The sequence below is a fragment of the Betta splendens genome, chromosome 5 (assembly GCF_900634795.4).
Source record: "Betta splendens chromosome 5, fBetSpl5.4, whole genome shotgun sequence".
NCBI classification, from domain to species: Eukaryota; Metazoa; Chordata; class Actinopteri; order Anabantiformes; family Osphronemidae; genus Betta; species Betta splendens.
Genome location: NC_040885.2, coordinates 16,290,837 through 16,501,317, shown reverse-complemented (window position 1 = coordinate 16,501,317; position 210,481 = coordinate 16,290,837). Strand labels below are relative to the sequence as shown.

General features: G+C 45.0%; 10 protein-coding genes, 4 long non-coding RNA genes and 2 pseudogenes across 18 annotated transcripts; 7 read left to right on the top strand and 9 right to left on the bottom strand.

Annotated features, from left to right (window-relative positions):
- Positions 1-8,525: 8,525 nt before the first annotated feature.
- LOC114855328 (GTP-binding protein REM 1-like) lies at positions 8,526-10,164 on the bottom strand (annotated as a pseudogene).
- A 3,271-nt stretch (positions 10,165-13,435) lies between these two features.
- Positions 13,436-18,086, bottom strand: LOC114855421 (purine nucleoside phosphorylase-like; annotated as a pseudogene).
- Positions 18,087-27,453: 9,367 nt separating this feature from the next.
- LOC114855323 (GTP-binding protein REM 1-like) lies at positions 27,454-33,799 on the bottom strand. Its single transcript, XM_055508980.1, is given in 12 exon segments — positions 27,454-28,022; positions 28,024-28,109; positions 28,188-28,209; positions 28,211-28,417; positions 28,566-28,648; positions 29,130-29,305; positions 29,307-29,528; positions 30,297-30,412; positions 32,174-32,306; positions 32,672-32,919; positions 33,064-33,215; positions 33,343-33,799. Coding segments are annotated over 7 exon segments (954 nt in total). The 5' UTR covers positions 29,495-29,528; positions 30,297-30,412; positions 32,174-32,306; positions 32,672-32,919; positions 33,064-33,215; positions 33,343-33,799; the 3' UTR covers positions 27,454-27,830.
- A 192-nt stretch (positions 33,800-33,991) lies between these two features.
- LOC114855331 (purine nucleoside phosphorylase-like) lies at positions 33,992-37,412 on the bottom strand. Its single transcript, XM_029150464.3, has 7 exons — positions 37,305-37,412; positions 36,843-37,006; positions 35,983-36,086; positions 34,916-35,091; positions 34,646-34,836; positions 34,483-34,562; positions 33,992-34,387 (listed from the first exon to the last, which is right to left on the bottom strand). The coding sequence occupies exons 1-7, from the start codon at positions 37,325-37,327 to the stop codon at positions 34,241-34,243; spliced, it is 885 nt and encodes a 294-aa protein (XP_029006297.1). The 5' UTR covers positions 37,328-37,412; the 3' UTR covers positions 33,992-34,240.
- Positions 37,413-41,215: 3,803 nt separating this feature from the next.
- LOC129604107 (uncharacterized) lies at positions 41,216-45,055 on the bottom strand. Its single transcript, XR_008694736.1, has 3 exons — positions 43,020-45,055; positions 42,447-42,534; positions 41,216-42,201 (listed from the first exon to the last, which is right to left on the bottom strand). It is a non-coding gene; the product is annotated as an uncharacterized LOC129604107 (long non-coding RNA).
- A 223-nt stretch (positions 45,056-45,278) lies between these two features.
- Positions 45,279-50,545, top strand: trib3 (tribbles pseudokinase 3). Its single transcript, XM_029150436.3, has 4 exons — positions 45,279-45,794; positions 47,805-48,083; positions 48,248-48,540; positions 48,701-50,545. Exons 2-4 carry the CDS (start codon positions 47,805-47,807, stop codon positions 49,182-49,184), a joined length of 1,056 nt encoding a protein of 351 aa, XP_029006269.1. The 5' UTR covers positions 45,279-45,794; the 3' UTR covers positions 49,185-50,545.
- atrip (ATR interacting protein) lies at positions 50,322-58,232 on the bottom strand. 2 transcript variants are annotated; one of them, XM_029150347.3, is made up of 18 exons: positions 57,911-58,232; positions 57,009-57,336; positions 55,946-56,025; positions 55,605-55,775; positions 55,415-55,527; positions 55,051-55,202; positions 54,830-54,919; positions 54,576-54,681; positions 54,237-54,395; positions 53,742-54,009; positions 53,537-53,587; positions 53,244-53,413; positions 52,708-52,844; positions 52,486-52,577; positions 51,886-51,972; positions 51,720-51,798; positions 51,412-51,633; positions 50,322-51,130 (listed from the first exon to the last, which is right to left on the bottom strand). In XM_029150347.3, exons 2-18 carry the CDS (start codon positions 57,325-57,327, stop codon positions 51,057-51,059), a joined length of 2,370 nt encoding a protein of 789 aa, XP_029006180.1. In that variant the 5' UTR covers positions 57,328-57,336; positions 57,911-58,232; the 3' UTR covers positions 50,322-51,056. The 2 variants fall into 2 exon arrangements, with proteins under 2 accessions (XP_029006180.1, XP_029006179.1); XM_029150346.3 differs by having other exon boundaries at positions 54,830-54,922; positions 57,911-58,231.
- Positions 58,233-60,848: 2,616 nt separating this feature from the next.
- On the top strand, positions 60,849-69,409 carry LOC114855896 (uncharacterized). The gene is made up of 6 exons (XM_029151423.3): positions 60,849-61,267; positions 63,030-63,253; positions 63,398-63,500; positions 63,616-63,711; positions 63,822-64,336; positions 64,551-69,409. Exons 1-6 carry the CDS (start codon positions 61,226-61,228, stop codon positions 65,914-65,916), a joined length of 2,346 nt encoding a protein of 781 aa, XP_029007256.1. The 5' UTR covers positions 60,849-61,225; the 3' UTR covers positions 65,917-69,409.
- Positions 69,410-71,448: 2,039 nt separating this feature from the next.
- LOC114855671 (transcription factor HES-5-like) lies at positions 71,449-72,886 on the top strand. Its single transcript, XM_029151021.3, has 2 exons — positions 71,449-71,571; positions 71,685-72,886. Exons 1-2 carry the CDS (start codon positions 71,449-71,451, stop codon positions 72,105-72,107), a joined length of 546 nt encoding a protein of 181 aa, XP_029006854.1. The 3' UTR covers positions 72,108-72,886.
- Positions 72,887-75,020: 2,134 nt separating this feature from the next.
- On the top strand, positions 75,021-76,618 carry LOC114856327 (transcription factor HES-5-like). The gene is made up of 2 exons (XM_029152198.3): positions 75,021-75,177; positions 75,291-76,618. Exons 1-2 carry the CDS (start codon positions 75,055-75,057, stop codon positions 75,711-75,713), a joined length of 546 nt encoding a protein of 181 aa, XP_029008031.1. The 5' UTR covers positions 75,021-75,054; the 3' UTR covers positions 75,714-76,618.
- A 5,165-nt stretch (positions 76,619-81,783) lies between these two features.
- LOC114856350 (transcription factor HES-5-like) lies at positions 81,784-83,272 on the top strand. Its single transcript, XM_029152230.3, has 2 exons — positions 81,784-81,982; positions 82,096-83,272. Exons 1-2 carry the CDS (start codon positions 81,860-81,862, stop codon positions 82,516-82,518), a joined length of 546 nt encoding a protein of 181 aa, XP_029008063.1. The 5' UTR covers positions 81,784-81,859; the 3' UTR covers positions 82,519-83,272.
- A 2,904-nt stretch (positions 83,273-86,176) lies between these two features.
- nudt3b (nudix (nucleoside diphosphate linked moiety X)-type motif 3b) lies at positions 86,177-93,837 on the bottom strand. Of its 2 annotated transcripts, XM_029150786.2 has the most exons (6): positions 93,541-93,837; positions 92,100-92,210; positions 90,058-90,102; positions 89,874-89,958; positions 89,443-89,580; positions 86,177-87,296 (listed from the first exon to the last, which is right to left on the bottom strand). In XM_029150786.2, exons 1-6 carry the CDS (start codon positions 93,637-93,639, stop codon positions 87,253-87,255), a joined length of 522 nt encoding a protein of 173 aa, XP_029006619.1. In that variant the 5' UTR covers positions 93,640-93,837; the 3' UTR covers positions 86,177-87,252. The 2 variants fall into 2 exon arrangements, with proteins under 2 accessions (XP_029006619.1, XP_029006618.1); XM_029150785.3 differs by having other exon boundaries at positions 86,177-89,580; positions 93,541-93,834.
- A 5,128-nt stretch (positions 93,838-98,965) lies between these two features.
- LOC114855543 (metabotropic glutamate receptor 4) lies at positions 98,966-206,394 on the top strand. 3 transcript variants are annotated; one of them, XM_029150780.3, is made up of 11 exons: positions 98,966-100,044; positions 122,880-123,881; positions 159,513-159,729; positions 179,956-180,091; positions 180,224-180,378; positions 180,654-180,794; positions 186,472-186,672; positions 192,788-192,924; positions 194,056-194,991; positions 202,944-203,190; positions 204,663-206,394. In XM_029150780.3, exons 2-11 carry the CDS (start codon positions 123,357-123,359, stop codon positions 204,710-204,712), a joined length of 2,745 nt encoding a protein of 914 aa, XP_029006613.1. In that variant the 5' UTR covers positions 98,966-100,044; positions 122,880-123,356; the 3' UTR covers positions 204,713-206,394. The 3 variants fall into 3 exon arrangements, with proteins under 3 accessions (XP_029006613.1, XP_055365279.1, XP_055365278.1); XM_055509304.1 differs by lacking the exon at positions 98,966-100,044 and adding an exon at positions 109,935-110,112; XM_055509303.1 differs by lacking the exon at positions 98,966-100,044 and adding an exon at positions 110,133-110,781.
- LOC129604186 (uncharacterized) lies at positions 149,673-151,779 on the top strand. Its single transcript, XR_008694864.1, has 2 exons — positions 149,673-150,175; positions 151,136-151,779. It is a non-coding gene; the product is annotated as an uncharacterized LOC129604186 (long non-coding RNA).
- On the bottom strand, positions 151,799-153,369 carry LOC129604187 (uncharacterized). The gene is made up of 2 exons (XR_008694865.1): positions 152,600-153,369; positions 151,799-152,168 (listed from the first exon to the last, which is right to left on the bottom strand). It is a non-coding gene; the product is annotated as an uncharacterized LOC129604187 (long non-coding RNA).
- LOC129604188 (uncharacterized) lies at positions 188,038-194,059 on the bottom strand. Its single transcript, XR_008694866.1, has 3 exons — positions 193,243-194,059; positions 192,336-192,470; positions 188,038-188,790 (listed from the first exon to the last, which is right to left on the bottom strand). It is a non-coding gene; the product is annotated as an uncharacterized LOC129604188 (long non-coding RNA).
- Positions 206,395-210,481: the final 4,087 nt, after the last annotated feature.

Here is a 210,481-nt window from a genome sequence, read left to right as displayed (position 1 = left end):
TAAACTCTCTGTGTGTTAAAAGGGTGCATTCATTAGAATAAAACAGGCCATGTACAACGTGTTACTGAGGATCTGCATCATCGTCCGCAGACTTCATGACAGCGCGGCCCCGTCTGCTTATTGCATACTCGCTTCTCTATGAATTTGTCCCGTTTGACTTTAGGCCTTTGTGTCACATGCTGAGGTCACTGATGCTCGGCTCTGTCTGGGCTTAACGCTCTGCTAAACGCTCCACGTTACTGCATTCCTCCACCTCAGACAAAATCTGGGAAATGTGACCGCTGCCGGATATTTGGCATTTCTGAGCGTATGCGCCCCATAGGCAGTCAGTCCGGCTCATCCTTTGCTCCAGCTGCTTCAGCTTTATCAGGACAAAGCAGCAGCTTGTGAGGCCTCGCTCCTGGCCGGCTGTTACAGGGGTCAGTTAATGCTAAAAATTAGAAAAACAATTAATAAACAGTTGAAGCAAATCTGGTTATAGCGTTTGTCCTAAAGCAACAGAAGGTAACTTCACATTCCACATTCCAGGATAAGCCCTGGTTTTGCGGCTGGTGAGTCGAATCCTGTCCATCAGGTGGATATTTGCAAAGATGCGCGTTGTGGGTGACTGACGGTCGCCTCAGGCTCAGAGAAGAGCTGCAGCGTCTCTGACGGCTGCCCAGCGCGCGTCTCAGCGCTAAATGGCGCCAAGCGACGTGCGTCTGTGAAACAAAGCGAGTGTGTAAAATCCTGGAAGCGTCAGAGAATGTTTGGGATTCTCTGGACGCTGACTCAGGCCGTCTGCTGTTGTCTCCATTAACTGATGGAGGAAGGATTTCATTTTGGCTGAATGCGACTGAAACAGGGTTTGAGTCTTCGGACCCGAGAGACAGAGGAAACACAAGCTTTTGTCTTTGCAGATTTATCGTACCCGTGATAACGATCAGTGACCTGCTGTGTTATTCTACCGCACACATACGCACACTGCCATCGTCTGCTTTTCCAGATAGCGCTGGTCGCATGAACCCTCCCTTCCTATGAAACGGCAGAGACATTTACCGTAAACCACAGGAAGCATGAAACTGAGACTGACATTTGGCTACGGCCTCACTTTAGGAGTATCATCCTCCTCCAAAGGGGCCGATGGAGCAGCAGTTGGAATGTTCAGTCTATTTACTGTAACAAACCAGAACTTCTGGCAGGAAAACTGAGCCTTCGTCTTTAGACGTGGTGAATCCGCTCACTGCTGAAACTCTGGGCAGCGTTGCCAGATTTGCACGTTTGGCATGAGAGTGTGTTTTTTGCTTAAGCCCTCAGCTGCAGTGATGATTTAAAAAGCATCATTTTCATGCTGTGGTAAATGTGCACCTCACCACTTCATCCCTGCAGCTTCTTACTGTACCAGATAATCTAAATGTAGTCGACTTGTGACCGTCAGCGTCACGGTCACAAGTTCGGATGCCAGCTGCACCAGTGCTGTGTTTCATTGACTTTTCTCTTCCAAGGCCTCTATTAATAAGTGTAAAGATTCATTCTGCTTGTGCATTCACGCAAACGAAGAAAATATATTTATCTCAATATGCAAAACAGCGGAGTGAGACAGTGAACATCAGCCTCTGAGCACAGGTCACACATCAGCCGTCATCTGTGGTAAATCAGAATAATTTTGCATCTGAAACGATGCTATTAACACAACAAAGAGAGACAATCCAGTTAGACGCTGAAGAGTCTGGCTCCCTCTGCTGCCGGGAAGCCTCCACATCTGGGGAAGGAAATAAATCAACGAAAGAAATGGATCAGTTGCTGTATCAGAGACCAGTTTAGTTTGAAACCACTCAGATATTTACTGTAGGACAAAGGTAAAAAACTTGAGCATGACAGAGTCTCCAGACCGACCTCTGACCCCTGATCTCATCAGTGTAAATGTTCATTTGTGACTTTTTTTAACAATAACAGGTGACCTTCATTCAACTCTGAACTTGAAAGAGGACAAACCATAATTTTAGTTAGACACAGAGGACGTAACCGACAGGAGCTGCAAAAAGCTGGTGTTTACTTTGTTTCTTTATCAGTTTTATTCTGAAGTATATTCAATGTTTACAGGGAAATTTAAAAAAAAAACATGCTGAAAATCATCAGATCAAAAACACAAAAAAGTCTTTGATTTCCCATGAGTTGGTTTTTATTTTCTTGCCTAAATGTTATAAAAGTTTAATGTGTGTGGACGAGACAGCAGCTGCTGTTGTTAATGCAACTGTTAAAGATGTGACATCATGGCAGTATGAGGTCAACACACACACACACACACACACACACACACACACACACACACACACACACACACACACACACACACACACAGAGGAACGCTCTGTAACTCTCCTGCAATCAGAGGCTGACTTCATCCTTCACCCAGCCTGTGTGTGTGTTGGTCAGCGTTGCGTGTTGATTGCACCTCGTTACGGCAGAAAGCAGCAGGATGGTGATGGAGGGAGCGAGTGTGTGTGTGCGTGTGTTTGTTTGTTTTGTTTGTTTCAGCCGGAGATGGGCGAGTGTGAGTGTGCAGGGTATTGCCTCAAGTTGCATTTGATGGTTGCGCAGGAGAGCAATGAAACCGTGGACACACACACACGTTAACATAATTTATATTTAATGTTTTTATGTGTTTACATTATTTGGATTTTATAAACTTACATAGTTTTATTTTGATGTGAAAACTTTTCCAGTAAGACACTTGTTCTACTTACATCACGTATTTGTTCTGCTAAACACACTTTGTCTTGTAGGTTTCTCCACGTAAATGAACATAAAGTCCAGATAGGCTGATATACAGGGCTGCTCTGCTGAGCGTGCGTGTGCTGGGTAACACGCTCCGGGTCTCTGTCAATCAAAAGCAGAAGCCGCTGAGCTCCTCCCCGGCCGCTGATCTGACACAGCCACTTGACATGTGCTCATCAGTTACAGTCTCGCCCTCTGCTGTTGTGATGTGTGTTTGGTTTTAGCTAATGAGGGAGAGATTCCAGGGTCACATGGGGGGACAAGGCAGACTCCTAATTAGCTGCTGATGCAACACACCTGGGGAGAAACTGAGGAAGACAAATCCTAGCGGGTGATTTAGTTTGAGTCTTTGTTTCATTTTTTTAAAAATAAAAACTATGCTTTGCTTTTTTTTTTCTTTATCGTGCAGCTTTTTTGATTTCTGGTCAGGATGATGTTGGTGCAGCGATCAACGCTACGAGGAGAGATTCTCAGCGCTCACTGCTGTTTTTTGGACAATGTTCAAGGTGTAAGGTGTCATAAGCAGTTACAGTTTGGAAACTCATGATGTTTACATTTGTATAAGACAATGAAGCTGTAAATGAAGAGCTGGCAGAGGAAAATCTGAAACCTCTCACGTTCAGTTCTTAGGAACCAGAATAAGAGGAGTGCTGCCTCAGGGTGAATACCTTCACATCCCCCGTTTACACTGCAGATCACTGAATCCCACTGATACAAACACCTACTGTGAGTGTAGGTCATCCTTCACCACCTCACAGATCCCACCACTGGTCCACTTCACCAACAGCACAGCCTGCGTCTCAATCAGGGCTGTGTTTTGGAACGCGCATGTTCACCTTCATGTTGTTATGAACAGAAGAACCCTCTGACTTGGGTTTGTCACGCTGACACCAGAAGCGGTGACAGTCTGCATTTCTTGCACTGTTTCATCTTGGCTTCACGTTCATCCACTCAAACACCGGTGGAGAGTGAAACCAGCCACTTCAGTGTCTTTGAAGAGGACACACCGCGTGGTGTTTGTTTTAAAAACCCTTTAGTTTCTCTTTTTGTAACTTAGATATTTGTTCTGTGCCCATCTGTGAATTGCTTGCAAATAAAGCATAGACTAAATGTAAAGCAGATGGGAAGAGGAGACGGATAAGGTAAACAAGGGTGACAGAATAAAAGGAGGTAGAAGATGAAAGGAATGAGAAAGTTATTAACAATGCTATGAATGAAAAGATGGGGAAGGAACGAGTTTATATTAAAAATTAGTTTTCATTTCTTCTAGTAACATTTTCTAGTTTTTTTAGTAACATTGTTTTTAGAGTCTGTGGAAGACGATCAATCAGATTTAATCATTGGACTTTGGATGCGTTTGATGGATTTTTTGACAAACATCACATAATATTACATCAATAACGCTGCTTCAACCTTCTCACATTTAATATGTGCAGACCAATGCTCAGCTTAATGCGCCAACAGGACTACAGCACAGCACTGGACTTCCTTCACAAATCTGCAGGACATCCTGAGAAAAGTGTTGCGTTCAAGTCGAAACCGCTAAAAACGCCTCGCAGCGTGTGATCTGGTGTTTTTTTGGTATGAACGGTATGTGTTTCGCTGCTAAAAATGTAGTGTCGCCATCCTGCAGCAGCTGCTCTTGGGTGGTGGTCCGCTCACTTCGTGATGATGTCGTGTGAGTCGGGTCCTACCTGAGGTGTTCATCCTTCTGCGGCCTTGAGCAGTCACGCTGTCAGCTCGACGTCTGGTGAAAAAATGAGGGCATTGTAGAAGATCGGCTGCGCGATAGACTAAATAAAACTGCCTTGGCGTGTCTCGCAGGCCTAGGAGCAAACTACAGTATGACGTCAGCCGCGGGCGCGGCGCCAGGGCGGCTCTTAGCCGGGTGGGGACGTCCCCTGGAGGGAGGGGCGGGGTGAGGGCAGGCTCTGTCCGCGCGCTCATTCCACGTAATGCTGAAAAACAAAGTCGGCGGAAGGAGAAGTCCTGCCCTCCTTGGGGTTCCAGTGTCCGTGGGACGCGAGGATAATTAGAACCGGCCCAAAAGCGCAGGGAAACGGTCATTTATTAGTAAACCGACGGCCGAGCGGCTTAAGAAGGTCACGCTTCTCCCCATAACGCCACGGGACACCTCGTGCGCTCGGGTCCTGTCGGATCCGATCGGGCCGAGCTCCAACTTGTAAGACGCGCGCAACACACGTGGCCGAATGATCGCGCGTGAAGGCGCGACAACTACGCATGTTTGGTGTTAGATTTTCGCATCGTGTTGCAAAACTGTGTTTTCACACAGAACTAAGTTAGTTTTAAAAGAAAAGTGCACGCGGGAACCTCATACCACAGCCTGCGCAACTACAATCACTTAGCAGTTTTTATTTTGGGAGGTTCCAGTTTTTTTCACTTTAGTATCTTGATCCAAAGGAATGTGAGCTATTTCCCCCACAGCTGAGCCGATACTACAAAAAAACAACTCCTCAAAAGGAGCACAATAAATAAGCATTTATCAGTTTTAGATCTAACAGTCACGTTTCCATTGGATTTGTTGAAAGCAACATGTGAACACAGCCTGTTTCGTTTTTAGGAGCATCAGTTTCCGGAGACCTTGCGTGTGTGTGAATAAAACGGGGGTTTCTTGTGAATGTAACGGGCTCAGACCTGTCAGACGAGCTCGGTTCGGGTTTCGGGGTGGGAGGAGTCATTTCACAACAAGCAGCAGCTCTCGGACCACTCCCGTCCGTTCGCCGAGCCCCCTCCTCGTGCTCCGCGCGGGTGCTGGCGGTTCCTTTGTTCTGCAGGTTCTTCACATACTTCATAGAAAGAATCTGAACCCCCCGGGTCTGTTGTTCTGAGCCTGGGGATCAGCCGCTATTTGCTCTTCTAAGATATTTCAGATGTTTCTGTGCCACTGACTGAGACTCTGCTCAGAAGCACATGAACAGACAGTCCCTTTAAAGGCCCCTCAGGAAGGAATGTGCAGTACAGTGAATGGGCCATCTGTCTGCGCCTATTCTGCCACACATGGTGTTTATTAGATTTATTATCCCATTCATTCTGTTACTTGTTTTCAGGAGTCATGGAGGTGGTGCAGTGGATAAAACTAACCTGGAGCCTTTGTTCCCATATATTTAAATCAGGAGTCCCAACAACTGTAGTTTGCATAAGAACAGAAAGACATTCACTTTAAATGTTCACATTTTATAGCGTGTAATAATTAAAACAATGTCAGAACTACGGTCCACAGATCTGAACGGTGCTAATCTGTCATTTGAATCCTCCTTGCGCTGATCTGGGTCCGCCCATCTGAACTGATACTGGACCGTAAAATAACGAAATCCGTAAAGTGACGTCAGATAAGTGTAAGAAAGCATAAACATCACACTGAACACAACCTGTCACATTCAGTATTTGCAAGAAGCAAACTTCATGAACGTGATGAAGAACATGAAGGAGAGAAAGCCCAGTGTGATGCAGAAAACAGTGACAGAGATGCAGATCTGCTGCTCCGCTGTAGAATTAATGGCCAAAAAACATCTGCAATACAAGTTTTGTTTATCTAAAATCTACTACAAGTCTTCTCTAGGCTAATGTTTATGTCTGTCATTAACTCAGAAATTAACTAGATTCTGTCTTGAATAAAAATTTAAAAAGAGCCTTTAAAGTAGTAGTGGAGGAACCTTCCACAGCGCCAGTGGAAGGTCAGAGGTCACGCTGAGAGCACGCAGCAGCGCAGGATCCAACCAGCAGATGGCGCCACCACCGCCTCTCGCACCGTCTCCGCTGGCAGAGCGTCTTCCGCTTACATTCCTCAAAGTCCTGGCAGTGTCGAGTGTTTTGAGTGTGTGATTAGAGGCAGTGTTACACCGCGCCCCAGACAGACACAAAGGACGCCGTGCGGCTTAAATAAACACAGCACGCTGTTTGATTTTTGCTGTCCTCTCCTGCGCGTCTGTAAATCAACCCACCTCACAGAGGCTGAAATGTTTGAAACGGCCTCTGGAGTGATGGTCAGCGATGGTATGTTCAGACAGATACAGATACTGCAGCGTTTATCGCGCGCAGGCTGAAGTGTGTTCTGGTGGTGGAGGAGAGAGCAGGCCATGTCACAAGGTTCCTAATCCTCTGAAAGGTCACTACATGTTTGCACGTGGACCTAAAACCCAGCCTCAAAGGGTGAAAGGCGGGTTCCAGCCTTGTAAATATCAGGTTGATGGAGTTGGCCTAAATGACACATTAGTCTTTCTTTTATGCAGCAAACCTTTTTAACTTTTTAGCTAGCTTTTTTCTAACAGTGAACACTGTGCTGACACTGAACAACACAAAGATGATCATCCCCAGGAGCTTTAGAGCAGCTTCTCCCACATGTGTTTGTAATTGAAACCCAGTTTTGTGCAAAATTGCAGAAAAGTCAACAACTGTAAATAAAACTACAAACTCAACATAGTAAATGTAAATGTAAGTAATGGTGTAAAACCCATGATTGTCTTTTATCGATATCTTAACAGCTTTTACACATTTTTCTAATGTTTTCTATTCATAACTATTCAGAAGGGCTTGAACTCACAGCTCTGGTCCTCCTCCACCGAGAGATTTTACACATCAATGTGTGTGTGTGTGTGTGTGTGTGTGTGTGTGTGTGTGTGTGGTGTGTGTGTGTGTGTGTGTGGGTTCATCCGGGTGGAGCAAAGTCATGCATTCTTCCATTACCCTCATCAAATCAATGTTCACTCCTCCTCCATCTACTGTCCCTGTACAGCTGCTGTGTGTGTGTGGTGTGTTTGTTGTGTCCAAAACCAACCCATCGATGGACAGAAAAGACATTTGATCAATACAAACTGGGACAATCAGTCTGTCTGATGCCGCTGGTCTAAAAAGTCGGGAACATGACAGCAGGTGAACTTATTTCTGTTTACGTTTTTCACAAACAGAATAGTTTTTAGAGTATTTGTTTTGTTAAATTGACATTTTCAAAGTTAATCATGTGTCAATGGTGCTTGTTATGTCTTAATCATAAACATAATTATTATTGTTTATAAAGGAATATGTAGAGGAATGACCTGAACGTTGGATGAAGGCGGGACTCGTGCAGCCTGAGGCTGATCTCAGGCACTGAGGTGCCTTTAACAGGCACTTACCCACAGATCATCCAAACACGCCCTGTTCTGTGTCAACCAGACACACAATGCCTCCATGCCACAACCCCGTTGTCATGACTACCCCGGGCAAAACAGCACAGGCTGCAGGTTGCTAGGAAACGTGACAGTTTTGTTTAAGGGATGCGGATGGTGAGAAATTAAACAAATTGATATTGGCTCAATATTTGAACACTAAAATAATAGATTTTATCAATATAAAACTTGAAAAAGCATCATTAATCAAAATAAATATGTATTCTGATTTTAAGGCAAAAAACCCTTTATTCTTTACAATGCTGAAATGAAACCAATAGAAAGCTCAGGAGAACAGCTCTCCGTGGACAAGGTGGAAATGACAGGACGTCTCACGCGCACACACGCACACACTTTAACACTCATCTCACTGGAAACGACCCTTACAGTCATTAGTCACTGACACCACGCGGTGAATCAGGACGGGGCTTTTCTCACCGATCGGCGGCCTCTGCCCCCGACGGTCTCCGCCGCCGGCTGCGTCCGCGTGACACGCCGCGCACGCGCTAATTGCGGAACCTGCGTCCACGGCGTCGCAACCAGCGGGACGTGCCGCGGGTGCGGGGGCCGCGTGCACCTGACACACCTGCTGGACGCGCGTGCTCAGAGGACGGCCAGGTCGTGGCAGCTCTTCGAGCGCACTTTCACCACCGCCATGCGCTGGTTGTTGCGCGCCACCAGGCGGTCCAGGAAGCGCCGCGCCTTCTGCGTGAGGCTCTCTTTGCGCTTGTACACGGAGTGCTGGCGCTGCACGGCCTCGCTGCCGTCCCGGCGGAGCCGGATCTGCCGGACCACTCCTCGAACAGCTCGGCCACGTTGTGCTGCAGAGACGCCGACGTCTCTATGAACTTACAGTCGAACACCACGGCGCACGCTCGGCCCTCTGGGAGACAAGACACGGTGGAAGAGCGAAGTGAGTGAGATGACGTCACGGGGGTCGCTGTGACGTCTGATGCCCACCTTCCACAGCAACTTCTCGGGACCGGACCAGGTCGCTTTTGTGGCCGACGAGGATGATGGAAGGTTTTCGTCCTGACGTGCGCGTCTCATGTGATGCGCAGCTCGGCGGCGGAGTCAAAGGTGGAGCGGTCGGTGACGGAGTAGACGATGACGTAGCGCTCCCCACCTTCAGACAGTCGTCTTGAGAGGAGCCATCCTCATCATCATCATCACATCATGCTGGACAGAGAGAAAGACATGATTCTGTATGAACATGTAACCACCGAAGTTGTCTTTCACACACACACACACACAACCACACACACACACACACACACACACACACCCACACACACACACCACACCACACACCCACACACACTCTGTACCACTTGGTGTTCTCCCAGGTCCAGGTGTCCATAAGGATGAGTGTGGTTTCTCTCCATCCACTGTCAGCGTCCGCTCATATGTGTCGTCTGTAACACGCAATGAAGAAATGTCAGAAGGAATGTGGTCACAAGCAAAAGTAGCAAAATGTTGAAGCTAGTAGGGAATTGGACTGAGGGCAGATCATATTATCCAACAGTTTGGTTGAAAGAGATAAATTCAAAGATGAAGAGACACAAAACCTGGCAACAACGTGACAGCAAAAGTAGTAACAGAGTAGAAAACAAAGTCACAACAAGTGAAACATGTAAAAGACCACTATCAGACTGTCACTGATCGATAGCGGCTGTCAATCACAGCCTCAGCCCAATCAACACGTGACATGAAGGGCCCATTGATCGTGTTGAGTCAGGTTGTGATGTCAGGACAAAGTCAGCGGCAGCAGCTGCTGATGAAAACGAACACGGTCTCTAAACGCTAAGCTTATCAGGGCGGCCGCTTGTCACCACATCACATTAGGATTCAGACAATCAACCACATCTAGTTTGTGCGTCTCACCTCCAGCTTGCTCATCTATCTGTGATCCCGGCAAAGATTCCTGCCAGGCTGCTCTTTCCACGCCGTGGTCTCCCAGCAGGACCACTCTGTAAACGCCCTCCGAGTCGCTCTGCGAGTCGTCGTCCGAGTCCGAGCTCCAGTGGGCCGGTAGCGGAGGGACTTGTCTCCGGGGTCGTAGGACGCCGACTGTCCCGGAGCAGGTGGCTGCGCTGGGGCCGCGGCCGTCCGGGTCGTCCGGGGTTCTGGCAGGCCGAGCGGCCCGAGTCAAGGACGGGTGGTGGCAGAAATGGGCGGGAGGCGTCGTGTGCTGCCGCGCCGCTGCAGGGGCTCCTCTCTCTCTCTGGGTGTTGAGGGTCATGTTGCTAACGGTGACAACATCAGGAGACAAGGGCCTGAGGGAGGACACGTTCGGATGTAGAAGACTCTCACCCTGAGCCTGGTTCTGTAACGGGAGTTTTCCTCTCCCCTCTGTCTGGTGCTGCTCAAACTCCAGCTGTCGTATCCTGTCTGATTATCTGCTGCTGTTAAGCAACTCATACTGTAACGTCAGCTCAGTTTGTCTATCAGTAGTAACCTAAATGGCACCTTAGTTGAGTTTCTAACCACCACTATTCACTCCCCAGTCCGATCCTGCTTCACTTAACAGACTGACAAAGGTTCTTATAATGTGTAAGAGAGCACAGACTCTCGAACATGACATAAATAATGTGAAGTGAATGAAGGTGACAAGTAGAATAATCGTATTTTTAGGGAAGTTGGAGCTTTTGGAGGATGTTGTGATCAAATAATCTCTCTACTACTATAATTTGTAACATCTACATCTTCAAAATGTCTCATATCAGTTATTGTATTTCATATTCTTCTGATCATAACAGGCTCATGGTCACATGTTACATAGAGCATATGAGTTAGCCAGCCTGTTAACAATGACAGCGCTCTTTAGTATTTAGGTGACATTACTGAAGTATTGTAGTCTGTACAGTACCCCACAAGCAACGTTGTTCACAGGCAGATAGTAACTACTGTATGTAGGTTTTTTTGTATATATTATTACATAAAAAATAAGTTTCACACATACAGTTAAGAATAATGACATCAGGAAACATCATGCAATGATGCAAAGACAAACAGCCACAGATGGACGGACTGGTGACTTACCGTGCTCCCCATGAAGCCCCTGTTTGTGTCCAGCCTCAGTAACAGCAGCACGGAAGTGAACCCTTTCTCTGAGTCTCTGTCAGTGTAACACTACCCCGGTGCCACAGTACCCGCCTGGAAAAAAAGTTCCACAACAGCGTTAAAAATTCAGCAGCGGAATCACAGAGTTATCTACCTCTCTGTGTGTGTTGGTGTGTCAGCGCGACGGCAGAGAAGAAACAGATATCTGAGGAGGGTGTGTGTGTGTGTGTCTGTGTGTGTGTGTGTGTGTGTGTGTGTGTGTGTGTTGCTTCATCAGTGCCGAGGGTGACTTAGTGTAGGAAATTGTGGTCACTTCCTGTTTGACCAAAAACATAAAGTCTGACGGTTCATTTCCACTCTGCTATAAACATGAATGTATTTCATTTTATTCTTGGTGGGTTAGCGGCAACTTTGTTATTATTGTGTTACACTCTGGTGTAAAGGAAAGACTCTGGGAGCGACTAAATTCACTCATTTGAAAGCTAATTGCTCTCAGATGTGTCTCTGCTGTACACTGCAGAGCATTGGACACTGACGGCTACACGCATTTCAGACACACTTTTCCTGATTATTAATTTAACAACCAAATAGAAAATGGCTCATCACTGTACCTGCCTGCTTCATGAGGCTAATTATAAAAAGGTACAGGCATATTTATTTATGAATATTTACAGTCACAAGCTAAGTTGACAGGAGGTCCTCTAAAAAAGTCACATTAGGATTAATTTATTGTAAGTTATAAAGGTGCTTGTTCTGGTGCTGTATTTTCACTTCAACTTTCAGTCATATCTGGATCACTCACATTCTATTATTCTTAATCTCGGTCATGGGTTTCATGCACATGGCTGACATGGAAAATTTGATTATGGAGAGAAACACATCGCTTCCTCTGTGTCAGTGTGGGTGCTCTCCCTCGAAACGTGTCTCATCACAGATGTTTAGAGTTTGTCCACCCCCTCAGTCTGAGGTTTAAATTTAATAGCAGGGTGAGGGTGGGGTGGGCTCCTCCTCGCCCGACCCAGTCACTGAAAGTGCAGATCCAGTTAAAGGCACAGCACCATCACCATGACCACAGTCTGAACCGAGGCCAAGCCTGCTCCCCTGCAAGAGGACCCATGACTTTCATTTCTTTGACTCTCTTTTTTACTTTCATTCAATTATTTCATTTGTCAACATTACACCAGCCTAGAATAATGGTCCATTCACTGGCCTCTGCCCCCCTCAAGATCAGTTAATGTCAAAGTTTCCATCTCTCCCACAAATAGTCTGTTTACAATTCAGACAGTGCAGAATCTACTGTACCATCATAATCTTTTTTTTTTTACTACAACTGGGTAAAGGGCTTTTAAATAAAAATTATGTTATTATTTTATGATTAGCATCACTCTAATATTATTACAGTGCTGCAAGTATCTGTATCTGTGTGTGTCTGTTACTCCACAACCACACGCACGCACGCACGCATGCACGCACGCACACATATTATGCTGAATTTGCAGCATAATGGTTTTTAAACCTTTTCTTGACGTGATGAATTTCTGTCACTGCCCGAATTTGCTCAATTAAAAACGTCTGTGTATTTAAACTATTTGCTGTATATGGTCATGAGCTCACTCTTTTAAACCCGATATTTTATGCGTGAACGTGCGTTTGTGATAAACGTTTAACTAACAACTAACATTTGAGCAGTACTTGTAAAGCTATCTCTACCGCCTCCCGTGGCCATTGAAGGAAATGCAACTATTCACTGCCGGTGAAACCAACAATGCATCTAAAAGTTTTGTTGCTTAGATGCTCAAATGAATGTAAACATTTTTACCTTTTAGAAATGCATTTATTTCTCTCTAACATTGTGACTCATCACTTTGTTCCTCTGCCTGGTGAGGGGCTGGGATGAGACGAGTGCTGAGAGGTGAAGTCATCAGTTTGATTCAGAGGTGAAAAATGACTGTAAAGCAATTATATTAATACCATTACTTTAACATTCTTAATATAAATGTGAGAAAATCCATATCATGAAAACAACATTAGTTTTTTACAAAACATTCATTTTACATTATTTTTTAAAGCTATGTGAAATAACCTAAAAGATAAATAAAAGAAGGTGCAGTGACCTTATTTTATTGATCCCCCAGTCATTTAAATAAGGTTTAATTGCTGTTTAAATTCTTAAAGTAACTGGACTAAAATAAACAGACAACAGACACAGGGTAGGATATCTATATTATACTCACTGGGTGTTATTGTTGCGTTCATATCTTAAGTTAAAGAAGGAAGTGCACGTTTTGTTTCATTGATCGCTACCTTTTCTTGTGAGAGGTTTCAGGTGTTGAAACCTCTAGTTTCTGATCCAAGAAGGAGCCACGTTCTAGTTCTATTTCCTCCTTGTGTTCTGCTTCAAGTCCTGCTGAATTTTCGGCATCAAATTCTACCCGAGAAAAAGACTCGTTTCAGGAGCTGTCCAGCAGCTGCTGCTGAGCGTGGTCCGGCTCAGTCTTGATGGTGAGAACGTGAGCGTTTTGTCCTTCTGAGATCCGCAGTTCTGTGAGGTTTCTGAGGAGGACCAGAACCCAGTGACGCACTTGTAAACAAAGCGACTGCACAGAGCAGGTGACCCAGTTTCCCACCTTCACTACATGTCAAACCTAAAGGATTACAGAAGATCTGGAGAGTGAAACGCTAAATTTGATTCTCACCTCGTCTGCTACTCTGAGGACGCAGCAGACTATGAGCAGAACTATAAGAACCAGCAGCAGAACAATCACAGATATGAAGAGGAGGTCAAATGTCTCCATCGCAACTATTCTTCAACCGCTGGGGGCACGAACAGGCTCTGCTTCTAATCCTACACAGGCATTTACAAAGAACCACAGATCAACAGCTAATAAAACACGCTACAGAAATATTTAATATTACACAAACTCCTCTGTAGGAGATTCAAATTTAAACACCTACAAAGCTCGACATACCGGCCTGTGCGGGTGAGTCCTGCAGTTTGGGAAAGCAGTTTGAACCCTTAACCGTCACACATTCTTGGAAAGTTTAAAGAAATCAGTCTGTGTTGCTGGGTGTTTGAACCAATCAGAAAACCTGTTAGATAAACAGCACCGGGCTCATGTTCTGTGGCCTTCACCGACACGGCCGGCACCAAGGAGCTTGTCCATCGGCTGTTTATGCTGCACGTACGGCCGCTTCACCACAGCGGCCCACAGAGCAAAGCTCCACTCCTCCAAGGTCGAGATAACATCGTGGTCGGACGGATCTGCACCGAGGATCTGATTCACAAAGTTCATTTTATTATTTGTGACCCCAGTCAGTGCTGATAATCTACAAACATTAGATATTGGAGGGGAACCGCAATCCAGTGCAGAGAAGCAGAACCCAGCATGTGACCATCACCAGCTGGGTTGTAGTGACGCATGATGCGCTAACTGATGCCAGCGTTTTCATGGATTCCTTAGTGGTGGACACAGAATCTGTCTCCTGAGACGAAGGTGACTGTGACCTTCTCTTCCTGTAGTGGCTTCATGACTGAAACACCTCAGCAACCGTCCAAAATGAATAAAATCCATATTTCAACAGCAACAATGTGCCAGAAAAGACAAACGAGTCCTTGTTTGTGTCTTTTTATAGTCAAGCACATTAAACACAGTGGTCATTGTTATATTAATCTGTAGGATTACAATCCAGTATCATTACTTACAAGCAGATTTTACCTGTTGGAGCGAATCCAGTGAATAAATAATGTCTTTATTACAGCGCGAGGATTAAAAAAAAATGACGTGGAAAAAGTTTGAACCTGGAGAGAATTCACGCCGCTGGCTCTCGCGGTATGTACATAGCTACGCACGCGCTAGACGGCGCCGTCGCTGTTGTTGTGTCTCCGCCTGCTCACCACTTCCCACAAGCTGCTGCAAAACCAGTGCAAGCCAGCGAGGCCACAACATCGGCGAACATAGCCCTCCCCAGCCCATAGAGCGCTGAAGGTCGACTGCCCACCGAACCGTCCACCTACGATAGCGGCCACTCCAGGACAGACCTGTGGTCCACGCTCTCGCCTCCTAGTAGCTCGTGGCCACCTGCAGGGGGACACGCGCCGTGAGCCGCGAGCCGTCATCGCGAGCGCGACCGTCACCGGCCGGACCTCGATGCGTCCAAATGACGTTACCTTGTTGGTAGATCAGAGAGAGGCCGGAACACCCTCAGGCCGCGTGAGTGGCCACAACCACCTCGGAGCGGTGGCTCATCCCTGTGAAACAGACAGCAGCTTCAGTGTGGGGGCCACCTGGCAACCGCGTCGCACAATAGCAACATCGGGTCTCCTCGCACCGACAGCGTCCACGCCCGGCGATGCAGCAGTCGGGCCTCGGCGATGGTCTCAAAGTTGGCCCCCCCACCATGGCGTAGACGCCCTCGCCGCGTGAGCCCGCCACCCCTGCTGCTTGGCGATCTCCATCGCTAGGCAGCGCAGGCCTCTGTCAAGCAGGGAGGTCCATGCGCGACTGAGGTGAACACAGAGGATGAGGGGGAGGTATGGAGGGTCTGGTGAGGGACAGTGTGCGGTCGGGAAGGGTTCAGGGAGGGAGTATCTGACTGTGATCTAATAGAAACAGAACAAGAACTATAAAACGATAGAAATATGGGAAGGTAGTGCCGTCCTCTATTCCGGACCTGCGGACAAGAACCCAGCGGTCAACGGGCGCGCGCGTGCCGAGCGGCGGTTGCCGTTGGCGACCCGGCGAGTTACTTGTCGTCGTTGGGCCCGTGAGCGGTTCGGGCCGACCAGTCCGGGGAAGTTAACGTGGTCCTTGATGATCATGATGTCGCCAGGTTGGAGGCCGTCAGCGAGGGATCCCGGCGCGTGGTTCGATCAGAGTGTCCACTCCCATCATCTTGAAGACCCGGATTGGAAACGTCGTCTAACAGAAACACACCATTAACTCGCCTTGAATCCTCAGTCGGTCACCTAAAGTCTGGACTATGCGCTAATCTCTTCTCGTGACTGGCAGAGCCTATCCAGGCTGGAAGCTTGAATAAACAATTTAATCACTGGAAAAAACAACAGTCTGTGGTTGGTGAGGTTTGAAACCAGCCTGTGCTTAGATCCAGTCCCTTCTACTCATCCCAACAAGTACTGTGTTGTGTGTGTGTGTGTGTGTGTGTGTGTGTGGTGGTGTGTGGTGTGTGTGTGTGTGTGTGAGAGAGAGAAAGAGGAGAGAGAGAGACAGACGAGAAGTTATATACAAGAACACAATAGCAGCATTGAAGCAGCTGGTAAAAGCCTGCATGTGACCAGAGCCATGTGGAATCCCAGCTCCCAAATGTGAACCGGTCTAATGCTGCTGATTGAAATCATACGTGGATCTGAGAGTGTTTTAGCGTTTCATGTTGAGAGTAAGACTAAGTTAGTGGGAATGAGTGGACAAGATATGTGTGTATGTGTGTGTGTGTGTGTGTATATATGTGTGTTTGTGGGTTTGTATTATGTTGTATATGTTGTGTGTGTGTGTGTGCGTGTGTGTATATATGCGAGTGTGTGGTTGTGTGTGTATATATGTGTGTGTGTGTGTGTATATGTGTGTGGGGTGTGTGCGTGTGTGTATATATGTGAGTGGTGTGTGTGTGTGTGTGTGTGTATATGTGTGTGTGTGTGTGGTGTGTGTGTGGTGTGTGTGTGTGCGTTTGTGTATATATGTGAGTGTGTGTGTGGTGTGTGTATATATGTGTGTGTGTGTGTGTGTGTGTGTGTGTGTGTGTGTCTACCTTGCAGAGCGAGTGTCCTTCATACATGTGGAAGCGTCCCTGCACACGCACGTCTTCCCTTCAGCTCCCCGAAAACCAGTCGGCCTGCGTGACCCTGCACTGCAACACACGCAGCCGGGATCAGACTCATATCAGCAACACCCAGCCGAACATTCTGAACAGTCTGACAGTAACGATTACTGCTTTGATCATTTCTGACTGACTTTTTTAATTCACAGTACTGAGTGTAATTTATATTCAACCCTCCCCTGAAAATTGGCGTTAGTTTGCTATTTGTTCCCTCCTAGATGTAAGTACTCCAAAACCATTGTAAGGAAAGGCTGGGATTAGATCAGGTGTTAGCGGATTGATTTACAGAGCAGAAATACTGAAAAATATTATGGATATGGACATGGTAGAAACTGAGACCAATTCAAGAAGCCTCACTGAGAGAGAGTGGTTATGGTTCCTGTCGACAAGCTCAGCAGCTTACTCAGGTTTTTATTAGTAACCTGAACTCTGATTGTGAAAAAGCAGTTTCAGAAAACTGATGGAGAAATCGTTTATAAGTGAAGAGTTGCAGCCGGGACATCACTCAGCTCTGATTCACTGTTGTGTGTTTGGAGGATGACGTTGCTATGTCGATGCTGTGACTCGGGTTGCTTCACCAGTGTGAACGCAGCGTTGGCTAACACACACACACACACACACACACACACACACACACACACACACACACCACCATACACACACACCGACACGCCATCACACACACACACCACCACACAATCACACACTACTAGATCTTTACTCTCAGACACTGATTTCCATTACATTACCATTCACACACTGACTCCATCACCACAAACTAAGCGTACCTGTGCTCTGAGGGAACCCGATGTCGGAATAACGAAGGAGTCCTGGCACTTGAGGGTGTCACAAGCATGCCCATCCAGAGCCACAGATGATGGCCACCTGAGGACGGTGCTGCGTCTGGGACATCAGCCAATCAGCTGTCTTCTGGTATTCATCATGGCTGAAGAGAAACAAGAGGGGTTTCTGGTGTAAAACCTATTGCGTTGTCCTTAAAGGCCAGAGCATCAGTAGCAGCGTCACTGCAGGCTGACTCATAAAGTTCACTTGGCTTCAAGAGGTCATTTAAAGTCAACCAGAAAAACATTTGCCTCAAAACTTGTTTTTTACTTTAAAGCCACCATGTAATCTTCCTGTTCGGTCCGCCTGTGTCTCACATGACGGAGACAGAACCTGCCTGTCGTCTGAAAGTTTGGCAGACAGGCAGATACAGTTAGTGGAGTGGAACAGGGCGTAGACTTACCGATCTGTTTCCTTGCTGTGCATGATGGACGGACGAGGGTGACGATGATGAAGATGACGAGCGAAGCAGAGGGACCTGAGTTCTTCTCAGCCGCCTGCGCTGACCCCGTGCGTATTTGTGTGAGAGTGCGCCGGCTGATGCTGACTCGCCTACATATCCACCACCGTCACATGCTCCTGATTGGCCAACAACTCGCCCATTCATCACAGCAGCCAATGACGTCGCAGCGTTGTAGAAAATCGGTGTGAGTTTGGAATACTTTCCAGATGTGTTTAAACGTTTCGCCTGCGTCTCATTATCTGCTTTAGCAGCGCGCCCCCCCTGACGGGAACCCTTTCCCTCTCATTCACAACATGAACAAAAGGGTTATGGTCCAGTTTGTACGTGTGCTGTCTGTGAGAGAAACATAGAGCGCTGAAGTCATTAATGCACACATGCCGGGCATATTTTTACATCAGCAGTGGCTGATGGTTCTCTCCAAACCGTTCCTGCTGAGACGACACCAAGCAGCCAGGCTCCAACATGGAGCCATTAGGACGCATCACTTTGACAGACCAATCCAAGGCTTTCAGATCAAATGTTACTGAGGCTTGAAAAGTATTTTATCAGACATCTCCGCTTTAATACTGCAGCACAGCTGAGATGCGTCTTAACAGGCAGCAGCCCGTTGGTCAGGCCCGTTTTGATTAAAACCCAACATCAAGTCTCATGACCGCTCACACTCATGTGCTCCCTGCTGCTCCGATCAGCTGCCGGTAACGAGGCTCATGTGCTTGTGATGGGCTCGGGCCGGGGCCGGGCCGCCATCCAGCACGCGCCAGGTATCACCGGGCGGAAGCGAGAGCCGACGCGACCCAGTGTGAGGATCCAGATGAGAGCGAAGACACTAGGAACCGAGCGCTGACTGCCTGAACGCGCTCCTCAGTCAGTTCTTTGGTCTACATTAAAACAGATTGTTGAGGATCCGTCTGTCTGCTGCGTTCATTAGCCCTTCATTAGCCACCATGTGTTTAACATGAGCCGTGTGGAAGCTGCTTTAGGACTTAATGGACAGAGCACAGCTGCTTGTTAGAGACACTGATCTACTGATGTTAAACTCTCTGTGTGTTAAAAGGGGCATTCATTAGAATAAAACAGGCCATTACAACGTGTTACTGAGGATCTGCATCATCGTCCGCAGACTTCATGACAGCGCGGCCCGTCTGCTTATTGCATACTCGCTTCTCTATGAATTTGTCCCGTTTGACTTTAGGCCTTTGTGTCACATGCTGGAGGGTCACTGATGCTCGGCTCTGTCTGGGCTACGCTCTGTACTCTGCTAACGCTCCACGTTACTGCATTCCTCCACCTCAGACAAAATCTGGGAAATGTGACCGCTGCGGATATTGGCATTCTGAGCGTATGCGCCCCTAGGCAGTCAGTCCGGCTCATCCTTTGCTCCAGCTGCTTCAGCTTTATCAGGACAAACAGCACGCTTGTGAGGCTCGCTCCTGGCCGGCTGTTACAGGGGTCAGTTAATGCTAAAAATTAGAAAACAATTAATAAAACCGTTGAAGAAATCTGGTTATAGCGTTTGTCCTAAAGCAACAGAAGGTAACTTCACATTCCACATTCCAGGATAAGCCCTGGTTTTGCGGCTGGTGAGTCGAATCCTGTCCATCAGGTGGATATTTGCAAAGATGCGCGTTGTGGGTGACTGACGGTCGCCTCAGGCTCAGAGAAGAGCTGCAGCGTCTCTGACGGCCTGCCCAGCGCGCGTCTCAGCGCTAAATGGCGCCAAAGCGTACTTCGTCTGTGAAACAAAGCGAGTGTGTAAAATCCTGAAGCGTCAGAGAATGTTTGGGATTCTCTGGACGCTGATCAGGCGTCTGCTGTTGTCTCCCATTAACTGATGGAGGAAGGATTTCATTTTGGCTGAATGCGACTGAAACGGGTTTTGAGTCTTCGGACCGAGGACATGTCTGAACATCTGCACACAAACCATTTTACAGATCACTTTCCGTCACTAAAAGTTTCTCTGCAAATTAAATGATCAAATTCTAAAAGTGTTAATGCCATTATTGGCATGTTGTGATTTTTTGTGATTTTTGATGATGATGTGTTCAGGGACAGTTGGAAATATACTTCTTATTGCCTGTGCCGTTACAGCTGGTGCACTGCCCTTCACCAATCCTCCCAGAGCTGCTACAGGAAGAGCACGGCTTCTACACACACACACACACACACACACACACACACACACACACCACACACACACACACACACACACACACACACACAACACACACACACACACACACACAAACACACACACACACACACACACACACACACACACACACACACACAGAGGAATCTGCTCGTTAAATTATTACATGACCAGCTTCAAACTTTTACGCCCTTTAGTTCGTCACGGTAAACTACAACTGTTAATTGAGTCATGAACTCACGGATCCATTTCCTTTGCATGTATCACACGCTCCTTCCCTGTGGGCATGGCAGGTGTGACAGTCCTACACACACAATCAGATGAAGAAAGAATAGTTCTTTTGTGTATTGTAATAACTGTCTGTTCATATCCAAGATGACTCTCTCTGCCTCCATAATTCCAGGTATCTTACGTTTCATTGCATTCATTGCACGCATGTTTCAACTCTCCCTTCCTCACATGTTGCGCCATTTGGCCCAGTATTGCTTGGTGAAACAAAAATTTGCATAAAAGGTTCGACACTTTATGTCGCCCCTGTGTGAACCTGTCTTTGTAATTGCCTCAGAGGCATGAGAATCATTTCCTCTGTTTACAACAAATCTCACTGTACTTCACCACGCAGTTTAAGCTCTGATGAACTGGCGTTCAAATAGGGTAATGGGCAAACGCTCAGCAGCTACTACCACAGGCATGTGGCAAACGCTCTCTGATCAGCAGCTGAGGTCCAGTCACCTTGACGGAGGAGGTGAAGGGGATCCGAAGTTTCTTCTCCGTGCGATCGGTGAAGAGGGTGGGGGGTCGAAGCCTTGACCTCCCAGGGCTGAGGGGAGGGCTGGGTGTTGGCATCAGGAGCCTCACCTGTCAATCACATAAGAGAGGCAGCCACAACTGTCAAATGCCAACATAATTACCTCAGCGAGGCCTGGGAGGAGTATTCACTTAATTAAATTAGTCCTGCCATTGTGAAAGGGCCCTGTAGTCTGTGTGTGTTGTACCTTCATGCGGTTTTGTAGGCCCAGTCGGTTGACCTGGACTCAGTAAAGGTCTCCAGCCGGTACTGCAAACACAGTAAATGATGAGCAGCGTTATTAGGAGGTGCACGTGTTGTTACAGGAACATAACGTCTTTAATTCTCAAACCACTTATCACTCTCATTAAGCGTCTCATTAAGCAGATCACCCGGTACGTGTTGTGCGGCTCCATGCTGGGTGATGACTCCCTGCTCAGCCGGGTGAACTGCTGTAGCAGCAGTGAGACGACGCAAAGTCCTTGAAGGCAGCACGGGCCGCATCCTCGGACAGGGGAGGGGATGCTGCCACGCAGAGACACGTTACGGATTTGACCAATATGAGGGAATCGCAGACTGAGCTCAGCACCTACCTCCAGTCAGTGGGCACAGAGCTGGCTTCGGGGGGCACTATGGGCGCCGTTGGCATGGGGGGGGGCAGATAACCTCCTGCGGGCAGCAACAACACACGTTAACTAGCTGCGGCAGCATGGATGCTGCTGCAGAGCGGGCCGCGTGCGGCGCCTACCTGCCACGTTGCCGTTAGTTAGTTGGGCATGTTGGTGGGCATGTTGGTGGGCATGTTGGTGGGCATGTTGGTGGGCATGTTGGGTGCATGGGCCCGCGACGGCGGCAGGGGGATACATAGCTTAAAAAAAACAGGAAACGAATAATAAAACAAGTTTTCAAGCTGCAGGGACACGAGAAGATCTTAAAAAACACAGTTGTAGCTAGCGGAGTAACTATGATTGGCAGTAAATATACTCAGAACAGCATTAACGTGGGTTTTAGTTACTAATGGTAGGTAATCTGTCTTTTCACACAGATCAGGCACGTTGGATGAGCACGCCGCCTACCTGCTTCCCGGAACAGGTCCTGCGTAGTTGACGGCAAGGTTCCAGCAGGCGGGGGATACTAGCTGGAAAGAACCAGGACAGGAAACGGGTCTTATGTCTAGTCTCTCGTTTGCCACAAAGACTGGATACAGGGGAATAAGTGTGTTTTGTCCAACTGCACCAAACGCCATCAGCCAAATACATTAGAGATGCATCAGGGAGATAATGTGCCTCAAGCTTCGTTCACAGGCTCCCGGGCGTCTCCACGTTCATCTCCAGCCTCTTTAATTAAGACGTGACATTTGATATTTGGCTGCCATTTTGTTGCCCTTACATAGTATTTGCATGTTACAGTAGAAAATGGGCAGCACAAAAAACAGTTTCCACGTGTCAATTCGTCTGAAATGTGGTCGCCCCCCCCGCAGCTGTTCCAGTAAGTCACTGTGGTCTAACACAATCCAGAGGAGCTGCAGAGGAAATCTGAAACCTCTCACGTTCAGTTCTTAGGAACCAGAATAAGAGGAGTGCTGCCTCAGGGTGAATACCTTCACATCCCCCGTTTACACTGCAGATTCACTGAATCCCACTGATACAAACCCTACTGTGAGTGTAGGTCATCCTTCACCACCTCACAGAATCCCACCACTGGTCACTTCAACCAACAGCCTGCGCGTCTTCAATCAGGGCTGTGTTTTAGGAACGCGCATGTTCACCTTCATGTTGTTATGAACAGAAGAACCCTCTGACTTGGGTTTGTCACAGCTGACACCAGAAGCGGGTGACAGTCTGCATTTCTTGCACTGTTTCATCTTGGCTTCACGTCATCCACTTCACACCGGTGAGAGAGTGAAACCAGCCACTTCAGTGTCTTTGAAGAGGACACACCGCGTGGGTGTTTTGTTTTAAAAAACCCTTTAGTTTCTCTTATTTGTAACTTAGATATTTGTTCTGTGGCCTCATCTGTGAATTGCTTGCAATAAAAGCATAGACTAAATGTAAAGCAGATGAGGAAGAGGAGACGAAGATGAAGGTTAAACAAGGGGGTGACATAATAAAAGGAGGTAGAAGATGAAAGGAATGAGAAAGTTATTAACAATGCTATAATGAAAAGATGGGAAGGAACGAGTTTTATTAAAAAAATTAGTTTCATTTCTTCTAGTAACATTTTCTAGTTTTTTTAGTAACATTGTTTTTAGAGTCTGTGGAAGACGATCAATCAGATTTAATCAATTGGACTTTGGATGCGTTTGATGGATTTTTGACAAACATCACATGAATATTACATTCAATAACGCTGCTTCAACCTTCTCACATTTAAATATGTGCAGACCAAATGCATCAGCATTATGCGCCAACAGGACTACAGCACAGCACTGGACTTCCTTCACAAATCTGCAGGACATCCTGAGAAAAAGTGTTGCGTTCAAGTCGAAACCGCTAAAAACGCCTCGCAGCGTGTGATCTGGTGGTGTTTTTTTGGTATGAACGGTATGTGTTTCGCTGCTAAAAATGTAGTGTCGCTCATCCTGCAGCAGCTGCTCTTGGGTGGTGGTCCGCTCACTTCGTGATGATGTCCGTGTGAGTCGGGTCCTACCTGAGGTGTTCATCCTGCTGCCGCCTTGAGCAGTCACGCTTGTCAGCTCGACGTCTGGTGAAAAAATGAGGGCAGTGTAGAAGATCGGCTGCGCGAATAGAACTAAAACTGCCTTGGCGTGTCTCGCAGGCCTAGGAGCAAACTACAGTATGACGTCAGCCGCGGGCGCGGCGCCAGGGCGGCTCTTAGCCGGGGTGGGGACGTCCCCTGGAGGGAGGGGGCGGGGTGAGGGGCAGGCTCTGTCCGCGCGCTCATTCCACTGTAATTGCTGGAAAAACAAAAGTCGGCGGAAGGAGAAGTCCTGCCCCTCCTTGGGTTCCAGTGTCCGGATGGGACGCGAGGATAATTAGAACCGGCCCAAAAGCGCAGGGAAACGGGTCATTTATTAGTAAACCGACGGCCGAGCGGCTTAAGAAGGTCACGCTTCTCCCCATAACGCGCACGGGACACCTCGTGCGCTCGGGTCCTGTCGGATCCGATCGGGCCGAGCTCAGACTTGTAGACGCGCGCACACACGTGGCCGAATGATCGCGCGTGAAGGCGCGACAACTACGCATGTTTGTGTAGTTAGATTTTCGCATCGTGTTGCAAAACTGTGTTTTCACACAGAACTAGAGTTAGTTTTAAAAGTGCACGCGGGAACCTCATACCACAGCCTGCGCAACTACAATCACTTAGCAGGTTTTATTTTGGGAGGTTCCAGTTTTTTTTCACTTTAGTATCTTGATCCAAAGGAATGTGAGCTATTTCCCCCACAGCTGAGCCGATACTACAAAAAACAACTCCTCAAAAGGAGCACAATAAATAAGCATTTATCAGGTTTTAGATCTAACAGTCACGTTTCCATTGGATTTGTTGAAAGCAACATGTGAAACAAGCCTGTTTCGTTTTTAGGAGCATCAGTTTCCGGAGACCTTGCGTGTGTGTGAATAAAACGGGGGGTTTCTTGTGAATGTAACGGGCTCAGACCTGTCAGACGAGCTCGGTTCGGGTTTCGGGTGGGAGGAGTCATTTCACAACAGGCAGCAGCTCTCGGACCACTCCCGTCCGTTCGCCGAGCCCCCTCCTCGTGCTCGCGGCGGTGCTGGCGGTTCCTTTGTTCTGCAGGTTCTTCACATACTTCATAGAAAGAATCTGAACCCCCCGGGTCTGTTGTTCTGAGCCTGGGGGATCAGCCGCTATTTGCTCTTCTAAGATATTTCAGATGTTTCTGTGCCACTGACTGAGACTCTGCTCAGAAGCACATGAACAGACAGTCCCTTTAAAGGCCCCTCAGGAAGGAATGTGCAGTACAGTGAATGGGGGCCATGCTGTCTGCGCCCTATTCTGCCACACATGGTGTTTATTAGGATTTATTATCCCATTCATTCTGTTACTTGTTTTCAGGAGTCATGGAGGTGGTGCAGTGGAATAAACGAACCTGGAGCCTTTGTTCCCATATATTTAAATCAGGAGTCCCAACAACTGTAGGTTTGCATAAGAAACAGAAAGACATTCACTTTAAATGTTCACATTTTATAGCGTGATAATAATTAAAACAATGTCAGAACTACGGTCCACAGATCTGAACGGTGCTAAATCTGTCATTTGAATCCACTCCTGCGCTGATCTGGGTCCGACCTAATCTGAAACTGATACTGGACCGTAAAATAACGAAATCCGTAGAAAGTGACGTCAGATAAGTGTAAGAAAGCAATAACATCACACTGAACACAACCTGTCACATTCAGTATTTGCAAGAAGCAAACTTCATGAACGTGATGAAGAACATGAAGGAGAGAAAAGCCCAGTGTGATGCAGAAAACAGTGACAGAGATGCAGATCTGCTGCTCCGCTGTAGAATTAATGGCCAAAAAACATCTGCATACAAGTTTTGTTTATTCTAAAATCTACTACAAGTCTTCTCTAGGCTAATGTTTATGTCTGTCATTAACTCAGAAATTAACTAGATTCTGTCTTGAAATAAAATTTAAAAAGAGCCATTTAAAGTAGTAGTGGAGGAACCTTCCACCAGCGCCAGTGGAAGGTCAGAGGTCACGCTGAGAGCACGCAGCAGCGCAGGATCCAACCAGCAGATGGCGCCACCGCCTCTCGCACCGTCTCCGCTGGCAGAGCGTCTTCCGCTTACATTCCTCAAAGTCCTGGCAGTGTCGGAGTGTTTGAGTGTGTGATTAAGAGGCAGTGTTACACCGCTGAACCCGAGACAGACACAAAGGACGCCGTGCGGCTTAAATAAACACAGCACGCTGTTTGATTTTTGCTGTCCTCTCCTGCGCGTCTGTAAATCAAACCCACCTCACAGAGGCTGAAATGTTTGAAACGGCCTCTGGAGTGATGGTCAGCGATGGTATGTTCAGACAGATACAGATACTGCAGCGTTTATCGCGCGCAGGCTGAAGTGTGTTCTGGTGGTGGAGGAGAGAGCAGGCCAGTCACAAGGTTCCTAATCCTCTGAAAGGTCACTACATGTTTGCACGTGGACCCTAAAACCCAGCCTCAAAGGGTGAAAGGCGGGTTCCAGCCTTGTAATAATAGCAGGTTGATGGAAGTTGGCCCTAAATGACACATTAGTCTTTCTTTTATGCAGCAAACCTTTTTAACTTTTTAGCTAGCTTTTTTCTAACAGTGAACAACTGTGCTGACACTGAAACAACAGAAGATGATCATCCCCAGGAGCTTTAGAAGCAGCTTCTCCCACATGTGTTTGTAATTGAAACCCAGTTTGTGCAAAATTGCAGAAAAGTCAACAACTGTAAATAAAACTACAAAACTCAACATAGTAAATGTAAATGTAAGTAATGGTGTAAAAACCCATGATTGTCTTTTATCAGATCTTAACAGCTTTTACACATTTTTCTAATGTTTCTATTCATAACTGATTCAGAAGGGACTTGAACTCACAGCTCTGGTCCTCCTCCACCGAGAGGATGTTTACACATCAATGTGTGTGTGTGTGTGTGTGTGTGTGTGTGTGTGTGTGTGTGTGTGTGTGTGTGTGTGTGTGTGGTTCAATCCGGGTTGAGCAAAGTCATGCATTCTTTCCATTACCCTCATCAAATCATGTTCAACACTCCTCCTCCATCTACTGTCCCTGTACAGCTGCTGTGTGTGTGTGTGTGTGTGTGTGTCACAAAACACCCAATCGATGGACAGAAAAGACATTTGATCAATACAAACTGGGACAATCAGTCTGTCTGATGCCGCTGAGTCTAAAAAGTCGGGAACATGACAGCAGGTGAACTTAATTTCTGTTTACGTTTTTCAAAAACAAAGAATAGTTTGTAGAGTAGTTGTTTTGTTAAATTGAACATTTTCAAAGTTAATCATGTGTCTAATGGTGCATTGTTATGTCTTAATCATAACAATAATTATTATTGTTTATAAAGGAATATGTAGAGGAAGTGACCTGACGTTGGATGAAGGCGGGACTCGTGCAGCCTGAGGCTGATCTCAGGGCACTGAGGTGCCTTTAACAGGCACTTACCCACAGATCATCCAAACACGCCTGTTCTGTGTCAACCAGACACACATGCCTCCATGCCACAACCCCGTTGTCATGACTACCGCCGGGCAAACAGCACAGGCTGCAGGTTGCTAGGAAACGTGACAGTTTGTTTAAGGGATGCGGATGGTGAGAAATTAAACAAATGATATTGGCTCAATATTTGAACACTAAAATAATAGATTTTATCAATATAAAAACTTGAAAAAGCATCATTAATCAAATAAAATGATTGTATTCTGATTTTAAGGCAAAAAACCCTTTATTCTTTACAATGCTGAAATGAAAACAATAGAAAGCTCAGGAGAACAGCTCCGTGGACAAGGTGGAAATGACAGGACGTCTCACGCGCACACACGCACACATTTAACACTCATCTCACTGGAAACGACCCCTTACAGTCATTAGTCAGCTGACACCACGCGGTGAATCAGGGACGGGGCTTTTTCTCACCGATCGGCGGCCTCTGCCCCCTGACGGTCTCCGCCGCCGGCTGCGTCCGCGTGACACGCCGCGCACGCGCTAATTGCAGGAACCTGCGTCCACGGCGTCGCAACCAGCGGGACGTGCCGCGGGTGCGAGGGCCGCGTGCACCTGACACACCTGCTGGACGCGCGTGCTCAGAGGACGGCCAGGTCGTGGCAGCTCTTCGAGCGCACTTTCACCGCCATGCGCTGGTTGTTGCGCGCCACCAGGCGGTCCAGGAAGCGCCGCGCCTTCTGCGTGAGGCTCTCTTTGCGCTTGTACACGGAGTGCTGGCGCTGCACGGCCTCGCTGCCGTCCCGGCGGAGCCGGATCTGCCGGACCACTCCCCTCGAACAGCTCGGCCACGTTGTGCTGCAGAGACGCCGACGTCTCTATGAACTTACAGTCGAACACCACGGCGCACGCTCGGCCCTCTGGGAGACAAGACACGGTGGAAGAGCGGAAGTGAGTGAGATGACGTCACGGGGGTCGCTGTGACGTCTGATGCCCACCTTCCACAGCAACTTCTCGGGACCCGGACCAGGTCGCTTTTGTTGCCGACGAGGATGATGGGAAGGTTTTCGGCCTGACGTGCGCGTCTCAGTGTGATGCGCAGCTCGGCGGCGGAGTCAAAGGTGGAGCGGTCGGTGACGGAGTAGACGATGACGTAAGCGCTCCCCACCTTCAGACAGTCGTCTTGAGAGGAGCCATCCTCATCATCATCATCATCATTATCATCATGCTGACAGAGAGAAAGACATGATTCTGTATGAACATGTAACCACCGAAGTTGTCTTTCACACACACACACACACACACACACACACACACACACACACACACACACACACACACACACACACACACACACACACACACACACTCTGTACCACTGTGGTGTTCTCCCAGGTGTCCATAAGGATGAGTGTGGTTTCCTCTCCATCCACTGTCAGCGTCCGCTCATATGTGTCGTCTGTAACACGCAATGAAGAAAATGTCAGAAGGAATGTGGTCACAAGCAAAAGTAGCAAACTGTTGAAGCTAGTAGGGAATTGGACTGAGGGCAGATCATGATTATCCAACAGTTTGGTTGAAAGAGATAAATTCAAAGATGAAAGAGACACAAAACCTGGCAAACAGACGTGACAGCAAAAGTAGTAACAGAGTAGAAAACAAAGTCACAAACAAGTGAAACATGTAAAAGACCACTATCAGACTGTCACTGATCGATAGCGGCTGTCAATCACAGCCTCAGGCCAATCAACACGTGACATGAAGGGCCCATTGATCGTGTTGAGTCAAGGTTGTGATGTCAGGACAAAGTCAGCGGCAGCAGCTGCTGATGAAAACGAACACGGTCTCTAAACGCTAAGCTTTATCAGGCGGGCCGCTTGTCACCCACATCACATTAGGATTCAGACAATCAAACCACATCTAGGGTTTGTGCGTCTCACCTCCAGCTTGCTCATCTTTATCTGTGATCCCGGCAAAGATTCCTGCCAGGCTGCTCTTTCCCACGCCGTGGTCTCCCAGCAGGACCACTCTGTAAACGCACTCCGAGTCGCTCTGCGAGTCGTCGTCCGAGTCCGAGCTCCAGTGGGGCCCGGTAGCGGAGGGACTTGTCTCCGGGGTCGTAGGACGCCGACTGTCCCAGGAGCAGGTGGCTGCGCTGGGGCCGCGGCCGCTCCGGGTCGTCCGGGGTTCTGGCAGGCCGAGCGGCCCGAGTCAAGGACGGGTGGTGGCAGAAATGGGCGGGAGGCGTCGGTGTGCTGCCGCGCCGCTGCAGGGGCTCCTTCTCTCTCTGGGTGTTGAGGGTCATGTTGCTACGGTGACAACATCAGGAGACAAGGGGCCTGAGGGAGGACACGTTCGGATGTAAGAATGACTCTCACCCTGAGCCTGGTTCTGTTAACGGGAGTTTTCCTCTCCCCTCTGTCTGGTGCTGCTCAAACTCCAGCTGTCGTATCCTGTCTGATTATCTGCTGCTGTTAAGCAACTCATACTGTAAACGTCAGCTCAGTTTGTCTATCAGTAGTAACCTAAATGGCACCTTAGTTGAGTTTCTAAACCACTAATTCACTCCCCAGTTCAGATCCTGCTTCACTTAACAGACTGACAAAGGTTTCTATAATGTGTAAGAGAGCACAGACTCTCGAACATGACATAAATAATGTGAAGTGAATGAAGGTGACAAGTAGAATAATCGTATTTTAGGGAAGTTGGAGCTTTTGGAGGATGTTTGATCAAATGAAATCTCTCTAACTACTAATATTTGGTAACATCTTCAAAATGTCTCATATCAGTTATTGTATTTCATATTTCTGATCATAACAGGTCATAGGTCACATGTTACATAGAGCATATGAGTTAGCCAGCTGTTAACAGATGACAGCGCTCTTTAGTATTTAGGTGACATTACTGAAGTATTTGTAGTCTGTACAGTAACCACACAAGCAACGTTGTTCACAAGGCAGATAAGTAACTACTGTATGTAGGTTTTTTGTATATATTATTACATAAAAAATAAGTTTCACACATACAGTTAAGAAATAATGACATCAGGAAACATCATGCAATGATGCAAAGACAAACAGCCACAGATGGACGGACTGGTGACTTACCGTGCTCCCCATGAAGCCCCTGTTTGTGTCCAGCCTCAGTAAACAGCAGCACTGAAGTGAACCCTTTCTCTGAGTCTCTGTCAGTGTAACACTACCCCGGTGCCACAGTAACCCGCCTGGAAAAAAAAGTTCCACAACAGCGTTAAAAATTCAGCAGCGGAATCACAGAGTTATCTACCTCCCTCTGTGTGTGTTGGTGTGTCAGCGCGACGGCAGAGAAGAAACAGATATCTGAGGAGGGTGTGTGTGTGTGTGTCTGTGTGTGTGTGTGTGTGTGTGTGTGTGTGTGTGTTGCTTCATCAGTGCCGAGGGTGACTTAGTGTAGGAAAAATTGTGGTCACTTCCTGTTTGACCAAAAACATAAAGTCTGACGGTTCAGTTCCACTCTGCTATAAACATGAATGTATTTCATTTTATTCTTGGTGGGTTAGCGGCAACTTTGTTATTATTGTGTTACACCTCTGGTGTAAAGGAAAGACTCTGGAGCGACTAAATTCACTCATTTGAAAGCTAATTGCTCTCAGATGTGTCTCTGCTGTACAGGCTGCAGAGCATTGGACACTGACGGCTACACAGCATTTCAGACACATGCTTTTCCTGATTATTAATTTAACAACCAAATAGAAAATGGCTCATCACTGTACCTGCCTGCTTCATGAGGCTAATTATAAAAAGGTACAGGCAATATTTATTTATGAATATTTACAGTCACAAGCTAAAGTTGACAGGAGGTCCTCTAACAAAAAGTCACATTAGGATTAATTTATTGTAAGTTATAAAGGTGCTTGTTGCTGGTGCTGTATTTTCACTTCAACTTTCAGTCATATCTGGATCACTCACATTCTATTATTCTTAATCTCGGTCAATGGGTTTCATGCACATGGCTGACATGGAAAATTTGGATTATGGAGAGAAACACATCGCTTCCTCTGTGTCAGTGTGGGTGCTCTCCCTCGGAAACGTGTCTCATCACAGATGTTTAGAGTTTGTCCACCCCCTCAGTCTGAAGGTTTAAAATTTAATAGCAGGGTGAGGTGGGGGTGGGCTCCTCCTCGCCCGACCCAGTCAGCTGAAAGTGCAGATCCAGTTAAAGGCACAGCAGCCAATCACCATGACCACAGTCTGAACCGAGGCCAAGCCTGCTCCCCCTGCAAGGAGGACCCATGACTTTCATTTCTTTGACTCTCTTTTTTACTTTCATTCAATTATTTCATTTGTCAACATTACACCAGCCTTAGAATAATGGTCCATTCACTGGCCTCTGCCCCCCTCAAGATCAGTTAATGTCAAAGTTTCCATCTCTCCCAGCAAATAGTCTGTTTACAATTCAGACAGTGCAGAATCTACTGTACCATCATAATCTTTTTTTTTTTACTACAACTGGGTAAAGGGCTTTTAAATATAAAATTATTGTTATTATTTATGATTAGCATCACTCTAATTATTATTACAGTGCTGCAAGTATCTGTATCTGTGTGTGTCTGTTACTCCACAGACACACGCACGCACGCACGCATGCACGCACGCACACATATTATGCTGAATTTGCAGCATAATGGTTTTTAAACCTTTTCTTGACGTGATGAATTTCTGTCACTGCCCGAATTTGCTCAATTAAAAACGTCTGTGTATTTATAACTTATTTGCTGTAATATGGTCATGAGCTCACTCTTTTAAACCGATATTTTATGCGTGAACGTGCGTTTGTGATAAAACGTTTAACTAACAACTAACATTTGAGCAGTACTTGTAAAAGCTGATCTCTACCGCCTCCTCGTGGCCATTGAAGGAAATGCAACTATTCACTGCCGGTGAAACCAACAATGCATCTAAAAGTTATGTTGCTTAGATGCTCAAATGAATGTAAACATTTTTACCTTTTAGAAATGACATTTATTTCTCTCTAACATTGTGACTCATCACTTTGTTCCTCTGCCTGGTGGAGGGGCTGGGATGAGGACGAGTGCTGAGAGGTGAAGTCATCAGTTTGATTCAGAGGTGAAGAAATGACTGTAAAAGCAATTATATTAATACCATTACTTTTAACATTCTTAATATAAATGTGAGAAATCCATATCATGAAAACAACATTAGTTTTTACAAACAATTCATTTTATCATTATTTATTTTTAAAGCTATGTGAAATAACCTAAAAGATAAATAAAAGAAGGTGCAGTGACCTTATTTTATTGATCCCCCAGTCATTTAAAATAAGGTTTAATTGCTGTTTAAATTCTTAAAGTAACTGGACTAAAATAAACAGACAACAGACACAGGGTAGGATTATCTATATTATACGTCACATGGGTGTTATTGTTGCGTTCATAATCTTAAGTTAAAGAAGGAAGTGCACGTTTTGTTTCATTGATCGCTACCTTTTCTGTGGTGAGAGGTTTCAGGTGTTGAAACCTCTAGTTCTGATCCAGAGAAGGAGCCACGTTCTAGTTCTATTTCCTCCTTGTGTTCTGCTTCAAGTCCTGCTGAATTTTCGGCATCAAATTCTACCCGGAAAAAGACTCGTTTCAGGAGCTGGTCCAGCAGCTGCTGAGCGTGGTCCGGCTCAGTCTTGATGGTGAGAACGTGAGCGTTTTGTCCTTCTGAGATCCGCAGTTCTGTGAGGTTTCTGAGGAACCAGAACCCAGTGACGCACTTGTAAACAAAGCGACTGCACAGAGCAGGTGACCCAGTTTCCCACCTTCACTACATGTCAAACCTAAAAGGATTTACAGAAGATCTGGAGAGTGAAACGCTAAATATTGATTCTCACCTGCGTCTGCTACATCTGAGGACGCAGCAGACTATGAGCAGAACTATAAGAACCAGCAGCAGAACAATCACAGATATGAAGAGGAGGTCAAATGTCTCCATCGCAACTATTCTTCAACCGCTGGGGGCACGAACAGGCTCTGCTTCTAATCCCTACACAGGCATTTACAAAGAACCACAGATACAACAGCTAATAAAAACGCTACAGAAATATTTAATATTACACAAACATCCTCTGTAGAGAGATCAAATTTAAAACACCTACAAAGGCTCGACATACCGGCCTGTGCGGGTGAGTCCTGCAGTTTGAAGGAAAGCAGTTTGAACCCTTAACCGTCACACATTCTTGGAAAGTTTAAAAGAAATCAGTCTGTGTTGCTGGGTGTTTGAACCAATCAGAAAACCTGTTAGATAAACAGCACCGGGCTCATGTTCTGTGGCCTTCACCGACACGGGCCGGCACCAAGGAGCTTGTCCATCGGCTGTTTATGCTGCACGTACGGCCGCTTCACCACAGCGGCACCAGAGCAAAGCTCCACTCCTCCAAGGTGCGAGATAACATCGTGGTCGGACGGATCTGCACCGAGGATCTGATTCACAAAGTTCAATTTTATTATTTGTGACCACAGTCAGTGCTGATAATCTACAAACATTAGATATTGGAGGGGAACCGCAATCCAGTGCAGAGAAGCAGAACCCAGCATGTGACCATCACCAGCTGGGTTGTAGTGACGCATGAATGCGCTAACTGATGCCAGCGTTTTTCATGGATTCCTTAGTGGTGGACACAGAATCTGTCTCCTGAGACGAAGGTGACTGTGACCTTCTCTTCCTGTAGTGGCTTCATGACTGAAACACCTCAGCAACCGTCCAAAATGAATAAAATCCTATATTTCAACAGCAACAATGTGCAAGAAAAGACAAACGAGTCCTTGTTTGTGTCTTTTTATAGTCAAGCACCATTAAACACAGTGGTCATTGTTATATTAATCTGTAGGATTACAATCCAGTATCATTACTTACAAGCAGATTTACCCTGTTGGAGCGAATCCACAGTGATATAAATAATGTCTTTATTACAGCGAGGATTAAAAAAAAATGACGTGGAAAAAGTTTGAACCTGGAGAGAATTCAACGCCGCTGGCGTTCTCGCGGTATGTACATAGCTACGCACGCGCTCAGACGGCGCCGTCGCTGTTGTTGTTGATCTCCAGCCTGCTCACCAGCTCCGCCACCAGCTGCTGCACCGCCAGCGAGCGCAGCCGCCCCACCTCCAGGACGCCCTCGTGGTCCACGCTCTCGCCGTCCTCGTAGCTCGTGGCCACCTGCAGGGGGACACGCGCCGTGAGCCGCGAGCCGTCAGCCGCGAGCCGCGAGCCGTCACCGGCCGGACGCAGATGCCGTCCACATGTGCGTTTACCTTGTTGGTGATCAGAGAGAGGCCGAACACCCTCAGGCCGCAGTGAGTGGCCACAACCACCTCCGGAGCGGTGCTCATCCCTGTGAACAGACAGCAGCTTCAGTGTGGGGCCAACCTGGCAACCACGCGTCGCAGCAATAGCAACATCGGGGTCTCCTCGCACCGACAGCGTCCACGCCCAGGCGATGCAGCAGTCGGGCCTCGGCGATGGTCTCAAAGTTGGGCCCCCCCACCATGGCGTAGACGCCCTCCCGCGTGAGCCCGGCCACCCCCTGCTGCTTGGCGATCTCCATCGCTAGGCAGCGCAGGCCTCTGTCATAGCAGCCGGACATGGCTGGGAAGCGCAGGCCGAACCTGCGGACAAGAACCCACGCGGTCAACGGGCGGCGCGCGTGCCCGAGCGGCGGTTGCCGTGGCGACCCGGCGGAGTTACTTGTCGTCGTTGGGCCCGCTGAGCGGGTTCAGGCCGACCAGTCCGGGGAAGTTAACGTGGTCCTTGATGATCATGATGTCGCCAGGTTGGAGGCCGTCAGCGAGGGATCCGGCGGCGTTGGTTACGATCAGAGTGTCCACTCCCATCATCTTGAAGACCCGGATTGGAAACGTCGTCTAACAGAAACACACACGATTAACTCGCCTTTGGAATCCTCAGTCGGTCACCTAAAGTCTGGACCTATGCGCTAATCTCCTTCTCTGTGACTGGCAGAGCCTAATCCAGGCTGGAAGCTTGAATAAACAATTTAAATCACTGGAAAAAACAACAGTCTGTTGGTTGGTGAGGTTTGAAACCAGCCTGTGCTTAGATCCAGTCCCTTCTCACTCATCCCAACAAGTACTGTGTGTGTGTGTGTGTGTGTGTGTGTGTGTGTGTGTGTGTGTGTGTGTGTGTGTGTGTGTGTGTGTGTGTGTGTGAGAGAGAGAGAGAGAGAGAGAGACAGACAGGAGAGTTATATACAAGAACACAATAGCAGCATTGAAGCAGCTGGTAAAAGCCTGCATGTGACCAGAGCCATGTGGAATCCCAGCTCCCAAATGTGAACCGGTCTAATGCTGCTGATTGAAATCATACGTGGATCTGAGAGTGTTTTGGCGTTTCAGGTTGAGAGTAAGACTAAAGTTAGTGGGAATGAGTGGACAGAGATATGTGTGTACGTGTGTGTGTGTGTGTATATATGTGTGTTTGTGGGTTTGTGTATATATGTGTGTATATATGTGTGTGTGTGTGTGTGTGTGTGTGTGTGTGTGTGTGTGTGTGTGCGTGTGTGTATATATGCGAGTGTGTGTGTGTGTGTGTATATATGTGTGTGTGTGTGTGTGTATATATGTGTGTGTGTGTGTGCGTGTGTGTATATATGTGAGTGTGTGTGTGTGTGTGTGTGTATATGTGTGTGTGTGTGTGTGTGTGTGTGTGTGTGTGTGTGTGTGTGTGTATATATGTGAGTGTGTGTGTGTGTGTGTGTGTGTGTGTGTGTGTGTGTGTGTGTGTGTGTGTGTGTCTACCTTGCAGAGCGAGTGTCCTTCATACATGTGGAAGCGTCCCTGCATGCACACGCACGTCTTCCCCTTCAGCTCCCCGAAAACCAGTCGGCCTGCGTGACCCTGCACTGCAACACACGCAGCCGGGATCAGCAACACCAGCCGAACATTCTGAACAAGTCTGACAGTAACAGATTACTGCTTTGATCATTTCTGACTGACTTTTTTAATTCACAGTACTGAGTGTACATTTATAGTCAACCCTCCCTGAAAATTGGCGTTTAGTTTTGCTATTTGTTCCCTCCTAGATGTAAGTACTCCAAAACCATTGTAAGGAAAGGCTGGGATTAGATCAGGTGTTAGCGGATTGATTTACAGAGCAGAAATACTGAAAAATATTATGGATATGGACATGGTAGAAACTGAGACCAATTCAAGAAGCCTCACTGAGAGAGAGGTGGTTTTGGTTCCTGTCGACAAGCTCAGCAGCTTACTCAGGTTTTTTATTAGTAACCTGAACTCTGATTGTGAAAAAGCAGTTTCAGAAACTGATGGAGAAATCGTTTATAGAGTTGAAGTCACGGGACATCACTCAGCTCTGATTCACTGTGTGTGTTTGAGGATGACGTTGCTATGTCGATGCTGTGACTCGGGTTGCTTCACCAGTGTGAACGCAGCGTTGGCTAACACACACACACACACACACACACACACACACACACACACACACACACACACACACACACACACACACACACACACACACACACACACACACACACACACACACACACACTACTAGATCTTTACTCTCAGACACTGATTGGTCCATTAGCATTACCATTCACACACTGAGGCTCCATCACCACAAACTAAAGGCGTACCTGTGCTCTGAGGGAAGCCCGGGATGTCGGAATAAGCGAAGGAGTCCTGGCACTTGAGGGTGTCACAGAGCATGCCCAGTCCAGAGCCACAGATGATGGCCACCTGAGGACGGTGCTGCGTCTGGGACATCAGCCAATCAGCTGTCTTCTGGTATTCATCATGGCTGAAGAGAGAACAAGAGGGGTTCTGGTGTAAAACCTATTGCGTTGTCGCTTAAAGGCCAGAGCATCAGTAGCAGCGTCACTGCAGGCTGACTCATAAAGTTCACTTGGCTTCAAGAGGTCATTTAAAGGTCAACCAGAAAACATTTGCCTCAAAACTTGTTTTTTACTTTAAAGCCACCATGTAATGCTTCCTGTTCGGTCGCCTGTGTCTCACATGACGGAGACAGAACCTGCCTGTCGTCTGAAGTTTGGCAGACAGGCAGATACAGTAGTGAGTGAGAACAGGCGTAGACTTACCTGATCTGTTCCTTGCTGTGCATGATGGACGGACGAGGGTGACGATGATGAAGATGACGAGCGAAGCAGAGGGACCTGAGTTCTTCTCAGCCGCCTGCGCTGACCCCCGTGCGTATTTGTGTGAGAGTGCCGCCGGCTGATGCTGATCGCCTACATATCCACCGGTCACATGCTCCTGATTGGCCAACAACTCGCCCATTCATCACAGCAGCCAATGACGTCGCAGCGTTGTAGAAATCGGTGTGAGTTTGGAATACTTTCCAGATGTGTTTAAACGTTTCGCCTGCGTCTCAGTATCTGCTTTAGCAGCGCGCCCCCCCCTGACGGGAACCCTTTCCCTCTCATTCACAACATGAACAAAGGGTTATGGTCCAGTTTGTACGTGTGCTGTCTGTGAGAGAAACAATAGAGCGCTGAAGTCATTAATGCACACATGCCGGGCATATTTTTAGCATCAGCAGTGGCTGATGGTTCGTCTCCAACCGTTCCTGCTGAGACGACACCAAGCAGCCAGGCTCCAACATGGAGCCATTAGGACGCATCACTTTGACAGAACCAATCCAAGGCTTTCAGATCAAATGTTACTGAGGCTTGAAAAGTATTTTATCAGACATCTCCGCTTTAATACTGCAGCACAGCTGAGATGCGTCTTAACAGGCAGCAGCCCGTTGGTCAGGCCCGTTTTGATTAAAACCCAACATCAAGTCTCATGACCGCTCACACTCATGTGCTCCCCTGCTGCTCCGATCAGCTGCCGGTAACGAGGCTCATGTGCTTGTGATGGGCTCGGGCCGGGGCCGGGCCGCCATCGCACGCGCCAGGTATCACCGGGCGGGAAGCGAGAGCCGACGCGACCCAGTGTGAGGATCCAGATGAGAGCGAAGACACGGAACCGAGCGCTGACTGCCTGAAACGCGCTCCTCAGTCAGTTCTTTGGTCTGGACATTAAACAGATTGTTGAGGATCCGTCTGTCTGCGCTTCATTAGCTCCTTCATTAGCCACCATGTGTTTAACATGAGCCGTGTGGAAGCTGCTTTAGGAGCTTAATGGACAGAGCACAGCTGCTTGTTAGAGACACTGATCTACTGATGTTAAACTCTCTGTGTGTTAAAAGGGTGCATTCATTAGAATAAAACAGGCCATGTACAACGTGTTACTGAGGATCTGCATCATCGTCCGCAGACTTCATGACAGCGCGGCCCCGTCTGCTTATTGCATACTCGCTTCTCTATGAATTTGTCCCGTTTGACTTTAGGCCTTTGTGTCACATGCTGAGGTCACTGATGCTCGGCTCTGTCTGGGCTTAACGCTCTGCTAAACGCTCCACGTTACTGCATTCCTCCACCTCAGACAAAATCTGGGAAATGTGACCGCTGCCGGATATTTGGCATTTCTGAGCGTATGCGCCCCATAGGCAGTCAGTCCGGCTCATCCTTTGCTCCAGCTGCTTCAGCTTTATCAGGACAAAGCAGCAGCTTGTGAGGCCTCGCTCCTGGCCGGCTGTTACAGGGGTCAGTTAATGCTAAAAATTAGAAAAACAATTAATAAACAGTTGAAGCAAATCTGGTTATAGCGTTTGTCCTAAAGCAACAGAAGGTAACTTCACATTCCACATTCCAGGATAAGCCCTGGTTTTGCGGCTGCTCCTGTTGGTGAGTCGAATCCTGTCCATCAGGTGGATATTTGCAAAGATGCGCGTTGTGGGTGACTGACGGTCGCCTCAGGCTCAGAGAAGAGCTGCAGCGTCTCTGACGGCTGCCCAGCGCGCGTCTCAGCGCTAAATGGCGCCAAGCGACGTGCGTCTGTGAAACAAAGCGAGTGTGTAAAATCCTGGAAGCGTCAGAGAATGTTTGGGATTCTCTGGACGCTGACTCAGGCCGTCTGCTGTTGTCTCCATTAACTGATGGAGGAAGGATTTCATTTTGGCTGAATGCGACTGAAACAGGGTTTGAGTCTTCGGACCCGAGAGACAGAGGAAACACAAGCTTTTGTCTTTGCAGATTTATCGTACCCGTGATAACGATCAGTGACCTGCTGTGTTATTCTACCGCACACATACGCACACTGCCATCGTCTGCTTTTCCAGATAGCGCTGTCGCATGAACCCTCCCTTTCCTATGAAACGGCAGAGACATTTACCGTAAACCACAGGAAGCATGAAACTGAGACTGACATTTGGCTACGGCCTCACTTTAGGAGTATCATCCTCCTCCAAAGGGGCCGATGGAGCAGCAGTTGGAATGTTCAGTCTATTTACTGTAACAAACCAGAACTTCTGGCAGGAAAACTGAGCCTTCGTCTTTAGACGTGGTGAATCCGCTCACTGCTGAAACTCTGGGCAGCGTTGCCAGATTTGCACGTTTGGCATGAGAGTGTGTTTTTTGCTTAAGCCCTCAGCTGCAGTGATGATTTAAAGCATCATTTTCATGCTGTGGTAAATGTGCACCTCACCACTTCATCCCTGCAGCTTCTTACTGTACCAGATAATCTAAATGTAGTCGACTTGTGACCGTCAGCTCACGGTCACAAGTTCGGATGCCAGCTGCACCAGTGCTGTGTTTCATTGACTTTTCTCTTCCAAGGCCTCTATTAATAAGTGTAAAGATTCATTCTGCTTGTGCATTCACGCAAACGAAGAAAATATATTTATCTCAATATGCAAAACAGCGGATGAGACAGTGAACATCAGCCTCTGAGCACAGGTCACACATCAGCCGTCATCTGTGGTAATCAGAATAATTTTGCATCTGAAACGATGCTATTAACACAACAAAGAGAGACAATCCAGTTAGACGCTGAAGAGTCTGGCTCCCTCTGCTGCCGGGAAGCCTCCACATCTGGGGAAGGAAATAAATCAACGAAAGAAATGGATCAGTTGCTGTATCAGAGACCAGTTTAGTTTGAAACCACTCAGATATTTACTGTAGGACAAAGGTAAAAAACTTGAGCATGACAGAGTCTCCAGACCGACCTCTGACCCCTGATCTCATCAGTGTAAATGTTCATTTGTGACTTTTTTTAACAATAACAGGTGACCTTCATTCAACTCTGAACTTGAAAGAGGACAAACCATAATTTTAGTTAGACACAGAGGACGTAACCGACAGGAGCTGCAAAAAGCTGGTGTTTACTTTGTTTCTTTATCAGTTTTATTCTGAAGTATATTCAATGTTTACAGGGAAATTTAAAAAAAAACATGCTGAAAATCATCAGATCAAAAACACAAAAAAGTCTTTGATTTCCCATGAGTTGGTTTTTATTTTCTTGCCTAAATGTTATAAAAGTTTAATGTGTGTGGACGAGACAGCAGCTGCTGTTGTTAATGCAACTGTTAAAGATGTGACATCATGGCAGTATGAGGTCAACACACACACACACACACACACACACACACACACACACACACACACACACACACACACACACACACACACACACACAGAGGAACGCTCTGTAACTCTCCTGCAATCAGAGGCTGACTTCATCCTTCACCCAGCCTGTGTGTGTGTTGGTCAGCGTTGCGTGTTGATTGCACCTCGTTACGGCAGAAAGCAGCAGGATGGTGATGGAGGGAGCGAGTGTGTGTGTGCGTGTGTTTGTTTGTTTTGTTTGTTTCAGCCGGAGATGGGCGAGTGTGAGTGTGCAGGGTATTGCCTCAAGTTGCATTTGATGGTTGCGCAGGAGAGCAATGAAACCGTGGACACACACACACGTTAACATAATTTATATTTAATGTTTTTATGTGTTTACATTATTTGGATTTTATAAACTTACATAGTTTTGTTTTGATGTGAAAACTTTTCCAGTAAGACACTTGTTCTACTTACATCACGTATTTGTTCTGCTAAACACACTTTGTCTTGTAGGTTTCTCCACGTAAATGAACATAAAGTCCAGATATAGGCTGATATACAGGGCTGCTCTGCTGAGCGTGCGTGTGCTGGGTAACACGCTCCGGGTCTCTGTCAATCAAAAGCAGAAGCCGCTGAGCTCCTCCCCGGCCGCTGATCTGACACAGCCACTTGACATGTGCTCATCAGTTACAGTCTCGCCCTCTGCTGTTGTGATGTGTGTTTGGTTTTAGCTAATGAGGGAGAGATTCCAGGGTCACATGGGGGGACAAGGCAGACTCCTAATTAGCTGCTGATGCAACACACCTGGGGAGAAACTGAGGAAGACAAATCCTAGCGGGTGATTTAGTTTGAGTCTTTGTTTCATTTTTTTAAAAATAAAAACTATGCTTTGCTTTTTTTTTTCTTTATCGTGCAGCTTTTTTGATTTCTGGTCAGGATGATGTTGGTGCAGCGATCAACGCTACGAGGAGAGATTCTCAGCGCTCACTGCTGTTTTTTGGACAATGTTCAAGGTGTAAGGTGTCATAAGCAGTTACAGTTTGGAAACTCATGATGTTTACATTTGTATAAGACAATGAAGCTGTAAATGAAAGGAAAACATTATAATGTGCAGACGACTCACGGCTTTAAATGGAAAGCAGGAAAACAGAACAAGCTCACAATAGGAGGACGCATTCAAAGTTCCCATATTGAGATGATGCATTTAGTTCACTAGAAACTGCGACTGTGTAGACGTCATGGGTCACGTAGAAAAGACGGAACGCTGTGCTCACCTCCAGGGGAGAACTTTCCTCCATAAATAATCTCCTCTGCTCCAAAGGCCCGATTGTTATTGACAAAGTTTACTGATGCTACCTCAGGCAGGAGCTTAACTGACTTTATTCACGTGCTCCCATAAAACAGTTAAATTGGTGGTGCTGAGAACTGTGAATTAAAAATAAAACCCAAATAAAACATTTTTATAATAACATTTAAATCTCACCAGGCTGCAGATTGTTTCACTGGAAGATGAAGACTGATGTCACACAAACTGAGCTGGAGTCTAGAAATAGTGATAATGATGGAAACAATAATGAAAAAAAACAAAGAAACATTTCAAATATAATGAGCAGGTCAAAGGTCACTGCTTCTTAACACACGCACACAATAGTGTCACAGTGGATGGAGTCGTCATGCCAACGGCAGACATTACTGCTGGTTTCATCACAGAGACAATCCCAGGCTGGTCTCTGTGAGTGTGTGTGTGTGTGTGTGTGTGTGTGTGTGTGTTTATAGGCACACACTCACGCAGTATTTAAGTGTCTTCTTATCTCAGTTTTGCATCATCCCTGGTGACCTCTCATTTTGTGCGTGCGGTCGGGGACCACAGAGGAGGCTGCAGCACAGGTTTCATGAGACGAGATAAGAGATGAGAGCAAAAAAAAAAAAAAAAAAAAAGAAAACTAATAACTGCGCCTCCGGCGAAGCTGCATAAAAGTGATACTTAAAAACCTGCAATGTCTAATCATTTCAACAAACAACAAAAAATAAACAATCAAACATTCTGAAACAACCTGAAGCAGCACAACATCACTCACTCTATATTAACATCCCTCTGAAAGCGATGGGCAGCATCACTGACAGCGAATTCATCTCAAATATGACCATTACCATTTAAATAATGGAGGAGATTGTTTCATTAGTTTTTAATTCATATCTAGTTTTATGAGATTTGGCCGTGCTGCTTGTTTACATTAATGTGTATGAATGTGTTGGGCTTAGCTTTTACTACTGATCATGTGAAACACTCATTTGCATTTAGCACAGACCACCCAGTGAACTGGATCTGAGGAAACACTCAAGGATGATTCATCGTCTCACCACCCCGGGGCTTAAACTGCCTCTTAAAGCTCTGACTGTTTCTGCAAATTTTCACTCAGCGCGCGCTCCCCGGGGCTCCGCGGTTCAGGATGCCCTGCAGCAAAACACACAGAGACAGATCACCGGCACGGAGCGCAGAGACCCGACAGCTGGGTGGGTTTAAAGCTGCAGCACGCAGCCAGAGCCACAGGCCGCGGAGCCTGGCTCAGGTGGAGATCCACCCCCCCCCCGCGTCCCAGCAGCACAGATGCGGTTCAGGTGCTGATCCCAGGAAGCGTGTGAACAAAAGTGTATGTTATTTATGTGCATGTGTGTGTGTGTGTGTTCTAGTGTCAGGCCGTAGTTGAGTCAGACACCTGGCCTCTGATTTCATCACGTCGGTTATAAAAGAGACTGTAAAGTTTAATGCATGCGCGCGCGCACACACACACACACACACACACACACACACAGTTCCTCCTCCTCTGTTTCTTCAATATTTCATCATGTGGTGTAGAAACACACTAACCATGTGGAGATAACCTGCCGTGTGTGTGTGTGTGTGTGTGTGTGTGCGTGAAACCAGGTCAGCCAGGCTCTACCTGCGTCCGCCACAGCTCAGCTGACTCAGAGGCAGGTCGCCTCACACCGGCGGAAATCCACATAACGAAGACACGACCTAGTTTCCTGTTGAGCAGCAGGTGTTTGCGGCTCGTGTGGGGATTTGTCAACGGGTTTTACTCACGCGTCTGTGCAAATACTGCTTGGTGTTTGTAATCGTCCCTCCTGTGGCTTTAAGGTGATGCCTACTCGCACGATGACTAGAAATGAAATCCTACCTGGTTAACTTCCGGTGACCCATGCATCCACTGGGCCTTTGCATCATACTTCGAGGTAGGGGCTCTTTTACATCATGCAAACGCCTGCAACCGGCCAGGATCTGGACGATAACGCATTACATTTACAGACAGAAATAAAAACTGACCAATATGTGAAATCAATTAGTGCAGATGTTGGTAAAATGGATTTGTGTGTGTCTGAAGGCAATCAGCAGATGGCTCATTGATGCACCGGCGTGTCCTTCTTAATGCTTGTTAAGCATTAAGATAATTCATTCATTTGCTGTTGCAGGCAGCACTGATTCGAAGGATTATGCATGAGATGCAACCCAGAAACAATCAATTCTGTGACTGAGGTCTAAAAAAACACTGTGGAAAAAGAAAAGACCTTCCTACTGTAGAATGTACTTAATTCTATATTTTTATGAAGCCAGTGTAAACAACAAGAGCATCATTTGTGATTACACCTGTTTTAGACACACGGTGACGTGTTTCTTCCATTTACATCGATTTGCTTGTTTCATTTACCTAAAAAACAGGTTTGTATTAGAGAATGTTGGATCGAACTCAAATGAAGAGATGAAGAAGAGCAGCAGGTGAACAACTACTAACCCCATGACCACAGACTGAACATAGATTAAGGTCAGAGGTCGAAGGTCACCGGGTGACTGCAGCTCCGCAGGTCAACAGCTCAATTAAATGAGGAAAAAACTGCTGAAGACCTACAGGCCACAAATGCACACGTCGAGAGTGAAACGGATGTGCACAAATCATAGAGGAAAAATGTTAAAACAGTAACTGTGTGATCATCTGTTTAAGCTCAGCTCACTGTGGAGGTGTCACGTCTCTGCAACAGGTTGTTCCCGGTCGTTATGTGACTCACATGCTGAGCTACGGTCAGTCCTGTCAACAGGCTGAATCAGAGGACGTGCTCCTGTGAACAGGACACGCTCAGTAGGTGGTGGCACATTCTGGAACCCTCACATCTTGGGAAGAATTCGCTGTCACATGGTGCCTCTTTGATTTTCCCACCGGTTGCTCTCGTGTAGCGGTTTAAAGGAGCAGCTACTGCCGATAAAAGCAGCACATAGACGCATCAACGTGTTTATGTCAGGTGAGCACTGAGCACAGGCTGTTTGCTGAAAGTATGAGGACCCACGTGTGCGCACAGCTGTGCTCATGCTTAAATTAAACCTAAACACAGTTATCGCCCCCCAATTAATCACGTAATTATATCGAACTATAGTTCTTTACGCGTACAGTACAGCACTCACATAAATCTACTCAGTTACTTTGTTTCTGACGTCGACGTCGACTCAGTCACGTCTCGGTTTTCTGACGACCGATAGGTTCAGTATTGCAACATCGAGTCCCCGCCCCGCTGGGTGACGACACCGCGGGAGGAAACAACGTAACCAAACATACCTCGAGTCAGTCCGACCGAAAGTCCCGGAGACGAACGGGGTCAGAGGAGACCCGAGTCCTGGAGGTCCAGTCTGGAGCCGAACCACAGCAGAACAAGGAAACTAATTTAATTCACCGCCATCAGAAACACGAAGGACGAGGGAGAGAGGACTCGGTTCGATTCGGCTTTGTTCGCCTCAGTTCCGGATATTTAAAAAAGTTTCTTTTTCGTTTTCCATCCACATTACGTTGTTTTGTGCCAGTTTCCCGAGTGTTTTTCATTTAAACCGAGGACGAAACTCAGCAACAGCTGAGCGACTGTCGACGCGTTGCGCAACCGAAGCAATAATAAAACGGAGACAAAGACGTCACCAGGTCGCCAGCGCCAGTCCTCCCAGTAACCGAGCTACTGGTTCCAGCCCAACAAAGGGAAAAGCACAGAGACACTACAGCTTCACGTCTCCAGCACCACCTCGCGAGCACCGACTCTGCTGGTTTTCTACTGGGTTTCTACTGGGATCCTGCAAAGCTGCTGGTCTGTGAGAACCTCAAGGTAAGAAAAGCAACATGTGCGCGGTACTTACATAACGACCCAAAGCTCCAGGAACAAAATAGACCAATGTTAATGTATAAACACACAGTATGTGGTTTTTAGGGTTCGGCCAGTGGCGGACGTATCAGATCATATAAATATTACAGTAGACTGGACTAGTTCCATAAAAAGTATACTCATGTACTCATTGTGCAAAATGACGAATTATTGCATTAGTCCCTGGTGTTGTAGCTGAGTCAGACAAGTGCTTCATTCACCATTAATACATAATATTTAACCAGTTATTGATTGATTTTATTGTGAAATTACGAGTCTATGTCTGCAGAACCACTGAAGCCGTCAGGTTAATAAAGGTGTGATGTGCAGTACTTGAGTAAATGGGTACGTTCCAATTAATAAAACATTAGAAACGTGGACTAATGTCTCAGAATGGTGCATTAATTGAAGCATGACATAAACGCGACTAAAGTCCTCGTGTTGCTGGTCCTCCTCAGTTTGAAGGAAATGGTCCTCATGTTTAGCGCTCATTGCAGGTCTGTTTTGATTTTGCACCATCTCTTGCTGGTGTAGAGTTCATCAGAGCAACAGTGGAAAAGCCAGTGGGGCTTAAAACGGTTAAACAGACTTTACTCTGAGCCACTCAGACATTATGAGCAGGTATAATACACCAGGACTGTGCACTATTGATTAACCCAATCAATAAATTCCTCATTATTTCAGCCTAAATAATAAAACAAGCAGAAAAACTAATTTGTATTGAACGTTGGCAAACACCAACACAGACATGCATGAGAATCAGGTCATGTTTACAAAACGGAAATACACTGAAGGGAAATAATGAACTGTTGACTGCAGTGAGTTATAGTGCTAAAACAATAACTATGCATCAGAAAATTAAAATGGTAGCAATGGAGTTAAAGAAGTTTAAGTTACATTGAGTAGTTGTAGTTTCCTACATCTGAATACTTTGTCATTTTATTTGTTAGGAGGTTAATTCTTAATGACACTCCTGTTAAATGCAGCCTATTGTGTTTCATGAAAGATGAAGGCGACGTCAAACGAAGGGTCATTGTTAACAACGCCTTGCTCAGCAGGAATTGTTAGGCGAGTAAAGATAGTAAATAAAAATCATGTAATATTTTCTACTGAGGAATTTCTAATTTTAACCATTGTAAGGAAAGGCTGGGATTAGATCAGGTGTTAGCGGATTGATTTACAGAGCAGAAATACTGAAGAATATTATGGATATGGACATGGTAGAAACTGAGACCAATTTAAGAAGCCTCACTGAGAGAGAGGTGGTTATGGTTCCTGTCGACAAGCTCAGCAGCTTACTCAGTTTTTTATTAGTAACCTGAACTCTGATTGTGAAAAAGCAGTTTCAGAAACTGATGGAGAAATTGTTTATAGAGTTGAAGTCACGGGACATCACTCAGCTCTGATTCACTGTGTGTGTTTGATGATGACGTTGCTATGGCGATGCTGTGACTCGGGTTGCTTCACCAGTGTGAAAGCAGCGTTGGCTAACACACACACACACACACACACACACACACACACACACACACGGTCTCACTGCGTGTGTGTGGTACGTGTTGACTGTATTTAAAGCCTGTTTAAACTATAAACTGTTGTTCACTGATGCAACGATCTGAAAGCTGAAGCGTCTGTCAGCTTACAGGAAGTTGCATCATGGAGCCTATAGAAGTGTTAACAGTGTAACATGTGAGTGGCCGAGACGCAGAACACTGTGAGATATTAATATAACTCTTATTTATATGTCTGAAAACATTACATAGACGCGTTTAGTAGAGGAGGGAGGGATGGAGGCCCCGCTGCAACATCACCAGCAGAGGGCGCCACCACCTCTCACCAACCTTCATTGAAGCCGTTTGTTATACTAGCATCGAGCCAAAATCATTACAGCACAGGAGACCCCAGCTGCAGAAATCAGGCTTCTGTGACCCCCGACCCGGTGACAACCATTAACCTCATGACGTCGCTTCACAGATGAGCCTGGCAGAAATTTCAGTCCGGTCCCAGCTCTGTCTGAAGAGGCTGTTGGACGAGCCCCAGGACAGTATGTCGAAATGTAAACGAGCCCGGCTGACTCCGCCTCCATCGGTAACGGGCCTGGCGCCGTGCCTCAGGCCACGAAGCCCGACCCTGACGTCCCGTCAGGACCAGTCCCCGACCAAAGTAGGAGCCTACTTCCTGTATGGGCGCCGCGAAGGGGAGGAGACGTACAGGGCAGTGCACGCACGTACGCAGCAGCAGCACACCTGCCAGGTAACACACTCAGATGCACGGTGCAGCTCGCTGAAGAAAATTAATACTTTGGGAAAAAGCTGACACTGTCAGAAATTACTAGAAAAATGATAAAAAGATAAAAAAACTACATATTTGCCCATAGCTATAGTTCTAATGGTGCCGTCTCTCTGCTGCGCTTACAGGTGTTCCCTCTGCGTGGTTACCAGGAGCGGCTGGCTGCCTACAATCGCATCGGTCGCCATGACAACATCTGCGGCCTGCTGGATGTGGTGATTGGCCAGGACAACGTGTACGTCTTCCTGCCCGGCCACCACGGCGACATGCACGCGTACGTGCGCAGCAGGAAGCGTCTGAACGAGGAGGAGGCGCGGCGGCTGTTTGCTCAGATGCTGGACGCTGTGACGCACTGTCACCAACACGGCGTCATCCTGAGAGACCTGAAGCTGCGCCGGTTCGTCTTCACCGACAAATACAGGTGAGTCAGTAAAAAAACACTCATACTGCAAATAATACTTTTAACCTAAAACAGTCAAATTGATACCACTGATAGTACTGATGAAAACAGTATTTTACCACTGGTCAAAGTACTGCTGCTGAGGGCTAACACTGTGATCTATGTGGTCGTACTCCTACAGGACTCATCTCGCTCTGCTTGGCCTTGACGACTGTGTCCTGTTACACGGTAACCATGGCGACGACTCTCTGACAGACAGACACGGCTGCCCGGCCTACGTGGGCCCGGAGCTGCTGACCAGCGGAAGCGGATCCTATTCGGGCCGCGCGGCGGACATCTGGAGCCTGGGCGTGTCTCTGTACACCATGCTGATTGGACGCTACCCGTTCCAGGACACGCAGCCCGCCGCGCTCTTCACCAAGATCCGCCGCGGCACCTTCAGCATGCCCGACTGGCTCTCGCCGCAGGCCAAGTGCCTGATCGGCTGCATGCTGAGGAAGTCGCCTGTTGAGAGACTAGAGGCGCCTGAGCTGCTGATGCACCCGTGGCTGACTAATCCATGCACGACGCCTTACAACGTGAACAAGACCCAGCACAGCTCCCACACAGGACAGAATAAACAAGAGGACGAGCAGGTGGTGCCGACGTGGACAGAAAAAAACTAAAACTTAAGAACTTATGTGCACCTTTACTTCCAAACGTGAGGACTTTACATATAAAAATTGACCTTTACCAAATAAACTACAAAACCTGGACCTGATTCTACCTGTAAAACCCCCTGGTGCATTTATACGTGACCTCTTTGGTTGAGTTACCAGACAGTTTGTCCCAAATACACCAACCGCAGGATGTTTTATCTAATAGATGTTATTTGCATAATTTCTTTAGAAACCTCCCCAAACCTGCACAACCAACCTGCAGCCTGATAACACTAATAATGCTCAGTTCAGTTAATTCATTATGAGATCACGCAATACTAACACCTGCACAAGCAGCGTTAAACTGTGGCCTGCTGTCACTCATCTGAATCTGAACGAGGGCAGAATTGGCTCATTAACAGTCCAATTTGGTTTAACTGAACCCACCAACATGTGAAGCACATCCTTAAACCATAGAAAACATCAAAACAACAAACTGCACACACTGATCCTGGATTACTTGACACTCCGGTGCCTTTATCCCGCTGTAGGTGTGTTTCAGCCTCTTAAGACGGAGCCCTGACCCGTGAAGTTGGCCGCACCTTGACTCCTGAACCTGATCCCTGTCTTCCACAACAACGGCTCTACCAGTACCTGAGACAAACCACAGCCTGTGGTGTGTTCAGGTGCTTCTCATCAACTCAAAATGGAGATTTTAGAATTATTGTGACATTAAAGCCAATTTTTGGCTAAAGTTGTAAACCTCTAAACTCAGTCAGTGTGGGAGGTGCGCTTTCATACCTGGTTATGGCCATTTTTGCTTTAAAGAGTTTATGAAGAGAATCTACACTCGAACACTTTGAGTGTAGGTTCACAGCCTCTGATGAATATTATTTCCTCAGTGTTTATCGGCACGTCTCCCTCAGGTCATAGAAGAAAGAAAAGCCAGTGTCGTTAAAGATCATGACTAGCAAACAATGACAAAGTGTTTAAGTTGAAGTGTTTTGATGACCCTGGTTTGACTTGACTCATTACTTTTTATGCATTTCAGCTTCAGTTACACATTTTCATTAATGAAGTGATTGTGGCACACACAACAACAGTTATCCTGACAAAACAATTGACTCATTCTGATTCTGATATACATTTATAGTTTCTTTCTTAGGGTGACAAATACTTTGCCTGTATTAACACTAACGACTGAATGAATCAAGTAAACAATCAAAGGGAAAATGATAATCTAACATTACTAGATTAATATTATTCCCAACACACTATGACTAAATTTCTCCAGACTCTGAGCAGCAGAACTGCAGCAGCCAACAGGATGCCTTACAACAAAAGTGTATAAATCAAACCTCAGTTGAATAAAGATGTTTTCTAAAATGTGCAGGCTCAAGTGGTTTTCTTTTTCATTTCTCATCTAAGGCATTTTTGATATGGTCCTTACATCATTTAAACCGATGAACCAAACATGCATGTACTGAACAGTTACAGCGTAACAATGACACGGACACCGTTTGTGTGATCAGTTTCCATTGTGTAACACTCTGCAAACATGCCCAGCAGCAGGTGTTGTTTGCAAATGAGTGGTTTTGTTACAATCTTAATGATGAGTTTCAAACAGTAAATGCCTCATGAATAATTTTATTCTATAACAAAATAAAAAAGCAGGTGAACTTGAGCACTTGGTGCAGCAGCCTTTCTCACCTTCATATTTTATAGTTCAGTCAGCAGAATAAATCCAGTGAATCTGAGCAGTTTCAACTGCTGCGTCAACCTTCACAACATGTACTTCATCACAGAATCAAGTCTTGTGTCTGGTCCGCATCTCTGACAAACAGTAAATGGTCCGATGAGTCCCCTCCATGGTCAATGATGGAGGCAGACAGCAGCCAATCAGGAGACAGTGTCAGTGTCCATGTCATCAGTGTCATCACCCTCTGAACGGCAAATTTCTTCCAACGCCAGCTCTGATAGACAGTAGACGGGAAGTGGAAAACATGTCCGTTTACTTCACAGTGTCATATTATGCCGACAACATTATAATAAAAATATGATAATATTTGTACATGATACACGGAGGGGGGGGGGGGGGGGGGGGGGGGGGGGGGGGGGGGGGCAAATGACAGCTGTTCACAAATCACTGCTGTTGGAAATGTGGTTTAATGATGAAAACAATAAAACAAACAAAAAAAGAGAAGATGCTTGCGGTTTCAATCATTTTCACTGAATTGTAATTTTCTGTACACACCTTCGCTCTCACTCAGGTCAGGGACCTTCCTGAGAGTGTCTCGTACAGCAGGGATCACCTGGTCGTACATGTGCAGCAGGGGCCTGCAGCTCTCCGAGAAGCTACCGTGATGCAGTAGCAGCCAGTGCATCAGAAGCAGACACTCCCTGAGCAGACATGCCGCAGGTCCGCACAACCACGGCAACGTTGGAACTGAGCTATGTGATGGGGTGGGGTCTGGGCCTAAACAGGAAAGAAATACGAGCTCTTAGCTGCGGCGAGAATCCTCAATAGCCACAACAGAAAAGGGCCTAGTGCTTCAGACCCACCTACTGAGTCGGTCAGCTCTTGAACACCTCGAAGATGCAACCACTGACGATGGAACACAATCACCACTATCTGAACCAACTGCGGGAGTGAGACACAGAGAAGTGCTTGATGTGCAAATTCATGCCTCCATTTAAATAGACAAAGTGGAGGGTCACAGTATATTACCTCAGTGTAGCACTGACAGCTGCTGTGTGAGTTGTTGGTCCATCTTTCTGCTGTCTGACTCATCAGTCTGCTCAACAAGCGAACCAGCTAAGACACAAAAACAACAAAAAAAAACAAAACAAATTTATATTCAAATATTAGCTGTAGCTCGTTTATGTTGCTGATTAATTAATTAATGAGTACAATTTTGAAACATGTTGATAAACACGCTAACCCCAATGATGATTCACTGAAAGTACAGTACAGCGTGTATATATAACATATAACAGGAGGGAGGTTGTGGGAAGTGCACAACTAGAGGGAGAGCAATCAATGTAAAGGAGAGCTCAGTGGGGCGTGCTGCTTCAGACACCAGTGAGAAAGTACATCATCAAACACAAAGTCCAATTTGAGTAACATGTTATGAGTCATTATCAGCCAGAAAAACATTCGTACACATGACTCAGTAACTCAATTCTGCAAAGTTAGGCAATCGTTTATTTTTCATTTCACTGACTAATAGCAGTCATTTCACAAAGTCAAGTATAAGGATTGGTCACATGCACATATTTGGTCATTTCATGCTCTTCTTACATGTTGCCACATCCACATGTGTGTTACCTGCAGATCCAGGAGAATCAAGTCGGTGTGTGTTGCCTGGATGTCTGGTCTGGTTCTGATGAAGTGGAACAACTTCAAGAGAACACAGGGGTCTGACGAAAACCACAAACACAGCTGATGTATGGCAGCAGTGACCTTTCTATGTTGAGCATAACTTTCAAAGAACTGAGCTGAATTTAAAGCTACAGAAATAACAGTGCTGCACACCAGACAAAGTCTCACCATGTTGAGTGCAAAGATACTGAGCCAGCGTCTGGTGATCACACATCACTGTGAGGATGGACACACACTCTGAAACTGTCCGGAACCTAATGTCAGCAGACAAACAAGCACAAACCACCTGCAACGCACACTGCAACCTAGGAGACAGAGACAAAGACAGAGAGATTAGTTTCACACAGTTATGTTCAAATGATTAAACGTCTAAAACGTGTCTGGTTCATAAATAACCAGGAGTTCATTTCCAGGAGAGAGTTCGCTGAGCTTTGGTGGAGCCACCTGTCAGAGTTTATTACTAATCCACTCTGGGTTCTACTCTCTGTTACATCAGCACAGTAAACACCCGCAGGTGGTGGGATATTACACAACCGCAGACAGTGGAAAGTATTGCACACACAGATGCTCCCTGCCCTGCTCAGCCATTCCTCTACCTCCAACAACCTTACATCTAGGAGTTACACTGGGAGTGCGAGTGTGTGTGTGTGTGTGTGTGTGTGTGTGTGTGTGAGATGAGAAAAAAAGCTTTGGGTGTACAGTACCTGTTGGCTTGTGTTTGCGGCGTCCTCTCTATTAGGACACATAGTGTTTTCATTGCATTGAGGACAATATCCTCCCTGTGTGAGCTGCAGCCTGATTCGCACAGCTTTAACAGTGACTGCAGCAAAGAATTCTGGGAGCACAAAGGGATATCAGCAGCAGAGTGCGTAGTCTACAGTCACAGAAATGGAGAAAGATTTTAGTGACATGGTTTTGTTAGAAAAACAACAACTATGCTGCACATTATTCACAATCTAACAATCTAGTGAATGTATGAACCTGTGTGTGCTTGTACCTTGTTTTTTGTTACTCTGCTCTGACTCTCGTCTAACACAGCTTCCACCACCTGGGGGAAGCAAAGACAACTTTATTGATATAGTACTTTGAAAACAGCAAACACTGGCCAAAGTGCCAAACAGTTCAAATAAAGTCTTCACTGTAATTTGTAACTTCGCCTGCGTTCCCTCATAGCTATCTTAAGGTTACTGTGGAGAGATCACCTCATCACTGTGGGACAACATCAGGTAGAGGAGCCTAAGAGCAGCCAAACCAGTGTCCTCCACTCTAAAGCCAGTCACACCAGTTTCCTCCGGTCTTTTTGATCCCGCAGTAGGAGCAGGGCAAGCTGCTGGGATGAAGCTGGCAGCGGTGGAGTCTGAACTGCTGTTGCTGTTAGCAGAGGTGGTACGGAGTGAGTCCAGAGCCTGACACAGTTGGAACAGGTGAAGGTTTAACAGAGGGAGAAGGAGGACGGCTCCAGGACATGACCTATACATACACACAAATGTATATGTTTCAATTAATTTCAGACAGAGAAAAACATTTGGAGCGCAAACAAATATCATTCGTTTACATCACTTGACCACAAGAGGGCTCTACTATCCATAGAACATTTAGCCTTGTTTGTTTTCTGGATTCTTCTATGCACAACTTTTACTATGTAGAAGTTTGTAAATCTTTAGTCGAGCATTTGAAGGAGCACAGGGAAAATCTACCTGTTCCCACTGTTCCCTGCAGCCGTTGTTTGGCTCAGACTCAGCATGTTCAGTCCTGTAACAGCCAGACTCTGGACAGGACTCTGAGCAGCTCGGCCATCTATGTCACTAAGACTAGTTGCAGCGTCAGAGTGGAGCAGGAAACCTGATGGCAAACCCCTGGACACAAAAGTAGCCGATACAAAATATAAAATTCAGTTTAAGTAACGTACAGATAACAGCAAACCAATTAATTTTCAAATATTGTTTTGCATTTCTACAATATTGGAGTCCTCAGTGGTGTACTGACATTGTACACTCTATCCAGACATTCAGAGTGTTGCAATGTAATGTGTTTACCTGGATGTGAGGTGTAGGTCAGTGGGACTCATAGCCAGTAGGTGAGAGAGGGAGAGTTTGCTGGGAGACAGAGGCTGCTGCAGCAACAACCCGAGGAGGACACCACCTGGAGGACAACAAAGATAAAGCAGGTGAGATCATAGGAAAATGTGCTACTACAAGACTGGTGAGGTAGGAACAAAATCATTGAATATAGTAGAGGTTTATTTTCATTTAACACTAAAGAGATGCTGCAGCCTGACAGGCTGACTGACCTTGGTGCGGCAGATGCAAAGGTCTGACAGACAGGAAGGGATCTGGACGAGACACTTCCTGTCTGTCACCAGATTTGGACGTCCCTTTATCTGCTGAAAAACACACAAGTCAGATGAAATTCTGATCTGTACAGTTCTCATAAATATACAGAACACATCTTCATCCTTTACAGTTTTCTGGATCAATATCGCCATAATTACTATGTGACCCTGTCACTCACTGTCTTTCCGTGTCTGAGTCTTCACGGGTGTCGTTCTAGACATCGTCTGAGCTCCAAACACCTCCTTGGTGATGAAGCCATTTCCTGTAGGAGAGGAAGAGCTGCTGCCGCTCCCATGATGAAGCTGTGCAAGATTGCTCAATATCTTAGGACTAAAACCAAGAAGAAACAAAAAGACATATTACAGCTTAGAGTAGCAATGACCAGATTCCGCTCATTAATTATTTCATTTTTAATTAAAAGCTACCTAAGTTAGTGTTACACATCACAAAAAAATTCAAAATATTAGAAATAACAGATTCAGACCAATAGTAAGTGAGTCTGTGCTGATGAACAACAGATTTGATCATGTTATACGACTGACCTGTTTCTTGGGAGTGGAGAGCCTATCTTATTTCTGTCTGAATTGATAAGTTTGGTCTTCATTTCATTTATCTCTGCTTCTTTAAACTGCAGCTCAGACTGCAAAGACTGGACCTACACAGAGGTAAAATGTCATTATACAACTGTTAGGTGAATTTCACTGTTTCACTGTGTGTTCTTTAGCTCCCCACCTTCTTGTTGAGCTCTTTCTCCATCTCACTCTGCTCTTTATGTCGCTGAGTTTCAAGCAAAATCTGGTTCTGTTTCTGAGCCTCCTTCTCTTGCTGAGCAGCTTTCAGAGAATCTCTTAGGACACGTATTTCCCCATTCTTCAACAAAATCTCTTCCTCTACCTCCCTCAGCTAATAACACAAATGTTAAATGTATGGTCAGATTAATTAGTAACAAGAAAACACTGAAATTACGTTAAATGCAGTGTGAAGTCAGAACTTTATTTTGATCCTCCAGTGTAATCTCAAGACGTGATTCCTTCTCTTTGTAGTTTATGAAATGAAAAGTAAGCAAGTCTCACCTTCCTCTTCAACTCTGCATGCTGGACCTCCAACAGTGAGGCGTCGTTTCCATCAAACCCAAATTGCTGTTGTCTGTTACCTGAACACACAACACATTGAACAAAACAAACACGTCAAACAGCAGGTTTAGACACTTATCTGGTACTCATTCGATGAAATCAAGAGGCCAAGTTTTACATGCACTAATATAACTCTGAACATATGGGGAATAATGGCTCACTGATTTTAACTATATTATGAGAAACAACATGCTCTTCTGTTTTTGTGTCTGAGAAGACAGCATTGAACCCAAGACACAACTGCATTTAATAATTACACGTACATATGACTGGGAGCTCAGCGTTCCAAAGAAATTTATATGGTGAAGTCAGGTTTCTTTCTTTTGCCACTGTTAATATGAAAACCAGGTGAAGCACACAAACATACAAAATGATATAACTTAATAGTGCCTTCGGCAATAACTATGTAATTTGACATTTGTGGCCAACTAATATTATTATTGGTATTGCTCAGTTTTAGGGTGCGTGTAAAAAATGTAAATATTATGTTATAAAATAATATCTAGTCTCCTTAAAAATAGTCTGTTTCTTTAAACAACATTTAAGAAGGGACACAAAGGATTCTCTGTACCCGACAAAAGTACTTTGTAGTAGTGTCTACTCGTTCTTTTCTTCATGTAACAAAGAAGAAATTTAACAGGATATAACGAGATGGTCTTCACACTTACAATTTTATGGACTCAACACCTAACTGAAAGTGTTTTCACACATTTGTTTAATTAAACACTTGGACATTTGATGTCAGTGGAGGAATTAATAATTAGTTATTTACAGTGGTCACGTCCTAATTTCACCGCTGCTTATGACAGTAATATAGCAAAAAGAACTATAAATAATAGTTACACAAACAGACAATCAACTACTGCATTATATTAAATTCTTACTATCAACAAGTTTGAAAATCTACATCAATCAGGATTGGTTCTGTGAATTTAATATGTAAGAAAATTAAGTTAAGAAAGTAGAATGTCTAGCACTGATGTGAACTCATAAGGATCTCTACCTGATATCCCAGCATGTCCTCTTGTGCTGCTTTTAAACTCAAATGTCTTCTCTCTGCTCTGATTGGTTGTGGATCTGCTCAGAAGTTTGCTATGTGCTACAGGGGGCACCCAGGCTGTTCCACAGCCTGGCTGAACCGATTTGGACCCAGGTCCTGTCCCTGCATTTGCTGAGGTGATGGCCTGTGAAGCAATGATGTCAATCTCATCCAAGTCATCTTGGGTAAAATCCTCATCATCTGCAAATGGGTCATCAAAAGGCACCCCAGTTGCTACTTCATGGTTTAGGCCTCTGAGGCGTTTAGTGGGTGGGAAGTTCATGCTGTAACACTGAAAGAGGAAAAGGACAAACAAATTTGAAGGCTGCCAGTTCTCAATTAACAGCTGTTGGTTATTGGTATTGGTCCCCCCTAATAGGTGAAACAAAACATGAATGTCCCCACAATAGTTTTCACCATATGGGCAGAAAAGGCAATTTGAATGAATGTGGTTTTACATGGCCTCAATAAGGGCAAGAAATAAACAAAAACACTTGCTTAGTTTGGGTCTTAAGATATTTGATAAATTTACTAGGTCCTCTGTGATTACGTTCACAAAACTCCCTCAAAGGTACATCTTATTGTCCCTATATAGAGTGCAGTGTTGCCATGAAATAAACCAATGAAATCCCTATAGCTACGCCAGTTCTGTATAGAATATAGGTCATGAAACCAATAGGTAATACCTATAGGTAATATGAGAATCCTCGGGCAAAGTAAATGTAAAGCTGCCTGATTTTTAAAAAAAAAAGTCTAATGTGGCTTTAAACAAAAGTGACTAAACAACAGCTCGCTTCTTGATAAACAAAGACTTCTCAACATTATACCTATGACAGGTCAACTGATCTAACGGAGTCCTTTGTTACCTTGCCTCCCAATGTTCCTGTCGACCCTGGTCGCTGTTAGCTGGAAAATAAATAACTAGCCTCAATTCCAAACGGGAAGTTAGCCCGCTAAGCTATCAGTTTCCTCCGTCAATATAGCCTGCACGCGACACGCTAAAACCAAATACATGTACAGTGTATTTTATGTCACACGCCTTTCGTGTTTACTTTAGACACACAAGTAAATTATTACACCGTAAGCCAGCAGTAAAACAGCACCAAGTTAAAGTTGACAGAATAAAAATGTGTCGTTCAGGCCGCTCCGGTGCTGCTGAAGATTCGACCAATCACAGGACTGCTCGGACTGTCTGACCAATCAGCACGCTTAGCAGAAGGGGCATGCGCAAAACAGATTTACGTACGGGTCCCAGTATGGAACATGTCGTACTAAACATGCGAAGAGGTGAAATAATTGCGCAGGGACACATCAACAGTACATATAGATAAATTGGTAGAAGAGAAGTCAAATATAAACGTAGTAATAACAGCATATTAGGTTAATACTGCATGAGGTTAGGTTCGTTACCTACAAAGCATTATATAGGGGTTGTGATATGTAAATCCCTGCATTGACACTGCCCTTGTATAGAAGCTTCTTGTGGCTTCTCAGCAACAGCTACTGTGCATTCCATTTTTAGACACAGACAGGTTTGTCTGCTGTCGCAGCTGAAGCTCTACAGTGTGTGTGTTCATGTGTGTGTAACTGACACATGCTCTCTCTCTCTCTCTCTCTCTCTCTCTCTCTCTCTCACTCTTTCCGCCTCCATACTTCTGTCCTAAGATGGCAAAGCTCAGCAACAGGCATTCAGATGCAGCCATCATCGTCCTTATTTTAAGCACACACACTGTCATAGGGAACATCTGCACTAGTGTATTATTACAGGTTTTACCAGTATTCAGCATTAGCAGGTAGCAGGTTTCCCCTGCAGAGATTCAGCTCCTCACATCTTAAAAAGACAAATGATCAAATTATCAAACCAATACACATGCATGTCTTTGGAAGGAAAACTGGTTACCATGACAACGAAACAGTCAAAGCAGGGTCACTGAGTGAATCAGACAAAATGAAGCCTACATACGTGTGTGTGTGTGTGTGTGTGTGTGTGTGTGTGTGTGTGTGTGTGTGTGTGTGTGTGTGTGTGTGTGTGTGTGTGTGTGTGTGTGTGTGTGTGTGTGTGTGTGTGTGTGTGTGTGTGTTGCAGAGCAGAGAATATACATGTGACACACATCCCAGCTTTCTGATTCTGTCCTTCGTGAAACATCGCTGACTGTCCTCTCCTGCAGCATCCTCCCAGGAGACACTATTGAGGGAGTGACACCACTGTCCAATCAGAATCAGAATCATGCTCATATAGAAGGGTCATTATACCCCAGGATTCCATCCAAAGTATTTGTAAAACAGTACTGTGGTGGTTGATGCTAGGAGCTCTAGGAAAATGTGGATGGGTTACGTGATAGTCAGGACACCAACAGTCCAGATACAGGCACACCTGGGTAGAAAACATCAAGGAATGGTTGAGAGATAAAATTGGTAATTTAAATGAATTTAGAAAAATAACTGGACATTTTAAAATCAACTTAGTACCCTAGTAGTGTGCTGCCAGCTTCCCTGACAACGGTTGTTATGGTTGCGACAACATACGCAATGGTCCCCAAAATAAGTTCTATTACATCACGATTAGGGGCACAACAGACTCAGCTCAACATCACATCTAAAATCGAATGAATAATAGTATCTAAATTTAAACAGGTATGTGGGGCCTTCAATAATGCATGTGGTCCACTCACGTGTAACTCTTGAAGTACAGAGAACGTCAATTTCACTCAAAGCCCAGAGTTCTGCATTTAAAATTCTTAAAATATTATCTGCTAAATGTGTTAAAAGCAAAATAATTGGCCCACACTTCCCACCATGACAGATGTTTGGCATTGTGGGCCACCTGAGTCCATCCATCCATCCATTTTCTTAACCGCTTACTCCCTAGTGCGGGGTCACGGGGGTGCTGGAGCCTATCCCAGCTGGCTACGGGCGAGAGGCAGGGTACACCCTGGACAGGTCGCCAGTCCATCGCAGGGCAACACATAGACAGACAACCATTCACTCACACACTCACACCTACGGGCAATGGAGAGAGGCCAATCAACCTAATGCACGTCTTTGGACTGTGGGAGAAAGCCAGAGAACCCGGAGAGAACCCACGCAAGCACGGGGAGAACGTGCAAACTCCACACAGAAAGGCACCATTCGCCTCCGGGAATCGAACCCAGAACCTTCTTGCTGTGAGGCAACAGTGCTACCCACCGCACCACCGTGCCGCCCCCACCTGAGTCCCCGAAGTACAAACAAATCAGCTTCCAAAGCATCCAGGACAATTTCACAAATGCAAAGAGAAATGCATAATAAAAAACACTTTCTGTGTAACATGAAAAGGGGCTTTGGATTTTTCTGCGCGGGACTCCAGAGAACGATTCAGCCACAATTTTAACAGTGGTGGCATTTAAATGCACCTTAATATGTCATAAAAGTGTCCTTAGGAATTTATACCATTCGGTTTTACTGTCATAATGCCACTTGTTATTTTGAGTTAATATAAAAGTTTTAACACTCGTTTCAGGTAGATTTACCCAAATTTGAGATATGATCAAGAAAAAAAGCCAAAAGACACACTGCAGGGACTACATTTCCCAACATGCCTTGAGCAGCATTTGCTGGAAGCTCCTGAACCACTACCCATAATATAGATAGTTAGTGGTGTGTTTCCTTAGTTACTGTATGAAGTGCTGCAGTACAGGCTGCCTCCTGCACATATCGAGGCTTCGCTGAGCAGCGTCAGTTAGAGAGGAAGATATCCAGAGGAGACCACGGCATCTGATTGGCTGAAGGTCCTTAAAAGGCCACCAATCAGACGCCAACAATACTATGTGACTGTGCGTGTTTCCCTCTCCGTCTCTAAATGCACCGTGTCAGCCTGCGCATATTTTCACGTTTGCGATTCTGCATACATGCATGAGCGCGTGTGTGCGTGTATGCAGGATGCTAAAATCAGGAGCTGTGAAGGAGGGGGAGGGGCAAAAATCAAGATGCTGAAGAAACAGATGAAAAAATAAAGAAGAGGAATATATAGAAGGGAAGAAGGAGGGAGGACAGATGCTGAGGGGAGAGTATTGGTGAAAGCCACAGTGAGGAGAGATCGAAGGAGAGAGTGAGGAGACGGAGGAGGGAGAGACGATCTGCCGGAGGAAGCACCAGCGCTTGCATTTTCACAGGAACCAAGGCAGCGGTCTGTTGCTGTGACGATGGGCTGCTGGCTCTCTGGACCATGGATGGGTGACCAAATGGTGAGCTACCAAAGGTTAAGTGTGTGTTTTCTGACGTCTGATTTCAAGGCGGCGGCGAGCTGTGTAAGGTGTGCTCTGGTTTGTATGCGTGTGTGAATGCAGAAATGCAAAATGGAACATTGTCACAGTTTCTGTAGCGTTCTGTATTTGCGTAAGTGATAAATGTAATGTGTGCTTTCAGTTTTTAAGCAATGCAATGTGTACATGTACATGGAAGGGATTTTGATTTTTCTTGAGAATAGTCATATTTGTGGTGTCCACACGCCGGGGGCTCACGGTTGTTATGCAGCCATCCTCTGTCTCCACACACACAGGTGCCATTTTGTGCTTTTCAGTCAATGCTGTGTGTGTGTGCGTGCGTGTGTGCGTGCGTGTGTGCGTGCGTGTGTGCCTGTGTGTGTTTGTGTGCTTGACTGAATGTAGCAAAGGGTGACTCATGGTTGTGATGTGCTGGAGTTAACAATACTGTTCATGCGTCTAATTCGATGGCTGCTGAGCTGCGTGTGTGTGTGAGTGTGTGTGTGTGGGTATGCACGCATGTGTGAAGAAGAATGAGGTTTATGTTGGCTCCTGGGTGTTAACCCCTTAGTGCAAACATGGACACCGTGTCCACATTCATTTCACTGAATCTGACAGAATTCAGTGGCTGTCATGTTGGAAGAAATGTACCACCCATGAGTGCTGTGTGACCCAGTTGCATAACCAGTTTCCAATTTTTTTTTGGCTGTAATGTGTTGATGCTATCACTACAAGACAAATGCAGACTCTCATACAGATACACAGCAAGAGCAAAACACATCCAGTTGTTCTTTGTGGCATGTGCTGTAGAGGAACGCTGAATCTGATTCTGGAAGATGGTAAAGGACATAGATGTACAGGTTTATGAGATTGGGTTCATTGTTGGGGCATGGAAACCAGGGACTTAATGCACATAGACCTCTAAGCCTCATGACATCATTAAGACAGCCCTCTCAGCCACCTTCGTCATAGCACCGTGTGAGAGAGCATCTTTTGGAAGAACAGTTTCTTCCAGTACTGTTCCAGAGACACCAAAGCACATGAAACCACACATTACTTAGATTAGATTTTTCTTTCAATTTGTTCATTTTACTCTGCAGACGAAACCATGCGCTGGGGAGTAACATTCATGGGCCTAGAATAAGTCATTAGATTCTCCAGAGTTCCTCTACTCAGAAAACATCGGCTTCATTCAAAGTATAGTTTTAGTCATTTATGTCATTTCTCAGAATGTGAAGGTGAAGAAAAAGCCTCAAACACAACTGCACTGAAGTAGAATGATTTTAAATGTCAGCATTCAGCTAACAGTATGCAAAGCAGGAGTCCAAATGACATGTAACCCTGTATGGTCTGCTTATCTGGTGAAATAACATTTAAACAGAGAGGGTCAGAGGTCAAACCGATGTAAGAATGAGCTGCATCTAAAATAAACTAATTACAGCCACCTGATTACTCGGCTCTGTAATCACTGTGTTCAGCAACACAATTGTGCAATGTGGCTTACTAAAAAATTACAATCAGCAAATTAAAAAAATACAAGTGAAAGCATAATTATTTTGAAAGATTCCCTTTTCGATAGATTAAGATGTGCCCCACTAGGCCATATGGCTGCTCACCTGCAAAGCAGACCATACAACTGATTTAATGTAATTAGTGCCAGGTTGGGGTTACAGTGATGTTTTCAACTGATTGATGTCTGCATGATGTGAGAATTAGCAGCTGATCTTCTATCTGTTTTTCTCAGGTGAATGGGCGGAGTCTAGCACACCTGAGCCAGCGGGATGCTCTGCAGATACTGGCGGCCAATCAGCGGCCAATCACCATGCAGATCAAGGGCCGGAGAGGTCGTAGCAATGAAGCAGAAAGGGGAAACTGGGAGCCCTTGCCCCTCAATCTACAACACCTAAACCTGCCCCTCCCAATGATGGGGGCGGGGCTAAATGCATCCAGCCCCGTATACCAGGACAGGTGTGCTGAAGTTAACTGGATTTAAGTCTGAGAATTTCATGATGAGTTTACAGTAGTATTTAATACCCTAACTGCACTTGTCTGTGGTTTTATTATTGCCTTTAGTTGAGCATATCTAAATTTTATGTTCTTGTCATCTGACAGACATTATTACGGACATTTATCTCTGCCACAAGACCACTGTGATGGAGGAAGGTACAGCTACTTGTCCAGCTCCCCGCGAGACACAGTGGACATCAGCCTCCAGGTGACGCTGTACTTTAGAATATTACCGTCTTCGAGTGTTTAACATTTGTTTGATTACAATAAATATGTTGAGTAAATGCAAAATGACATCCAGCGTCTTTGTGTCTTTCACTCAGGACCCGGAACTGACCAGCCGTCGACCAAAGGGACAGAACTGTCTGATGGGATGCTGCAAAAGCAGCTTAGAAGAACCCAGTGGCTGCCACAGTCAGGTATCCCAGGCCTTTCTGTGTCCAATAGTTGGGATTCATTATTGACAAGCTTTAATAAATGCTATCAAGAAAGTTTGAGTAGTGAGCAGGTACTGTACCTGTTGTTGCAGACAGATGATGAGGACTTCATGCTGGAGAAGCCTTTGGGCTTCCTGCCCCTCCACCATGAACTGGACAGCGGTCTGGGCTGGACTGATGGCTCCCTCCATCAGGGGGATCTCTCAGGACTGGAGACGGAAGAAGGAGGTCTGGAGGACTGTCATTCACACGGGGCCCTTGCCCCCGGGGGCTGTGGAGGATTTGGAGGAGGCTCCCCTTCCTCTGAGTCTTTTATCTCCTCGGAGCTCAGTGACTCTGGATTCTACAGCGTTAGCACTGGCGAGTTTAGGCACTTCCAGAGGCTGCTGGAGAAGCGGATGAGGTTGTACAATGCCAGACTGCAACATCAAGGAGAGCCCTGTGAAAGGCGGGAGCGCCGTGACAGCTGTCCCAAGAGCCACCGCGAGCTGCTGGAGGCCATCCCTGAAGCTCTGACTGTGCAACAGCAATGCCAAGGTCTCGGCGCACTTGAGATGGAGGAGGAGAGTGGGTCTGTCATGGACCTCCCACCTCGAGGACTTTTCAGGTAGCCACGGATGTAAAAGTGTTTTTTCTCGTCAGAATTAGTTTTTTGGTAAAAATACACCAACACAAAAAGATGATAATACATCATATAATTTAAAACGCATACATTTTATAAAATTAAACGTTATTATTTGAATTAAAAATATTTTTTTAAATGTTTTACTTCCTCCTCAAAAATTAAAATGAAGATTATTATTGACTGTTCATATTTGCAGGGTCTCATCAGTCCAGTTCCATAAAGCTGATCGTCCCTGTCTGAACCGGCACAGTTCCAGCAGTGGAGCCCTCTTCAATCCTTCCCATGCCCATGCTGCAGTTTCAAGACTGACCGCCCCCGTGCTCTCGACCTGCAGTACCCCCTCCAGCCACAGGAGGCCTCTAGTACCAATGCAGCAGCATCACCAGGGCTCCAGCTCGGTGGGGATGCTGAGGAGAAGTCGAACGCTGCACCATCGTCCGCATCCACAGGAGTACCGTCGCAGGGCCAGTCACCCGGCGTCCCCGTCTTATTGCGCAGCAACTTTGCACCACTGTGGAGGCGCAATACCACGTAACGTGCTGCCGCCGCGGCTACCGGAGGAAGGTGAGTTAGAAGCAGGCCTGGCACTCGCATCCCAGCAGCAGCCCTCCGCCGCGGGACACCTGAGGAACACAAACATGCACGAGAGATGCTACGACAGCAGTTCTAACAGCCAGGTTGCTCACCACGACTGGTGGCACTCGCAAGAAAGAACCTTGATGCCTGAGAAAATGATGTCAGACAGGGAACGAGAGATCGAGGCGGAACTGGAGCAAAAGCAGCAAATGCAAAAAGAAAAAGAGCTGGAGAGGGAACGCGAGCGCGAGGCACAGATTCAGGAGGAGGTGGAGCGAGAGCGGCAGCAGGAAATGAAGAGGAGCCGATTCAGAGAGCAGCACTCGCTCAACCACTCTCTTCAGGCTGGAGATGTGAATGACACGTGGCCGAAGCCAGCCAGCCGTCAGCTACAAGGCGGTGGAGGAGGGAGAGGTCTCTACAGCACCCTGGAAGGCCACACAGGCACTGGAGTCGCCGCTGGGTGTGAAGCGCCCATAGGATATATGAGTCAAAGGTTAAGTCCCAGTGCCAGTTCTGCTCTGCAGCCAAAAACCAACCCAAGCTCCAAAGTCAATGCCACTACACGGGTCTCCAGGAACCAGCTTCTGAGGGACCGGGCATCTCAGCTTGCAGACGAACGCAGTGGTATGAGCACGGATGACGAGACCAACACTGACATACTGATGGGTCGGTACTGGAGTCGGACGGAGAGGAAGGAACACTTCCTGTTGGCCCGTGAACAGAAGCAGCAGCAGCAGTTGCAGGCCAGAGGAGGGAATCTGCGAGATGGGAGCGCGCTGGACAACCGAGGAGTTGGACCCTTTGCGGAAGCGCGGTACAACACTGTCCTGGAGCTGAGTCAAAGGAAGCTGAACCGTCTGAGGAACAGGAAGCTGCTGGATGACTGGACCACAGTAGAGGAGCTGCTGACTCATGGGACCAGGCTGGACAACCAGGAGGACATGCTGTGTCCCAGCTCCCTGCTGACAGTCACCACTGTCTAACTGCATGGACACTACCGCAACTGTAACACTGTGTGTGACTGTGTGTTCGATATTAAGCCAACAGTTCAATATTTCAGTAAATCTGATCCCTCTGTCTTTTCCAGAGTCAGCTGAAGATGAAAATCACTTTTGCGTCCAGAATCAGGCTTGTGTTTAGTGTTTAGGCATGTTTATGAACCAACAGTCTGATCTTTAAACTGTAAGGATACTCTATGAATTCAACATGTACAGTAAATTTAGAGGAAAATGTGTTGGAAAATAATGATTTGTAGTCCAGTCTCTCATAAACAGCATCCAGGCTAAAATTAGGTTACTGGTGAAGATTATTCTGGTTATTCCCACCTAGCTAACATGGCATTCATTCATATCGTAGTTTAGCTAATCCTAACTAAATTTAAATTACCACAATTATATACAGTAGTCTAGTCAGTTCTACTGGTTTCAGTTATCGGTGCTTAAAGAACGCGAAGTAGAGGAAACCGATGCCATCTTCTTATTGTACCCTGGGAAAGGCATGATACGAGAGGCTTTACACAAATGTTGGACTGCTCCTTTAACGAATGTGTGCGCGAGAGTGGGAAGCTCACTGTCATTGCTGTACATCACCTCAACTGATAGCTTTACGTGTGGGTGTGTCATCATTGTACAGCATTGCAGATACAGTGCACGATGCTTGTAAAAAACTCAACAAGGTTAAAGCAGCGTCCATGTTTGCGCCATGCGTGTCATGCACCATCCTATGCTACGTTCATTTCACAGAATCTTAGAAGTAGAAAATTTGGCTTTGGACTAAAATCCTCAAATAGACCGATATGGGGAGCAATACTGTTCTGTGTGGCGACAGATCAAATAGGACCTTTACATCAGGGGCGCAGAAGACATCAACTGTAGCAACGCAGACAAAGACAACTGAAATTTGATAACAAATTATAACAATTTTTATAGAAACTCTGTTTACAGTTAAGATGTTGATTGGTGGGAGGTTTTGTAACAAAGGAAATATGAAATGTGATGTGGTTCACTTGCTCATGTAATACTGGTCGTACTGTGATAATCACAGATGGGGAACAATGTGCCACTTTCAAAAGATTTCAACCACAGCTTTAATCTGCAAAAAGGAAGTGCTGCGGGAAGTATCTGCAGGTAGACTTTATGCTGCATTCATGACATTTTGTACTTCCATGCTTGTGTATACCCCCCATTTGGTTTTTTACCCCCTTCCTAGGGGGTAAAAAACCAAATGATGGGACTGGATTAAAGTCCAGTCATGGTGCCATGAGGCCATTTTGGTGATGGATTTACACAAATTAGTTCAGATTTTCCAATAGGCGTAGCATATGATTCACATAATCCTCATCTCAGTTTAGACGTCTTAGAAAAGCACCAAATGTTCCAGAGTCATGATAACAAGAGGTTTGTGCTAACATGGTCTGAATGCAGCTAAGACTCATGGCCCTTCGTGGCTCCCTATTCCAGCTGGTGTCTCTATTGCTGGAGGGGTGTTTACAGTTCTAACTGCAGGTAACAGCTTATGCATGTTGACTGAAATCGACTACGTTGCTTTGACTGTGCTGGGACGATTCCACAGAGAAGGAGATGCACCACCAGGAGACCACATAATAGGTGGTCGAGACTGTTGCAGCGTTTTAGAGTCAGGACTGAGTCTAAGTTGTTCTCGACATTCCAGTTAAAGCAGGTGCAATATCGACGTCCACAGATACCGGGTCTGCAGTCTGGGGAAATGTGCAATAATACCTCAAGTTTGTTTTAATATTATAGTGAGGGAGTGTGCTCTACCTGTCAGGGTTTCATCAAATGCAGTAACGTCTCCGAGCAGATGCACAAAAGTGATGAGTCACCACAAGTGCAACATAATCCTAGGATCTAAAGTGACAGTGGTAAAGGTTATGTAGATATTTACATTACTTCCTTATGGTGTTTTCCACAAGAGGCACAGGCAAGAACAACTTTTTGCACATCGTTTTTTTATATGAAATGTTTTCCCTACCTTTCTGTACAAGGGACAGAGGCCAGTGTGAACGACTGTAGATAGAACGACAGTGTGTGTTGGTGTTTTATTTATAAACTATCATAGTGATTTATGGAGATAAACATCAGTTTGTTGTGATTGTGTTGGACATATTTCAGTATTTTTCTTGTAATGGTTACGAAACCAATGTGAACAGATTTTATGATCTTTAAAATCAACTTATTTTCATTTAAAGCTGGTGAAACTTCAAAAAGAAGAAATGTGAATAATATAGTCTCATATAATGGCAAAATTGAATTTTACTGTTGTTTTTGTGTACATATTGATTTTGTCAAAAGATGCAGAGACGGTTGGAGTTAATTACAGGATTCGCTGATGCCATCAGACGCCTCCAGTTGTTTATTATGTGATTCTGTGGCTTTCTAGCTGTGTTGTGGAGGCTGTACATACAGCACCCAGATCAACATTATAGTATTAGTAGGTTTAACACTCACAATATTGTCCTAATTCACAGGAGGTGGTTGATTTGTTCTGAATGTTACTGTTAATGTGGCATCCATTTTTAAGAGTAGAATCACTGACGCTTTAGTGCCAAATGACACGTCTATATTTTAATGGCATCATCTTGTTCTCTCTCTTGCCGTAATTCCAGTAAAGAAGTCCAAGACTGGTCTGAAAGACGACGTAACGCTGTCTGATTAAATGCTGTGTCTTAGGAGTTGTTGCTGTCTTACGCAGGGATGTTAAGCGATAATTCAATAATCCACATGGAAATTATAGTTCTATGTCTCCTCTGGGCCTGTAACCAGCAGCACAAGGCTTCCACCAGCTCTGATAATATGGCGGGAGCTGCAGAAGTTAGTAAAATTTTCAGTCAGTACATGCTATAAACGTAAACAGCATTTCTTTTAATAAGAAATGTCTTGGAACATAGATTTCCACGCTGGAAGTGCTGGGGCAGCAGCTTTCCTGCTCTTCCTGCCTTTGTGCAGACCTCAGCATGTCCCGGACACCTCCCTGGACACAGATTAATGTCCGTCATCTCTCCTGGCTCTGGGAAGTGAGAGAACAAGAAGATTTACACACAAAACGCTCTGACACTCAGAAAGAAAAGATTTAACTGAAATTAAACCAGCACCACTTTCTTTCCGCGTTCTTCCTCTCTCGCAGCCGTGACTCAAGCGGTCTAAATAATGGATGACGAAGAGAGATTCTTTCCTTTCCCACCCACCCCCCTTCACTCTCTTTGCTTACGTTACACAAGGACATGGAGCTGAAAATAGCGCTGCTGTCCTCATATGATGTGAAATTAAAAGCACACTGGAGCGGAGAAGCTCGCTGCTGGGGAACTCAACACTTGTTATACTCCATCTGACAATCCCTCCATCCAGCCTGCAACACCACCTCCATTTGTTTGTGCAAGGGTAATTTTCACTACACCCATCATTTTGGAATATTATGATGTATATGTGATTGTAATAAAGAGATTTTAATTAGCTATGACATTGTGGTTTTGTCTTATTCTTTGGCATGAAACCTCTACAACGTTTGACTATCGGATATGAGCAGAAATGACAGTGCTTGAAAATACTGCAGCACATTGGAGGTGAAAACCTCCATTGTTACATCCAGGGATTCTCCAAGATGTTTCAGACTGAGACACCGACCCAGAGAAACCCACTGAAAAAAATACACACTTTGCACATGCAGGAAAGAGGCTGGTTTCTCCCATCTGAGCTTATACTTTTATTAAAGTCTGACTAAAAGGTTAGTGGAAATAACTTGAACTTTTATTTTAAAGCTGGACGTGCACTGGTAGTAGCTGAGCTATTCTAAGGTAGTGCTGAAGCTGTAAACCAAAGGGAACCCTTCCTCCAGATGGTGATGTCAACCTCTGCCTCTATTGTAACTCACGACAAGCCTCAATCATAAAGGGCCCATTTCTGGGGCACTCAGCCCATCAGTCAGACAGTGAATGCGTGAGCCACACTCTAGTCACACCAGCCACCTAATGGCAGCCTCTCAACCCAAATGTCAATCAAATCTCAAAATTTTGTTCTCTCCATAGAAAAGACATTTCAAGTCAACAAAACTGGAACGTGTTAATAGCTGAAACATTCAATGCTTACAATGTAGTGGCTTTTGCAAGTTCCTGTAATAACTTTCAATTATTGTCTCGAGTGTGGGAAAACGCTGAACACGATGATGATTAGCCTTCTTAACTATAGTCCTGGGGGATTTGACACACTCCAGAAAACACCTGCTTCAACCTCCCGCCAGTGACCTAAAATACTGAAAATATAAAAAAAATAAATACTGAACATTTTCACAACAAATGCCTCATTCTTGTGGGCTGCCAAGGTTTTGCAGTGGATCATTGGAAAGTGCAGTGTCAGGTTATTGCTAACAGTGAATGTGTGTTTATGTTTGTGTCATTTAAACTTTAGGGCCGACCCATGAAGCTACTTCCGGCTACTCGTGTCTCGATCAGAGCACACGGCCGGCCTCCATCACAAAGGGTCCTTTCAAGGATCCTTTGTAGAGCACTGACCACAGCCGTCAAAGGCCGAGTGTGGGAAACGGAGAACATGATTCTACTCACACCAGCCACAGCACAGTGGACACATCTGCCGCCTTTGCAACAACACAAAAAATGAAAAAAATGTATCCAAAAAATAAGTAAATAATATAAAAACAATAGCTTCATGAGTGTGACTGTATGATGAACAGGTGCTCAGTAAGACATTACTACAACTTCCCGTAGAAGTAAGACACTTTCAACGGAGCTGCCAAAAACACAGTCAAGATAAGATTCTGCACTCTTAATCAGTCAGATATGTGATTAAAAGTAAATGAAGGTTGTGTGCATGAAGGTGACTTTATGCAGTGCTTTTTTGCACCATTTTTGCTGTATTTCTTGTTCTAAGTTGGTTTATTTCAGTTTAGAACAAGACCTTTGGCCTTTTATGTTTGCACAAAATGTTCTACTTTTGGAAAATTAAAAATACATGATTTTAAATTTCATGATTTTCTTGAAAACTGCTTTTTTCCAACATTTTCATCACCAGGTGGTTAAAAATGCAAGGCTTCATTACATACATACATTACATGACACATAGGACTGATAAATCCCTGCATTTACTCTACGGATTTTTTTTAATCTATTCAAACTATTTGTTGTAAAATACGTTTTTTAAAACATGGAAGACATAGCTTTAGATTTTGATTAAACTCCTATTGTATCTAAAAAATGAAACCTACAATCCAAAAGCTTAGTACTTTATTTATTGTGGAGGAATGATAAGAAAGTGCTTAGTAAAAGTCGGCAAATTTGTTTTCCCCACAGATAAACACACAGACGAATGAATCACTTAGTTGCCTCCCCTCAGACCAACATATTTCCCTGACATTTAACTATTGCCATCAACAGATATATCATGCTGCTCCATCCACTGTCTGATCAAGCTCTGTGATTGCGAGAAACTGCAGCCAGACCAGGACCCACACATTCATATGGAGATGTGGGACTATAAATAGGAGGGATGGATCCAGCAGAGATCAGACTCTCTCTACAGAGACCTCTACAGCTCACACATCCAGACATGGCTCCTACAATCACTGCAGCAATCACCAGTTCCCAGGAGCATCTGACTCTGAGCCACAAGGTAAATTCTAGACTCAGCAGGACTTCAGCATGAATCCTACAAGCTTGTATTTGTTGATGCTGCTCATATAATGCAGAGCAATGTCATTAACGGCTTCATTCTTCTTCCTGCAGCTCAGAAAGCCTCTGGTGGAGAAGTTACGCAGAGAGCGAATCAACAGCAGCATCGAGCAGCTCAAGTCTCTCCTGGGTCCAGAGTTCCTCAAACAGCAGCCAGACTCCAAGCTGGAGAAAGCCGACATCCTGGAGATGACGGTTTGCTTCCTCACACGACTGCAGCAGCAGCATGGAGCTGTGGCCTCAGCAGCTGTCACTCAGGGATACTCCAGGTGTGTCCAGGAGGTCACATACTTCCTGTCCAAGGAGGGGGTGAAGGCACAAACTCTGAGGAGCCTGCAGAACCCCATCAACAAGCTGGAGTCTTCCTGTGATAGCGTCCTAAGAGACACTGACTCTGAGTGTCTGAGCTTTTCAGTCCAGACCAGCATCAGCAAAGAGAAGAGTGCGGTCAACAGCGCCCCCTGGAGGCCGTGGTAGACACCTACACACTGGAGTCAAACTGAGGCGACCACATTGGTCAAAGATCACAGGAATTACTTCAGTGAAATTTAAAAGGTTGTTCATCTGGTTAAACAGAATAATTTCATTTCTTGTTTTTAAGAAAAATAACATTTCCTATGGAAATATTATGTTTTTCTAATAAGAAAGAAACTTTATATAATGGTGCCAAAGATAAATCACAGAAACCTGTGTGTTATTTTTTGGTGATACATATAAGTTGAAGTTATTGACTTCTTGCTTGTTGATGATCATTTTTGATCAGAACCATCTTTGTTCACTGAGTGAACAGTTTTTGTAAATGTGGACACTTCACACTCAGTTTTCTGGAACGCAAACAATCGATCTGTTATTAGATCCATGTGTATTTTATCCTCTTCTACTCTGAAGGTTTCACCGTTCTCATGATTCTGTCAAAAACAGTATAGACACTGGAATTTCTTGTGAAATTATATTGATTAATGTGCTTGTATCACATTATGATTATTGTCCTGTGATCTGTTTCAAGATTAGTATTTTGTTGCCTTTGATTTAAAGGACGTAATTATGTCTTAATTATGTGAGACTGTGATGATTAATGTACTGCTGCTGACTTTTGTAAAGACTAGAGTTCCTCTCCTCACGTTGAGAACATGGTGCCTTGGACATGTTACCAAGTTGTGGTTGTGATGTATCATCACATTTATCTGCTTCCTGTTGAGAAGCTCATACTTATTTATTAAGTTGTTCCAATAAACAGACGTATAATTGACTTCAACTTGAATTGTGTGTTGATTAGTATTAATAGTTCTGTAAATGCAGAGCTTCATACACAGCAGAGATGACACATATAGTAGGTTCTATAGTTATCAAAGAAATGGACACAGGTTTAATCAAATCTGTGACATGGTTGCATGTGATAATGCTGGTAAAATTGGTAGCAGCGCATGTTTTCAGGCTGAGGTCTCACTCAGTTACTGATTCTTTAATAATAAAATGTAACAAACAGTGAAGGAACCAAATGAACATGATTTACAGGCCGGAAAATGGTCAGAAACCAAAAAGTCTGCCCACAAAAAGACAGTGTTATATGTCTTATGTATTACACTGTCAGTTGTTAGAAACCTAAAAATGTAAAGTAAAAGCACCCAAACTTCAGGTAAGTGACACTGCAGGCCCTCGACTACAATGAGAAATAGTTTCACTGTGGAGGAATTAGACAAAGTTTTTTTATTCAGTATTCAGTGTTCCATTTTCTGTACAGTATAAGTAAACTAATGGCCTCTAACATGAAGTCAGTGCTGAGCTGCTCAGGCACATGGACGTCATGTTATGTTGCTGTAGCAGCTTTTACTTCCTGGCTGGAAAAGCTGCTTCATCCTTAAAAGCATAAAAATTATTCAACCCTTATGTGGAAATAAAAAAATGATGCTTTGTAAAAATGTGAGCACCGCAGCATAAATTCTATTTACAAATATCTAACAACAAAACCCCTGTGTGCTGTTCACACCTACAGTAAAATGATGAGAGATGAGCAGAGTTTCACTGATTATAGCTGCTGGTCAATGCGTTGCAGCCATTATAGCTCATCTACGACCCCATCCCTGCTTGTCTGCTGCCTTCAGGGACAGTGCAGAGTGTCAGTCATTTCTTCATCAAGTCATAAGTCTTCATCCAATAAAATCAAAGGATGAACCTTCGTCATCACAGTTCAAACCTGTGGACAAAGTGTGGGAACGCTTTGCAGAGAGTCAAAGTTCAAGTTGATTTGCATCCTTACCCACAACCAGCAGTCGCCTCATGTCCTGAGGGATTTGGCACACTTCTAAAAACACCTGCCTCCATCTCCCTCCAGCATCTAAAGACAATGAAACTAGACGTACAGCAATAAAACAACTCTACGGTAGATGAGACTTCATATTCTCTACATCTACAATCTGCACTATTAATAATTTACCATCAGTGTAGTTTAATGCCACTGGTACATTTAAACTCTGGAGTCAACCAATGAGGCTCCTTCCCTCCAGATGGCTGCTGACGTCACTTTCTGTGTCTATTACAGCACACGGCGGAAAGCCAGCACAAAAGCTCCTTTCAAGGATCCTTTGTAGAGCACTGACCACAGCAGTCAAAGAGCGAGTGTGGGAAACGGAGAACATGATTCTACTCACACCAGCCACACCACAGTGGACACATCTGCCACTTCTGGACTCCAGGAAGACTTTGTGTCAGTACAAGAGTCTGGTTCAGTTTAGTATAAAATAAAAGAACACTCTAAACTGCTAATACTACAACCTTGACTAGACCATGAACCTGTGATCAGTGAGTCACTGAAGTCAACATAAGGCGGAACCTTTAGTTCAGGCTATGGGTGAAATCTAGGGATAAATGAACAATGTACTGTAAAACTTATGAATTCAAAAAATATTACAAAATGAAACATTTAGTTACGAAAAATAAAAATTCATACACACTTTTTAGGTGTAGTATGTAAAATAACATGAAAGTCCATACATTGTTACTAATTCTGCATCTCTGAAGGAATGATGAGCATGAACCCAGTCAAAGCCACTGGTCTCCGCACGTGGCACATCTGCTCTGTCTACAGGGTCACCACTTTCCCAGATCCCCACAAAACGCCCTCCATCACCTCCCAATATCTGCTGCTTTGGGGTTTAAAAGTGATGTAACGATCAGCGTGTGCTCCGTCAGTCATTGATCTCCGTATCAGCCGACGGCTTCTCTACAGGGTCACCACTTTCTCAGATTCACTCAACGCTCGTCCTCCATCTGTTTCTCTGAGATCTAACCATTGTCCCTTGGGCCATATTTGCTCCGTGTGCCTCATTGTCTCATGAAGCTCTGTGATTGGCTGTGAGTGTGAGAAACTGCAGCCAGACCAGGACCCACAAATTCATATGGAGATGTGGGACTATAAATAGGAGGGATGGAGCCAGCAGAGATCAGACTCTCTCTACAGAGACCTCTACAGCTCACACATCCAGACATGGCTCCTACAATCACTGCAGCAATCACCAGTTCCCAGGAGCATCTGACTCTGAGCCACAAGGTAAATTCTAGACTCAGCAGGACTTCAGCATGAATCCTACAAGCTTGTATTTGTTGATGCTGCTCATATAATGCAGAGCAATGTCATTAACGGCTTCATTCTTCTTCCTGCAGCTCAGAAAGCCTCTGGTGGAGAAGTTACGCAGAGAGCGAATCAACAGCAGCATCGAGCAGCTCAAGTCTCTCCTGGGTCCAGAGTTCCTCAAACAGCAGCCAGACTCCAAGCTGGAGAAAGCCGACATCCTGGAGATGACGGTTTGCTTCCTCACACGACTGCAGCAGCAGCATGGAGCTGTGGCCTCAGCAGCTGTCACTCAGGGATACTCCAGGTGTGTCCAGGAGGTCACATACTTCCTGTCCAAGGAGGGGGTGAAGGCACAAACTCTGAGGAGCCTGCAGAACCCCATCAACAAGCTGGAGTCTTCCTCTGATAGCGTCCTAAGAGACACTGACTCTGAGTGTCTGAGCTCTTCAGTCCAGACCAGCATCAGCAAAGAGAAGAGTGCGGTCAACAGCGCCCCCTGGAGGCCGTGGTAGACACCTACACACTGGAGTCAAACTGAGGCGACCACATTGGTCAAAGATCACAGGAATCACTTCAGTGAAATTTAAAAGGTTGTTCATCTGGTTGAACAGAATAATTTCATTTCTTGATTTTAAGAAAAAGAACATTTCCTATGGAAATATTATTTTTTTCTAATAAGAAAGAAACTTTATATAATGGTGCCAAAGATAAATCACAGAAACCTGTGTGTTATTTTTTGGTGATACATATAAGTTGAAGTTATTGACTTCTTGCTTGTTGATGATCATTTTTGATCAGAACCATCTTTGTTCACTGAGTGAACAGTTTTTGTAAATGTGGACACTTCACACTCAGTTTTCTGGAACGCAAACAATCGATCTGTTATTAGATCCATGTGTATTTTATCCACTTCTACTCTGAAGGTTTCACCGTTCACATGATTCTGTCAACGACAGTAATGACACTGGAATTTCTTGTGAAATTATATTGATTAATGTGCTTGTATCACATTATGATTATGTTCCTGTGATCTGTTTCAAGATTAGTATTTTGTTGCCTTTGATTCAAAGGACGTAATTATGTCTTAATTATGTGAGACTGTGATGATTAATGTACTGCTGCTGACTTTTGTAAAGACTAGAGTTCCTCTCCTCACGTTGAGAACATGGTGCCTTGGACATGTTACCAAGTTGTGGTTGTGATGTATCATCACATTTGTTTGCTTCCTGTTGAGATGTTTACTTAATTATTAAGTTGTTCTAATAAACAGACGTATAATTGACCTCCACTTGAATTGTGTTGATTAGTATTAATGGTTCTGTAAATGCGGAGCTTCATACACAGCAGAGATGACACATATGGCATTAGCTCCAGACTCCTAAAGTCCTGCGCAGGTGAACTGTGTGGAGTTATGAAGCGTGTCTTCAATCTAAGCCTCAAGTTGAGGTTGGTACCGCAGCTCTGGAAGACCTCCTGCCCGGTAACAGTGCCCAAGACACCACATGTCGAAGACCTGAGCAGCTTCAGACCAGTGGCTCTGACATCACACCTGATGAAGACACTGGAGAGACTGGTCCTGGGTCACCTCCGCTCTGCGGTGGGAACCTACCTGGACCCGCTGCAGTTCGCCTACCGACACGGCATAGGAGCAGACGACGCCGTCATCTTCCTCCTACATCGGCTCTTTCTCACCTAGAGAAGCCCGGCAGCACTGTGAGGATCATGTTCTTTGACTTCTCCAGTGCCTTCAACACCATCCAGCCGGTGCTTCTGAAAGACAAACTGGAGGAGGCTGGTGTGGACCTTCATCTGACAGAGTGGATTATGGACTACCTGACAAACAGGCCTCAGTTTGTGAGAGGCAGGGACTGTGTGTCTGATACTCTGACCTGCAGTGTGGGGGCCCCACAGGGGACTGTACTGGCCCCCTTCCTCTTCACCCTCTAAACTGTACGTCAGATTTCAGACACAACACGGACAGCTGTGTTCTGCAGAAGTTCTCTGATGACTCTGCGATTGTCGGACTTATCACTGATGATGACGATGCAGAGTACAGAGGACTCACTCAGAACTTTGCGGACTTGTGCCAGTGGAACCACCTCCTGATCAATGCAGGGAAAACGAAGGAGATGGAGGTGGACGGCAGCCTGCTGTCATCCCACCGATGCACATCCAGGGAAGGGACATTGAGAGAGTGGACTCTTACAAGTACCTGGGTGTGTATACAGATGCACTGTACAGAAAGGGTCAGACAGACTCTACCTACTGAGGAGACTGCGGTCTTTTGGAGTGAGGGGCCACTCCTGAAGACCTTCCATGACTCTGTAGTTGCATCAGCCATCCTGTACGGTTTGGTCTGCTGGAGCAGCAGCATCACAGTGAGGGACAGGAAGAGACTGGACAGGATCATCAAGAAGTCCAGCTCTGTCCTGGGCTGCACTCTGGACACGGTGCAGGAGGTGGGTGAGAGACGGGTCCTGGCTAAACTGACATCCATCATGGACCAGGACTCTCACCCACTGGAGGACTCACTGTCTGCTCTGGAGACCAGCTTCAGTAGCAGACTGATCCACCCTCGCTGTGTGAAGGAGAGATATCGTAGACATTTTCTACCTGCTGCATCAGACTGTACAATCAACAATGTTAACAATGTTAACCACCTTCCACACCAAAACTGATAAACCACCCACTGCATCAGTGCTAATACACACATTTGCTCGGTGCAATATCTGTGCAATATTTGTGCAAAACTGAGCAATATGCTGAATATATTTATGACTGCATACCCACTCTGATCACTGTATTATACTGTGCCAACTCAACCCAGTTTCACTAATGTTTTCTGTCTTTTTACTTGCTGCTATTCTTACTCTTCTCCTGTATCATACTCTATGCTGCTGTGAGACGAAATTTCCCCATTGTGCTACAATTAAAGTCTTATTCTTATCATATAATAAGACAATTTAAACTTGATTGATCCCACATTGGGATTAACTTCTTATTAGCATCTCTTGTTTTTAGCAAAACACAGTTCGAAACTGTGGACAAAGTGTGGGAACGCTTTGCAGAGAGTCAAAGTTCAAGTTGATTTGCATCCTTACCCACAACCAGCAGTCGCCTCATGTCCTGAGGGATTTGGCACACTTCTAAAAACACCTGCCTCCATCTCCCTCCAGCATCTAAAGACAATGAAACTAGACGTACAGCAATAAAACAACTCTACGGTAGATGAGACTTCATATTCTCTACATCTACAATCTGCACTATTAATAATTTACCATCAGTGTAGTTTAATGCCACTGGTACATTTAAACTCTGGAGTCAACCAATGAGGCTCCTTCCCTCCAGATGGCTGCTGACGTCACTTTCTGTGTCTATTACAGCACACGGCGAAAAGCCAGCACAAAAGCTCCTTTCAAGGATCCTTTGTAGAGCACTGACCACAGCAGTCAAAGAGCGAGTGTGGGAAACGGAGAACATGATTCTACTCACACCAGCCACACCACAGTGGACACATCTGCCACTTCTGGACTCCAGGAAGACTTTGTGTCAGTACAAGAGTCTGGTTCAGTTTAGTATAAAATAAAAGAACACTCTAAACTGCTAATACTACAACCTTGACTAGACCATGAACCTGTGATCAGTGAGTCACTGAAGTCAACATAAGGCGGAGCCTTTAGTTCAGGCTATGGGTGAAATCTAGGGATAAATGAACAATGTACTGTAAAACTTATGAATTCAAAAAATATTATGAAATGAAACATTTAGTTATGAAGAATAAAAATTCATACACAGTTTGTAGGTGTAGTATGTAAGCCAGTATGTGATGATGTATCATCACATTTATCTGCTTCCTGTTGAGAAGTTCATACTTAATTATTAAGTTGTCCTAATAAACAGACGTATAATTGACTTCTCTTTGAATTGTGTGTTGATTAGTAATAGTAGTTCTGTAAATGCGGAGCTTCATACACAGCAGAGATGATTGGTACGGTAGGTTCTAGTTATCATATCATATGATAATTAAAACTTTATTGATCCCACATTAGGGAAATTAACCTCTGCATTTGTCCCCGTCCCCTGAGGGGAGCAGTGGGAGCCACAGTGCGAGGTGTCTTACTCAAGGACACACTTGGTGCTCTGGTGGGTTTGAACCTGTGACCTTAACTATATCTAATCAGTGTATGACAGTGTCGCAAAGAAATGGACACAGGTTTAATCAAATCTGTGACATGTTTGCATGTGATAGTGCTGGTAAAATTGGTAGCAGCGCATGTTTTCAGGCTGGGGTCTCACTCAGTTACTTATCATTTACTAATAAAATCTAACAGGCAGTGTAGAAACCACATGAGCCCAATGTACAGGTCGGAAAATGGTCAGAAACCAAAAAGTGTGCCCACAAAAAGACAGTTGTTACGCCCTCTTCTGTTTTGGTTTGTGGTTTTGTTTCTTTAGCTGCCTGCAGACAGGAAGTGGTCATCAGAGCAGAGGGGTGGCACCTGGTTAGGTTGCTGAGGTGATAAATACCTCTGCCTCACTGATTGCACTCTCTCCTGCACTTCCCAGTACCTGTGTGGTTTGGTTTGTCCATTTCTTTGATTGCATACAACATGCACACATCCCATTTTTCACTCATCCAAGCACATCATTCACCACTGATATTGAACCTACTGACAAGTTATATTCATGTTATGTTTGTTGGTTACATTTATTGCTTTACAATAAATTTGAGTTAATGAAACCTGACTTGTGTCCCCTCTTTGTCACAAATGTGGAGCCAGTTTGTGACACAGTGTTATAGGTCTTACGTATTACACTGTCAGTTGTTAGAAACCTAAAAATGTAAAGTAAAAGCACCCAGACTTCAGGTAAGTGACACTGCAGGCCCTAGACTACAATGAGAAATAGTTTCACTGTGGAGGAATTAGACAAGGTCTTTTTATTCAGTATTCAGTGTTCCGTTTTCAGTACAGTATGAGTAAAACTAATGGCCTCTAACATGAAGTCAGTGCTGAGCTGCTCAGGCACATGGACGTCATGTTATGTTGCTGTAGCAGCTTTTACTTCCTGGCTGGAAAAGCTACTTCATCCTTAAAAGCATAAATATTATTCAACCCTTATGTGGAAATAAAAAAATGGTGCTTTGTAAAAATGTGAGCACCGCAGCATAAATTCTATTTACAAATATCTAACAACAAAACCCCTGTGTGCTGTTCACACCTACAGTAAAATGATGAGAGATGAGCAGAGTTTCAATGATTATTGCTGCTGGTCAATGTGTTGCAGCCATTATAGCTCATCTATGACCCCATCCCTGCTTGTCTGCTGCCTTCAGGGACAGTGCAGAGTGTCAGTCATTTCTTCATCAAGTCATAAGTCTTCATCCAATAAAATCAAAGGATGAACCTTCGTCATCACAGTTCAAACCTGTGGACAAAGTGTGGGAACGCTTTGCAGAAAAGAGTCAAAGTTCAAGTTGATTTGCATCCTTACCCACAACCAGCAGTCGCCTCATGTCCCGAGGGATTTGGCACACTTCTAAAAACACCTGCCTCCATCTCCCTCCAGCATCTAAAGACAATGAAACTAGACGTACAGCAATAAAACAACTCTACGGTAGATGAGACTTCATATTCTCTACATCTACAATCTGCACTATTAATAATTTACCATCAGTGTAGTTTAATGCCACTGGTACATTTAAACTCTGGAGTCAACCAATGAGGCTCCTTCCCTCCAGATGGCTGCTGACGTCACTTTCTGTGTCTATTACAGCACACGGCGGAAAGCCAGCACAAAAGCTCCTTTCAAGGATCCTTTGTAGAGCACTGACCACAGCAGTCAAAGAGCGAGTGTGGGAAACGGAGAACATGATTCTACTCACACCAGCCACACCACAGTGGACACATCTGCCACTTCTGGACTCCAGGAAGACTTTGTGTCAGTACAAGAGTCTGGTTCAGTTTAGTATAAAATAAAAGAACACTCTAAACTGCTAATACTACAACCTTGACTAGACCATGAACCTGTGATCCGTGAGTCACTGAAGTCAACATAAGGCGGAGCCTTTAGTTCAGGCTATGGGTGAAATCTAGGGATAAATGAACAATGTACTGTAAAATTTGTGAATTCAAAAAATAATATAAAATAAAACATTTAGTTATGAAGAATAAAAATTCATACCCAGTTTGTAGGTGTAATATGTAAAATAACATGAAAGTCCATACATTGTTACTAATTCTGCATCTCTGAAGGAATGATGAGCATGAACCCAGTCAAAGCCACTGGTCTCCGCACGTGGCACATCTGCTCTGTCTACAGGGTCACCACTTTCACATATCCCCACAAAACGCTCTCCATCACCTCCCAGTATCTGCTGCTTTGGGGTTTAAAAGTGATGTAATGATCAGCGTGTGCTCCGTCAGTCATTGATCTCCGTATCAGCCGACGGCTTCTCTACAGGGTCACCACTTTCTCAGATTCACAACGCTCGTCCTCCATCTGTTCCCCTGAGATCTAACCATTGTCCCTTGGGCCATATTTGCCCCGTGTGCCTCATTGTCTCATGAAGCTCTGTGATTGGCTGAGAGTGTGAGAAACTGCAGCCAGACCAGGACCCACACATTCATATGGAGATGTGGGACTATAAATAGGAGGGATGGAGCCAGCAGAGATCAGACTCTCTCTACAGAGACCTCTACAGCTCACACATCCAGACATGGCTCCTACAATCACTGCAGCAATCACCAGTTCTCAGGAGCATCTGACTCTGAGCCACAAGGTAAATTCTAGACTCAGCAGGACTTCAGCATGAATCCTACAAGCTTGTATTTGTTGATGCTGCTCATATAATGCAGAGCAATGTCATTAACGGCTTCATTCTTCTTCCTGCAGCTCAGAAAGCCTCTGGTGGAGAAGTTACGCAGAGAGCGAATCAACAGCAGCATCGAGCAGCTCAAGTCTCTCCTGGGTCCAGAGTTCCTCAAACAGCAGCCAGACTCCAAGCTGGAGAAAGCCGACATCCTGGAGATGACGGTTTGCTTCCTCACACGACTGCAGCAGCAGCATGGAGCTGTGGCCTCAGCAGCTGTCACTCAGGGATACTCCAGGTGTGTCCAGGAGGTCACATACTTCCTGTCCAAGGAGGGGGTGAAGGCACAAACTCTGAGGAGCCTGCAGAACCCCATCAACAAGCTGGAGTCTTCCTCTGATAGCGTCCTAAGAGACACTGACTCTGAGTGTCTGAGCTCTTCAGTCCAGACCAGCATCAGCAAAGAGAAGAGTGCGGTCAACAGCGCCCCCTGGAGGCCGTGGTAGACACCTACACACTGGAGTCAAACTGAGGCGACCACATTGGTCAAAGATCACAGGAATTACTTCAGTGAAATTTAAAAGGTTGTTCATCTGCTTGAACAGAATAATTTCATTTCTTGTTTTAAGAAAAACATTATTTCCTATTTTTCTAATTAAGAAAGAAACTTTATATAATGGTGCCAAAGATAAATCACAGAAACCTGTGTGTTATTTTTTGGTGATATGTATAAGTTGAAGTTATTGACTTCTTGTTTGTTAATGATCATGTTTGATCAGAACCATCTTTGTTCACTGAGTGAACAGTTTCTGTTAATGTGGACACTTTCAGTTTTCTGGAACGCAAACAATCTATCTGTTATTAGATCCATGTGTATTTTATCCTCTTCTACTCTGAAGGTTTCACCGTTCACATGATTCTGTCAACGACAGTAACGACACTGGAATTTCTTGTGAAATTATATTGATTAATTTGCTTTTATCACATTATGATTATGTTCCTGTGATCTGTTTCAAGATTAGTATTTTGTTTCCTTTGATTTAAAGGACGTAATTATGTCTTAATTATGTGAGACTGTGATGATTAATGTACTGCTGCTGTCTTTTGTAAAGACTAGAGTTCCTCTCCTCACGTTGAGAACATGGTGCCTTGGACATGTTACCAAGTTGTGGTTGTGATGTATCATCACATTTATCTGCTTCCTGTTGAGAAGTTCATACTTAATTATTAAGTTGTTCTAATAAACAGACGTATAATTGACTTCAACTTGAATTGTGTGTTGATTAGTATTAATAGTTCTGTAAATGCAGAGCTTCATACACAGCAGAGATGACACATACAGTATGTTCTATAGTTACCACATGAACCAGATTTACATGCTGGAAAATGGTCAGAAACCATAAAGTCTGCCTACAAAAAGACATTGTTATAGGTCATGCGTGTTACACTGTCAGTTGCCAGAAATCAAAAAAATATAATAAAAATATAATAAGTAAAAGCACCCAAACTTCAGGCAAGTGACACTGCAGGCCCTCGATTACAATGAGAAATAGTTTCATTGTGGAGGAAAAAGACAACGTCTTTTTATTCAGCATTAAATGTTCTATTTTTTAATCTCATTTCATTTACTGACCCTTTACTAATAACATCTAATAGACAGTGTAGGAACTACAAGGAAAAAAGAAAAGAAAAAATAGAAAAAATTCTTTGCTTTAAGTTTAGTGTTTTAGCCATTTTGTGTAAAATGTTGTTTGAAGTTTCTGCAGTCCAGCTGCATCACAGCCTTCAGTCTTGCTACTTGTTTTCAGTGTGAGTATAACCTCGGTTTCCCACAGCCAGTGTGTGAACATCGAGGTCAGTAAACCTCAATTGCGCTGTGATTCAGCCTTTGTTGCTCCTGCAAATGTGTAGCAGTAGTAAATAATCCATCAAACACCCACAGGGAACAGAAGCCATTGTCTTAAAAATAGTGGTCTAAAATGTTAATAGAATGTGTTAACGGAGAAGGAATTTGACAAACTTCCTTCTCCGTTCACCTTTTTTTCTGAAATTTGTGGTTTCATTCATATTTATAAAAATGGGAACTGAAGGCAGTTGTTTTTATGAATTGTGCCAGTTTCTCATGAGGTTTTCATTCCTTCAAGGCAGAACTGGGCAGTGTTCGGCCCCTGTGACCATGCAAGGTAATTCCCCAGTAAATATATTTTCTCATTTTATCTCGTGTGGACTGAGGCCACATTGCTTTTATTAGTGACACAGGTTGCGTAACCCAGAGGTCGAACTTATATATCTTATATATCCAGATATTTACATTTGAATCTGATGCAGAATTTACAAACCACGTTTTGTCAGAACTCTGTTTCATGTGAGGAAAAAGGACTGCAACATGTGACCGACAGGTTCTGTTGATTTTTCAAGCAATAAATAGCTAAAGGGAATAAAAGGACGAGTAATTGCAAGAAGTCAAGGTCAAATCCTGGAAAAGAATCATAAGCAGACAAAGCTAAAGTGATGCCAGTGGGTCACAAGCTTATTGCAAGCAAATAAATTTTTAAACTATATGTGTTAATAGCACGTTAATAGCAAGTTGTGTATCATCCAGATTTCAGCGCTGATTTGGAAATTGGAAGGTGAATAAATAAGCGTAACACATCCTATTAATAAAACACAACCTACTGATGTTAACACAACCTACTGATAAAACATAACACATCCTAATAATAAAACACAAACGGATCAAACCTAAAGTCATAATTTTTCAGTACGAACTTGTACATGAGACCTTTTAGATGAGGTCCTATCGTTGCCTATTAAACTGCTGTAACTACAACATTTATGCTGCCAAGATGCGAGTTTAACAACAACCTTCTAGACCAAAGCAAGCAGACGTACCAAACAGGGACGTGTAAAACACCCCTGGCCTCCACTCATGTAAAGTCTGTACAACTCACCCCAGGAGCCGAGACACCTTTATGTTCAGACCACGCTCATCTTCAGCTGCTGGAGCCGATGCCAGCTGTCATTTGTCCTCAGACTGTGGTTCTGCTGAGTTAATCATCGTTTCTATGTGTGTACCTGGGTCAGAGGCAGCGTTTACGCGGGACAGGTCTCCATCCATCACAGAACCACATACACAGAGGAACAATCTACAACTAGAGTCAGTGAACTGACTGCATGTCTTTGGACTGTGGGAGGAAATACAGTGATATGAGGAGAAACTGCAAACTCCTCAGAGAAAAGCACCTGGGCCACGCGGGAATCGAACCCACGTCTTTGCTGTGAGGCAGCAGTGAGTCAATACAGAAATGTCACCACTTGTGGCTACAATTAAAATCTTTATGTGAGATTTGTTTAGTTGTGTAATGTCTTGGCCCCTGTAAAGTGCCTTGAGATAACTCTGATGTGAATTAGCTCTATATAGAATAAATTGAATTAAATTGAAAATTTCGTAACTCAGTTGAGTAAATGTAGTTTTAGGAGCACAGGAGCAGTCTTAAGTACCAGAATGCGGAGGTCAACTCAGCCAGTGAGTTGTCGCCATCTAGTGACCAAATCCAATCAACGCCACTACCTCATCCTCTGCTTTAAGACTCTTCCCTCTCCTTTACTGGCCTCATCACCCTCTGCAGCCTGGTTCCCTCACCATCAGCCCTCCTGACTTTCTATAACACAAATACCAAGTGAAAATGAAATGCTAATGGTTGTTAATTAACGGAACAGAATATTTATAACTCAGGTTAGTAGAAAGCGCTGCGTTGCCTTCCATTATATCCATATATATATGTGTATGTATGTGTGTGTGTGTACACACATTTATCATCATCATTTTTGTACACATTACAATTTACAGAGTAATCACAGCATGACCTACAGTAGGTAGCTGTAGCTGATGCTGGGGAGTCGTCGTCCCTTCATGCGTGGTCTTGCGGATCAGGCCTCAGAAATAACATCAATTGCTGTTTTTGTGACAAACTGAGGAATCATGCTTCTACAAAGAAGAGATTTCATATAGTGATATTTAGTTACAAGTGTGTTTTACAGAAGGACTAAACAGCTTTTTAAGTCACTGTCAACTCAGTACAGTGTACACTGTACAGTATCAAGGGTGACTCATTAGAAAAGATCAAAACAACATCTAAACATTAATGAACACACAGGCCTGAATGTGAAATACTGGTGTTTATTTGTTGGCACATTTATATTACAATCTTCAGTCTTCTCACACTGGTTTTAATCCACAGTCTCAAATGACAACAGAGAGGAAAAGACAAATTCCAGTGACAGAGCTCGGAGAACACAATTACAATGCGTCTGTAGCTTCAGGGCCGAGGCCACTGATGAGTGAACATGCTCAGTTCATTCAATTCCAGGTGTTTGAGGGAAATGTTTCTTTCAAAAATGTAGGATATTGCAGTCACACATTTAATGATATGGTTTGACTGCTGTGCTGCAAGAGGCTGAACATCTGTTTTTTATGTTTTTGCTCTGGCCACCAGATGGGGCCCACTAATAGACAAGAAGCTTTAATGCTGTAGAACAGAGCCAATTACAACAACAAATGTCCAGGGTGAAAGGATCAGCATGTGCTTAACCGCAGCTCCACATACCTGGAATTAATGTAGAGATATTTGCCTCATATACAGCAGCAAGTGCATCAAGTTTGAGTTTATGTAGATTGAACTGGAGACCTAATTGACCAAAGTGTGACTGTAAGGGTGCTGTTAGTTACTGTATATACAAGACATTAGCTTGTGAATACAAGAAATTCAACAGAAATCTAAATATGGATAAAGAACAAGTGGTTATTCATAATTATGTCACTGGCTGTCACTTGTCGATATCCTCCTCACATTCATTTTGACAGAACCTGTCACCCACAACAGGCCATGACAGTGAATTCAACCATCGCCAAAAACAGCTAAATGCACATTTAGTTGTTGAACGGTTTAATCAAAACACAAGTGACTCTGTCCTCCACACCTTTCTATTACGCAGCAGTAAAACCAGTTCAAAGTCTCAAGCTGTCGTAAGGAGACTCAAGTCCTGGATTATCACGCGTGATTCCTCAATTCATGAACAGGGAAACGACAGCGACAGACATTCGTCACTAACCAGCAGCTTTACTGTCACAGTACAGATGTTTCTGGCCCATTTCAGAGGGTGGGTTCTGCTCCTCGCCACTGGAACCTTTTTCCCACTGAAGGTTTCTCATCAGTTTTTAAATCATAATCCTGGGTTTTTCATTGGGCACCTAACTTGCATCTTCTTCCCTTACTGACTTTACCTATGGACACAAACACACACATCAGAAGAGTGCGTGCTTAAAATGGAATTTCAAAAAATTTACTATTTTGCACAGTGGAAAATTTTTATTTAACTTATGTTCTTGACTTTACAGGTTACGCCCACTGGTCTCAGTGTAGTATTTGGCCACAGTAGACAGCTGACCGCTGAGCTACTGGAAAAACAGAACAAATCAACCCCGTCTAGTGCAAAGCTTCAGACAGACGAGTTAGCAGTCAACTAGAAAACATAGGTAAGCAGTTTTTTTTCCCCACTTCGGAGCTGATGCTAGAAATGGGACTCAAAATAAATGTTAGTTCTTGCGATGTCACTTTTCACGTGCACAGGGACTGGGCCTGCTTGTTCCTCAATTTAAACCCAGAGGGTTGTTACATTTTGTTACAGATTACCAGAGATTAGAGGGGGGGAAACAGTAATCCCTTACTGTTAAAAATTAGTTTTGGTCTCTAAAGAAATCGACAGGGGACTTCTGGCTCCTCACTCTCACCCACAGTCACAGCTACATTCCTAGTTCTTGTCCTTGCCTCAGATGTATGCTATGCTACGCCATGAGAGGATTCAGCATCATAAATTTAATCTTCTTCCAGCCTCTGTTCAAATGATGTGTAGCACACAGATGTATAGGTGTTTAGTCATTTGTACTCTCATTTTTGATCTATACAGAAATAAACAATTTACAATAAAAACCTCTTACATGCTATCTACAGCGCCTCTAGTTTCACAGTATTGAGCTAGCTGCCTCACGCCACAGAGGCTGAGTGACGCAGCTCGCTTAAAGAGACTTTTGCCGGACGTTAGCGAGAAAACAAAAAAAACAAAAAACAAACTAGTATTCAAAAGCATTTTACATGTTAAAAACGAGGTCTCAAACTGTACAAGGCTTGTTTGTTCTGCATCTTGCCAAAGACAGCATTATAGATTCCATTACTTTCAAGGTCAAGCATGTGTTCCAAGTGTTTTTGGGGATGCAGATTAAATACTAAAGAAGGGTTAAAAAAAAAAAAAAAAAAAAAGACCATTAAAAGTGCCCACTAAAGTCATCTGTGCTATGTTACAAACATAATGTAAACAATTGCTTTTAACCAAACTGAATGTGAGGAGTAAAATAAGGACATGGGTTTAATAACTTAGGTGATATGTGCTGCACTTTTAACAAGTCCATAATTTTGAAATGTATTACTTTTACTCTCTCAGTATGTGGAGGAAGACTTTGTAATCGTTCACAAGAAAGTGTTTAAGAGAAAAAAAAGAGGGGGAAAGGGAATTGAAAGGATTTAAGGACACTGAGGAGAAAGGTGGTTGATCTTAAGATGTGTGTTGACATTCTGTCACTCTGTTCAGTGTAAATGCTCAGAGTGTGACTTGTAGTGCTTGGCTTGCTTCCCTTGTGAGAGAAACACACTTGACACTTCAAATGTAAAAATTACAGAGGCCTGTGTCTTTTCTGATTAAAGAGATATCAACAACCACTAAAGGAGAGAAATGAGGAGAATCCATAAGCCTTACAACAAGTATGTTGTACAGTCAGCATCAGGCCACTCGAGCGAGTGAAAAAACAATTCTCATGCAAGACACTTCCCACAATTCTTTTCGTTTAGATATAGACAACATTTCCTATCCTTATATAACAGGGGAGGGAGTACACTAATGGCCACATTCATTCACAGAAAATTAACTAAAAAATGGAGGAGACATTAAAAAGACCACCAAAAGCCTTTAGCTTAAGCACTATGTGTACACTTTTACATTACAACAGTAAAAAGTAGTTCTTGCATTCAATAAACACCACGCTAAGGGCGCCTTAAGGATAGAGAATTAGGGAACCAAGGGACATCTCATGCAGTTGTCAGTAAAAAGAAAAACAAAAGGGGTCAGAAATTACATTTACAAAGTGTTCCAGAATATGCACCCATCACTTGTCATCAGGTCTGTGCCACAATTCTGGCACAAAGGAGTTGGCAAGGCAAACCATGTTTTTGAGACAAATAAAGAAAAGAAGAGAAATGACACAAGTAAGAGCGCAAGTGGTGGCGAAAGCTCCTGGGGGTGTCAGAGTTATGGTTTTAGTTATCTGATACCCGATACGGAGCTCTGATTGATGCTGTAGGTAGGGGAGACTTCCCCACCTATCGTTGCCACCAAAGGTGTTCCATTACTGGTCAGGCAACTCTCCTGGAGAGCCTCAAAGTAGGTGGCCTGCACAGGCTTGTGACACTGCAACACTTGTATGGCATCGTCTATTTTAAACCATTCCCTTTTCCTCCCTGTGGACAGAACGAGACACCATTATGGAGCAAGTTGAGACATGCGGGACAACAGAGCAAAAAAAGCACTAAATAGGTACTGACTAATGACCAGTCCTGTAAACAGCAGCAAAGTGAAAATCACAAGGGAACAAAGCTGGTGCCTCAATCCAACAAACATACAATAAAGCCCTTGAACTGGAACATCACTGGGGCCAGAGATAAAAAATAAAGCTACAGGCGAGACGTGACTGCCTGAGAACCTTATCAGTGTTATCCCTATTATTAATGAGTAAACAAATGTAGCCCTTTACCAATGTTGACCGAGTCCTCCCAGTCCTCCAGGACCTCTCTTACAATGAGAACAAAGACATATGTTCTGTGTTTTCGCTCCTGGTTCTGTAAAGAAAAAAACAAGGACCAATATACATCTCTTATTAACAAACATGCTCCAGTTTGTTGACATTTGACAAACTAAAAAAAGAGCAAACAGCCCACCTCAAATACTCCAACTAAACGGCCTAAAGTCCCCTTCACACCAGCCTGGGAAAGAAAAGAAAAAAGTTAAAGTGGAGAAGGTCAGTTTAATCTAGGAACTACATGATGCAAATGCAGTTGTGTCAGGGTTATTGGTATTTTTAGTGCTGTAGTTTGTTTGTATTGCAGTGGATTAAATTACATCATAAGGTTGTTTTTATCCCCTCTACACTGCTACCAATCCATAGGCAGCTGCAAAACACCACAAATGTAATTTAATATTTCATAATTTCGCATTTCAGAGCAATGAGGTCAAATGTGGGCAAAGGGAAGGTTATTTAAATAGTAATGTTTAAAAAGATGATTAGGAAAGATCAGGCTTTTGAACTTTTATAACTAAGTCAAACTACACTTGTAATTGCTACTAATGATAGTTCATTTGTTTGGCCTTTAAAAGTCAAATAGTTCTTAATGACATTGGAAAAATGTCCGATACCTTTAAACACATTCTAATAACACAATATTCAACACGGAGCCCAACTCCCAGGGGTGAATAGTAGGTCAGGTTTAGATACAGAGCCAGGCTACTTGCTGACATCTTTGCAGCGTCTTCTTCAGGTTCCAGTTTCAATCTATAAATAAATGTTGACTCCATGCACTTTGCTATAGTCTCAGTTTTGCCCTGTGTAGTCCTCCAGCTAGATCATTAGAAGAACAGAGCCACTAGTAGAAACACCAAAGACATGCTGGACATTAAGTAATAGGCCAAAAGTCATTCTGTCTGTCATTATGGGATGGAAAATGTCTCTGCTCAGGCACTGTTGTAACTGAAGACTTCTGAGTATCAGCTTATAAAGAGCTACATTACCAGTTATGCAATACAATCCTGTGTCTTTGTGGTGAAGGCATTGGGCGTATCAGCTAAAGCTCAAGGTTGTGAATACTGAGTAAGACAAGGAAACCTTGTCTTACTCCTCCGTAACATTTGGGCAGCTCCTGATTGTGATTTCAATACTATCCCACCAAGAGGCATAAAGAATTATTCAGTACCTATGTGATAGTCCAATAAATTTACTCGGATAAGGATATGTTGTGTTATGCTATCATTCAATATGAAGGACAAGTCTTTCTCACAACTCCTCTTAAAGTTTCTAAATGTGCCCTTTTAGCATTTTTCTACAAACCTCAGAAGTGATGTGGCTGATTGCTTATAATCCCAGATGTGTATTTACAAGCTACTTCATTGTGCAACCAACAGAGTTACTCTTCAACTGCAGCCAGGATAAGAGATGATATCAGCATTCGTCAGTGTGATGGATCACACACGCGCGGAGAACAGGATTTTTATGGTCAGTAACCCATCTAAAGCTGACAGGCGGCTCAGATTTGGAGTCATCTGTACCCTGTCAACATTTTGATCGAAATACCCAGACAACAAACAGAATGTACAATGAACTGACACAAATCAAATGCAGGTGGTATAAAGGTAATATTGATTTCCAATGTGCCTCAGGCTCACTAATTGCAACCTATTCTAATGCACACTCCAACAAAGCAATATTTGTACATCAGAATTTCTCTGTTACAAGGCTGCTGTGGTGAAAATAGATGCATGTGCAAACATGTGCAAACAATGACAATGACCAAAGCCTTCATTTGCTGAATATGTGTGAGTGGATAGAACTGCAGTGCAACCACTGGGTAGACGTTTTCAATCTCAGTGTGACCTCTTTTGACATGTTTAACACGCTTTGTAACATGATGCTCTGATACAGGACGACTCTGCTGACAAAATGGGCTTTGGGAGCAAGGTATTAGGAGTGGTGTTAAATACAGAACTGATTTAATAGAAATGAAACACAATACATATTCGAGCCTACACTCAAACTACTTCCCCGCCCTGTAAATGGAAATCAATTCCTAGAATAATATTTCTGGCATGAACAAAGTATAGAGAAGAATCTTCCACATCCATCCTCTGGATACAAGGTTGAGTAAGGTTAGTTCACAACAATACAGGGTTGAGTGTAGCTAAACTCATGAAAACCGTAAAAAGAACCAACCTCTTCACACACTTCTCGAGCTGCTGCAACACTAGGCTCTTCCTCTGGCTCCATGCCTCCTCCTGGAACTATCCACTTGTCAGGATGTCGACTACTGCTCACCAGCAGCACCTGCAACACATCACATTCAACACTGGTTCGAAATTACTGTTGAACTTTGCGTTGTTTCGTTTTGTCCATTAGTACTGTATGTTTACAAAGTACAAAAGTCCTGCTGGCTTTAGTATTATAGTCCCGAGGGTCTGTAATAGTGACAACAACTAAACTTCAAAGACGATGCCATGTGTACGTATGAATGATTACAAAAGAGATCACCCCAAATCCCCAGTGTTGTGTTAAATTTTAAATTGCAATAAACTTGAATAAACAGGACACTTTAATGGCAAACTCAGCACAAAAACTTCATTTATTAAGTTTAATACTGCTCTTTTTCTAAATATTGTTGACACAGGGTTCCCAGCGTTACTCTGTTTACTACAGTCCCTGGTGAAGGTTTCTGAAGCTTTTGGCTCCTGTAATCAACAGCTTATGTTCTTCACAATACGGCCTCTATTTTCGCCAGAATTAGGAATTAGTTTAGTCTCAGTTTGTCCCTTCCCCTAGTAACGCTAACGAACAAAGACGTCTTTGTGCGTGGCTGAACAACAATTTTTACAAATCGCTCCTGATCGCTGATAACCAAAGCTTTGCAGAGTAATTTGGGTGGCTGTCAAAGAAGAGCGTACTGAGTGGAAAGGCATTTAGTCGTTGCTGTAATATATGTAATGAAGTCTGTATGGAGACTGTGCGTGAGGCTCCAAATCGTTCTATAAAAAGGTGGAGAGTAAACAATGAAAAATTCACAAGGATGTCAGCTAGCCGAGCATCACCGCTGGGGCTGTCTTTTGCTAATGCTAGCACAGCTAATATCAGTAGTGTTTGGCTAGCAAAGCCAGATACATTGTCGCTAATACAATTCATTAGCCAAACAGAACATTAGTCACATGAGCAGATATAGATCCCCGCTCGCCACGTTAAAATGCCGCAAAACAACTATATCCATGCGGCCGCTCGTGATGATAGAGTCATTAGAACCGTTACATGGGCTGTGGTCGCTGGTCAAGAGCCGGGCGCCCACATCTACACGGCTAGTTAGCGGCTAACGTTAGCAGCTAGCGTTAGCAACTAGGAGGTAAAAGCACGGCTGACTATAAAAACCTGCAGGTGCTAAGCGCACAGCTACACGGACTTACATAACACTTGGGTGAGTAAACTACTGTAAGAAATTTGACGTTCAATGCCAACTCACACAGAACAGGAGCGGAAGTTAGAAAACGAGTGAACCATCGTTTCTTTTCGGTTAAAAACCACTGGTGTTGGTCAACGTATCGATTTGCAGACAGAGCAGCTACGGCTGCTAATGCTAGCACGGCCTGCCAGGCAGCGTCATCACCGGACTCACCTCCTCCTCCGTCTCGCTCCTGAAGCACAGACATGCGGCCCGCTTCTTGTAGCCATCCCCGTCGTACGTTCGGGTTTGATTTGACTTCAGCTTCATCATTTCTGGGGCGCAAAAGTTCCAAAGTACAGTTACGTTAAGCGCTTATAACGATGATGCTCACAGACGCAAAGTCCTCCTCCGGGAACCTCGGCGATTTACTTAAAAGAAATAACTTCTTCTTCGCTTCATTTTCACAAACCTAGGCACATCTACGGCACAGTCGCCATTACAAGGAGCCGCTACGCCCACAACGTAATTTAACCATTAATAGTCCGCCGAGCGTAAGGAAATTACGTACCGGGCGTTGAAGTATTGAGGCAAAGACTAGTGGGAGAACGCAGCACCACGCTCCTATTATAGTGAGTCTGGAAGGAAACTAGTACTTTGGGCTCCAACTAGCTTGCCACGACCACTTGTTTGAACCTGATAAATACAAAATCGACGAAGTTACTTTAAAATAGAAATTATAACGTTATAAATGCAATCTGCTGACACATTTCATTAAAGTACGGGCTACAGTGTTGAGTCATCAGCTTCAGCACCGCAGGTAACGGACAGCGACAGCAGATCACCAAAACTGACCATTGTGAATAATTTAGGGCTGGTATTTAATCAGTAAATTGACTGGTCTTTCAATTCATCAAGTACTTCTTATATTAGCCATTAAAAGATGCATTTTAAATACACGTAAGCGCAATGATGAAACACTAAATTGTTTTTTCTTTTTCAAAAATGTATCCAAACCTAGTAAGTGGCTTCTGATTTTTAGGCATATTTTTTATATATAAATATATTTTTTAAATTAATATAACATTTTTAGGAAATCAAGATACACCAGAACCAAAATTACCAACATAACTGCTACTTAAAGTCAGTCATTATATATTGTATAAGCAAATTCTCAAAAAGAAAGTCTCCTAAAATTAAGTCCACAAAAGCTTAGTATTTGCAAGCAAACAAGGGTTGTGGCCCACTAGTGATCTTCACGTTAGTTTGTTTTAAAGTGAAGTTTGACGATATTTCGTAACAGTAAAAATGATTCAACTGTAAAAATGTAGCATTTCTGATATAGCTATAAGAATAGAAATTGTTTCACCTGCTGTGATTATGTATTCATTCAGCCATTCTACCACACATCAAAAAAAAGTAACCAATAATTTAGTTTTACTGAGCGTAGGTGCTCATGACTAATGGTAGGTTATAGGGATAACTTGAAATGTTTGAACTAAGATACAGATCCAAACCAACAATCTATACATTTTTTGCAAAAACCGAGTTACAAATGTTTACACATCAAAAAACACGAATGCTCTTTTGTGTTTAATCCCCTGCTTTCTGCCTGTTTCTCCTTTCATGAGGATGAAAGAGGGTTTCACACAATTAAGCATATCTGTATAGGGTCACACTCAAGAGCTTGCACTTTTACTATCTGCAGTTGCTACGGCAACCCATTCTCCTCATAAGTCTAGGGAAGCATTCACACACAGGAGCAGAGAATATATAAAGTGCTTAACATGTCCAAAAGAGGGCGCTCACCTCTTTCAGTTTAGGTATAAAAAAGTGACAAATGTAGTATTTTTGTGAATTATCAATCAAGCTTCTTGTTTAATTTCGACTTGTTCTACATTTGGATTCTCTGCCTTTACAACACTTGTTCCTGATTTTTTTTTAACACAGATTTGTCCTTTTTATCTTCTTGTGATTGTCCTTTTTTAAGCTTTCCCTTGAAGGCTTCCATTTTCTTTTTGGTCTGGGTTGGTGGGGTAAGGATGCAAACCTTGGCTATTGCAAATCAGCCAGAAGAGAATTTGTGATCCCTACAAATAAAAATGATTTAAGTTGACAGCACATTTCTATTACTGAGTGGTCTCAGTGCTGGCCATAGGAAACCTGGTGACTCACACAAATAGTGTTAGCCACAGCTTGTCCCATTTAATAATAAGGGAACTTTAGTAATTGTGATGTTATTTTGATTCTGATATTATATGCCACACTGTGTGTAAGAGCAGGGTTGGCTGTGTAAGTGCAGTTAAAGTGGTTTATGGTGCTCCTTGCTGCACTCATATATTCATATATAGATGTTTTACTGGTAAGAGCTGGGTTGGTGATAAGTGCACAACTAGTGGAGCTAAATAAATGGTTGCTGCAGAAATGGCACTAAGATGAAGTGGCCTATCAAACCAGCCTATGCAGTTTACAAGCAATGTGCCAGTAAGGCCAGGTCAAGCATGCGAGTATCTGCTCTTTACCTGAACAACCCAGAGCAGTTGTGATATATGTTGGGTCAGAGTTGGCGAATGGTGTCAGAGGGCTCAATAGACTTTTGAATGGCACAGCCATATGTTTAAAACACCCCAGTTTGTTGGGAAATGTGATGCTTCAAAAGATTAGCTTAGCCGCTTAGCTCCTGTGCTAGTTGTGTGTTGTTTACCAGGAGCAGAGAAACTGTGCAGCCACAATCAGAGCTTAGCTGTGGCTCAGGTAGACAAGGCAAATGCTGCTTTAGCGTTATATATCTTAATATGGCAATCCATATGAAGACGTATGACACACAACCAAAGGCTATGCTGCAGCTTCGGTTTGTTTAATCGAAGACCACAGAGATATTGGCAACATTAACCTTTCGACTACCTTTTTTCCCCAGCTAAATAATGCACGTTAATGACTAAATCAGCAGGAGATTGTGTTGTTCTGCCCAAGGCCAGAATAGATTGTGTTTGGTTTCACATATAAGAGAAACAATTTAATGTTTTGTGAATATCTTGGCTTAAAGTGACACTGCCCTCTCTGCATGGTACCATTTATGAAATGTAAAATCAGTTCCTTATTATATTTTATCATATGTTGCACAAACATGAAGTCTCCTTTTACGTAAATAACAACAACAGCTTTGTTAACTGGAATAATTTTCTTTACATGCCTTATAAACAAACACAAATCCTTTTGTAGTAATAAACCCATTTACAGTAACGAATGGTTTCACTTTATGCCCCAGTCTGAACACATTGCTACATAATCTCCTGTATTAAAGTGAAGCATGGTACAAACCATGTTGTATGTTTATATACAGTACATACTAAAAAGTAAGGATTCAGATACGTTCAGCGTTTAGGTTCAGGTTTGTCACGACTGCTAGTAAACATTTAGGGAAAATTAGAGCGAACCACCAGGGGCTGCTGTCTTGCCAGTTACAGCCGGCCCAAACATACATTTGAAGTGACTTACACCAATCAAGCATAATATTTATGTTTTTCTCTGTTCTCTGTTTTGCATAGTGACTCAAATAAGCATGTTAGGCTTTTATGGAAAAAGCTACTGCTACTTTACTGAGCAGAGTCCAACAGCAAGCAGATATTTTTAGATCTAAGGTGCATTTAACATACTATTAATGTTATTCCACCGCCAGTTGCTTTTGTTAACTACAGTATTTTGTGGTTGGCCTCTGGATTGGGACAGGCTCTGTCTGGGTGCTGCGTGGCCTCCCCGTGTTTCCTTGGTTCTCTGGATGTTCCTTCCAGAGTAATTAATTGGAGCAGGTGTGAGTTCAAGTGTCAATAGTTAAAATAAGTAAATAATTGGTACCAACAACAATAATTACCAAACCACATCATGCTGATTTAAGTAACTTAATGAATGCTTTCTATCTTGAATTTCAGTCATGGAGCATTTACCACGTGTTGTTTTTTACTACAAGCAGCAGACACTCATGAAATGTGGTCCGTATCCCTATCGTTTTTACTCCTAGATTTATTTCGCTGTAGCCACAGCTTTTCAAAGGTTACGCTGCTGACAACTGTCAGCTTGCCAACCTCCCAAAGAAATCTATCAGTCATAAACGGAGCATATGGCCAGTCTGTGTGCCCTACCTGGCCTGTTTCATCTTTCTATAATAGTATTTCAAACAGACTATGACAAACTGATTCATTTGTCTTTCAGCTCTTGTGGGTGCGTTAGTCAGAAGCTCAGTTTTATGTAATCAAATGTCAGATTCCCCAGAGTTCAATATTAGATGACACTGGTGCTGATGAAAAGATGGGAGACACAAACATCACATTTTGTACCCACTATTATATTTTTATTTGTTTGATACTGGTGAGTGTTCTTCTGCCCATCACCTTTTCTTCTATCACTGCTACTCTTTGGATGAGTTGAAAATGGGTTTTAAAGTAAAAGAGCAGTAAAAGTAGAATGTCACTCTAAAAAACCTCTGCTGAGTTTTGGACCCTAATTAATGCTATAAATAATTGGAAAATATTGTAACCCCAAAATTTACATTTTGAATAATTCCCATAATTTCTCCATGAAATGGATGCTGTCTGGGGGCAGGCGATTATGCCTCAGCACTTGGACTTTTTCACCGGGATTTTCACTAGTGACTGGAATTAACATGGCTTAAATTCTCTCCACCCCATAGCTAATTGAAACAAGTAATCTCCAGAGTTTGCTTAGCACTGAGGGATGGGAGCACTCAGCGGTAAAACATGTTATCCTCGCAGCAGACGCCTTTTAACAAGACAAGCGCCTAGTTTACTGCAGCAGGAAGCGAAGCCGGAATGGGTCTCCTAAAAAAAAGTTTTGTCTTCACTCTCCATAGCTTAATAATTCACTTAATATGCTAACTTGGCTAAATAGAAATGGGACACTGACTTGATGAGGTGACGTATGGAGGGGTGCTAATGCTTTGTGTGAGAATAAACTTGGCTTTTTTGCTTAGCTCGTGTTGTCCCCTCACAACTTCCATGACTGTCAGTCAGTCGAGCCACGGAGCTGCATGGAATTTGCTCCAGCAGAGGTGGGGATGAATATTCAGAGGCTCAGCTGCCTGCGAGGCCAACAGAGACATGGCACATATTCCTCCAAGGACCCCCACAACCCCCCCCCCCCCCCCCCCCCCCCCAGCTCCCCCGTCCCTCAGCACACACTTTCCCTTGATGTGGTGGAGTCTGTCCAACACTCCACAGGTGTGACGTGTAAAGCTGCAGCCTTTGGCCTTTTAATCAGGAAGGCAGAAGAAAGAGCAGCTGTGCATATACAGGAAGGCAGAATCATCACTGCCCGGCTTTACATCGAACCGAATCACCAAACCAGAGTAAAATCGCCCCAAAGCTGAGCAATTAGGTTGTTTTTGTCTCTCTGTAACGCACTTTGCAGACTTTTGGAGGTTAATAACCAACATGGGTTCATCAACTTAGAGGCTCAAATAATAACATTTCATGCTTGGATTACAACTAATTTCTCGCTTTTTTGCTGGATAATGTTGGACATACATAGGCGTGCCTTTGGACATGATTCCATCGCCCCTGCTGCAGAATGTGGTCGCTGTCTGCCAGTGACGCGCGCGCACGCGCGCACACACACGCGCAAACAAAACCCAGCGTCTAGATTGAGTTTTCGCACTCGGTGATTGGACTTGATATGTTCGTCATGGTGTGCGCACAGCATCCCAAGAGCTCTGGGACTCGAGATACCGCATAGGCTGCGCAACAGCACCTGTAACGTGTCGACCCAGAAGCGTCATATTTGATAGAATGACGCCAGATCCAGTGTTGAGAATCGGGATGATTGCGCGCTGTCACAGTGCAGACACTTCAATAGTCACGGCGCGTTATTAGATTGGACATTTGGACACTATTTGAGGTAAAATACCTTTAATTGCATCACGCTTTCAACTGATCTGGCGCACAGCCAATGTGTCATTAACACGGAGTCGTTAAAGCACGAGTTTAATCGGACTTGGCTGGAGGCAGGCAGTGTCGGTCCGCTTTCTGCCTGACGCTTCATAGAGGAAAATAAGTGTAGGCTACAAAAATCCGATCTCGAAGTCGGAGAGCTGAGACAGCAGGTGGCCACATCGACGTTGGGACTGAGCGAATGGGAGCTGCAGGTCACACTTTGACTGAACGCAGCCGCCGCCTGAGCGCCGCTGCTTTGCCACGCTGTAATTGGGAATTCGCACCTTTGCCGCTCTTTTTCAGCGAAGGCGCAGTTCTTCTCCCGTGAAGGCGCTGCGCCGCGATGCATTGAGCATCACTCGCATCCACTACGCGGGGCGCATAGTCTTTCCGTCTATCAGCTAGAATTTGCCGTCGCCTCGGGTGTGGGATGTGCGCTTCCACGCTCCATTGTCATGTAAAAGATCTGGTGCTATATTAGCGAGCAGCTCCTTCAGACGTGCCATTCATTTTCCGGTCGCTCGCAGCCTAAAGTTGGGACTTGAGACTTTCAGCACCACTTTTTCGTGGACAGCGCCCGCTATGATCTGTGAGGATGGACTTGGCCCCGGAATGCGCGTGGATTCGCCTTGGATACTCCTCATAAATTCTTTATAAACAAGAAACATCTAAAGCAAGGTTTCTGAGGACCCCCCACTCACACAGCGGCACACAATACAATATACAATATACAATTTTGCTTTGGATATGGGTCACTTCGTGTAAGCGGATTCTTCTTGGGCTGGAGAAAGGGGTAAGTACAGCAAAACCAAGCGGCACAGATTGATCACATGCGTTAAGCAACTTTTAGTCAAAATGTCGTGACAGAAATATACTAAAATCTGACGGTGAAGCACTGGGAATTTCATGTTCAATTTCAATCCAAGATAATACGCAAAAATGTTCCGGTGACTCGTATGCTGCTTTACGCTTGGACGAAGCGGCGATCCCTGCTTCGGTGCCAGTTGTAAATAGCGCATGTTTGATGAGCAGTACAACGCCCAGTACAGTGGGTGCATTGATCGCTTTTGCGCGCTACGGCGCATCGTTTTGCGCGGAGCCGCGTGCCTTGCTGCGCTGCAGAGGCTCGAGCCTCATATGTCAAAAGAACGATTCAGCATCCAAACTACTGGCGCTACCGGGTTCAAATGCAGCGTCGCTTCTTTGGAGACACGGAATGGGCTGAAAGCGAACCGGGTCGACAGGCTTTTCGTTCCCGGCTCGCTGAGATTTCTCCCCACCTCTCTCTCCGTGTCTCCCTCTCAGCCCTGAAACAAGTTGAGTCACGCAGGGGAGCACCCCGGATGTGTGATGTTTTGTGGGCGTGCGTCGGGGTGGTGGGTGGGGTGGGGGGGGATAAACGCCATCTGAACCGTGGTTGTCAGTCACTGTGCTGTGCAGATGTGCAGCTTCCTGGCGGTGCGAGATTGGAGACGGTGCTGAGCTGCTGACGCGAGACTGTTCCTCTGTTCCCCAGAGCAAACTTTAATAGGTTACCTCGCCACGCATGGCTGTTTATTCAAGGCAATTATTTTGTTGACACAAATGTATATTACGCCTAATTTCTATGGACAGTTTTTTTGAATGCTGGCATGTACAGTAAAATAGGGCTGGGGTTAGTTGTCTGGGGCCATTAGACAAGCTGAGATACCTGACTCACAGAAAAGCCCTGGAATTAAAACTGCTTCCATTTCAGGCTGCTCCCTCAGGCCTTTTTTGTGGGGCCAGAGATTAGCTTTGTGCTGTCTTACTCTCATAGCTTCCATTCATAGTGGGGCGGCTCCAATGATTGCAGCCAAATATGCCATTGTCTGCATTCTCTCTGAACTTACAGCCAAGAGGGGGAATGTTCCTTATATCAGAGGGTAATTATCTAAAAAAATCTGACTCAGCAGAGGGGCGATTTTAATTCTATCTCGTCCGTCCTCTGAAGCCCCATGAGGACGATTTGATGTCTTTCGTTGGGTTATTTTTGTTGGTGTGTTTTTCACCACTGCAGTGGCTGATAGCCTACCTGGATGCAGCTACAAAGCGCGCCTAAGAAATCACCCCCTGAGAGAGATTGCGAGGAATACGCTGTGTGTAGACGGTAGCTGGCAGAGAGGTGCGGCGCTTATTTAAACAGCCTTAGATTTACTTTTCCAAGCTTTGCCTGGCTTATCTCGTCCTCCGAGTTAGTTTAGCAAGTGCAGACTCAGCGTGAGATCCCTAGTTTGCCTGCTGCTAAGTTCTGTTTAATATGTCATGGGCCAGAGTGTAAGCAGCTATGAGGAGATACTGGAGCCTTGCCTCATTCCCGGCTCTGCTTATTAAAAGATGACGACACACCAGCACTGGGTAGATTAGCCTGCGCTGAGATTTCAAACGCGTCTTTATTTTTCACTCTGTTGGCAGGAAGGAACACATTAAACTCACTTCATGGAAATCACAGTGATCCAAGTAATTGAAATGATTCCAGGAGGGGCAGGGAGGGAGGCAGGTCCTGTTCTCAAGTCTGCAGAGAGCCTCTCCAGTGTCCAGAGCCTTTACTGTAGCTGCTGCACGGATCCAAGTGCAAGAGTGCAATAAACAAACGTGTTCAGTGCTTCCCAGAACAGTGCTGTGGTTAAATCCCCAGCAGACATCTGTTGTTTCCTTTTACAAATGCTTGTGCTGGAAATGGGAAAGTGTGTGCGCGGTGAGCAGAGCCCATGTCTAAGGTTCATTTTCCTCCCAACTGACGGCATTTGCTCACTGGGGATGTTTTTCAAACACTTCCAACGGTAAAGATGTGGGAGCGCTACAAACACAGCAGGCGTCTGCTTCCTTATGAAAAGGAAAACAGGTCAGGTGAACTTAAAAAGGGAAGATACCTAAATAAGTCCATAGCCAAACCCTCCCCTGCTGTCATGTGGCCACACATGCACAGTAGCAGAATATGAATCAATCTCATATTATGCATTTAGAAATTATGGCTTCTTCACATTTCTTCCTTCAAACGTATAAGACGAATATCAAATAATTGCAGGAATGACATCAGCATCACTTCATGTTCTTCAGTTGATTGATTGAAATGAAATGTTTGTCCTTGTAAGTGGATATTACACGGGCACTTTTATCTTTTTGGCCTCTGCTGTTTCACCTTTCTACATTAGGTTGTACATTTAGAATAAAGGAACAGATAAAACCGAGACCTTCAAATAGCTTTTTAATGTTGGTAATTCATCTTTTGGAGTAATTTGCACTCGGAACATGACGAGTATGAATTTTACACATGGAAAGGATTTGGCTCTTATTGTATTTATGACCTATCATTAATTCTGAGATAGCATGGGGCTACAATCCCAAATTACTAAAAATGAAGAGAAACAACAACAGAAAGATCCTGAAGAGTGATGTTGTGCATTTCCTGAGTCATCATACGCACAGATTCTTCCTAAGGCAGCATTGTGTGAAATGGAGTGTGAAATGAGTGCACTTAACATCCCTGCAGTGGATTATACACATTATCTTGCACTGGGTTCGAGAGCATTTTACCTCTTGCCCATGAATCTGTCATCAAGTTACATTCACCTTTACAGAATCCATTTAATGTCCCTACACGTCGTGTCCACTTGTTTAATTAATCCGTGGAGCTCCACACATCAGCCAAACTCGGTCTTTACTCGTGTGAAGAACTTTGAGCAACATTCGCTTTTTGCTTTTGTCGTCTTCGCGCCACATTTACATTACATTAGCTTTCAGCTGCTTCTATAAGCACAGTTCCAACTAAGAGGCAACACCTTGTCCAGTTTTATTTTAGAATGTTTGTAAGTGTTAGTTCTTGCTTAGTTACATCATTGTGGTATTTTGAATTCTCAACAGAACCCGATTTGAACATTTCCAGCATTTTGTTTGTTTTGTGTGACATTTTTCTATGAATACCAGTTGTATATCACATTTTACAAACTGCTGAAGCACAGTCTTCACACGTCTTCAATGTGAACTCGTAATAATGTTTTTCCTATTGGTTATAATAGATGCACCAATATTTTGGTTTATGTAAACCTCCATCCACACAGCTACAGTATGTGCCAGTTCATAATGACGCCACTGTGCCACCATTTTCAGGAAATTGTGTGTTTACACATAATAATGCAGCCCAACTTTTGTTAATGTGTCCTCTCTGGGAAACTCATCCTCTGAAAAGGAGAGCGGGGCAGTGAGAGGTGGCTTGGTGAGTTATGCATTCGTGAGGGACATTGTCAGTTTTCCCAGCTTTGATGCCATCAGGCATCGGTTTGGTTCCAGCCTAAGAATCACAGAACATTAGCCTAAACGACATTGCTTGATGCGCTGGATGCTGCATGCCACCACATCACAGCAGCGCTACATTCATCCTCCACTGTAATATGCAGCAGAGCATCAGATGTGACGTGGATGAAAATCTGTAGCCGAAGCGACAGGAGCGACGTGACGGCTGTGACTCGGTTCCTCAGTGTGACATTACAGTTTTGTGTCTTGTGATTTCTGTGCTGCTTCACCACACACGCTTGTCGGGTGTTCTCCTCTCCTGTGTTTACGGTAATCTACAGCTGCCGCAGCAGTTTCCTCTCTGCTTTATATTAATATTCAGCAGTTCAGTGATGTGGTGACTTATTTTATATTTTACAGGAAAATATAAATCTAAGAGCTTCACTGTTTGATGAAACAACTAAACATTGTGGGAATCTCGGCTGATCAAACTAATGGAGCATTGCATTTGATGAGATTGACTTATTACTCTTATGGTTTGGGATGCAGTGTTTTCATAAATGCATGTGAAGCTTTGCGAATAATAGTAATGCTTCACAATTGCTATTAAAGAAAACACAAGATTATTATGAGACAATAAAACTTAGTTTAAGCTCACATTTGGAATAATTAGCTTCACTGCAGGTCATGTACTGGAAATGTTTACCCACACATAGATCGTGTCCTGCCTCATTTGTGGTTGATTAAAGTGCAGCTGCTGCGCAACACTGTCATTATAAAACAATGAACTAAAGGCAGTTGAGACGTACAACAGTCCTAAAGGGAGCACTGAGTCACATCACAGAGCAGAAAGAGGCATCACTCTTTTCCTCCTACTTTTACTTTCTGTGCCATAAGTGGCCTCAACAGACCAAAATGCAGTGGGGGAAAAATACTGTATTTGGAGTAAAAGGGGCAGACAAGATCACAGATAGAGCCACATGCTCACATACTAGTTGGGTTGTATTCATGCACCCACAGGTTCTTATTTGTCTGGAAATGGCTAACATAGTCACTCTTCCTCTCTGGGGGTTGTCAAAAAGCATTCCGTGGAGCCACTTCTTTAGAGAAACACCACCTTTCCCTTCCTTGCCCAGTTATATTGTATTTAAGTAATATTTCAGAACATCCACGTTCTCTCCTTCTCTCGCTTTGATAAACGTGTCTTTCTATTTGCTAAATTCTGCCGCACTGAGTTTTTTGTGCTCCCTTTCACTGAAAACAGCTGCATGTGGCCAATAATGATAACAGAGCAGAAAAATCAACCTTAGCAGCTGGATTATGAGCTGAAGCCGTACACAGTGAGCTGAAAGTCACTGAAGCTGAAGGGAGCTGCAGGTGATAATGATCTATTTTTAATATAAAGCTATTGATTTTATCTGCTCCTACAAGTAATACAGTGTTCAGTGGAGCAGGCTTTAGATGATGATACATATTGGTATCATGACCAAATGAATCAATCACTGGACCTTTAAAAAGAAAGTTAAGGAAAATCCAGTCTGTAGAACGCGAATGTGTCAGCTGTGAGCCCCTCAAAGTACTACAAACCAGCAATAAAAAAATCATCACAAAAAACATACATCAAACCAAGTCAAATCCATAAAGCCGGAGATGAGATCACTGCTGGATCCATCCTCCCTCATGGCAGCCTCCAAACCAACACCCCTCTGCAGTGCATCTGGATGCATATGGTTCCCCTGCTATGCATTAATAAATTGCATTAGCATACAGACCACACGTATGAACAACGGGGCCGCGCGCATGGAATCGTAGAAGACGCCGCAGACACGGTTTTGTTTTTCAGTTTGCTTCAGCCTTCGCTTCCACCTGAAGAGTGACAGTTACAATGATGCCAGAGATGAGAGTCTCTGCAGAGAATGAGAGCTGTGACAGCTCTGATATTACCAGTAACTGTTGCCTTCTATTTTCCAAACTATCACCTGTGATTCCTCTTCCTGCTTCTCGCGGCCGCTCGCGTAGCGTTCGCTCGTCTTGCTGCTTCCATATAACGGCTCCTCAGAAACTATATTTAGATAAACTTGATCTCATTACCACCATCCCAGAGCGCGATGCAATCGACAGGCCGAGAGCTAGCGTAGCTACAGGAACCAGATAGTTCAACGCTTTATCGAGCTGTTCTTTTAGTTGATCTCCAGCACTTTACAACACAGCAACACTGCTGCTTGGATTCTCTCCGCCTCTGAATGTGGGTGTAGCCGGACAAAGGCAGGAGTCCTCTGTGGCGATGGCGCGATGCACTCTCGAACCCCTGAAACCTTCTTGATAGAAAGTCGTCCTTTCTCACTTTAAGCAGCCATCATTCCCGGCTTTATTTGGAAAGAAGCAGTTTTGAAGAGTTTGAAAGGCCGCTCGTACTGATGAACCCACACAGAAGCTTCACCCGCATCTGCAGATTCACAAAACCTCATCTCTCTCGGGCTGTTGTTGGCTCTACCAGTGATTATTGGATGTTGGAGACAATTCGCCAAACAAATTAATTATGATGTTGCGTCATACACTGCTGCGTGTGCAGTGTTTTCCTTTAAAAGACCTTGTGAAGGGAGAAGCTTATTGCAGAGCTGTTGTATAAAGCTACACCAACTTTATCTAAGTGCAATAAATTAGAGACAAATATACTGTGACTTGAACTTTGTCTCACGCTAGCTCAAGTATTGCTTATTTTCTTGTCCAAATGAGAAATAAAAGAAGCCATAGACGTTATATAGTCTCCGTTATTTCCCCTGGTGTGTTTTGGGAGAAACACATCAGAAACGGACGCGCATCAGACTCAAATGACACTGAAATGGGAATAACTTTGTCTCTTAGCAGTAAAGCAACGGTTCTTCTGTGGGTGAGTCCACTTTTCAGTCCAGTAAGTGCTCCACAGTACAAACGGCAGCACATACAGCTATGCAAATCCTTATATCTGGTGTTAGAACAGGAAAAATGACAATCGTAAGGACAAGATCAGAGTCTCCTCCTCTCATTATATTTAATGAGTGTTTACTTGCTTTGATTTAATATAATAAAGATGATAAATCTTTTTTAGTCAACATCGTTTAGATGCTGGTGTAAATTACAGTCACAAAACTGCCTTAATTCTTTGTGGCTCTGATTCAACAAGATGCTGGAATCATTTCTTTGAGCTTTTGGTCGCTATTTGCATGAAAGCACTTTTGCAGTTGCTGCGCATTTGTCTGCTGCACATCTCAGCACGTCCCCAAGATGCACTGTTGGATTGAGAACTGGGGACTGGAGGCTGTTGATGGGATAGGATACGACGTTATTGATCCCGCAACCGACTGCAACCCACTGCATTTCTATGGTTGAAATGCAGTGAACTCACTGGGACATTCAAGGAAGTGTTTTCCTGTTTTAGCTTTGACGTGGTTGTGGTTGGAGCAGCCGCGTGAAGTGGTCATTGAGCGGGGAACGTGTTCAAACACCTGGACGTGTTCCCAACCTGGGACGTATGTGTCTGGAGTGGCCCTTCGTGCTTTCTCCTGCTGCTGCAGCTCGTCTGCTTCGAGGTTCAGGGCTTCGTATGTTCACTGGCTCTTCTTCATACCTCGGCTACTGCGACTGGTTATTTCTCTTGCCTTTCTAACAGCTTGAACCGGACTGACCGATCTCTTCTGACCTCTGGAATCAACAAGCAGATGCTGCTTGTTGAAAATTTCTCTTTTTTAGATCGTTCTCTGTGAACTGCAGAGATGGCTGCATGTAAAATACTCACCTCAGCTCATTCAAAGTCACTTTTCTTCCCTTATTTGATCCTTGAGTCAGTTTGTAACGCCAGCAGATTATCTTGATCATAGTTTCTAGTGCACAGTGATTCTGCCTTGTGATTGGCTGATTAGATACTATGTGCAGCTGAAGAGCTAATACGGTGGAAGGAGAGTCTAATACCTTGAAGACAGAATCTGTCCATTAGTGTGCAGAAAACCACAGCATCAGATTATTTTACAAATCCATACGGCTCAAATGCTCCTATTTTGCTCTAAAATGCTGCCTTCGTCACAAATAGTGCTGCCACAGGCACAATAGGATCCATTCTAGTGAGGATAATACCCGTAAAGATTGCTACCAAAGTGACCCGCTGCAAACACAGATGTCAGGATGCCTGCTGTACATGAATACAGTAATTGTTTTCTGCAATAATGGCCACATGTCTGAGTAATAGTATTTTCTATTTTTATTTTCGACTGTCATTTGAACACACTTAGGGTGACGCGCTTGTTGAGTGTTGAATCATTTATAATGAAGCCTTGCAGATGTGCTACTTTTAGCGCCCTGACTCTCCACTCCCAACTAAAACAGTGAGTTTTAATGATGATTTAGGTTTTAGGTTGTTTCAACAAGGCGTTTTAAACAGACAAGCTTATCAGTTCTCATCACAGGCGTTGATAAAGAGACTGCAGCCCGTGGCCCAGATGTTCACATTACGGATGGATCCCTCTATCGTCACCTGGGGAAAGACGGCCCCTGCGATCACACTCCGCCGGCCGCGGGGAAGGCGTTGGCTTCAAAAAATGGCTGCGCTCAGAAATAGATTGCCGCGCTCACTGCCATGAGATCAGCGTAGCACATGTTGTGGAGAATCAACACGAGAGGCTTCATAGCTGCTGTGGCTGAGGTCCGTGGGGTCCGAGCGGGTGTCCCGTGGTGATTCATTTAACTCTGCGACGGTTGATTAAACTGTCTCTGGCTCCTTTTTAACAAAGTGTGACAGCGAGACAGTGGAAGCTGTGTTTGCTTGAATCTGCAGTGCACCAGTTAGAGCTTCTGCTGAAACGGGCTGACTCTGGTGCACATGGACGTTCTCAGCCTCAACTCCAATGCCGCAGAGTGAGCAACTAAATAAGGTAACGTTTAATTTATGCAGGACACAACGGAGCTGGAGTGAAGACCACAGAGGAGGAACAGGCAAAAGGGGATTTCTGCTGGAGTGAGATTCCTTTAATAATACAATTAAAACCTGGTTTCAGCCAACTTATCAGCATTTACACATGAATATTCACTAATTACTGTGCTTTTACACTAATCCTCATGTATGTGTATCATTAGAAGTGCTCGCTCCAACTCTTGCACATGCAGAAGCAGAGTACAATTCAAGTTCTGCGAATATCAATCTCAACCACGTCCTCCTACACATTGCACACGCAGCACAAAAGCATATGTGGATGATGTTGAAAGGCAAAAAAAAAAAATAGGGAGCGCATTTGCACAGAGTCAGACCTTTATCAGCGGATGCTGCACGCGTGATGCGCCGCATACATCCACAAACATGCAAATCACGGGCGTTAAAGAGAGGCAGCGAGGAGAGTGAGCCCACGAGAGCTGTTCTGAGATCCCTCCTGCCCACCGTGGGTGTCGTGTCTTTCCCGCAAGGGATGCTCGTTGCTTTGCGGAGGCAGGTTCAGCTCTAGGATTAATGAAAAGCTCCATCTTAGTCATGAAAAGAGCATTTTCACAATCTATTTAACATCATGCATACCAAAGGCTCACATTAGGCACTGTTGACTTTTGCTCGCCTACAGCAGTGTTTTTTTTGATGCATTCATTGCCACCGCTGCGCTCTTCTGTGGGATGGCTGCCCCCCCTCCAGCCGTGCCCATTGAGTCTCTTGCATTTCTTATGTTCACTGTCAGAGAGCTCATTCTTCAGTGTTGGGATGAATTATGGTACACGGCTGGAAGCATACGAGAGTTTATGGCGAAATGAGGGGAAACGGGGGCTCTCTACTTTACTGTAGCTTAGTTTGGTGTGTTTTTTTCCCCTGTCTGGCAAATGGATGAGTGTCCACAGAATCAGAGGATGCAGCGGCTGTGATCGTGGTATTAGCCAATTTAGTCTTTATAGCTCCCTTTATAGGTCAAACACAGCACTCTGGGAGCTTGCTGTGAGTTGGAGCAGGTCGCCGGATTGCAGTGTAGCTTGTTTCTATCTCAGTGGCCACTGACCTGGCAGAGACTAAAGTGGTGTAATAGGCTGCAGTGGAAACGCATTCCATGAGTGCTGGATGTTATTTCAGTGCTTGCTTCTGGTGAATTATTTAGCGCGAGTGGTTGTAATTACACAGTGCGGGCGACGGGGTTGCAGCGCGTCTAGATCATTGCTGAGATCACAGGACGGCGCGCTGAACTCGGAGGCATTCCAGGAACCCCTGCGTGCTCCCTCTGCCCCCGTCGCCACCACCCTCCCCCGCTTCAGCCCTGTCAGCGATTTCCCCCCCCCTCCCCGTGAGTGGCTGGCGTCGGGCCGGTCCTCTCAGAGCTTTTAAAAGGCTGTTAAAGGTCCTCGCGAGACGCGGCCCCCTTTCCCTCGCAGCCGCCCACCCCCCACCCCCCATCCAGCCCGCACACTAAGCCCTCCAAGCAATCACAGGTTCCCGGCGTGTCAGCCAGCATTACGCCAGCCCTCCCTTACGGGGGCGACCGGAGCGCGGCCGCTCGGGGGAACTGGGGCGAAGCTAAAACACTGGCTCACAGCGGCCGAGGAGGCGAGCGGTCATCGCCGCCGCGCCGACCTCCGAGGGCCTTTCGAGGAGTGCGATGCGATGGCGTGGGCGGTGAGTGACGGCGAAGGCAACGCTCTGATTCATCTGTTGCTGTAAACACGGAGCGACGAGCGGAGCCCAGGATGCAGCAAAGGACTCGGCTGAGGCGCAGATGTCATGCGCCTCGCACTGGAGGGGAAGGACAACTGGAGGGCCCATTACGAGGCCCTGCACTCTTGTCCTGTCCTCCAGGTTGCTTAGTCTGTCAAGGTAAAATGGCAGGATTGCAAATTCTACTTGGCAGCAGAAGTTCCCCTTAGGGAGACTAAGTGGCGTCAACCTGTCGTGGTCACACACTCCAGCTGACAAGGTGATGATGAACACCTTTCATTAAAAGGCAGAAGCTGGGCTGTTCCTCTGAGAGAACATGTTCCAGCGGTAATGTCAAAGGGAGAAGGGCCGCGGCTGAAAGAGAAAGCCTTTGGGGCCCAAACTCCATCGGGTTTTATATGCCAAGAACTCCTGTATATCACCATATAGCACAGCCAAGAAATCCAGCAATTCCCACAGGGACCAGCAATCAAAAGAACGGGAAGAGCTGCGCTCCAGCTGGGATTGGAGTGCTCCAATAAAACGCCAGCCTCGCTGCCGGCTGTCGGCGGCTGTAAACACGTAGTATGTGGATTCATTCTGCCCACGCCTCCACTTGGCAGCGACGGGGTCTCCAGATGGCACAGACAGGTAACTATTTTAACAGTTTAACGTTCACTGCCCACAAATCAAGACGGGAGCCGTCGCGAAGCTGCGCGAAGCGATACGAAGGCTCGGCGCTGGCGACGGACGCGTCGAGGCTATTTCTGCAGCCGCTGATTAGGAAGCACTTTTCCAGGAAGCGTCTTAGAGTTTGATTTGTCACTTCTGAGTAACAGACACCGTAATTTAATTGGGGTAAACAAGATTAATCAAGGTAGACTTGAGTGGAGTACAACCAAAATAACATCACACCTGCTTTAATACTGCTATTATGTTTTAGAGAGTAAATACTGTGAAGCGCCGCTGAACCACCGGCTGATGTTGCAGTCACACTGTCGCGCTACTGAGACTTTTTGACAGATGTTCAGTATCTGTTTGGGTGAAGGAGTCACGCTGTGTGGCATAAAACCAAATCCCCTGCCTGAAGTTTGCTCAATAGCTCATCAGAGGCGCGAAGTGATGAATCACCTCATGTTGCGTTTCCCTGTAAAAAAAAAAACCCACAACACTCAAAATAATGACTGTGATAATATCCGTTTAACTGACCCCGCGACACTCACAACTGTATAAATACAGTGTAATTTATACACAATTATGGTATGAACAGAATGAATTAAAGCTTAATTTCCACTGATTGTTTAGCTGAAGCGAGGGACGACGTGGAGCGTAGTTGTGGTCCAACAGTCGAGGCGTGACTTCAAGCGAGACAGAACTCCCTCACCTCCAATCTATTCACAAATCATTACTGGCCTAATGAGCAACAATAAACCCCTAACATTACAACAACTTGCTGCCGTTGCCATGACGACCTCCTCTGTTTGCTCACTTTAGGATCCACTCCTTGCAATTTCATAGCATCAACCTTTGTCTGCGTAGAATAAGAGGAGCGTCGTCCCTTCAGAGGACGATGTAAGTGGAGCACGAGGCTGCTGCACATTATCCTTCTTTAACATTAGAGGATGGGATCCGCGCTCGATGTTTCAGTGACCACACATTGTTCAATTACATTGATTTTCTTCCTCTTCCTTTGTAGTCCTGCTGGGTGTTTTACCAGCCCGGAAGATGCACCGTGTACATTAAAGGCAGGTAGAGAAAACAACCGGCGCCTGATATCATTTGATATTAGTTATGAACACAACAAAAAAAATGATCACCGTGACATACTGTATTAGCATTGATAATATAACACAGCGAAGGGAATCTGCGTGTTTTTGAAGTCCGTCTAAATAAGCACGACCCAATAAAATCAAGGCGTTTCTATTTTTACAGCCTGGTAGAGGTGGAACCGTGCTGCCTGCACCAAGGCTTCGGATTTTCTGATAAAGATCGTCCTTAGCTGACCGTCTGAGATTGGAGGTTGTCAGTGCGAAGGCCCTTCACTGTCACGGCAAGAAGAGTGGAAAGGTGACATGTTGGCGACTATTTTCATGACTTTCATGTACCTTTAAGAACTTGGGGTCCATTCGGCGTTGCAGCATCTGGGTCGTAGATCGTGTTACACTCCAAATGGAAAATGAGAAAGACGATAGTGTAACGCAGGAACGCGTATGTCACAGCGTTTGTTATTATAAAGAGGCAACTGCAACGTATGATGCAGTGTGTTTGTTGTTCCGCTGTCAGTGCCAGTTGAAGGAGCCACATATGTTAATGTGGAGCATGATCAGTTTCCGCGGCAGCTGCAGTCTGGACTTAATGTAATGCAAATATTTACTATATAGTGCACCAGAATAATAAACAAAGCTGCAGTAAACTATTGGCCCAGTAATAAATCAGATTTTTTCATTTTTTTATTTTTTACATATTCATGGTAGTATTAATAATAGTGTTGCTCTATCAGATTAGTTTCCCCAAATAGTCCTTAAGAATGAAGATAAACATTAGAGTAAAACAATAATGTTTGATTTTTATTTAAAAACATGTAACGTGCAGCTATGAGCATCCTCATAGCTGCTATTCTCCTGCCCGTCCCCTGTCTGACTGTGTTTGCACATATTTAAAAGACCAATTGTCTTGCGATCCCCTTTCACTTGGTGCTGAAGGCCATTCCTAGTTTTTACAGAACACATTACACCTGTTCATGAATTTATGCATAGCTCATCTGCCACACTTCGTTGCATAAGAAGCACTTTTCGCATTTACAAGCCTTTTTGTTTTGCAGGGCTGCAGTCGATGTGTTTGTGTCGCTAAACGTTTGCACTTGTCATTTCAAATTGGATGATGGTTCAATAAGTGGCGCTAAGTTTTCAAAATTAAATAGATTTCCAGTCCACAGTTATTTCCTTGTTTAGTTATTACCTCACGCAAAATATTGTCATCTTCCAAATTGATTTTTGAATATATCTTTGTTTGTCATAATGGCTATGGATGTGGAAGGGAAAGCAATCATAAACTGGTTGCTAAGGTTGTGTGTGTTAATTAGCACCTGATTAAGCAGCCAGTGCAGATGTCCAGACAGCAGCATGAGACGAGGCTGAGCATCATCAGAACAATGTCCATTAGGCAACATGTTCGAAGCGAAGCACAGAATTACCAGGAACGTCTAACAGCAACTGTCCTAATGGTGCACATTGTGAGTTTGTTCATTCATTCATTGTGGGAATTAAACAATAGGAACAGCAGAGTCAGTCTATTGAGTTTAGAACAACAGGCGCATGACAAAAGTCTCAATCAGGACCGTCGCCATGTTGCAGTCGCTTCTCTACAGGAAACGACTTGATGTTTTGTTGCTGTGGAGCGTCCTCTCCGGCCCCTGTAGACTTGTTATGATGTGCAGGGCGGCGCGTGACGGCTCGGCGGCGTAAACCCACGCCTGTGACACGAATACAGGCCGAGAGGCGGCGTTTCCTGGAAGTGACATCTCTCTCTCCCAACCGCGTCCCTTTCTCATAATCTCATTTGCGATCGCATTGTTGCGCCGTCTGCCAAAGTGTCACGTAGCAATTACACGCTGGCGGAGACGCGCGATATTCTGAGGGCTTCAGGCGAGCGCTCGTTGCTCTCACTTTTAGGAATGGGCGACTTGGATGGAGATGTGTGCTTCCTGCTCCCGTGTAAATTAGATTGGCCCCCCGCTGTCTTGTTTGTCAGGATAATCTATAGCAACATTCACACTGTTTAAATCCCTTTGTACCAGTTTTTAATGATTTTGAAAGTGGTACTAATTTAAAAGCCTGCGTGTTCGGAAATGAGAGTCACGTCTTCTGCTCATTGCACATGCAATTCAGTCAAAACCACGTTCATGGGTTTGAAGCAAGCTCTGCGCCCTGCTGTGCAGCTCTCCTCATATGCAGTACTGTATTTCCTCCTTGAGGTGAACTTGCATGTGGGGGGATCCCCTGTTACATTGCACCAGAAATGTTCCCAGTCCCTGCGCTGCAAACAAAGAATCCCAAGCGTGGCACTTTGTCGATGGCATCAGCTCTGACATAAACACTGGTCCCAGCTGCCATTTTGCTGCACGTACCTGGAGCCGGAGCTGGTAAACAGACGGCCGCCCAACCTACACAGTGACCGTGAATTAGATGCCCATGCCCACCTGCAGCTTTGAAAGAAAAAGAGACCTTGTGCTGCCAGCATCTGCTGCAGATCTCAAAGGCATTGTGGGCTGTAAACCACGAGCTTGGACTTCTGAGTGTTTTTGTCTTTGATCCACGCGAGTTGGAGGGATAATAAAGTTTTTTACTTTGTGAAAACAAAAGAGATCTACTATATACATATAGGTAAATAATAAGGAGCACGAAAGGTAAGTCTATACATTAGGGAACAGGTGCTCATACTCATGAGCTGGCATTATAATTGAATCAATTATGCATGAGAAAGATTCCCCATATGGTAAAGAAAATGTCCATGTTGAACAAGCTATAGCTCCAACGCCGAGAAAATGTGCCAAACCAGACAGTTCTTCCTTCATTTTCATCACAGCAGGTGCAATAAATAATCCATGCAGTGCTGGACAGTCAGTAATGTGATGGGGATGACTGTGTGAGCATGCGTGAAGAAGGACGGCTGGGTTGTATCGTCTCATTTTGGGAAGTTTGCTAAATTTCTCTGCAGGCATCACAAACCTTCATTTCAGATTTGATAATTACGGGTCTCCTTTGTATCTAGGAGCTGCCTCGCCGTCGTTAGCTCTGAGGAACATTGCTCAATTTGACGTGGGTGTTTGTGTGCAGTCTGTCATTTGCTTGAGTATAATCATGTTGCATGTGTGCAGGAACAAAGGCTAAAAACAAACAAATTATTCTTCTGTTAGCACCGAACCCACGTTTGTGGATCCTCCCTCTTCACTGGTTGACAGATATAAAGCCCCAACCACATGCGGCTGCTGAGAAAGTCATAATGGCCACTTAAACTTCTGGTGTAGCTGCAACCAATGGTTATTTTCCTTAATAATTAACAATATTGTTTTATCTACAGTGGTGCTGTGGTTCCAGCTTCTTCCCAGTCCCCAAAGACAAACTGGAGAGTGACTGTTTGTCCGTCTGTGTATGTGGGACTGGAGTCCTGTCCTGGTTGGGACCCAAATGAGAGCTGGGACAGTGTTTAATCCAACAAACATCCACTGCATTAGTTATTCAGTTCAAGAAAGAGATGAATTCTCACCTTAAATGAGAATATTTCAAAGTTTAGTTTCTAATGGCAATAAAACTGTAAACTGTAGTCAATTGTCTTTTATAAAGGCATCTGGCTCTAAATAATGTCTAACCCACATAACGGAGGTACTGATTTCTTCTAGTGCTCCCAGCATGAATCAAAACAGAAATAAAGAAAAAACAAATTGTAAATGAATATGGCCTCAACTACAGTGAAATACCAAAATGTAACATTCATCCTTGTCCTGGTTTTCCTGAAGAAGTGGCCATTTGCCCTGAACATCATTATATGGCTCTGGAGAATAATGTGATATTGTAGGCGTTTCCGTGAGCTGACAACAAGCTCAGTGGAAATAGTGCTGTGCAGGAGGAGGTTTTACTCAGAAAGTCGACTACTCGCAGGCGTTTACAATGCGAAGTCCAGCTGACACACTGAGCACATGGTCTAAAAGGGAAATGCGTGATACCCACACAAACACTATGGAACTTGAGGCTGTTGATAAAAGGGGTCTTATTTTTTGATTCATAGCTACAAAAACCAGAAAGCTCCAATCTTTCTGAAAATATGATTGAAATTGTTTTGTATGTGTTAATATGTATTAGGTTTAAATAAGAGTGAAAACTCAGTTCTGTATTGAAAACTGATGGATGGATTCATTCATAATAATAATTATGGAGACTGATTAGTTTATTTTAGTTTTTGTCTGTAAAACCTGCTGATTGTAAGGGTTTAGTTTGTAGTTTTATCCAGAGGTGGTGACACTTGGTGCATAATAAAGAAAAGGCCTCTCTGTGTTTGTCGTAACACAACTCCAGATCTGAGTGTACTTCACGGTTTCACGCAGAGCGTGGGTCGCTCTCCAAACACAACTTGACTTTCTCAGCAGGCGACCGTGTTGGAATGATCAGACAAGGCTTGTGAAAGCTGGACAGACGCCACCTTTGCCCCCTTGAATTGAACAGTGTTCTTTCTTTTTAAGTTGCTTTTCTGAGAGGAGTGTTTGATATAAATCACTGATTGTTGGCTTGTATCTTCTCTTCCACTCTGCTCCTGTATCAGTGCTGGATCCAGACTTTTCTCACCATCGGGTCCCTTTTTTAATCGCGTCTCAGATAAAGTGGGACAGACAAATCTTCATGCTGGTGCAGATTGTGACAAACTTCTTGAGAAAGGAGGACTTTGACTTGTGGATTTACTCCCTGGAGACCTCGGGTCTCATGCATTTTGTATAAGCTGCAGGAGATTAAAGCGCATGCGGTTTGTGAAGGTGGTGGCAGGTGACGACTCGGCCTGAGAACACTTCAGTGTGTCATGCGATTTTCTCTTTATGCAAGATGCTGCGATACGTGTCGTGATGGGATTCACGTTCAAGGGGATCTGAGGCCAGATTAAATCTTTAACCCTAACCGCATTCTCACTGCGGCACTTGACATTTTGCGATTGTGCGTTATTTTGTTCCCGTTATCTTAAAAAAAGAAAATCTAACAACTGCCGACGACTTGTTCCTGCTGATACGGCCTAGTTTTCACATACTGTACTGTACGTTGCAACTTCAAGCATTTCCCTCAGTCCCTCAGAGGAGCAGCTCTGATAAGACACAAACTCCTTAATCCTGACAGACATGCACGTCTAGCTTAACAGATACAGTAAATCAATCAGTGTCTGAGGAGTCCCAGCCTCTGACACCCCCTCCCCCCAATGCCACCTGCTCCTTCACACTTTCTAGGACACGCTCCACAGCAATGCACACGTGGCACAGTCTGTTTCCACGTTCCAGCTGTGGAGGAGCTCAGGCGCCGTTTGTATTCTCTACAACAAGGTTTAGAAAAAGCACATTTCACCCTCGACGTGAAGTTTGCCAGGGATCATTACCAAACGAGGCTTAGCATCCACAATAGGCCGTAGCCAGTTCACCTCACGCCATCTTCTCACCGCACCATTAACCAGCCTCACTGAGCGAGAGCGAGTGGGAGAGCGGCTCCCAGCGCCGGAGGCTGCGAGAGGCTGCGAGAGGCCGAGGCGTTTGGACGTTTTCTAACCTGCAGCCTCTGGATTCAAGTCTGGCTTCTGAAGCGCTGGCCACCGCCAGGCCCCCAGGTGTGCATGTGATGCTAGGTCAGAGTTCAAAGCTTTTATATGGGAAAAAAGGGCTGCGGGTGAAGTAAAGATGGTGCTTCTTCCCCTCAGAGGAGACTATAACAAAAGATGGTGGACTGGATGACGCTCCAGTGAAGAAGAAGAGTGGGGACTGTGGAATGTGGGGGCGTTTCCTCCACCGTTACAACACGATAGGCATTGACTCCGCCGGGCAGTGAATAGGAAGTCAACACTTTTTTAATAAGCTTTTCTGGCTCCCCGATGGTTTCCCCTCATAGCATCTCTATCCTTTTTAAGCAGTGTGAGATTTCTCCCTCTGCTCTTCCAGGCCAGAATCAGGGCTTGTTCTCACATTTCAGTCCATTTATCGCCTGCTAGATGCAGCTCAGTGATCTTAGCCCTCCATTAGCCTGCACGAAAAAGCACCCAGCGCAAGTAAACAAGGAATTTAGGGATGGCCCATTTCTCCATCCCCTCTGTTCTCGGTGTTGTCTTCCGAATGACTTGCTGTAGCTTCACAAACAACACCGCGTTTGCAGCTTTGGGGGTTTGAAAACGGCCCGTGTGTTAATGGGCGTCGTTGGCGTGTCCTAAAATCTCTGCAGCTGGCACAGAAATGCAGCGGCGCTCTGGCGCGCTTGTCGTCGGAGTTGATATTTCAAGAGATAAATTGCAGCCGTGTTTCCTCTGGGTTCTCAGCACAGGGAAATCAAACGGCCACAGTCAGCTATTGCATAACATCACGTCTTAGCAAGATTTAGCACATTTCTCAGGGCTCTAAATGAATCAACCTGTCAGTCGCATTGGGCTGTTTTTGTAATTAATGTGCACCAGAGTCATATCTTACATATATATCAGATGTCAAGGGAAGAAGATTTCATTTCAATAAATTTATTTTCTATTAAAATGCCTTCCCTGCTCTCCTCTGGCTCTAATGTGAAAAACCCATCCATGAGGCAGCGGTTCATGGGAAATTAATACGGTCAGTTTCTATTTTATCACACAATATGTCCTCAGCACCTGATTTAATAATATGAAAATAATGAACAGGTCGATCAAACATATTTAGATCAATAGTTCTAAAACTGTAACTTCATATTCAAATGTGACGTGGAGAAAGCTGTAGTTGCAGCGTCTGGGGATGATTAAATGCCTTTACGTGTTTCGTTTCACTACTAAGATCTTTAAAAGATAATTAAATGTCTGAAATGAGTGAATTCTGAGGAGGATTTTGACGAACACCATACTGATATACTGATTATTATTGCAGGAGAAAAGACTTATTCCTGCCGATTTCCCCCAGGAGCGAAAAGATGATCACACTGAGAAAAAGATGGATAAATAATTACTGTGGAAATTGGGTTTGATTAGTTGTATCCTGGCTCTTCAGCAACATTTATATTTGGCCAAGTTTGGTTAAAAAAAAAAAGAAGGAGAAAATGCATAAGCTTGTGTCGAATAAATTACGTGGGCAAATTGTAGCATCCTCCTCATTAGAGCTAAAGTACGAGCTCAGCTAATATGATAATTGTGTTGAAAGCTGTGGTTGTTATTTCCTGTCGTTTGGTGCGCTTCATTGCGCCACCAGCTCTGCTTTGAGGGCCGCCTTCCTCTTGGCCACTGATCGGTGCTCACATACGGAGGGATCACCGCTTAGCGCACGGCGAGGCTGCAGCTTCAGCGGCACTGACTCAGCGTCGGACTCTCTGTCTGCGCTCAAGTCTGGTCCCGGCAGTAACGGCGCCGCTCGTCAGGACCTTTCTGCGGTGACACATGGAGGCGCGCGAAGGCCCCAAGATCCGCTACGGAGTCAAATTATGCGCATACTTTAGCAGCAACTGTGCAGCGGAGGAAATAATGTCTTTGATGAAACCCTGTCATTCAGAAATATGAACCTGTGTAAACACTTTGTATTATTTACATAATAATGACCGTTGCACTGATGGGGTCTCATGTTAAACTGTTTACTAAATTATCAGTCAACGGAACACGTCTCAGCAAAACGATGTGGAAGGATTTGTTTCTTGTCTTGCAGCAAACGTCCTCGCGTTACTGTAGACGGAGTGGAACCATGAAACGTGATGCTCTTTGTAGCGCTACATAATTCAGCGCCTATAGACTGGTAGTGAAGTGCTGTTACAGGGACGTCCGGTGAATCGGAGCTTTCCAATCATGCTCTGGACATTAGCGATGGGCGGGTTGAGCAGATCAGCAGTGAAGCTGGCGTCGCTGCTTGGACATGGAGCCCTCACACCTCAACACTTGCGGCTGCGAACAAAAGGGCAACGATGCGAGTTTGATCCGCCTCATTGATGCATCCTTTTAAGGCTCATTTCAGCGTTTTTTCCTTTCACTGGGAACCTGGTGCCGGCCTCTTCTCAGCTCTCCGGTCCTCGCGTGGAGCTCAGCCCTGCTCTCTCCATTCATTCTCCTCAGGGCAGCCTTTCTCTACCTTTCTATTGATCTGCTGTGCAGCATCAACATGCTGGAGTGTCAATTAGAGAGCCCCTCCTGCCCGACTGCGAGTCGAGCTGCAGCATCTCTAAAAGCCTCTCTCACTGGCTTCTCCTTCCAGCAGCCGGCCAGGTCTCTGAGGCCGGAGGGGGGAAGAACGTCCTGAAAGCACACATGCACGTGTCTCACACGGCTCCTGTTTGTATGCACAGCATAAACGCCGTCACAAACCTCTTCTGCTCCAATGCGTGAGGGAGTTTCTCATTCTCCGCTTTCATCAGCGCCTTGGAAAACGCATCCTCTTCAGGTGAAGTGGGTTGTGAGTGGAGAGAGTTCGTGATTGGAACCCCCACCCCCCACCCCCACCCCCCAGCCGCAGTGCTGTTCTGCTGAGAGACACGCGACTCTAGACCTGCTCCAAATATCAACAGAACGTTGCAACAACACTTCCTAAATATCAAAATCGTCCGCCTCGCGTTTGAAACTAGTCTTGGTGACAGATGTGTAGGCGAAGGCAGACTGGGCACCGTGTAAAACGACGCCCACGCAGCAGCTTCCTGAGCACATTTAAAGAAAAATATCACGCTTGTGTTTGATAATTCTTCGGCTAAAAACCCTCATTAAGTTCCCAGAGTTATCAAAACAGATGCTTTATTGCAGGGAGAGCGATCCAAACAGAACGTGGGCCTTCCTGTGGTTCCGCGGCCGCTTTTGGAGCCTCGCGACCGCGCGACGCACACACTTATTCGCCTGAAGGTTATTACGCGGCCTTTTGAAAGGAATGCGCGGCCTGTTCAGAAGAAAGGTTGTTCTTCTGAAATGAGTCTGCAGTAATTCCCGCAGCCGTCGATGACATTTTGTCGCCAGTAAGCATTTTCCTTCTCTGATGTACATGTTTATTGAAGTGTGCTGATTTGTAAATACACCCGCGTCGTCTGGCGGCCTCGCAGCGCGTTTCCTCAGTGAGCGCTTTGTTTTAAAGTGCAGCTGATGTGGTTGTGCAGCGTGTGAGGCTACATTCATACGAGCTCCCGTCCCGGAGCTGCTCCACGCAGAGCATTGGAGCCGGCGTCCGGTTCCGCCGAGCCCACGCTGCGGCTCCAGCGCCGCCGCGTCCCGTGGACCGCAGCTCCCAGGATGCCGCGGGAACAAACAGGAGGAATTTCAACATGGTGAATTACAATAAAACCAAGCCACCCAGCAGAGATCTGCCTGATTACAGACTCAACGCCGAACAAGAAGAACAAGCTGATTAACTGTAATGATTGATGTAATCTTGTAGGGTTTAGGACTTGTTGCATGAAAAGCACTGAACTTCCGATTGTTTTCCCGTCAGCAGACGTTGGAGCGGCTCTCGTTTGGTGCAAACGCGCCGCTTGGCGCCGCCGGTCCTGAACTGGCATCACCAGCAGCGCGGCCTCTCCGGCTGCTCTTGCTTCGTGCTCAGCCGCAGACGCTGAGGTGAGCCGCTGCCTCCGTGCCCGTCAGCCGCTCTGCGGCGGTTGAAGTGGACCTGCGGCGAATCAACTCTGAAAAATGACTTCTCACTCAGTAGGAGATAGTTGGGTGTATTCAAAGGACCTTGTCGCCTCCAATATGCTCTCAATGAATCTCAGGCGTTGCTGAGCCAAGGCTTCAAGCCGCTCATGTCTGCAGCCCTGTGCTGTGACTGTGTGCAGCCAGATTGTTCTTTCAGGGCGTATTACAGCTCCAGCAATGAGCGGGGCTTAAGTGTGTACATGCGAGATTGCTTGTAGCGGCATTTTTTGTGTTCTTCCCAGCATGTATGGATTGTGTTTAGGTGTCGAGGGAGGAGAGATGCAGGGCACGGCCTGGGTGGAATATGTCTGTGTACATTCTGTAAATTCAGCTCTAAATGAGCATCATGCACCCGACGAGCTCGTTCCCAGCACAATCTGCATCCAATAAGTCTCACAGCGGTGGAACAAACCAGAGATTTAGCTGCCTACAAATGCCAACTCACAGCTGCACCAAGGCGTCCCAGCTCCTAGTTATCAGTGCACCGAGCGGCTGTTTCTATACGTGATCAGTATTTATAAAATATTTACATGGAGCATCGGTGATTCAGACGAGGTTTCAGCCATTTGTGCCCCGTGGAGCCGGGGAATCGGCCAAATGCTGTGATTTCTTAGGGTGGGTGTTTTCCCTGTGCCAGCTGTGGACATAAAAGCAGTTCCCCATCTGTAATAGCGTAATTAAAAATGCAAACTCCTCTCCCGGACCCTGCCCCGTCCCGTTGGTTTGTTGCACCTTCATTTCCTGCAGGGCACAGGCTCACAAACGTGTCAGAGACTCGGACACATAAATTTCATTACAATGCATGTAATTGATTTTGTGCACAGTCAGCAGAAAAGCCTACGTTGGGCTGGAGCGGTCCACATGGTGCAGGGAGATATCAGCGGTATCGGTGGCCCGGCCCCTTTGAACTTTAATGCCTCTAATGATTTGACAGGCTTTGAAGGAGCATATTGTGCAGCAGAAGTCATGCATTTATGTGGAATACAGACATTTTGCTGAGAAGTAGCAGCTCAGAGCGGTGACAGCTCGGTGTTTTACTGTAACCATCAGCAACGTTTGAATTTGTCAGTTCAATGCGGCGTTCGAGGCGAAAATGTCACAATGTTTTCTAGAGACTGAACGTGTCCACAGTCGAGGTTGATGGGTGAACGTGAAGCACGTGGGATCCGACTCTCAGCCCTGTCAACCTTGAGTCCACGGGAACCTTTTGAATCAAAGGCGTAGGAAGGCTGCAGCAGAGAGAGAAATTAGTTTGGAAGCAGATCTGTCTCTTCATTCCGCATAATGCTCCAGTGGAATGCTTAAGCAAAAGAGATGTATGAGCTCCAACCAATACGAAATCCCTCTGCCGCTTTCTGTTTCCTCTGCGCTGCCTCACTGCTCTCCTCTTTTTCATCTTTCAGGAATTCACTCTGAAGCCCGTGGACCCAAGCAGGCCTGAGGGCTCTGACATATACCAAATCCCTGCCCAGGGGAACGGGGGAGATTAAAAACTTCTGATTGAGGTGGAGAGGGAAGAGACGCAGCGCGAGACGAGAAGAAAAAGCTGAGCGCTCACCTTTGTTCTTCCTAATGCCCCGAGTGAAGGATCTCCATAGGCGAGTCTGTGAGTAACAGCCGACGCAGGAGCAGCTGCCCACCGTTGTGGTCAGATGATGGAGTGAGGGAGGGACGGAGAGAGGCGACGAGAACAGGATTACACGCTGCCGAAGCGCCAAGCCCGTATTCTATCTTAATTGAATGCCTGGGAGAGAGGGATGACGAGAGGCCGCCTTCACTGCGCCAACTGCTTCAAGAGCCGCTGCAATTGACCCTCTGGCCGTGGTGAAGCGATACCTGGCTGCCGCAGCTTCTGGACTCGCGGTGCTCAGGCGGCGGTCATGTTTGGCGCCCCGGCGTGCGGACCGGACGGGACCGGCTGGCTGCTGCTGCCGCTGCTGCTCGCCTGCGGCGCCCTCGCGCCCGCCCACGCTGCCAAGCCCAAGGGGCCGGGACACACGCATCTGAACTCCATCCGCATCGACGGCGACATCTCCCTGGGGGGGCTCTTCCCCGTGCACGCCAGGGGCCACGACGGCAAGCCGTGCGGGGAGCTCAAGAAGGAGAAGGGCATCCACCGGCTGGAGGCCATGCTCTTCGCCCTCGACCGCATCAACAATGACAACAACCTGCTGCCCAACGTGACCCTGGGGGCGCGGATCCTGGACACGTGCTCCAGGGACACCCACGCGCTGGAGCAGTCGCTCACCTTCGTGCAGGCTCTGATTGAGAAGGACGGGACGGACGTGAAGTGCCTGGGGGGCGGGGCCCCCATCATCACCAAGCCCGAGAGGGTGGTGGGCGTGATCGGGGCCTCCTCCAGCTCCGTCTCCATCATGGTGGCCAACATCCTGCGCCTCTTTAAGGTGAGCTGCTGAATACTGCATGAAGTCGAAACTGCGATTTGTGATGCTTTTCTGCTTTATTGATCTTCATTCCCTCAACTTTTATCTCTTATGTGTTTGCTTCAATAATTGATAGCGCGAGTTGGAAAACAACATTAGCTGCTGAACAGTGTGAGAGAACATGTGTTAGATATCTGCTGCCACACTATGGACACTTTCATAACTTTAGACAGGAGACGAGTCATCGGTCACTCTCGTCCTGGAGGAGTTGGTTGAGTGTGAACTACTGCCCGTCCCCGTGCACCATTTAGATTTCACCTTATAATAATCAGTTTGTTGTTTACATGTGCTCGCTGACAGAATAACACACGTTTTGTTCGTGGGCATGTGATGAATTATTTAGGAGAGCTTTTATTTTGCAGCCATCCAGCCATGACAAGCGTAATGACTCTCTCTGCCACTAAAGGTTGTGATTTCCATTTACTGCCCAGCTCGCTGCAAAATGAGACACTTTTGTTTGACTTTACAAAGAATTACCAGTTGTTTTTTTTTTTAAACGTACCGTCATGTGTTTGAAATTGTTTCATGGGCAATTACACACTTTAGAGACGTGGACGTGTTTTGAGGAATATTTGCGCTGAGGTAGTGGCTTTTTTAAATTCGGTTGGAATTACAATGAGGCTCCTTTGATGAAGTTCAGAATGCATTTCAAACGCCCCGTGTTTGAAAAGATGCTTATAATCCAAGCTCTGAAGGATTTCTTCCTCCTCCTGCCTGTAGATTCATTCCCAGGTTTAACGTGACTCTCGGCTGCTGTAAAACGGTCGGAGGGTGCAGACAGAACCACAGCCATAGCTGCGGTAATAAGAGCCTTGTTTTATAGACAAAAAGATGCATTGACACATATATAAAGTGAATATGTGGGAAGTGGAGGCAGCGGTGCTGCTCTACGCTGTGTGTGTGTCCTGTTTGGAGCCACACACTGATCTCTGCACCGTTCTCCTCCGATGCTCACGTCTCCGGTGCCAAATACTAAACTGCTCCAGAGCCAGACCTGTTACTACAGCACTTCCTCTGCCGTTTCCGCGTGAGCAGCGCTCGGCCTCCCTGCCAAGTCCATACAGGGGAGACGTGTTTTAATGAAACTCAACTCCTAAGTTGTTTATATTGTAGGAGTTTTGATGAGAACTTCGCTAAATCCAATAAGAAGTAGGAGCCAGACAGAGAATTTCATGAGTCTCAGAGACGTTTCTGTCCAGCACCTCATATCAAAGCCGGCATAAACGCTTCCTGGAGCTCACATAGCAGATCTCCCAAACTCCACTCTTCAGAGCCGAGTCGGGCCTTTGGGCCACATGGTGCAAAGACACCATGGCTTCATGATCAAACACAAACAGATCGGATCAGTGACGTGCTGACTGTTGCTCAGGTGAGCAACGTCAGCGGGTCGACTGGCGTGAGTAGAGGAGAAGCAGCCGGCGTCTGGGAAAGCGTTGAGTAGGAGAAGTAGAAGATGATGATGATGAAGCTTATTTGGTTATTATTTGTGTATTAGTTCATCTAATACTGTACAGCAACAGCCTGCAGCCTATGTGTGATTTGATAAGCTCCCGACTGCAGCGTGTTCTAAACCACATGGGATGTGGGCTGCTTGTCAGGCCCCCAGCGCTAATCGGAGTGAACCCACTGTGACGGGACACGCGCACGTGCGCCGTAGCTTGGAAATGCTGGGATGTGGGCATGCGTTGTTGTTTATACATCGGTAACAAACCAGCGACGTGCTTGTGTCTCTGAGGGAAACCTGCGATGCCTCCTTCCCTCTTTAATTTGGCCGTCGCCGACTCGCTTCCTCTTCACCCGCAGCGTGTACTGGCTTGTCTCCTCCAGACAGCTGGGAGGGGGAGGGGAGGGGGGGCAGGAGGCCGCTGCAGGCGGACGCAGGTGGAGTAGATCAACACGGGGACATTTTCTCACTTCATTTTCAGCCGGCGTCGCCCGAGTCTCGCCATCGGAAATCAACCGCCTTCTAAGTCGGGCGTCAATCAGTCACCGTCCACGGGAATCGAATAACGATCATTAAAACAATTAGGGGAGAGTCCTCGGCCCGATGTGGAGCTCGTGGCCGTCCAGGTGACGTGTCAGCCGGACGCCAGCCGTCATCGACCCGTCGAAGGCCCCGCCTCCACGGCCGCCCTGCATCATGTGGAAGCCTAAAGAGGTCCAGCACTGCGGCTACATGTGCACTAATGTTTGCTTTTTAATGGAGGAGCAGCGCTGCATACTGATGAAGGCAGGGGAGAGACGTGTCCACACCAGCATCACTGTACTCTCTGCTCTGCACACGGGAAAACACAAAAGCAATCAACACGTTTGCACAGAAACCACTCGCCGTCCGGCCTCGGCCGCCGCCGCCGCCGTGATGTAGTTAGCAGCTTCACAGGAAAGTCTCTCCTCAGCACCCGCCTGCATACAGATGTGGTTGGCGGCAGCTTGATGAATATTTTACTCCCACCTTATGTAACGGTAACACAGGGACAAGGAGCTGCAGCCGGAGAACATTTTAGTGTAGTTCAGTCCCAGTGACAAGGAGTTGGGGAAAACGCTAATTCGCGATCACAGGCGAGAGACGTCGGGCGACGGCGACTTTCGTTCGCGCAGCTTCACGTCTTCACGAGGCTCACGCACAAAAAACCAGGCCCGTCCGTTCCGTGGTGCATTGGTCTCCGCAGGAGATCCTGACGGGGATTTCCTTTTCATCTCAACCGCAGCAAACGCTTGGCTCGAGTTCAGTGGAAAGAGAAATGATTCTCCTAAATTTCATTTGTTTCACTGTGCGCTGCACACGAGTCGCACAATGGAGACGCGCTGACCCGAGAGTAAGGAGCTCAGAGCGTTGTAGCATTTAATGCCCACTGGAAAGCATCGGCCGCTTGTTCCGACATCACAGTTTACTGCTGCCTGGACGGAGCGCCTCGCAGTCAGTGGAGTGGCCGGTTTCAGCTGAAGAGGGACCACAGACAAATAAAAAAAAAGATCCATTTCACGGACAAACAAAGCCTTTTCAGGCCTTCAGCCTCACGCCCGCTCTCCCTTCTCCTCGGCCCGGTTCATGTTCCGGCTTGGCTCTTTCACATCGACACGTGCTTGTGCTGGTGTTTGAAGCACTCAGACTTCCCCCCATCGCTGCTGCTCCGCTGCTCTCACGTGCTTCTTCCAACACGCGTGGCTTAAAGTCTTCACAGGGAGGTAAATAATATGAAGCGCTGGGTAAACTCCTCAGATTAGCCCGTGTTCACTTCGCCTCAGCTGCTTAGCTTCCGTTGAATTCTTCTGGGGGTCTCGAACACGACGCCCGCCTCGAACCTGCTGTATGAAACGCTGGCCTTCAGGTGAATGAGCGAATCCGTTCCGCGCCCAGAAAAAGCGCCGCGGCTGCAATTACAGGACAGCTTGTGAGGTAAAAGCCGGGCCGGACGCAGTGTGTGACGACAGCAGACATCATTAGGAGCCGACAGCCTCTTTCATGATGCCTTGACTGAGCGAGCTGATGGGCGCTGCAGCTGTTTGCTGGTCAAAGCTCCACCACATTCCTCTTCCCCAGAGGTGCACACCATCTGCTTTGTTGCAACCTCTTTTAATCAGTTAATGGTTATTTCTCCCCAGCTGATGCTCGGCTCCTGTAAACATTTCAGCTTCGGACCAGTTTGGTGAAGTAACGTTTGGCAGATTAAATTAGACTTGCAGATGACGCGGAGTCTATAAAGAGCCCGTGTTTGATTTGCCTTTGACACCGTAGGTCAACGGCGGCATTGGCACCGAGGAGCAAAAGCAGCCTTTTTAACCAGACCTTGTGGATAAAATGGCCTTTTTGCAATAATCGTCTCTTCCTTGTCAGCTTTTCAAAACATATTTGCGGAGGATTTTTGTCTTTGAGCTGCATTAGTCTGATCACAGCCTTTAAAGAACATCTAATCAAATATACGAATTTAAATGGCTGTTAATTTGAATTCAGGCGGAATTAGATCAGAGGTAAAATAATACACAAGATTTGAAAGGAGTGTGTTAATCGAGCGTCTATTTCTGTCCGTGGATTTTAAGTTTGACAGTCCTTGAAATCCAGCATGAGTGCTTCCATTTTATACAGCACTTATTCTTTCGCTTTACGCTGAGTTTCATCACTGTTTTATTGAAAATTAGTTGCCCCGTTTATTGCATTTCATCACTGCGTCTGCCCACACTTGTAAAAGACTTGGGAGCAACTTGGATTCCACAGCGCACGCGATAACGTGGTTGCATTTTACGGCCGTCAATTTTGCAATATCGGCTGCGTTTCTTTAAGCGTTAGTATGTGGTGCACTCCTAGAACAAGAAAAAATGGCTTGTGTCGTGAAATTTCATGCTTCATCTCACCTTGTTCTAATGGTTCCTGCTCCCCCATAAACCTCAGTGACTTAGTAGAATGATGGCGCCGTGTCACAACTGATTAAGCGGCTCGTTCGGGGCGATGACGGCTAAATCTAGATAAACTAGCGTCGTCCCACTTCCACCAAACCCACTCGTTGAGCAGGCAGCAACCACACAGAAGCTACTGTACAGGACTGTACATGTGCTGTGATTGAACAGCCTGTGAATGTGTTGTGATGCCGTACATTCAGGTCAAAAGAAGGAGCCACAACGCTGGACTGCATCAAATACTGAGCTACATTGTTGCTCCAGTCTGGAAGTGGAGCCGTTCTGGGTGCAGGACGTCATGTGGCAGCTGAAGATAATACTGATCCAGTTCAGTTCAGGGAGGCGAAATTTTCCCCTCTCCTGGTTTTCCTCAGCGTCCTCTGCTCTCGCTGTCAAACGACAGTTGACAAAATGCTGAGTGCGTGATCCCGCCTTTGATATTCAGCGTACAGTAACACCATCGATCTGTCCTGGTTCTTTTCAGTCGTCTCGGCTGAGTCACCTGTCAGTGTTTGACCACCAAAGTAGCTTCAGGCCGATCCAGGCCTCTTTGCTTCGTTCTGCAGCGGAGCCGTGGTCCTCAGGCCTCATGGACTGAATAATCCAGGGTGAATTAACTACCTGTTGCCACTGACTCTCGAGTCAAATCCATTTTTAATTTCTGCTGTTCTTGAAATAACAGTTCTAACAGTTTAAATACATTGATACTTTTTACTCTTTGTGTATATTCATGATGTTTGATACATGTACAGAAATGTGCATGTGCATATAATCAGACGAGGTTTATTAGGCACCACTAAGCACCTGTGCCTATTTTAAATCTTACTCATTGTGGAACATGGAGGAGTTTGATTCCACTCCCGCAGCAGCACACGCATGAAGGCAGAATACCCAGAAATGCCTCTTTGCATAACGGTACTTCACTGTTCACTTCAGCACTCATCAGACTATTGGCTTTGGTGAGCAGCTACTGTATCAATGGGCGTGACATTATTCATAGTGCTCGTGTGTGAGATGTGAATCAGGTGTGAATCAGAGTATCAGTCAGCGACTGGTAAACCAGAGGCCACCTTCTCTCATCAGACTTTCTGTATGAGCAGAGCTTATCCATTATTAGACACAACAAACAAATATTTTGTCAGAAGAGAAACAAAACACCTTAAGCTGAATGAAACTTATGGAAACGTATGAGTTTCTAAGAAACGCTATACAACACATAATGTTATATTATTATCTTCCTGTTTGAAGTGTCCTTTTTCCAGTTTGACATAATGGATGAACTGATGAAACACAATCCAGGCTCCATGTTTTCACTCAGGGAAAATATCACATTATCTATATTATTACTAGGTTTTCCACTTGTGCTGCTGAAAGACTAAGTGTTGATTCATACTGAGTCATTTGTTTGAAAAGGATAAGTTCCATCAACAAGACAGACATTTCACAATAACTGGAAAAATATATGACGGATATGTCCAGGAGCTTTCACGAAGTGGGAATATTGAATGTAATTTGTATCAATTTTAAGACAGAAACAATTTCAAAATACTTTGTGCTCTGTTTATGTTTGTTTTACTTGCATTAAAAAGACGAATTACCAGAGGCAGGTGTTGGCCTCGCCTCCAGGATTTTTGTACAGTGCACATTTGTATTTCCCCATAATTATAATTCTTTTACTCCGTAATTACATTTCATCTCATTTGTGATCTCGTATTACTAAACACAAGCGAGTGATTGTCCATGCAGAGCAGCCGTAACCGCATTTCTGCATCTTCAGAAGTTGACAAACGTCCATCAAGGATTCCGATCCAGACCTTCCACCATCTGTTTTCCTCACACGCCAGCCGCTCTTTGTGTGTTTGTCTCTGCGCGTGGGAGGCTTTCTGTGTGTGTGCGTGTGTGCGCGCGCGCGTGCGTGTGCGTGTGTATCGTCCAGCCTGCTGATTTACATACTTACCAGTTTAGCTATTTGAGAATGTTCCACAGTAACATCAACGTGTGAACCAAAACGTACGAATGCTTCCTGGATTCCCTCAACATGCTCTAAAAGCCTTTGCTTTGCACAGTAACAATAGTCGTTAAAGTGCAAAGGAGCTGGGACGCGTTCTCATACTGTACATCATACCCAACATTTGGACCCCCTTTTCTAAACCTCAACAGCATCTCCCCTGGTGACATGCTGCTCACTCTGACCTCTTTACTTCTACAAGGCAAAGCAAAAAGAAGAAACAAATCACACGACAATCTGACTTCGCATTTCCACCTTGAATTAAAAAACCTTTCAAATCACATATAATAAGTGGTCCTGGTCCCAAACATAATGGAAGACACTGTAAATTCTTTGGTTAATGTTCAGTTATAATAACAAACATGATGGGATGTTTCCAAACTTCTGCTTCAAGGCCCATTTGTTCAGAAAATAAAAATAACACGCTTTTTTTTTCATCCATCTGCAAATGGCAGCCGAAGACTTGAATAAAACATGAGAGACCTATGTGACTTCATGTCAGGCAGAGTCAGCAGCAGCGTTTTAAAGGCAAGATCCTGGTTTAACACTGTACATAACAGCTGTTAGTGGTTGACTTGTGTTTCCTTCAGAGATGCGCTTCTGTCTATTTTTCATAACCCTTCACCCCAGTTTTGCGCTGGAGCTGCAGAATCACTTACTGTACATGTATTAATATTCTGAAACCCGGTTAAAAAAGGACCCGACCAGTTATAACTTGGCTGAACCTGAGCAGCAGCTGCCAGACCGACGGCCACGTGACGCACTGTTCACAGCCTGAGGGAAATATTTACACGTGAATTTAAATTAACAACCGTTCATACTGTATGTTTGTTTATTCAGCTGTTGTTTGACTATGGAAGGAAAAATGAACTAAATACTCTGATACACGTTCATCAGATGAATGCAGAAATGGTCTTTCAGTCATTAGCTCAAAATGTTCAGTACAAATTAAGTGGATGAGCAGTAAATGTCTGGTTTGTAAGTTTTCTTAGACAGAACCTTATTTCAGTCGTTTCTTCATTGGCTCCACAGTAGCTTTAATGTTTCACCGTTCCCATGTATCATCTGTATGATGCCAGCGTTTCCGTGCCGACCCGTCACCACTTGAAGAAGCGGGAGGTTGTGGGGGCACACTTAATTGTCTTACGTCTGCAGAAACCGCAGACACACAGTAATTACGTTGCCGCTGCTGATCGTCCGAACCACTCGGATTCAGTGAGACGACACGCCTGCGTATGCGCGCGTTTGGAGATCCTCTGCTGCCGTTTGCTTCCCGTGAACCCTCCTCAGTCCAGGGGAGCCGTTTGTCCTGAGACGAGCATATGAAGACATCTTGTTCACTGGAGTGGAACTAAACAACACACAGGACAAGTAGTTGTAAAGAAGCAGCAGCACTGCGACGTTTCTGCAGCACAGACTTAATTACAAAGGGTTTAATTACGAATAAAATCTATTAACAGGCCTTTTGCTCCAAACAACGTTTATTCCTTGTGAATTTAAATTTCCTTTAAGATCAAGTTTTCTTTAGGTGTTATGACATCGTCTTTCCTTGCTCGTTTTTTAGTGCAGACCTGCAGTTTGGAGACCGAATTACAAATCAATGGATCATATGAGAAAATCAAAGTAACACTGCAGGATGTTTCGTCAGGTTTCTGAACTTTTGTGAACTCAGAGACAACGGAGCGCCTCCAGCCGCTTTATCAAAGTTATGGTAAACACCAATCACTGTTTCTCCGTCTCCCTCTTGTTTCTCTATTACTCCGCTGTCTATTTATCAAGCCCAGAGAAACCACTCCAACTTCCAGACAATATTATAAAAGCTGCTCTGGGAAATGAGGCAGGAGTAGAACAAGCAGGTTGTGGGAAAGTGGGCTCGTCAAAAACAAAAATTACAAAGCTTCATCACAAAAGGTCTGAACGTTATGAATTATTAATAACTAACAACGTGGGGTGTTTAAACATTTAATAGTCCTGTAAATACATTACTCCACAAAGCCATTGGTTTGCTGCTTCTGGCCTAATATGATGCTACAGAGACTCTACTTAGTGAAAACTGCTAAATAAACCCATCAGTGTATCAATATACAGACAAGAAGCCAACAAAACATTCCACTATGTTTATGTAACCGATTAATAATTGCGATCAGTATTTGACACTCTCCTTTGTCAAAAATAGTAATTTGACTACCAGGGAAAGTAATTGTTTTCATCACAGCCGTTAGCTGAAGCCACAGAACAAAGCTGCTTCGCCCAGGTCCGCGCCGACACTTTAACAAGCTGCCAATCCCACAGGAGGGAAACCGTACGTGTGTCCCCGTTCCTCACGCTGTTGACCTGACGAACGGCGGCAACGCTGCGTTCTTTGTGTCGGGGCCCGTAGCTGTGCTGATCTTTGACACGCGCTAATGTGGCTGCGGGAAAAAAAAGCGAGGGTATTGATTCGGTATTGAGCCACTCGAGCTTGTTTAATATTTCCGTGGCTGGATTTACAGATCAGTGAACTCTGGGACTGCGTCAGATTGTCACATGCCGTGGACGTGGACGCGAGGCCTAACGACGCCGCGCGTGTCAGTTTATGGCAACGGGTCCACATCACACGTACGGGTCGGCAGGCAGAAGGTTGATGTGGTTTATTATTAGGCGCAGATGATGTATTGATCTTCGGTGGTCGGGTCCAATCTTTGGGGGCTTAGCGGTGCTCTCTTATCATTCCCGCAGCACCTCTATAGGTGATTACAGCTGCTTGCTGATCACTGTTGTAATAGACTGATGTCAGACAGGGAAAAGGCCAGGCTGTGCCCACAAAACATAATCAGCTGTCCATGGGAAGTCTGAGCTCTTCTTATCAAGCAGCTTGCCGGAGCAGCACGGATCGATTGTCAAGATGTTGTAATGTCACATTGACCAGGGTGGAGAGAGAAGTTAAATCCTGTTATGGCGCTGTTGTGACACAATGACATGTGGCTCCAAAAATATGACATAGCGTAACCCCTCAGCGCATACAAAGGCCCAGTGTTTCTCCCGAGGCTGCTGCTGTGCGCTTGGCTGAGTAATTATTCAGGCAAGCTTATTTTCAAGGCACGGCGGACAACAGGCAATTTAGTCTGACCTATAGTGATTGTCAGCCTGACACCCAAGTCGACAAATGCCAAACAGTGCAGAGAGGCTGCAAACAAACTCCCCTTGTGTGCCCCCCCCCGTTTCTTCTTGCATGTGCACGGCCGTGCACATATTAGCAATGCAGATGTGCGGGTGCTGGCGACTGCGCAGTCCGGGCGCGTCTCGGCGAAAAGGCCATCGGACCTGCTGGGAATCGCAGAGGAGCGTTTGTCAAGCGGCCGCCGTCTAATTCTGCATGTAGCTGCCGCGGACGGGAGACGGTCTGCAGCGAGGCGTGAGAGAGACCATTACACACACGTCTGGCGTGTTCTCGATGATGAAGAGATCGGGGAGCCGTCCTCCCGTGGAAGCCGCCTCTGGCTGCGACGCTGCTGAGGCGCAGTGGATGCAGGCCGCAGCCCAGCACCGGCTGACGTGACATGCACATGGTGGGAGCTCCCCCGAATCAGTGTTAATAATGCACTAAGAGGAACAGAGCTTCTGCTACAGGAGGAAAGGTACTTATTTAATGTAGCAGATCTTCGAAATAAAAGCACTTCCACAAAATAGAGCCTCTCTCTCTCTCATAATCTTTCCCTCATCATTATTTACATATTGGTGAAAATGTCAGGCTCGTGGTCTGCACAAACAAAGCCATTAGAGGCAATCTGGCTGCGAGGTGGTTTTAGGTATTCAGAGTGTAGCGTGTGTCTGATCAGTTCTGACAAATACCCAGTCAAGCGCTGCAGCAGACGCCACATCTGTCCTGCTTGGTCTGGAGCTGTGGAGCTCAGGCGTTTCTCACCATTTTCGATTCAGGGCGCTTTGATATGATCAAAGGTCTTTGTGCTTGTGGGATCTCTAATCTTGATGCTTAGTTTTTTTTCAGCGTATCTACTAATTCTCAGCAAACCTTGTGACAAATGGAGACATGCAGCTTTGCGACGAGAGCGGTTCGCTGCCCTTCTGCGCTAGAAGCCACCAGGGGGAGCTAATCGTGTGATCAGTAACGTCACCTTAATGTAATTTAATCAATTTTCTCCCAGAATGAATGAATTACTTTAAAACAAAACAAAAGTGTGAGTTTCACCTTCACTCGCACGTTTTCTGCGAAGGCGTTGATTTATTAGCGCCGGAGCAGTTCGCCATCTGACGCTAGCTTGGCTCGATGGCGCGTTGACGGCTCGTCCCGACAACGCTGTGAACCTAGAACACTCGGTGCAGCTGTCGTCTTTCAACACAATCAGCTCAGTATTGTTTCCTCAACAAGCTGTTTCCGCGTCGTTGTTTGCCGCTTTTCTCGAACTCTCACCCTCAGCAACTGTTGCAGCTCGGCTGTCGTTCTGAAGCGCATGTGGACACATCTGGAGCAGTCCGGTTGTTGTAGTCTGGTGTCATTGTGGCAAGTCAGCAGCAGCATCTAAAACACAGTTCTATATGAATGGATTCAACTGTGAGACTAAAGCTCACGTCCACTTAGTCCCTTGTTGTTACTAGAGTATATAAACAATACATAGTTAATAAAAGACCAGGGCCACATATAACGTAACCTTTTCTTATCCACATCATTAATAAAGGTCCATATGTGTGTCAGTGGGAGGCACGCTTGTAAACAACTGTATATTAAACTCAGCTAACCCCACTCAGCAACGTGGACTCACATTTATGTCACTCCGCTGCATTAAATACCCGGCGCACAGTGGTGTGTAGCTGACTGTATCAGCCCGGGTCACGCCTCAAAGTCTAAATTCCAATTTGAGTTTATGTACTGATGCTGAATGTTAAAGATAAAAATACATCTCAAATAATATTTTGCTTAGCCCGGGGCACCTGGCTGTGCGGTGGCAGAGCAGAGGGACACTGACAAACAGCACCAGGCGCTGATGACGCGTGTGTTGACCAGACACATCCTCACACAGGAGGAGAGCTCTGTTTTCTCTCTGTGGCACTGAGAAGTAGAGCTTAAATACCTTTCTTGTATGAAGTAACCGTATACGTCAAGCGCGTAGCATATAAGAGATCAAGTGCTATTTAAAATTTGTTGTAAGAAGCGTTATTTCGAAGACAGATGTGAGGGGTTTGGTTGAATCCTGGTCCAGAGTGAGCGCTGTAATCAGACGCTGGGGAACATGTAGCCTCTAGGACTTCACCTAGATCACACTGTCCCTCCAAGACGGATGATGGTGCGAGAGGGAAACTCATCAGGGGAGCGACTCTAAAACAAGGGCAGTGCTGTATGGTCCAATCCAACGTCTTTGTGTAGTTAAAAAAAACCCTTTTGTGATGTTCTGAGCTGCACAACAAGATGCTGAACCGGCATAAGGAACATTCCAGATATCCACCCGTGTGCAGCCGCTGATTTTTGTGGAATCATCACAAAAGCTCTGTCACCTCGCACGTCTACAAGAGGCTACTGGGGGGCAAGATATGAGCGTCACGCTGTGGGCTTCTCTTCAGTTAGGACAAAAGCTCTGGTCAGGCTGGAGGCAAAATGAATGGCTCCAAATACCAACATACGCTAAGCTGTGAAAATAAATCTGCTGCCCTCTGCACAAAAGTGAACACGCAAGAAGGCTTTTATTTTTCCGCTGAATGGACTGTGGCCTGTATGAATCATACTGAGAGTCACAAATGATGCATTTCATAAAAATGCTTTCTGTTGTTACTATATTTAACAAATCGTATGTACCAAGCTTCATAAGCTTAATGACAGTACTAGGTTTTACTGAAATCTCAAGGGGCTCTCAGGTGGTTTTACATTAAATGAATAGGGTTCTGCGTTGCATTATTAGTTTCTAGTCATGTTCTGTGCTATTCAGCGTGTACAAATAAAAAAATGAAATAAAAATGCTTCCCGTGGCTGTGGAGGCGCTTTGTCAAGTCTGAAAAATAACCCCTGATATTGTCTGCAGGGTTAGAACTGCTTGAGCTTGGAGGCCACAAATTGTAAATGAAAAGCCTCCATTATGAAATTGGATTTGCAGAGTTTGAAAGACATGGCGGTCTATCAGTTTATCCGTCCACCGCTGTTACAATGAGACTTGGACCCGGGCGTTTTTCTATAGCCTGTTTCATGCTGTAAGTCAGGATGCCACGATCTGGTGCGGCTTCGATTTGGATGCGGAGACGCGATGAAAGGCGAGCGCAGAGGGAGACGTGCTCCCGATACAATAGGGAGATGGGCGTTTCACCTGGGGCGTGTTAATTTGACCCAGTCATCAACACGGTCCACAGGCAGAGAGATTACATGACGGGAGCCCAGCCGCGAACAGGTGCTGGCGAGCCGTGGTCCCCGCTGCGTCTGCACGTGGAGAGATTAGGAGCTAAAGTTTGTGAATTCACACCTTTAAATTGTGTCTAAAGCCAGATCAATGACAGCTGGGTGTCCACTTTCTGCATTTGCTAGTGCAAAATCCTGTGCAATCTGAATTTTTACACTGATGAGAGAAACCGTTAAAGTTTTACATTTCTGTAGTTAAGTATTAAATCATTCTTCTCTCTGAGGTAATTGAATTTTAATCAGGTGTGGTTACAGTTTCTGAGCATAATGTGTATTTTGAACTTTCCATGTCGTCATCTAATATAAATAAATGTGTGATGCTGCTGTCAGTCGTGTATTATTGATTAAGCTGCGCTGCGACATCTGTTTCACAAATGTGCCCGAAGCATTTTAAAAAGCGAGCTATGAAAAAAATATTTCTGTTTAGTGGGAAATCAGCATATGTGAAATACTCACTGAGCTCGAGACCCAACTCGGTTCAAAATGTCGCCACGGTCGTGACTCATTTGCACAGATTTCACGTTCCTCTATATTTTCCCACCAGGGGAGAAGCGAGGGAACCCCCTGAAAAGCGCGAGGGAGACAGGTTTGTCAGTTTTTAGCAGATACAGTACGTTCAGTGGTAAATAAAATCCTCGGGAGATGTGATGCAGAGGACATTTTCCTTCAGTCGACTTCCCCGACATTCGTGAAAGTGATCTGAGGTGAGAATGTTATCTCTCCCCACAGGCCTCAAAGCCCAAACGCTGTAAATCAGTCAGCGCTGAACCTTATAGGCTTCCAGTGTTTTGCTGACGGGTGAGAATCTTTGGATGCTAATGCAGCATGTAGCTGTATAGAGCACAGTGAAATGTTCAGGAAGTGTAATTAAAACTTTATGTTTGACGATAATTTAATTGTCAGTAATAAGTGTAGCATATAATTGTGTTTTTGACGTTTTGCAGGGAGACGTTATTTAAAAGGAACTGGCGCTCAGAGGTGAACAAGATGAAGTTAATTAAGCATCCCCTTCTTACATCATGTATCTGAGAAGCTGTGGGAGTAAAGGGATGAGGAATTCAACACTCCGATACCAGAAACTCAGCCTTTTTCTCCCCCTTTACATCATCACCTTCATTTGAACTTATTTATTTTACTTTCTGTCAACCTTTCTACTGTCTTTAAACATGGGTTTCTCTCCCTTTCACATCCTGCCATCCACTGGGCTCCTCGGCGGCTGAATGAGCTCGCTCGCATTCTCTCTCCCTCGCTCTCTTCTGGTGAATGTGGCCCATTCGGTCCGGGAGCCGAGGGACCGGGCGGTGAAGCGGGTGCAGACCTTCACATTACTGAGATTGAAAGCATTTGTTGAAGCATAGCTTCTGCTGAGAAATAATAAAAGACTGGTGAGTCAGTGAGAGGTTTTATTTGAAACACCACTAAGAAAAGGAAATGATTATATTTAAAAAGAAGATGAACCTTCAATGATGACTTTTTCTCCCTTATTTCAGACATGTTAGAGGACTTTGTCATGGTTATTCTAATTAATCTACCCTGCTTTGAAAGCTTCCACTTCCGTCAAGGCGCATTCATCTTCTGCTGCCTTTATTAGTGGGCAATGCAATTTTCTCCCGCGTATCACAGCCCCAGAAACCGAACTCTGATGGTGACTATAGGATGTAGTCTTTCAAAGGAACTCCAGTGGGTATTCATGAAAAATGCATGAGTACCAGCTACACATGGATGCTCCCTTAAGCTGAGGCTCAGAAAATATGACAGTGACAAACAATGGACTGTTATGTCGGCGACACTACAAGTGAGAGGCGCATGTGCCTGAACGTGGGAATCGGTTGCACGCACACGCGTTTAGTCGGACTCACCGGCGCCGGTCAGAGTCCCTCTTCAGAGTCCTCGGAGGTATTTTCGTTTCCGCTGCGACTCCGGCTACAGTTACCCACAGAATTACAAGAAACACGCTGCGACTTGTTCCAGTTGCATGTTAAATCAGGCGCCTTTGGAATCAACTCCGAGATAAGACAAAAGAGCAATAAAAACAGCCGAACGGCGATTTATCGTTCTGTCCTCAAAGCTAACAGCTAGCAGAGCTAAAATAATTTTATGGATGCCAAATTAGGACGAGGATAATCAGCGAATGGCTGCAGTGTTTGATCACTTGTCAGAGACGGGCTGTAAAGATGAGGGTTTGCTACAGCCTAATTCAGTCATGCTGAGCCCTTGCTTTGTATTTCTCCAGTGTCTCTCAGCTGTGACAGCCGTAATTGCACATATTTAACGTTTTATGAAACGCAACCTTTGAATCTCTAACCTCCGCCTCTAGATCAAATTTGTCGATCTGAGGTATGAAACAAGGCAATAAATTACAGGCGTAACGTCTCCCTGTAAGGCCGTTTGGTGGTCACAGCTATCAGGGGGGTGACACGGTGGGTGGGGGGGGGCGATAAGCTGCAGCCATGAGGAGACACGAGGAGCTAACAGGCTGACGCTAAGCCCGATTCTCCACTAATGCTGATAGTCATGGTCTATTTTAACCAGACCACGCTAAGCTGATAACTTCGCCGTTGCATGTTTGCTTCTGTAGCGACACAAGCCGCAGCTACGGGAGGTGAGGAAAGCCGATTGGGAGGCGTAGAGGACCTGCACCCGGCTTTATCTGGAAGGAGGGAAATAAATGGAGCTAGGCAGACGTTCCCAAGAACGTCTCACAACCGAGTTAGAGAGTGAGGGAGGCGAGAGGAGGCACTGCCGCGAGAGCAGGTTACTATTATTTTTGTTACAGTATATTCTTATTAGTGAAATCAAACTTCGGCTAAATGTCAGGAGAGGCGTATTTTCACAAAGGTAGATGAACCAGCTGTGGTTACGTCTCTATAATCAGCCGCTGTGTCACAAACAGAACGTTTTTCTTTCTTCTCTTTTTGGAGTTTTTATTTTTTGTAACTTCAGACTTGCTAATTATTTTGGGGCTCATTATGGCTCTGTGTTGCCACGTTTTCTCTTCCAGCTCATGCCCAAAGCCTCCTCGGTAATGGAATTTCAGCCTCCCCTTTTGGTGACTCATCCCTGCTCCATGAAAGCGAAAGAAGGTCACATTAAATGAGGATTTACGTAAGGCTATCCGCGCAACTCTGAATTCCCACGCTGCTGCAGCGGCACATTGCGAAAGGGCCCATAAATGATTTTTGGAGAAACGTCAAAAAATTTCACTGCAAACAAAAATGATTTCGGAATCTGCGCTTGATAAAGTGCACGGCTGAAAGCGCGGCGTCATTACTCCACCGTCGGGGACCATTGCTCTCACTGTGTCTGCTCTGCAACAAATGGACGGCTACAGTACGTTAAACATACCCAAGTACAAGAAAAAGACAAATGTCTGCACTAAAAATAAATCCTTGTGTTGTACCTGCCACTGTCTGTGGGGCTTCCCACACCCTGGAATAACAGACGCACCCCTTGATGTCGCTGCGGCAAAACTGAAAGTTGGGTTTGTGCGACGTGTTGGCACACAAGCGTCCGCACTGTACAAAGATTTGCATCCCAGGTGGCCCCCTTCACAATATTGGACATATTGGTAATATTGGACGGCGCATGAAAGACACTGATCTGTTTAGGCTGCTATTAGTCCATATGGACAGTCTGTTGATAAGAGCTGTCTATTTGAAACACCAAGTTTGAAAAGGAATCAATGCTTACCCTCCTTGAGAGAGTCGTATTATTAGATTCCATACAGTCTGATAACCCTTTTGTTTCTGATTGATCTGGTCTATTTCAAACATTTGGGTCGGGGATCGATGGCTCTACCCTGCAGCTACTACAGTCAGAGCTGTAGCAGGCCTACAGAAGCCAGCACACGCCCGTCCTCCGGCGGCGACCGGCGAATGGCGCGTGTTGTGAAGCCTTCCAACGCAGGACACGACGGCTCAGCTGATTCCTGTGAACACGCGTCATCGGCGCCGTTCACACCAAAGCACGGAGCCTTTTGTCTCTGGAGAAGCCTCTCATGAAATAGCGATGCTTTATGGTCGGATTAGAATGAAAACAAAAACCCAGCACTTTTATTATCTCCATATCCTGTGTTTGTATCTCCTCAGTGTTCTTCTAAAGACTTGACATTGAATGGAGGGGAGTGCGGCGCTGCAGTAAGTGCCCTTCTCTGAGATGCGCTACTGGAACTAGTGGGTGTAGCTACAGTACGTGAACCGAGCAGCTGAATGAACTGTAATGAGATTAGTAGCTATAGTACATGGAGGCGCCTGTTTTATGGTGCTGCATGGCTCGTATTATACATCCTTCTTGAGCCGGTCGAGCTGCTGAGCTGAGGCTTGGTGTATGTCGTGTGAATGTATAATCCTTGAAGCCACGCAGCCGCCGCGCGTCTCTGGAGGCTTTGATTAAAAGCCTCCAATCTGTGCATCCTGTGTGAGGCCAGGACGGAGGCTCGCTCACCTGACGTGTCGTTTCTGCCCACTGGGGCTGATAAAGTGGAATTGGCTGCAGGTGCCCCGAGGTATTCAGCTTCACATTTTTCATAATGTTAAAAGAACACGACATTCAATTATAATATAATGAAGACATACATTTCAAACTGTATTCGAGTAACTGTAGGTTTTATTCCCTGAGCTCCTGACTCCAACATAGCTGCTAAGTAGCTTTGTTATAGGCTTCTTCTTTTCTTCTCAGGATTATCATGCTCCTCCTCACTTGCGCGGCCTTTTCTGTGCCCTTATTTCACCTCAATCTAAATAGCAACTCTCCATCAAGTGTCAATTTGCTTTGAGTCCCCGCAATTTGCGCCCGGCGTGCTTAAAGGGCTATATCTCACACACAAAGCTTTTAGCGCCGGAGCGAACCTGCTTAATTTAAAGCTGAGACTTGGCACTTTAACGTAGCGGCCGTCATTCTGGCGTGGATTGAACGTGCCCAAGCAAAAAGCCAGAAGGGAAGAAATTATTCAGTAACTGGCCAGATGCTTAGAGTCTGTGGATGAAATGGATCGTGATCGGCTTTAATTATTTCATCTTTGTAGGAATCATGTTTTGTTCACAGTACCCACCATGGTGAAGAAAAGGCAGGTGCAGCTAAATAACTGTACTGGAGCTCAGTGTGAGTACAAACTCAGCCCAAAGTCAAAAGGCAATTGTTTTGTTCTGTTCCCGCTGTCTCTTCCAAATGAACCCAGTTCTGGTTGTGAAGGTGACCCACCAGTAATTTCCCAAGGAGATGATGCAATGGCGTTCGTGCAGGTGCCAAAGTGTTGCATCCGCACCATCGCCAGCTCAGTGGCTCCCGCTGTTCCGCCGCCGATCTGCCTTACTGACACAGTTCTGATCCGACATTTGAATTTGGTAATGAGACGAAACTCGCGTGTGTCTCTCGCTGAACTCATCCTCATGAAAACTTAATGTGCTCTCATACACGAGCGGAGAGGAGATCAGCCGCTGATGAAGGGAACACAAGCGGCGCACTCTTCCCCAGCGAGATTATGTATTTTACAACAAGTGAAAACAGAACCAAAAATAACGGCTACGCACGCGTCCTCCTTCCACTAAACCCGACTGTACACAATCTAAATAAGGAATGATTTGGCCAAAAAACAAACCCACCCGTCGCCCTCAACAGTGCAGGAAACCGCCGTGAACTCGTTTCCAGGTCGTTAGTGACACATGAAGGAGGTCGGTTCACCCTAAGTGATATACTTTACCCACTAATCAGGTTCAGCCTCCACGAGGAGCGGCAGGAAACCCTGAGCACCAGCTAATTGTTGAAACAAGGTGAAAAGGAGACGAGCTCATCTGGTCCTCGTTGCTGCGGCTGCCGTGCCTCATTTAAAACCTTTTATGGGTCATGTTATCTAAATAGGTGAAAGAAAGGACAGGGCATGTCCCCGCTTGCTGTAATTTGGACTTCATTTCAGTCTTGTGTCGCTGCGGAGCTCATTTCGATAATTGTTCCCGCACCAGCGCTAAACACTGGGAGAATAGATGGGTTTACAGCGTCCATATTCTGTCCTGATCTAATTCATTTGGTAAAATGTACCCAAATACAAATGATCTCAACTAAATTATCGGCCTTTTAGAGCTTAAAGCTTTTATTGATTAACATATTTTTCATAAGCTGACTTCCCTACTTGTAATAGTAATTGCTCACCCCGACCCCAGCGATCTGTGGAGCAATCGCTAATGAGCTCATGGAAATCACAAGTTCTTGGCATGAGCGGCGCTCAATATTAATGAACAAAGCCCGAGCTGATCCTGAATATGAAATTAAGCGTGAGGATGAGCTGCACCGGGCGTGTGTTTCCAGGACATCCGTCTCAGGGCCTGTCCCGGCTCTGCCAGATTACAGCAGCGAGGGCAGGATCCCGACTGGAGGAGGGAGGTGGGCTGCATAATTAGCCAGACCAATTAGGTTACGTTGTATTAATCAGTCACATAACAACAAATTAACAGTCTTGGAGGCATATCCAGGATAATGGAAGGGGGAAGTGGCATCGGTGTTACACTGTTTTATTAATGATTAGAAATGAAATTTAACAATTACTCTCAGTATCAACAGTTCTCACCTTTTGACGTGGTGCTCTCATCAGCACCACTTTCTATTTGATTATTGCTCATTTCTCAGATACAGATCATGTATCTGATCATGGATCATGGATCATGTTTGTCTTGGTATTTAAATTGACCCGAGCTACCAGTGATTGTCACACGTCACAATAATGAACGTGAAGCAATAAATCACATAGTGGTTAATTATACTGTTAATGCCAGTATTGACGGCGCCGCTGAGCCTCACGCAGCGACCCGTGGTGTTTACAGCCGCCTATGACCCGCACGCGGCCAACGCAGCCTTCGCAACATGTCAAACTCAATATTTATCTTAACATCCTGATCATGAATAGATTGCATTTTAGCTCATTCTAGGGCCTGTCAGATCTAATTATCCGCGGGCCGCTCCGTGAGTGGATTTGTTTCGTCCTGTCGGGATGCGACTCGCCAGCCCTGTGTGACCCCGTCTGGGCTATGAAGCTGCCCATCGCGCTGCTTTAATCACCCGTCCAACTGGTGGTGCGTCAGCCAGCACGAGCCCACTGATCCGGCAGCACGCGCCAGAACCGAGGTCTGGGGACAGCAGGACCCGCCAGCCCCTCCACCAAACTGCCTGTTTCAGCCTCCAACACACATGATGGGATATTTCTTCCTGGACCTGAGGACGCGCTGGACTTCCGTCGCAGCTTTAATCTTATTGGCCGTGCTTTGCATCATGGCGAGGGATCACGGACTCGCATCTTGACAAGTTTGTGCAGGCTGAGATGAAGTGACTGTACCGCACGTCACACCCAACGTGTTAATTACGTTGTGAAATCTGACTTGAAGCATGATGGAAGGATCTCATTAGAAATATGCCACACCTCTCTACGGAGGAAAAGCAGAATTTCATGGCAGAAGCTCACAGCTCTGAGACTTCAATTTTCAATGACTTGCTGTGACCAATAGCATTTTCCCCAGCTGTTGCAATTCTCTGGCTTATTCTTGGGGCTGGGAAGACTATCTTACTGAGTTGCCAATAAAATGTCTGTTGCCACTGGGAAGGAGCAGGAACTGTCAATTGGTTTCACCTTATCTACCTTAAACATGCCTCTGCTGACTTCACGCTTCTTCCCTATTTCTTTTTCATTGTGGTTTGTCATTGTTTATTCTTCCTCCTTTTGCCCCATCCTGCTTCTGCACATGCATATAAAGAAATTTGTCAATTATTAAAAACACATCATCAAGCTGAGGCTTTTAAGGCCGACATCAGAGGTGTTTAAAGCCAGTTACTGAGCTTTGAGTCCCAATTTAAACAGCTACAAGTTGATTAATTGTTGTCTCTCCTGAATATCAAAGAGTAAGGACAAGTCTTTTAATAACTGACGTAAACATCAAAGCATTAATCATTCATGCTTTGATCTGATTCTGGTTTTTAAGGTGCTGTATATCAAGAATCTTATACATAATTGTGCACATTGTATTTAAGAAGATAACAAATAAAGGAAAACATGACATTCTGTGCCAATGTGTTTATTAATGGCACATACTGTAGATACTGTTAAGAATAATGATGCAATATTCAATGAGGGTGGAACACAATGCTCAGGTGCAGTAAGGACTAGACATCGCTTCATCTCTGGAGACAAGACAGGAGGTCAGTGGAGCCAAAACCGCTTGGTCGCTGAGTGCTCCTCAAAATCAAGACTCCAAACTATTGTGGAAATATAGACGACAAAGCCCGGGCAGGGAATTGCTCTCAAAGGGTCTGATTGAAAGCTCATGTCAGGGAGGCTGAGGCAATCAAAGGACTTGTGTATTTCAAGGCGAAGGAGGTCATGAGAGCATGATAAATCCAGCATTGAAAGGCAGCTCTGTACCATTGTTGCTCTGCTCTCGCTGAGACACGGTGCCTCCACGCGCCTGGAAGTGCAACAGTTCCTTAAGAATAAGCCGCTGCATTATTGCTTCACTGGCATCTAATTTCATTACCTGTCATATACACTTTGTGCATATTACCCCGCAGTGACAAAGAGAAGGGGAATTATATTTGTTACAATCGGTGCTGGATGAGGCAAAATTGAATCTAGTGAGGTGCCACAGCGGCGGGTTTGTTAGAGAAGCCGGTAATGGAGAAGCTGCACGTTTGCTTGTAATACTGCCAGTGTGTGAATTAGCAAAAGCACTGAGCACCTGCTGGCTGAAGGTGCTGTGATACCACCAGCTAACACGGGGAAGGAGCACAGGCACCGTTGTGATACGGCACCTCAGCACTGTCTACGGCCTTTCATAATGTGGAGGCAGCTATGATTTTTCATGGCTCGCGTGACTGTAATATGCTAATTGGGTTGTTGTGTGGCTTTGAAGCCAGCTGCACCCGTGGCTGCTGTCGAAGCTGGATGAGGTCAGCGGCTGGTGGGGAAAAAGCGCCACATATTCAGACTCAAAGCCCTAAACATTTTGGAGCATTTATGCATATGCTTTATAATATATTAATGCATTTGGGTAATCGTAAGTGGAGGCTGCGTCTTTGTATTTGACTAACCATTTGCTGAAACCATTTATTAAATCTTTAAATACTGTTTATGAATGTTACATAAGGAGACAAAGCGTTGCTCATTGAAATTCATCCAGTGGACAGAAGCTCTGGGTAAATGTTAATGTAGCTCCGCTGGACGTGCAAACAGTCAATGATTTGCTGTCATGTTCACCACATCGAGCTCACAGTACAGTACAGGTCAACTTACACTGGAAGTAGGTTTTTATCACATGTAGCAAAACATGGTTTAAATACAAACTGATATATTTTTAAACCCAGCTAATAATCATCCGTGGACGGTGAAAACCAGCAGTCTCTGTGCTCAGTGGTGTCCCTGTATTTTTTAAATCCGTTTTTATTTCCAACCTTGCGACTCTGTGAACCGGATGAGTGGGCGCCGGGCGCTAATCACCGCGATCAAGGAGGAGCCTTTGCTTTTCTTCAATCCACTCTGTCACCCGCGTCAACCCAAGCGCGCCTTTCAACTGCAGGCGCGTTCAATAATTAAGGAGATCATCAACAATTCATTCGTTTATTCATTAAACAACAAAAGGACAGCAACAGGAGCGAGGGGCTCGGCAGAAACGCCGGCTGTTCCTGCAGGAGCCTAAACAAGTTCAGGAATTACAGTGTGGGAGTTGTGTCTCTGGCGGTTTGCAGACGGGTCCTTGAGTAGGATGACAGATATGTGGTGTGGATAATTGGGCCGGTGATGACTGTCATCTGGGCACTTACATGTAATGAAGATAATCAGCTTTTAGTTTGACAGCTCAGTTAAGGCCGTGCAGTTTCTGACTTCCTCCACGTACATATAATCAAATGTAACAGACTTCACTGTCTATCACGGTCTGAAAGCAGCGCGTTTGATATTTCGGTTTGAGTCCTTCGCTCCTCACGTTGTCCGTAGTAAAAGTGCACTCTCTATAAGTGAGTTTATTACGTGGAAAGACACAAGCTGCCTCCACGACTCACTCTGATCTCAGTCCAGACAAAAGGTGGTCATGAGCCAGATTTTACAGCTGAGCTATAAAAGAGGGGAGGCACGCGTCCCTCCATTAGCCCGGCTCCTTTCACCGCATCCTCTTTGCTTTGCCACCTCTGTGTGGCTACAGTTAACAAACGCAGAGCTGCTGCCATCAGCACCTTGCATACTAATGGAAATCATGGGAAGAATTTTTATTACTGCACTTCAGATTTATTCCCTATTAAGAGCTAGCAGCTCCCCATCGTGTGAAAGGAAGAACACCGTCCATAAAAGCAGCCTTTCATTCCGAGGCTTCGCCTGCACCTGCCTGAACAAAGTGACGCTTACCTGTGAGCAGATCGCTTCTGCTCAATGAATTCATTTGGGATGCATTCGCGATGAGCAGCGTTTTAGCAAAGCGCGCTCGGCCGCTGGTCGTGTCAAGCTGAAAACAGTCCGTCCACTGTTTTCCCTGCTGATTGATCTTCTCTTCTTCTTATTCCGTGCCTCTAATGCAAATGTGTGGATATTGTCTGTAGCGTCACCTACTCTCAGAATCCAGGCCAGATCTTCTAATGAGGCCATTGCAATAGTGATTTATCATAGTAATCAGAAGGAGAAAAAAAGCCATTTTCCTGAGCACAACCGTGCATGATTTCAGCTACTTGTCCTAAATCAGAATAAATGGACTCATTTGATGAGATTCATTGAAATCAATTTATTTCTATTCACTATAAATTGAAGCATGTGTGGTTTATGCTGTGCATCTGGGTTCATAATCCAACACAACACCTTTTTAATGAACACTAGATAATAACAATATCAATTTAAAAAACTCATTTGCACAAGTAATGATACTTTTCCCTATCAATGATTCAGCTGCTCATATTAAAAATGTATCTCTCCAATTTAAATACGTTTTGGTCGATTAAAAATAAACAAAGTTGCTCCGGCCTTTTTAGTGTTCTAGAGTTCGGTGGGAAATGTCTCACAGACATAACAGAGTCTGGTTTTATTAGTATTAGTGATGTGGGTCAGGCCCTGGGAAATATCTTGGGTCATGCTTTGGCAGTTTGTCCGCCTCCATCAGCCTCTCCCAGACGCTGATAGATGTGCGTTAACGACTGGCTGCACGTGTTCCACTGTTTGAACGCCATGTTGTTATGTGACGTCTGACGACGACGACTCGTCATTAAAGGCAGGAAGAAGACACAACTCACACACAACAGGAGGCCATTTGTGACTCACGATCCATGGTGCGTATCACATTTTATGAGAGGACGTTAATGGGCTATTGACCAAGAGTGAAGTGAGACTGATGTGGCTCTGCAAGTGTTTATATGCAGCAAAGTCTCCGTGTCAACTTCACCACTGACCTATTTTTTTTTATTTTCACACAATTTGCATTCATGCAGCAGCGTATACAACCTCAGCGCAGGTACAAGATGTGAGACTCTGAGCACGACGTTAAGACTTTTTGGCCTTTTTACGCTTTAAGTGGAGGGAGACGGTGGCATTTCATGTTTGCTCGGGAACACGGCATTAAAGTAAAGAAAATCACAGCGAGTCTGAAATGCACCCGCACATGCAGCTGCGCGGTTTCATTCTCATCTGTCGGACGGATATTTGCAAGTTGAAAGTGAACACTGGGGACGTTAAGCCCACACAAAGTGCAGCGCAGCGTCAGAACCTCGGCTGCCAGAGCTGATAAAGCAGGAGGTTGGCTCCAGACTCAGCGCAGAGGTGCACTGATTAAAGGATGACATACAAGCACCGGGCCTCTTCACGGGTCACAGCTTTGTGGTGAATGTGGGAGACGCAGTCCCTCCCCAGCATCGCTTTATTGTTGATCTCAGGCTCTTTATGAGGACATTCTGTTATTGAGTGGCACTTTATTGTGTGTGAGGTTTTACCTTGAGGCTTGAGGTTAAATAAATAATCATCTGTGCCAGTCGGGGTGATGTAGAGAAACATCAAGCTACAGTATGTGGGAGTTTGGAAGCCAGAGCAGAGTGGATCAAATTCCCTTGGGAGGATTTGCCTTCAAACTTCCATCACCACTGTTTATATATAATTTTTAGATTCATCCTTCCTTCTGGCCCGCACCACCTTTAAACGTTTCCCTCATTAGCTGCCTGATGGAGGTGTTGGCACAGGATGTGTGTGCAGGATGTGTGTGCACTTCTAAGGCCATATGCTTTCAGATTGTATTGGGTTTTGCAGCTGTGTGTCTCAGGGGCCGTTTTTCATCCTGTGAGAGCGGTGATGTCTTACTGGTGCCATCGGTGTTAGTGACAGATGATCAGCCATGCACGGCGCCGGGACCCCCCCCCAGTGCAGCGTGTGGTGGAGCGTGGACAGAGGTGACTGCAGAACACGCGTCTCGATTCCTTGGGCTTGTTCTGATTTCCTGGCGGCGATTCAAGCCCGTGCGGTCGCCGCCGTCGTTTCTTTTTTACTGGCAAATAAAGCAAAGTAGCAGCTCCGGCGAAGGTTGTCGCGTTCTTGACTTTGCCACCGCACAAAGTGTTAACATCAGCTTTTAATTGAAGCATTTATTGCACTAGTAAATCAGCGTGAGTATTTTGACGTGATCTAGTGGCTGAGGCACAAGTGCAATTAATAATGTTAATTATGATTGTCCACTGTCTCACTGGGATGGCCTTCATGTGACACGTAAATGGACCTGAGGGTCATTAATGCTATTAGTTCCACCTGTGCTTTACTGGTATAAAAAGTCAATAAGCCATTAAAAGACCAACGCCTGTAAAACGACAGTGGAAAAGCTAATATGCAAATGCTGCATGTCTGTATTAATATTTGGTCCCTGACTGAGCGTTTGATCACATTTTATTAGAAGTAATGCTTCTTCGCCTTCATGCTTAAAGGGCCCATATCATGCAAAATCCACTTTTTAGACATTTTGGAGCGTTCCTATGACTTTATGGGTCACATATACACACACTGAGCACGGTAGAAATGCATTTCCTGCTTTTTTCACATTTTGAAAACGTAAATTTTCTTATCCAATGAAAACAGCCACGACCTACTCTGAGGCCGTTCCCCAGTTCTCGTCACACTGGTTGAAAGTTCTCCTTGCAAATCCTGAACCACCACCCCCACAATGATCCCGAACCAAAACTGGACTTCCGCCATTTCCCCCCTCTCACTCACCGTGAACAGACCAGCACGGCAGCGCCCAAGTCCTCCCATAGAAATAGTTCGGTTCTTAGGTGTTCTAACCAACACCAAAGTCTCTTCATTTTACCAGGGAACAACAAGTGAGGATTTGTGGGTCACTTTTATTTTTAACGGACCGGTGCCAGAAACACTGCCTCAGCATTTATACGTATGTGCATTTCAAACGAGGGTGCGTACAATGCTGGATTTGTTTCACGACTCCTGTTGGAAAAAAAGGACCTATTCCTAAAGTCCGTCATCCACTCACTGAAGTAAGTACATGCTTGATATTTATAATGTTTTAAAATGTTAGTTTGTCCGTTTAAATGTAGTAACCTATGTGTGGGGCAAGTTACTAGCTAGCTATGCTAACGGCTACAGCCATTCGACCGAGCCTTTGTCCCCTTCAAATGTGCTCATGTGGGCTCCTGCAGCCACACACCTGTGTGGAGAAAAGCTAATGACTAACGGCATCGAGCGGCTACAGGCAGGGAGCGGTGGGTCTAGCGTCTGTCCTTTTTCTGTAATCACATACACCTGCGGAGAACAGCTGATCGTTATCGCCCTTCCAGCGGCGACAGACAGGAAGCGGTGGATCTAGCTCGCTGTAGTAAGTTTGTGCTTGATACTTGTGATCTCTAAATATGTTAGTTGGGTCTGTTTAAAATGCAGTAACCCACATGTGAGACAAGCTAATCGCTAGCGTCGCTAACGGCTACAGTGAGTCAACTGAGCCTTTGTCCCTTTCAAATGTGCTACTCTGAGTTGGTGCAACCACACACCTGTGTGGGGAACAGCTAATAGCGATGGGCCTTCGATCGGCGACAGGCAGGAAGCGGTGGATCGAGCTTTTGTCCTGTTGACGTGCTGCCGCTCCTGTTTGTGTTGCGTTAGCCGTTAGCATGCCTTTAGGCCTTTGCACTTTAGAGCTACAGCTGGTCATCGCTACAAAAAGAACCTGCAGATGAACGCGGTTGTGTTTGTTATTACCCCGTCCTGTATCACAGCCTAAATCAACTTGTGATTTGGGGTTATGTCATTGTTCTATCAAATTCTAACATGATTAGTTGGAATGATTACTGTGTTGTGTTTCAAGCTTAGTTGCTAATTAGTCACATCTCTACAATACCTGCTGCTTATCTGGTCAGTTACCGATAGCTTGTACCATAGCCATTATATTTGTAGGACCAATACAATTTACAGTAAATGTAACAGTCTTTTCTATACTGTAGGAGGGCAAATCCCAGTTGCCCACATGCAAGGAGGCTGTCAAACAGAGAAATCACTGCAGACTGTTGGTACACAGACATCTGCTGCCCAGCTCAGGAGTAAAGGTATGTAAGTTTGTATGTACCAACAGTAAGATAGGTAATAGAAGATTTTAATTGGTATATACTGTTTAGATTTTATATTTGAATTGTAACAACTGTTTATCTGTTGTTTTAGCACAGACAGGCCTGTCCTCTTGTTTGGTTTAATTTTTTGTCTGGTATTGTGTGTTCTTACATTAGAGAAGGTTTTGACCTACATAATAATTAACATTTCACTAATCTACAATTCTGATTGCACTACCTTTTGTTTTGATGAGGTGATGGTGAGGACAGCCACAGCTTCCATCTGGTAGAGGACTGCTTCCGCTCAGTCTTCCAAATAGTGATGAGAACAAGGATCACCACATCTCCCTGTTTACCCTACTTTCATGCATTTCGTCTGCAAGGCCCTGCAAAAGCTTCTCCTTCGTCCTCAAACCCCCAGACTTCTTAATTAACTCAGTAACCTATACATTGCACATTGGAGTGTGAAGGTAACAGTTTGTTCTAGCTTTGGAGTAGTGGTGTATTTTTTTGGTTTACAATAAAGTTGGCTTTAACTATTATGTATTTCACTGAACTCTGTTTCTGAAGGGAAAACACTTTTATTTAGGAAATCATAGTATTGAAATTACATGTTTTTCTCTTTCTAATATGGTAAGCTATAAAGTTGAAGCGGCCATAAATAAAACGCATATAAATTATATATAAATAAAGTTAAAAAAATTCTTAATGAGTGTTGCACTCACAAAAAAACACATTTTTACTCAAACGGTAAAGGAGTTATTCTACAGGTGGTCTACATCAATCATACTATGAGTGTTTTAGTGTTTTATCCATCAGGAAACTGCCTTCATCTACAACCCAAGCATGAAGAGATGGCAACTCAGATTCTTCACCCCAGGAATCCTCAGCACCAGCTCACTAGCCTCTGTAGACTAGATACCTGTAACAACTTTAGATACAGAGACATATTACTGTCAAATTTATCATGAATGACAAAAAACATAATTAAAAGCAGTAAAAATACGTTAGGTCAATATATAATTTGAACCAATGCTTTTTGTTCCCAGGTAGGTCATGCAGTGATTGCTCTAAATATTAATGCACATTTTTTAAATAAAATTGTCAGAGCAGCAGCACAAGTAAGACAAAAACAGTGAAATGTGTAAATGTAAAATGTATTTATATTATTTCAGCTATGCTCTCAAACTTATTTATTTGTATAATGTGAGCTAAAGTAGTGTTTTCTATTAGTGAGAGTTTTCCAGGTAAGTCGTGTTGTGAATATTGAAGCTGCACACGCCATTTAGCATTCGCATTAGCAACCGCTAGTCGCTTTGCAAATTACATAAATCAATTAAATTGAAGTAAATGCGACATTACCAATGAGACACATCTTGCATCAGCCGAAATGTGGTGACTTCAACAGCCTCCTCTTCAGCTTCAGGGTCAGATTCGGGATCGTAGACGTATGGTTCTACTACGCTATGAACCAGCTGACTAATGTCGTGCAGTTCTGTAGTGGGTCGTCTTCTTCTGTGGTGGATTGCATTCTCAATGTCGCACTACTGCCACCTATTGTATCCTAACCGTGCGGTGGCTCGTATCCATGGAGCCAATTTAAAAAAAAAAAAACAACAACAAAAAAGGTATGCGCTTCCGCACAGAGGTGTGGTGAGCAGCTTCGCTTGCGACACGCCCAGAAAACACAGCGTTTGCTGATGGGGAGTGAGAACCACATATTGACAGGGGCAGTGTGGACGATCTAAAGGGTTTTATGGGATGAAAATTTACAGAGACCTTACTGAGACATTAAAGTCAAATATTTTTTAGAATGAAAAGCATGATATGACTCCTTTAAAAATGTGAGCGTTCATGCTTGTTGACACTAGCTTGCAGGCTAATGCAGAGTTTGCTAATAATCATCTTCACTAACATCTAAATGCAATGTGAGCCGTCGCCCTGGAGGATGGAACAATGTGAATATCTGAAGCTCGTGGTGTTGTGATCTCCAGGATCTGAGCCTCGTGTTTGCAGGAAGCAGCGTTCGGCTGCGTGAGACGCTCTCGGTGGCGAATAAAGCAGCTGGGTCAAACAGGTGGCTGTCCCACTTGGCAGAGTGGGCGGAAATCTCCCTCGCCTTCCTTCTCACTTCATTATTGTGCAGATGTGTGTGTGCGTGTGTGTGTGTGTGTGTGCGTCCGTGTGTGCGTGTGTGTGCGTGTGCGTGCGTGTGTGTGTGTGTGTGCGCGCGTGCGTGCGAGCATGCGTGCGTGTGTTTGTGTGCGTGTGTGCGTGTGTGCATGCGTGCGTGTGTGTGTGTGTGTGTGTGTGTGTGTGTGTGTGTGTGTGTGTGTGTGATGCAGGGCAGACCCCCTCAGAGTTTTGAGTGACACGCTTCCGGCGTAGCGGCATATCAGCCTGTGATGGATGGCGTGAGGATGCTCCCCCTGATGGATCCGCTGGAGGAGACCAGGCCTGACTGTGCTGCCAGTAGCATTTCCTGTGTGTAGATTGGAGATAATGTTGCCCTGTTGTCTCAGAGTGTGTGTTCACCTCACTGATTACTCACAGAGATGGTGTACATCTTCGGGGGGGAAATCGCTCCATCCTGCACCGCATTTAGGACCCGGAATTGTCTCTGGCTCACTAAAACAGCAGTCGGCCCGCTTTTATGTGTCATCCATAGACTGGGCTGTCTCCTCTACAAACCTCAGCAGCTTTAGTAAAGGGTCACTAGAGGTGGCGTCTTTGGTGCAGAAGGAGAGGAGAGCAGAGACGCAGGCCCAGATAGCGTGGAATCGATTCCTCACACTCTGTCATGAGGTCCTTAACAGATGGGGTGCTATGTTTAGAACACACGAGAGGGACCTCAAAGAACCCGGGAGCAAAGCGGAGCTCCAGGGGGACCCGAGGAACCTCGGCAGGCGACACCTCACTTTGCATTGTGCCTTCCTCTTTTGACGCCGAGATTAAAGCGGTTTCTGCACCAACTATATCCAGATCGAATCAAAAGCGGAGGACGTTTTCGGTGCACAGAGCTTTTCAATGTGACTGTCTTTCAGAAGGATTAATAGAAGTGGAGCAGAGCTACTGCTTCTCTCTTTACTGCTCCACGGTGCAAGCGGCTTGCATCAATTAGTTTTCTCTCTCATTTATTCGGAGAATAGTACTTTCTGTTTATAGCTATGGAAATTAAGGAGCTCGATATTATTCCCACGTCTATGACCATTAGCAGCGTTGGTTTTTAGCAGGTTAGTGTGTTTAGAAAAAAAACACTTCACTGGTCAGAAAGGTTTTACTGGTCGTCGTTGTTATTTTTAAAAGAATATCTTTTCAAACATTATCCACAGCTTAGTAACATGAAGGTCATTTGTCTCATCAATTGCAAAAAAAATCAAGGCAATGACAATTTCTGGTTCCGACAAGACGTGTGACACGAAAATCAATATGTGGAAGGTCCCAACAGAAAACAGTGACACAGAAACGCCTCCACACAGCAGTATTACACCAACCTACCAAAACAGGGTGCTTCTGCACTGATGGTGTAGCTGGATGTAGATTATATATAAATAATATGTTATGTGCGTATGTGTGGTATTGCTGAGTTGCGTTTTTCTCCTCCAGGTTTGAGGGCAAATGTCTTGAGACACTCGTCTCATCCTCATCCATAACGATCACCGCTAACGGGTTCAGCTTAGTTCACAAATCCCCTTCGACTTACGGAGGAGTCGACATGGCTTCAGAAGAGCTGAACCGGGCGGTGGAGAGCCTTTGATTCTCCAGAGCGATCTGCATGAGGCTGGCGTCGGTCTCAGAGGACGACGAGCTGGAGGAGCTCCCCTCTCCTCTCAATGCAATCGAATGTCAGCGCATTAAAGGTCAAATGTGAGAGATGGAAATATTATGAAAAGGTCTGAAGCATGCTCAGAGATTTTATCATCGACCTCGTGGGGCTAAACATTTGACAGTGGATAGTGTGGTCGCGCTGCACATCTCTATCTGCCCGTCTGCAGTAAAAGTGCTTTCCTTCAAAGCGCAGTTAAGCGTTAGAATCAGTGATTCAAAATAAGCCAATGAGAGGAAAGGGGAAAAGGTGGCGTCTTTGTGAAAGTGCAGGGAAATAACGGGGATAATTAATTCCCGCTGCAGAGGCTCTCATCATTCTGAATGATAACCAAACGCAACAATTGCGCCCGGTGCCACGCTGCTGCTCCCAAAGCAGCGAGAATCTGTTTTGTTATGTCATTATGCAGGAATTGGTTTTCAATTCAGGAGGCTCAGCTATTTGCTGCTCCACTCGCCCTGACAGTAACAAAGTGAAACTTTAATCTCCCCTCAGTGTCAACAGCAGCTGATAGCAATTAAGAAGAACGCCTAGATACTGAAGTGGTTTGTTTGACTCGCCCACATCCTTCACCGCCAAGTTTCAATGACTTGTCTCACGCTTGCAGCTGCCGCGTGGACCCAAATATCTTTTCAGGACTCAAATTAAATTAAGCAGCTATGTGAGTAAAATGTTTATGTATCGACACGGAGTCTGCAGGAAAACACAGTTTTATACTTACTGTTTTCATTGCAGACCCTGATCCACTAAGAGCTGGTTACATAGTTAAACAACATAAATTAGACGCTGTAATTTCAGCAAATTTATTCTGCACAAAGCGGACGCGGGAAAGTACAGGCATTATCCGCGTGCAGTGAGCGCAGCGTCCGTTTGGACACTGACACTTAGGTACAATGCCGCCTTTGCTGTATCGCAGGCGGCACAAAAAGCTCCTGCTGTGTGAGAGCGAGCAGCTCTCAGCGCTGTGGGCTTTGCTGCTCTCCAGCTCGCTGACACACACCACAACAATGGCGGAGCCCACTGTCCTTCGGTGCGAAGGCAGAGCCTGGACTGCGGCAGGAAGCCTGGGAGATATTCTGATTTATGGTTTTTAGGAATAGTAGTTCTGACATTTGGGGAGAGATTATTATTGATGATGCCTGTTTAACCGCCTTGAGCTCCAGGCAGGTCGAGCAAAACTGTTTTGTGTTGGTTTCAATGCACGTCTTGGTGGAGGAGAGCAGCTTGTGGGCTGTCTGGCCTCTCAGTGTTGTTCTATAGGCATATTTCCCAGAAACTGTTGAGCAGCTGCTGATTGGTCGGCAGCACGTGACTGATGCAACCCAGTTAATTCAACAGCATCACATCCTGCTATTGGAACAGTGCGATCTGCATTAATACTGGTATCATTTCTCACCGTGCAGCCGACCATTAAATAAGCTCCACGACATCATCAACATCTCCAGCAACAGAAGCCTGCGTCAGCAACGCGTGTCGGAGAGCGCGTTATTTCAGCTTCAGACACAACACAAGCGCCGCAGCGTTTCCTCTCAACCCGCTTGCGTGGGCGAGTGAACACACGTGTGTGTTACCGTAACGGCGTAACGGTCCGCGAGCGTGTCCACGGCTCCCGAACCAGCGGATGGTCGGCGTTCGGACCGTTCGCAGGAACATGTCAGGTGTCTGAGTTACACATGCGATGCTTTTCTAAGGGAAAATGCCGCAGCTACACGTCGGGTCCCAACATTATCGCTATTAAGCTGCTCCTCATCTCGACAAAGCAAACAGCTGCTGTTTAGATGTGGCACTAGACAGGTTCCCCTGAATGATGCTGCGAAACATAACAGGCTGCAGCACAATGCTGCTGCACCGCATCACAGCTTATCAGGACATGCTGCTGTTAAATGCCTTGCTGTCTGAGGTTGAACTAAGGCATTTCAACAGGAGATGTCATTTTGTGGATCGAGATTGCTACACAAAACGTCTATAGATTGTATCTTCTGAGGTCTGAGTGATTCCCGCTTTGAATCAAGTCTGGCTTCAAAACAGGAGCCGCATTAACAACTTTTCTTTCAAACTGACTCACTCTGAGGCTTCAATGATGACTTCCATCACATGTTTGTCTAAAATTAGAGCTTAAGTGTTTTTTGTATTTTTTTTTTTTTTGCCAAATACACAAACTCGGGTGTTAATTGCAAAGCGCACAACATAATTTAATAAGTGAGATCATGTAATATTCTGGCCACAGTGGAATAAGTGCAAATCTCCTGCCGCAAACAGCAACTCGTCGCCTTCACAGCCACTGACATGTCGTCAGGCTGCTATTTCTGGCCCAGATGCCACTGGTTAATAGTCACAACAGTTAAAAACGCTTGGCGCCGGCGCCGGGTGTCACAGCTGAGAACGCCGCTCTCCTGGCAGAGCGAGGCGCGTCTTCCTTGTTTTGAAATTCTTCTCTTCTTCAGATGCTTCTTGTGTTCATTTTGGGTTTAAGGTAGAAAACAAGGCTTTAATCAGCGCCCCGTGTTGTGCATGCTCATGAGCCGCCCCGCGGCGCCGGCCGCCCGGCCTCCCTCTGTCCATAGAACTTAGAGCGGCCTTGATCACTGGGTGCAGTGGAGTCCACGCGCAGTCGCACTCACTTAGCCTGTCTGTCCTCCATCGGCCTGTCTGTCTCTGTGTCATGACTAATTTCAGAGGGAATGATACAATGGAAGCAGGTTGAGGAGGAGAGAAAAAAAATTACTTATGAGAACCATTTTGACATTTCAAGCGCTTCCAATGACACAGACGCCTCGCATGGAGCGAATCCTCTAAGGCGTTTTAGTGATGTAGTGACTGATACATTGCCGGAGCTCATAAACATTCTGCTCCGTGTCCCATAATAATGTTTTCCATACAATCTGGCTGAGGGAGTCTTAGGGCCGCGCTGCTGCGCAGCCACTCTGGCCTCTAACCTGTCGGTGTGGATACATTTCAAGCCGAGCCGAGCTGAGCTGGAGAGCAGGAACCGAGCTGCGCCTGATGAGGCCGACACGCCCCATGTTCCCATCCACCGAGGAAGACAGGCGTCTCATTTAAGGTCTCATTTAACCCCACGTTCTCTGTGGAGTGAAGCTCTGAGCGGTAAAATCAACTGTCTCGGTTTCACGTATTCGTCAAACACGCACCATGAATATAAACTCATCCCCTTTAGCTGCGGCCACGTTTCTTATTGCGCTGCTTCTTCTGCAGCGAATCACAGGCCACCAGTTGCTAAGGGATCCTCAAGAATAAACTCCATTTCACCTTTATTTACATATGTTTTTCCCCAAGTAGCTGAGTTGGGTCGTGTCTGAGGAGGAGGAGGCGCCTTGAAGTGATGTGTTTAATATCAAGGGTGATCTGAGCGTCCCAACCTGCGGATGTGCCGTCTGGGATAATGAAATGCGACAAAGCGGCATCTACGGGGATGTTTTTCATTAGGATCGCATTTCGGCAAATGCACTTCCTCATTTTCTTCTTCTTTTTTTTTGTTTAAGAGACACAAACACCTCATCAGGAAAAATAATGCATTTTTACCAGCCCCTGCTTGGCGTCGGGTGAATCACTGTGCGGCGCGAACACACACACCAACACAGAGCTGCGTTTCAGCAAGTGCAGGGACGTGTTTGTGTTCAGCCGCTGACCCCCGGCCGCCGGCCCGACGTGCTCATCTTCTCGGCCCGCGGCCCGGCTGACCCGCAGCGCCGGGGGAGCGCCGGGCTCGGTGAGGGGCGGCCCGGCTGGGGGTTCGGGATCAGCAGTTCTGCGCCGAGTCTCTGAAGGGAAGCGGCTCGTTGGCTCCGGTCACACGTCTCTGTGAAACCGGGGTTAGAATCCCCGCTCGCCTCGTGTTGGTTAAACACAACGAAGCCGTGAGTCCGGGTGTGATCGCAGTCTCAAGTGTCAGCAGAACTTGAAGATGTCTACTTTTAGCGGCCTTCGTGGTGGTAATAGTGTCGTTAGTGGTTTGATTGATGGCCGGCTTCTTCACTATGTTTTCCCTATATTAACTACACTGGACAGTCTCTACTACCGCTCACCTACTAACCACATGATGATTCGTCCAGCTCCAATTGGCTGCTTCATTATGGCCTCCACATCATCTGGGACACAACTCCGCACCGTCCCATCTCAGAAGTAAACAGCATTTCGTAGGTCATATCTGGAGCAAACTGCAGGAACCCCACTTCTGCTCCAGTTTGTTTGTTTGTGCGGTTCTGTTTGCCGGCGCTGTCGTTGCTTTAAGCGTGGGACTGCTCCGATCCTCCGCTGCACTGGAGCTGTGATGAAATGACTTCCCCACTGTTTAATCTCTCTCACTTTCTTTTAGCTTGCTTCCACCTTCTGTTTTGTTTTACTACTTGTGCTCTGTGCTTTTTCATATGCTTTGCGTTATTGCCTCCATGTAAAGTGCTTCAAATACAAACACTTGTCTCTCCTGTGCAGATCCCGCAGGTGAGCTACGCCTCCACAGCCCCAGAGCTCAGTGACAACACTCGCTACGACTTCTTCTCCCGCGTGGTGCCTCCGGACACCTACCAGGCCCAGGCCATGGTGGACATCGTCAAGGCCATGCGCTGGAACTACGTCTCCACCGTGGCCTCGGAGGGGAACTACGGCGAGAGCGGCGTGGACGCTTTCATCCAGAAGTCCAGAGAGGACGGTGAGTGCGTTCAGCCCTGGAGGGAGCAGCAAAAGGCTCCAAGACACGCAAGCAAAAATCAGTTAGTGAGGTCAAATGTTGAATTTAATCACAGCCGAAAGACGATGGGTAACACTCGTGTTCAGATATCTGCTTTTTACCCGGAAGTGCTTTTCATGGTTTTGACACAGTAGAATAAATTTTAGATGGAAATTAAGGAACATGATCTTCCAGACGGCCTTTAAGCTGATTCTTGTTAAATGACTCCTTCACCGTCGACACGGTGCTGCTCAGTGGCCGCAGTCTGGATCCAGCCATGTTTGCGTGCAGACGGGAGGTGAATACACGCTGCCTGTAGGTGTGAACGGTCGTCAGCTTGGTGAAAGACTGCTGGCTAATTGTTCATTAATCACCAAGTCACTAATTGTTTTACTCAATGGGCATTTTTATATCATCGCCAGCTTTAAGGTTTTCGGAGGGAGTTATTAAAATCTTGGTGTTTGTAGCCAAAGAAAAGAAACAGCAGATGATTTCAGTCTTAACGTTCGCGCAGCAGCTGAGCACAGAGAAGAAAATCTCAAAAATCTCCCATTATTTCTCATAACTTCTGATCAATGACAGGTGAGAAGGCAAAGTATTAGGCTCATAACTCTGACGTGTGCAGAAACTTAGGGTTAGGGGAACTTTCATTCTGTCCTGTTTACTTGTCTTTGACTGTCTGTAGATTAAACTTCATCTTCCTTCCCTGTGTTTTCATCGGTGATGCGAGAGAGCGTCTGTAAATTTCCAGCTTCGATGTAATTATCATCGCCTGTAAAAGGGTCTGGAGAAGGTCGGGCTGCGTGACACTGAAACGCTTGTTTGGAGACTTTCTTGATGATATCTCATGGCCTGCACCTGAGGTTGAGGTGCAGTTCCTTCACAGCCTCCACTGAGCAGCTGGAACCCAGCGTGCTGCTCCCGCCGCATGCCGTGATTCTGATTCAGTAACTCAGTCACAGCGATCAAACACAACCTATAAATTATGAATTACTGTCATCTTTCCTCTCAAAGCGTTGCTTCAAGTCTGAAGTACTGTATGAAATGCAAATGTGTAGGAATTTATGTAGCTTGAATACGTTTTTGCCGATTTTCGAAATCACTGAAACCCTTTGCTTCGTAATCATCTGCACATCAAATGCGGTAAGTGCTGTTGAAATTGCATTACGGAAGAAGCAGTAAATACAGTTAAAACAACCAAGTTTATTTATTTCCTTAACATTTAGTCCAGTTTGGTCAGAAACTATTTCTCTATTGTATTGTTTTATTTTAATGTTGTTCAAGTAGTTACAATAATAGCATAGACTGATTTTATACGGTTTCAGATAGTTATTAGATATGCTTTATTGAAGTGTAATCTCAAAGTTTTATCCAGCAAATCCATAAACTGTGATAATATTGTTATTGAAAATATAGTGTCAGTGCCTTTCTGTTTGTGATCTTATGTTATTAGATATCATTGTTTTGAGCTGAATGCACCAACAAAATGAGCAAAAAAGGTGAATTATGGGAGGGAGCTCCCACCGCTGCAGCCCCCCGGCAGCCACCTGCTCCCCCCTCCCTCCCCTAAGACAGCCAGCAAACATAACTGAGTACAATGTAGGTAAAAAGCAGATGATGAAAGGTAAATAGGAATTCCAGGTGGGGCTGTTTTATCTCTGCTTTTGCATTTATCTGCGCTGGCAAACAGAGCTCCGAGCTGGAAATCACTGGCCTTTGCTGTTCCTCTTCTCGGGGTATTTGTGATGAGCAGCTCTCCTTCTCCCATGCACCGGCTCAGGATGCGAGGCCCCTAAAGAAAGAGATATAAGAGGCTGAGAAAGCTTTGCTCACTTTGCTGTGTAAAAACCACTGATGTGAGAAGACGTCTCTCATCCTTCAAGCGTTTATCCAGAACCAAAAATACACTTCTGCTCGGTGTCTGGGATCCACTGTTTGACCTCTTCTGTTGGACCATACTAATAGATGGGACTTGTTCACCATTTCATTTGGCTGCAGCGTCGCAGGCGTCGCCTTCCCTGGCTGCAGATGCTTCTTTTCCATACGTTGAAAAGCTCCATGTTCTGAAGCACATCGAGTTCCTGAAATGGAAAGTTCATAGCGGCCACCTGGGAGCGGCCTCATTGCCTTTTACTGCTTACTACTTGGATATTTATGAAAGATTCTTTTGAGTGCAGCCCGCAGGAAACAAAACTGAGGGCTGGTGTGGAGTACCGGGCAGCAGAAACCCACAGAGGCTCATCTTTGGCTGCCGACAGCCCTTCACTGCAGAGATGTTGATTACTGTGGAGCATGCCCCGATAGATGTCATTAATCAAGTTAATGAAACGCAATGTCAATAAGAACCCTAACAAGATTCCCTCGCAGACCAATGGCCTGCCTGACATCAACATGAGAAACCCTGCTAATAGAGTAACGGGCGTCCCACTTTGACGAGGAGGATTACAAGCATTAAGCACAGAGCGGGGACGAGTGAGCCCATGTAGAGAATGTGAGATGAAGGAGAAGACGAAGAAAGGAGGAACAAACAAGACTGCATCGCTCCTGGCTGATTTTATTTGGAGATGCAGAGAACAGACTCAGCTGAAGTTATTCTTGGCAACAGGAATATAAATATAAAACTCCGGTAGAAGAAAGAGTCTAATTATGCTTTATTATCTCAAACTTACTTACGACGATCTTTGGGGTTCAACAAAAGTTATTTCTTTGAATAATCGATTTAAGTTATTCGACTGGTCGGATTGTATGTTTTCTAACATTCAACGAATCCTGTGGAAAGACTGAATGAAAGCAATCTGCGAGTCTACCTCAGTAATTCCTGGCCTCCCTGTCCTGTCTGCTTTACTCAGCGCACGCCCACAGATTCCTGCTCACGACATAAAGGTTAAAAACAGCTCTACATGGATAATTTTACATTTGAAAAAAATGAAAGAGCCAAACAAAACAGCGGGGAGCTGTTTGGTTGAGGAGACTGCTGCAGAAGCAGGAGTGAATGGAGTCTGATTCCTCTGCAGCTCGCTCACATTTGGAAACAAGTGGAGATGCCCTGTTCCACTTTACGCCACGATTTCAAAAAAGCAGCCTGTGCACCCTGCAAAGCCAATACTTAGCAACACTCCCCTGTTCCAGCTGTTATCCGTAGGGGTGGGAGTATTATTCCTCAGGATTTGGAGGCAGCGAGTGGTCCGGAAAAAACCTCCACGGAGAAAGCGGAGGGTGGATTCCAGTGAATGTGATCAAATCCTGTATAAGAATGATGTCAGCTGGTCAGTCAGCTGAACAGAGACCGTCTCCTTCGGCAGGACAATGATTAAAGCAAATGGAGCGTGCAGTACTTTGAGGAACACAAGCTGCAGCTTTTGTAACAATCCCCTGACTTGAACATGGCTGAAAACACGTGGGCAGCGCCTCAACACACACGCGTGTGAGCCAAATGAGAGACAACGCAAACGCGGAGTGATCTGCAGGAGGAGCGTGTGCACAAGGACTCCTAGTAACCTGCAAAACGAGCCCCCGCAGGCCGCGGCCTCAGGAGGCCGTTACCCGGTGGGCTCAGCACCTGAACGCACCACACAATCCGACCCGATGACGAGCGTTTAGCCGTACGTGACACGGGGGATGTGTGCGAACCGGCAGCTCCTCAGTCCTGTGTTGATTTTAGGCTTTTGTGCGACGTGATATGAAACACAGAGCTCCATCTGGTTCTAGTAGACAGAGCTGTATCACAGAAAGGTGGCGTCTCAACATCTGTATCCAAATGGGCACAGTCATCCAGGGAAGCACTGGGCGGCCGTCCTGCCTCCGTCTCCAGTGCATGACCTTTTTATCTCCAGCTCCCGCCCGAGAGTGACATGTCAGCCACTTATATCTTTATTTATTGTTTGACATTATGCAAATGGCCCCTGAGTGCCTCAGATATGTCCTCTTGCAATTTGTTTAAACAATTACTTGTCATTGCTTAATTGTGCAAGTCAAATGGCAGAATAATAATCACTCATCTTCTCCCTGTCTCACTCGGGGGCTTCCTGTCACTGACATAATGGTTATATATCTTTCTTAATGCACGGATACTGTAAAAGCCAATTTTCTTAAGTAACAGCCGCTGTTTGAACCTCGATCTTAAAACGTGATACCCTGTAGTACTGTACTTACTGTAATTAGTGCTGCTCAAACACAGTACAGTTACATTCCCGTTATCTGCGTTATGTAATGTACAATAATATTCAGATGGAAAACTTAATTAGAGCGATTCAATCACGACAGCAGAGAAACGAAAGCAAGAGATCGGGTGTGGGAGAGTTTACAATTGAATTTAGTAAGTACCCAGGGGACGCTGCACAAATTGGCCACGAAAAGCACCGTGAATGGGTGCAGATGTGCTTAGTGGCCAATTAGCTAATATAGAATATGACTAATTACTTGGAAATTAAAAAAAAGATAAATGGGGACACAGACGCGTTGGTGGCCTGCTGTGTTGTTACATGAGGTGTAAATGATGCTCGCTGGGCATCAGATTGCACCGAGTTCAGGAAGTGGTCGATGGTAAAATAAGAACTTTAAATAACGTTTTGTGGAACAACCATTGATGCAGCAAACACCAACCTGATGTATCATCACATGAATCAGCATAAACAACAGATGAGGCTGAAAATCGCTCTCTCTGTTTCATAACTCGCTGCCAAATTGAACCCGTTGCTCATTTTTCCTACCAGATGTGCAAATGAAGCACGGCCGTTAGTTTATTCTGTAGCATCTTCTGCTATTTTTGCACCACACCTCCCAGAGGTCAGTTGGCAATTAATCAGCGAGGCCACAAGTGTGAAATGTGTTTCCTCAGCCTTTCGCTGCTGTACATAAACAGGAAGCGCACGGGGAGGCTTCTAAAATACCTAATTCCTAATGGAATTAATCACTTTCTCCAACGAGCCAGAGCCACAACAGACAACAGCAGTGACAGATGAACCAGTTTTGTGGAAGCAGTCCCAGAGCACATTGTGTTTCCCAGAACTTTTTTTTTTTCAGCTGCTGAGAATTCTTTCAGTCTGGGCTGCGTTCATACATTGTGAGGTCTGCTCATTATTAATTATCTGAATGACAAGTGGCCTGTCATTCTGGAGCTCCTGCATATTTGGCACCTGGATACCAGCCCCAGTGGCCGGTGGCAGAAAGGCACAGCGGTAGTCGTTGGGTTCTTGAGTCAGAATTATTGACCCCTTTGGGTAAATTAGATCATTCCAGCAGCAGAAGTAATAAGGTTTAGCAATGAGCATATAGGTAAAGGTGAGGAGAAGGTAATCACACGTACAGTAATGCACATATTCAAATAGACAAAGTGCATCCAAGTAGTCGGGGGAACAGGAAATGTAAGAACCAGAGAAATTACTTTGAATGAATGAATAAGTGTCTTTCATACATAAAATCCCACAATAACGAATGTCCTTAAAGGCATTTTATGTCCTCATGGCTTAGGCTGAATTACACTTTTGGAGTTAGGAGTGCCATGAACAATAGATCTTCTTATGAGATGTCTAGCGTTCTGCACAAGCACGCTGCACAGCACGGAGCCCTGTATGACAGCGCCTGAAGGAGGAAGACACGTCTGTCAGCTTGTTCTCCTTCAGCACTATTGGCTTCTTTAAGACAGATCCTGCAGGTAGAATTTGATTTGTTTAGTCGCTTATCGTTTTCATGTTGAAAGACATCAGCTGTATATACTACATTGCAGTATATAAATATGAATAATGTGAATACAGATAGACCCCTCACTCATTCTGTATGTCCTTCACCCATCTAAATTCAATCTAGTTCTAACATTTTGCGCCCGAAAGCTCTTCATTTAGTGGTTGCTCCACCGTCTTACTCTCACCTATAGTCATGAGCTTTGGATCATGAAGTCAGCTTCCTCCACAGGTTGCCAGGGCGCACTCAGAGGAGCTCGCAGTAGAGCCACTGCTTCTCCACGATGAGCAGAAAGAGGTGGTTCAGGCTTCTCTTCCTCTTCCAGAAGATCCAGGAACCGGAGGAGCTGGAGGAAGGGTCCTGGGAAAGGGGAGGGTGGGTTGCTTAGACTACTGCCCCAGAGTAGGGGCTAAAAATGGATGGATGGGTTTCCTCCTTCATCCCCTCCAGTGCATCTTACCTCCACCCGTAACACACTAAAGATCAGAGGAGACAGAGGTCTGGTAACTGAGTTGCATCTTCCTCTCACCAATCATCTGAAGTCATGTCCATCTCTTTTGACAGCTAATAGCTGGATATACATGAGCCTTGTAGATATTTACAATGATGATGCCATCAACTGCCCACATCCTAATAAAACTGCCAGCACAGAGTTCTGATCTGAAACATCTGCTGATTTCCCTTGAATTCACTTCTCACCACAAAGATCTGCTCAGAAAAACAGGAAAAATGTGCTAAACAACTGTTGTTTTATTAATCAGACCTTTTTAGTGGTCACAGAATAAAACTGCAGCGTCAGTCCGATAAACTGCAGCATCTAATCACTAACAGATGTCCTATAAAGGTGTTTGTCGCCTGGAAAAAGACCTGGGCGTTTCAAAGTCTCCTGTTTCCTCACTCACGGCTCATTCAAACAGCTCCATGGTTCTTTATCCGGACTCATCCACACACAGATAAGTAAACGGAAACGTCCTCAATGATCATAGAGTGTGATTAGATTGGCAAATAGGGAGTAAAAATGGTGGAAAGCACTAAACATGGTGGTATAAGAGGAACAGTGGGAAGTTTAAATTAGCCAGTGAGTTTCGTAGGCTGAAGGTTTCTGACTCTGTCCAGTGTTTGGCTGCAGCTTCCCCAAAATGTGCATTACAACAGAACAACATTATCATCTCCATCTGGTTCAATTAAAAAAATGATCATCACTCAACCATGTTTATCATATATTTTAAATGTATATTTTTTATGTACATCCTGAAATATGCATTCAAGTCTTTTGTGCAGTGACTTGTATGGTCTCATTATTCATGCAGTTATATAAAGTGTAACACTAAAAACCATCGTTTGGTTGTTTCCATAATAACGTCATCATCCCACAGTGTCATCGCCGTCATCGAGCCGCCACAATTTCTTTAAAGCCCTCACTTTCACTAATGGCGGATAACAGCTATTTCGCCCGCGCCGGTCCTGTGTGACAGCGGCGGTGGAGGAGCCTTTTTGCAGCGAGGCGGGGGAGACGGCGGCGAAATCAGGGGGCTTCAGAGTCTTAGAAGATGGAAAACATTGGCATGAATAACCACTGACTGTTTGGGACAAGCAATCTCCATGCACAGTGTGCTGAAAGAACCTTGATGGCGGAAGCTGAATTTGATTTAGCCAAAATAAATAAGCAACAATGAAGCTGGATTCTGAACAACATTTCCATACGGTAATAGGCGGCACAGTCAGACACAAATAGGATTCCAATTGTCCCATTTGTCCTGATGAAATCTGGAAAATGCCCGGGCAAGGCTTGATTGAAGGCAATGTCAGTGGTATTATAGTTATTCTTGACCAAAATCATTAGCTTTAGCTGAAAGGACTGCTTCTGTCATGCACTCATGCGCATTGGGAAGGATTTTCCTCAAAGCGATTGCTTAAAAAAAACATCTTCTTTGAGCACAAGCGCACACTTTGGGGATTTATGTTCCACAATGCGCTGATTAATGTGTTTGTATGGTTTGTATTTCTGACCAACCAGCCGTTCAGACGTCTTCAGTAGTTCCTCAGGCTTTTCTGATTTGGTGCTTTCACCCATTTAACCCAAATTTAAAAGGGTGCAGCCAAATAAAACAGCGACTCAGTCCATCGGCCAAAAGCTGAGGAGCTGCCACAAAGGTCTGTCCTCTGTGCAGCCATTGGAGGAGGCAGCTCTTCCAGTTTTTTTTTTTCCTGGCAGCTTTCAAACTTATGTAGCGACGATGGTAACTTTCTTAAGGAAACAGTGGCCGGCGTTCAGGTTCAAGTCAAGGGTTTCTCTGGTTTGATTCTGAACGAGGACTAGAGCGAGTCTGATTGAGTCTGGCAGGAATCACGGGATAAAAATTTTGACATAATGTCACAGTGACTCAGGGCGAGTCATTTCCATTACAAATGACAAGGCGCTTAGCAGTCGGTTGAAACGGGGAGAGGGAGCGGAGGGGGGAGGGGGGCGTGTGGGTGAGACAAAGCAGGATCGGATTTGAAGGCTGGAAGGAAAAGGGAAGTGTTTGCAGAATGCAGAGAAACAATTGTTTGATCAGCCAGCGTGTGAGTTGCTGCAACTCTGGAGTTTCATTACACATTCGCTGTTTTGTCTGTCAGATAAAGAAGTGATCAAAATGAAACCCCTGTCGTTGCCGTACCACAATCACGCCGCGCGCGAGCCCGCTTTGAAGCGTTCCCCGCGTCGCGTCGCTGCAAAAGAACGCGGCGGAACGTTCTCCGCGGATAAATCTGCAAGTTTCAATCTCACGCTTCCATTTTTCCGCCTTGTATTGATCCGCGTTCTGTGCGGATGGATAAAGGCGCCGCGCAAACACAGAGAATGTGGCGTCCCAACATCGGCGGCCTGATCAATGGTGGAGACAGTCTGGGTCAACAGTTTGGATGCCTGTGTTTACCGAGGCAGAGCGGGAGGGGGCTGGTGGAATAGAGGGTGCAAACTGGAATCGATACAACAGCTATCATCATTTGCAAGGTTTATTAATGGCTCGGCCCCAAGCTGGCAAATACAGCGACACTCACTTGCATTTAGGCAACCAGCACTCCAGCATCTCTGCAGCCTCCGCCTCCCATCCATCATGGCCGCGTGAGTTGCTCTCAGCTATGGTCTGCCTACCGCCACTCACCCTGGGACCCCCCCCCCCCCCAAAGCCAAGTAATGAATGGCATCAATTACTCCGCCGATATACAGATTATTCAGAATGGGTCAAGGTTTGAGAGCTACGAAAAAGGAACGTAGTCGAATTCACTTCATTCCGCCGTCGTCCTCGCTGCAGTTCAGTCGTTTCCATGAATTTTAAGAAGTCCGGCCACCTGTTCGCCGCTGACATCGGCATCCGTCACGCAACGCACAGCCGCCAGGCGCGAAGCGCTTCCACCAGCAGGCTCCGCCTCTTCCTGCGGTAGTCAGACAAAAAAAAAAGGGACCACCGGCGCGTCCTACATCAGACAGCGCTCCTCACGGCAGCTGGAACGTCTCCACAGAAAGATTGAGGCTCTGCGCAGTCACACATCACCGCGGAGTCAAGAATATGAACAAATCATTTTCCCCGCTGTCAAATAAAAGTTGAACGCTGGCAGATGGATGACACGAAGGTCTGCCGCTTTCGCGCTCGCGGTGAGAGGATCCTATGGCTTGTGATTAGCACAGGGGAAGATATGATTAAAAATGTTTTCAGATCCACAAGCACAGGCCAAAAGCAGTGACATAAACCTTTGCCTGAATAATGGAGGAATTTGAGAACAATCGAGCAACGCGGTAATTATCACCTCAGCTGATCCATGAGCATGTCAGCTGACGAATGCGTCTGACTGTGCAGGCCCGGCCTCATCCGTCTTACTGTGGGTCCCTGTTCTTCAGCCTCCACTCCGTTTAAATGATGCTGCCTTCAAGGTGCAGCACCAAGGCCATGGGATTAGCCCACTTTAGCACACACGTCCCCCTGCACTGAGCCGCACACCTGAAACTGTAGCCCCGCTTAACAAAGTGCGCTCCGTAGCCTGGGAATTAGATCAAGGATTACCCAGATGGACCCAGAGCTCTGAAGTGCTCTGACGCCGAAGGTACTGCGCTGATCCTCCTGTCGGTCTCCCCCTTTTCAATGTCATCTTTGTTCTGAAGTAAATCTGCATCGCCTTGTCGGAGACTTCAGTAAATCTGCAGAACCTGAGGCAGCATGATGATGTAAGGGTCTGAGGCGGGTGTTTACAACAGCGCCAGGCTGCTGCTTTAGACCTGTTTTTATGTTGATACCTGAACACATTAAACATTTCGTCGTTCATATCAACAGTATGTTGGTTCATGTTATATTGGCTAAAACCAGCAACTTGGTTGAGGCCGTTAATGGGCCTTTCAGTCTGTAAGAGTGTGTTTATGCATCTACGTACACATGTTCCTGAAAACCTTCTATCGTCGCGTCATTCAACGCGTTTGAAGCCTCGTGGATGTTTTCAGGCACACGTTTTTGTCTTTGCACATCGAAGCGACGTCGTATGTTATTTGTGTTGTGTTCATGGTTGTGTTCGTCCTCCTCCTTCTTCGAATGAAGTACTGGGAAATGAGCAGTGTGAGCGCTCCGCTGTGAATTCCCCACAGAATTGGTTGACATGTCTGGAAAGATAAAGGACGCATCAGTGTCAGATGCTCAAGTGTTTCAGTGGAGGGATAATATCTGCGCCTGCATGCTAATCATGGGATGCTTTCTTTATCCTACTGTATAGTTGAATTCAGACCAATAAATATTCATCAATTCATATTCAAGTGTTTGTAGACTTATGCTACTGTAAATTTGACCAAGATTACTGTTATGGCCAGACATTAGTGCTGCCTTAATTAATAAGGTGGACTTTCAAATAAACCAATATTGAAGTAGAACACATTTAAATGCATTTTGCATATTAGCTCATTTGCATATTTGCTAATCCAAATTATCTTCAAGTACAACGCTCATACACAGTTTGCCTTCAGTCATCATTCTGGGATATTTACTACGTTTTGCATGCTAATATGAAAATGAACTGGGCTAGCTGAGTGGCTGATATATGATGTCTTCAGGAGAACATCGCATCTTCCAGCAGGAAGCCCCGAGGCCAGCAGCAAATTAAACTTTCATTATTATCTGACATTATTCATATTGTTTGTACCATAGGAAAGAGTGGAATTGTGTCTGTAAGCTAAATGTGAGGCATTTCTCGCTGAGGGCGCTCGCTAATGTGCTGGCGTGCATTAAAAAATAAATTAAATAAGGAACAGCTGTAGCCTGGAGGTTAGCGAACACATAGAAGTTTCCCAGTTTAGGCTGATGGGGGCTGAACTAATGGCACTGGGCCACGTTTAGCTACGAAGACAGGCCAAGATGTTTTTGTGGTTACTACCATTATTATGATAATGCAGGTTATAATTACACTTGGACTGAACATGTTTTACACCACATTAGTTTACAGCCTCTAAAGTCAAAAGGCTGCATTAACCTACAGCCGGGGCGTCTGGCATGCACCTTGTTTTTTTTTTTTCTGATGCTAAAAAAAACAAACCAGCACATAAAAACATCAAAAATTCATGTGTGCAAACGCTGCAAAGTGTTGTTTACACTCTTTAATGAATCCCTGTCAAAGCATATGAAATGTAATATAAAATATGCAAAAGTGGTTTTGCATGAAATTAAAAGGAATCTGGCCATCATTATGACTAGTAGAACACTTCTACTGTATTATTTATCATAAACTGAAGGTCTCAAGGTCTCCAACATTCTTAACACTTAGGGAAATTTTTGGGAAAATGAAAGATGTTTGAAATGTTCAAATCTAGAGTGTTGCATTTGAAAAGGAAATCTTGGTGCGTGTGATTTCAGGGGGAAATCGTATCACTGTCGCTCTGAATTCGTTTCATCTTGCCTCTTTGATGCAGAACAGTTCTCGTGCACTTGACAGATATTTTTCCTGCATGCGGAAATAAGTGTGTAGTGCACAGTTTTGTTTTCTTGAGCGTCACAGTTTCGTGATGTCTGTGTACAAAACTGTGACGCGCTGATGGTAGGAACGACTAAATGATGCCAATTATTCCTCATTTATCCTAATTACCGTATGAGGGGATGCCGAAATTATCCAAATTAAACACAGACATGTGCACAAAACTAATATATTATCATCACCAGCATAACATTTAGTGTCAGTCATGTATAGTGAGATCACTCACTGAGTGTAACACAAAAAAATGTGTTAGAAGGTTGTGTAACAAATTCCTAATTGTGATTACCAGTGTTTTTAATTGGTTTGGTATTTGAGTTGTTTGACTTTTTATTTCCAGTACACAAGTTCACCATGTGTCAGATTATGTTGTACAGTAGAAGTGAAAGCTTTTCTCCTCTTCTCTTGTGATGTCTGTTGTCTGCTGTGTTGGTCCTGTTGAACACACTCTGGTAGATCTGTATTAGTTATAACAGCACTGTGTAAAATATTTAAATACAGTATGTTAAAAGCTAAATATGTTTCAGCAAACCTACAGTGAGATAAAATTGGAGGCAATGTGAGAAGGCATTTCACATAACATTCACTCAGAGTCTGACTGTGGATCTTGTGCGTTTCTTTCTGTTGCTGGCATGATCTCTGTAAATCTGTTCATGCTGGAGGGAGGGAGCTGCCAAAACGCTTTGTGGGCTTTGGGCGGCTACTGTGTTTCCTGCTGCTTTTCCTGCTGGCACATTTAACAGGTTTTCCAAGTATGCATGCATTGCGAATGTGCAAATCCAAACATACTGTACAGTAACAGACAAGGTGAACAGTGGATCAAGTCTGCACAGCGAGGTTTCGCTCCCACTCTGAAGGAATTAATTAGTTGTTGTTGATTTGGTGTGAAAATCAGATTATTCAATCAAGCAGCTGCTTGAATTGTGTGTTGAAATATACTCTTCATATTCTTTCTTCTCAGTATTGCACTGACAGCAAATAAAAAGACATGCGTGTCATTTACAGTCACTGTATCAGTGTGTTAGCCACAAGGCTAAAGCTAATGCCATGGATTGTGGAGGTTATACTCTACCAACGTACAGTGTAGTGCAATTTTAGACCATACAGCACCTCTAATATTATTGGCCTGAAAGTTTGAATAATTCATTGTGGGGCTGCACTATTGCAAACTTCACAAATCCATACTGGAGAATTTTATAGGCTTAGGATATTTAATATCTTTATTAAGTTTATATCAGTTAATTTTTGTGTCCAGTCTCACAAAGTGAGAACATGCCTCTGTAAAAATTAAAATATCAACGTCCTTATTGCCTTTTAGGCAACGCAGACAAGAGTGAAAAACAGGCTTTGCACACGCCACAGCAGAACCAGGAACAAATAGCTCCCTAATGAAAACACATTCTTAGCATCTTATATTTAGTAAGCACCAGTCATCTCAGGGGAGGACAAAGCTCTGAAATGACTTGGAAACAATACTTAACCACCGACTCATCCTCGGGGCTGGATTCCTTTCTAAATGCAGCAGCTGCCCAACGTATTTTTTTTGTATTAAAAATGCATTTAATTTACAGTAGCATAATGCACATACATATTTCTGCCTTTTTTGCTGCCGCCTTTAAAATGAACCAAACAGCTCTCTTCCAGTCAGGGTTCATACTGTACAGCACAAGTTCACAAAGCCGTTTCAACATCACTGCACGGCTACGGTTGCATTCTATAAATCAAACGAAACGCTGGTGGCGCTGCCTCGTAAAGGCGTCCTGTGGTTGTGACGGAGCAGACAAATCAATCAGTCAATTAGAAGATGAAAGCAGCTGCTCTAACCGCAGCGTTTCGTCAGCGTTTAATTGGCGGGGAGGCGATGACGAACGGACGAGGGGTCGTTCGTCTCCTGCAGCCGCGGTCCGATTCCTCCGGCGCGGCCGCCGACTCCTTCCGAAGGGCGGCGAGGCCGATACGGAGGCGAGGCTGGTTGAGGAGGGGGCCGGGCACATTATTCAGCCATTCTGAAAGCATTTGTGCCCATACATCAGTCTGGAGGTTGCCCTTACTTTGCAGGGTTTTTATGGAAGCATTCCTCCAGGTCTGCATTCATTATGTAAAACAGAGCGCTTGATGTGATTTATACAACCCGGCGTAATGAGCGGGCAAAATGCGCCTGTTTGTTGTCCGCATATTTCGCCCGTATCTCTGCAGTTGCGATTCTGCAGGTCTGTTATCTCTCAGGCCTGGAAGCTTACGGCTTAGGTTTTCTTCCTTGGTAGCTCCTGTGCTCCCAGGCAACAGGTCTCTCTAATGATGGGAAATTATGCTCGTGGCACGTCAATTATCGTTCAAAAATACTCCAGAACAGCTGCGGATCATTTCTGGCGGCGTAGAGTTTTTCTTATGGGAGCATTTTTTCTCTGAGCTGTTGCAGGTTCCTTCCTCCTCGCAGTAGCGGCAGTAAAAAATTAAGCTAATATAAATAGGCGAACAGAAACAGTCGACAAGTACTTCACACCAATTAAAAGAAACTGTCACTGTTTGAAGACAGAAAGTGGCGAAATATTGTGAATGAGCCGCGTGTGATCCAGCAGAGTAGCTTCACAAAGCAGCGGTGGCCTGTGAAGACCTATTACCCAATCATTGTCAGCCAACTGCTCCACATGACCTCGTGTCCACAGAAACACAGAGCGGAGCAGCAGAGTCACATTCCGCCCAGCGGGACTCTGTGCTTCGTTAGCCTCGTCCATATGGCACGCGCACTTTAATGAACACCTTGGAAGCTACTGCAAGCGGCGGCCGCTTTTACACGTCAGAGGTCAAAGGTTATCGACAACAGAGGCCCAGACTGACGGACAGAAGGCGCTCGCGCCTCATCTGGCGTCTTTCAACAATTAAAATGGAGCAAGATGCAAAAACGTGACAGCTGAATGATGTGGATTATCTCAGGGCCTAGCGCAGGTTTTAATTGTATGATCAGTTTAAGCTGCAGCATTAGATAAACACATTTAGGGGAGGATTTCCTCAAGCTGAACATCACGGGTGACATATTGTGTTATAGCGCATGAAGCCGACAGACACTCGTCTGTTTAGTCGTTTACAACATTTCTGGGCTTTTTATCCACTGATACCGCAGTTTAATGTCTAATCTCTTTGCTTCCTCATCAGTAAACTGCACCTGTCCACCAGCTAGTCGTAAACTTTACCCACCAATCAGCCGTCCCCTGGGTGCGATCCGGCTTCCTTCATGTGAAGACCTCGCCCATACAATTAGGCTTATTTGTTATTAATTAGGTGGGCCACAGTCTGAAGCACTCCTATTCTTAGGGCTTAGTGCGCGGATTTAGCTCTGCCTAAGGCGCCTGTGGACTGTAGTCACGGGAGAAAGGTCGGGCAGCAGTCAATTGGTTTAATTGAAACCGCTGCCCTTGCATTTGAAGAGAGGTGAAAAATAAAACAGAACATTATGCAGCCATGCAATAAAGGCCTTGTGTCAATCTATTTGTTAATGGGATACATCTGGCGATGTGGCATAAAAGCAGACTGACTGGCTCTGTAATTAATTTCCCATTTTTAATTTAAATGCGGTATGGCAGACACCACCTTCATCCACCTAGTCTGAAAGTTTGAGTGATGATTCACAGTGGCATGCTGCTCTGGTGTTTAAAAACATTAAGGTAATCAGCTTGATGGAGGCGATGCTGACTAAAGGTCAGAATTTTAAACACTGACAGGTTTTGACTGTGCCACGACTAGATGTTAGGCGTTAAAGGAAATGGTTCTGTTCACAGGGCTGGAATCCAAGACTCTCACAGGTCCCTTGTTTTCTCAGTTCATACAGTCAAAAACCTGCTGCTGATGTTGGGCACGTGTTTCTGTGTCTGACAGTATCAGAGAGGACAGAGAGGAAGCGTCTACTGAAGTGCAGAAACTGGTCATATTTATCAAACTGTTTACTGTGAATGGAGGCAGTGCACCGTGTTATTGTTTGCTGAAGGCCACAGAATGAAAAAAATATCAAGGAGACGGCGTCAGAAAAATGGACCTCTGCGAGAAAGTGCATTTTCTTCTAAATTATTTGGTAAAGTTAAATTTAAAAAAGTGTAAACAAATTTGTTTTTCTAATTTCGCATTTGGACTTGAGTTTTAATTTGTTGACCTCTCAGTGGAAGAAGACGTATTTATTTAAAAAAAAAGGAAATTACAGAAGAAGAAAACAGCAAAAAAAATGTCTGCTGCGTCGACAGCCCTCTGCGGTTTTCACACAGACTTGTGAAAAGGCCTGAAGCCGATCGTCCTCTCTACTGGACCGTCCCGGGAGACGTTTCATTTCCACGTCTCGCCACAGCTGCAGTTAACTAACAGTCAAAATGGTCCGATAATGAGCTGTAAAAGCAGCTCCGCTTCGTGTAGCAGGAAGCTGTGAAGAGCGCCGCGTGGACGCCGAGCTGTTTATCAGTTGTTTGAAACCCTTTAAACGCCGCCAACCTCAAAATAACCATCAAAACACGATCTCACGAGCGACAGCAGCAGCACATAGTGACTAATTTAACCAGCTCTGTGCACCCGTGTGACCAACAAGGGGAACCGTGGACCCCCTCAGCGTCTACAGTCACTCAAGTCTCTGCTGTCGTACAAGAGAACAAAGAAGAAAATGCATTACAATAAAGTACAAATAAACTTAGAAATTAGTAGAAATGAAATGCTTCACTATGATTAGTTTTGCCTCTACTTTGACTCAACTTTCTTTTACATTTCTTTCTTGTAAATGTATCAGCATATTTGAGCATTAATATGCAGAAAGACTTAATTGCAAAAAAAACGAAAGCATTGATGATTGTTAAACAGGAACACAGAACCTATACAATGACATTTTCAGAATCTTTTCATAAGTCTGGATTTGCACCAAAAAGTAATTGCTTGTCTCTTGGCCCTTGATTTCAGACCTTGCCAAGTTTAGTTTCATAGACACCATAAAAACTAACAAAAAAAAAAAATAGACCAATAACATGACCCCGCAGATATGACTTAATCTATATTGATTTCTCGTTTGTGTTTCCTGCTGGTTCTTTAAGGCAGTCATGTAAATATCTATAGGGCAGCCAAATAAAGAGTTATTAGGACGTGTTCTTCCACCAACAACTGATAAGTAAAACTCTGTAGAACAACTGTATAAAATGTGAGTATTTCAGCCAAAAGGCTGAATTGTGTGTTAATTATTAACTTCCACAGATCCAAAGACTAGACACTTGTGAACAAATAACGGAGGAAAGATGTACAATTAGGAAACCCAGTGGAGCAGAAAGGATTGTGTTCTGAGATCTAATATCGTAGTGTTTCGTGCTTTAATTGAACATGGACATAACTGATTAAAGCACACAACAGGCCGCGCCGACGGGCGGAAAAACGGCCATCGAACTTAAAAACAAGCGCTGTTATTGGACGTTAATGTCGTCTGGTGAGTCGGAGCCACAGTTAAAGCCGCGCTTGGGAAGGAAAGGGAATAACCTGAGTGATGAGTGTTTCAATTCCCCTCACATATCTATGAAAACAAGCTCCTGAAGCGAAGCAGTCCGACCGCATGCCTAAGATCCGTCTTTGTATTGTAAATGCAGCAGGAAGATGAAGCCGTCGCAGGGAAAAAGTTCCGGCATCAAACATTTTCTGCGGATTCGGCTTCTCCCGTTTGAACACCTTGTCAGTTCAGAACCTGAACTCCTCCGTGAACTTCCCTGACTTCGCGGCAGTTTGCATTTTGTTCACTCCTGGAGTCAGAATGACGACGAGGAGTTCACGTCACGCCTGATGTCACGCAGGAAAACCAGAGTCACAACCTCCATCACATGAGCTGCTTGGAGTGGTTTGACACCGATGCCGCAGCAAACCATCAGCGGTGGGTTCGAACTGGAGTTTTCAGCACAAGGACATCTGTGTTCTTTTTATTTTTAGAGAACAACGTTAGTCAGGGAAAAAGCTCTTTACATAATGTATTCAGATTGGAGCTCAGAGCAGGAATGCTGCGGTTTGAATTAAAAGCTCTCTGTGTTTGAGCGGCGGCTGCAAGGTGCTGCCACCGGGCCTGACCTGTGCAGAAGGTACAGCGGCTTCCACCTTGAATTATTCCATGAAAGCCTGTTAGTGATGAGAAACACAGAGGAGAGGCAGCGACGCAGCGCTCCGGGTTCAACACGAAGCCTCCGTGGGCTCATGTGGAAGTCAGGGCTTCAGCGAGTTTTACTCCTTCTCTTCAGCGGCTGATGTTTGTTTTAGACTTTGCATAAAAGGCCTCACGACTCAATCAGCGCAGCCTCAGAGACGGGGATTGACACACAACTTCAGAGGGATCAGCGCAGGATGCAGTTCACAAAAAAAAAAAAAAAAATTCTACACACGAAACAAAGCTGGACCTGCGTCAAACCGACGGAACAAAGCGAAGTGTGGGGAAAAAAGGAGCAGCTCATTACTCCCAAGCACAACCTCATCTGTTCTACAAAGGGGGGCTGTGGTGCCGGTGTGGCTGTCAGCAGAACAGGCACTTTGGCGTGTATTGATGACATTCCTGCTGAATGAAACAACACGGTGCTGTACTGTAACAGCAGCCTTTGCTTTGCTCAGATTGAGCCAATGCATCAAAACGCGCTTTCCTACTGTATGTGTCATTTGGCCTCACTCCTCCAGCCTCCAGGCTCCTGCTGACTTCACTGAATTCCAATGATTCCTCAAGCGTTAGCGACCAGCTACCTGTTATAACATCTGGCAGACATTAGCATTCACTTTCATTCGCCTCATACATGTTTGCTATTCTACTGTATACGTGTTGTATTTTATGCTGCGATCCCGTTGCAGCTGAAATATTCAGGAAGCATTGCAGGACCCCAAATACATTCCAGAATATGTTCCTACCTTGTTCAACCGCTCTCTGCAGCGGCAAAGCTTCGCAAAACAATGGCTGAGTGAAAATCGACTGATGCCACGAGAAGGAGCTGGCTTTGTTCCAGAATCACGTTTCCGCCTCCAAATGAGCACATCTTGTCTTAACAGGCTGAATCTCACCATCAGCTAATCGCATTTGTTGCGGTACAATCCAGCGTTCGGCCAAATTTAAGTCCGGACGTTTATGAGTTTACTTTGATTCCATGTGTAGTGTTTCTTTATGTCTGGAGGGCATTTCATTCTAAATCAGACAGCAGCTGAACATCGGTGGCGAAGACGGACTGCATGACTGTGGCTGTCCTGACACTGCAGCGGCTATTTGTCACTATTAGTTTCCTCTAATTCCGGTGACGACATTGTTAAAATAACCCCGGGACAGTGCTCCGCTGTGGCATGTGAGGAACTGCAGGGCGATGGCGGGCTTTGCACGTTTGCCACTTATCTAAAGTCATCCATTTATGTAAACACCAAAAAACGGCGGAGAATTGAGCCTGTTTGACTCAACTGGACAAGTGGGTCATCACACACAAGCGGCCCAAGTGATAAATTCCTCTCACGATCGCAGTGAGGACTCACTGTGCCTGCAGCAGCCCACCATAAACTAAAGGATGATCTGAAGCATTAAGACACGACTTTAAGGGATATCAGAGTTTACTTCTAGGATAAACATGCAATATGCTTTCTACTTCAAACTCTGTGGTGGATGTCGGAAAGGAAATAAATTCAGAATAATAAGATATTTCTAAAATTCATGGGGCTGCTGGTATTTTAGCTTAATCGTGGCACTAGTGCAGCTGCTGGAATTTATTTTGTGTGTTCTTTGTGTCTGCTGTCGGAACAAATAAAGCCTAACAGTGTTTAAACAACGAGACTCAAAGAGCAGCGGTGCAGTGTATAAGAACAAAATGAATTATCATCTCCGCTTGCCTGTGATTTATTGTTTAGGCTGCGGCCACAGAACGCCGCACGCTTCACGCTGAACAGGGGAACATTTGGAGCATGTGATGCATTTAAAGAGGAGGCGCTGATTCCCGCGGTCACCAACCTCCCAACGCGACGCTCGCTGCAGGACTGTTGCAGTTTTTTTTTTTTTATTTCCAGACCACGTTTTAAGTCTTTGCGTGTCCAAGGATCGGGTCACATATTCTGTCTGACCTTCTCAAACTTAATGAGGTTTGGTGACAGCTGTGCGAGAATGAGACTGTTCTAACTAACACAAGGTCTGCAGAGCTCCAGAACTTTTTTAGACAGATGTAACGTATGTGGACGGATTTAACTATATGCTTATTGTGCTGGGTACCAGGGCGGAAAAACCACAGAATGATAGGAGTCCAGTCAACAGAAATGGGAAATTAATCATAAAGTTACAGTACTTGGGAAAAGACTTATTTAAGCCTCCCTGAGTCTAAACTGAGTTCCATCTATGACAGTAATTGGTACAACGTGCCTTTGTTTTGTATGACATCCACAGTGTCCTGAAAAAGCATCCTTCACCCAAAAATGCCAAACCGAGACGCATTCTGCTGAAGAAGCCTTGGAAACTGGTCATTGTTATAAAAAATGAGTCACATATATTTGTAAAGTTCTACGGTTTGTTCATACAGTGTTTCCTGTGTGTGTGTTTAGGCGGCGTGTGCATCTCCCAGTCAGTGAAGATTCCCAGAGAGCCGAAGCCGGGAGAGTTCGACAAGGTCATCCGGCGACTGCGGGAGAACCCCAACGCCAGAGCCGTCATCATTTTCGCCAACGAGGACGATATCAGGTACCGCGCATGGAACGCGGCTGCAGCGGGCGGATCGGCGGTTCCGCCCGCTGCCGTGCACAACAAAATCAAAGCGGCGCTCGTCTGGACGCTGACCTTATCCGCGACAACATCTGTCTCGTCCCTCCGCAGGAAGCTGCTGCACGCGGCTAAAAAAGCCAACCAGACAGGCCATTTCATCTGGGTGGGCTCCGACAGCTGGGGCTCAAAGATCTCCCCAGTCGTGTACCAGGAGGAGATGGCGGAGGGGGCGGTCACCATCCTGCCCAAGCGCCAGTCCATCAAAGGTACAGATGGGCCCGTCATGCGTCACGTCTGCCTGAGGGGTTTGTTTCATGTGAAACAGAGCAGCAGAACGGAGGTGGTTTGTGTTGTTTTGTCTAACGACGAATATTTGATCAGCAAACAACAAAATTTCAACTCAAACCATGAAATTAAATTGAACATATGCAGTCAATTAACCGGAGGGAACAGCAGAGACCTGACTCACAGGCTGTACTTTGGTAAACACGGTTGTTTACACCCACTGTATCATTGACAATGAACCCATTGATCTGTCTAGGGTTTGATCGTTACTTCATCAGCCGAACGTTGGAAAACAACAGACGGAATATCTGGTTCGCTGAGTTCTGGGAGAACAACTTCAACTGCAAACTCAGCCGTCACGCCGTGAAGAAAGGGACCGGGCTCAAGAAATGCACAAGTAAGACGTTTCCTGCTAAGAAAAAACAGACAAAACAAAAATTTTGTCGTTTTTTGTTCAAACTTTTACCCAGAGCAAAAAGATTGTGTTTGATGTCTGGAGGGAGGTGACACATTTGGCTCATGGTGAAAGTGTGTTGACATATTCTACTTTTAATATGTGGCAACGTACAGTAAATGATGAACAGCTTTAAATGTCTTGTGTCTCACGTTACTGTAGGTAACTGTAGCAAGTAGCAAATATATTTGCTTTTAATATTGTGAAAATAATAGTTAAGACATGAAAATGATAACTGAATAAATATGGATTTACCTAATAGCTTAAAGTAGCCACAAGGACAGGTGATTTCATCACCGTCTCCTTCTTAAATCACAGCTGGACATGAAACGGTCCGTGGTCACTTTACAGTCGGACACAAAGGCCTGTCTGTCTGGAAAGTCTGGACCTCCATGTCAAAACCATGAAACTCTATGAAGTGGCACAGCTGAGGTCCAAGAGCTCAGCTGCAGCCTCAGAAACCAGCCATGTGCAGCAGCTCAGATTACATATTTGAGCATCTGCCACTGAGACGAGCACGAAGAGGAGGTTTGCTCGTGTCGGGGAACTTAAGGAATGACAACAATCTAATCCAACTGAGATAACTGAGGATGGGGTTGAAAAGAAAGTGAACAAAAAGCATCCACCAAGAACGCATTCCTCTGGAGATGCTGGGAAACCCACCAATCAGGTGACTTCAGGCTGACTGAGCGAAAGCTGTCCTCAAAGCAAAAGGCAGCTTCTTTGAGGAAGGGATGTGAAAAGGGCTCTGGAGCTTTCGATCTAAGAGGATGTCTTCTGTTCTCCGCCCCGATACAGCCAGTAGCAGTCACTACAGTAGATCATTGGCTTGATGTTGGCACGTAGCTTAGTCACAGTTGGTTTGGTACAGTGTTGGTATTCTACTGTCATACTTTCATTTATTATCCAAACCTCACATTGTTTGGCTTTGGAGTTAGACTGCAATGCAAACTGAATGTCTCGGAGGCCCCCGTAAAATAAAATGAAGGTAAATCAGATTTAATGATTTGCAGTCAGACAATGTAATGAGAGCATATCTCACAGTGGGGACACATTATTACATTAGGTTACATAACACAGCTGGAGACAGATGTGAAGTCAGGGTGCAGAAGAGAAAAAGGCATTAGTACCACACAAACCTGAAAAATCACTCACACATTCAGATTTAGAGTCCATTTCGAAGTGTCCGACTGAATTACGTGACTTCAGGCACACGGCTCCAGGCAGCAGAAAGACCGGGCTTCTTACTGCGAGTGGCCAGCGCTCCCACTGAGCCCCACGATGCCCTGCAGCCACATACGTGGAAGCAGAGTCTCTGGGAGTTCATGCGCGTGTTCGACAGCAGCAGCTGCAGCGACCCGCGCCGCAGCATGGCGAGAGACCATGAGTAGAGTCGTGTTGTTAAGTTCCATTGTCTATAGCTTTATAATCAAAACACAGGAGGTGGCTTCATCTTCACAGGCAGTAAACCCCAGAACATTAGTGCACAAAATGAGTGCAGCTCGCAGTAACTGCCTCAGAATGAGATAAATCACTTTTAAAAACGTGACTGTTTGTGTTATTGGCCTAAAACTATTACTTTGTAAATAATATGGGACACACACCATAACAAATCCAAGCAGATTTGGTGTTTTTTGTACAGAAACTACATGTTAGTATGTTAATGCTCTGTCTGCTGGAGTTCAACAGATCAAATTTTTGCTCCCACTAAAGATACGAATCTATCAAATGGGTCAGAAATGAAATTTATGTATTATAGGTAAGTAGTAAAAAGTGCAGGCTTTATTCAGCTGCCACAGTATTTACAGCAGCAGCACTGACTTATAAATAAACAGTGTTTAGCATAATGAAGCAAAATGATATGCAGAGCAACAGTGTGGCACATTTATGCACATTTATGTGTTTTAAATAGTTTTGTTGGAGCTCATCGGCACGGCGGAGTTATCAGTCTCTGGCTGCACACACAGCATTTGGGTTTGGTTTTAATGGGATTGGCTGCAGGAAAATACAGTGTACGGCTACATCAACACTCTCCTGTGGGGTTTTAAGGTTAAATGAAGAGGCCTCACAAATAAGGACTCGCTGAAAAACCAATAACAAACCTAAGACAAATGGGAAACAATCTAAAATAAGATCGAACCCAACCTGGGCTTCAGACATGCAGCGCGATCTGTGAACGGCATCAACACTTAGTCTCAATTTAAAGAAAAGTAAATGATCCTTCACTGATGACACACTTGGAACAACTCAGATCTTCATGCACTTGACAGAACTGACTCTAACGCGGCCCCTTTGTGCAGCAGCTCCATGACTCCTCGCACACTCACACCAGTGCGATAAAGAATCTCACCTCTGTACCGAGCGGCTCTTGTGCCGCCTGCCTTGCTCATTACAGGCACCTTAGTGCGGGGCTCCACGATCAGCTTGGCTTCGACTCCCAGCGTTTATTCGAGGTTAAGGTGTGACACTCATGTTCCCTCTCCACCGGTGAAGAGATTGATTGTGCCTCTGATGCGACTGTGAGAGCGCCGCATGGGGCATCCTGCTGAATTATCAGTGTCCTGAGAGGGTGAGGCTGCTCGGCGTGATCAAAGATAAGGACTGGGGAGAAAAGCTCGACTACCTGTGAACGAGGCAGATTTAAAACTGATATTGATTAATGTGGAGAGGAGAGACCCTTCTCATTGGCGTCTAATTCCTCCTGCCTTTAATGATGTGGGCGAGCAGCAGGCAACACAGCAATGCAGATAAATCACTCGTGTGCTTTGCTTTTCCACCCAAGTCGCTGTTTTTTAAACCGCTTATCCCATTCACGGTTGCAGGAAGCTGGAGCCTTTCCCAGAATGCACCGTGTTATAGGTGGAGAATATTCTGGACGGGTCAGCAGCTTGTCACAGAGGGGGTTTCTGTTGTCTGATGATATTAAAAACAACATGGAAATGAGGCTGAGTTATTTAGCAACTGTGTGTGTGTTTGCGTGCTGATTCACGTTACACACCCATTTACAGCAGGTGTCATGTAACAGAAGTAGCCCATTGTGTTCACTTACATCCACATCATTAAAAGGACCAAGACATCTGGATGTTGCAGATATAGTCTAAATATTTTCTACTGTATGTTCTCAGATAATTGAACAATAGAAGTTGGCTGCCATTTAGCAAACTCACAGCAAAGCTTTCTCTGCTGGCTGGAACATGCTCATAATGTCTTTACCTGTATTCTCAGTGAATAGTTTGCTTTGTTACAGTCTCGTTGGTCGTCCTATATGAAACGGTGACAATGTGCAGTTTATTGGACAAACTTGTTAAAGCTCACTTATTGTACTTTATATCTTCTAAAATCTCTACTTACTTTTTGTTTTGACAGTTTCAAGGAGCCTTTATTAGGCTGATGTAGTGTAACGGTGAATCTCAATGGATTCTCTAACCATGGTGTCATATTGTTGCTATTACGAGGTAATACCACATTATTTACTGTATGTTGTGTTTTAACTCGTGCACTCAGCTAAAGAATAAAATGGTCGGTGGTCCATCGGTTTTGCAGCAGAACACATCCTGTTGCTGAATATGCCCATGAAAAAATTGGAGATGTTGGCAAACAGTAAGCAGAAATACACATAACAGTTCTAATACTTCCATCCGGAAAAGGCTTTCAAATACAGAAATAAAAATGTATATGCACGTCCATCTGCCAATCATAAAATTAGGACAAAGCACAAGTGTCAGAATAATTCAAAATGCAGTGCTGCTGCAGGAAATTGGATGGCCTGTGTCCAGTCACAAGCTGAATGAAGGGTCAAAGGTGTTGGGCTCACATACAGTCGCACAATGCGGAACCGTGACTCGGCTTTATCACAGTGAAACCCTCTGAAAACAAAACGCCAGCCTTGTGTGCGTAAGAGTCAAAGTGGCAATAAGAGCGAGCTCAGAGAGCGAGGAAGTGGGAAAAGACAACAGAAAGTCAGCGTGGGTGGGCTGCCAAGCCTGCAAGAAGAATATCGCTCTCGCACTCGGAGGGCCATATTCTCACACTCTGGCTTGCAGGATTCCCAGTGGCATAAGCATGTCGGCCAAACTGTGACAATCGCTGTCCAATCAAGGCCCTGTGGCCCTTAATTACTGAGCCGTAACCTCCGACAATAATTCATGCATTTCAAAAGCTCATGAGATAATCGGGGACATTAAAACGCCTCTGGTCTTCAGCAAAGAGCTGGAAACGTAGCAAATGAAAGATGGCCGACAGAAGGGGACCTCTGCTGATTTGGGAGCTAGCTTTTTCAGATGGAAGTGGCTATTGAAAATTGCTTGAACCTTAAGAGGACAGATGTCGCATGATAAATGGCTATTCTGCTATGAAATGTGTGATTATGGATCAGCACTGCCCACATGTCCGCAACATTACCAGAATCTGGCAGGAAGTAAAGATGACAGCATGATGTACAACGCGCGGATCTGCAAATCATCTGAAAGCCGAAATGAAAATAATAGCACTGGAAAATTTGACGGTTTTATGAAGCACACACTGTTTCCTGATAAGAGTTTGATGCCAGCAATACATGTAAACAATGAACAAAATGTGAAGGAAAGATATTTACATCCCATAAATAAATATTCCAGTCAAAACAGCTTTAATATCTGAGGCTCGTGAGGAGGAGGAAGTAGATTGACAGGTCGTATCCCCGACTCCTTGTAGCAATTAACAGTCATAAAAACCTATAAAACAACCTGGGCCAGGATTAATAAACTCATATCAGGAGTTATTACACTGAGCCCATGAGCGGATTATCCCTGTCCTGTGAATGGATGTCTCCATTTCCTAACTCTCTTTTTCACTGTATTGGTTTATACTGAATTCACAGGTCAGGATTCTCACACATGCATCATCTGTCTCATGTCTAGATCTACAGATCGGGGGAGAATCTGGGTATTCTTGATGGTCAGACACAAAAGAGTTTTTTGTTTTTTACTGATCAGATTTCCCCGAGGACAAAGCCTTGCACTCCAGATATTGGAATTGATCTGCTCCTCTGCAGCCATCCAGATATTTACCTTTTAGTTAATTGCACGAGGCGAGGCCCATTCAGCGCAGACAGAACAAGACTCTCCATTCAAAGTGTTCATTTGGAGCACTCTGCACACAATTGTCCCGTCCAACCTACAGTCGGCTGAAGGGGCGACATGGCAGAGGAAGTGCAGAAAGACATGCTTCAGAGCCTGCTGGCCGTCGCACGCAGCCTCTTCAGGTTAATGTGGAATTTAATTTCAGGAAAGCGTTGCTACAGTAGCTTCAGGCGTATTAGTTGTCAGAATGATGCTTCATCGCCGGCCTACTTCAAATTAGGGTCAGGGACGAATTCACTAGCAGACGATTCTCTAACTTGAACCACTCAGGAACTACTTCAGGGTTTAAGTGTACAGTATATTTTACTTCATGATCCATGATGTAGCGAGTAAAAGTACACAGCTTAAGTATTCTAGGAGTATCAATTCTCTTTGCTTAACTTCATGGATGGTGGAGTCTGACCCACACTTGACAATGAGCCAAATGAACGAGGAGCGAGGACGTGTGTAAGTCGGACGTGTTGCACGTGATGCGACTGACTGGTTTCTCTGCCTCACAGATCAGGAGCGCATAGGAAAAGACTCCAACTACGAGCAGGAAGGAAAGGTGCAGTTTGTCATCGATGCTGTGTATGTCATGGCCCACGCCCTCCACAACATGCACCAGGAGCTCTGCCCTGGAAAGGTGGGGCTGTGTGCTAAAATGGACCCCATCAACGGGACCCATCTGCTGAAGCACATACGACGCCTCAACTTTGCAGGTGAGCAAATGTGTGCGTGCACAGTGTAAATCCATGTATTCATGGGGTTAAACTCTAAAACACTGCAGCAAACTAAAAGGATGTTCAGCACAGTCTTCCGCTTTTCTCCGTGGATCATTTCAGAGTCTCGCGGGTCTAAAGCAGCACCTTTTTATTTTAAGTTGACTCTAGACTGAGCTATCAGTCAAGTTCACATTCATGACTGGCATATTAATAATTTACTGCTTTCACACAGAGCAGCCATCCAGAGTTTCATTATATAGACACTTGGTTTTTAAAGCAAAGCAAATTAAGACAATTAAAATTCTTTCATACAGACTTGAATATTTTGTGTTTGTCCAGATAAATTATTCATTTGAACTCCTGCTCTTCAAGCTAATTTGTCATTTTAATATCTACTTGTTGCATTGGCAGAATGTCAATTCAATGTTTAATTCATGCGCGAGAAATAAAAGGAAATTATTTCCTTCAACGAAATGAAATGGGCAGTTTTTGCAGTTTTCTTGTGAGTCACTGAAGATCGGGGACATTTTTATTGTGAAGGACAGGATGCCACTGTTAATACATGCTTTGTACATCATAAAGGCTCAGGTTGTGACATACAATACAGTACTGTCCTCCGCGGTGAAATGTGTAACGCCTCGTGTCGTCTGCACCGCTCCACTGCTGCCACACTCGATCCCTGTCCTCCCGTCCAATGTGCCATTAACAGTTCTGCTCTTATCGGTTCCACCTCCTTTACATGAACAGTGTAATGCTGGCGCTCCTCAGAGTTTCCTCGGCATGTGAGTGAAAAACTCCCAACAGTTTCTCAGTATAGGCATTAAATTCATATACAGCTATGTTTCCCATGTTGCAGTAGCAGTATATACAGTGCAGCTGGAAATGGCTGCGATGGACTGAGATTATGTCCAACTGTGAGGGACCACATTTCTGCTTATCTGTCACTATTCTGCTTCTGCATGTGGAGAAATGAATGTGTGGGACTGTATATGTGCATGTACTATACAAAAACCAATATGCAAAGGATTGTGCACCCCAACTGCAAAAGACATGAAAACAAACCCTGCCGCAAAAAGACATTTAACATTATTAGCGTTACTTAATGAAGTAAATAAATACAGCATCACATGAGTAAACAAATAATTTGCTAAAGATATATTTGACTCCTAAATAACAGTTTCATAATTATTTTACAGTGTATTTATTATCCTTTTTTTCATAATTACAATCAATTATTGTAAATTGATTCTAATAGTAATTAACCTTTATGCATTCTCTAAACAGCTCTTTAAAAGCCTTATTAGCAGTCTTGGAGCAGACGTTTGGTCATATAAGAATGAAATGAGCAGTTAAACACAACACTACAGTATGTAGGCACTTTTATTAAAGTAAACAGCTGAACTATAATAAATAGAACGTGGTTATAACAGCAGCCTGCACATTTAAATGGACTTACAATTGTTTTCCATTAAAATAATGACTAAGCCTTAAGCTTACCCTCTGCACTCTTTATGTTGTGTCTCAGGAAAATTAATTTCTCTATAGTCTCTCGTCAAAGCAAGCTTGTCGTGTAATTCATGATGTAGCAGCCTTTTTTAAAACATGCTTAGTCTTAATGTGGCAAGATAACCGCAGTACCAGGTGCTTCAGGGTAGTGGGTGTTAATGGGCTTTAAGCATGCAAGAGGCTCACGGTGGACTTTGAGACGGAGTTCTTTAATTTCTACCTGTTAATTGTGAAAAAGACAGATACACCATTACTAATATCTGTCTAAAATACTGTATTTTTAGTACATCATTTAAAAATAAAAATGAATGTCTGCTAATTAATTCAAATTTAATTGCTTTTCAAACTTTTCAAGCATTTTATCGACACAACACAGTCAACTTTTTTACATTTAGCAATGTATTTCAATTCCATGACGCGAAACCAGGTGGAAAAGGTAAAGTCAGGCTCCTTCAGCAGCCACCGTGAAGGTTCCAGCTGAGCTGCTGAGAATCCAGGAGCAGGTGGGAGAAAAACAACTGCTGCTCACAGCGTTCAGTGGGCTGAGTTCAGCGGGTGTCGTGGCCCGTTGTTAAACCCATTCTCTTGTTGTCACCATTTGCCTGGTTTCTGTGGAAAAACCAAAAACATATCCAAGGGCGGTGCTTTTATTCGCTTATACTTACATTATAACTTGACATTACAGTCACTTCTGGCCGCGTGTTCACATTCAAAGTAGCTTTTACTTCATTTTGACTCGGCTGAAGAAGTGCATTTGGTTTGCACTGACCGGCGGGTACGTCATTTACTAGAGAGCAGAAATGAACACACCTCGGCACAGTGTTTGCAATAGAAACCAGCCATATTTGAAACTGGTTGTTTGTACAGTGGCGACTGAGTGGTGCTCTTCATGGAGTGGATTCAACAAGGTTTTTAGTCCGCGAGCAGATACGTGATGCAGCGCTGTAGGTGCTTTTGAGCTAGATTTGGTTCTAACCAGGCAAACTGGATTAATGTTACAGCATCTGACCAGAGGGGTTGCCTTGAGGTTACACTACACTCCATCTAATTGCATCAGCACACAGCAGTATATTGAACTTGTCTAGATACATAAAACCAAAGTGCTGAGACTGGGCTTGCTGGCCTCCATGTTATATTTCCAGAGACAATATCTTTCTCTGTGTTGTGATATTAGTATGTTACACACCACTGAGCATTCACAGCAGCCATCGTTTTTTTTTTTCTTAATAACGAAATAGCAATTGAAGGAAATGTATCTAAAAACTAGGTCATTTTTTGTTGTGATGAATCACTTTTGAGGCAGCGCCAGCAAGAATCTATTGTTACACACTTGTGTTTACTGTCAGCATTCTTTGCTAAACAAATCCCATTCCTTCCCCTGCAGTGCTGCACGGCTCCACAGTCCAGGCAGACAGGAACCAAAGCAAACCCAGCGTTAGGTTGCATACGTAATGAAACGCGTCTGATAAAAGGTCAAATGTCAAAAAGCTTCTTTAAAGTGCGCTGAGCTGACGCCCAGAGCAGCTGTAGCTCCGGAACACTCACAGGCCCATTTATCCATGATGTCTCAGTGGACTGTCAGCACCAGGGGATGCAGTAAGCTGATGACAGATAACCTTTTAGAACAGATGAGAAGCGCTGTAATCTGGTGAAAGTTGCTTCTTGCCTGGGATTCTGTGCGCCGTCTCCGGTCATGTCTATCTCCAGCTGCTGCTGGTTCCTCTTTCTACATCAGCGGCCTTTTAACCGATCACTTTTGGCTCGTTCGGCTGCAGCTAAGGGCAGGAATCAAACCCCTTCTGTTCATGAGGATGCACTGTTTGACACTGCGGAGCCCTGCTTTCTCGCGCCCAGCTCTGTATTAGAGGTGTTGAGGAGGCGTTTAGACTTCACTGCTGAATGGAGCTTCCTATGAGGGCTTCATGTCTCCTGCTATCGCGTCAGGAGACAGTGTTTTTGCGGCGCTGCAGACGAAAACGCGCCGGCCTCTCCACCATCCTGCTCACCGGGGACGGCAGCATGTGGAATGGAGGAGAGCTCTCAGGGTTTAATATCTTTCCACACCAATTCTCTCCTCATTGTTGTGTGGCTCCAAACGTGATCGGCGTTGACATATTTCTGGCATAATACGAAATGCCTTTATTTCCCCTTTCATGAGCATGAAATGGGCATGGTTTGACCCAGCACCGTTACACATACAAATCTGACTGTATCCAACATGACAAGAATATTCAGTGTGAAGAGCAGCCATCAGAGGGGCCCTTTGTTACCTCAGAAGTGAAGCTTGCTGTACAACTACACACACGCTCTGTGTGACAAGTCCAGTTGCGTCTGAACTGAAGCTTTGGGATAAATACGACCTGGGTGCATGAAAGCCACAGCCTCTGCTCTTTCTACAATGGCACTGGATGCTTTTTAGGAAGTTGTGGAAATAAATCCTTTTACACAGTGACGTGGTTCTTTGTGCTGTCACCTTACGGCTACAAGGACTCGTGTTTGAATCCTGGGTTTGAGTCATGGTTGGAACTTGGAAAAAGAATGGACTGATTAAACCTTGTCAGTTGTACTGTGACCTCATGCCTGTTTTAATCCTGTCAACACAAATAAAAGAGTTTCATCCTGGGCAGATCTTGACCAAGACCTACAGTATATGGTAATAATTTGTGCTTATATAATAATGGATAATGTTCACTTTTGAAATTCTTTTGCACTGAGCTTTGCCTCACCTATTTGTTCCAGTCACTTCCAGCAAGCCCATTTTTGGAGGGTTTATTGAGTCATTGTCAATAAAAAGCTACATTTCTGTTGACGGCATTAAAAGCTTCCCAGTCTCAAAGGGCATATTCACTTCCATTACTGGAAAAGCCCCAAATGTGAGATTTGGATTAAATGAAAATAGTCTTTCACTTTAGGAAGAGGATGTGTTTCAGAATACTTGTGACTGTGGAAACGTATATTTGAGTTTTCCTTGGTAGCTGTTTAAATAGAGGTAATTTTGCCAGAGTTAACTGCTTTTACTGCTCTTTATTTGTTTTTACTGACTATTAAAGCAGACTCCACCAGATTTAACAAATTCCACCAGTTATATTAGAATTGACATTTCACAGTAGCTACTGTAGAGCTTCTCCTCCGTGTGCCCCGAACCCTAACACATTAGGGCTGTTTGAATAAACATTTAGCCTGATTTTTTTTTAGTGACAGACGGGGGCGAGCGAGACTTGCACTCGCTTCAGTGTGCAGTGGCTCTGTGGTAAACCCTGTGTACGTGTCATTAAGAGTTAATGACTGGTGGCGAGCTGCGCTGCCATTCGCCAAGGTGTCCTGGCACCCATGCAGAACAAGCACATGTTGGAGTGATGATAAAGCTTAGATAATGCTTAAGGTGTGGTGGCGGGAGATGGGGGCATCGCCACAGCCATTAAATATTACATATAATTACAAGCACTCCATTAACCTCAGCGTTTGTCTGGGAGCGCACAGAGCAGTGAGCAAGCGACCAGCCCGTGGTACAGACATGTGACCCCAGGCTGCCCCGTCACATTAGTGAAGCACAATGCAACAGTGGCAGAGACTCTCCAAGGAATTCATTATGCCTGTGACTAGTAAGCAGGGTATTTAGACAAGCAGTTTGTGCAACATGACAGCACAAATACCCCACCTGCATATCAAACATGGACCCCACTGAAGCCCAGATGATGACGGACCTTATCTATAAGATAATACAGGATAATACACAATAATATAAAGCTAATTTACTGTGGTTCCCACCAAAGCATGGCTGCTCTCCCTAATTTAATATCTCTAAATATTTAGAATAGCAAATGGCAGATTGAGTGTAATCATACAGTAGCAGCGGCGTTACACTGGTAATGTGGCTGCATTAGTCCCTCTCAACCAGCCATGAGGCATTCATGTCCAATTTTCCACTTTCAGTGACACCGGTGTCCGTATGAGCACTTACAGGCTTGAACACATAACCCCTGACCATGACCATGACCGTGACCATGGACGGCAGACGGCTTCAAAACACTTCTAAAAGCTGGGAAAAAAAGAAAAAACTGCTTGGCACAACCATGAACGTTGATAATATGTATATATAAACATAATGATTCTCTACATCATAACGTCGCTATAATCCTGCGGTGATTACTAACCGCTTTGTGATGTGGGCGGTATTGTCACAGAGGGAAGGCTGAGTAAAACGGTAATGCCGTAATCCAGCTGGGCTGAGTCATCGCGATGTGGATTAGGGTGCCGCATCCTCCAGCGCCGAAACAAACAAAGGGCTGCTGAAAAAAAAAGAATACTCATCATCAGAAATCCTTCAAGAGCAATTGGCTACGTTTAGCCTTTTGTTCCTAACTTGGACGCGCATTGTGTTTTGGAAGCCTTAATAATAAACTAGGAGTGTTGACAGAGTGGGAAAATGCAGGGGCTGTGAAAGTTCCTGTGCTCCGTTCCCTTCTTCTGTTCTGACATCTGTTCTCGGTGCAACGATTGTTGATACCTGCAATAACTGAACTGACACATTAGCTTGTCTTCAGAGATTTATAAATACTACAAAAACTGATGTGTGGCAAATAATGGGATGTCTTCTTTCATGTAGGCATAGCTGGCAACCCGGTTCTGTTTAACGAAAACGGGGACGCGCCGGGACGCTACGAGATCTACCAGTACCAGATCAGAAACCAAACGGCTGAATACAAAATCATTGGCCACTGGACCGATCAGCTTCATCTCAATGTAAGTAAATGACTGATAGAAATGTCAATCATCAAGTGTTGTGCTTGCGTCACCACCGATTGCAGCTGAATGTCTGAAAACCTCAACTCTGCAGCTCCATGTTTGCTCTCTAGCTACTAAACCGTTTGATGGGGCTTTGTGCCATCTTCAAAGGTGTAAATATCCAGAGGGCACTTGAAATGATTAATAGGGTGAACTGTGATGAAAAGAAAGCTTAAGGAAATTTAATTTGATCGCTGCAGATGGCATTGCTGACTTCCAAAGACAATACTCTGGGCGAGGGTGTGATAAAGTAACAGCATTAGAACAGTAACTCACATAAAGGAGTCAGACATTCCTGATGAGGTTTTGGCAGGAAACACAACTGAACACATACTGCAGCTAGAAAGGGGATTTGTCTAAAAAAGAAATGGAAAGAGAAAAGGTTTGTGGTTGGAACCTACTGTGGAACCAGTTCAGCCTCTGACTCAAGCGGGTTTTAATTAGCATTCTTTGAGTTCTTAATTAAATGCACATTTAGAGTGAAATTTGCAAGCTTCAAATAAACAGCCACAACTGAATAAACTCGATAACTTAGCATTAAAGAGAGAGGACCCATTTGAAATGATGAGTTTAATCTATTTTTACAAGTAAGTGGAGAAAAGAGGGGAATCCATAAAAAACAGTAGCATCCTCAAAGGGACTTTATCCTTCTTCCTCTGATCACCAACAGCTTAGTATTGATTTACAGCACAATTTACCAAAGCTAAAAACAGGAGGAGCATGGTGTCAGTTCTCTGCAGGGTAACAAAACACTTTTCCATTCCTCTCGTGTATTACCCTTCAGAGAATTTGTCCTCCCCCTTGAAGATGTTCCTAAAGTTGAAGAGATGTTTTATCGGACCCCTACATTGCCCTGTGCCGCCCCCCACCCAAACAGACAGGACTGAGAGAGTCCACAGAGATGGAAACACCCAAACATTAAGAAATCCTCATCTCAATTGTTCTTGACCTTCAGGGTGCCGAGCATTCCTTGAATCAATAAAGTATCATTGTCTCTGCATGCACTGTTGCTAGCTCAAATCTCTCCTAGTCTGGTCTTGTTTCTCTCTCTCTGGGTCCAATCATCTTTATCTGTGTCCACCCTTGAAGGTTCGGTCAATGCAGTGGCCCAGTGGAACCCGCCAAATCCCCTCCTCGATCTGCAGCCAGCCCTGTCAGCCCGGCGAGCGCAAGAAGATTGTGAAGGGCATCCCTTGCTGTTGGCACTGCGAGCGGTGCGATGGCTATCAGTACCAGGCGGACACCTACACGTGTAAGATGTGTCGCTTTGATTTGCGGCCCAATGAGAATCACACGGGCTGCGTTCCAATCCCCATTGTTAAATTGGAGTGGAGCTCTCCATGGGCAGTCATTCCTGTGCTTATTGCAGTCGCTGGCATCATGGCCACTTTGTTTGTTGTGGTCACGTTCGTCCGCTACAATGACACGCCAATTGTGAAAGCATCCGGCCGAGAGCTGAGCTATGTGCTGCTAACTGGCATCTTCCTCTGCTATGCCACGACATTCCTGATGATATCGACCCCCGATGTGGGAATCTGCTCCTTGCGCAGGATCTTCTTGGGACTGGGGATGAGCATCAGTTACGCTGCCCTGCTCACCAAAACCAATCGCATATACCGCATATTCGAGCAGGGCACTATGTCTGTGAGTGCACCCAGGTTCATTTCTCCAGCCTCCCAGCTCGTCATCACGTTCACCCTGGCCTCAGTGCAGCTGCTCGGTGTGTGCATCTGGTTCATAGCGGATCCCTCCAAGGCCATAATTGACTATGAGGATCAGAGGACGTCCAACCCCGTGTTGGCTCGCGGTGTGCTCAGGTGCGACATCTCTGATCTGTCTCTAATCTGCTTGCTGGGATACAGCATGCTGCTCATGGTCACCTGCACAGTCTACGCCATTAAGACCAGAGGGGTGCCGGAGACCTTCAACGAAGCCAAGCCCATTGGTTTTACCATGTACACCACCTGCATCATCTGGCTTGCATTCATCCCAATCTTCTTTGGCACTTCACAGTCTACAGAAAAGGTAAGCACACACTCTATCCTTAAAGTCAGACAACCATTGTAATCTTAAATGCTGGGTGCAGTTACATTCTCTAATATGTCTTCAGGAAGCATGCAGGCTATGCAATGCGCTTGACCTCATGATCCGTGGACCTGGAAAACTTCCAGTGGAAGCGCTGGGAAGCTACAGGTCAAGATTCAAAGACATAGGGAAACTGAGGCTGGGCATAAAACTGAAATTCGGAGGTGTGAATCTGGGTACAAAGCCAAAATGGTACAACAATGACACAGTAGAAATGTGTAGATCCAATTGAAAGAGGTCTTTTGGCAGTGAAACAAAAGGGGCTCAGTGGCACCAGGAGAGGACAGCGGTGAGGGAGAAGCTTCCTGCTGGCACGGACACTATTGGCCGTGCCAGCATGGGTCTGACAGATGCGACAAATTAATCCTTACCTCCTCCCATTTGGGATTAAACAAAACAATGCATCAAAATGCTGCCATGGGAAGCTGGCTGCGACAGTTACCTTTGTGGAAAAATACCCTTCGGTGACAGAGAGTGTGCACAGTGTCACGACATCCTAAAATAATTTCTATAGTCTACGGCGCTGCAAAAAAATCTGCATATGACTGCAGCCAATTTAATTACATTAATAATGCAGTGTGTCAACAGCATAGTGGCTTACCTTCTCATGTTGTGTGTTGTGCTAACACCTAACACCAAGCCCAAACGGCCGTGGATCGGCACGTTGGCCTCAGATTACACCCTGGCTTCACTTCTGCCAACCCTGAAACTGCACAACAGTGTAGGAAGCAGCAGAGAAACACCCCGAGCCCAACACAAACGGCATGTTTAGCATGTTGTGCGTTGCATTTACAGGAATATATTCAGGAAATGTCAAACGCAATTACTTTACATTCACAAGACCACATTATTTTTTAATAGCATGTCTTAAGTCTCACGTCAACAGCAACCGTGGATATCAGCATTCTCTTTGTTTAATCATTTCATCTCCTATCTCTGAAGATGAAAGAGAATTATACAATCACAGGGAGACAGAGCAGCTTTTTTGCAGGATGAGGTAATCCATTAGCTAGCATGGCTCTGAATGGTAAAACAGAAGCTTTGTAGGGCAAGTAAAGTTCTACTTTTTGTTTCCTGCCTCCCATGAATTTCATTTACAAGCCCTGAAGAACTTCCCCCATTCAGGTTTATTATAAAACACCAAGCTCCTTGCGTCAAAATATATTAGTCACTCATGAATTATTATTTCCTGTGGAAAATGACAACAGCAGCTTGGGGATAGATCAGTTTTTTGATTCAGTTTGAAAACTTCTATCATTATCCTGAGGGATGTTAAGGTAATGCATGAAGGGCAACAGGAAATGGAAATTTAGCTTTATGGAAATTCTTTATCTGAGTGAAAATAATAACCATGTGCTCTGTTCATCTAGATACAATATGTAACAGTAGAGGCCTTAATGCTTAGTTCCAATAAGATGCAATCTTTTTGTGTTGTTGGTTCATTCAGTTTCACATCTCTGGTGTCAACTTCACTACCAGCCTTCACAGCCAAACATATGCAGATTAATTTAACATATCAGGTGTGTGTGTGTGTGTGTGTGTGTGTGTGTGTGTGTGTGTGTGTGTGTGTGTGTGTGTGTGTGTGTGTGTGTGTGTGTGTGAGTGTGTGTGTGTGCACAATAACACCAACGTCATCCGTGGAAAAGTGAAATCACAGTTTCAGGAAGTAAGTGTTGGGTAACACACATGCCTTCCATTTTGGCTCAGACAGAACCTTCTCCATGACAACAAACCAGAAACGTCCTCATCTCTCCATTCATCTCTGCCACTGTCGCTGCTCTCCTCCATGTATTTTTCCCCCCACAGTCTGTGAGGTGCGATTACTGAGTGAAAACAGCAGGTAATGTGTGCACGCACACACCATCCACGCATTACTTCAATCTGACTGTTCTGGTAGCAGTCGCAGTCAGACGTGAATCTACTGTAGAATCAGATGAAAGTTAATTATCAATACACACATTAACCCCGATATATGGATTCATTTGGCAATATATTTTGCCCGTTTAATAGCAAAACACCATCAATTGTTTCCAGACTTGAAGCTGTCTTCTCCAAATATCTATTTATGTCGAACCAACATGCTGTGATGAATAAATATCTCTACCCCCCAAATGTTAACTCGACAGCGAAACAAAACACAGAAAAGCCGAGTTTTCCACATCCTACCTGGAGATGGTGAATCATGAAAAGGATCTGAGGATGATAAGAGTATAAATCCTTGGTCATGCTCATTCATTAGTAAAGTGGTCCTGTTGTCTTTTATATTGACTTTTGATGTTCCAAACTTATGCCTGGTGTTGTTACTTCACAAACAGAGGCTTTGAGCACAGGTTATAAGCAGAGCTCTTTCTGTGCGGCACTGTGATGAGATGAACATGTATTGGTATTTGATGTGGAAACGTTCTGCTGTGCCACATGGAAAAACTAACTCCGTGCCTGATTCTCTGAGCTGTTACGTAAACAATGTCCTTATTCAAGGAATTAACCCGTCAAGGCAAACAGACCTGGTAATAATCATACTGTAAATGACAGGCCCCGCTAAACCTCACGGCCCACGTTGACACGTCTTTCATAGCAATTAAATGCTCCGCTTCCTCCAGGTCCTGATTTACCTTATCTGGCCGCCTATGAGCTCATCACCAGCTTTTCAGCAGCCCCCTGCCTCATCTTTACAGCACAGTCATTTATTTGTCATCTGGTGCCAGGATAAACGCAACAAATGCCATGGCAGGCTTTCTCCATCGTTCAAACGGGGACAGCTGGTTTATCTATGGAGCGTGAGCACCGAGCCGTATGCGAGCTGCAGGAATAGATGACACCTGCTTACCTGGAGAAAGCGTCTAAATCAGTGGCTGTCTCCAAGACCAAGACAGGAGGAGGAGCAGGAGATAATGGCATGTATGGGAAGGAGGCTTCAGCACAATGGGCTTAGGTCAGATCCAATCAGCCCACACAAAGAGGTCCCTGCTATGAGGGTGCATGAGTGGACTGATGAATTGACTGGTGTTGTTTATTCCCCTGTGAAGACTGCGCCGCACCAAACGTCAACTTGACAACAAGAAAATGTAGGACCAAAAGTGGGGACAGCAGTGAGTTCATGAAGCCCAGCTGTTGAATAGGAATGTGTTTATGATGCAGCTCTGAAAAAACGTTGATTGCATTTAATATTGTGTTCATTATCTAGTCTTATTTAGCTTTGTTCGTTGTTTGCTTGGTGTCACTGAAGCTTTCCCCTTTAGCGAGTCTATGTGAGTAAAAAAGGCAGATGGGTGGAGCCACACACCTTAACTCACCATAGTGAGCTGTGGTGGGAGAGACCACCACCACTACAAGTCAACAGGAGCTCGTGAAGTTAAAGCTTCCTCAAACGTCATGTGCCTTTTGGATTCGATTCATAATATGAGAATATTATCGCAAATGCATTTAATGCTTAAGTCGTCCGTTTCACAGCATGCTGTCTTCTCCTACCTGTTAACATCCCCTGCTTCTATTTCTGTCTGTTCCTTTCCGTCTAACGATAAACAGCATTATTCACACTCGCCCTCCAGGCCCATTAATATATACTGTAAGGATGAGTGATGCTATGGAGCAGAACAGAGCTGAGATACAGCACATCTTGGACTTCAGGGAGGAGTTGTTGTGTTCATTAGGACCAGAGCAGAGCAGCTCTCTGGGTCTCGGCTGTTGACCTCCGGGTGCTCCAATAATGTGTTATGAGAACCTAAAGCTAATCAAGCCCAGGGATTGTGATGTTATCAATGGCATCCAGCCATGACGCTTCAGATGGAGCGACCTGGAACTGCTGCCTGACTGATGCGTGACTTCATGGTCTAAGCAGGGTCTCACTAGGCGGCCTGAGTGAGGCGTGATCCGCCTTATGAAGTAGGTGGTGTGTAGCGGCCTTGTTAACGCTCAATAAGAGAAGACTGTTGAAATGACACAGTGAGTGATGTGAGCAGCCACCACATCAAGTCCTGAAGAGGTTTTATTGCAGATAATATACAATACTACTGTATGATACTTGTTTATCACATACTTTACTATGAAACTTTTTTTTTTATCATATACTATGATATATTTTCAGAAACAAAAGACAGAATGCCTCGCATCACATTCACAATGTGTAAGAAGCCACAGCAGCTTTAGCTTTGCACTCCCACTCTAGCACCTCCACGGCTTCAAGACGTGACTCCGGCCTCTGTTGGCAGAGCGAGAACAGTCGTTATTTAAAGAGGAGAGGATCGCCCAGAAGTGTATTTGTGTTAATGCGCGCTCTCACGTTTAACGCAGCTTTTGCAGCCACTCTGGCTGGTCAGGAAAGCAGAGCACATGTGCATTGCTATGCATGTAAGGACAACCTTAGTGAGAGCCATTGTCCGATAGTTAAGGTTTGGTGCAGTTCCATCCATACATTTGTTTGTTGTTGTTTGGTGTTTTTGCCATTTCTGTCATTGTGTTTATACTCACCACTGTGGGCTTGGATTACACATCACTGCTCCACCTGGTGGATGAATGTGCCATTTCAACTCATTCCGTAGGTGGCGTAAACATGGCAGCTAGGTCCCAGTGGGGGTTGGACTGGTGGGGGGGCTTGTGCTGAAGTCATGCAGAAATCCTGCTGGAATCAGGCAGTGAGAGCTACATCTGCATATTATGATTATTTTTTTATTCATAATATACTATGGCATCTTTTTGATTGTACTTTATTATGGCAATTTTGATGATCTACTAATGGACCTTTTGATGCAGTTTGGCTCAGTACAATAGAATATTTTTAAGAGTTGGCAAGGATAAGAACCTAAATATGCTGTAGCGCAACAGTTAGACATTTGTGCTTTGTAGCCAGAATCCTAGAATCCAACCCTGTGCTTGTATGTGCTTTTAGAGTAATATGTGTCACCAACATTATGAGTCTGAAGTAGTTTTACTAATTTCTTCGTGCCCTATGACAAATTTTCCTGATATACTACACTCACGTTTTTGACAATATGTATGTGATAAAATATGTCTCATAATATCGGATGTGGTGAATACAATGTTATAGTAAAGTACGTATGTGGAGAAAACAGTGTCATAATATAACTGATGAGCGCCTGAGAACCATCTCTTGCGCCCAGAAAGCACCTGTCGGTTGACTAGAAAACAGCGATTTTGACCCGCTCCATCTGTGTATTGTTGTGTCCCTTAAGGCTTCTGTTTGTTTATTAGCTTAATTAGAGAACTATTATAGTGTATTCTCAGGCAGGAAGACATTGTTTCCATTGCATGCTGAGAAATAACACAGTAGCTTATTGCAGAATTGGGATTTGGGCAGTTTAAATTAACTTTCCTAAAGCAGAAAGTCCCCAATGAACCTGGTTAAAAATAGAAATGTAGGGTTTACATTCATTAACTCTCTCCCTTACAGTATAACAGACACTCTCACCCTGATGTGGTATAGACAGAGCTCCTAACATAACACTGAATGTAGTTCCACTCATCTGATATTTGAGTGAATCCATCCTGCTTTGCACAAGCTGCAGCTTTCCAGTGCCAGAGGAAGCCAATCAGCCCCAAAGCAGAACCACAACGGGCGACACTTAACTGTAGAGTTGTCGTTACGCTTCATTCTTCTCCAGACATCTTCTTCAACAAGGGGTTAAATCATTTCAGGTGGCACTGGTTTCATTGCAGTTATTTTGTCTAGTCCTGACGCAGCCGTACACCGCTCCTTCTACGCCGCTCTGCCTCAACAAAGATTTGCTGATGGCAGCGTGATGTCACATGTGTGAGAAATACAGAAACTGACTTTGATGAGCTCCAGCTGCTGCGTGCTCAGGTGCGCCGCAATCAGGAGGAGAGAAATGAATGGCTCGGACGCCGCAGTTGGTCTAAAACAGACAACAGGGTTCTATCTGCTAATTTACTGCAGCTCCATGAGGCAGTGCAGTGTGAGCTCAGTAGTAATTCACATGGCTCCACAATGAGACTAAAGTATATTGATTTATTGTTGGGGTTGGGAAATAATTAAATGTGTACTATAATGGCGTTTAGTGTATGTGACTTTAATGGTGAGCTATAAGTCAAACCACGTAACGACACACATCACTCATTAATTCAGAAACACTGTCACTGTATTATAAAAAAGATGCCTTTAAATATTCATCTTACTACATTGTGTGGGTGGAAAATAGAACATTCTGAGATTAAACTCAGAAAACTCACTATGTTTTCTAGAACATTGGTGTGTTGTTGTTGATTTCCTGTATGAAAACAACAATAATTATTTTATTCTAATTTTGTTTTCTATTGGTAATATTGTAACTTCTACAATACTGATATACATCAACATCTTATTATAGTTCTGTTCCACAGGCCTGTTTGACACAAGTCTTTAATATAATAATTCCCATTAAACCATTGGCTAAAATGCAGTGGAGCGTTTTTCCTGTTAATGGCAGCAACAGCTGGGGTTCAACAACGCGTCCCTGAGGCACCAGTGAACTGAGCCCAGAGCGGTTCACTGCATAACGCTCCCTACAGCTCAGAGGGGACCACTGCAGCTGTCCCTCTCTCGCTGCCTCCATTCTTCCATTCTTCTCCCACAGTCCCACGAGGCACCAGGGCTGGCTGATATCAGAGATGCAACCAGTCTGGAGGAAAGCCGCCTCGGACGCTCACAGCAAATCCTTGCAGAGCTCACATTTATGGAGCGGAATGTTACTGTGCTTTGATGAAAGCCTGCAGGGAACCACCAGGGGTCACAGAGTAGTTAATGAAACCCCGCCAAACGCTGATATTACCTCAGAGATACAATCAAAAAGTAATTAACTCTTCACTAAGTTTGTTTGTTTACACTGAACAGGAGTTTACTTTACACAGTTACTGGCGTTTAAAGTGGAGCTACTGTACAACGCTCACGTTACATAAAGATCGCTTTCAGCACACACTCATGAGCATAAAGATTCACGGTCACAGAGTCAGTTCACTCTTGCAGCTATATGTGGGTGAGGAGGAGCTGGAGCTGAACTAGAGTAGGAAGCTACTAAGTTGTTGACACCTGGCGCCTACAACCTCCAACGTCCAACCACCTGCACATGGTCATGGTCCCAGTTCTCAGCTCCGCTGCTTTCGAAGGTGGTGCTAAGATACAAGAGGCCTAAAGTGCATTTTTACCTCCTGATCTTTGACTTTCACTTTGCCAAAATCAACAACCCTCTTCATGAGCTGAGTCCCAACTGAGTGTTTGGCTACAGTACATTCAGGTCTGCAGCATAATTGTATGGTAACTTCCGTATAAAGTTTACAAGCTAATTGATCTCGGACGACCAGCCAAGCAGTTGCAGACATGGTGCAATGTGGAGAAATTACACACGGCTTCCCTTCGTCAACACAGACGACTTATTAATTTGCTAAAGGTTTGCGAACAATTAAAATGAATGAGAATGATAATGAGAGTTTCCCTCCTCCATCATTCACACTGTTTGACCATGTGTATCATTTTCTTGTTGTTTGTTTATGAGCCTGTTTGCTGTAAGTCAGGAGCCGATCGACTGCTTGTATCAAATGCGTTCAGGTCGATGTGATGACCATATTAAAACTAGCACGGCAGAAAATGAAACAAACAAGGCGGCCTCGGCGGACGCGCCAAACGCCGTAAAAGCGGACGAGCTCCTGATTTAAAACAAGTTTTACCACATTTACCGCTTGCATTAAGTAGTTGTGAAGCATTTATTGCTCACAGTAGAAACGACGTCGACAACAGCTTGGCCCACAAACGGGACAGTGGACGAGATCGTTAAAATGCGACACGGCAGATGTCGCCTGTGCTGCACAGGCCGCTACGCATATAGAGAAACATGTGAAGTGTGGCATGGCTAAAAGTCTGAACTGCTTGTTTCCGCCTCTTGCAGATGTACATCCAAACCACCACGCTGACCATCTCTGTGAGTCTGAGCGCCTCCGTGTCCCTGGGGCTGCTCTACATGCCCAAAGTCTATGTGGTCCTCTTCCACCCTGAGCAGAATGTGCCCAAGCGCACGCGGAGCCTCAAGGCCGTGGTTACCGCCGCCACCATGTCCAACAAGTTCAACCCCAAGGCCGGACTCAGACCCAACGGAGAGGCCAAGACCGAGCTGTGCGAAAGCCTGGAAACGCAGAGTAAGACGGCAAATGCTAATGAGGGAGGCAGCCGCTGTGTCTCCTTCCCCTCAGGCAGCTTTTGTCCTTCAGTGCCTGTAAATCAAACAAAGTGATGCAGAAATGGAAGACGGAGTGAAAGGAGTTCTTATTGACAGTTGTGCATCAAGTTATTTAATACTTGATTGAATCCAGTAAATGTAACATTTGGTGATTCTGGTCGCATCCTCAGTCGTGTGTGTATTAATCTCACACTGAACATTTCAGTTAACCTGCAAATATTTTGGTTGGCACAGATCATTGTAATGAGCAGAAATATACCAGCTTTTGAAATATTCTACCCACTCCATCCTGCACATACTTTACTGTGTTTTCTATTCGTGTGCAGTTTGCATGTTCTATAATTTAGTCAGGTACCATTTCAGGCACATTTGCCAAACTGTTGCCTATTGGAATAGTTTAGTTTTAGCTTTTTGGAGCACCTACAGTACAGAATAAAGCACAGTGAGGAACTGTGCCTACCTTTAAAAATGCCACCGACTGCACCAGTGACACACACTCAATTTACATGTGAAGTAAATAACGACTTCAGCAACTGAATCAGCAGAAATTACTCACGATGTCCAAAGCAATCTTCCTCAGCTCGCCGGGGGCAGCGGGAGGTTTTAATCAGTCATGTCTGCCAGCGCAGATATTTTTCAAACACTAACGCCTGAAGTAGCACATACGAACCTTGTCTGTCGTTGCGCATTTTAGCAGTAGTTCCTCCTTCATCTCAGATTGTTTTTTTATAGAAAAATAAAAAAGACTGACTTGAAATTTATTGTGAAACAAAAACAGAAATCAATGTGTAGTAACGATGGCAGGGAAATCATGCAAAATGGCTACTTGCAAACACATTAACCACATTAATCTCTATCTTTCTTTAAATTTCTATTGGGGCCACTCAATAGAAAAAATGATGGCCAGCAGATGGTTTCTGCTGCCGTTTAGAGGGCTTTACATTGGAAGGCTACAGTATTTGAATAAGCACCATTTGTCATTGTCACGGCCACTGTGGATATATGACTTGATGAAATTGAAAAATTCCTTTCTGGGCCAGCTCCTACAAATGCCGAGATGTGGTGGCGATATGTCAGGATTTATGTGCTCCACCTCAGCAAATCAGTTACGCTCAGTCTGGGGAGACAACTGGAAAGTTGAGGCCTGACAGCAGAAAGTGGAGGAGGTGAGGAGGCGGCAGTGGGCTTTACGTAATGTCCCACCGTCTGTCTGCTGGAGGGAGCGCAGGTCCTGTGTTTAGGGCAAAATGTGGCGGGAGCGCTGCAGAAACCTTAAGGATTACTGGCATTTTCGCAGCCATTTGTCTTAACGTGTTTCCTTTGTTTCAGTGAAAGCAGAGAAACAGCGTGTGAGTGCGTCTTATCTCAGGGCTTACAGTAGTTTACCTCAACTCCATCGTGACAATTTCCCCTCTCCCTTTTCTCTTTCAGGTTTCTCAACAAAGCAAACGTACATCAGCTACAGCAACCATGCAATCTAAAGGATGCAGCTTCATTTTTAGTCAGGATTTGCACCCTGATGGAAGGAAAAACATGCAGTGGGATTTTAAATGTTCTCCAGAATGAGGCGGATGTGTTACTGTACGGGTGGAGATTCACAGACGAGCCCAAAGACGGGACATGACTCAGAGCAGAGACCACAGAGACACGCAGCGATGGACACACGACAGACAACAGTACACCTGTAGGGTTCCATCTTCTGTTTGCCTCTCAAGAATAAACACAAAAAAGAAAATGATACTTGCATGGCAAAGGCCTGGAGACCAAAGGACCAGACTTTGCTCTTGAGTGTTTACATTTCAGCTATGCCCTCCTTCACAGACTCTGCCACCTCGAGACTGGAATCAAACTAAAATCAAGAACATGTTCAGGTGTTATTAGTGTTGTCTGGCCATTCCAATAACTAGAATTAATCTTAAATCTGCAAAAGGTCATAAGGGATTACACTAAAAAGGCATGACGACACAGCCCAGTCACTTAAAGTGGGGACTGCTCCTTTTTATTTCTAAACGCATACCGATCCTGCAACTCACGCAACAGGAAGTGGCATCATCTCAACAACGCAACGATCTGTGAGACTCCTTGTGTTTTTAATTCCTCCAGGTGTCCATTGACTAAATGCGGACTACACATTTAAGTGGCCTCCGCCAGTTTCGAGCATGCCAGTTTCAACATCCTGTGTTGTGTTGTTAAAAAAAAAAGAAGAAAAACATTTATATCTTTGGAATGCGTTTAAGCTGTTGCAGCGTTGTTACCAATTGTTTGGGCCGAGGCCTGTTGTACGTTTAAAAACTGTTCTCCAATGGTGAAGGTCTAGTCAGTGATTGTTATCTGTGCTTAAGTGAGGCCATGACTTGTATTACCAGCTAGCCCAAGGCTGCCACTGCCCTCCGTGTTACCTGTGTGTGCTTTGAAAGTCGGCTCGCGGTAAAAGGAACACGATCCTAGCCAGGAGATCTTACTGGAAGCTGTCATCCAGGGTGCCACCTCCCCCATCACTGCCACTAGCAACTCTGTTGGTCACACGTAGCAAAGGGTGAGCCTTAACTGTACAGATCCATTAGGAGAGGAATTAAGATGAAGTATGCCCTTGAGGGGATCGTACAAAATGCCCTGAAGCTGATATCCATAATGGACCAGCTACGGGGAAAATTGATTACCATACATGTCCTTCTCAGGCACTCTCATAGTAAAAAGGAGGTGTCGGGGATGTTGTAAGGCTTTTCAAGAAATGAAATCTAATTGCAAAGGTATACAATATCTATCACCCTCAGCTCGCTGAAGAGATTAATAGTTGGCTTCGTGCAGTATAAAAGCCCTCTAATGTCTTGGGAAAAACATCGCGGGGTCATTTGTGTTGTGAATTCAATGCTGCTTTTCATGCCTCCCTCTGTATTACTTTCAAAACCATTTGTGTTGCAGAATAAAATGTGAGTGCTGACCAAATTAAATGGCAAGTTAATGTACGTTATTAAATAGATTGATGATGTCTGCTTTATGTCCTGACATATTCTAAAATTGGGGAAAATGTACAAAAAGATACAGTGCCTGGCTATCTGACTATGTATTTGTAAAACCTCATGTAAACTAATGAAGTGTGTGAAGCATGTTTAGTTTTTTTTTATACAAAATTTTATTTCTATTAAAAATGTTTTCAAACAAATTCAGGCTTGTGTGGTTAAAGAAAAGCCCAATTTTTTTCTTCAATTTGTCCATTAAATTTACATTTTGCTTCAGAACAGATCCAACAAACATCCTTTAACAGGTTAGTCGTGTGTTTACATGTCCTGTACTTTACTGTATGTCGGCTGATAAAAAGCACAATGATGCCACAGTGAACTTACATTCTCTTGCCTGAATGATTGGCAGCTCTTATGGAGGAGTGTGTGTGTGTGTGTGTGTGTTATCTCTTTGGTGAGAGAAAATACAAGTTTGTCACTCCTACAGAGAAAAGACAATAGCTGCCATCCTCTCAATAATATGTTGCCACGGTTGCTCTGATAATAGCACTGGAAGGACAGAAAATTGGTGGAAAGAAACATGAAATTATTTCAAATGAATGGTTAGCTGCTACTTGAATCCAAGTCCCCTGCAAGCAGCGAGCTCTCACGCACTATCATCTTCTCCCCGCCTCCCTGATACTGCGAGCCCGCTCCACAAAAGGCTTGGAAATAGCAGTCGTTGCATAGCAGTGGTGCTAAATGCACGTCCATGAAGTAGGTTACAGCCGAGCTTCACATGGCGACAGAATGAGGCGTCTGCAGCATCATCGCCTCAGGAGACTCAAGGCTCCGTCTGACGCAGGCAATCCTCGGTGTTCCTCTTTTCCCGGTGGGTTTAGGAAACATGACATTTCAAACGTTTCAGTAAAACACATTTAGCAACAGAAAACAAAGACACCGCTTGGAAGAAGTTTTTACTTTACTCAAATAAAATATCTATTTATTTGAGTGAAATCTGGTTGCAAACGCTGGGGAGTCTTTACGTCACAGCAGAAATGAACTCTGGTGAATGTTTTTTTTTTTACTGAAGGTGACACAAAATGTGAGACAGCAGGTGTTTTATGGTGGAAGCCTGGGTCACATGCTGAGGCTTTTATTGTACTGGTGTTTAGTGTTATTACTGTACATTTCATCTACTTTAACCTAAGAGAGAAGTGAAAAAAAACCTTGAAAACTACTGGACCTACAGAATTTTCAGCGATACTGGAGACCTGCATGTCTGCAACCAGACGTGTGCGTTTATGCATTTTGCATACAAAGTCTGAAAGTTAACAGTTTTCTATGGACTGCAGACTTTGTTTTGCAGTCTGCTCATCTGTGTAATCACAGGTAGAGATCCAAATGCCTGAGAGCTTCACCACACAAGTTATCGTCGTTCAGTATATGAGCTAATGAACCGTATCAACACACACTGTGCTGTATGAGCACCAGCGTCATTGTTGAATATGTGATCTTATCATGTGGAAGCTCTGTGAAGTAAAATCCCACACAAAACATATTTCTCATCATCACTGCTATGTGATCACCGTGATGACAGCGTCTTCAGATTAGTGGAATAAATTTATTTAAATATAGCTCTCAACGCAGTGGGAAATATTAACGCGGGCATACAGAACCCAGCTCACCAGGGCTGGATCACAGTGCAATTACTAATCCTTTCATGTGTTCTTGAAATGGTCTTGGCACACACGTTCCTAAGACAATTGAACCATGTCAAAGTCCCTAAAAAGTGTAAATGCAAACTGTCTCCTCTTGCAGGAAAAGCTCAAAGAAGTAATTTTCATTTGGTTTCAGTCATCAAAAAACAATTTAATTCCATTAGCCATTCAAAGTGACTGCAGGATGGGAAAAGTCACAGCTATCTTTAGCTGTAAAGCTGTGCGAGTGTGAATAGCTGAACAGATAAACTCTGTATAGTTCTTCCCTCGTTCGCACCGGAAGATAATATAGCACAACTGCCCTCAGGTGACAGAACAAGCACTGGAGCACATTCATCTACAACAGAGTGCGAATACGCGGTGGGACTGAGAGGCAACACAGCGACGCTCCTCTCACGGGTCCTTTGACTGAGCTTTCTCAGCTCTGCAGCAACGCCATTGTATACGTCCCATCATAACATGACTCATCACCGATGGCGGCTGGTTTGCTGATCCACAGGATCCTAAGGACAGAAAGAGGAGCGAGAACGTACAGGTGAGAAGTAAAAAAAAAAAAAAGCAGTCCTGACATGATGACAGTGTCATTCATTCTGTGTCTTTGATAATGACAAGGCATCAAAGATATGGCTTATACACAGCGCATAAACCATGTTGCTAGGAAACAGCACCTCATGAATATCCTCCAGTTACTGCACAATCAAAGGAGTAATATTCTGATAATTTAGCGAGTGGATAAAAGCAAAATGATGGAAAGGTACCTCAGAAAATTATATAAACGAGATGCGCTTTTTAATTCGGAAATGCTTAATATTCATGAATATATTTGTTTTCTCTTTACCGTATCGTTTACCACAAAAGTGTTAGTGTAGTATAAGTTTACTCCATGTGGAACTCTATGTAACATACTGTAAACGCTGCATTTTCAAGCACCTGAACTTTATATGTATTTTGCTGTTTGCTACATTCCCCTAACGCGAAATGAACAAGATTCTGCTTTAATTATATTGTGAAAACACTTAACATTACCCGTTAAGTGTTATGAATTAGTCATTAGCCTTCTTTGTTTGTTTGGGGAATAAAGCCCTGCAGTAGTAATCAAAAGTAATGATAATCTAAACTAGTCAAAAAAAAATAATAATCAACAGATTAATCGACAGAAAAATAATGGTGCAGCTTAAACTAATCCTCTCAAAGTCAAGCATTCCTCTATATTATTATTAAATTAGTCTCTAAAAGAATAAAAATACTTCTTCATTGGTCTCAGTATTACATATGTGTCACTCATGAGCACATACTCTATGTAAAAACAGTGGCATTACACTGTTTCATTCATTACAAGACGGCCAGTTTTCTGAGGCTCAACTCAAACGAGTCATTTGTGTGACGTGCAGTGAAGTAAACATTTAAACAACTACCTGCCGGCAGCTTCATTACACCTGCAGTGATTATATGGACTCAGTTATGAAAGGCAGTTATTGTAAGAAAAGCTTCCGCGTCACTATTGACTCAGACAATAATGTTTATTACAATTGTTTTCTAGTTAATAGGAGTGGGTTTGAAATCATCTGCTGTGGGTGTTTACATACCATCATCAGATGATTGCGTTTTGTACTAAACCATTAATATTTGTGCGACAGTCTGTTGCTGAGCGTAAATAACAATTGGCATCCTTCACTTCTCAAACACTGTCGACTGTAAGGGTTCTGTAGCAGCCGTCTGTTTCTGTTATCGCAAAACATGTGTAGCTGTCAAGCCGAACCTAAAAAGATGTCATTAGTTGTAGTGAGAACACAGCTGCCAGTCTGTAAAACACAGCCAGCAATCATCTCCACTGCAGCGTCCACTGAATGATGTTTCTAATTGAGCCCCAGGGAAGCTGGGAAACCAGACAAGAGCTGCATGTGGAGATCCTCAGGTTAAAGACAGACACTTGGGTAACGCGTTTTCCTCCGGGAGGGGGAAACACAATTGTGAGGAGGTGGGCAAAGCCTGTGCAACAAAACTAGGCCATGCTAACAAGGACTAAGAAAGACTATGACAGAGGCATAGAGCCTAGTGCAGTGCAGCCAGGGCCTCTGATTTTCACTGACAATATTACTTTCATTTGCTATGCACCGTTTCTCGCTCCTTCAAGCTTTGCTGTACATAACGCTGTTGCATGCTACATATACTTCCTGTTACGGTGCTGCTTCACTTTGAGCGTCTGAATCTGATTCACATTCAGATGATGGCAAGAAAAACAATACGTTGGCGCTGTGCAGCGTTCAGGCGCCGGTCGTGAGCACAGACGAGTCATCCTCTTAGGTTTTATTCATTTATTGATGATTAATGTAAATGTTGCCAATTAAACATATATATTTCTGCACTGCTGCCTCCTTGAGGTTAGCATGTATGATGTGCATCACAGTTTTAGCCATTCCAGTGCAGACATGGCAACTTACAGTACAGTAAGATCATTTCTGCTCATGGTGAAAATGCAGTAACTGATACCTACAAACTGATTGGGCAGAGAATAACTCTCATACATTGATTGGAATAATCAGAGCAACCTTCCACCATCTACCACCAGTCAGGCCAGCTTTCACCAGCG

Bases quoted from the DNA above. Each gene is read 5' to 3' on its own strand.
- LOC114856327 (XM_029152198.3), top strand. From the start codon at position 75,055: ATGGAGCCAGCAGAGATCAGACTCTCTCTACAGAGACCTCTACAGCTC. The intron at 75,178-75,290 runs GTAAATTCTAGA...TTCTTCCTGCAG, and splicing joins ATCTGACTCTGAGCCACAAG to CTCAGAAAGCCTCTGGTGGA.
- trib3 (XM_029150436.3), top strand. From the start codon at position 47,805: ATGAGCCTGGCAGAAATTTCAGTCCGGTCCCAGCTCTGTCTGAAGAGG. The intron at 48,084-48,247 runs GTAACACACTCA...CTGCGCTTACAG, and splicing joins AGCAGCAGCACACCTGCCAG to GTGTTCCCTCTGCGTGGTTA. The intron at 48,541-48,700 runs GTGAGTCAGTAA...GTACTCCTACAG, and splicing joins GTCTTCACCGACAAATACAG to GACTCATCTCGCTCTGCTTG.
- LOC114855896 (XM_029151423.3), top strand. From the start codon at position 61,226: ATGGGCTGCTGGCTCTCTGGACCATGGATGGGTGACCAAATG. The intron at 63,254-63,397 runs GTGTGCTGAAGT...GTCATCTGACAG, and splicing joins AGCCCCGTATACCAGGACAG to ACATTATTACGGACATTTAT. The intron at 63,712-63,821 runs GTATCCCAGGCC...CTGTTGTTGCAG, and splicing joins CCAGTGGCTGCCACAGTCAG to ACAGATGATGAGGACTTCAT.
- LOC114855543 (XM_029150780.3), top strand. From the start codon at position 123,357: ATGTTTGGCGCCCCGGCGTGCGGACCGGACGGGACCGGCTGGCTGCTG. The intron at 180,795-186,471 runs GTAAGACGTTTC...TCTGCCTCACAG, and splicing joins CGGGCTCAAGAAATGCACAA to ATCAGGAGCGCATAGGAAAA. The intron at 194,992-202,943 runs GTAAGCACACAC...CGCCTCTTGCAG, and splicing joins CTTCACAGTCTACAGAAAAG to ATGTACATCCAAACCACCAC.
- LOC114855671 (XM_029151021.3), top strand. From the start codon at position 71,449: ATGGATCCAGCAGAGATCAGACTCTCTCTACAGAGACCTCTACAGCTC. The intron at 71,572-71,684 runs GTAAATTCTAGA...TTCTTCCTGCAG, and splicing joins ATCTGACTCTGAGCCACAAG to CTCAGAAAGCCTCTGGTGGA.
- atrip (XM_029150346.3), bottom strand. From the start codon at position 57,327: ATGAACTTCCCACCCACTAAACGCCTCAGAGGCCTAAACCATGAAGTA. The intron at 55,776-55,945 runs GTGAGACTTGCT...TTGTGTTATTAG, and splicing joins ATGCAGAGTTGAAGAGGAAG to CTGAGGGAGGTAGAGGAAGA. The intron at 55,528-55,604 runs GTGGGGAGCTAA...ACCTCTGTGTAG, and splicing joins AGAAAGAGCTCAACAAGAAG to GTCCAGTCTTTGCAGTCTGA.
- LOC114855331 (XM_029150464.3), bottom strand. From the start codon at position 37,327: ATGCACAGCAAGGAACAGATCAG. The intron at 37,007-37,304 runs GTAAGTCTACGC...TTCTCTCTTCAG, and splicing joins CACAGCAAGGAACAGATCAG to CCATGATGAATACCAGAAGA. The intron at 34,388-34,482 runs GTAAACGCACAT...GTCCCCCTGCAG, and splicing joins TCTCTCTGATCACCAACAAG to GTGGCCACGAGCTACGAGGA.
- LOC114856350 (XM_029152230.3), top strand. From the start codon at position 81,860: ATGGAGCCAGCAGAGATCAGACTCTCTCTACAGAGACCTCTACAGCTC. The intron at 81,983-82,095 runs GTAAATTCTAGA...TTCTTCCTGCAG, and splicing joins ATCTGACTCTGAGCCACAAG to CTCAGAAAGCCTCTGGTGGA.
- nudt3b (XM_029150785.3), bottom strand. From the start codon at position 93,639: ATGATGAAGCTGAAGTCAAATCAAACCCGAACGTACGACGGGGATGGC. The intron at 92,211-93,540 runs GTGAGTCCGGTG...GATGTGTTGCAG, and splicing joins GGAGCGAGACGGAGGAGGAG to GTGCTGCTGGTGAGCAGTAG. The intron at 90,103-92,099 runs GTTGGTTCTTTT...TTTCTTTCCCAG, and splicing joins CTCGAGAAGTGTGTGAAGAG to GCTGGTGTGAAGGGGACTTT.